Source organism: Indicator indicator, chromosome 22, assembly GCF_027791375.1.
Source record: "Indicator indicator isolate 239-I01 chromosome 22, UM_Iind_1.1, whole genome shotgun sequence".
Taxonomy (NCBI): Eukaryota; Metazoa; Chordata; class Aves; order Piciformes; family Indicatoridae; genus Indicator; species Indicator indicator.
Window position 1 is genome coordinate 5,866,698 of NC_072031.1, and position 208,817 is coordinate 6,075,514.

A 208,817-nucleotide genomic window follows, 5' to 3' on the forward strand; every position below is an offset into this window, starting at 1 on the left:
AGAGTCCCTTCCAACCCAAAGCTCTATCCATCCATCCATCCATCCATCCATCCATCCATCCATCCATCCATCCATCCACCCATCCTTCTGCCCATCATCCCTTCATCCATCCCTCCATCCATCCCTCCATAATGGAGTGAGAGCCCTGCACCAAGCACTGTACTGGAGTGCCAGTGTTTGGGTGACTCCTCAGCATCCTACATCATCACATTTGCATTGCTCTATTGATGTATGGCTTCTGGGGTGGCACTCAGTGGGCACAGGTGCCCAAGTAAGGGCTGATCTATTATTTAAATGCTGACACATATCCTGGATGTCTGTGAGGAACTGTTCTGCAGTTTGCATAGCAACAGGGAGGAGAAATCATTAACAGGTGGAGGGGAAGGACCTGGAGATCACAGAATGGTAGAGGTTGGGAGGGACCTCTGGAGATCATGCAGTCCAATGCTCCTGACAAAGTAGGATCACCTAGAGAAAGTCACACAGGAGCATATCCAGGCAGGTTTGGAATCTCTCCAGAGATGGAGACTCCACAACCTCTCTAGGCAGCCTGCTGCAGGGCTCCAGCACCCTTAAATTACAGAAGTTCCTCCTCATGCTTAGCTGGAACTTCTCCTGTTCAAGTTTGTGTCCGTCACCCTTTGTCCTGCCACTGGGCACCACCAAAAGATCCTAAGACACCGAGTAGCAGTTTGGTTTCACAGGGTGCCTTTGGTCATTTTACACCACTTGTAATTCCTGAGATTAATGAGGGATTTAATCCTGCCCATGGATCTGGGACTGCTCTCACAGGTCACCAGAACTGCTCAGATGTTTCAGGATCACTTGTCCCTACAGCTCCTTTGCAGTGCAGCACAGGAACAATAACGCAGTGCCCCTGCTAAAGCTGGGCAGCCCAGGCAGTGAGGAAGCAAATCCTGTGTGGATTTTGTCCTGTCACTGCACAGGGCAGGAGCTGGATGGGAGCAGACACTCATTCCAGCCCAGCAATGCCTGCTCGGGCTCCCATGTCCCTGCTCCATGCCCCAGTGCCACAGAAACCTGCTCTCTGCTGCATGAATACCACCAGAAAGCATCCTGATGGCTCAGGCCTCTTCCTGACCAACCTGTTGCATGTTTGTGCTTTTCATCTGTAAATTTCTTCCCAAATGTTAATTAAGCCTCAAAGTGCAGTAGAGAACTGCAGAGAAGCATGGGTGTAAGATGGCAGTGCCAGGCACATTCAGAAGCTTCCCAGGCTTCCTCAGCCTGTAAACTGGAGCTCCAAATCCCTTGCCACCTTGTGTGGCACCAGTACTTTATATCTGTGCCGAACAGCCCCTGTGTGCAGAGAAAGGAGCACCTTTCATTCCTCATAGATCCTGCTTGGCTTCCCCAGGAGACACCTCTGCAGCCTCTCTCTCCCCAGCCCTGGCTCTTCTCACCAGCAGAAGTGAAACCCCTGGGGTTTGTCCTCCTCAGCTGGAGTGTTCAGTGAACCAGTGGCCTGGTCTCCATGCCCTGCCAGCCAGGATGGGCTAGCCATTGTCACAAAATGAACCAGAAGATAAAGAGCAGGACAAACAACTCCTTCCGATGTGAACAGTCCTGGGGTCAAAGTAACTTTTGCTGTGATAACCACGGTTAAATTAATCCAAGGAGTCATAAAAGCCACATAAAGAACTTCATTAGCACCTTTAGCATGTTGTTCAGAGAGGTGGGACATGTCCCATTTCTGGAACCATTCCAGGGCAGGTTGTTTGGGGCTTTGAGCAACCTGCTCTAGTTGCAGATATCCCTGCTGAGTGCAGGGGATTGGACTGGATGACCTTTAAAGGTCCCTTCCACCCAAACCAATCTCGGATTCTGTGGTAAGTTTCCCTTAAAGGAAACTGCATTTGGACCACTGCAATACTTAGTCCCTGCTCCACACACCCCACCACAGAACCTGTCCTCCTGAGGATGGAGCTCTCTCTGGGCCATGGTTCCAACTTCAAGCAAGATCTCCTCTGCAGAGGGTTTTCCTTTGATCCTGTCTCAGAATGATGCCAGGAGATGAGCTCATCTCTGAGTCTGGTATTGCAGCACAGACCTCTGTGACCCAACAGACAAGCAGCAGAGCAGAGGACTCGTCTGAGAGCAAGCCCACCAGCATTTCTTCTGAGGACAGCAGAGTCAAGCCCTCCCACCAGCCCTTAGTGGCCAGAATGACAGACACAGGGAGCGGTCATGCTGCTGGTGAGGACATCTCCCCTTCCTCTGGGAAGCCCACTGCCTCCTGGCAGATGCCAGCTCCTTATCTCGCCATCACCGACGCTGCTTGGCACCGCCTCAGTTTGTGCCCATTGCCCCTTGTCCTGTCGCTGAGCACCACGGAAAAGAGTTTGGCCGCAAATTCTCCTCAACAAAGCCACCACCAGCCAGCCCCACCACTGAGAGAGCCATCAGCAGCATCCGGAATCCCCATGGCACCGGCGCAAGCCAAGAGGAGCCGGAGCCGGGGTCTCTGTGGGCTGAGCAGGGGCAGTTTCAGCCGCAGCAGAGCGGGGGTGTGTGTTGGGGGGGTCCCACTTGGCTTCTCGTGTTCATGTTTTAGGAGAAAACGAACCTTCCCCGCCCCGGCCTCAGCCTGTCCCGCTCCGGGGCCGCCCGGTCCCCGCCTGCCACTAGAGGTCATTTTAGCACTGGGAGAGCAACCGGCGGCGGCAGACCCGGAGTCTCGGACCCCACCACCGGGACTCAGGAGTGCAGGGGCTCAGGGGTGCAGGAGTTTGAGAACTCAGGGGTTCAGAGATTCAAGGGTGTTGGGATTTGGGGGTACAGGGGCTCGAGGACTCATGGGGCTGGGGATTGAGAGATTCAGGACAGCAGAATCTCAGGGGTTCAGAAGTTTGGAGGTTCAGGGGTACAAGGACTCAGAGGTTCGGAGACTGGGGCGGAGGGTACTGGGGTCTGGGAGTTCAGTGGTACAGAGGGTCAGAGACGCAGGATTTCAGGTATTGAGAAATTTGGGAGTGCAGGAGCTCAGAGGCTCACCTTTTTCCAGCTGCAGACACAGAATCTCAGACTCCCAGCATGGTGGGGTTGGAAGGGACCTCTGGAGGGGGCACACACAGCAGCTTGCCCAGGATCACAATGTCTGGGTGGGGCTGGAAGCTCTTCAGAGAAGGAGATTCCACAGCCTCTCTGGGCAGCCTCTCTGGGCAGCCTCTTCACACACAGGCTCCAGGAGCAGGTTTTCTTCTTGGGTGACCTTTCTGTTGGCTGGTGACCCATGTCCTTCAGCAAATACCTGTGATGGCACCAAGGGCAGTGGGTCTGCAGCTACCAGTGGTACCTTACCTGCAAGCTGCCACCCTGGCAATCGGTGCTGAGACAAGTGCTGGTGCGTGGTGGGGGTGATTGTATTTGTTAGGAAGGGCAGAAACACCCCCTTGGTAGCACACAAAGTGGCATCTGGCAGCAAATTCAGAGGGTTTCTGCACACTACAGCTCGTGGCCTTTCCCAGTGCCCTCCCAGGAGTGAGCACAGAGACCATCAGAGTCCAACAGCATGGAGCAGCCAAGGCTCTGCTGCAGCAGCTGAACCCTCTGCACAGGGAGCAAACACTGCTGGACCATAACCAACTGCTTCTGCACCATCCCAAGTGCTCCTCCTGGGCTCTCCAGTAAGAACACTGTTGGGTCTGTCCCCAGCAGTACTAATCAGCCTCTTCTGCTCCCAGGTCCTTGCCTCAGCCCCTTCCCATTTCTAATCTCTGCCCTCTGTGCAGCATCTTGGCCACATCCACCCATGCACATCAAAGCAACCTCAGCTCTCCTGCTTCCCAGCTTCATGAAATGTTTCACACCAGAGTTAATTAGAGGAATCAAAGGGCCCTTCTCTGTCCTCTGGAGCATCCTTCAGCCCTGGCCAAGCCTGGCTGGCTGTGCAGGCAGCTATTAGAAGGTGCAGATGCCAGCTTCCAGGAGCTGGAGAGTCGAGTTGGAGCATTTCTGCCCTGCAAACCCCCATTGTGTGGCTGCACTAATCAGGAGACGGTGCTGAGTTTGTGGAACTGGCTGCTGATGGGACTGTGGTGGTTGGCTTTATCCTCAGGATGCTGCTTTGAGTCATCTCAGTTCTGAGTCACCAGCAGCCGTTAATCCCTTGGAGACAAGGGCCTGATCCAGCTCTTTCTGCTGGTACTTTTCCCTCTGCACTTGCACTTCAAGAAGGGGAATAAGTACAGGAGAGGTAGGGTGCTGGTGGGATCGCACCAGGACATGCCATGGGGTCACTCCCTCACACCAGCACTCATGTCACCTTGAGGAGCCAGCACTGCCAGAACCAGGGCTCTCAGCCACTGCTGCTCACTGGTCTGGGGGGCTCCTGTCGCCCCTGGAATCCCTGCTTGTGTGAGATGACCCTGCTGGAGTCCCTCCCTCTCCCTGCTCCCTGTCCCAGCATGGTGCAGCCCCACCAGAGGATATGTTCCCCCAGGAAGGACAAGCTGGAATCCAGCATTGTTTGTAGCCTTCATTTTAACACCTTCTGCATGCCCCTCCTTAAAATGGTCCCAGATTTATGTCACCTGTAGCTAAAATGTGTGTTTGTTTTATCTCCAGCTGAAACCTGTCTGGGTTAAATGCCCCTTTGTGCCACCCACTACCCAAACCTTCCACACACCTGCACACCACAACCATCATCTTCAGACCCTCTCTAACAAGACATAGAAGCTCACCTCTTTAATCTTCACCCAGGGGCAGATTTTTCAGCCCTCCAGCAGCTCTTGCAGTTCTTGCCAGGACTCTGTAGTTTCTTAACACTTCGCTGGGAGGACACCAGCCCTGGCCACAGGACGTTACTGGTCACACTGGTGCTGTACAGAGAGAACATTCTCCCTGCTGCTACCCAGGAATCACATTAGTTGCAGCATCATGCTAGGACTGCATCCAGCTGGTGCCTGCCCTGTGTCCTGAAGCCTTCTGCAGAGCCACCCCATCCCGGGACATGCTCCTCCTTAGCCAGCCCCTCGCTGCTGGTCACACCCCCTCACCTCCCCACTGCCCCAACAGCCTGGGGGCACTGACCCCTGGAAAACACTCCTGAGGTTCCTCTTTTGGGTTGCTCTTTGGTGCCTTCAGCTAAGCACAAAGCATCTGCTGTTTCCTGGAGAAACATCTCTCTTCCCAACCTCACCCAAGACCAAGGAGAAAAGGCTGCATCCTCTGGTTCAACGAGACCCATCTGAGCTGGACATGTCCCTGCTCACTGCAGGGAGGGTGGACAAGATGACCTTTGAGGGTTCCTTCCAAGCTGATACATTCTGTGATTCTGTGACCAGTGTTGCCTGATCAACCCCAGCCCATCTGTGCTCCTCTCAGCACCCCAGTGAAGGTGCTCTGCTGGTCTCCAGCCTTTCCCATCAGCCTGGAGGGCAGGAGATCCTTCCTTACTGGTGCTGCCCTGCAACACCTCCCTGGAGCTCAGCTGGGCTGTGTTGGCCTCACCCATCTCTCAGGGCTGACTTTCTCCTCCTGGGCCATTCTCTGTGCTCCAGGGAGAGGCAGCCACATTTGCATGCACTTTAAGAGCTGCTGGGCAATTAAATTGAATTCTAACGATTGTCTATCACACATTAGCAATTTCCAGCGTGCTAATATTAATTGCTAACAAGATGATAAGAGCATCAGGCAGGCAGCATGGAGCAGGCCTGTGCTTGCTTGGTAGGAAAGTGTGAAAGCAGAGTGAGATACCCCTGCAGACATGGAGATCTGACAGCCAGAAGCTGTTGCCTGGCCTGGGAGCACTGGGTTTGGCACCTTCAGCCTGCCCAGGGCTGGAGCTCAAAGCAGGCTGACATGCCCAGTTCTCGAGCTTGGCTTCCTCACAGAACAGGAACCTTTGCAAGGTCACACTGTGTGCAGCTGGGGCTCAGTTCTGCTGAAGATGTGCATGGGCTCCCCTCTCCATCTCAGGGAGTTGAGTGTGTCTTGTATTTATGGGAAATTCAACCAAAGAAGCCAGTGACTGCTTGGTTCTCAAGATGCAACTCCCTAATCCCTGTCCAGAGCTACACCCCTACAGATGGTCCTCCAGGGAGAAGGAGATGGAAGGATGGGAATGGGGCAGGAGACCAAGTCTCTTTGTTCCAGTGCCATCACGCCTGTCACTTCTGAGGCAGTCACTGCAGTGACCTTCCCCTCTTCCAGGCTGATATCATGATTAAAATGCCCCTGATAGCTGTGTGGATGGACATGCTGGTGGTTATGGGAATGGACATGGGTGTCTGTGAGGATGGAGGTGGTTGGGCTGCTGTTTTGGTTTAGCAGGACCTGCTCTGAGCTCGCCAGCAATGCTCTGGCAGGCTCTGAGCTGCCAGGAAGTCTTTGCCCTGTCACAGCCAATGTGTTAAACAGCCTCACATCACAGAGGGAAAGTGAGGAAATTAAAGCTGAGGCAGCTGGAACAGCCTGTGTGGATGAGCACATCCCTTTGGAGAGCTACTCAAGGGCAGGAGGAGACCCAGCAGCTGTGAAGTGAACCCAAACATAAGGCTGTGGAAGCTGCTGGCTTGCAGGGAAACCCTTCCCAGGGAGATGTCTGGGCTTGGCTGCTGGGCTTGTGAGGGCTTCAGGGGAGGAAGCTGGCCAGCTGGGAGCACAGGGGTGTCCCCATGGCCAGGATGGCAGCTGACATGGAATCCTCAGCATGTTTCTGTGCCAGGAGGCAGAAGGAGAGGGTTCTGGTGCAGGGGTGGCTGCCAGCACATATGTGGAGCTGGTATGAAGCTCAGCAGGCAGGAGAATCAGAGTGGTAGGGGTTGGAAGGGACCTCTGGAGATTCACCCTCCCCTGCCAAAGCAAGGTCATTTAGAGAAGGTGCACACCCAGGTGGGTGCCCTTCTGTGCCTCAGAAGAGCACAGGCTCCTCTGAGCATTCCCTTCATCCTCCTCATCTCCACATCACCCAGCCTGGACCTATCTCTGGCTGCAAGCAGCTGCCTGGAGCAGGCTCAGTTCACCTGGAACAATAAAGATCTCATAGCAGGGTCCTTCCAATGAGGCAATTTTGTCCCAAGGGTTATTTATCTACTAAAAAAAAAAAAAACAAAACCCAACCCAAAGGCCAGCCCAGTGTGAGTGAGATCGTCTGCAGCACACACCCGTGGTAAATCACATTTGGACAGATGCTGAGTGACGGTGCCCAGGAAACGTATGCAGACTCCTCCTGTAATCCTTCTCCTCCAGCAGAAGCAGCAATTCCTGCCTCATGCAAACGCTCCACCAGAGCCTCGCCACATCAAACGGGGATGAGCCGCTGACGATCCCTCACGATCGTCTTCATTGTGCTCATGAATAGTCATCTCCCCCAGAGGAGGGCTCGGTGGTGCCTCAGAAGTGCTGCTGCCGGAGCCTCCTTCCAGGTGCAGCCGTTTTGGCTGCCCAGGTCCATCAGCTCTCACCAACCTTGCAATCAGGTTTCATGCTCCTTTCCCTTCTTCTCTTCATGCATCCCTTGGCTGGCTTAAGGTTTAAAAGGTCTCTGCTAATGAGCCCGGAGAGGGAGCAGAGCAGCGCAGCAGAGTCCTGGTCACACCAGGTCCTGCACCAACCTCTTCACCTCCCCATCTGCACTGTGGCTGCAGCCCCTGCTCCCAAACCTTCCCTTGCAAACCCAGGCCAGCTTGCAAGGCTCTGGGACAGCTCTGTCGTGGGATGACAAAGGAATTAAGGGTGGGAAGGTCCAACACCCAGTTCAGACCATAACCACATGCACATCCATGTGCTTGGCCAGAACTTTGGACTTGTTTTCTGAAGATCCTGCAGAACCAGGGCAGCAGCAGCTCCTCCAGCTCCAGTTGTGTACTCATTTATGTGGTACGTGGGAGGCTCCTGCTCTCTGGTCCCATCTTGGAGCTGCTGTTCTGGAGAAAACAAGCAGGTAGAAAGGTCATGGATAGCTGGGCTCTTGGAGATTCAAAGAAAAGGATAAGATGTGGATCTGTAATTCTGGTGGTGGAAGGAGCCAGGACTCTCATGGTTCTTCAGCCTTTGCCTTGTTTCTCTGAGGAACTGGTCTGTGGGGGAGCTGCCCATGGATTAATGTGTGGCATTTCACATGCCACCACTTGTAGGTCAGGGCTCAGCAGAACAAGGCTCATCCTGCCAGATCTGGGCCTTAATCCTGGTGCCTGGCAGCCACCAGATTAGCAGAGGAGCTGCTGCAGCAGTGATGGGGCTGTGCTGGTTCAGGGGGGGTCAGGTAGGGGCTGTCACATGCTGGGTGTCAGCTTTAAGTGCTAAACCTCACAGGACTGAGCAGCCTGAACAGGAGAGGTGCTCCTGGCATGGGCAGAGTGCTGCTCTCCACCTGTGCCAGCACCAGTGCCATGGTGTCTGTTCCCATCCCATCCTGTCCTCTCCTGGTCAGCACCGTGGCTGTTCACCTCCCCACACCCCAAATGGCTCCAGCCATGCCCCCACCCACATCCCACTGCTCTCCAGCTCCTCCATCTCCAAACTCCAGATGCCTCAAGGATGGGGGTTGGTGGTGTCTGCAAATGTGTGGGGTTAATCCCAGGCTGCCCAGAGAGGCTGTGAAGTCTTCTTTTGGACATTGCAACCCTGGGCAAGCCGCTGTGGCTGCCCCTGCTTTAGCAGGGGGTTGGACTGGGGGATCTCCAGAGGTCCCTTCCAACCCAACCATGCTGGGATTCAGGGATTTCCTGGAGACTCCCTGGCCAAAGCTGGCAGCTGGGCAGAGCTCAGGGTGTGCATCTGCAAGGGACCACATCAGCACTGACATGGGGGAGCACAGGGTGACTCCCCTTTTGCTAGCCCTTCCACCCCACCTACGAGGTGATGCTCTGGTACATGCAGCCAGCTCCTGCTGCAGCCAGTCCTATGATCTGGGCATCATCCACAGTGCCCAAGCATGTGCTGTACCATCCCTAGCCACAGCCCCAGCCCCTTAATGCAGCTGCCAGGGAGGTCTCATGCTGCTCAGGCCCCTGACAGCACACGGGTCACAGCTCTGCCCATCAAAGTGAGGTCTAAGTCTGGCACAGTGTGTCCATGGCCAGTGCCACCTCACTCAGCTCCTTCACTGGCTTGTTCTGCTCTGAGCCCAACCTGCAGAGCCCCATGGGCACCAAGATCTGGGGTAGGAAACCAACTGCTGTGCTCAAAGGCAGTCCCTGCTTGCTGCCTTTTTTTCCTCTTTGCTTTCTTTCTTTCCTTCCCCCCCCCCCCCCCCCCCCCCCCCCCATTTTCTTTTCTTTTTGCTCTTCAAATCTTCCTTTGAAACCAAAACTTCCTGTAGTTTGAAATGGACAATCAGGGCCACTCTGGCAGCTGCAAGCTCTTGGCAGGAGGATCAGAAGCACAAAACTCTTTCTTTGAGGCAGATGATGCATTCATCTCGCTCATTTGAAACAAAATATGATTTGCAATTTAACTTTCCCTAATGAGCTCCCGCTATTATCCCCTTTCCATAATGGCTGGTGGCACTGGAACAGATTGTTGGTGCACATGGTTTACAAAACATTTTCAATGCAAGCCCCCAGTTTTTTTTTTTCTTATTTTAAAGAGCAGCAGCTGCTAAGCACGATAATTATTGGATTTCATCAAAATAAACTCACCGAGCTGCGGCTCGCCGCCGCTCCGCTCCCTGCCGCCGCTCCGCTCCCTGCCGCCGCTCCGCTCCCTGCCGCCGCTCGCCGACGGACCTGAGGGGTTTCCTAAAGGTGCTGAAGCTCTGTTTCTCCAAGGAGAGAGCAGCACCACAGACATCAGCCTGGCACCTGAAGGGTCAGGATGGGCAGGAGGCAAATCCTCACCCCGGGAATCATAGAAGTGCGGAGGCTGGAATGAGAGGGGCTTCACTGCGCTGTCCCCAGCGTGTCTCTGGTGGCCCTAGGCCAGCCCAGCCCGGGGCAGTATCACCTGCAGGCTCCAAACAAAAGCTCTGCCACCCTCACCAGGGTTTTGTAGCACCACTGACATTCCCACTGTCCCCCTGGCCAGGTGCTTGCCTTGGCACTGCTCCCCAGCCCATCCCTGAACTCTTGTGTCTGATGAATTCCCACTGAGCAGTGGCCACTGCCACCTTCCCCTGTAGCCACCTTGTCACCCCCTGCTGCAGTCATGGCCACAGCTTCTCACCCCCTTGACTCCAAATTGCTTGCCCCCATCCCTCCAGACCCGCTGAAGCTGCTGAGCACCACATCCATTACCACTCAGCTGGGCACCTGCAAGGGCACCTGGGGTTCATCCTGCCCATGCTGCTCTCATCTCACCCATGTGCCTGTTCCTAGGGCTGCCAAGGGCTCCCATGGTTGCTTCCCTTTCTCCTCCACTTCTAAGCAGCTTCTCAGCTCCCAGGAGCACTGCAAAGCCTCTCCCCAGCTGGCCAGCACAGGCAGACATCCAGAAACCCATCACTTAGCTCCTGCCTGTACAGCACAGGGGTGTTGTGGAAGTGCTGTAGGGATGGTGCTGGAAGCTGCTGGCACTGGAGGGGCCCACACCCCCAGGGGCAGCCTCCAGCCCTGCCCACCCTCCAAGACCTGCTTTGCTGGAGGAATCCACAGAAACCAGCAGCAATATTTGCCATGCACTGGGACCAGGTGTTTCCTTGAGCAGAAAAAGCCTGGACAGAGTCAAGTGTCCATGTCCCAGCCACCACTGAGTCCTGCTGAAGGCACAGCCTCCACTGGGCATCTCCAGCCACCACTGCTACTCTCATGGTGGAGAGAAACCCACACCCATGGAGGCAGAAAGGGTGCAAAGCAGTTTCTGGTGCCATGCTCCTGGAAACATCAGTGGCAGACTAGGTGGAAACCCTCCAAGTCCCCAGTCTCCTTCTGCACCCCCTGGGAATCTTTGTGTCAAGGCAGACAAGGACATGCTCGCCAGCCCCTTGGCCAGAGGGTCTCCAGGTGAGGGGACAGATGGGGCTGGTCATGGCTGTCCCTGCAGGGTCTGGCTCCCCTCTCATGTTGGCTGGCACTGCCTGTCTCTGATGGTGCAGGAGACAGCCAACGCTGTGACAGTGGTGTGAATGCTAATGAGGCTGGAAGGAATGAGAGTAACTAAGGAAACCAGAGAGGGTGGAAAGAAAGTTGCTTAACAAGAGCTCAAACCCACTGCACGTGGATGGAAAGAGAGCAGAAAGGTGAAGCCTCTTGGCCTTAGGGAGGGGGTTGATGTGAGGGAGGACATGGAGCTTCAGTGAGGGGGGAATTTGGTCCTCTGTTCATTGAGACCCAAACTTTGCAGATCTGTACCACACAGAATGGAAACAGAACACAAAGAGAACACAAACTCCTGCCCTTCCCAGGACCTGCAGCTCAGCCCATGCTTACTTCAGGCCAACACTCCTGGACACTTCTTAGCCTGCTGCCAAGAGGCTGCTGGACCAACAGAGACCCTCTGAGAACTGTGATGACAAACCCTGGGAGATGGAAGGGGAGGATGGTTTGTGCCACTCCAGCACTACCTGTAGATGGAAGGGGAGGATGGTTTGTGCAGCTCCAGCACTACCTGTGCTCTGCTGGGCAGGGTGAGAGCAGCCTGGAATGATGGACATCTTGGCAAGCTCCTTTTGACCAGAAACAGAAACCAGCTCATGGGGGAGAAGGGAAGACTCCGACTTAAAAATATCTCAGTGGCATCTGTGCAGAGTGGCACCTCTCAGACATGGCACACACACTCTTGTCAGTCTGCTCCCTCTAGGTGCTGTTTGGGGACCTGTCACCAGAGACACCAGCACCAGTAGCTCCCATGTGTTGTCCCAGCAATGCCTGCCCTGGGCTCCTGGAAGGGTGGGACTGGGATGTCCTCACACCGCAGGGGTTTCCCCAGCAGAGCTGGTGCCCACAGGCTGCCCAGCAGTGTGCAATAACCTCAGGAGCTGGTGCTTTATTGGAGGCTGTCTCCTGAGAGATTTCATTACCTGGAAGCACCAAGCCCACGAACAACCTGCATAAAAGCTGTAGCACATGACAAGACTCAGGTCCCATTTTAGGTTCTGCCAGAGCTGAGGACTCCCAGGTCTCCAGCTATCCTCACCAAGCACTGGGATCTGCTCACCCAACAAGAACCAGCAGTAATTCAGCTGCTTCTCAGCAGCCCTGTTCTCCAGACCCTTCACCAGCTTTGTTGCCCATCTCTGGACCTGCTCCAGTCCTTCAATGTCCTTCTTGGAGCAAGGAGCCCAAAGCTGAACCCAGGATTCAACATGCAGCCTCACCATGCCCAGTACAGGGGGGACAATCCCTGCCCTGGTCCTGTTAACCACTTCCCTTGTCCTGAGCAGTGTGATGATAAGTGGTCCCCTCCTACATGGAACCACAGCTCTCTATAGCTCCTGAGCCAGAGTGCTGCAGGAATCCTGAGCAAGGGATTAATTCTGGATCTTTGTGAGGGACAGCAGAGGTCTGGGGTCCATTAGTAACTTACCAGAGCAAACCTGTTGAAGCCCCCAGTGAAAGGCTGCAGGATGGACCTGTTGAAGCCCCCAGTGAAAGGCTGCAGGATGGAGCTGCCCCACAGCTCCAGGTAAGTGAAGGTGCAGCTCATCCCATGCCTCATGCTGCCAGTCCCTCCACTACTTTGTTTTTAAGTATTTCCCCAAAATCCCAGTGCTGTGCTCCTGGGCTGCTTCTAACACAAGCAATCAGCAAGTGCACCAATTAAGAAGCCTATTTAGCACCTGAGTCACTCTTCTCCACAAGCCCTCTTCACAGGACTAGCAAGTAAATGGTGATGGTGATGAAAGGCCTGCAGCTCCATGCAGCCAGGACCTGCTGAAGGCAGATGGTCCTTGTTGGGAGTGTCTGAGGGATCCAGGAGGGATTTGCTCCAGCACAGCTCCCATGCTGGCCTTCCCACTGTGACCTGCCCATTACCATAGAGTGGTTTGGGTTGGAAGGGACCTTAAAGATCATCCAGTTCCAACCACCTGTCATGGGCAGGGACACCTCCCAGTAGCCCAGATTGCTCAAGGCCTCATCCACCCTGGCCTTGAACACTTCCAGGGAAGGAGCATCCACAACCTCCCTGAGCAACCTGTTCCAGTGTCTCACCACCCTCACTGTCAACAATTTCTTCCTAATCTCCAGTCTCAATCTTCCCTCTTCCAGCTCAAAGCCATTGCCTCTCAGCTTGTCACTACAAGCCCTTGTCAAAAGCCTCTCCCCAGCTCTCCTGTAGCCCCTTCAGGTACTGGAAGGCTGCTCTAAGGTCTCCCTGGAGCCTTTTCTGGAGCACTCATGACATGCTCACTACCAGACACACTCCATCTTTGGGCAGGAGACCCAGAACAAGGCTGCTCCAAGAAGTTCATCCCAGGCACTGAAGTTTCTCCCTGCAGAGAGCAGCAGCAGACAAGCTCCACTGGCCCCAGATGATGTAGCTGCTAAGGAGCCCCCCAGCCCCTGTAGAGCTCATGGCTTCTGGTGGGAGGTTAAACAAGACTCCAGTTCAGTGACGCATCATACCCAGATCAGCTGCTTCCTCATGGTCTCCCTTCAGAGCTCTGGCAAGAGCTCAGTGTTGAAAGTCACCTCTCCAGCTGCTCACAGACACCTTGGCATGTCCAGGCTGATTCCTTCCCTGCCAGCCTTTGCCATCCCAGCCATGGCACCATACAGATAGCTGGCATGGCCCTACCAGGCAGCTCAGAGGGGGTGGGCACTCACACGCAGAACAACTCCAAAAGGTGCTTCACAAAATCACAGAACTGGGCGGGGGTGGGGTGGGGAAAGAGGGTTGGAAGGGAGCTCTGAAGATCATCCAAGGCAGCATCACCTAGAGAAGGTCACACAGGAACACAGGTGGGTTTTGAATGTCTCCAGAGATGGGGATGCCACAACCTCTCCGGGCATGAGAGGTGCTTCCCAAGAAGGTCTTGCAGCTGGCTCCAAACTTGGCATTTTCCGGGGACAGCTGTCTTGCTGTGACTATCCTGGGATGCCCATCTGCCCCTAGGGAGGGGACATCAGCCCATCCTGGCACCTTTTGGGGTAAATGGCTTTTCTGAGCCACTTTTTCTTGTGGTGCTCACCGTGTTGGTGCCCAGGCTCAGGGGGCTGCACAGGCACACATGCTTCACTCTCCCCTGCAGTGCCCCTGCACCCCACACACCTCATGTGCCACCAGCTGCTCTGCAACACAAACCATCTCCAATGGGCTGGAGATCAGGATGAGGACTCCTCCAAACCCTTGGGGAGCTGGGAAGCCCCAACCCCAAGTACCCCACACAGCCACGGGAGAGGTGCAACACCCATGGGACAGTTTTGCAGCTGCCCACAGCAGGCTCAAGGTGACCTACTCAGCCAAGTGATGACCTTTTTTTTTTTTTTTTCTTGCCAACTGGGCAGTTTTTATTGTTGTTTTCCCACTGCTCTCCCAGCCATCACCCAACACCCAGACACCAGGGGCATGCAGCCCATGGCCCAGCCACACCCAGCCCAGCCCAGCTCCTCCACAATGCGTTGCCTCCTTGGGTGTGCTCAGGCAGCAGCTTGTGCCTGTGGCTGTGTTCACTGCAACACCAGAGTAAAACGCTGGCTGGCTGCTACCAGTCACTGGAGGAATTCTGCTCCTGAGTCCATTTCATGGCCTGAATGCACCAAAAGGAAGGAGAAAGGAAGGAAAGGAGGAAAGAAAGAAGCCCTTTCAAGACCACAGAAAATTAGAAAAGGATGATTTCTTCCAACCCAACATGACAAAAGTTGAGTTCCAAGCTATTTAATGCATGCACGAAACGCCAAAGAGCAAGCCGGCCCCAGCCCCTGCAGCCACGCCCCCGGGGAAGGGGCTGGTGCCACAAGGGCTCCAAGCTCCCCATTTCCAGGCGGTTTCATCCAAATGTGCCTCCCGGGGATGGGGGTTCTCAGGGCCAGGGCCACGGCCAGCGATTCCATGGACACACAGCTAAGGGAACACCGCGGATATGAGCAACACGAAGGATGGAGACCTCGGGGAGCCACTCTCCCGGGTGGTGTTGGAAGCCCTGCTCAGTCCGTAGGGCACCACAGCCAGGGTCACAGCGCAGCCCCTGGCACGGGGTTGGGGGTCCCAGTCCCAACGTGGGCGCGACAGCCTGGCCCGGCCGGTGGCATTTTTGGGAGTGAAAAAAACCCAGCCCCACAGGTAGGGGCAGAGGGAGGCAGTTGGGTTTGTCCTTAAAAACAGGGTTGCAGGGGTCACAGCGTCAGCAGGGCGGCGCCACGCGGCATGCCAGCCCAGCCGTGCTCGCTCAGACCGGCGTGGTTCGTCTGTTGGCCGGGTTGTTGTGCAAAGCCTCCTTGAACTCTTTGGGGATGGAGTTGTGGACCTGTAAAAACCCGTGGTCCCGCTCCGAGTTGAGCAGCGTCCCCATGGTGACCTTGGAGGGATCCCTGGAGAGGGTGAACATGGAGATGTCGGTGGAGGGGATGGTGCCGAAGCCTTTGCTGATGGGCGACAAATCTCGGGAGCGGGGCTCGGTGGAGCGGGAGCTGGAGCGCCGGCGGAAGCGGTAGCGGTAGGGCGGCAGGCGGGTGAAAGCCGTCCTCTTGAGCAGCTCCGAGTGCGACCTGGCACGGATCTGGCGGTGCTTCTCGATGTACATGTGCACGGCCACCACCCCCACCACCTCGGCGATGATGAAGGACAGCGCCCCGAAGTAGAAGGACCAGCCGTAGGAGTAGCTCTTCTTGGAGTCGCTCTGCCCCGGGTCCCCCGCGTTGGCCGAGATGTAGACTATGATCCCAATGATGTTACTGAGACCTTCGGGAGAGGAGGAGAGGGAGAGGAACTCGCTGGAGGGATTGTGCACTTGCAGACCAGAAAGCCAATCATGTCCTGGGTTACATCAAGAGAAGTGTGGCCAGCAGGTCAAGGGAGGTGATTCTCCCCCTCTACTCAGCTCTGCTGAGACTCCACCTGGAGTACTGCGTCCAGTTCTGGAGCCACTATTACAGGCAGGATCTGGACATGCTGGAACATGTCCAGAGAAGGGCCACCAGGATGAGCAGAGGGCTGGAGCTCCTCTCCTATGAGGACAGACTGAAAGAGTTGGGGCTGTCTAGTCTGGAGAAGAGAAGGCTCCGAGGTGACCTTCTTGTGGCCTTCCAGTATCTGAAGGGGGCTACAAGAAAGCTGGGGAGGGACTTTTCAGGGTGTTAAGGAATGATAGGACTGAGGGGAATGGGGGAAAAAATAGAAATGGGTAGATTGGATGATAAGAAGAAATTCTTCACCATGAGGGTGGTGAGACACTGGAACAGGTTGCCCAGGGAGGTGGTGGAAGCCTCATCCCTGGAGGTGTTTAAGGCCAGGCTGGATGTGGCTCTGAGCAACCTGATCTAGTGTGAGGTGTCCCTGCCCATGGCAGGGGGGGTTGGAACTGGATAATCCTTGAGGTCCCTTCCAACCCTAACAATTCTATGATTCTATGACTCTATGACAGCAGTGAAAGTGCACAGAGTGGAAGAATCCATCCCTTCTCCTGCCAGCCACAATCCAGAGGGTGTCCAGGAGGGTGCCAGGGGCCACGGCCCCCATCCCCAGCTCCCATGGGGAACCAACTCTTGTGTCAACACACTGGGACCAAACCCCATCCTAGGGCTCTGCTGCTGTCCCCACTCCTCATCCCTCTTCATGTGCATCCTGTGTGGGTGTGTGCTCAGGTTCCCTGAAGGGGCAGGAGGCACACCACCATTTTCTTTAGAAAAGGAACTTTTCAGGAGCTGCTTCTGCTCTGCAGAGCTGCTCACTGAGCAATGGACCACAGGAACCTGTGGAGGGAGAGGACAGGCTCTGCTCAGTTTCACCCTGTGATAGGGCAAGGGGCAATGGATATAAACTACAGCACAGGAGGTTCCACCTCAACATGAGGAGGAACTTTTTCACTGTGAGGGTCACAGAGCACTGGAACAGGCTGCCCAGAGGGGTTGTGGAGTCTCCTTCTCTGGAGACTTTCAAGACCTATCTGGATGTGTTCCTGTGTGACCTGTGCTAAATTTATGATCCTGCTGTAGCAGGGGGGTTGGACTTGATGACCTTCAGAGGTCCCTTCCAGCCCCTAATACCCTGTGAGCCTATGATCCTGTGAACCTGGCTAGTGCTGGGCACTGGGGCTGTGGCTGCAGAACAACCAACCAGTGAGGCATATTGATGATCCCTCTGGCACAAACCCTGGCTCTGTGCAGCCCTGGGAGCACAGGGAAGGGGGAATGGCTCCATCTCCTGCCATTCCTGGTGGGACCTGAGGTTTACTGGGCCAGTGGGCAGGTTTTGGCTGCCAGCAGTGCTGTGGGGCTGTGCTGTGGGGCTGGAAGCAGCTGGAGTGCTCCTGGAGTTCCTTAATGAACCCATGATGCATTTTCCTGCTATTGTTTGCTCATCTGCACCAGCAGCTCCCGCAGCCAAGGAGGAAGAGCAATTTGTGTCTTTGTGGGGAGAAGAAAAACCACCAAGCAGAGCAGTTCCTCCAGACAAAGCCCTTGTCACGGGATAATCAGCAGGACACAGAGAAATGACTAATCCAGAAGGCAGGACCTCCAGAGAGTCGTTTTCCTTGCAGGACTGTGAGAGCCTCTCTGCCTGGTCCTGGTTGCACCAGTGCCCAGCCCCACGACCTGCTGCTTGGTGGTGACGGAGGGTAGAGCCCCCCCAAACCTGCTCCAGGCTCAGACTGCTCAGGAGGAGCAGGTTGATGCTGCCCAGCACCATGACCACTCAGCAGAAGCCTCTGCTGGTTTTTCCCCTGCCATGAGGACTTTTCTACCAGGATAGGACAGCTCATGAACCTCAGAACCTGACAGCCCAGGAGGACCCACAACCCATCTCTAGCTCCCCTGTGTCCTCCCACGCTCCTGCCCCAGGAAGTCCACCCTCTGCAGAGCCTGGCAGGCAGCTCCTACCTGCAGAGACAAAGAAGATGCCTGCGCTGAGGATGACGTTGTGTTTGCTCTTGTAGAACTCGCTGGCCGCCACGCACAGGCCCCCAAAGAAGAGCAGACCCACGCTGAGGATGGGGAAGATGCTGGATGCTCTCACTGCACCTGTGGGACAGGGAATGGGGCAGGGTGGGCCCCTGACTGGGGAATTCCCAGCACCTGCCAGCCAAAGCCAGCACCCAGATGGCATTGTTGCAATTCCACTTGTGGTCTCTCCCTACAAGGGTGGAGGATACCCAGCACCAGTCCCTCCAGGCATCCTCTGCTTGTCCCTGAGCTTGTTCTGCAGCCCAGCAAACCCCTGGGTTCAGGCTTCCCCTTGCAGAAGCAGCTCAGGCCCTGCATTTCTTGTGATTTTTTTTTCCCCTTCCCAGACTATTTCAAGGAATTTTCCCTTCCAGTCTTGTCACACGCTCCGCATCAGCAACTTCCCTCCACATCACCCAACGCACCACCCACAGGTCTGGGCTATGGACGTGACTCTGGAGCCTAGGACTGAAGAACTCCCCCTCTGCAGATCTCACCAGGCTGGCAAGGAACAGCACTGCCAACTGTGGGGGTCAGGGACCTGTCACTCAGGTCCCCAGAGCATCAGAGCTGCTCCCAAAGTTAAGAACTGACAATCATACACCTCAGGTTTGAGCAAGCTGGTCTGGTAGAAGGTCCCTGCCAATGGGAAGGGGTTGGACCTAGATGACCTTTAAGGTCTCTTCCAACCCAAACCAGTCTGTGATTCCAGGAATTCAACAAAAGGCCATTTTCTGACACAGAGGAGGAACATTGCCAAAGTGAACCAGGAGCCCAAGACCCTGAGCCCACCAGATGTGATGCCACAACCCCATGCTGGGCTCCATTCCCAACGGGATTCATCTCTGTATGCTCAGGAGTCCCTGATGGAACTCTGCACAAAGAAGGGGCTTTTCTCCATGGCCTAGTCAGAGTTCATCTTCCAAAATGACAGCCAAGAGGAATTAATCCAGCAAATCACTGCCTGCTGCCCCCAAAATACCCTGTGCCTCCTTAGGGCTCTCAGCCCTCCCTCCAGCAGGGCCTCGATTCCCAGCACAGAGCAGGGAGCAGCCCCCATTAAAATGCCATTCTGGGGGCTCTAAAATAGACTTTGTGTGTTAAATGTGGGAGGGGGTGGGAGAAGAACTTCAACACTCATCTCCTGAAACTGCAAACCCACTCCAGTACAGACGTTCCCCTCTCACCCCAGCACAGCAGCTGCTGGCATGAGCCATGGGGACAGCGAGTGCCACACAAACGTGCCACTGACACCATTAGGGCAGCAGGATGTGACCGCACTCAGTAACCCAGAGGGAGCTTGGGGAGCCGCGCCCCCAGTCCGGTGCTGGAGGACAGGGTGGGGGTGGCAGGGCAGGGCAGGGGTCCCTGGGGGGCAGGCAGCTGTGCCGTGCTGCAGGCAGGCAGACTCACGGAGGAGGTACTCAGCTGTGTCCTGCTCGTAGTCAGCATCCTCGGGGAAGTGGTCGATTTTCTTGCACACTCCTCGGAAGGTTCCTGGGGAGACACAAAGCAGGAAACTTTAGAACCACAGGATTGTTTGGCTTGGAAAAGCCCTCTGACATCATCCAGTCCAAACACCAACCCAACACCACCATGGCCGCTAAACCTTATCCCAAAGTGCAATGGCCACAGGTTTCTGGAACCCCTCCAGGGATGGGGACTCCACCACCTGCCTGGGCAGCCTGTTCCAGCCACTGACCACCTTCAGATCCCCCTGTGCTGGCAAAAGCTGGCACAGCATCTTCCAAGATGGGATTTTTTTTGGTGGTGCAGATGAGCTCACTACAAAGGCTGAGTGCCTGCCAAAAGTTTCTGACCCTCTTACCCTTTCCTGCCACTCCTGAACCTGGTGTCATGCCTGGGCTACAAGCAGAGACCAAAGGAGGTAGAAGTCCCCCAGAAGATCTGTCCCTGCACCGTGCCCAGCATCCTCACAGCACACTCATCAATGGGCACGGATGAGCACCCAGTGCCACGGGTGGGCAAGACAGCTGAGCTTGGCCACCTGCCCCATGGCATGGTCCCACCAGGAGCTCCCAGCCCTCTGCATGTGCCTCCTTTTGCTGCCTGCTGGTGGGCCCCCCCAGCACGACTCGGGAGCGGGGGCGAGAGCAGCCCTGCCGCAGTGGGCACCGACAGCACTGCCTGGGAGGCCTGCAGAAAAAGGCAGATGCTCTGGCATCTGCTGGCCTCCCACTTAGCATTTTTGGGGGAAAAAGGCTTTTTCTGTGAGGTTTCTTTTCCGTTCCTCCTGCCTCTGAAGCAAAACAAATGCATTTCACTGTTAAACGCCAGCCTCTTTGCTTTGGCTTCTCCTTGCTGTGCTTGGCTCAGCTCCTCTGCCAAAGTCCTGCAACGGTGCCACGAGAGGAACAAGCCAAGGGCCAGCACAGGTTATGTCCTGGGGACTCAGTTACGTGCTGCAAGATGTGGACACAAGGTGGGAATGGGCCAGAGGAGCCATGTCCACGGCAGGGGAGAGCCACATAGCTCAGACATGTCCATGGACCAGCCTGGGTGAGGAGCTGGCTGTGAACAGGCTCTGGCCTCCTCTGATCCTCCAGCCACCAGCCTCGTCCCTGTGCTGCTGACAGGAGAAATTAAAGGCAGGAAAAACCAGTATCAAAATCTTGGCCATGCCCATTGCACTGAGAGAACCACAGGATTGTTGGGGTTGGAAAACCCTCCAAGATCATCGAGTGCAGCCTTCAACCCAACACCACCACAGCCACTAAACCATGTCCCCACACCTTTCTTGAACACCTTCAGAGATGGGGACTCCACCACCTCCCTGAGCAGCTTGTTCCAGTGCCTGACCACTCTTGCAGCAAAGAAATTTTTCCTCATCTCCAACCTAATCCTCCCCTGGCACAATTTCAGGCCATTTCCATTCTTTCTATCACCTGATACCAGGGAGAAGAGACCTAACCCCAACCCATCACCTCCCTGGGCAGCCTGTTCCAATCCCTAACTACTCCTGCAGCAAAGAAATTTCTCCTAATCTCCTGTCATGGATTTGTTGTGAGAAATGCAGGCCACCAGCTCCTGTGGGCACTGTGAGCTGCTCCTGACAGCAGCATGCCAGGACACCCAGCACCATGCTCCACACCTGCTGGGGGCAGCTCAGAGCTCAGCTGGTGCTGTGGGGCTGGATAGGAACACAGCTCCTCGGGGCAGTGTTTCTGCCTGCAGCATTCACAGGGAGGCCTTCTTCAATGCAAGCAGCAAATGCCAGTGCAGGAGCAGGAACAGGGCCTCCTTGGTGGTGCCAACCAACCCTTGATGTTATCATGGGGAAACTGAGGCACAGAGCAGGACTGCTCCAGAATGGGAAGCAGAGGTGGGAACAATTCTTGCAGCACATCCCTGTAGGACATGACACCAGTGCTGGAGAACGTGGTCAGGTCATGCTGGCTCTCCTGTGGGATCAAAAGGGATGTGCCATCTGGGGACAAGGCTCCAGGCAAGAGAAACCAACATGCCTGGTGTCCCACTGCCAGCCTATGCTCTGGCTTTGGGCCTGGGGGAGCTGAGCATCATGACAGGCATCAATTAAAGCCTGGAGATGGAGCTCTGGAGGTGGGAAGCTGTCATCCGAGCAGGAGACACCGCCCCGAGGGAGAACCTCCTGCTGCCTGTGCCTTGGGGGCTGCGGGCAAACGGGAGGCTGAAACAGGCACCACGAACAGGGCTGGGGAGGCACTGGGCACCTGAGGATGGCAGGAGCACAGTAGCTGCATGGCACAGTCCCCATTCTCCTCCTCCTCCTCTCAGCCTTTGGATTTCCACCTCCCTTCTCCAACCTTCTGCTTGTCCCTGCCAACAGGGCTCTGCCCCTGCCCCCCAGATCTGCCCCCTTCCCCCATTCATCCCTTTGCTCTCCAGCCATCAGGCAGTGGAGCCATGACAACCTGCAGCACCCCAAAGCTACCCCCTGATGGACCCAGAAGGTTGTACAGAGCCAGCATGTGCCTGGATGCACCTAGTCCTCCTGGAAACAGCTCCAGTGTCACCCCAAGTGGGGGTGGGACAGCACTGAGGGTTCCATCTCCAGCTGGTCCCTCATTATCTTGGCCCCATCACAGCCCGAGCCTGCTCTGGTGGGACAGATCTTCCCTCTTCTGCTGTTAACAGCTGCAAAGCCAGAGTCCCCCATGCAGGACTCACAGGAGCTTCTCCAGCAGCACCATGGCAGCACAGGAACATCTTCCCTTGCAGCAGCCTCCCTGCTAAGGTTGTGGGGTCAGTGTTCATCATCTGATCAGTGAGAGGAAACTTTCCCTTGATGCCACGTGGGAGCAGAGCCTGGAGCCTGAGGCAGCCCTTCAGTACAGCCTGCATGTGAGGATGCTAATTTCCTTGGGTCTGATCTCACTGAAGTTCTCAGAGGCTCCTTATGTTGCTGAGCCTCCACCAAAACCCAGGGCCAGCACCTTCTGCAGCTGAACAGCACAGAACCCCCAGGGGCCTCATTTCTAGCATACAATGTCTAAGGTAAATCTGCGACCATGGAGGGCAAAGACAAGCCTTGGAACAGGAGGCACCTGCAAGCACAGGGGGTGCTCTGTTCAGATGCAGACACTCCATGCCCATGCAGGGCTGGGGTGCAGAGCTCACCTGGGCTGTGATGATCATCCTTTCATCCTTCCATCCATCCATCCGGATCTCATACAGCCATGTTGCACCTACTCTGCCCCACCAGTATCCATAATTCCTCTCCTTCCCCCAGCCTTGCTTTTCCCACCCAAATGCCTCCATTGCAACAGAAATGGGACAAAACCAGACAATAAACTAATAAAAGGAAAATAAAAATTGAAAAATTGAGTGATTCTCCTTGGGCAGGACAGGGCCTTTGCTCAGAGTTGCTGTTGGAACACCAACTCCCTCCCTACTGCCCATGGCAGCCCAGTAGGCAGGGCCAAGCCAGGAGCAGGAGAGGATCCTGGCATCACCAACACCTGCAGGTTACAAAGGGCATCGGGTCCCTGCGGGCAGAAGAGCTCCAGCTGCTTGGTGCCAGGGGATGTGGACAGCAGAGCTGGGTTCCTGCCATGCTCCTTGCTCTCCAGCCCTTTGCCTGGCACCGTGCAGGGGCTTTAACCAAGGGAGCCCCATCCGGAGCCGGGACAGGCAGGGCAGCAGCAGCTCTGCCACACCCATTCCAGGCTCTGACATTTCTGTTGGCTCCTTCCCTCCCTCTGTTCATTAACTGATGCTCGCTGCCATGGCAACCGCGGAGTCACCTGACACCCAAACTTCCCAGCCTCCAAACAAAGGCCACAACAAGGCTGGAATCACCAAAAGCCCTGCCTGATCCCCCAAAACTGCTCCCTGAGCCCTGCCCTGGGCAAGGAAAGGCTCTGGGGAAGGCTGAGGTGGCTGCTCCTGGCCCTGTCCCCCTCTGAGCAGCCAGGGTGCACAGCCTCACACCCCACACATCCCCTGGCACCTCCTGAGACACCAGTTCCTGTCCCCCCTGTGACAGCAGATGCCACTTTGGGCTTTGCTCTCCTGGTGTTACAGCCCAGCCTGGGAAATGCAGCACCACACAGAATCGTGGCAAGGTTTGGGTTGGAAGAGACTTTAAAAATCATCTAGTTCCAAGCCCCTGCCATGGGCATCATCAGCATGGGCAGGAGGGAAGCAGGTTTTGTCTGAGCCCTCAAACCCTGCAGCCTCCCCCTACCTTTCCTTAGCAAGGCTGATGCCACATCACCTGCTCCAGGCTGCTCTGACCCCTGCCTGCACTGAGGCCACTGCTGTGAGCTGGGGCTCAAGACGCCCCTGGTGCCCACAGCTCCAGCTGGCTGCATGCAGGAACCAGCTGGGGAGGACTGGGCAGGAGGGGACTCACTGGGATGCTTTCCTGCCTTGCAAGCTCAGCTGCTTGCTCCTGGCACCCACTGCCCCAGCTCCTGCTCATACCTTGTCTGGGTGGCACTGTGCCCCTCGCCAGAGTCCTGCTGTGAGCCTTGCTGGGCACAGCACCTCGTGCTGGATGGGTTGGGGTGGGCAGGGGCTGCTGCTGGTGCTCCAGCTCCTCTCCTTTGGCAGGAGGAAGGGCAAGAGCTCCCAGCAGCTAGGAGCTTCTGCTTCCAGCACATCCCAGCCTGCTCAGGGTAACTCCCCAGCTGATGACTCCTGAGCATGACTCACTGCACCTTGGCTTAATTCATCTGCTCAGCCTGGGACTGCTCCAGAGAGCAGCTCCTGCTGCTGCCATTCCCATCCCTGCTCAGCCTGGGACTGCTCCAGAGAGCAGCTCCTGCTGCTGCCATTCCCATCCCTGCTCAGCCTGGGACTGCTCCAGAGAGCAGCTCCTGCTGCTGCCATTCCCATCGCTGCTCAGCATCTCTGTGCTGGAGCTGGGGATTTTCTCTTCTCAGCAACCAACCTCTTGCTGCCCTTCCCTGCTCACAGCCCAACTGGCAGCTCATACAGCCCCTCTCTGGAACATTCCAGGTCCCTGGCATGGGACAGCTTCACCCTTCTCCTTGTTCTGTACCGGGGAGCCAGACCTGATTGAGGAAGAGAGGAGCAGCCCCTAGGGATCAACACTTGGGAGCCAAATAAATCATCCAACATCAAATGATACAAGTGCCTGGGTAAGACACCCCAAACCAGTTGGAAACAGGAGCACTGGCAACCAGCCATGTCCTCCCCACAGTGATGCCCACAGCAGCACAGGGCCATCTGAAGTCCTTCAAACACTTACTGTGCAGCGTGGCACCATGCTCCCAGTCCAGGCTGTATTTAAACCTCTGCCATGCAGCTGAGCACTTGAGCAGCTCCTGATCCTGTGGATGCAGCCCCAGCACCTTCCACACCGATCACTGAGCTGCTCCCATGCCAAGGAGCAGCTGGAAGAACCCAGCCAGGAGCTCAGCAACCCTGCAGGAAGCCTGTTCCTGCCTCTCCTGCCCTGGAGGGGGTGCTGGGGGTACTCTGTGTGGCAGGGTCAGTGTGAGCAACCACAGCTCTGCCAGCAGTTAGAGGTCACCTCCCTCCTCTTCCTTCACAACAGCCACAAACTCCTGGCCAGCAGCAGCTTCGCAGGATCACAGAAATGACTTTATTGGAAGAGACATTTTAAGACCCTGGAACTGAACCCTCAGCCCAGCACTGCCAGGTCACCACCAAGCCATGGCCCTCAGCACCACATCTCCATGGCTTTGAAACCCCTCCAGGGAAGAGGACTCCACCACTGCCCTGGGAAGCCTGGACCAGACCTTGGCAACTTTTTCAGCAAAGACATTTTTCCTTATGTCCAGCCTAAACCTCCCCTGGGGCAACCCGAGGCCATTTCCTCTTGTCCTGTTGCCTGTTCCTTGGGAGAAGAGACCAAACTCCACCTGGCTCCAGCCTCCTTTCAGGGAGTTGTAGAGAGCAATGAGGTCTCCCTTCAGCCTCCTCTTCTCCAGGCTGCACAGCCCCAGCTCCCTCAGCTTCTCCTCACCAGCCCTGTTCTCCAGACCCTTCACCAGCTTCATTGCCCTTCTCTGGAGGGCAATGCTCCTCAATGTCCTTCTTGGAGCAAGGGGCCCAAAACTGAACCCAGTATTCAAGGTCCATGCTCTGTAGCAGTCTCAGTGAGCTTCAGCTCAAGCTCTTGATTTAATGTTCCCACTTTAATGTAGGGGCACCCCAAGTGTCCCCAGGCACTATGGGGAAGCCCTCTGCAGCTGCTAAATGCTCCAGGACATTTTCCATGTGTCCATGGCAGTGCCAGTGCTGCCTGTGCAGTGCCTGCAGGATTCTCCCTGCCCAGTGGCTGCAGGCTCCCTGCAGCTGGCACAGCTAAAAGGCTTTACTCAGAGCTTTACTCAGAAGCCATGAGCCCACAGAGCACATTCTGCTCTCCCTGGTTTTCTGGACACATCTTTGGGAATGATGCCCAACCTGGGGACAAGATCCAGCCTGCAATATCCCATTCCTGACACATCTTCCCTTAAGGAGAAACTTTTCTGCTGTGAGGGTGCTGGAGCCCTGGAGCAGGCTGCCCAGAGAGGTTGTGGAGTCTCCTTCTCTGGAGAGCTTCCAACCCCACCTGGCCACTGTGATCCTGGGCAAGCTGCTGTGGGTGCCCCTGCTGGAGCAGGGGGGTGGGAGTGGATGGTCACCAGAGGACCCTTCCAAGCCACCATTCCGTGATCCCTTCCCTCCTGTGGTGCTGGTCTCCATCCCACACTCCATGCTCCAAGCTTCCACCTTTCTCATCTCTGTGGAATCTGAGCATGCAGAAGCCACAGGGTACATGATAGGAGCAGGGCTGTGAGTGGCCCTTCCCCTGCCCAGGGAAGGACACATCTGCTGCCAGCAGGGTTTGCTGGCTGCTGCTGTGCTTTGTTCCTGTTCTCATGCCTGTGCTCTGAGCTGCACTCACTGCAGAATGCAAAGGCAATTAATTGATCCAAGCTGGGGCTTCCTCCTCCCAAAGGCCTTTCCCCAGGGAGGGGGTGAGGGAAGCAGGACTCTGGTGATGAGGGAAGCAGGGCTGGGAACATTGATCCCAACCCGGAGAGCCAAGGACTAAAGATGGGTTTAACATCTCATTACTTCCCTTCCAGTGGAACAGTTTTCCAGGGGCTGCTCTGGCTGCTGCTGCTCACTCTGCACACTGAGGCACTTAAATGAGACCAAATTCCTTCCTCTCCTCGCTGTGGTTGGCTCAGCCAGGAGAATCCCAGGACAAGGGCACATTTCAGCCCTCTGCGCTCTGCAGCTGCCAGTAAACTCAAGTGAGTTATCTCCTAAGTTGGGCTTCCTAGAGAGGTCTCATCACACCCAATCCCTCTGCAGAAGTTGTGGGGTCATTATGGGTCAAGCTCCCTCAAAAGGAGAGCCACAGGTCCAGGCTCAGCTGGCAGAAGCTGGGGCAGGAGCTGGGGCTGGGGCAGGAGCTGGGGCAGGAGCCTGCAGCACATCCCCAGGGCTGCTCACTGCCTTGAGTAACAAGAGCAGGATACCTAAATATCTCCAAGGAATTAAAACTTCAGGGCTCATCTTTTTTTACCTCCCACCCACCTCCCAGATGCTTGGAGAGATGGAAAAGAAAAATTCATCTTTACTCCTTCCCCAGCTCCAGGCTCTGCAAGGGATCCTGAGGCTCTTTGCACAAGGTCCCTGTGGTGACTGCAAAGGTCCAGGGTGTCAGGTCCATGTCAGACCTAGCTGTCACCCACTGAGCCATGGCCACCATGCAGGCTCTGCTCAGCTGCCACTGAGCAGCAGCTCTGTCCCATGTCCCCAGGAAGGGCTGCTGGGGCCCTGGCCACCCTCCAGCATCTTATTCACCTCCCACATCACAAAGTCTTCGACACAGCCAAGTTCCAAACACCACAAACAGCTTAGAACAGCAACAGGGAAAGTTGGTGGGATGGATATGGACACCTCAGACTCACAGACACCCCAGATCCACCACTCAGAGCACCCCAGCTGCTCAAGCCAAGGATGCTGCCCAACACAGCTGCCAGCCCAAAAAGCCAGGAAACCCTGAGGCAAGAGATGAGTCCAACTCATCCAACTCACATCCAACTGCCTTGTGACCCTCCAGCCACAGCCTGTCACCACTCCACAAGCATCTCTCTGCTGAAGCTCCACTGGAGAGCAGCTCAATGAAGGCAAAGCTTTGTGTGTTGGTGTAACAAATCCCTGCTCCATGTCACTCCCACAGCAGATGGGTGCTGGGCTCTCCACCACCAGCCAGCAGGACCAATCCTCCTCCCCAGGACTGAGTCCTCCTCCTCCTCCCAGCACATCCCCATCACCCAGCAGCCCCACACCAGCTGCCCAGCGTGGTGCTGGTGGAATCTGGCTCCATCTCCACTTCACACTCTCTCCCCCTCTCTGCGGTGGCGGTTGGTGGCAGAGCAGAGTCACCTACACAGACTTGCCTTTGCTGGAGGATTTTCTTCCTGTGGTTAAAAAAAAAAAATAAACCCAACAAAACAAACCCAAACCCAAACCCCAACCAACCAGAAAAACCCCACAAAACCCAAACAGTGGGGAAAAAAAAAAACCACCTAACCAACAATTCAAATTAAATGAGTGCAGGGGGAGGAGGAGGTGGCAGAGGTGGGCTCTGTGGTGCTGGCTGGACACAGAGGCCACACAAATTCATGGTGGAACACACACAGCAGTGCAAGAACCCAGCCCCCTGAGCACCCCCAGCAGCTCTGCAGGCTTTGCAGAGCAGCACCCAGCTGCCCGTGATGGGTGTCCTCACAGGGAACCTTGTGACAGGACAAGGGGCAATGGATATAAACTCCAGCACAGGAGGTTCCACCTCAACATGAGGAGGAACTTCTTCACCATGAGGGTCTCAGAGCACTGGAACAGGCTGCCCAGAGAGGTTGTGGAGTCTCCTTCTCTGGAGACTTTCCAGACCCATCAGGATGTGTTCCTGTGTGACCTGTGCTAGATTCCATGGTCCTGCTCTGGTGGGGGATTGGACTTGATGATCTTTGGAGGTCCCTTCCAACCCCTAACGTCCTGTGAGCCTGTGATCCTATGATGAGGGTGGTCATGGGCATAGCCCAGGCATAAAGGGAAGGGAAGGGAAGGGAAGGGAAGGGAAGGGAAGGGAAGGGAAGGGAAGGGAAGGGAAGGGAAGGGAAGGGAAGGGAAGGGAAGGGAAGGGAAGGGAAGGGAAGGGAAGGGAAGGGAAGGGAAGGGAAGGGAAGGGAAGGGAAGGGAAGGGAAGAGAAGGGAAGGGAAGGGAAGGGAAGGGAAGGGAAGAAAGAAAGGAAAGAAAAGAAAGGAAAGAAAAGAAAGGAAAGAAAGGAAAGAAAGAGGAAGAAAGGAAGGAAGGAAGGAAGGAAGGAAGGAAGGAAGGAAGGAAGGAAGGAAGGAAGGAAGGAAGGAAGGAAGGAAGGAAGAAAGGAAGAAAGAAAGGAAGGAAAGAAAGAAAGGAAGAAAGAAAGAAAGGAAGGAAGAAAGAAAGGAAGGAAGAAAGGAAAGGAAGGAAGAGAAGGAAAGGAAGGAAGAAAGGAAGGAAGGAAGAAGGAAGGAAGGAAGAAGGAAGGAAGGAAGAAAGGAAGGAAGGAAGGAGAAGGAAGGAAGGAAGGAAAGGAAGGAAGAAGAGAAGAAAGGAAAGAGAAGGAAAGAAGAGAAGAAGAAAGGAAGGAAGAAAGAAGAAGAAAGGAAAGAAAGGAAAGAAAGAAGAAGAAAGGAAAGAAAGAAGAAAGGAAGAAAGGAAGAAAGAAAGAAAGAAAGAAAGAAAGAAAGAAAGGAAAGAAAGAAAGAAAGAAAGAAAGAAAGAAGAAAGAAAGAAAGAAAGAAAGAAAGAAAGAAAGAAAGAAAGAAAGAAAGAAAGAAAGAAAGAAAGAAAGAAAGAAAGAAAGAAAGAAAGAAAGAAAGAAAGAAAGAAAGAAAGAAAGAAAGAAAGAAAGAAAGAAAGAAAGAAAGAAAGAAAGAAAGAAAGAAAGAAAGACCCCAACAACCAACTAATAAAAAAGTAAAAACCTGGATTTTTGACAGTGACTCATCATCTCCCATTCTGGAATCTGTGGGGTTGGTGCAACCTACACAAGGCAGTTCAGAAAGGCAAAACAATTCTGAATAATAGGGGAGGGGGGGTGAAAATTGAAGTTTGATGATGAGAGGTAATTTCCAGCACTTGGCTTCAAGGGCTCAGCTTTGTTTTTCTCTTTATTAAAGCAATCAGGGAAGGCGCTGGAGCTGCCTTCCAGGGGCTCCCCCCACCCCTCCTCCCAGCCTTCCTTCCCTCCCTCCCTCCCTCCTTCCTCATCGATGGAGCTCTCATAGCAAGGGAACACCCAACTGCAATCCCAGCTCCTGGGAAAATGCCAGGTTCTTCCAGCTGGCCAGGATGGGATGGGAAGGAGCAGGGAGGGGGGGTGGTCCCTTCCTAGCAGGGAAGCCAAACTGCTGCTGTCCCCTCCATGGCATGGTGACAGTGATGGGCAGTGCCATCCCAGCTCTGGGATGAGGCTGGGAGCCCCAGGATGGGGTTGGGAAGACTTGCACCTCCTTGTGTCTGAGGCAACTGCTCCATGTTTTATCTTTTAAGGGTGGATAAAGATTGATTCTTATTTCCAGAGGTAATTGGCATTCCCCTGCCAGCAAGAGGAAGGCTGCAGCAGCCCCAGCTCAGCCTCAGTAAACCATGTGCTAGAAATTAATGAGCTTCACTGCCTGAGTTTATCTATTCAAATTAATACAATTCTGCTGATTAAAACAAATAAATAACTAACAAGACAGCCTGCTCCTTGTTTGACTGCTTGTGGGCATCAATGCCAAGAGAAAGAGCCCTGCCTGAGCATCCCCATACCCAGGGCTGGGACCTCCCCTGCACAGACATAGCCAGGCCAGAATCCTGCTCATTAAAAGATCTCTCCTTTAACAAACATTTTGGATTCACTTAGAATTATAGGTTTATTCTGGTTGGAAAAGCCCTCCAAGATCACAGAGTCCAACCATTAACCTAAGACCACCGTGGCCATTAAACCATGTCCCAAAGTGCCATGGCCACCTGGGTTGACAGGAGCTCCTGGGAAGGATTTTTTCCACCCTGCCTCCCCTCCAGCTCTCCGTAAGAGGGACAGCCAGCTCAGCTCCAGGAGATTCCAGGGTCACAAAGCCTTTTACTAGCAGGACATGGCAAAGTGGCCCTGTCCCCTTCCTGCCCCCACAGCCCTGAGCAGCTGGAGATAGATTTGAGAGTAAAGATTTTATTATTGCTTTTTATGCCCTCAGCAAGTTGTCCTCTGGGAGCATTTCTGCCTGCCCTGCAATGGCTCCACTTTAAACATGTTGAAATCCCTGCCCTTTGCTGCTTCTCTTGTTTGGACACAACTTCATCAGCAACACAGCAAAACTGGTGTCTTGCTCTTCCCTTTGCTCTTTCATTAGATCATTTTGAGGTCTTCTTCACTGCTGGTGCATCTCTACTGTGTCTGCAGCACTCCAGCAGCCTTCTCTGGTCACTGAACAACCTCCCAGACCAGACCTGGGACACAGGACTAAAACCAGGACTTGTGTCCCTTGTCTGGCTTCTGATTAGCTCCTCCAAAAAGCAACAGAGCATCTACAGACTCCATTTCTGTGCCATTTCTGTTCTCCAAGGACAGAGCTCACTTCTCACACAGTGGTGGTCTCCCAAGCACTGGTGGAGCAACTTGGAGATATTAAACTGGCAGAAAAAAGAAGAGGGAGAAACCAGGAACCAACCAAGTCCTCTTTCAGCACAACAAGACAAGAAGACTCCCAGAGAAAGCAAAAAAGCAGCAGCTGAGATGCCTGTGGATTCCAGCACAAGTTAGGATAAGGAACAGAAGGGTCCAGAAGGATCTACTTGGAGTGAGTTTAATCCACAGATTTCTACAGGCAGCATGTTGAAAATTTATGATAAAACTTGTCCAGAAGGGACCAGGTGGGAACAGCAAAGGGTCAGGATGTTAGGAAATAGGAATTGTGGTCAGGCATTGGAACAGGCTGCCTGGGGAGGTGGTGGAGTCACCGTCCCTGGAGGTGTTCAAGAAATGTGTGGCCATGGCACTTGGGGACATGGCTTACTGGCCATGGTAGGGTTGGGTTGATGGTTGGACTCACTCTTGGAGGGGTTTTCCAACCCAAACCATTCTATGATTCTAAGAGTGTAAGAACCTGGGATCTCCCAGAATCACAGAATCGTCAGGGTTGGAAGGCACCTCCAGGATCATCCAGTTCCAAGCCCCCATGCCATGGGCAGGGACACCTTCCACTAGATCAGGTTGCCCAGAGCCACATCCAGCCTGGCCTTAAAAACTTCCAGGGATGGAGCTTCCATCATCTCTTTGGGTGACCTGTTCCTGTGTCTCACCACCCTCATGGTGAAGAACTTCTTCCTGACATCTAATCTAAATCTCCCCTCCTCTATCTTGGATCCATCCCCCCTCATCCTATCACTACCCAACACCCTAGCTGAACAAGTCACCAGAAACTCACACAAAGACAATCTGTGGGTACAGGCAGCTCTGGTGTCCCCTCCAAACCCCAAGCTGTGGCCAGGGGCTGCCCAAGCACTTGGCCATGCTGAGGAGGAGCGAAAGCTCTGTTCTGAGTGGAGGTTTCACTTCACACCAGTATTAAAAAGGCCTCTGAATTTCTAAAAACCTATAAATGCCAATTTCCCAGCTCTGAAGCGTGGCTCCCAGCGCAGGGAGAGCTATTTTAGACTCTGTGTTGACAGCTGAAGGGGAATGGATCACAGCATTAAGAACTAGTTGCTGCTCAAGCCCGAGCCATCACGACTCGCTTACGCTTCTCATGGGCAAACAGAGGCGAGCCCACGGCACCTCTGCTTCCAAAGGTTAATTCACAGAGCAGGAAACAATGATGAGCCAAATCAGTTAGGAGAAGGGATTTAAGCAGCAAAAGCATGACTGAATAGAAGAATGATTCGAGTGCTTTTTATCCCCAATCTCATCCCTGCACTGGGGAGCTTGCAGCAGTTTGAAACCCACCTGGTTAATATGTAAACAGTGATAAAAATAAACCCCAGCCCAGCCAGAAGAAGAAAGGAGATTTCGTAACTCAGAAGAGAAATCAGCTACCAGAAACCCTAAGCACTGAGAAAGGACACAAACAAGCAGCAGAAAAGCCATCAGGCCCAGCTTGCCCTGCTGCAGCTGGATGAATGGCAGCAGCAGGAGGGAGCTCACCTGCCACCAAACGCAGGGCAGAAGTGCTGGGCACAGGCTGCAGAAAGGTTAAAGAGCTGCTGAGAGAGCCCAGACCTCTCACACTCAGCGTGGCCACATCCCAGAGCTCAGGGAGCTGCTGGACACTGGACATTAGGAACAATTTCTTTGCTGCAAGAGTGGTCAGGTATTGGAACAGGCTGCCCAGGGAGGTGGTGGAGTCCCCACCCCTGGAGGTGTTCAAGAAATGTGTGGCCATGGCACTTGGGGAAGTGGTTTAATGACTGTGGTGGATTATGGTTGGACTCCATGATCTTGGAGGGCTTTTCTAGCCCAGACAGTTCTATGATTCTATGGAGGAGCCAACCAAGCAGTAACAGCGATGTTTGATGCCTTGGGAAGGTCTGGAGAAGGTTGAGGATGGAGACACCCCATGGTGGGGCTGCTGAGGGCTGCCATCCTCCCTGAGCTCCAGCATGCCCCAACCTGGTGAAGGACCATGCTGCTGCATCCCTTCCCTCACCCCAGCCTGCCTTCCCTCACCCCAGCCTGCCTTCCCCCTGGCTCCAGCCTCCCTTCCCTCACTCCATGGCACCTGATGGCACAAATGGGGACTTGGTACAAGGGAACAGACCATGGACTCTCCTTCTCACTGCAGGGGGAGTTGGACAAGGTGACCTTCAAAGGTCCCTTCCAACCCAATGCAATCTGAATCTGTGACACAGAGAACAAGGTTGCTGGGCACCAAATTTGCTTTGGTGCAGCCAATGCCAGGCTGCAGGAGCGCTGGTGACTGGGGGCTTGGTACCAGCACGGGGGGCTTGGTGCCAGCAAGCACAGGTGATGATGAGTGTGATAGCCAGAAGAGCTGACCCAGCTCTTTGCTGCCCAGCAACCTGCACTAACAGCTTCAAAGCTCAAGGTGAAGGAGTTGCTCAGAGCTGTGACTAATACCAGGGTCCATTTTCCAAGCAGGATGTTAATGGGAGCAGGGAGGGCTCAGAGCAGCAGGAGCTGGGAAGCTGGGCTGTGAGGAGCAAAGCCCCTGTGCCCCCTGGCCAGCCAGAGCTCAGCCCTGTGCCACAGATGCCAAACTGCACCCAGGACTCTGCCAAGCAAACCCCCCTCCAGAGGAGCCCTGCCAAGCCCAATGGCAAGGCTGAAAATCTGCAAATGGCTGTGGAAAGCCCTATCAGAGCCTCAGCAAGGCTCCTGAGGTGCCAAGAGGCGATTCCACCTTCCTGAGCTGGCTGTGCAAGGCTCGGGAAAGGTCATTCCCGAAATCAGGATCTTTACAAATAAACATTTGCTGAGGAGGGGTGAGTCACAGCACAGCCTTTCCAGCCTACTGCCTCTGCCAGCCCATGAGCAGGGCCAGCTTCTCAGCTCTGCAGCTCCTCAGCAATTGCTCCAGCCACACACTGAAGCCTCAAAACAGGCTCAGCCCTCTGGGAGGAGGCTCAGGGGGCTGTTTGCCTTGCAAAAGGTCTATTAAATTCCTTTCTTTCTTTCCTTTCTGAAGGTAAGCACTGAACTTCAGCTCTGTGGCTGCCACTCAAGGACCTGCCTTTTGTAGAGGGAGATATAATCCCCCTAAACAGATTTATTAGAACCTTAGAATCATTAGAATTAGAGAATTAATCATTAGAATTATGGAAGTGTTGGCTGGAAGAGCCCTCTAAGAACATTGAGTCCAACCACCAGCCTAAGAGCACCCTGACCATTAAACCATGACCTGAATCAGAATGGGTTTGGTTGGAAAAGATAAGATCAAGACCAGCCATCAACCCAACACCACCATGGTCACTAAACTATGTCCCCAAGTGCCATGGCCACAGGTTTCTTGAGCCCCTCCAGGGATAGTGACTCCACCACCTCCCTGGGCAGCCTGTTCCAGTGCCTGACCACTCTTGCAGCAAAGAAATTCTTCCTCATCTCCAACCTAAACCTCCCCTGGCAAAATTCCAGGCCATTTCCTCTCCTTCTGTCATCTGCTAGCAGGGAGAAGAGACCAACCCCCACCTCACTGCAACCTGGAGTTCTCAGCTGATGCACCAAAAGGGACTTGATCCATCAAAGCCCATTAATGCCAGGGAACCCATTGGGTACTGTGCAGCATTTGCTGCTAGGGGTTGGAAGGGAAGGGGGGGGAGTGTGCTACCAACCATGGGGTTCCCACTTTCCCCCACCCAGCCTGTCTTAGCCTTGCCCCATGGTGCAGCCTCCGGGGTTGGGGTCCAGCTCAGCCCTGCAGGTCCCGGCGCAGCTCCGAGCCCACCGGATTTAGCTGGCTGCCTCCGGAGGCTCAGCCACCTCCTCACCATCTGCAGGAGGGGATGACAGCCCCGTGGAGCAGCTCCAGCCCCCAGATGGGGGAAGTGGTGCTCAGGAGTAGCACTGTAGTGTCACTCTGGGCTTCCTTGGGGAGAATGAGAAGGGATTGTCCTCCAGACTTAGGAGAGGACTTTGCTGGTGGGCAAGTGAATGATGCCAAGCTTGCCTTGCCCTCCAGCAAATGAAAGTGCCCACCCATGCCCTGCAAGCTTGCCAGAAACTTGGAGCCACTTCCATCAGCCAGCTCTGTCCCACTGCCTTGGCCAGGGGTTTGTGCTTGGAAACTCCTCACCAGAGGCAGTGGTGAGGATGGGTACAAGAGGATGGTGCATCCCATCCATCAGCCACCACTTTGGGATTCTGCAGCACCAAGACCCCCCAGCACATTGCAACCAGCATCCCCAGACCCTCCAAACATTCTCCTGCCCACAGGCAGCATGTGGGACCCCTCCATCCAAGGCTCCCCTTCTCCTGCCCACACTGCAGCGCTGGCACTGCCAGAAGGAGTCAATTCCCCTCCCTGGGCTCTCAGCTCCAGCAGCACAGGAGCCTTTCAGAGGCTCCTCCAGCTCCTGCACTGAGCTGGTTGTATTATCCCAACGTACAGATGGGGAGAAGAGGGCTGGAGAGATGCAGCTCCCAAGCTCTTGCTGCTTTTGGGTGCTCAGCTGGAGCTGGGGGTTTCACAGCCCTCAGCACAGCCCTGGAAATAGGCTGTGTGTGGGCAGTGCCAGCACTGCCACCCAGCTGGCTGCCAGAGCCCATCGTGCCATGATGATGGGACCTGGACCATGAGGAACAAAGCTGCTGGGTTCCAAGGGGATGTTCTGCCTCTGCTGTTTTCTGGAAGGCTTTTCCTCATCCTTGGGAGGGGGCATTGCTGTCCAGACCGACTCTGCAAATCATTCCTGAGTGAGATGAGCTCCAGGGTCCCTTCCAACCCAACCCATTCCATGAGTGGCTGAACTTGGGTGGCCTGAAAAGCCCTTGGGTAGGACACAGGCTGCCTGGGAGACTTGCTGGGGAGCAGCACAGACACAGCACTGCAAACTGGAACCCAGGAGGGTCCACCTGAACAGGAGGAGAAATTCATTTGGTGTGAGGGTGCTGGAGGCCTGGAGCAGGCTGTCCAGGGAATTGTGGAATCTCCTTCCCTGGAGAGCTTCCAAACCCATTGTGATCCAGGGCAAGCTGCTGTGGGTGCCCTGCAGGGGAGCTGCACTGGATGATCTCCAGAGGTCCCTTCCAACGCCACCATGCTGGGATTCTGGGATAACCAACCTATGAACTATGGACTATGGACTGAGCTGCTGCAGTGTGGCATCCACTGACCAGAGGTGATGGAGAGCAGCTCACAGCCCCCAGACCCCGGTGACAGAGCTGGCAGACAGGGAGCTGCTGCTGCTGCATGGTCCCTCAGCCCAGCTCAGCACCACACCACACAGCCCAGCACCACACCACACAGCCCAGCACCACACCACACAGCCCAGCACCACACCATACAGCCCAGTACCACACAGCCCAGCACCACACAGCCCAGCACCACACCACACAGCCCAGCACCACACAGCCCAGCACCACACCACACAGCCCAGCACCACACAGCCCAGCACCACACCACACAGCCCAGCACCACACAGCCCAGCACCACACCACACAGCCCCAGCACCCACACACACCAGCACCACACCACCCAGCACCCCACACCACACAGCCCCAGCACCCCACACCACACACACAGCCCAGCACCACCCACACACCACAGCCCCAGCACCCCCACACCACACAGCCCAGCACCCACCACACACACAGCCCAGCACCCACCACACAGCCCAGCACCACACCACACAGCCCAGCACCACACACACAGCCCCAGCACCCACACACACACAGCCCCAGCACCCACACACACACAGCCCCAGCACCCACACACACACCAGCACCACACAGCCCAGCACCACACCACACAGCCCAGCACCACACCACACAGCCCAGCACCACACCACACAGCCCAGCACACACAGCCCAGCACCACACCACACAGCCCAGCACCACACTGCCCAGCACCACACCACACAGCCCAGCACCCACACAGCCCAGCACCACACCACACAGCCCCAGCACCCACACAGCCCAGCACCCACACCACACACACAGCCCCACAGCCCCACCACACCACACAGCCCAGCACCACACAGCCCAGCACCACACACACAGCCCCAGCACCCCCACACACACAGCCCCAGCACCCCCACACACACAGCCCCAGCACCCCCCACACACACAGCCCCAGCACCACACCACACAGCCCAGCACCCCACAGCAAGTCCAGACCACACCACACACCCAGCACCACACAGCCCAGCACCACACCACACAGCCCAGCACCACACAGCCCAGCACCACACCACACAGCTCAGCACCACACCACACAGCCCAGCACCACACCACACAGCCCAGCAACACACAGCCCAGCACCACACCACACAACCCAGCACCACACAGCCCAGCACCACACCACAAATCCCAGTACACCCAGCCCAGTACATCCAGCCCAGTACACCCAGCCCAGTACACCCAGTCCAGTACCACACCATATGGCACCACTTGCTCCCTGGAGCCAAGCACTTGCTGTGCTGTGGGACGTGGCTGCAGGGTGAGAGCTCTGACACCTCCGTCTCTCACTTCAGGGAGCTGGGACAAACAGGGAAGCTACACAGCACATGTCCATAGGATGCACAGAAGCTCAGCCTGGGGATGCCTGCCTCGAGGAATGAGCTGGTGGCTGCTCTTCTGCTGCTGCTGGCACCATACATCTGAGGGTTTTGTGCTGGCCTGGGTCTACCACCCTCAGCATAAAACGTTCCTTCCTTCTCTCTAGTCTGAATCTCCCTCTTTAAGTTTAACCATTCCTCTCAAAGGGATTCCTGATTTTAACTTCTGAAAGGGTAGCTGCTTGTTGGTAGCCTCTCCCCTCCCCTTGTGATTCCAGGCAGGCACTGGGAATAAAGGTGTAATTAGGGGACAATCACTAAGTGAAATTGGAAATGTGAGGCTTTGAGAGGCACAAACACAAATGTCACCCTTAAATGCCACCTTTTGTCACTGATTTCCTCTGCCCAAGTCCCAGGGAGTCTATTGCCAACACCATCACCCCCACAGGCTGCTGGAAAGGCTGAGAGGTCACACAACCTTCCCCCTCCCTCTGCTCCCCACCTTCCACCTCCCTGTGCCCACTCTGGGGGCTCCTGTCCCAGCCCAGTTCTCCTTCAGTACAAAAAGCCAAGGCAGAAGCCCCCTGGTGAGGGTGGTGGGCTGGCAGCCAGGTGCTGCTCCTGCTCCCACACCTGCCCTCCCCTCCCCAGCCTTGGCATGCCCTTAGCACTCTGTCTGTCCAATGGAGCCACCCTGCTCCTCATGACCTGGTGTGGAAGGGCTGAGCCATCCTCTGCAGCTCCACAGGCCAGGTCTGGCTGGAGACTGTGATGCCAGGAGATCAGAAAGGGGCAGTAGCACAGAACATCACCATGCAATGGCCCCCACCCAGCAGCCACAGCCACTCCTCCTGCCTCTCCCCACCAGGACGTGAAAACCTTTCAGGCACCTTCCAGCCTGTCAAAGGCACTCACCCAGTGCACAAAGGGTTTCTGCAAGGGTGAAGGAGACCAGCACAGCCCAGCTGTCCCCACCCCACGCTGCAAAAAGCACCAAAATCCCATTGTGTGGAGAAAATTTCCACCCCTGCTCCTCTGGGCAGGTGAGCATTGGGGCTGGGAGGGCAGCAGAAAAACACAACCCAAATTTCTGGCTGTTTTAAATAGGGAGGAGTGATGCAAGAGCATCCAGGCCTTCAGACTGGGATCACCAGCCTGAACCAAAGAGCACCAAGTGGTCCAGGCTGTGCCATGGGACAGGGAAGGGTCTGGATGCTGGAGAGCAGTGACACCAGTGGTGAGCAGTGACACCAGTGGTGAGCAGCGGCCGTGTAAGAGACGAGCACTGATGAATCTCACCCAGCCTCACCGTTACAACAGGCAAGACTCCTGCAGAGGGAAGGGCAGGGATTTACAAAAGCCCACCTAACTCTCAGCAGCAGAGCCAACCATCTCCGCAGACATCATCTCCTGGCACCTCCTGGCCAGCCAGAGCCAGCTCCCCTCCTCCCTGGGGACTGGGAGAGCAGGGTCCAGCATCACTCCGTGAGCCATCCTCCCCCAAACCCCAGCCACACTCCCAGCTTGCTGCCTTCATTAGCCATCCCTAATTATTTACAGTCCTAATGGAGATGGTGACCTTGCATGGAAAAAAAAAAAAACAAACCACTGGAGCCTCATTCTCATTCAGACTTCCACCTCCATCAGAGAGCAAGGGCTCTGGAGATGCCAGGCTCTGCACCACGCCTCTGCAGCACTGAAATGCCTCTTTCTGAGCTGCTCACAGCAGCTCCTCACGTGCTGCTCGCTGGCAACGTGGGAACCAGCTCCCTACACCACCCCAAAATGGGGACTTTTATCCAGATAAACACAGCAGCTTCCCAGGGGGGTGAATTGTGCAGCATCCCAGGGGGGTGAATTCTGCAGCATCCCCAGAGGGTGAATTCTGCAGCATCTCAGGGGGGAAATTCTGCAGCATCCCAGGGGGGTGAATTCTGCAGCATCTCAGGGGGTAAATTCTGCAGCATCCCCAGAGGGTGAATTGTGCAGCATCCCCAGAGGGTGAATTGTGCAGCATCCCCAGAGGGTGAATTCTGCAACATCCCCAGAGGGTAAATTCTGCAGCATCCCCAGAGGGTAAATTCTGCAGCATCTCAGGGGGTAAATTCTGCAGCATCCCCAGAGAGTGAATTCTGCAGCATCCTAGGGGGGTGAATTCTGCAGCATCCCCAGAGGGTGAATTCTGCAGCATCTCAGGGAGTAAATTCTGCAGAATCCCAGGGGGTGATTCTGCACCCCCTGCTACCAGAGGCAGTTTCTCAGGACAGAGCTGACACGTGGCTCCTCTCTGGACACCTTCCCAACAGCAGTGAGGTCCAGAGACAGGGCTGCCTGGAAGCACAGGGCCTCTCTTTGTGCAAAAGGAATTTTATGGCTCTTGCCATTTGGCCACATGCCTCAAGAAGATGGGTCTGGGGCAGCCTGAGGGTCCAGCTAGCCTGATTTCCACCTCTGTCAGAGGACAACAATTAATGCTTCATCAATATATCCTCCCCCAAGATGAGCTTCAGAGGCTTCTTAAGCCAGAGGCTATGTCTGGGGCATCATAGGTGGCACCTGGAAGAGCTCCACGGTCAAAGTGTTTGTTCAGTCCTGTTCTGACCCTGGTGACAGAAGTGACCCCAGTGCTGGGCTTGAGGCTTGGCTTCCTCCAGTGCTGACCTGCTGGAAAGGCTGGCTGGGGGTGGAGGGGAAGGGCTGTTACACCTGCAGCATGGGGATTTCATCCAATGGGGAACTGGTCCCTCTTCACCTTCACCCACCACTGGCACCTTGGATGCCTCCATCATCTACTTCCCATCACACACTGTAAGGTGCCCAGCTCTCACCTAATGAAGAATTTGAAGCTTGGACTTGGTGATCTTGGAGGTCTCTTCCAACCCTAACAATGCTATGATTCGAAGAGCAAACAGCTCCTCCCCCCTCACCTGCCCAAAGCTCCCTCACTGCTGTCCTGTCACCCTCTCCATCACCTCCAGCCCAGGATGTTACAGACCTGTCCTGTCACCCTCTCCATCACCTCCAGCCCAGGATGTTACAGACCTGTCCTGTCACCCTCTCCATCACCTCCAGCCCAGGATGTTACAGACCTGTCCTGTCACCCTCTCCATCACCTCCAGCCCAAGATGTTACAGACCTGTCCTGTCACCCTCTCCATCACCTCCAGCCCAAGATGTTACAGACCTGTCCTGTCACCCTCTCCATCACCTCCAGCCCAGGATGTTACAGACCTGTCCTGTCACCCTCTCCATCACCTTCAGCCCAGGTAGTTGCAGACCTGTCCTGTCTCACATCACCTCCAGCCCATACTGATGCTCCCCCCATCCACATGGGCATCATCCCAGGGCTCTGCTCAGTGCTGGAGCTGGTGGGCATCCCTGGGCCAGAGCCTTGTGAGGTGGCATTGGCACAGGGAGCCATGCCAAAGCTGCCGGGTTGGTGGGCTGGAGCAGCTGCCTGCAGGGGGTCAGGGTGGCCATGTACAGAGAGCTTGGCAGCCATGGCAGAGACACCATCACTGACCTGGCAGCACTGCCAGGCTGGACCAAGAGCAGCATGGAGAAGAGTTCAATTACAAGTGAGGTTGTTGATGAGAATCTACTGCAGACACCAAGCAGGCAGAGGAACAGGACAAGCAGCTCCTTACACAGCCCCTGCACTGAGCAGGGAGGAGGAGTGCTCCATCATGGGTGATTGCAATCTCAGGGACGTTTGCTTGGTGCTTTTAAAAATTAAAGATATTAACTTTCTAACAGAGACAATATTGCTGTCACCTTGGGGAAATTCTCTTGCTTGGCCTCACTCAGGAGAGCCTGAGAGGAGCTGAAGGCGGGGGAGGAGCTGGTGCCTGTCCAGGGGCAGCTGCTTGCAGCCCAGTCGAACGCCTTCGGTGAGAACCAGCTCAGCTCAGCTCAGCAGAGCCAAAAACAGCCATGGGCAAAACCAGCTGGGTGGGAAAATGTAGATGCAGAAGCACAATTAAATATCACAGAATCAGACAATCACAGAATTGTTCTGCTTGGAAGAGACCTTGAAGATCATGGAGTCCAACCATCAACCCAACACCACCATGGCCATTGAACCATGTCCCAGGATGCCATGCACTACATGGACATTGCTACTGGGGAGCAAGGGCAGAACCTTTCCCTGCACCCCATGTTTTCTGCTGAGAGGAGAAATGAAAATTACCACAATGAAACGAAAACTCAGGGGTTTGAGATGGGAAGTGGCAGTGAAGAGGAGGAGGTGGCTGATGAAAGAAGCTAAAGGGATTCTTCCAAATAAATCAGCAACCAAAAGGTTTAAGCAAAACAAGGAGGAATTCTTTAGTCTTGAGGCAGAAGAAAGGAGCTTCACCACTGGTGTAAATCACTTCCAGCTGATGGAATGATAGAATCTATTCTATTCTATTCTATTCTATTCTATTCTATTCTATTCTATTCTATTCTATTCTATTCTATTCTATTCTATTCTATTCTATTCTATTCTAATCACAGAGTGGCAGGCGTTGGAAGGGACCTCCAGAGATCATCGATTTCAACCTCCCTGCCAGAGCAGGATCACCCAGGGCAGGTCACACAGAAATGCATCCAGAGGGGTCTTGAAAGTCTCCAGAGAAGGAGGCTTCATGATGATGCAACTGTCAGTCATGAAGCAGAAGGGACACACAATTATTTATTCATCAGCTGCTTCTGTTCTCTACCTGCAGACAAGTAGGCTCCTGCATTCTGCCAGGAGTGGGGGAGGATGCCAAACAGCCACCATTGAGTGTAAACATGAATCTGGTCAGACTAGAGAACTTCTCCCAGGAGAGTTCAGAGCAAAGGCTGAGGGCTTTTCTGAAGATCTAAAGTGGATTTTAATAAACCTTGGCATTCTTTGAATTCCTAGAAGGCAGGAGAAGCTGGGTTAGCACCATGAGTGATGCTGATGTCTGACAAGGGCTGACTTTTGACAAGGGCTTGCAGTGACAGGATGAGAGGCAATGGCTTTGAGCTGGAAGAGGGCAGATTGAGATTGGAGATTAGGAAGAAATTGTTGACAGTGAGGGTGGTGAGACACTGGAACAGGTTGCTCAGGGAGGTTGTGGATGTCCCCTCCCTGGAGGTGTTCAAGGGTAGGTTGGATGAGACCTTGAGCAGCCTGGGCTGGTGGGAGGTGTTCCTGCCCATGGCAGAGGGGGTTGGAGCTGGATGATCTTTAAGGTCCCTTCCAGCCCAAACCATTCTAGGATTCTATGACCCCAAACATGACCTCTTGGTCAGCTGAGGTAGACAGTGGTCAGAGGGGATCCAAGGGACAGAATAAATGTCAAACAGCCTCATGGAAAATAGATTTACCCAACCTAACCTCATGAATTTTTCTTGGTATGGTTACAAATTGAGTTGATAAAGGAAATCAGTAAGATAATAGATGGAGACTTCCAGTGGGTATTTGATTTTGCTCTCCTGAAGAAGCTAAAGACCAGATTATGCAGAGCCTACAGGGCTCTATTAGCAGGACTGGGAGGGAGAGCAGAGGCTGAACATGGCCATCCAATAGGATATTCCTGCACGGGATCATCTGTTCCTGGAACAGCATTGAGCTACAACAAGTCTTCATGGAGAGTGTTAAAGAAAAGATGAAATAATTGTGGGCAGAAAAGGCAAGCAGCTGAGACCAGACTGGAGTGATGGAGATGGGGCAGGGGCTTTTGGGCAGCTTGGACTCTTCAGTGATGACCATTTTTACACATCCAAGTCCAAGCTGGTACAGCTAGGAGCCAGGAAAGCAACTCACAGTTTGGGTGTGGGAGGTGATACCCTGATGCTCAGCAGCACAGAAGGAGGTCTCCATGAGGGGCTGTAGCTGAGAGGGCTGAAGTGACCCATGGGTGTCAACAGACTGACAAGAGGCAGGCATCAAGACAGCAGCTGGGGTGGCTATGGGAGGCTGCAGCACCAGAAATCATCTCTTCTGTTCAAGGGAAGTTTGAGGGGTTCATTCCTTTTCCCAGTGCCAAAACAGGCCTAGGGACATGACCCTCAGCTGAAGTCCCCAGGACTGGCCATTTATGTAAGACACACCAGGAGCCAAGCAGGAGTTGTGGATCAGGTGTGGGAACAGCTCAGCAGGATCCTGTGGGCTGTAGCACTCAGCTGATGATACCCACAATATTATGGTTGAACCCAGACAGGATTCTCCCCCAAAAGATCAACCCCCAAGCAAAGTTCTCCAGGTTTGGCAGGGAGGAGCTACTGGCTTGGTGAAGGCTGAAATGCAGCTGCTGTGGGGGACAGTGGAGTGGGAGCACTAGGACAGGTCTATGCAGGACAACTCAGCTGAGGAATAGCTTGGGGTCCTCAGGTCCCCTACAAACCACTCCATGTCCTACCTCAGTTGAGGATTGCCCCAAGGGATGGCAGGACAGCAGGACACTGCATCCTCTGGGAGGGAGGCAGGCAGAGCAGCAATCCTGGTCCTCCAGAAATGATGGAGGACTTTATTCTGCTGAGGGAAATGAAGGAGGAAAGGAAAAATACCACAACATCTTAAAATATGGTATTCTGAGCAGCTTTGGCCAGATCCTCCTGTTCCTTCTGCCTGTTTCAGCTCCACATGATGCCATGGAGCTAGTCCCAATCTATACCACACAGCAGGGAGGACAAGGAAGCTCCCTGCTCTTAATGATGCTGAATTTAATTAAGTTTGATGAAAACCAAAGTTCTTCCACTTTCCTAAAACAACACAAGCCTGAGCAGCTATTGCTCAGCTGCAGCTCTCTCCCTGAAGGGCTGTGCCTGAAGACACAGAGGAAAAACCCTAATGAGAAACAGCCATGAGGGACACAAGGTGACAACTGCTGGTCACGGAATCACACAGAAGCACGGAGTGCCAGGTTGGAAAGGACCCCAAGGGTCACCTGGTCCAACCTTTCTAGGTGATGGTGGAGCTGAAATGAGCTGGCCCAGCACCCTGTCAAGCTGAGTCTTCAATCTGTCCATTGCAGGGTACACTGCTGCTTCCCTCAGGAGATGATTCCAATGCCTGACTGTTCTCATGGGGAAACACTTTCCCCTGTAGTCCAACAGGAATCTCCCCAGCAGTAACTTGTCCCCACCGCCCCTTGTCTTTCCCATGGGACTCCTTGTAAAAAGGGAGTGTCCATTGTCCTGGTAACCACCCTTTATGTACTAGTGGATGGCAATAAGTTCTTCCCCAAGCCTTTTCTTCTCAAGACTTTGTTTGAGCTGGGAGGACAAGGAGACACCTACTTGATACACACATGCTGCAAAAGGTGATAAACAGGATTCAAATGCTGCAATTGAAAAGAGAGGCTACCCCAGCACAGCAGCCTGGGGATACCTGCCTGGGCTCCAGGTACTGAGTCAAGCCCTGAGTTGTGCTTTGCACGGTGGGTGTCTCCACACAGGTCTGCAGCAGCTTCATTCAAGATTTATCCACTCTCTCCTGTGGGCTTCGCAGGCTCACGTGGTGCCGGCGGCTCCCACGCAGGCGCCAGGGACTGACACAGAGTGAAAGCATCTGTGATGGAGCATGCCCCATTGGTCACCCCAGCCACTTGCCCCCAGAGCTCAGCACTTCACCCCTCTGTCCTCAAACTCTCAGTTGTCCTCAAACCCTCACAACACACCTCAAACCCCCATTAGTAGCAGAAAGGTCACGGTTGAGGAGCTTCCTGATGGGCAGAGAACACTGCCTGGTGCTGAAAGCATCTCCTGCACCACAGGAGCTAAAAGCATCTTCTCCACCATCAGTGCACCACCTGCACTGACCAAGAACACCTCTAGCACAGGTCATAAAGTGCAAGCCTTGCCCATTTGTCAAGCCAGGTACAGAAATCAGGGGCTCAGCGAAACCAGTGGGACTCAAACAGGACCTGCTGCTGGGTGCAGGGGCTCGGTGTGAGCAGCCACAGATCCTCAGCTTGGGGCTCCTCAGCCCTGTTGCAGCATGGTCCTTCCTCCACCCAGCCCCTGTGTGAGCGTGGCACAGCTCAGTCTTGGGGGCTATCCCTCCCTAGCATCACATCAGTCACCAGCCTGTGAGACACCAGCTCCTTCCTCCAGCAAAATCCAGGAGGGTGGTGAGCAGCTCCACCACGTCTGCCTCAGCAGCTTCATCTTGCTCACCCTGAGAGCCTCACCCAGCTTCCAACTCAGTGCCATCTGCCCCCTCACAGCACCCATTGCCCACCACATTCTCATCTACAAGGGATGATGGAGCTGTGCTCAGCATGAGGCCTCGATTGTGCCATGGTCACAAACAGCAATGGCACAGCAGGACAATGTTCTGTGACCAGGGACTGGGGATCACAGGCGTGAGCTCCATGGTGAATATGTGCCCCACAGCCCCCAGTCCCATGCCCAGGCAAAGAGTGGTGGGCTGTAATTCAGCTCCCAGCTCTGCCATGGCACCGTTAGACCCTTTCCTGAGCTTGCCACAACCCAGAGAGCAGGGCCCTGCCAGCTCCTTCCAAAGACATGATTTATGGTGCTGAGGGAAACATAAAACACCCTCTGAAAACCCACCCCCAGCACTGCCATTCCTCACAGCCCTGGCTTCTGCCTCCTTGGCTCCCCTCAGCCCAAGAGGAGAGACAGATTATCTCCAATTATTTATTAGGGAATTAGAACATGATCCAAACCCTCCTTGAATCAATAAGAAAGCTCTGACTGACTTCACCCAGTGTAGGAACCGAGCACCAGGCACAGGGAGGGTATTTCTGCATCCCTGGCCATGACTCACCCAGAACTTTCCAACGTGGAGGGCGCAGCTTGGCCACTGCGCATCACTTGTCCCCACCGTTGCAGGCATCAATCGTGGGCTGGGGGAGCCTGGCACCCCCAGAGCCCCAAGGACAGTGGGACAGGACCCACCACAAGCACATAGGACACCAGCTGCTGATGCCAATCTTAAAAAGTTCTGGTCCAGTGTGGTTCCACCAGGCATTTCCTGCTGCGCAGGTGCCAGCACCTGGCTCTGTTCACGCTCGTGTTTGAGCACAGCCTGTTGGTGCTGGTATCAGCCTCAACCAGGAGCTCTGGGTCACAAATTGTCTCCAAAGTATGGCCTGTGCTGCAGGAGAGCAGCAGCTGCCATGGCCTCTCCAGCCAAGCACTGCTGCTGAAGTGAGGCAATGGGGTGAAGCAGTGAGCAGGAGCTGGACTGTGGGCAGCTGTGATGGGGCAGAGGGGCTGTAGGGCACCCACGCAGGGGCAGCTCAGCCGCAGAGCAGCTATGGAGGACCAAACCCAGCCGTGACAGGTAGTGGGGCACAGTCCCTGAGGATGGGACCCAGGATGTGGTGGGCAGCAGCAGCAGTAGACCCTGCACTAGAAAGGGAACGTGGGTGGCACGGGGTTGCTGTGACAGGGACACGGTGCCCGTAGAGCCCCGGGGAGGAGCAGGAGCTGGGGGGCAGCTGAAAGCACTTAGCCAGCGCCCGGGGCCGGGAGAGGGACCTGTAGCCTCTCTGCCCGCCGCTCCCGTCTGCCTGGTGCTGCCGCGGTAGGGGGAATGCCCAGCGCGGCCGCTGCCCGGGCATGGGGGAGGGTACCCAGCACCCCGGGCCCTGCCCCACCCACACCCGAGTCCTGCATGTCGGAGCCACCCGTGGGAGTCCCCCCGCAGCAAATAGCTGTGTCCATGCCCGGGGTGAGTGTGTGGGGCGGAGGGGGATGGAGAAGGATGCTCCGCGGGGCCGGGGTCTCGGCTGCGGGGTGTGGGGGGGTCCAGGATGGCTCTGCCCTCCCCCGAACTTTTAAGCTGGGGGTCCGGGGAGGGGGTGGTTCGGTACCTTCCAGGCAGCACGTCCTCCAGAGTCCCGAGTGGGTCATCACCTCCTCGTTCTTGCGGCTCGTGTCGTTGTCGCTCAGGGACTTAGTCCTGCACACGCCGCGCGAGTAGAGCCAGTAGTCGGTGCCCACGGCGATGGTCATCAGGCTGAAGGCTGCGAAGGCTCCCACCGTGGTGATGAGCATCTGGACGCCTCTGTCACACATCCTCATGCTGCTTCATCCTACGGACGGCGGCTCGCAGGGGAAGGGCCCGGCGCCGCCGCCCGCCGCCGCCTTCCGCGCTCGGCTCCTCATGCCCCTGCGGCCCGCGGACAGCCCGGTCCCCGCGGCGGCCGAGCTCGGGGCCGCCGAGCCCCCCGGTGCCCGCCCGGCATGGCCCAACCGGCGGCAGCGGGAGCGCGGAGCGGCTCCGCCGTGTGCCCGCAGCGGGAGCGCGGAGCCTCTCCCGGCGCCTCCCCCGCGCCGCCCGGCCAAAGCAGCGGCAGGGGGCGGCGGGGGCGGGGGGCAGCGGAGGGCGGGGAGCCTCCGGTTTCGGGAGGCTGCAGCAATGGGAAACCGCCCCCCGCCCGGAGAGTGGTGGGGAAACGCCCGGGGGTGGGCACCGGGATGGGACTGGGGAGGGGGGGATGCTGGGGGAGAGGAGGCGTGGGGTGCACACGGGGACCGGGATGGGGAGGGGGGACAGAAGGGACTAGGATGGGGAGGGGGAAACACGAGGACTAGGACAGGTAGGGGATTGTCCCGATGCAAGCCCAACCTAGTTGTGCCAGGACCGGTCAGAGACCGGGACCGGTCGGGAACGGGGATCGGGTCTGCCCCGAGGAACGGGGATCACTCGAGGAACCCTAACCCGGGGTGCCGGAACCCGGCGGAGACTGCTCCGAGGCGAGGACCGGGACCAAGGAATGAGACCAGAACTGCCCCGGGGGATCGGGACCGGGCGGGAGCCCCCACTCCCAGGTGCTGGGACCGAGACAAGGACCTCTACGGGAGATCCCTCCCCGGAGTGCGGGGCAGACATTCACCGCCAGCACTGCCCTGCACGATCCGCTCCAGTCCGGGGCTCCCGGTGATGGGGAGGGGGCACAGCTCTGCCTGCCCCGTTTTCATTCCCTGTCCCAGTGCGGTCACAGCCCAGCAAAGAGCCGCCGAGCCTCGGGCTGGTCTCGCATCACCCTCCTCTCTGTCTGCCCCCAGTTAAACCAGTTCAGCCCCTCACACTCTGCTCTCTCGAACGTTTCCGCAGCCGCTCGTTTGAGCTTCTGACTCATGCGACCTTTCCGTCAAACCCCATCACATACCCACCTCTGCAATTAACGGCGTTCGAAGGGCCACGGCGCCGAGCCTGGGCTGTGGGAGCTTCCACACGGACACACGCTGCATCCTGAGCTGCAAACAGGGAATTCTGAGGGACACCCAAACCTCAGGTGCTGAGACACTGAGTGTGAAAATCCATCAGCCTCCTCACCCTGAAACCATCCCCTTGGAGCACACTCGTTAGGCAGGGCACACTGATTGCAACACCACGATTATTGATGGCTTTGGAATCCTTTCCCCAGTCCCCTAGCACACAAGAGCCCCCCCCCCCCCCCCCCCCACACACACTGGGGGTACCGTTGTGATCACCCCACTTTGTTCTCCATCTGCATTATGAGCCCTTTCCCTGTTCCAAGCCCAGGTTGGAGCAGAGGGAACTCTGCCCAGGCTCTCCGGGGTGAACAGGACCAGTTCCTGCTATTCCAGAGTTCCCACCTGGAGAGCTGTGGTGCTCAGGGAATGGTGACCAACAGCACCCTATGATGCTGAGGGGCTGGAGCATCTCTGTGAGGAGGAAAGGCTGAGAGTCCTGGGGCTGTGTAGCCTGGAGAAGAGCAGCCTGGAAGGGAATCTTCCCAACGCTCAGCAAGAGCTGAAGGTCTGGTCCCATCCTCTTGATCCCTGACTCCTTTTAGTCATGTCCAGTGACAGGACAAGGGGCAACAGGCATAAACTGGAACCCAGGAGGTTCCATCTGAACAGGAGGAGAAAATTCTTTGGTGTGAGGGTGCTGGAGCCCTGGAGCAGGCTGCCCAGAGAGGTTGTGGAGTCTCCTTGTCTAGAGAGATTCCAAAACCCAGCTGGCCACTGTGATCCTGGGCAAGCTGCTGTGGGTGCCCTTGCTTGAGCAGGGAAGTTTGAACCAGATGATCTCCAGAGGCCCCTACCATGCTGGGATTTGGGGATTCTGAGGGGGAGGATGGAGACTCAGGGATTGCACTCAGAACCATCCACCCAGGCTGAATCACAGGGCTTGTTCTTGTGGTTTCATTTTGAGGAGAGGTTCTGGTTGCCCGTTTTCTGTGACTGGCTTTGGCAACAGCACACAGTGGACACAGGTCACACCTTGGTGTCCCCGGCTGGACACCAAGACAAGCTCCACACTGGGAGGCTCTTCCTGAGCACACCGGTAGGCACCATGAGGGTCTCTCTGCCTCAGCCCTGGCATTTCCCTCCCTTGCCCTGCCACCCCCACCCTGCCCACCGCCTGTCACCCAGCTCCTGCAGCGCGTGGGGCAGAGCCTGACGCCAGCACCCTGCCCGGCCCCCACCCTGCGCAGAGGCAGCAAAGATATCTCACACCCACAGCCCAGGGGCTGCAAATTGCATCCCGAGTGGGGGATGCTGCAGCCTCCATTGTGTTATTTTAACTCGGCGTGTGTAGGTGTGTGCAGAGAGCACATGTTCCGTTTCCTAGGCTCTGCACAAAGCAGGCTCCAGCAGAAGCAGAAGTCCACTTTGGATCCTGTTGGCCCTTGCCAGGGTGGGTGGCAAGGACACCCCTCAGCAAGCCCTGTGCTCCTCTCACCATTCATTGCATGGACAAATCAGTCCCAGGACTGAGCCTGCAGCTCTGCCTAAAGCAGCCTCCCCAGAGGACACAGAAGAGGGTCACTAAGACTAGTGGCCAACAAGAATTTGGGGGCCTTGCCATCCTGCTTTGCAGCTCAGCATGCTCTGGCCACCACAGCCTGGCACTTTACCCTGTGCAGCCTGCGCCCCTCTAGTTCAATTATCTCTTGCTGTTCACTGCCTTCTCCATTGTCATCTACCTGGACCTGGACCCTTCTGAGCTCTGCAAAGTGGAAACAAACAAAAGAAATCAGCTCAGGCTGCAGAGATTGTACAACTTGTGCAAAAAAAAAAAATCCCCCCGTCCTTGGAGGCAAAAATGTCCTAAACCAAGATCTGTTAGGCTTTGTCCTTCCAAATCCGGTGAGGAAAGCTTTGCTGCATTTAAATTGGCAAAGTGACAGAAAGTAAGCAGTCAGAAATAATCCCTAGCTGGATTAGGTTTTTCCTTGAAGGAAGAGAGGCTCTGAAACACGGCGAGGGGAGGTCATTAGCAAAGCAGCGAGATGCTGAGCTCCAGCCTTGCCTGGTCTTCATTTCCCTGCTCCTGGGGGCTGCCAGGGGATCAGCACTTGGGAGCCCTTGGCACCTGTGTTCATCCCTCCCTGCTCCTGCTGGGGATTATTTATATCTGCACATGCTTTGGTTGCAATCTGCTGGCTCTGATAGGACTCCAGTGGCTGTGGCCTTCTGTGAGGTGGTGAAGAGTCCAGGGAGGTCCCCCAGGATGTGACAGGGGTGAGCAAAGCCTTGCCTGCCCCCAGCCCCAGCGTGTGAGACACGAGCAGGCTCCCTTGGAGTGCGCTGCTGTGGCTGCCTCCCAGCTCCGCAGCTCCCAGCTGGACTTTGACAGTTTAGTAGCAACGAAAATAGCAGGAGATAGAAACAGAAATCCAGCCTGGCTGAGCCTCTTTACTGGGGGAAGATGCAGAGAGAGTGCAGGGCTGGTCGTGCAGGGGTGGCCATGCAGGGACTGGTGAGCAGCACGCACTCCATGGAGCCCTGGGTGAAGACACAGCAGCCACATTGACTCAGAATGGTTTGGGTTGGAAGGGACCTTAAAGATCATCCAGTTCCAACCCCCCTGCCATGGCCAGGGACACCTTCCACTAGACCAGGTTGCTCAAGGCCCCATCCAAGCTGGCTTTGAACACATCCAGGCTTGGGACCTCCATAGCTTCTCTGGGCAACTTGTTCCAGTGCCTCACCACCCTCTCTGTAAAGAGTTTATTCCTTATATCCTCAAGTCCACCTTGCTTTGCCCAGAGTTCTTCTTCCACATACCCCAGTTGTACACCCTTGGCATGGCCACCATTACATCTGCTTTATCCCCTCTCTTCCAATACCCTGAGCAGACAAAACGAGGAGAGAGGTGGGGCTGATGGGGACAGCAGAGATCACACCAGTGGTGCAAGGTTCCTCCAGCTGCTCTGAGGATGCTCTGTGTGGTTCAGCAGCTCCTCATCCCAACAGCCCTGATGAAAACATCCCAATCCCAATCCCGAGCTGAAAGAGGGAAACCAAGGGAATCTCTTCCCCAAGGTCATACCAGACCCTGCATGGAGCATGTCTGGCTAGGGTGGGTGGGGAAGGAGAAGATTCTCAAAGGGGTTCTGCCAGGCAGCAGTGCTACAGAGGTAATAAAAGATCAAACAGCAGGAGATTAGAAGGAATTCTGTAGCCCGGGTCCAGCTGGACCCTGCTGAGCCACCACAAAAGGTTTGCTGCTGCTCCCACCCACTGCAATTTAATTGATTTGATTTCAGCTCTTAGAAGGAGAGGTGGATAAGGAATAATGAGGCAAACAGGATTGTAATGCAAATGAAAGAGATGAAAGATGGCTTCAGGGAGACAGCTCTTGAAGGTCAGAGCCCAAAGCAGAGCTGCTGCTGGTCACTTACTCCAACATTAATGAGGCTCTGTTCCTGCTGATGCCTTTGATGGATGGGGGGATGGCTCGGGAGGCAAACGCTGGCCTTTCTTCTCCGCACTCCACGTGGATCATCCCCCCCCTGCTGGGAAGGGTTTCACCTGGGCTGGCGGAGGGAGCTGGGTCCTGCCGCCCATGTCACACAGCCGGGCTCGTCACCAGGTTTTCCCGGCCACTCTAGCCTCAGAATTAATTAACTTCACTATCAAAAGCTGAGTCATTTGTCACAATGGGTTTGTCATTAAGCTCCCGTAATTAAGGGAAGTGTCACAAACCCAAACGTTTCACTTACAGAAGCCAGGACACAGCTGGGAAGCAGTTCCCAGGCACTGGAAACCAGCAGGGCAGGGAAGCTGGGGAGGGGCTCGGCCAGCACACCCCCCCTCCCCCCCAAACCCTGCACTAGGACAATGGAGACCTTCCTGGCATGGTCCTGCTGACCATCCACCCTGCATCTCCCTGCTCCAGGGTCACTGAAGGCCTTCCTGGCACAGCCCTGCTGACCATCCACTCTGCATCTCACCCTGCTCACTGCCCAGGAGCTACGAGGGTGACAGAAGGGACACAGCAGGGCTGTCCAGCCTGGAGAGATGCTGGGGGGGGATGAGCAGTGTTCAGCCCTGTGGTTTTCCCACTCCTACATGAGTCAGGGTAGTCCCTGGTGACCACCACCAGGTGGGAGAAATAAATACCTAAAGCGTGGAAGTCATGAGGATAGGACTGGACTCTTCTCAGGGATGCCCAGTGACAGGACAAGGGGCAACAGGCACAAGCTGAAGCCCAGAAGATTCCATCTGAACAGGAGGGGAAACTTTGGTGTGAGGGTGCTGAAGCCCTGGAGCAGGCTGCCCAGAGAGGTTGTGGAGTCTCCTTGTCTGGAGAGCTTCCAACCCCTCCTGGCCATTGTGATCCTGGGCAGGCTGCTGTGGGTGCCCTGCAGGGGAGCTGCACTGGATGATCTTCAGAGGTCCTTTCCAACCCCATTGTCCTATGATCCTGTAAGATGAGGACATGTTGCTGAAGGCTCAGCTGAAGCCCCCAAAGGGTGCAGGCCAAGCCCATCCTACTAGACTCAGCAGCCTCACATGGACACTGCATGGCCAAGCTGATCTCCTCAGTGCAGCCTTTCCTGTGAGCACCAGCAGGTCTCCTCACAGTGTGCTTGGCCAGGAGACCCTCTCCAGCCCCCTCAGGATCACAGGCAGATTCTGGGGGAGCTGCAGACACCCAACCTCTCCCCCAGCCCTCACTGCTGGGCAAAGCACCCACAGAGGTTCTGCCCAGCACCCAAGCCCTCTGCAGCAGCCTCCCCCTCTTTGAGCCACTGGGAGCCAGTGTTCATGAGGTGGTGGGGAAAACACCTGCAACAGTGTTAATTAACTCATCTTAATTAACAATGAAGAAGACCCACACAGCCCACATCTTCCCTTCCCCTTCTATGGCCTCTACCTACCTTCAAGCCCAGGCACAGCTCCATTTCCCAATGCTCTCCAGCTGCACAGAAATTCACTTTTTTAACAGAAGATCTCCAACATCTCAGCCTTTGCTGCTGTGACCAGAGCTTGGCAGGTCCTCTTTGGGTGGCCAAGAGCCAGAGCCAGCAGCTGATTGTCCAGTGGCATTCCCAGCCCACCATGGGTGAAGGAAGAGAAGCTCTCAGGATTTCTTTAAAATTATAGATTTTATTTTAATTTTTTTTCTTTTCACACATGCAGCAAATAGAATCCAGAGTATATGCCCAGCTAAAAGGAGGTCTGGATGAGACTCTTTTGACAACACACAGCAGGGAGTCTAGGATGTAGAAAAGTCATCAAGATACTTGCAGGTGAAATCAAAGTCACAAACACAACCCCAGCAACAAACATCATCTGGTTTGTTTCCTTGCTTTAACTGCCACTGTGAAGGTGATCAGAAAGAAACAGCTTGGATGACACTTCCATGCATGGAGCAAGATGCTTGTTGGTTGTTTCTTCTGCTGTTGCAGGCTTGGTGCTCCTGCAAAAGCAGAGGAGCTGCAGCACTTTTCCTGTGAGCTCCTTCCACCCTCCTGATGTAAGCCAGAAGAGCTGGAGCCTGGCTCTCTGTGCTGGAATCCCCCCCGGTTCTTCACTTGTTTTGGAGCTCACAACCCCCAGGGCCTACCTGCTGCCCAGGGCACTCATCTCCCCATCTCTGAGACCACCCACCTGGGTTGGCTACTGAGCAGCCCTGCATTTATTACTGATGAGTTGGTTGGATCACCAACCAACTCCTTTGGTGAGGGCTCTCTTATCAAGAGAGGGCTGCTCAGACGTTCAGCCAGAGGAGACAGGGGCAGTAGCAGCAGGTTCCCTGTGCCATGTACAAATGGCATTGCACTGGGGCCATCCCCTGCACCCACTGGCTGGAGGACTACAGCAGTGCTGAGAGCCCTGGCACGGACTGGCCCTGAGCTGCTGGGTCAGGACCAGCTCTGCCCCAAGCAGCAGCTGCAGGGAGCAGAGCTGACGTGGGATCAAGGGTTGGATCAGGGTTTCTGACCACCCCTCACCCATCCATGGCCCCACAGCCCTCCACAGAGCCTGCACATCACCAGGACTGGGCAAGTCCTCAGGCTGAGCCCAAACAGCCAGCCCTGGCTCTGCCCCTGGCTGCAGGCAGGACCCTACTCAGGTTCTCCATTCCCTTCACTGTTCCACCACTCCTATGTGCCATGCAAGCTCTCCAGCAGCCTCCCCTCTCAAGCTGGGCTGCAGTTTAGATGAAGAACACAAACAGCCACAGTCCTCTTTCCCTTTCTTTGGCAAAAGTCCAAGTGACAGACTCCAGCACGGCCAGGGAGTGTTTGCAGCCCTGACATCTCCTGAGAGGAATGAGATCTGCTCCTGCACCACGGAATCCTGGCGTGTTCCCAAGCACCAGCACTGGGATAGAAATCCTCAGCCAGGGGGTAAGTGCAAGAGGTTATTTCTCCACCTCCAGGAGCCTCAGCCCTGCCCTGTGTCTTCACACAGCCTGTGGTCAGCTTTGCAGAGCCTGTACTGGGGCTGGGTCAGGTTCTGCTGCCCACTGCAGCCACCAAGCAGCAGTGAACACAGCCCCGGGGTGGGGGACACTGTCTAACCCATCCTGACCCACAGGGAACCACCTGAGGGGCCTGAACCTCACTTACCTGCAGCATTCAGAGCCAGGACTGGGGTGACTGCATGTCCTGCCTCTTTGGTCCCTGCTTTGCCCTCATCTTGGGGGGTGCAGGGCTGTGGGTCCCCTCTGCCACCACTGGGCCCCACTGCTCAGTGTGGGACACCAGACGTGCAGCCAGAGCCCACTCCAGTGTGCAGCAAGCAGTCAGAGTGCACCCAACAAACCTCCCCTGTCCCCAGCAGCCTCCTCCTCCTGCCCCACTGCTGCTGGGTCACCCTGTCCCCTTGTCCCTGCAGCGCTGGCTCAGGTACCAGCGTCTGGGGTCCAGCAGAGCACCTGGGGACTGATCAACAGAGCTCTCCTGGAGCCTGCCAGCTCTGAGCAGCTTCCTGAAGAGCTGCTTTCCTCACCCCAGAGTGAAGATTAAATCATCAAATTACAGCAAACATGAGTCAGCCTCTGCTGCTCAGCCCTTCCCTGGAGCTGGAGCAATCCCAGCGCCTGGCAGGGCAGCCACATCCCCTTCCCTGCTCCTCCACAAGGAACAGGGCACCTGGAAAGGAGCCCTCAAAGAGGGGTTTGGCAAGAGTGGAGCAGGATAAAGAACATCAAATGTGGTCAGCGTGTGTGCTGCAAACAGGACCTGGCCTTTGCTAGGAGCTGGATCTTGCCCTGGAGCATGGATCCCAACCCTGCAGAGCTGGATCTTGCTCTGGAGCATGGATCCTCACCCTGCAGAGCTGGATCTTGCCCTGGAGCATGGATCTCAACCCTGCAGAGCTGGAGTTCCCAAGGATGCCATGGAGACTGCTCAGGTGGCACAGCTGAGCTTGGCCATGTGCCAGCCTGGCTTCTCCATGGTCCCACCCAAGGTGTCCCAGCTCACAGGGCCATGCAGCATCTCCTCTCCATGCAGAGGTGTCATCAGCCCAACACACACACACACACACACATCCCAGACAGAAAAGACAGAACTCCCTCCCCTGCCCCCCCAGCAGCCCCTCCATGTCACCACAGCCCTGGGGGGCAGGTGGAGGGGGTGTTGGCACCAGAGACCTGACAGCATCCTCCTGGACAGACCCTGGGAGCAGCTTCAGAGCTTCAGGAGCCACAGAAATGAGGAACATTCAGCACTGAGGGGATGCTAATTGTGCAGCAGCAGGGGTGGAGGTCACAGTAGGGTACATGCTCTGAACAGCAGCTGTGGTCTGCAGAGGATGGTGAAGATGTCTCCTGAAACCTCTGCTGGCCTTATGAGAGCCCTCCCCAGAACCCAGCCCTCCAGGGAGGCTCCCCTGGGCTTTGTCTGGGGCAGAGCCTCTCATAACCCCCCCCTCACCAATCTGGCACAATTTGCAGTTTTTCTGGGTTTGGTTTTGTTTCCCCCAGACCAGGTCAGTACCCGAGGCCATGGACTCTCAGTTCCCACCCCCAGCATGCCTGGGGCACTGCCCACCTCCCATTTAACAACTAGGAGAGGATGCCCAGTCAGCTGCTCCCCACCAAGTGGGACAGCAGCTTCTAGCAGCCTTTTTTTTTTTTTTATTAATCTTCTCAATGCATCAGTGAGAGAAGAAAACAATTTCCTAAGGTAGAGTTTGATGTTTAGAAAAGGAAAGGTCCAGAAACCAGCATTGCCCCCCTAGGATTCCTCCTGACTCACAACATTCCACCCCCGTGCCCCCCATTCCATGGAGTCAAATCTATTAACAGGGGAACTGCTGGGGGCCAGGACACCCCCTGGGGGTTATCTGCAAGCCCACCACACCTGTGTATGAGAGAGGGGCAACGGCCCTGGTAACCCAGAGATGCCCACTTGAGGCTCACCCTGCTCTGAACTCAGCCTAGGTGCTGACAGACGGCTCCTGCCTGCTCCTGCCTTCCTCTGCCATCTCCTTGCCCACTGCTGCCTGCTCTTGCCTGCTCCTGCCCAACTCTGCCCACCCCTGCCAGCTCCTGCCTACCTCTGTCAGCTCCTGCTTGTCCTTGCCCATCCCATCTGCTCCTGCCAGACCCTGCCTGCTCCTGTCCTCCTTTGCCTGCCCCTGACTGTTCCTTCCATGTGGCTCACTCCTGCCTGCTCATGTCAGGTAGTGCCTGACCCTGCCCACCTCTGCCTGCTTCTGCCAGCCCCTGCCTCCCACTCTCTCTCCCACTTCTGCCAGCTCCTCTCTATCCCTGCCTACCCTCACCTACTTCTGATCCTGCTTCACCCTACCCATCTTTGCCAGCTCCTGCCTGCTCCTGCCAGCTTCTACCTGCTCCTCTCCATCCCTGCCTACCCTCACCTGCTTCTGTCTGATCCTGCTTCACCTTACCCATCTTTGCCAGCTCCTGCCTGCTTCTGTCCATCTCTGCCTGCTCCTGCTAGCTTCTGCATGACCTTTACCCATCCCTGCCTACTTCTGTCAGCTCCTTCTATCTCTCTCCCACTCCTGCCTGCTCCTGCCAGCCCCAGCCCTCCCGCAGGGCACCGCTATGGCACAGCACAGCATGGCACAGCACAGCTGCCTTACAACCAGCTGCTGGAATTGTCTCTTGAATTTGGTAGGTGATGTGGTAGGTCCTGGAATCCCTGATTAAAAGCCCCAGGACTTCTGGCTGCAGCCAGGTAAATCGAGATGCCCATGAAACCGATGGGTGCGGAGGCTTTGAGAGAAGAGCAGAGGGTGGGAAGTAGAAAAGTTGCTTTTACAAATAGCCCTCAGTGCAGCCCCAGTGCAGCAGGGCTGTGTCCCCAGGTGGTGAATTGTAAAACCCCAGCCCACAAAGGTGGCTTTGTTTTGGTAGAAGGTTCAGATCCCTCCCAGAGCTGCTTGCTTCCACCAGCGAAGAGGCAGGAGGAAGGTCGATGAGGGTGCTGACAGAGTGTATCAAAACTGCAAACTGTTCCAGATGTTAAAAAAGCCCCCAACCCCCCACCCCCCACCTCTCACTTAGAAAAAAAAGGGGGTGCTCCCATTTACAAGAAGTGACGTGGAACTGGTCTGGAGTGGGGATGAGGGTGGGAGGAGGGGGATGGCTGAGTGTAGGAAGGGCTAACGGTGAGGGGTTGGGCGTGCAGGGGTGGGTGAAGGAGCCAGGTGGATCCTATATACAATGCATTGAAAAATAGATGTCTATAAGCAGACTTTTCCACACTGACCAAAGGTATCCATGTCTGGAACAAAAGGCTCCTCTAAGACAAGCTCACAGTCATTGCAAGCTTCGGCACAAGGCTTTAAGATATCAACCATGCTTAGCATTCCACAGACACGACTGGGGGCGGGGGGAGGGTCACAGGGATCTCAGCATCCCAGCTCCCAGAGTCCCAAGGACTGCAGCAATTTGGGATGGTTTCTGTTTCAAAGAACCCCTGCTGGTCACAGAGTCACAGATTGCATCGGGTTGGAAGGGACCCTTCAACGGTCACCCTGTCCAACCTCCCTGCAGTCAGCAGGGACACTTCCAACTAGATCAGGCTGCCCAGGGCCACATCAAGTCTGATCTTAAATCACAGAATGGTAGGGGTTGGAAGGGACCTCTGGTGATCATCCAGTCCAACCCCCCCTGCCAAAGCAGGGTCACCTAGGGCAGGTCACACAGGAACACATCCCGATGGGTCTTGAAAGTCTCCAGAGAAGGAGACTCCACAACCTCTCTGGGCAGCCTGCTCCAGGGCTCTGCACCCTCACAGCAAAGAAGTTTCTCCTCATGTTGAGGTGGAACCTCCTGTGTTCCAGTTTGTACCCATTGCTCCTTGTCCTATCACTGGGCACCACTGCAAGGAGCCTGGCACCTTCCCCCTGACACCCACCCCTCAGATATTTACAGACATCGATCAGATCCCCTCTCAGCCTTCTCTTCTCCAGACTAAACAGCCTCGGTCTCCAGGGCCAGGGCCTCAACCACATCCCTGGGCAGCCTGTTCCAGTCACCACCAAACCCGATTCCCTAGAAGCACAACCGCCTCCTGACCCAGACCCCCTCCAGCCACACCTCCAGCGAGGGAAACCAAGCTAGCGAGTGACACAGACACGGGCAGGCTCCTACAGAAGCAGTGGGGGACGTGTGTCTGCTCTGCTAACCCCGGAAGACTACTGTTGGTATGTACAAGGAGATGTGGAGCTGGGGATGGCGAGGAGAGGGCGGGCGGCGGCGGGGCGGCGGCGGGGCGGCGCCGCTCTACACGTTAATGACGAACTCGGGGTTAGTGTAGGAGAAGCCTGCAAACTCGTTCTGGTCCAAGTTCATGATGAAGAGTTTGTCCGTGGGGGTCAGCTCCACCGGCTGCCGGGTGAACTCCTTGTCGAAGTTGGAGGTGTCTCGTTTGTCCTTCTGTTGGGAGGGAGAGCAGAGAGTTAGAAAGAGGCTGGCGGCGCGGCTGAGCCGGAGAACCGGCAAGGGAGCGGCGCCAGCGCCCACCGGGGCACGGCCCGGAGAGCTCTGATGTCTCCAGGGAAGCTGCTCTCTTGATCACAGGATCACAGCATGCTAGGGGTTGGAAGGGACCTCCAAGGATCGGAGTCCAATCCCCCCCCCGCCAGAGCAGGACCATGGAATCTAGCACAGGTCACACAGGAACACATCCAGGTGGGTCTGGAAAGTCTCCAGAGAAGGAGACTCCACAACCTCTCTGGGCAGCCTGTTCCAGTGCTCTGGGACCCTCATGGTGAAGAAGTTCCTCCTCATGTTGAGGTGGAACCTCCTGTGCTGTAGTTTATATCCATTGCCCCTTGCCCTATCACAGGGTGCAACTGAGCAGAGCCTGTCCCCTCTCTCTTGACATCCAGTCCTCAAGGGGCTCTGCCAACCCCAGGGTAGCTCTCTTGCCCCCCAAGCATCATGCCCAGCACTGAAGATCTCCATCCTGATTTCTACAGCTGCTGCAGATGAGGAGCACCCCCCCAGGCAAGAACAGCAACACAAAGGACCCTACCACCTCAGGCAACAACACAGCACCAGTTTGACACCTTCAAGCACACAACCAGAGAGGAAGGGGACAGGATGAGAGCAGAGTATCAGGAAGGGCTGTGGTGGTCCCAGGCTGAGCATCCTTCCTGTCCTGGGAGCTGCAAGAGAGACCAAGAGAGCAGCTGCCCAGCATATAACCCCCCTCACTGCAAAGAGAGGCTGTCAGCACAGGGAAGCAGGGGGCCTGGGGGAAGCCTCAGAATGGAAGCAGGTTTGCAGAAAGCCACCAGCTGTAGGAGCTCCTCTGGCTTTAAGCTTCAGAGCTTTGAGAGACTGGAGGGTAGTGCTGCTGCTCCAGGGTTGTCTGCTGTCTCCACACAGCAGTGGAGAACCTGAGGACAAAAATTCCACATCTGCAACCTCTGATCATTTTCATTTCCTCAGAACAACTTGGCAGCTGCAAGCCAGAATAAAAGGAGGAAAGAAAAGGCAGTTAGTGTCTGGATCACCAAGGCTAACCTGCTTGTGGGAGGGCAGAGCCCTTCCACCAGGGGACATTTTATAGATGGCCCAGACATGGCCCAGGTTAGGTGTGTTCTGGCTGGGGAGGGCTATGGTGCCTCAGCTCAGAGGGGAACCAGAGCACTGAAGATACAACAGAAGCACCCAGGAGCCTCCATCAGCACAGAACACCCAGCAGGTGCTCTGCTGGGGCAGAGCCATCAGCACCTTCACACCTTAAGCAGGGCCATGGACAGAATATGGCCAAGAGCCAGGTCCTCCCTGCCCTCCTCCTGCCAGTCCAGTTGCATCACATCACATCTGTAACTGGATTGAGACTCTGGAGATGAGCCCCAACACCAGCAGTGGACCAGGACCTCCATGGCTGCTTGGAGACTATTTGCTGCAAGAGGGATCCATTGGGATGGCTTCAGCCTTGGGGGAAACACCAGAGAGCCAAGGGTGGCCGAGAGGAGATGAGGTGAGAATACAAACGGGGCTGGAGCTCAAGGACCAACGAGAAGGAAGCCAGGAGAAGAGTCAGGATGTGGCATCAAGCTAGTGAGGCTTTGTGCAGCAGTGGTGCTCAGCACACAGGTGTCCCAGCCTGTCCCCAAGCAGGAGCTGGGTCTCTGCCTTCACTCTTGGGCCAGTGACACATGAAGCTGGCACAGTCCCACAGAGAAGGAAGAAGAGGTAGATCTGGGGACAGGAGTGAGGAAGGACAGAGAGGGTGAAGGAGCCAACTTCAGGTGCAGAGTTCTGCCAGGCAAAGGGTGAAGTGGTTGAAATAGAAGCGTGAGCCCACCTCGATGGATGGCAGAGTCCTTCTGGGATGAGAGGAGCTGGTGTGGAGCAGAGGCACAGCCCTTTGCTGGGGAGGACCTTCTGAAGTGGTTCCACAGGTCTTGCAGCCCCAACACATGCAGAAAGCAGCTGATGGTGGCACCAGGCTCCTGCCCCAATCTCAGAGGGATCCTGAGCTGACCAAAAGGTTTCTGAAGTCCACATCCATCCAGACCAATGTGCTCCAAGTCAACACCATCCCACCAAGCCAGGAGCTCCTGAGCTGGAGTGCTGTGGGATGCTGCAAAGGGGAATGAACATCTACATCTGCTATGGTGCCTCTGTGCTGCCCAGCCCTTTGAGTGGCCTCTGGTGATGGGACAAGAGAGGGAGGCTGCTCAGCCTGGGCCCCCCAGGTGAACCAAATCTCCTGCTGCTTTTCTGGAAGCAGCAAGCTCTGGCCCAGGCTGGGATGTGCCTGGGGGAGGGCTGGGGGTGCCCAGCAGCACCAGGAGAGCCCAGCTGCCAGTGCAGCAGGGTGGGGTTTGCTGGGTTCTTACCTTGAGTTTGGCCTGAAATTGGTGGCAGTTTGGCCTCTGCCAAGGATGATGACGAGTCTGGGAGAGGGTAGGGGACAGCTACATGAATCTGGTGAGCAGGGAGAGGGGAAGGCAGGGAAAGTCAAGGCTGAAAGTGCCTCCACCAAAGGGGCATGCCAAGGAGCATGAGAGGGACTGTGGGCTCCTGCATGCTCAGGGCAGTTTGGACATGTCTGGTCCAGAACAGTTTGTGCCTGGACCACAGGGCTGGGAATCCTCCTTGGGCACCACTGAGCCCCTTCTTGGATGCAGAGCTCTTGGGGGGGGATCCTGGGGAGCATCTCCAGCTGATGCCATCGGTGCCACTGTTTGGTGCCTTCCAGAGCAATCCTGCAGCCCAGAGGGTGTCCATGGGAGAAGGGAAACTCTGGACATGCTTGGGAGGGAGGTTCAGAGGGACCTGGGATCCCTCTTGAGGAGCAGCTCCCGATGGCTCCTCGGAGAGCCCAGAGCAGCCCTGAGTCCCCAGCACCTGTGGCATTCCTGCTGCAGCCTCCTGGCATCCAGAGCATGCGCCGCAGCTGTCTCCAACCATCCAAGGCTTCTGGAAGTCCCCAAGCACAGAGCTCTGCTGGCCTCCTGGGAGGGTGTCCTGATGCCCCAGAGCATCCATGCTCTGAGGGACAGCAGAGAGAAGCTCCTTGCCCTGGCCACGCTGGAGGGAGCAGGTGGCTGGCTGTGAGGCAGGAGGTGGCACAGGAGCCATGGGTTGATGGTTGCACCAGGCTTGGGAGATGCCTTCAGTCCCACCTTGGGGCTTGGGCCATGACTCCAGTGGTGGTGCAGGAGGCTGTGCTGGGATGTAGGATGCTGCCTGCACTCCTGCCTGTGCTGCTGTCTGTGCCTCTGCTTGTGCTGCTGCTGCGGTGTTGCCTGCACTGCTGCCAGCACCCCTGCCCATTCAAGTGCTGTGCTGCTGCCTGCATGCCTGCTTGCATTGCTGCTTGCACTCCTGCCTGCACTGCTACCTGCACCACACCCTCAGGCAGCAGCTCCCAGCCCTGGGCACACTGCAGGCCTGACTCCCAGTGCTCACCTCTGAGTGCAGCCTGGTCACTGCCACACAGGTGCAGGTTCCTTTGGTGTCATTTCTCACTTTTTATTTTATAATCAGTATTGAGGAAAAACTAAAAATCCAAACTAAAATCACCCCAGCAATGGCACAGTACAGAGCAGATCCACACCCAACAGCCCATGGCCACCTGCAGGGCAGCACAGAAGGAAGCTGCAGGACTCAGAATGTCCCAGGAGAAATTCATCCCTCCTGGAACCTTCTTTTCTTTGATGCCAGCAACCAAACTTGGGCCCAGTTAAACATCCAGTGGCAGAAAGTGGGACTAGAAGTGGAAAGAAGTTTCTTTACAAGCTTCAAGACCAGAACCCACAACACTGTTCAAGGTTCAATAGTATCCTGAGGGTGTTCAGCCCATTTTTGACACATTTAGAGCACAGGCAACAAACTCAACACATTCCTTTGGCATTTGAAAAGAAGAAAGTTTTGCTCTGGAGACTGAGAGGATGTGCTCAGTATTAGAGTGACCATGGACTTGGAAGGATCTGCAGCATCTCCATCAAACTTCCCAGCTGGATATGGTTTCCTTTTAAAAACATCTGACTTGAAAACTGCACCCTCAGGAGAAATCTTTGCAAACAGACAATAATTTATCCCTGAGGATTCCTCACTGCTGCTGAAGGCCCAGTGAACTGCCCCTGCCCAAAGCTGCTCAAGGATGAGGCCATGAAGGTGAAGGCTGCTGTGGTGTGCTTCCAAAACCCACAGAGAGCAGAAGGGGCCAGAAGTGGCTTTTCAGCTCTGTGGGGTCACTGCTCAGCTCTGGGGCGAGCTGAGAGGCTGAGCCAGCAGGGAGAAGCTTTGGTAAAAACTCTTCCTTGTCACTGAGGCTAACCATTAACTGTTCATTATTACTAAAAAGACCTGAATATGGAATATTCTTATTCTAATAGACTAAGACTATTGCATCAAAGGACTAGAACAGGAAGAGCAGGAAGCAAATCCCACGCTGCAGAGGTTCCTCCTCAGCGTCACAGCTCACCCCTCTCCGCTTCACCTCTGTTTGCACAACAAACTCTGCTCCTTCTCTGTGAGATGCCAGGGAAGCACATTTTCAGTGCCTCCAGCACATCACCCACCCTTCAGGCACACCCCACATTCCTCTGAAGACACCTCTGGCTCTGGAATATGGTCACTCTAGTCGCAGTACTAAAGAAAACAAAACCCAACCCCGAACGCAAGTTTTGCACTGGACAATGTCACCACGACAGCAGCTGGGACTGCAGGGGGGAGAGGTGCAGGGGTGAGGTCTACTCAAGCAACTTTAGCTCTTGGCTTCAGCTTTAAAAAAATCAGAGTTAACAAAGGTAAATCCTTCGAATTCTGACTGGTCAATGTTGCTGATGACTTCCTGGTCAGGAGGTGTGAGCACGGGTGGATGGCGAGTGAAAAACCGGTCGAAGTTCTCAGCATTGCGGCCACACTAGGAGAGGGGAAGAGAAGAACCATGGTGGGTGGAGAGAGCAGCCTGGGGAGGGGGCTGCAGCCACCCACCCAGCCTCAACACAAGGGCAGAACAGCTGGCAGCTTGCTTAGGTTGAGGTGATGGCATCTCGTGGCACGGCTGGAGACCAGCAGAGCCCTCCAGGCCTTGCAGGAGAGGGATGGGATGGGATGGGATGGGGATGGGATGGGGATGGGATGGGGATGGGATGGGGAGGGGAAGGGAAGGGGATGGGATGGGATGGGATGGGATGGGATGGGATGGGATGGGATGGGATGGGATGGGATGGGATGGGATGGGAGCAGTCCCCTGCTGTGGTTCCCTGCCTGCACACAGCATTGTTCCATAGAATCGTAGAATCAATTGTTTCAGTTGGAAATTACCTCTAGGGTTGAGTCCAACCATCAACCCACCACCACCACAGTCACTAAACCATGGCCCCAAGTGCCATGGCCACACATTTCTTGAACCCCTCCAGGGATGGGGCCTCCACCACCTCCCTGGGCAGCCTGTTCCAATTCCTGACCACTCTTGCAGCAAAGAAATCTTTCCTCATGTCCAACCTAAACCTGCCCTGGCACAATTTCAGGCCATTTCCTCTCCTTCTATCACCTCAAACTGGGGAGAAGAGACCAACTCCCATCTGGCTCCTTTCAGGGAGCTGTAGAGAGCAATGAGGTCTCCTTTCAGCCTCTTCTTCTCCAGGCTGAACCACCCCAGTCCCCTCAGCTGCTCCTCACCAGCCCTGTTCTCCTGACCCTTCACCAACTTCACTTCTCTGGACCTGTTCCAGCCCCTCAATGTCCTTCTTGGAGGAAGGGGCCCAAAACTGAGCACAGTACTCAAGGGCTTTCTCTCTGCCTATACCACACACAGAGCAGCTTCTTCTGAATGACCCCTGGGCTTTCACCCCCCCACTCACCCAGACCTCCAAACCAAACAAGGTGAACACAGTGCAGACCAGGTCACCAGGAGGGTACCCAAAATGAGCCTTGAGCTGGGAGGCTTTTCCTGCTGTAGGACCATAGCTTTCATCTCTCTCCTATGACCAAAGCCACCTTGCTGCCCAACATACTGAAAATATCAGCTGAATAATCAGAGGAGACTCTCAGAGCAAGGCTTCACAGGAACCTGAGGCTGCCAGAGCAACTCCTGACTCCACTATGAGAGGAGATCATAGAATCCTGGAATGGTTTGGATTGGAAAGGCCTTTGGAGACCATCTACTCCAACCTCCCTGCCATGGGCAGGGACAGCTTCCACTAGACCAGGATGCTCAAGTCCTCATCCATCCTGGCCTTGAACACCACAGGGGTGTTCCACAACCCCCCTGGCCAACCTATTCCAGAGTCCCACCGCCCTCACACTGAAGAACTTCTCCCTAAGATCCAGTCTAAATCTGCTCTCCTTCAGCTTCAAACCATTCCCATGTTTGATCTTGACACATCCATCACCTATCCCCCAGCATGCTCCTGCCCACTGGTGGTCTCCTCAATCCTTAAACCTCATTTCATTTGGGAATTTCCTCTGCAAACATCTGAGCTCACCTCCTAAAGGCTGCAACCAAGGCTAGAGCACAGCCCATGCAGGAGCAGTGGAGTTCTGGCACCCCCAGCTCGAGGAATGGCACCTCAATATTAATTAATTCAATGCAGTTAAGGGGAAAATTAATTTATGCAATTAACAATTATTAGATTAAAAGCAGCTCCTACAAGCAGTGTCCTGTTGTGAGCAATCCCATGCTCTGCTCTGTGATTTCAATGCCTTCCAAACGAGGAGACTTTGCAAATCACCAGGCTGCATGGAAAGTAAAGGAGTAATTAGAAAGCCAAAACAGCAATTATCTCCGTGTGAGCAGAGAAAGCAGGCACTGGAACTCCACTTCCCCAGCTAGATGCAGCCCCACCAAAGGATTGTTCTGCAGCAGCCAAATCAGGGAGCAGCCAAGCACAGCCCTGTGTCAGAGCTGCTGAGGTTCTGCAGAGCCCAAGACAACCCAGCCCCTGCTCTGTCTCGTTAGCACCTCTGTGATAAAGGTTAATCAAGCACAGGGCAGGAGGCAAGACAGGAGCTCCCAGGGCTGTCATGCAGCTCTGGGGACGTGAACGCCCCAGCAGGCTGAGGAACCATTCTGCTGCTGGTGGAAAATGGTGCAGGGTGCTGGGTTGCTGCCCCTTCCCTATTCCTGGCTGGGGAGGTACAGAGAGCCCCTCACTATCTGCAGAGATGTCACAGAATCATGGAATTGTGGTGGTTGGGAGAGACCTTTCAGGTCATGGAGTCCAACCCTTACCCCAGCACTGCCAGGGCACCACTAAGCCATGGCCCTCAGCACTACATCTCCACAGCTTTGAAATCCCTCCAGGGATGGGAACTCCACCACTGCCCTGGGCAGATTGGGCCAGGCCTTGACAACCCTTTTGGGGAAGAAATTGCTCCTCATGGCCAACCTAAACCCACCCCAGGGCAGCCTGAGGTCATTTCTTCTTATCCATTCTATAGAAACGTGGCCAAAAAACCTGTGGGTGCTCGAGAAGAGATGACTGACAAAGATGCTTCTGTGGAGAGTGGGTGCTGGTGGGGACCACCCTCTGGGGAGAGGTGTGGAGAGCTGCCCACCTACCTGCTCTCCAACAGGACCTTCCCAGTGCCTCCACAGCACTCCCTGCACCCATCCAGCCACAGCATGGGAGGATTCGTGCCACTTGAGCAACGAGAAATGAGGAGGAGTGACTCCTCCTGAGCAGCAGAATTTGTGGACACGAGGCTGAGGACATCTGGGACCTGGCTCTGCTCATCTCAACTTGTGCTGGGGACTGAAGTGCTCTGTTGAGCCCACCATTCCATATTTTGGAATAACTCATTTATTATTCCATGGTTGGAGACTCTGGCATGCAATCACTGCAACCTTATCTTCAGAGAGGCCAATTGAAAAGAGAAAAGGGCAGGGAGGGGGGAGGAAGGGGAGGGGGAGAAAGAAGATTTCAGGCAAGGTAAAGAGCCAGGCTGGCACAAACACTATCTCCAGGAGCACTCCAGCCTTCTGTGCCCAGCTGAAGGTCAGCATCAGTAAGCAGCATCTCTCCTCCTGACCCACCCAAGCACATCATGAAGGTTCCCAAGCCTGCATTTCCAGCCCTGTGCTGCCCTGAGCTGTGCTCCCAGCTGGCACCCGAGCAGCTGAAGCACTGCTGCCGAAATATCAGCTATCAGCAGGTACCTGAGTTGTCTTAATCCTACCTAAATCCTCAGTCTACTGCTCCTACCTTCTGCTAATCTCCCTCTGCTATCAAACAACTTGTCCCCAGCAGCAGCCGCCGGGTGACACGCGACAGACGGCAGCTCCCCATCCCTCTCCAAGGGCTGGCATCAAAGGGATGTTTCAGGAAATCAGACATTGAAAGCAGGACAGAATTTGCACATTTTTAAAACATCAAGCCAGGAGGAAAGCACTTCTGACAGAACTGAGTCGTTGTTTGACTGGGAAACACCAGACACCAACACGAAGGCACAGCCCAGGGCGGGCAGCAGCCCCGGGGCCCTGCCCAGGGAGAGAGGACAAACATGGAGCAGGGACACAGCCACAGCTTCATTGGCAGACAAACACAGAGGGGAAAGGGCTGGAGTCTGGGATTCCAGGAGAAATGGTTCCTGCAGGGCAAGCCCCTCAAAGCCCTAGCTCAGCCCTCCCAAGGAGGTGCAGCTGTGCAGCAGCAGCCCCCAGCACTGGAGCCCACAGCCCTCGTGTCTCAGTGTCCTTTGCACAAACACCAGAGCCACTCTGAGCCAACAGGCCCTGCACCACCAGCCCCAGATACTTCTGCACTGCTGCACCTCCACAGCCCTCTGAAACAATTCCTGCATGGTCTGGTGGAGACCCCATTCCTGCCAAGGGGAAGGACAGCAGGAGCCAGCTGGACCTCTCTGCCAACACACCACAGAACCTAAGAATTGTTTCAGTTGGAGGAGACCTCTGAGACCATTGACTTCAACCATCAACCCAACACCACCAGGGCCATTAAGCCATGTCCTGAAGTGCCATGTCCATGCATGTCTTGAACACCTCCAGGGATAGTGACCCCACCATGAACAAGCCTGAAGGACCTGGCCCACTGTGGAGGAAACCAGACACAGCTGTGACCCTGCCAGTCCCAACACTGACAAACAGAAATAAAATCCCAAACTGGCTTGAGTGGGAAGCGACCTTCAAAGGTCACCTAAACCAATCCCCCTGCAGTCAGCAGGGACATCTGCAACTAAAGCAGGTTGCTCAGAGCCTCAACCAACCTCGTCTGCAATCGTTCCAGGGACAGGGCTTCTCCCACCTCTCTGGGCAGTATAGAATTCCAGGGGGATAACCCTGTCCTTGAGTCAACATAGTGACTGCTGCCTGTGAGTCCTCAGGTCACTGACCTGGAGCACCCCAACATGCTCAGGGTCATACCAAGAAGCCCAAGCACCACAGCCTCCAGGCTTCAGCATGAAGCTCTGTGGCTTCATGTGGCTCTGTCTTGGTCCACCACTGCCACAAGCAGTGCATGGGCAGATGTCACTGCAAAGATGCTGGACCAAGTCAAGTCAAGTCAAGTCCTCCTCCTTTATGACAAAGACCTCTGAGATGAGTGCTGCCTCCAGGCCATGCTGCTGCTGGCAGCTCAGCTCGCCCTGCTCCCAGCTCACACAGCATCTCCCTGCCTAGCAGAGCCTGTCTCAAAGCAAGGCAGCCAGCCAGGTTCTCCTTGCTGTGGAGCTCCTCTCTGCCCACATGTGAGCCAGGCTCCAGCCTTCCACCACCTCACCTTGGAGAGAAGCTGTTGGGTGAGACACTGCCAGCTTGGGCAGACCAAAATAAAGCCTGGATGAAACAAATGAGAGAGACCTGTTCAGCTTGAGAAGAAAGGGGGAACAGAGAGAACGGAATCCAGGAGCTAAACTCGTGGAGCTTCTACCCCTGCAAGTCAGAGCCAGCCGAGGCACCCGAGGGCTCTCCTTCCAGCGCAGCAGCCTGGTGCTGCCTGGGCAGAGAGCGATGAGAAGCAGCCCCTGGGTGCTGCACCTCCCCCCGGAGCAGGGGCAGGGCTGTGCAGGAGAGAGCAGGGTGGGGAGCAGAGGCACACTTACAGCCTTGGGCTTGAAGGGGGGCTGGATCTCCTTGCGCTCCAGCTTGTCCCAGTCGATGTAGCGGAAGAAGGCGTGCTCCTTGATGTCGCGCTCCCCCTCGGGGCCGCAGCCCAGCCGCTTCGCAGGGTGCTTGGTCATCAGCTGCGGAGGAACAGGCAGGGAGTCACAGCAGCCTCCTGCTTGGCACACGCCAAACACAGCTCTAGGATCAGCCAGCCCCACCCTCACCCCAGGTCACCACCAAGCCATGGCCCCCAGCACTACATCTCCACGGCTTCGGAACCCCTCCAGGGATGGGGACTCCAGCACTGCCCTGGGCAGCCTGGGCCAGGCCTTGGCAACTCTTTCAGTGAAGAAATTGTTCCTCATGGCCAACCTAAACCTCCTCTCGGGCAACTTGAGGCCGTTTCCTCTTGTCCTATCACTTGTTCCTTGGGAGAAGAGCCCCTCCATCCCTCTACTCTACACTGCCCCAATGAGGACACATCTGGAGTCCTGGGTCCAGTCCTGGGCTCCCCAGTCCAAGAGAGACAGGGAACTACTGCAAAGATCCAGCAGAGGGGCCTGGAGCATCTCTGTGAGGAGGAAAGGCTGAGAGCCCTGGGGCTGCTGAGGCTGGAGAAGAGCAGCCCCAGAGGGGATCTGATCAATGCTCAGCAAGAGATAAAGAGTGGGGGGCAAGAGAGGCTGGGCCCAGACTCTTGCCAGTGGTACCCACAGACAGGACAAGGGGCAGAGGGCACAAACCGGAACCCAAAAGGGCTCCATCTGAAGACAAGGGGAAACTTGTTTGGTATGAGGGTGCTGGAGGCCTGGAGCAGGCTGCCCAGAGAGGTTGTGGAGTCTCCTTGTCTGGAGAACTTCCAGCCCCACCTGGCCACTGTGATCCTGGGCAAGCTGCTGTGGGTGCCCCTGTTTTTGGAGGGGGTCTGGACTGGATGATCTCCAGAAGTCCCTTCCAGCCCCACCATGTTTGGCTTCTGTGAGGAGAGGCAAGGAGAACCTTGGACCCCCCTCACACTGTGCCCAGCAGTTTCACTTCTCCCCCCTTCCCAAACCCCCAGGCCAGCCCTTACCCCTTTGCAGATTGCCACTGCCTCCTTGGACATGGACTTGGGGTAGGCTACGTTGTGCTCCATGATAGACTGGAAGAGCTCATCTTCATCTTCTCCCTCAAAGGGAGCCTACAGCAAAGCAGACAGAGGGTCAGAGGCATGTCTTGGTCTTTGAGCTCCTGCTTGCTCCTGTGATCCTCAGCCACTGGATCAGCCTCAGCCAGGCCATGACTTGTGCCTCAGCATCTCCATCCCCAGGGCTGCATCCACAGCTTCACCTCCAGCCCTCAGGAGATGAAGCCCCACAGTGTGGCAGCAGCAGAGCAAATCACAGGGCAGCAGGTGCTCACAGTGGAATTTCACACAGTCCCAGAGGAATCAATTAAAACTCAATTACCTGGCCAGCCAACATCTCATAGAGCAGGACTCCAAATGCCCACCAGTCCACAGACTTCCCATAGGGCTGATAAGCAATGATCTGGAAACAAGACAAGCAGCAGCATTACACTCCCCATGGCACAATGCAAGCTCATTTCAGGCTGCAATCCAGGTCAAAAAGGACCAGGTTACTGCGAGATTTGCAGTCATGAAGAGAACACTCCACAGGCAACAGCTTCAGCAATGGCCAAGAACCACCAGCCCTCAGATGTGCATTAAACATGAGGAAAAACTAGAGGATTTGCTGTGATTTGGCTCAGATTCAGCCTGATGCAGACAAAACTTCAGCATGCTGGTTGTGCTCTCCCAGACTGGTCACAGCCCAGCAGGCTGGAGCAGCAGCAGGAGCTGCTCTTTTTCACCCTGATGGACTCTAGGGTTTTTTTTACCCTATTTACTGTAGTTTGAAGTAAGAGTCTGACCCTCCATGGATGGTGCCTGGCCCCTAAAAACAGACTCACAGCACATGGATGGTCAAACCCCTCCACATACCAACCTGCCTCTGCCTCCTGCTACTGACCTGGCCAGGCTGCATAGCTGGGCAGAGGAACCTCATGAGGTTCAACATGGACAAGTGTAGAGTACTGCAACCCTGCCTCCACAGAGCAACTGACCTCAGCTGGGTGTGTGGGTTGGGGTACCTACAGCTGAACCCCACTAGCAAGACCTCATGTACAAGACCAAGACCTGATGGAGAAACATTTCCAGCCCTGGAAGGGTCCCACAACACTTCCCATGGCCTCTCTGCTGCTTGGATCTCTGTGTCCTTTGGCTCAGGGCTGCAGTGGGATGCTAGGTCTGCACTCTTGGCCTGGGGCTGCTGCCTAAAGGCAGCCCCCTCCATTCCTGCTCTTCATGCCAGGGGTCCCTCAACCCTGCATCCCACCCAGGTTGTGACAGGAAGTTGCAGGGTCTGAAGGGGAGCAGAGACAGCTCCAACTCAGGGACCACAGGAGGAGCCAGGCTCCCACAGGCACCTTTCTGCTTTGAAGGGTCCTTCCAGGTCTAGTTTCTTCACTGGGTTGCTGCTGATGGGCCTCACTTCAGCATTTGGGGTTTGACAGCCTTGGGCTTTGCCATTTGCTACGTGATGCAAAGCAACAACAACGTGATTTATTCATCCTGGTGACAGTCCTGTGCTGCAGAGCCTGGCCTTGTGCTGCAGAGTCCAGGCCTGAGCTGCAGAGCCCAGCCTTCTGCTGCAGAGTCCAGGCCTGAGCTGCAGAGTCCACATCTGTGCTTCAGAACCTGTGTCTGTGCTGCAGAGTGAGGTCCTGCACTGCAGAGTCCAGGCCTGTGCTGTAGTCAGGTCTTGTGCTGCAGAGTCAGGTCCTGTGCTGCAGAGTCAGGTCCTGTGCTGCAGTCAGGTCTTGTGCTGCAGAGTCAGGTCCTGTGCTGCAGAGTCAGGTCCTGTGCTGCAGTCAGGTCCTGCACTGCAGTCAGGTCCTGCACTGCAGAGTCCAGGCCTGTGCTGCAGTCCTGCTTTCCAGCACAAATGCAAATCCTGTGCTGCTGGCAGAACACCTTCAGCAGCCCAGCCCAGAGGTCTGCTCCTGCCTTCCTGCCCCTGCTCCTGTCAAGGCTCCAGTTCTACAGCTCCCACCAATGCCTGTGACCTCCAGAGTCCTTGTGTTCAGCCAAAGGACCTCCAGTGGACACTGGACCTGCACAGTGTCCAGCAGAATGCAGCCATGAGGTACATCAAGATGTAGCTCAGGTGCCTCCATCCCACCTGAGAAGAGATGAGCTCCATGATTACAGAACAAGACCAATGTCTATCTCCTCTTCTGCCCTGGTCCTGGTCCAGCCACACATCCAAACCAAGTGACACAACACTGACAGTGTCCTACAACCAGACCTGACCCTTCCCAGCTTTCAGCTCTGAAATTCCTCAACTGAGTGCCCTTGAGGTTCCTCCTCCTTGTTGTGCAGCTGATTCCTGAGTGCCCTGGGAGGTGTAGCTGTGAACTGTCCACACACAGAGGCCTTGGAAGAAAGCAGTGCTTGAAGGAGATGCTCACAGAGGAGCAGTCCCTGCAAAGTGAAGTTGCTGACTGCCCCTTGGGGAAGGTCAAAGCCCAGCAGCTGAGGAACATGTTGTGTTCAGAGGCAGTCACACGTGCAGGGTCAGAACCTGTCACCTTGGCACACAGAGCTGTGCCTCAGACTAGAAAAAGCCCTTAAAGTGGGTCAGGCAGACCACAGGACATCCTTACCCTGAAGACATGTTGGCTTGAGAACATTGCAGCTTCCTAACAGCAGGCAGCAGGGGCCAGCAGAAGGGCCCTGGAGCAGAGCCACATGCAGAGACCTTGGCTCTGCCATGGCTTGGCCACCCTGCAAGAGACCATGCCAGGATCACATCCCCCTTGTGCTGTTTACAACACAGGGGATGTGCCCATTGACTCCTGGAGGGCTTTGATAACTGTCATGATCTGCATCCTAATTTCCCATTTTCTGTTATTTTGGGGAAAAAAAACCCCAAACAAACATTCAGAGCAAGGAGAAGAAAATAAGAGCTGGAGTGACACTGCTGAGGCAAACACAGAGAGAAGTGGTCACTTGTCCTGCTTTGGAAGAGGATTAATCACACTCAGCACTGAGCCATGCACCAAGAGAAGCCTAATATCCATCTTGGTGGGACCAGGATCTCCAGCACACATTTAAATGAGTCATTAAAGACCTCCCTGGCTGCAGCCAAACACAAGCTGGTTCGTGTGCAGGCACATCCATGTCCTAGCAGAGAATCTCTCTCTCTCTCTCTCAAGGATTTAAATGAATAAATATGAACCTCATCACTCCAAATTCAGCAGAGAAGGTTCCAGAAGGATATTTTTATGTTGAAGGAGTAGAGGATTTAGGAACAGTTTCCTACCTGGGTGTCATCAGCCTGCCATTAAACTGCACCCAAGGAGCACCTCATGTAGGGTCACATCACAGAAACAATACCCAGATCCAAAGTGACCCAAAGCTGTGGGTGGGGAGGCTGTCCCCAACAGACACAAGGCCCTGTGCTGGATGTAGCAAGCTGGAGAGACCTCCACTTCCCATGGGAATATTATCCACTCCTAATCCCATTTCTCCCACTGCTCATGTTGTGCTGGAAGCAGCTGTCACACATGGTGATGGCAAAGCTGAGCTCCTGGGCTCATCTTTTCCAGGAGCAGGGAAGCATGTGAGGAGCAGCCCTGGGTGGGTTTGAACTTGCCAAGGATGGACAGGCACGGTGACAGCAGTGTCACAGGCACGGATAAATCACCCAGAGAGGGAACAGACTGCAGGGAGAGCAGCAGGGAGGACGGGAGTGCAACCAGAGGAGCAGCTCCAGCACTGCTGCTCCTTTCATGATAGCCCTTGGGGGGACAAGGGATGGACAGAGCTGAGGGGATGAAGCTTCCATGTTGCTGGTGAACTCACTCCTGTCCCTGGTCCTCTCAGGAAGATGCACAAAGCAAGGTCACCCCATGGAAAAGAGCATCAGCCAGGCTGCCTGATGCCTGTGCAGCACCTGCTGCCTCTCCACATGCCCTACCTCGGGTGCAATGTAGTCTGGGGTGCCACAGAAGGTCTTGGTGGTCACCCCGTCCCAGATGTTCTCCTTGCACATGCCAAAGTCAGCAATCTTGATGTGCCCCTCACTATCCAGCATCACATTGTCCAGCTTCAGGTCTCTGCAAGGAGGAGGTAAAACCCAATGAGACAAAGACCACCTGGGAAGCCACCAGCCAAAGACACCAGTTGCCCAGCTCCAGGTGCTCTCCTGGGAGTGAGCTCTGTCTTTGGCTCACACCCAGACTCTTTGTAGGACAACTTCTGGGGGGAATGAGTGAGACTAAGTCAGGGACCCATCAGGATGAAGAGGGACCCATCAGGATGAAGAGGGACCCATCAGGATGAAGGGTTTGTGCTTCTTTTAATCCACAGGAGCACCATGCTGTGCAGGTCACTTTGTGTGCCAGTGGCACCCTGGGGTACCTGAAGAAGAGTGTGGGCAGCAGGTTGAGAGAGGTTCTCCTTCCCCTCTACTCTGCCCTGGTGAGACCACATCTGGAGTACTGGGTGCAGTTCTGGGCTCTCCAGTTCAAAAAGGACAGGGACTTGCTGGAGAGGGTACAGGAAAGGTGTTTAAAAGCCCCCTGGGTGTGGTGCTGAAGGACATGGTGGGACTGTGAGCTCTAGCTGAGGATCTCAAAGGTCTCTCCCAGCCTCAACAGTGACACTAGGAGGCTCCCAGCTCTGTTCTGACTGTGTGGACCCAACAGGGACCTGCCAGACCCCATCTGTGGGCCCTCCAGAGAGGTGAGCCCCATGTCACTGGGCTGGGGGAGACCTGGCTGTGGCTGGAGGTCTTGGGGAGGAGAGGCAGGAGAACCTGCTCACCTACCGATAAATGATGCCTTTGCTCTGCAGGAAGAAGAGGCCAATGGCAATTTCTGCTGCATAGAATCTGAAATGAGAGGAGGGAAAGGCAGAGGGCAATGAAAGGAGATGAATCAAAATGGAACCTCCTCAGCCCCATCACACTGAAGGGAACATGCTGGCCACACATGACCAGAGGGTCAAGACAGCCACAATGTGAGACCACCAGGTGAGTACCAGGCAATGACACAACTCCCTCTGCAAGCATCAGGCAGGGATGTGACCTTCCTGCTGGGGGTTAGCAGAGGACTGCCACTCCTTCTGACACAAACTCTCATGAAGGAGAGCTGGGATCTGGGGTACTGAGTGCTGGTAACGTGGCTGGAGAAGTCACTTGTCATCTCAGGGAGGCTGAGGAGGTAACAGTCACTGCCTCTGCTTTCTCCAGAGAACACTCTGGGTCTTGGAGGAATCTGCCTGGGTCACAGAATCATAGAAGGCACTGGGTTGGAAGGGACCTTCAAAGGTCATCCAGTCCTGCAGGCAGCAGGGACATCTGCAACTAGAGCATATTGCTCAGAGTCCCATCAAGCCTGACCTTGAAGGTCCAAAACACCTCATCAAAGCCACCCAGGGGTTCAAATCCTCCCAAACTCTGCTCATTGGGGTTTTTAATTAAGCATCTGAAAGCTCTGCAAACACCTCCTGCTCTGCCCATAATACCAAAGCAGGAGCCAAGCCCCAGCAGTTAATACTCAGCTTGGGAACCCCAGCAGAGGAGGCAAAGACTCAACATTCCTCTCACACCCTGGGAAGGACACAAGGCAGGACAGAGGTGTGCTGGCAGCAGAGCAGCTGGGAGCTTGCTGGGCTCTGCTGGTCCCTTTCAGGAAGCCTCCAAACCTCCCTGCCTGGTGCTTCTATGAGGATCAATGACCTTAGCTACCAACGAGTGCAACGTACCCCGATGCTGAGCTGGGGGCACCAGCACCCTTGGGCATCAGGCAAAGAACCACCCTGCACCTTCAGGTTCCTTCTGCCCTCCCTTTGGGCACCACAAAAGCCTGTGGCTTGAGCTACATGACAAAGGGACACCAAATACCAAGCCTGAAGGTGCCAGAGCAGGGCTGCTGCACTTACACAGCGTGGGGCTCCTTGAACCTGCCGACCTGCTGGATCTGGTACATCAGGTCCCCACCATTGACGTATTCCATCACGAAGTACAGGCGGTCCTGCAGGAGAAACAGCCCACACAGTCAGCAGGGAGGCTGCAGGGGGGCAGCACTGGGGACCAAGGCACCTGGCAGGCCTCTCTTCTTCATGGCAAACGTCCCAGGAAGCCAAAGCGTCCCAGGAAGCCAAAGGCATCCCTGGGCTCGCCCGAGCCCTGGACCATAGAAGGAAAGATACAAAAGCTGGAGCCCTGCCAGAGCTTCAGCTCTGCAGTGTTCTAGAATAATCCACAACATTGCCTCTCACTTCCTCCTTAAGTCAATCACAGAGTCGTTTCAGTTGGAAAAGATCCAAGATCATGAAGTCCAACCTTCAACCCAACCCCACCATGGCCATCAAACCATGTCCCCAAGTGCCATGGCCACAGGGTTCTTGAACAGCTCCAGGGATGGGGACTCCACCACCTCCCTGGGCAGCCTGTACCCATCCCTGACCACTCTTGCAGGAGAACTTTTTCCTAATCTCCAACCTAAACCTGCCCTGGAGGTTTCATTAAACTTCCCCTGCTTTCAAGACACCAAAGGCAAGGAGCCCAGAAGATGTGCAGTTGTGCTACCATAACAAGGGCTGGAGGTCCTGGGGTCATCAGCTCCTCCAGCCCAGGAGCAGCACAGCCTGGCCATGCACAGGTCACCCTGGCAGCAGAGTGACCTCAGGAGAATCAAACATGGCACTGAGGAGGCAACCAGGCCATGTGCAACATGTGGGATGGAGAACTTGGAGATTTTTGGCTTCTCAGATGATTGGGAATTTCAGAGCAAACCCCTCTGTGACTGCCTCTGCCAAGGCACCAGTCCAGCTCAGCAGGAGGCATGGGGCCAGCAAAGTCACCTTCAGCAGTCACCACCACCCCAGTCACCCTGTGACAGCCACTGGGGAGCCAAGCAGCTCTCTGCAGCTGCTGCCTAAATATATCCCTCGGCTGCAGGGAGGAAGAAGGTTGAGGAGATGGTCTCTCAAAGCAGCCAGCTGAGCTCCAAAAGCAGGATCTGAGCTTTCCTCATTTGGGTGGAGAAGAGAATGCTTGGGAGGGGGAAAAAATGTGATGAATAAAGCAGGCAGATGGCTGGGCAGGCTGTGAGACAGGGATGGGCATGGAGAGCTTTCCTGGCTCTGGGCTGCAGCAGGAGAGGATGGGGTCTGCCCGAGAACAGAGCATCACTGAGCATGGAAATGTCCTCTGCAGAGCCTTGCATGGAGCTGGTACCACATCCCTCTCCCTGGGCAGCCAAGGCACAGCTCCTGGGGCCCACTCCAACACCCTCCTCCTGTTACAGAACCACAGACAGGATCAAATTGGAAGGAACCCTCAAAGGTCATCCTGTCTGACCCCCCTGCACTCAGCAGGGACACCTCCAACTGGATCAGGCTGCCCAGGGCCACATTGAGTCTGATCTTGAATATCTTCAGGGCTGGGGAGTCAACCACAGCCCTGGGCAGCCTGTTCCAGTGTCTCACCACCCTCACTGTACAGAACTTCCTCCTGATGTCCAACCTAAACCCTGCTCCCTGAGGCTCCCTCACAGCCCAATGCAATTTGTGAAGCTGTGGAGAAGCTAAAATGTGTGACCAGAGCAGAAGTTGCTACAGCTCCATGCACAGAGCTCCTGGGCCACCCTGCAGCCACCCCAAGAGACACTGGTCCTGCCATAACTGATGCCACTGGTTCCCTAGAAGAGGAAAGGTCACCACTGAAGCCAAGTGACTAAGATCCATTTTGCAGCATCTCCTTGCTCAACATTCAGGCCCCACCCAGCAGGTCCCCTTTGCCCAGGGTCAGGTGTGGCACCAGCACTCACCATGGTCTGAAAGCAGGAGTGGAGCTGGGTCAGGAAGGGAGGCTTCCCAGAGAGAGCCAGGACACGTTTCTCCACCATGGTGCACTCCACATCATCATCCTGGATGACAACATCCTTCTTCAGGATCTTCACAGCATACAGCTCATCTGTGCCCTTCCTCTCAGCCAGCATCACCTGCAGGAGGAGAGCACAGGGATCTGCATTGCTCCATGGCCAGCAGATCAAAGTCACAGCTTGCTCATCATCCCATGGCTCCCAGCAGAACCCTGAAGAGACATTCTGGAGCAGAAAGCTACCAGTGGTATTCCCAGAGCATGGAGGAGCCTCGAGTCTAACAAGTGACACAGCTCCTTCCTGGCCACCACCTCACCTGGAGGAACCCAGCCCAAGGATCTCTGAGCCACAGACCACCTGACCTCAGGGTCAGTCCTTGCTTTGGCACCTTCAGGGTGCAAACAGCATTGGAGGGAAGCATCAAGAGCTTGAACACAGAGCCCATCAAATGATGAAGTGGCAGAGAGCCAGTAGCTAGGCACTGGCATGCAAACAGCAGCCAGATTTTCCCTGCCTCACACCCACAACACACACTGATCAAAACCCAGCTCCCCCCCAAAGCTGCTCTCAGCCAGGGGAATCCATCTAACCCCCCATTTCAAACCAGCTTCACCCATCTGCAGCCTGCTTTATGACAACACCTGGGGTGTGCTGCTTCTGCTGGTGCAAACTTCCCTTGTTAATCCCCTCAGCCCCAGGGAGGATCCCCAGCCCCACCACCATGCTCCAGCACCAGGAGCTGCCCCTCAAGGAGCTGCCCCTCAGGCTGCTGGCAAAAGAAATGGACTCTGACAGCATCTTTGCTTCCCACTTCCCCTCCTCACCCCCCTTTGCCACGTTAGATTTGAGAGCTCACTGGAAATTAATTCCTGTTTATCTGAAAGAGGCTGCAGAAATCCTCCAGCCATGGCAGGAGCAGGAGCTGGGGTGGTTGGAAAACAAATTACAAGGAGGCAACATCAGCAGGGTGGAACTGAGAAGCATTTCAGAGCGTGGCAGCCTGGCAGAGGAGACACCAGTGGGTCTCACAGAGGACTTCTGAGACAGGCTTTGTGTGGAGCCTGCAGCTCTGCCCTCCCTGATGACTCTGAGGCATTTCAGGTCATTGCCCCCATTTCTCCTCACTGCTGTTACAGGAGCTGAGAGCTACAGAGTCACCAAGCAGAGGTGCTAAGAAATGAGGCTGACTGGGAAGTGCTAAAAGCAGAGAGGCTTTGGCCACTGGAAGGTGGTGAAGAAAGAGACCCCTGGGGCAGCTGAGCCTGGAGAAGAGCAGCCCCAGAGGGGATCTGAGCAATGCTCAGCAAGAGCTAAAGGCTGGGGGCAAGAGGCTGGGGCCAGGCTCTTGTCAGTGGTGCCCAGGGACAGGACAAGGGGCAACAGGCACAGACTGGAACCCAGGAGGTTCTACCTGAAGACAAGGAGAAACTTGTTTGGTGTGAGGGTGCTGGAGCCCTGGGACAGGCTACCCAGAGAGGTTGTGGAGTCTCCTTGTCTGGAGAGCTTCCAACCCCCCCTGGCCATTGTGATCCTGGGCAAGCTGCTGTGGGTGTCCTGCTTTAGGAGGGGGCTGGACTGAGTGATCTCCAGAGGTCCCTTCCAACCCCACCATGCTGGGATTCTGAGTTGTGCTCTGGCCCCTGGGCACATGGATTCTGTGGCTTTTCCAAGCTGAACAAGCTCTGGGTCCCTCAGCTTCTCTTCTTAAGAGAGGAGAGTCAACAGACCAAGTCCCTGCCCATGTGTGCCAGCTGCCAGCCCTTCTGCCACACTGCCTACCCAGAGAGGGGAGGGAAGTGTTCCACAGCTTGAAGATCATCATCACAGGGCATGAGAATTGTCTCCCATTGCTCTGCAATCCAGAGTTGCAGAGGCAAGAGAATCAGCCCCACAAACTCCTCCAAGGCTGACAGCTGACAGCCAGGTCTGCTGTGGAGGTCTGAGCAGACCACACTACTGCACCTCCTCTCTTTCTGTTACAGCAGAGCCAGCCCAGGGTGGGCTGTGCCAACTGCTGCCTTCTTCAGGCAAGAACATCTCCCTCCCCATGCCAGCCCAATGGGGAACTGCCACCAGTCACAGCTCCTGGGGGCTCTGATGGGACACTCAGGACCTTCAAGGAGCCCTGAGGGCCTCCCTGTGTGTCCTGTCCTTGGGCTGAAGATGTTGAGGCAGAACCATGCAAAGCTGCAGCTTCTGAGCTGCTTTCCAAATCAGAGAACTTCTCCACCCCCTAAACCTTGCTGCCTGGCTCCATGGGACTCCATCTGCCAGCTGGCTCTCTGGAAAGCAGACTGCATTCCTCTTTTCATGGTTTGGTGCAGAAAAGGCTGATATTTAACTGGATTTATTCCTGTAATCCAGAATATTTCTTTGGGAATGCTCCAGCAGAGAGCTGGGAGATATTTTGATGGTGAGTGTAGAGAAAGTGAGTTTATCACACCCCATGAGGCCATCACCAAGCTGCTCCTGGCCCTGGATAGCCACAGAATCCCCAAATCCCAGCATGGTGGGGTCGGGAAGGACCCCTAGAAATCATCCAGTCCAACCTCCCTGCTCAAGCAGGGGCACCCACAGCAGCTTGCCCAGGATCACAATGGCCAGGTGGGGTTGGAAGCTCTCCAGAGAAGGAAACTCCACAACCTCTCTGGGCAGCCTGCCCCAGGGCTCCAGCACCCTCATGGACAGGCAGAGGGATGCCAGGGATGCAGGAGGGAGCTGTCACTGTGCCACCCTGGTGTCCCCACATCAAGGGACAGGCAGCAGGGTGCCAGGGATGCAGGAGGGAGCTGTCACTGTGCCACCCTGGTGTCCCCACAGACAGGGGACAGGCAGCAGGGTGCCAGGGATGCAGGAGGGAGCTGGGGAACACTGCCAGGCGCAGGCACACGTGAGGGTGAGGCTGCATCTAGCCAGAGCAGCCAATGTGCTGCTTTAATCAGCACTAATTAGCATATTTATAACATTCTGTTCCAGGGACAGTTTCTGTCACACATCCCTTACATAAGCCACCAGCCCCACTGAAGACTTTGCTAATGTTGCTCAAATTAAAAGAGAAAAGAGGTGGGGGGAGACCACAACCAACAGCACTGCCAGCTGCCAGGCACAGACCTGGAAAGGGATGAGGAGGGAGAGGAGAGGAGGGAAAACCACATGGTAGCAGGGATGTGTGGATGTGATTGAGTGACAGCAGCATGGGCACAGGGCAATCCTGCTGCCCCAGGCTGCCAAGCCACAGCAAAGAGGCAAAGCACAGAGGAACCTCAGCCTCCCCCTACCCATGGCAGCACCACTGGCACAGGAAACACAATAGGCTGATGCTCCTGGCATCCTCCTCCTGGCACAGATGTTTCGGCAGATCTCCAAGCTCTTCACTTTCAGAGAGGGAGCAAACACCCATCTGGAGAGGCAGGGAACCCCCAGGCTCAAACACTAGCAGCAGCAGCTGGGTTCAGCCCTTGTGCTCACCAGCTGATAGGTGAGCATCACTCCCTGGAATGTCACCAAGTGATGGGGGAGCATGGGTGAGAAATTCTTTCCATTGAGGCTGGGGAGACACTGGGACAGGGTGCCAGGGAGGTCACAGATGCCCCTCTCTGAGGGTGTTCAGGGCCAGGTTGGATGAGGCCTTGAGCAACCTGGGCTAGTAGAAGGTGTCCCTGCCCATGGCAGGGGGTTGGAACTGGATCACCTTTAAGATCCCTTCCAACCCAAACCAATCTATGAACCACTCTCTGGCATCCCCTCCTTACCTCTGCCACCCTCCCAGAAGCTGGGCCTGAAGGCAGAGCAATATTCCCTGCAATTCCCTACTCAGGGCAGTGTGGGACCAGCCAGCCCATCAGCAGGCACCAAGGGGGGCATACCTCCCTGCTGCCCTGGAATGTCTAAAGGAAATCCTGACCAAGTTGGCAAGCCCCCAGGAGAAAATGAAGGCTCCAAGGCACATCATTGGTAGAAGGATGAAATTCTGTTACCACTCAGAGCTGGTCTGGGAAGTTCATTAAACTGCTCATTTATATTGGTAATTAGCACAGGGAAAAATGGACACCCCACCCCCTCCAAAAAAAAAAAAAAGAGCTTTAAAGACACAGAACCCATCCTGCTTGCCAAGAGAGACCATCTGATGGTGGTGATGGTCTGACCAGACACCTCAGGTCTTCAGCTGTGCCACAGCCCAGAAAGGAGCCACCCTGGGCTCCCACTACCATGACACCAGAGCTGCCAGCCAGAGGACAGCCCACACTGCCCACAGCTCAGAGGTGCTGCAGAGGGGCTGGAGGCAGAGAGGACAAAGGCTGTAGAAGAAGGTTGTACTGCACCTTCCCAAAGCTGCCTTTGCCCAGCACCATCAGGAAGTTGAAATCCGAAAGCTTCATCCGATCTCTGCTGCCGTTGTTGTCAAACTTGGAGATGGCATTTGTGGTCTTCTCATCTGCAGCCTTGGACCCTGCTCCAATCTTGGCCCTCTGCAAGGATGTGGATGGGACAGGGACAAAAGAGAAGCAATTACTGAGAACAGTGTAGAGAAAGGTGATGAAACCAGCGAGTGGTGCTCCCCAGACCCCAGCTCCACCAGCTCAAACCTACCCTGAGCTACAGGCAAATTGTCAACCCCAACACCTTGCACTGCTCAGCTGCTTCCCAGTTAATCTCTGTGAGAGCAGAATTCCAGACTCCCAGCATGGCAGGCCTTGGAAGGGACCTCTGGAGCTCACCCAGTCCAACCTCCTGCTCAAGCAGGGCACCCACAGCAGCTTGCCTGGGGTTGCAGTGGCCAGGTGGGGCTGGAATCTCTCCAGGCAAGGAGACTCCACAACTTCTCTGGGCAGCCTGCTGCAGGGCTGCAGCACCCTCACACCAAGGAAGTTTCTCCTCCTGTTCAGATGGAACCTCCTGGGTTCTAGTAACTGGGAACCACAACTCCATTACCCCTCTCCCTGCAGCCAGCAGGACATGGCACTGTGATGCCCAGGGAGCTGCCCCATAACATGCTCTGCATCATCCCAATGACACAACAGAGCCTTAAATAAGCTGGGGAACAGAACAGGGCTAGCTGGAAGAGACAGAGATGTGGTGCTGAGGGTTCAGCACCAGACTTGGCAGCGTTAGACGATGGTCAGGTTTGAGGATCTTAAAAGGTCTTTTCCAACCCAAACGATTCTGTGGTTCCATAAACACCAGCTTATGGAGGCAGAACACAGGGCTGCTCACCCAGCCCCACCTCCACTGCTGGCTGACACTGAAGGGAGTTACCCTCCCGTGCCAGTTCAGGCTGAAGGGTGGAAGCCACAAACCCTCTGAATCACAGAACTGTCAGGGTTGGAAGGGACCTCAAGGATCATCCAGTTCCAACCCCCCTGCCATGGGCAGGGACACCTCACACTAGATCAGGCTGGCCAGAGCCTCATGCAGCCTGGCCTTAAAAACCTCCAGGGATGGGACCTCAACCACCTCCCTGGGCAACCTGTGCCAGTGTCTCACCACCCTCATGGTGAAGAACTTCTTCCTAACATCCAATCTGATGTTCCATTTTTATTCCATTCCCCCCAGTCCTATCACTCCCTGACACCCTAAGAAGTCCCTCCCCAGCTTTCTTGTAGGCCCCCTTCAGATACTGGAAAGCCACAATAAGGTCTCCTCAGAGCCTTCTCTTCTCCAGACTGAACTCTCTCAGTGTGTCCTCATAGGAGAGGAGCTCCAGCCCTCTGCTCATCCTCGTGGCCCTCTGAAGAACTCAGCCTGGTCAGCAGCTCTCCTCCTGCACCTCCCAGCAGCCTCAACCCCAATTAGCCTATTACAGAGCCTCACAACCCACCCCCCCCCCCCAATGTTTTAAACTCAACCCCTCCTGGCTGGCTGGCCCCCTCCTCCTGGGGCCAGGGGCTGTGTCCTTTGCTGGAGCAGGTGCTGCAGAAGCCATCTCCGGATGCTTTCTGCCTTGCCTGGGAGAGCTCTGCGGCAGCGCGGGGCTGGCGCTGGGCTCAGTCTAGCATGAAATTCCATTAACCCGCTTCCAGCAGCTCAATTTGGCTGCTGATGGCAGCTCCTCCAGATAGCAGCCTCACAAGTCAGCTCCAAGCCTTTGCTGCTGCTAATTGGTTCTGGCGAGGTTCTCCACGCTGTCAAAATCCCCCATTCAAGGTCACCTGCGGCACCCACAAGCGCCTGAAGGAGTCCTGGGCTGCGGACGGGAGGGATGGGATGAGGCTCTGCAGGCTTTGCAAACATCTGCCCCAAGGAAATTGTCCAGCAACCACCACTGCCTGCTCCTGCCATCAGCAGAGCCACAGCAGCACAGAATCACAGAATGGTTTGGAGTGGAAGGGACCTTAAAGATCATCTGACTCCAACCCCCCCTGCCATGGAGTCACCCAAAGATGTGGTTGAGGTCCCATCCCTGGAGACATTCGAGGTCGAACTTGATGGAGCCTTGAGCAACCTGATCTAGCTGGAGGTGGCCCTGCTCACTGCATGGGGGTTGGACAAGATGATCATCAAGGGTCCCTTCCAACCCTATGCATCCTGTGATTCTGTCACTAGACCAGGGTTGCTCAACCTGGCTTTGAATGTCCCCAGGGACAGAGCATCCACACCTTCCCTGGACAACCTGTTTCAGTGTTTGCTTTCCAGTGTCCTGAAGCTGGTGTTTGAAGAGGAGCTGCTTCCATCACACTGACCCCTGCACTTGACCTGAATTTGCAGCATCAGGAGGAGTTCAGAGGAGACAAGATGAGGATGAAAAGAGGAGTGATAGAACAGGCTCAGCATGGAGCTTGGCTGGAAGGGGAAAGGTCTTTGCAAAAGAGAGCCTACACCGAGCGTCAGAGAGATGTGAATCACAGAATCACAGAACCACCCAGGCTGGAAAAGACCTCAGAGATCATCCAAGTCCAACCTATTACCTAATACCTAACACCACCTGACAACTAAACCATGGCTCCAAGTGCCACCTCCAAGCTTTTTTTGAACACCTCCAGGGATGGTGCCTCCACCACCTCCCTGGGCAGCACATTCCATGGCCAATTACTCTTTCTGGAAAGAACTTTCTGCTCACCTTGAGCCTAAACTTCCCCTGGCCCAGCTTGAGACTGTGTCCTCTTGTTCTGATGCTGGTTGCCTGAGAAGAGACCAACCCCCACCTGGCTACAACCTCCCTTCAGGTAGTTGTAGACAGCAATGAGGTCTCCCCTGAGCCTTCTCTTCAGTCTAAACAACCCCAGCTCCCTCAGCCTCTCCTCACAGGGCTGTGCTCCAGACCCCTCACCAGCCTTGTTGCCCTTCTCTGGACCTGTTCAAGTATCTCAAAATTGAGGAGCCCAGAACTGGACACAGTACTCAAGGTGTGGTCTAACCAGTGCTGAGTACAGGGCAGAATGACTTCCCTGCTCCTGCTGGCCACACTATTCCAGATCATAGAATCAGTCAGGGTTGGAAGGGACCACAAGGCTCATCCAGTTCCAACCCCCCTGCCATGGGCAGGGACACCTCACACTACAGCAGGCTGGCCAGAGCCTCATCCAGCCTGGCCTTAAACACCTCCAGGGATGGGGCCTCAACCACCTCCCTGGACAACCCATTCCAGGCTCTCACCACTCTCATGGGGGAGAACTTCTTCCTTACATCCAGCCTGAATCTCCCCACTTCCAGCTCTGTTCCATTCCCCCCAGTCCTGTCACTACCTGATAGCCTAAAAAGTCCCTCCCCAGCTTTCTTGTAGCCCCCTTCAGATACTGGAAGGCCACAAGAAGGTCACCTCAGAGCCTTCTCTTCTCCAGACTGAACAGCCCCAACTCTCTCAGTGTGTCCTCACAGGAGAGGTGCTCCAGCCCTCTGATCATCCTCATGGCCAGGATGCCATTGATTATCATCACCCAGGTGGAGCCTCCTGCTTTTCCTGGAGGGTGTCCCTAGAGTCTCCCTCAGTGAGCACTGAACCCCTCTGACCTGCCTGGAATGCCCTCCTGATGCTCACACCATCCCAGCACCTCCTTGAGGTCTGCAGCTGGAGCATGCCAAGCACTGCTCACCACATTTGTCACAGAAAGCTCTTGACCTTCCCCATCCAGCTCCATTTGTCAGCCTTAATTGACTCCATCTGAATCCCTGCAGCAGCAGCTGACAGTCACATCCATCAAGCTGCCCAAGGAAGCAGCTGATAAAGACCCAGCAGAGCTGGCAGGGGATGCAGCACAGGGCTTCACACTCTGCTTTTGTCTCAGGATGGTTTCCTGCCAAGCCTGGGATGTGCCCACTGCAGCAGCAGGACCTCAGCCAAGAACAGCACCCTCAGAAGGGGCATTGCTCTGCCTGGCAGCTCCATGAGCATCCACACACCTTCTGTGTCATCCAAGCTGACCCCTCAGTCCCTTCTGCTGGGTGCCTTTGAGGTGTGAAGTCACACAACCAGAGAATTGTTGGGGTTGGAAAAGTCCTCTGAGATCCTCCAGTCCAACCATCAACCCAACACCACCACAGCCACTAAACCATGGCCCCAGGTTTCTTGAACACCTCCAGGGATGGGGACTCCACCACCTCCCTGGGCAGCCTGTCCCAGTCCCTGACCACTCTTGCAGCAAAGAAATTCTTCCTCATCTCCAACCCTCCCCTGGCACAATTTCAGGCCTTTTTCTCTCCAAACAGTTGAACCCTGCACTTCCAGCTCCTGGTGCATCCAAACCCTTCTGCCTCAGCTTGCTCTTCTGCAAACCCCAATCAAATGCTGCCCTTTGGCTCAGCCATCCCAGCTCCCTATCATGCTTGGGCTGCTCTTGCTCCTGGCTCTCCAGGTGTCTTGTGCTGGAGGAACTGTGCAGCTGAAATGGTCCAAGGAGTGAGCAGGTCCCTGCTGGAAGCCCCAGCCTGGCACAGTGCCATGACCCAACCTCTTGTAGATCCATCACAAACTTCTCCTTCCCACCTGGTCCTTGTTAATTATTGAATGCAGCCAAAGCATTGCTGGAAAGCTTCAAACCTTCAGAGGGACTTCTGGCTGCTAAATGTAACAGAACAACTCCCTTCCTGGGAACACTGCTCAGAGCTCCTGTCCCACAGAGCCTCAGGGAGGCCCAGCCAAGGACACAGGTCCCCAGGAGAGGGTGCAAAGTGGCAAGAGGGAGGAGAGAGGCTGTACCCTGTTCTGTGCTCCCTGAGCTGCTGGAGGAAGAGCTGTCAGGGAAAAGCTGAGGCCAGGGCCTCCTGAGTCCCCAGGAAACATCAACTCACCTCAAATTTCTGCCTCAGCTCCTCATTTCCTTCTTCTCCCTCAGGAGGCACTGGGACATTGAAATACTCCCCCTCCTCCTGGCTCAGCAGCTTAAACCTGGAGGGACACAGAGAATGCTGGGTCAGGAAGGAGGACCAAGGCAGGACCACGGGCAGGCTGGATCTCATCTCACACTCTGAGCACAGCTCTGCCTCTGCTCTGCCACCATCCAGGTGACCCTTCCCCAAGGTTAGAAGACCCTCACAAAACCTCACTCCTCCTCTTCTCCAGGCCTCTCAGCTGCTCCTCACCAGCCCTGTTCTCCAGACCCTTCCCCAGCTTTGTTGCCCTTCTCTGGACCTGCTCCAGCCCCTCAATGTCCTTCTTGGGGTGAGGGGCCCAAAAGTGACCCCAGTACTGAAGGCATGGCCTCACCAGTGCCCAGGACTGGGAGCTGATCCCTGTCCTGGTCCTGCTGGCCACACTGTCAGTGCCACAAGCCACTGGTAGCACAGCCAGACTCTACCTGCAGCCCCAGCATGGGTGGTTTTCCCTGTAGGGATGCAGACACCAGGCACAATGAGTTGGATGTTGACATGAGCACCCTCAGCCTGCCCTCTGAGTGCCAGGGCAGGTGCTGGGTGCCCTGTGTGGTGCCAGGTGCTGTGTGGGCAGGATAGTCACAGAATCCTAGAATGGTTTGGGTTGGAAGGAGACCTTAAACACCAGTTAGTTCCAAACCCCTGCCATGGTTGGGTTCCAAACCCACTAGCTCAGGTTGCTCAAGGCCTCATCCAGCCTGGCCCTGAACACCTCCAGGGAGGGGCATCCACAACCTCCCTGGGCAACCTGTTCCAGTGTCTCCCCACCCTCACTGGAGAGAATTTCTTCCTACTGTCTCATCTGAATTCAGGTAGCCCAGCTGCTAATTTCTCCTCCTCCTCCTCCTCCTCCTCTTCCTCCTGCTCCTTCTCCTTCTCTGCTCTCAGTGAGCCATGAAGAGCTTCCCTGGGGGGGACAGCCAGAGCCTGGGCTGTTTGCTCAGCTCTTGCAATGCAGATCAGTGCTGTGCAGGGTTTGGGTTCACACAGGAGCTGTGTTCTCACAAACCACCACTCAAAGCATGTCCCCAGCCCTTTTCCTGCTCCCAGCCCTGCTCTCCTGCACACCTGATGGAGCCACATTGGGAATTCAACCAGAAAAGGCTGGGAAACACCTGGAAGATGATGCCCACCTTTTCCTGAAGCCTACATAGCATCCCTGTGGCTGTGCCTGCCAGGGAAAAGCCCCCTGAGCTCCCAGCACTGCAGGAGGGTGCAGAGGAGGTGACACAACCCAGCCCACACTGAGCACTCAGGTGCTGTGCTGGCACCATGGGACATCCCAGAGCCAACCACAGCAACAGCCATGGTCACCAGCCTGAGAAGTGGACCTGGGCACCTTGCACCTTGGACAGCATGCTGGCAAAGGATGATGGGCTGCCACATCTTCTGGTCCTGAGGGCCACAGGTCAGCACCTGACTTGGAAGAGTTAGAGAATGGTTGATGGTCTTAAAGGTCTCTTCCAACCAAGATGATTCTGTCTTCCATCAGGGTTGCCACAACTTATAGCAGCTTCCATCAGGGCTCCAATAGCTTCCACCAGGGCTCCAACAGCTTCCACCAGGGCTCCAGCATCTTCCATCAGGGCTCAAACAGCTTCCACCAGGGCTCCAGCATCTTCATCAGGGCTCCAGCATCTTCATCAGGGCTCCAACAACTTCCACCATGGCTCCAGCAACTTCCACCAGAGCTCCAGCATCTTCCACCAGGGCTCCAACAAATTCCATCAGGGTTCCAGTGTCTCCCATCAGAGCTCCAATATCTCCCACCAGAGCTCCAACATCTCCCACCACACACAAAAGGATCCAGACTGTACAAAAAGATCCCCACTGCCCACAGCACTCTTACAACACTTCCAGCTCTTACCATCCATCAACTCCTGACTTCTGCAGCTCAGAGATGCCAAAGGACAAGGAGCCCATGAAATCATTCCTGCTGGTCAGATCCCAGTCCCAGATCTCCACAGACAACCTCCTGTCTTTGTCTGCCTCTTTCAGTTGGCTGGAAAGGAGAAAGGATAGAGGGGAGGCTTTATTCTGGAAGCCCTTGCTCCAGCCCCCTGCCCCTCCACGCTCCCTCCACTTGGATGCCAAGTGAAGGGTTGGACTTCAACAACCACTGAGGGCTTTAAATTTCCCAACCACATCCATTTCAAAGGCAGAAGGCAAAGTTCCTGCCCTCAAGCAGCTTTAGCCAGGGCTCAGGGGCAGAGCTTTGAGTCTTTCTGAGTCACCACTCAGTGTGATTCTGGAGTTCTGCCAGCTCAGTGTCTCTGACCGACTCAACTCAGAGCAAACACAGCTCCTAGGGAGGAGGAAAAAGCAGTTCACAGGTGCCAAGGTTTGGGGTATGGTTGCACTCACAATTTAAAGGTCTCATTCCACTCAGGATTCAGGGAGCACTTGATGGTCTTGGTCTTCTGTTTGCTTTCATTCTTGGGGTCAGGGATGAGCTTGAGCTTCACGTAGGGGTCTGACAAGCCGTTGGGATCCATAGGGACAAGGTTTTTAGCATCCCTCACTAGGGAGGAGGAAAAGGATTAAATTCAGCATTCAAGCTGTAAAAATAGCCAACAACTGACAACCTCCCTGTGAGCCAGGAGGGTGAAAATAGTGATGTAGGGGAGAATGGAAATGGAATCTGAGCAGACACCGACGCTGCAGGAGAAACAAACCTACAGCCACCAAGGCAAAGCAGATCCAAGCCCTAATGGGCAAGGGAGGCTCAAAGATCAGTTCCAGAGACTGTTCCACTCTCTGCTGGGACCACCTGGTGCCTGCTTTGGGTTTTAAATGGCTCAGAGCTCTTTGTTTGCTCTTAGAATCCTAGAATGAGTTGGGTTGGAAGGGACCTCAAAGACCTTCCAGTTCCAACCCCCTGCCTCCCACCAGCCCAGGCTGCTCAGGGCCTCATCCAGCCTGGCCTTGAACACCTCCAGGGAGGGAGCATCCACAGCCTCCCTGGACAACCTGTTCCAGTGTCTCAACACCCTCACTGTCAAGAATTTCTTCCTGACCTCCAGTGCAAATCTCCCTTTCCCATCTCAAAGCCATTGTCCCTTGTCCTGCCACTACAGGTCCTTGTCAAAAGTCCCCTGTAGCCCCTTTCAGGTACTGGAAGTCTACTCTAAGGTCTTCCTGGAGCCTTTTCTCCAGGCTGAACAACCCCTGCTCCCTCAGCCTGTCCCCATAGGGAAGGTGCTCCAGCCTCTGATCATCTTTGTGCCCTCTTCTGGACCCACTCCAGCAGCTCCATGTACTGGGGGCTCCAGAACTGCACCCAGTGCTCCAAGTGGGGTCTCACCAGAGCAGACTGGATGGGGAGGATCACCTCACCCATCCTGCTGGTCACTCTGCTTAGCAGGTGCCTTGGTCTTACACCTTGGTAAGCAGGTTCCACCGAGCTGCACCTTCCTTTTGGGCAAAATGGGATCATGGGGATGGAGATTCCCACAGAGAGTGGAAAGAGCAACCAAGCAGTAACAGCTAGGGGCCACCAGAACCAGCAAGCACCAGCAGAGGAACTGGACCCAGCCCCAGGCTCTCCTTTCAGGTCCCTTCAGGCTCAGCTGCTGTGTCCCCAAGGGACCAAGCCAGGGGATGCCCATGGGGAGAGGGGCAGCAGCATCCTGGGTCCAGGAGCTGCTCCTCAGGGAGCAGAAGAAGGAGCAGAAGAGGGAAGAGCAGCCCTGGGGTGAGCTCAGCTGCTGGTAATTGGATTGTGCTTGACAAGCTGAATCCAATCAGGCTGAGCTAAAGTCTCCTTCTCTAGATTAAGTCAAAGAGGAGTTATCTTCTGGGACAAAGGTCTGATCTTCCCTCTGGCTGCAACAAAGATCTCAGAGATGGAAGCTCTGATGAGAAATGAGGGAGCAGAGCAACAACCAGAGAAAAGCTGCTTCTGAGAAAGCCCAGAGCAGAAACTGCTGCCCTCAGGAGGCAGCAGACACATCTCCCATGGGTGCTTCCACACCTTCTCCTGCTCAAACTGACAGGCCTGAGTAGACAGCACTGCCTGAGCAGGGCTGGGGGCTTCCCTCCTGCCCCTCCCTGGCACAGCATGGTGCCCACCACCACCTCTCCAGGCCCAGTGCTCTGGGGTCAGGCATGGAGGGTTGTGTGCTGTCAGGAGCAGGGAACTCAGCACTGCCTGAAATGCCACCAGATCCCACCAGCAGCTCTGCTGTGAGGTCCTCTGGGGGTACAGCTTCCCTCAGACATCCTAACCCCAAGGAGCAGAGGACTCCAGCTGCTGTGAGGTGCTGCAGGACATTAAAACCCCCAAATGCCAGCATGGTGAGGTAGGAAGGGACCTCTGAAGCTCACCCAGTCCAATCCCCCTGCTCAAGCAGGGCACACACAGCAGCTTGCCCAGGATCACAATGGCCAGGTGGGGTTGGAAGCTCTCCAGAGCAGGAGACTCCACAACCTCTCTGGGCAGCCTGCTAAAGATAGAGAGTCAGCAGGACCCAAAACAATCCCTCAGCTCCCAGACCACTACTGAGGCATTTCTCAGGCAAGGCTGGGAGCCAGCTGGTTCTGAAAAAGCACATTAAAGCTCCCAAATCTGCAGTCTGCTGCTGTCCTCCTGAAGCATCACCCAGTTCCCAGCTCCACAGAATAAAACCTGCACCCAAATCCAAGTCTGCATTTGCAAACCAGCTCATGAATCAAAGCTGGCAGCCCTGCCAGCAGCTTGGGAGGCAGAGCTGCTGGGAACCATCTCCTGCCCGTGCCAGGTGCTGGGGTGATTCCAGCTTCAGATACTCTTCAGACTCCTGAGCTGAGGCAGCCACAGGAGCCAGAGCCACCTCCTGCCCCTCTGGCAGAAAGGGAAGGAATGACCTCATTGGTGACAGCCCCAGAAGCAGCACCACATGGTGACCTTGCTGTGGATGCCATCATGCCCAGGACACGTTGAATCTCCTGGCTATAAAATGATGCTGAGGACATCTTTTCAATGACCTGGGGGAAGAGCTCCTCTCCACCACTGTCACTTGCTTGAAGGGGTATGATGGTCCTGGGCACTGCATTTGGGGCAGGCATGGGCCATGCTGGTGCCCATCACTCTCCATCTGATTGGAGTCAGTGGATCCCCAGGGACTCCTAACCTCCCCCAGGGCTCCTCATTGCCTGAAGCCAGACAGCAAGAGCCACTGTGTGAGCAGCAGAGCCACAACCAAGCCAAGAGCTGAAAGAAGCTGCTCACTCTCCTGACTCCAACTGGCCAGAGTGCCCTGCCAGAGAGGAGATGCAAAATGAGGACAGATTGAAAGAGTTGGGGTTGTTCAGTCTGGAGAAGAGAAGGCTCCCAGGAGACCTTCTGGTAGCCTTCCAGTACCTGAAGGGGGCTACAAGAAAGCTGGGGAGGGACTTTTTAGGTTGTCAGGGAGTGATAGGACTGGGGGAAATGGAACAAAACTAGAAATGGGGAGATTCAGATTGGATGTTAGGAAGAAATTCAACACCATGAGAGTGGTGAGGGAAGTTGCCCAGGGAGGTGGTGGAAGCCTCATCCTTGGAAGATTTTGCAGCCAGGCTGGATGTGGCTCTGAGCAACCTGCTCTAGTGTGTGGTGTCTCTGCCATGGCAGGGAGGTTGGAACTGGATGATCCTTGAGGTCCCTTCCAACTCTGACAATTCTGTGATTCTATGACATCACAGGGAAGCAAAGCTCTGACTTTGCTTCATCTTCCAGCATCCAGAGGGCCAGAGCAGCATCCTCTGGAGATGAATCAGCCTCTGTCATTTCTCAGGCCATTGTTACACTTCTTTAAGGAATAGGAAAAAGCAATTCCTGACCCTGGCACTCAATCAGTTTATGCCCTGAAGCATGAGATTTGATTACCTCACTTCATTATCTCAGCGTGCAGCCCCCAAAATTTCATTAATAGGAAGAATTTTTATCTCTTCATTTGAAAAAGAAAAGGAAAAAAAAAAAAAAGAAGAAGAAAAGAAAAACCCAACAAAATCCAACCCCAAATGCTTCTGCTTGACCTTAAGTAACTCCCTGACTTTTCAAGCAGAAACCAACAATGAGGTGAAAGAAAAAGAAATCCCCCCCAGGAAGTGCAGTGCTGAGACCTCGTGTGGAGGGGAAGCTGCTCCTCTCCACCAGCTTCTGGCACGTCTCTGACAGCTACATTTGATGGAAGAGAGTTTTAGATCTGTCTTCTCCTGACAGTTCTGTGCATCATTAAGTAGTAACACCACTATTAATAGTGATGAGGGAGAAAATTACAACCCCATTGAAAGCAGCTGCTCTTAAATCACTGCAGGTTCCAAGCCCAGCTGTGGCTGAGGAGAAGCTGCCCTGGCTTCAGTTTCACAGAATCATGATGAGGGTTGGAAGGGGCCCTCTGGAGATCACCCAGTCCAACCCCCCTGCTCAAGGAGGGGCACCCACAGCAGCCTGCCCAGCATCACAATATCCAGGTGGGGCTGGAAGCTCTCCAGAGCAGGAGACTCCACAACCTCTCTGGGCAGCCTGCTCCAGGGCTCCAGCTCCCTCACACCAAAGAAGTTTCTCTTTCTGTTCAGGTAGAACCTCCTGGGGTCCAGTTTGTGCCCATTGCCCCTTGTCCAGACACTGGACCTGACTAAAAAGAGGTGGGGGTCATGAGGACCTTCATCTCTTGCTGAGCATTGAGCAGATCCCCTCTGGGGCTGCTCTTCTCCAGGCTCAACAGCCTCAGGGGTCTCAGCCTCTCCTCCTCACAGAGATGCTCCAGGACCTCAGCATCTCCACTGATGTCTTAGTACAGGGATCTTGGCCTTCACTGGCTCTGGGAGGTCTTTGGATGGGGGGCAGTGCTGGCAGTGCCCACATCCCCTCCACACACCATGGGTACCTGCACACACTCCCAGGGCACAGGTGGATGTAACACAAGCATGCCAGGGCTTGGCACAGGCTCTGTCACTTCCACTGCCATGAGGAAGGAGTTGTCACCTGCTCCACTGTGCAGGGCCAGAGCTGCTGCATGGCATTGGAATCATTTATTTTGCAAAATCACAGGATGGGTTGGGTTGGAAGGGACCTTAAAGATCATCCAGTTCCACCCCACCTGCCATGGGCAGGGACACCTCCCATGAGAGCAGCTTGCTCAAGGCCTCACCCAACCTGGCCCTGAACACCTCCAGGGAGGGAGCATCCACAACCTCCCTGGGCAGCCTGTTCCAGTGTCTCACATAAATGATTCAGGCAATGGTTTTTAATTGCCCAGCCAGCCCTAGCTGCAGGACAGGCTTGGGAGGAGACACTTGTCCCAGACACCCACATCTCCAGTGGAGAACATGGGGAGAGAGAGAGACAATGCCCAAAGCAGGGGACACACAAAGCCTTCTCAGGCACCTCCTTCTGGCCATGGAGGTCATGGCCACAAGCTCCCAGCAGCTGCAAGAGCAGGACAAGGTCCTTTTTCCATTTCCAATGAGAGCTGCACCCTGGAGGAGTGGCTCAGAAAGATCCAGGAGGCTCAGGGAGGGATGCAGCACTCAGGTGTCAATCATGTCCCTCCCCCAGTGATGGGGAGGGCTTTTACAGGTCTCCACCAGGAAAACCACCCTGAAGACCACTTCACTGCAAGTCCTACCACCATGAGGCATGATCTCTGTTGCCAGCCAAGGTGGTGGCAAGCAGGACAGGATGCACACAGCAAGCAAATGGGGCTGGTGCCCCACCAGCAGCTCCCTGTGGAAGGAGCAGCCCACAGCCCACCTGCAAGGTGGCTCCAAAGGGACTCTGCTCCCCTGCTCTCCAGAGCAGCACCCCCTGACCCAAAGACTTCTCCTGGGCATGGGAGAAGCTGCCCAACCCTACATCTGCCTGGGGTCTGGGTCTGCTGATGGCTGGTAGCTGGGTTCCATGGGAAGGGAAGATTCATGTGCTGGCTAAATAAAGCCCAGAAAGTTCTCTGCTAAATCTGCAGTGCCAGCTGGGGGCTCACTTCTATGTTAAGAAAGGAAAAGCCTACAAGAAAACCCACTCCCAGCCTGCTCCTAGAGACAGCCTGAGCTGGCTGCCAAAGCCTTCACCTCCATCCCTGAGCAAGCAGGGCTGGCACCACAGCCCCACTGCAGAACATTCTGCTCCCACTGCCCACCCCAGCAAAAGAAACCTCATGGAGTCCCCTGCCCTGGAGGGGTTTCAAAACCATACAGATGTGGTGCTGAAGGACATGGTTGAGTGGTGACCTGGCAGTACTGGGGCAAGGGTTGGACTCCATGACCTTAAAGGGCTTTTCCAGTCTCAGTGATTGTCTGTATTCAGTTTGGAGAAGAGGAGGCTGAGGGGAGACCTCATTGCTCTCTACAACTCCCTGAAAGGAGGATGGAGCCAGGTGGGGGTTGATCTCTTCTCCCTAGTCTCAGTGACAGGAGATGAAATCACCTGAAATTGTGCCAGGGAAAGCTTAGGTTGGAGATGAGGAAAAATTTCCTTGCTGCAAGAGTGGTCAGGGACTGCAACAGGCTGCCCAGGGAGGTGGTGGAGTCCCCATGCCTGGAGGGGTTCAAGAAGTGCCATGGCACCTGGGGACATGGTTTAACGGCCGTGGCAGTGCTGGGTTGATGGCTGGACACAATGATCTTAGAGAGCTCTTCCCAACTGATTCTAAGTCAGTGCCAGTTCCCAGGCCACCAGCTAACCAACCAAGTCAGTCCAAGTCACACCACACCCTCTGTTAAACACAAAGGCTCTGCTCTGCCTTGGGGTGAGCTTGGCAGGGAGAAGAAAATGTAAAAAACCGAGAGAGAGAAAAAAACCTCCAAGCAAGCCCCCAACCCACCCTCCTGCACAAAGCTGACGGCGGAGTGCTGCCAGATGCGCCCCGACGCGAGCAAAAGCCTCAGGCTGCGGCGTCCCCTTGGCCTCTGCTGCCACCTGCCGGCACCTGCCCGCACCTGCCCTGCCCAGCCCAACCCTGCACAGCACCTGGGCACCGGCACCTGCCCCTGCCCAGCCCAACCCTGCACAGCACCTGGGCACCGGGACCTGCCCCTGCCCAGCCCAACCCAACCCTGCACAGCACCTGGGCACCGGGACCTGCCCCTGCCCAGCCCAGCCCTGCCGAGCACCTGGGCACCGGCACCTGCCCCTGCCCTGCCCAGCCCAACCCTGCCCAGCACCTGGGCACTGGCACCTGCTCCTGCCCAGCCCGACCCTGCCGAGCACCTGGGCACTGGCACCTGCCCAGCCCAACCCTGCCCAGCACCTGGGCACCGGCACCTGCCCCTGCCCTGCCCAGCCCAACCCTGCCCAGCACCTGGGCACCGGCACCTGCCCCTGCCCTACCCAGCCCAACCCTGCCCAGCACCTGGGCACCGGCACCGGCACCTGCCCCTGCCCAGCCCAACCCTGCCCAGCACCTGGGCACCGGCACCTGCCCCTGCCCTGCCCAGCCCAACCCTGCCAAGCACCTGGGCACTGGCACCTGCCCCTGCCCAGCCCAACCCTGCCCAGCACCTGGGCACCGCCGCCGTGCACAGCGCAGCTCCTCTCTGCCGTGGGAGAGCTGCCCCCATTTCTGGGCAGAGAAGCCCTGGTCCCTATGCCAGGCCTGTGTCTCGCCATAGGAACTCGCTGCGGGCTGTGCAGGCTGCTGTGGGTGCCCTGCTTCAGCAGGGGTTGGACTGGGTGAGCTCCAGAGGTCCCTCCCAACCACCCCCCCTGCTCCATGCTGTGACCATGGTGCCTGTGCACCACAGAAAGCTTCTCCAAAGCAGGCCCTGTCCTCCCCCACCCCAGCAGCTCCAGCCTCACCCCCATTCAGCTGAACCTAGCAGGGAGGTGTCCTCGGGAGAAGCAGAGATGCCAGCCTGGACACCCCACTGTCTGGTGGCTGCACCCCACCTGCCATGACAGTGATGCCTGCTGGTGCTTGGCTGCATCACTGACCCTCTGCCTGCTCCATGCCAGGATGGGCACAGCACAGCTGGGCCACAGAACTCCACACGAGCTGGACATGATCCACCTTTCAGTTGGTTTCTGATCCTGCTGCTCCAAAGTGATCTCCTTGCTTTGGAGAAACCTCTTCCCCCCCCCCCCTCCCCCTCTGCTCTCTGTGCTCATTTGTGATCCAACAAGTGGCCACCACAGGTTTTCTCCACCCCAAACAGCCCTCAGCCACCTGCTGGAAGGGCATGTGGGTGGGTGAGCAGCCAGGCTTCCCCTTCCAACCCCCCATCCCAATTCCCCTCGAGGTGGGGCTATCTCCCAACCCCCCCTGCCAGGCTGGGGGGTGCTGTGCCACCCACCCCTCACCACGCTGCCATCCCATCCCTGACAGAAATCCACCCCCTGCCCACCCCACACTGAGATTCCTGCAGAAAACATCTAAAGGGCATTTTCCACCAGAAATCTGTTCCAGCAGAAGCCTTCCTTCTAGCTCAGCCTGCTGCCTCCCTCTGCCAGGCTATGCCACTCTCCAACCATGCCACCCCACAGGGGCACAGAAGAAGGTATGGGTAGCTTTGCTGGCACATGCAGCACCAGACCCCTCCAAGCAGCCTAACATCCTGGTTGTGGCCACGTCTGAAGTGCCAGGATGTGGCTCTTCCAGCTCATCCCGTGCCACCCTGCACACCAAGTCCCCAGCTGCTCAAACCCAGCCACCCCTCAGCCACCTCTGAATCCTGGAATCATTGAATTGTTTTGGTTGGAGAAGACCTTGAAGACCATCGAGTCCAACCATCTCTAACTCTGCTAAGGCTAACCCACAGCTCTCAGCACACATCTCTACCTCTGTGAAACACCTCCAGGGATGGGGATTCAACCACCTCCCTGAGCAGCCTGTTCCAGTCTTTGAGAACCCTCTCAGCCAGGCAGTTTCTCCTAATGTCCAACCTAAACCTCCCTTGGTGCAACCTGAGGCCATCCCATAGAACCACAGAATTGTTTTGGTTGGAAGAGACCTTGCAGATGGAGTCCAACCTTCCATTTCCTCTCATCTTGAAACCAGATAGGTTTGCTTTGGGTCCAAGCCCTTTCCACCTCTCCTGCAAGCTCTGCAGTGAAGATCCTGAGCCCCTCAGCAGCCTGAGGGGCAGGAGGGCTGGCAGAGCCCCCCCAGCCCAGCAGAGCCTCTGCTCTCCCAAGGAGCTCCCACTCCATCGTGAGCTATGCGGCAGAGCTGCAGAGCACAGAACATTTCCCTGCCTTTCTGGAGGAGCCAGCAGATGATTTGTTTGCACCCACACCTCCAGAAAGGGCCAGAAATAAACCAGGCTTTCAAAGCCAGCTGAAGAAAAGAGAATCCAGCTGCACAGAAAGGGGCTGGGGGAGTTTCTCCTTCGGAGCTGTGGGAACACAGCTGCGGTGCCAGGCAGCCCTCGGTGCCAGCAGGAGGGGACCTCTGTGCCCCATCAGCCCCTGATGGGAGGCTGGGTACCAGTCCCACCTCGTCCCCTGCAAGGAAAGTACCTCAGAAGCAGGGCTTTTGTGAAATAGCTTTAAACTAAAAGAGGAAGATTTAGATTAGACAGAAAGAAGAAATGTTTGACGCTGAGGGTGGTGAGAGCCTGGCCCAGGGTGCCCAGAGAGGTGGGAGGTGCCCATCCCTGGAACCAGTGCAGGTCAGGTTGGTTGGGGATCTGAGCAACCTGCTGTAGTTGGGGATGTCCCTGCTGGCTGCAGGGGGGTTGGATGAGGTGACCTTGACAGGTTCCCTCCCACGCAAAGCAGCCTGGGCTGGAAAGCTCTGTGTGGCTCACTGCAGCATTTCCTTCAGGACAAATCAAGAGGAAGCAGAATTTAACCCCCAGCTTTGGCACGTTGGCACTTTTCCATTGCTATTTTCAGTAATTTGCTGTTTTTCTTGAAAGCATTCCTGACAGCTCTCCAGGCCAGGAAGGACCCTGCCTCCCAGATCACATCTCAGTGTTTCCTTCAGTCACCCCCTGCCCACCCTCAGGCACCTCCACGAGGCATGGGAGCTGCTGTGCCCAGCATGGAGCAACCCTCCTCTTGGTCTCCCACCAACCTGTAGGGGCTGACTGGGAAGAGGAGAAGGGGCAGATGGGGCTGGTTTGGGAGGGCTGGTGCTGGGGTCACACAGGGTGTAGCTGTCTCTGGCTGTGCTCTGCCCTCCTGAGTGAGGAGCAGTCAACCCAGAGCAGTGAGACCTCCACAGCCCCACTCTCTTTCTGGGGGATGAAGCACCCCCAGGAGCAGTGCTGGGCACAGCAGGAGGTCTCAGAGCTGATCCCATCCCACTGCAGCAGACCCTGGGGATGTGACAGCATCTCCTGCTGCCAGCCCAGCAGGATGCTGGAGACCAGACTTCTCCAGGAGCCTGCCAAGGCTGCCGAAGAACCTGGTCCTTGTTGGTGCCACCAGACTGGTACCCCCTGGGGCTCCCTGGCCTCTGCAGCATGGGCAGTCAGGTGGCATTTCACACCTCACCCTGTGAACAAGCATGAACAGCTTGGTCCCCTGCAGCAACCATCACCACCAGGAGCTGCCTGGGTACCCAGTGTGGGCAGAAACCTCCTTCCCCAGAGTTGCTCTGGGCTCAGCTTCCCAAGACAAGCCCCAGCTCTCCAAGCCCCAGCTCTCCCCCAACCTGCTGCCACACCTGGGGAGAGCTCACCCTGCCTCCTACCCCCAGGAGATGCCAGTCACTGGCACCTGATGGAGAGAGTCACATCTTCAGTCTGACCTGTCCATGTGGGGACAAGGGGCTTTACAGGAGCACAGCTGATGTTTCATGAGATGCTTACAGGTCACAGGGGAAGCAAAATCTTCTAGGAGCTCAAAATCTGGGTGCCAAAGCCTTCAGAGGTGAGACAATCCTGCTTCCTGCCACAACCTGAGAACACAGCTCCAGGATGGAGGAAACTAGGATGGGTGACAGGAGGTCTCTCTATGGGTGGCCATCGGGACCCTGGGACACTCAGGGCAGGAGCCTCTGCTGAGCCTGGCACTGCCCAGCTGCCTGCAGCCTCCTCCAGCCCCATCTCCCACCAGCTGGCATGTCCCTGAAGGTGGGTGCCACGAGATGGCACTGCCACCTTGCACCTCTGCTGCAGATGTGGTCATGACAGATGGCACCTGCCTGCCACACATCACTGGGGTGGTTGGATCCTCACAGCCCATCCTGGATCCTCACAGCCCATGGATCCCATCAGCCTTCCCTGATCCACACCAAGCCCCCAGACAGGTGAAGCAGCCTGTCCTGGGAGCTCTACCCCATGCTCCAGCTCTCCCACATTTCTCAGCTCCTGTTCTCCAGATCCTTCCCCAGCTTTGTTGTCCTTCTTTGGACCTGCTCCAGACCCTCAATTTCCTTTTTGGAGTGAGGGGCTCAAAACTGACCCCAGAATTCAAAGTATGGCCTCAGCAGTGCACCCTGAGTACAGGGAGTTGACCCTGCCCTGGTCCTGCTGGCCACACCATTGCTGACACAGGAGGCCATGGAGTAGTCTCTAAATCATTGGAAGAATGCTGCAAAGCTCTAATCAGATAAAAGGACCATCCAAGATTGCCACCAGACCTGTAAGTGCCCAGGTACCACTAGGGGCACAGAGAGAACAGCAGGAATGGATGTTCATCAAAGGGACACCCCCCACCACACCTCCACAGAGGACACAGTGACATGAAGGACATTTCTGCTACCCTTTCCCAGGATGCTGAAACCTTCCAGGATCCAAAGAGCAGATGGAAAAGTCAGTGACTGCAAAAGCTCCTCAATGCAGCCAGCCCTGGAGCTCCAGCCCACGCTTGGCAGAGGGCAGGAGCATGCCTGGAGAAGGCTCAGTGCCTTGTCCTCCTTGCCTGACCTTCTCCTGCCCAGCCAGACCCAGAGCCTTGTCCTCCTTGCCTGACCTTCTGCTGACCACTCAGACCCAGAGCCCTGCCCTCCTTGCCTGACCTTCTCCTGCCCAGCCAGACCCAGAGCCTTGCCCTTTTTGCCTGACCTTCTGCTGACCACTCAGACCCAGAGCCTTGTCCTCCTTGCCTGACCTTCTCCTGCCCACTCAGACCCAGAGCCTTGCCCTCCTTGCCTGACCTTCTCCTGCCCACTCAGACCCAGAGCCCTGCCCTCCTTGCCTGACCTTCTCCTGCCCACTCAGACCCAGAGCCTTGCCCTCCTTGCCTGACCTTCTCCTGCCCACTCAGACCCAGAGCCTTGCCCTCCTTGCCTGACCTTCTCCTGCCCAGTCAGACCCTCCATGGACACACTGTGAGTGTCAGCACTGGTGTCACTCAGGTAATAGAAGGAGAGGAAATGTCCTCAAATTGTACCAGGGGAGGGTCAGGCTGCAGCTGAGGAAAGATTTCTCTGCAGCAAGAGCGGTCAGGGACCGGAGCAGGCTGCCCAGGGGGGCGGTGGAGTCCCCACCGCTGGAGGCGTGGCCATGGCACTTGCGGCCGTGGTGGTCAGGCTGCAGGCTGGACTGTGCCAGTCAGAGCCTCCGTGGAGGCAGCGTGAGCGTCAGCGCGGGTGGCAGAGGGCACACAGCAGCAGGGGGCAGCCCCCCAGGGCCGCGGTGTGAGGGGTGTGCAGCTGCGGCAGCCCTACCCACGACGGTCAGGACGTCCTTCTCGATGTCAGCGCGGATGTAGATGCGGCCCCGGCGCTCCGTGTGGTCCGTCCCGCACAGGCTGGGCACGTTCATCACGCAGCGCTTGTGCACGTTCATCATGCAGGCTGGGGAGAGACAAAGGGACACTGCTGCCACCTCACACACACACAGGGCAGGGAGGAGCAGAACCTGTCTCTGGGGGAGGCCTCGAGCGACCTGGGGCGGTGGGAAGGGTCCCTGCGGATGCCACGCGGTTCGGAACTGGATGATCCTTAAGGTTCCTCTCCCAAGCCAAACCTGTCTGGGAGTCTATGGAAACGGGGATGTCTGGGAGGGGTTCTGGGGTAAATCTGCAGCAGTGGACTCTGCCAGGACACAGGGACCTGCCACCAGTTCTGGAGCCTTTCAGCTCTGCTCATAGAATCCCAGACTGGTTTGGGTGGGAAGCTCATCCAGTCCAACCCCAAGCTCATCCAGTCCAACCCCACTGCAGTCAGCAGGGACATCCCCAGCTAGAGCAGGTTGCTCAGAGCCCCAGACACCCTGACCTGCAATGGTTCCAGGGATGGGGCACCTCCCACCTCTCTGGCCAACCTGGACCAGGCTCTCACCACCCTCAGTATCAAAATTCTCTTCCTTCTCTCCAGTCTGAATCTGCCTCTCTGAGTACAAACCTGTGGAAGCAGCCACTGCATGGCCCAGTCCCTTAAAGAGGGACCTAGGAGATCAACTTGCAAAACAACTGATGTCCCTCTTCATCCTCCTCCTCTTCCTTCATCCCCTCTCTCTACACTCGTTCTCCAGGTACTTCTGCCGTGCCAAGTGCTCTGGAGAGGTTGTGGCACCAGCACGGCCACAGGGTGTCAGCAGCAGCCAGCGCTGCAGCAGCACAGGGATGGAGGGAGATGGTGCGGGGGGAGGATGAGGAGAGGGATGATGCTGGGGAGGGGATGAGGAAGGTGATGCTGTTGGGGGGAGGGGGCATGATGAAGGTGATGCTGAAGGCAAAGCTGTTGGGAGGGTGGGATGATGAAGATAATGCTGCTGGTGGGGGGAAAAGAGGAGGATGATGAAGGTGATGCTGTTGGGGGGATGATGAAGGTGATGCTGTTGGGGGGGATGATGAAGGTGATGCTGTTGGAAGGGGATGATGAAGGTGATGCTGTTGGGAAGGGATGATGAAGGTGATGCTGTTGGAAAGGGATGATGAAGGTGATGCTGTTGGGAGGGGATGATGAAGGTGATGCTGTTGGAAAGGGATGATGAAGGTGATGCTGTTGGAAAGGGATGATGAAGGTGATGCTGTTGGAAAGGGATGATGAAGGTGATGCTGTTGGGAAGGGATGATGAAGGTGATGCTGTTGGAAAGGGATGATGAAGGTGATGCTGTTGGGAGGGGATGATGAAGGTGATGCTGTTGGGAGGGGATGATGAAGGTGATGCTGTTGGGGGGAATGATGAAGGTGATGCTGTTGGGAGGGGATGATGAAGGTGATGCTGTTGGGAGGGGATGATGAAGGTGATGCTGTTAGGAAGGATGATGAAGGTGATGCTGTTGGAAGGGGATGATGAAGGTGATGCTGTTGGGAGGGGATGATGAAGGTGATGCTGTTGGGAGGGGATGATGAAGGTGATGCTGTTGGGAGGGGATGATGAAGGTGATGCTGTTGGGAGGGGATGATGAAGGTGATGCTGTTGGGAGGGGATGATGAAGGTGATGCTGTTGGGAGGGGATGATGAAGGTGATGCTGTTAGGAAGGATGATGAAGGTGATGCTGTTGGGAGGGGATGATGAAGGTGATGCTGTTAGGAAGGATGATGAAGGTGATGCTGTTGGGAGGGGATGATGAAGGTGATGCTGTTGGGAGGGGATGATGAAGGTGATGCTGTTGGAAGGGGATGATGAAGGTGATGCTGTTGGGGGGAATGATGAAGGTGATGCTGTTAGGAAGGATGATGAAGGTGATGCTGTTGGAAAGAGGATGATGAAGGCGATGCTGTTGGAAAGAGGATGATGAAGGCAATAGAATCACAGAATCCTTTGGGTTAGAAGAGACCATTGAGCCCAACTATTAGCCCAGCACTCCAAAATGGGAAGTTGCCCTAACCAGTTCAGTTCCCCAGCAGTCTGAGCTGTTCTCCTCCTTTAGCACTTGCCAAGGTCCTAAAGCAGCCCTGGAAAGGCTTTTTGGGGTTGTTTGTTTCAAGATTAGGATTCTAAAGCATGCACAGAAAAGGCCCATTAAAAATCTTTCCTTGGAAATGGACTTGGCTGGGAAACAATGGAAGGAAAACTGATGGCCTCTGTCATTTTTCTAACAGCTCCAGTCCCCTCTCATGAAATCTATCAGGGAGGGTGGGAAAAAAAAAGAGGAAAGAAAGGGTCAGAAACAAGCAGGGAACAAACAGTGCACAGAGTCAGGGTTTAGAGCTGCTGTGCTGTCAGGGCTGCACTGGGGGAAGCACTCCCAGCAGATAAAGCCAAGTGGCAGCTGGTTATGTAAGGGACAAGAGCCAGAGCTGCCTGGGGATGCTGCAGGGGGGACACGACATGAGGGGATGCTGGAGATGGGGGAGGGAGGGTGTGAGAAGGATGCTGGAGAGGGAAGGATATGTGAGGGGATGCTGGAAAGGGAAGGATATGTGAGGGGATGCTGTAGATGGGAAGGATGTGAGGGATGCTGGAGATGGGAAGGGAAGGAGAGGGATGCTGGAGATGGGAAGGGAAGGAGAGGGATGCTGGAGGTGGGGAGGAGGAAGGAGATGCTGTAGATGTTGCAGGGAGAACGTGTGGAATGCTGCAGGGGGGCTGCAGGCAGAATCCCCCCAGCCAGACAGCTGTCCCTCCTCTTCCCTGCAGGAACACCAGAGGTGAGAAGGTGCACACAGGTGCCCAGCCCCCTAGATACCAGCACCATGTTCCACACTGATGGCAGAGAGGACAGGAGCCTGACCACAGCTCAGGAAGGACTGGGAAGCTCTGCCCAGGACCTCAGGGTGCCTCTCCCCCCCTGCTCCACACAGAGCCCAGGGTGCCATCACTTACTGTCACATTTCATGCCCTGGTGAATGAGGCCATAGAGCAAGGAGCCGCAGTGGTCACAGAAGGTGGGGCTGGAGTAGGTGTGGATTTTAAATTTGTGTTTGCTCCGGGGATCCTGGGAGGGAAACAAAGGAGAAGAGATTAGAAACTTGCATCAAACCTTGGCAAGGCACCACAGCTCTCCATGCTCCACATGCCAGCTGGCTTTGGAGGTGCTGTTAATGGACTTCAGTCAACTGCCACCGACTGATGTGGACCTTTTCCAGCCGTCTCCAGCATCCAGCATTACTCCTTTTTTTATCCTGTTGTTGCCATAACAATGAAAAAGCAAGGCAGGGGCTGCTCTGGCATTGATTGTTTTGAAAGAACTTGGGTTTAGCATAGAAGCCACCAGGTAAGATTGGTAGGGAAAGAACCTGCACAGGGAGCTGGACACTGCTCAACTTCCACATCAGCCCAGAGGGGTAAAGCACAGAAAGCCTCCTGCATGGTGCCCAGCTGTACTGAGACTGCCCACTGAACCCTTGGTGTTCTGCTGCCACCCCCTGCCCACTGAACCCTTGGTGTTCTGCTGCCAATCCCTGCCCAGTGAACCCTTGGTGCTCTGCTGCCAATCCCTGCCCACTGAACCCTTGGTGCTCTGCTGCCACCCCCTGCACACTGAACCCTTGGTGTTCTGCTGCCACCCCCTGCCCACTGAACCCTTGGTGTTCTGCTGCCAATCCCTGCCCAGTGAACCCTTGGTGCTCTGCTGCCAATCCCTGCCCACTGAACCCTTGGTGCTCTGCTGCCACCCCCTGCACACTGAACCCTTGGTGCTCTGCTGCCACCCCCTGCCCAGTGAACCCTTGGTGCTCTGCTGCCACCCCCTGCCCACTGAACCCTTGGTGTTCTGCTGCCAATCCCTGCCCAGTGAACCCTTGGTGCTCTGCTGCCACCCCCTGCCCACTGAACCCTTGGTGCTCTGCTGCCACCCCCTGCACACTGAACCCTTGGTGCTCTGCTGCCAATCCCTGCCCACTGAACCCTTGGTGTTCTGCTGCCACCCCCTGCCCACTGAACCCTTGGTGCTCTGCTGCCACCCCCTGCCCACTGAACCCTTGGTGTTCTGCTGCCACCCCCTGCCCAGTGGACCCCTTGGTGCTCTGCTGCCACCCCCTGCCCAGCTAACCCTTGGTGTTCTGCTGCCACCCCCTGCCCAGTGGACCCCTTGGTGCTCTGCTGCCACCCCCTGCCCAGCTAACCCTTGGTGCTCTGCTGCCACTCCCTGCCCAGCTAACCCTTGGTGCTCTGCTGCCATCACACCCCCTGCCCAGCACACTCCCAGGGCACCCAGCTGCCCAGGGGCCACTGTGGGGTGTTGAGCTTTCTGCAGTCCAGCAGCAGATCTTCCTGCAGCAGCAGAGTGGCCAAAAGCAGCAGAGCCCAGTTTAACCCAGACACTGGTGGCAGGCTTGCAAACAGGGCTCCTGGGCTCCAGCAGTCATGGAACCCCAGACTGGTTTGGCTGGGAAGGGACCTTCCAAGCTCATCCAATCTGCAGTCAGCAGGGCCAGCTGCAACTCAGAGTCCCAGGACCTGGAATGGTTTCAGGGATGGGGCATCTCCCACCTTTCTGGGGAACCTGGGCTAGGGTCTCACAACCCTCACAATAAAAAAATCCTTGTATCTAGACTAAATCTCCCTCTTTTAGCTCAAAGCATCATCCCCTGTCCTGTCACAACAGGCCCTGCTAAAATGTCTGTCCTCAGCTTTCTTTTAAATGGTGGAAGGCCTCAATCAGGTCTTTCTAGAACCTTCTCTTCTCCAGGCTGAGCAACTCCAACTCTCCCACCCTGGCCTCACAGCAGAGGCTTCCAGAGGAGAACCAGCTTCTCAGCAGGGAGACAGATCAACCACTGGAGCAAATAACTGATCAAGCCAAGGATTTGATGCTTCTTGGTATCTTCCATGCAAGACAAGACCATTCTGGAAGCCAAGATCCCAAACTCAGTTACTCAGCCCCACACAGAGCACCTTTTAAAACAACAGAGAAGTTACACAGGAGAGAGGAGTGAGCAGCACAATGCCTCACCGTGGCCCCACAGTGGCACAGACAGCACTGCTTTACCTTGCTGTGGCTCCTGGAGAAGCTGGGAGAGCAAACAGAGCCCCAGCTGCTCACTGCCCTGTCCTGGGGGGCTGGAGAAATCCCCATGGAGAGGCAGGGATAGCACTGGTGGGACAATGTGGGACCACAGTCACAGAACCAAGGTTGATGCCAAGAGTGAGCAGCACTGTTCCTGCACAGAGAGCCCAGGGTGCTGGGCAGAGTGCTGGGCAGTAGCAGGCACACAGGCAAAGGAGAAGCCTGTGGCAAGCAGCACCTGGCTTCATTTCATCTCAGGTTAATTGCTGGGGGGTTAGGGCTGAGGCACAGCTCCCAGCTGGGTCATTTGAGCTGAGTGGCTTTTTAATGGCCTGGAAAGGTGCCCAGCCATTAGGAAAGCCACCTTCTGAGGGCACTGTGAGCTGAGTGAATAAAGAAAGAGTGGAGTCAGAACCCAGCTGCCAAACCATCACCTCCCCCTGAAAGGCAGCTGCCCACCCCACCTGCACTGCAGCTTCCACAGAACCACAGGATGGGGAGGCTGGAAGGGACCTCTGGGGATCACCCAGCCCAACCCCCCTGCCAAGGCAGGGTCAGCCAGGGCAGGGCACACAGGAACACGTCCAGGTGGGTTTGGAATGTCTCCAGAGATGGAGACTGGAGTCTGGCCAGGCTGCTCCAGCACCCCTGAATTACAGAAGTTCCTCCTGATCTTTAGATGGCACTTCTGATCTTCCAGCTCCTGCCTCTTTGTGTCTCCCTGCAGATGAAGCACCCAAGGAAATGCAAAGCTTTCCTCTGCCATCAGTCCAGGTGAAAGGAGGAATCTGGCTGGCCAGCTGGACACTGAACCACATGTCCTGCAGACCCACCCTGGGCAAGATGCCCACAGCAGGCTGCAGGGGAGGGCAACCCCAGGATGCTTGGGCAGCCTCAGGGCAACAAAGCTGCTGAAGGGTCTGGAGAACAGGGCTGGTGAGGAGCAGCTGAGGGACCTGGGGTGTCAAGTCTGGAGAAGAGGAGGCTGAGAGGAGACCTTATTGCTCTCTACAACCCCTTGAAAGGAGCCCAGAGCCAGGTGGGGGCTGGTCTTTTCTCCCTAGCATCAGGAGATAGGAGGAGAGGAAATGGCCTGAAATTGTGCCAGGGGAGGGTTAGGTTGCAGATGAGGGAAAATTTCTTTGTTCCAAGAGTGGCCAGGGTTTGGAACAGGCTGCCCAGGGAGGTGGTGGAGTCCCCACCCCTGGAGCTGCTCAGGTAATGTGTGGCCATGGCATCTTGGGACATGGTTTAGTGGCCAGGGTGGTTAGGTTGAAGGTTGGAGTGGGTGATCTTGAAGGTCTCTTCCAACCCAAACAATTCTATGACGTTGACCCTCACTGGCAGCAGGATAAGGATAGTGGTGGCAGGGCACAGGGACAGCTCCAGCAGATGGCAGGTGCCAGTCAAAGCCCAGTGTGTGCCACAGGGAGGGTTTGCCCCCCGAGTGCTCCAGTTTCTGTGCTCTCCTCTAGAAGCAGCTCCTGCAGTCCAGGCACAGCAGAGCTTCTGTCATTCATAAAACAGCAGCTCCCTGCAGAACCAGACCATGCCCACTGGGTGTGAGGGATGCTCAATTCCCACTGGAGCTGGGAGCTAAAAAAGCTGGAAAAGCAGAGCCAGCAGTGCAGGAGTGAGCTGTCATAGGAAGGGCCATGGCTTTCCAAACCTTTCCTTCAGCAGCCCAGCCCTGGGGGGGCAGCTGGAACCCTCCTGGGGGCATCTCAGGCTTCACCTTCTGCTCCCAGAGGGGCTGCTCTGGGGAGAGCCAGCAGCCAGAAAGCAGAGCCCAGAGGGGGTGAGGGTGGTGGGACAGCACGGTGTGGGGAGGTGGAACAGCTTCTCCAGCTGCCAGGGTTGGTGGGGACTAGTTTCACCTTGACCAGTGCTTTAGAAAGTGCCAGAAGGTGAAGGTGTGGGCCCCACTGTGGAAGGAGGCTGAAGCTGCTGCACAAAGAGGCTATTTCTGTAGCAGGGACAGGGCTGATGAGCTCACTGAGCTTGCAGATGCTGAGAGATTTCAACCCAGAATGGTTCCAAAGAAGTTTGCCAAGGAAAGAGAAGGCTCCTCCTGCAGCCCAGCAGTGCAGAGCCAGCCCCAGCAGCAGGGCAGAGAAAGCTGCTGGGGAGCAGAGCTGAGAGATGCCTTCAGGGGGCTCCTGCTGCACCAGAGGCTCTGACTTGCCTCAGCAGGGCTGACACAGATCTGTCACCCCCTGAGGGCTCAGTGTGGCCTCAGGCTCCCCCCCAAGGCCACCACGGGAGTCAGGCAAGGAGAGCAGCAGCTGCTGGCTCTGACCTGCTACCCAGCAAGCACTGATCCAGCAGATGCAGCCAGCTGCTGCTTCTCCACTGGGCAGCAGGCTCCTGGTCTGACTGAGCCAAGCCAGTGCAAGGTGGAGTCCCTGACACTGCTCCTCTGTCACTGCATCCCTGGCTGCAAATCACAGAGTGACAGAATGGTCTGGGTGGGAAGGGACCTTCCAAGCTCATCCAGGCTGACCCCACTGCAGCCAGCAGGGACACCCCCAACTACAGCAGGGTGCTGAGAGCCCCAGACCACCTGACCTGCAATGGTTCCAGGGATGGGGTCAGAGTGGCTGGAGAGCAGCCAGGTGGAAGGGGACCTGGGGGTACTGGTTGACAGCAGCTGAACATGAGCCAGCAGTGTGCCCAGGTGGCCAAGAAGGCCAATGGCATCCTGGCCTGCATCAGGCATAGTGTGGCCAGCAGGAGCAGGGAGGTCATTGTACCCCTGTACACAGCACTGGTTAGGCCACACCTTGAGTACTGTGTCCAGTTCTGGGCCCCTCAGTTTAGGAAAGATGTTGTATTGCTGGAGCATGTCCAGAGAAGGGCAACGAGGCTGGGGAGAGGCCTTGAGCACAAGCCCTATGAGGAGAGGCTGAGGGAGCTGGGACTGTTTAGCCTGGAGAAGAGGAGGCTCAGGGGAGACCTCATTGCTGTCTACAACTACCTGAAGGGAGGCTGTAGCCAGGAGGGGTTTGGTCTCTTCTCCCAGGCAACCAGCACCAGAACAAGAGGACACAGTCTCAAGCTGAGCCAGGGGAGGTTTAGGCTGGAGGTGAGGAGAAAGTTCTTCACAGAGAGAGTGGTTGGCCATTGGAATGGGCTGCCCAGGGAGGTGGTGGAGTCACCATCCCTGGAGGTGTTCAAGAGGGGATTGGACGTGGCACTTGGTGCCATGGTTTAGATAGTCATGAGGTGTAGGGTGACAGGTTGGACTCGATGATCCTTGAGGTCTCTTCCAGCCTTCTTGATTCTATGGGGCATCTCCCACCTCTCTGGCCAACCTGGGACAGGCTCTCACCACCCTCAGTGCCAAACATTTCTCCCTTCTCTCCACTCTGAATCTCCCTCTTTTAGTTTCAAGCCATCACTCCTCCTCCTTTCACAGCAGGTCCTGCTCAGAATTCTGTCCCCAGCTTTCTTTTTGGTCCCTTTAAGCACCAAAAGGCCACCAGAAGGTCTCCTGGAGCCTTCTCTTCTCCAAGCTCAACTCTCCCAGCCTGTCCTCACAGCAGAGGGGTCTCCCATTACTGGTTTGGGCTCTCTTCTCTCTCACTATGATGAAAGCCTGCTTCAGCACACCACATGTTCCCACAATCCCAGGTTGAAGGGACCTCAAGGATCATCTGGCCCAATCCTTTTTGGCCAAAGCCTGATCTAGACCAGATGGCTCAGCCCCTCTACAGCCAAATGTCAAAGTTTTACAGATGAAGGATCCTGCAGCACCACTAAGTGACACCAAAATTATTGTTCCATCATTTAAAGCATTCCAGCCTCAGAAAAACCTCACACAGGACAGAAACTGAGGGCCCAGCAGTGCAGTCATGGCACTTTGGGACATGGTGTAGTGGGCACAGTGATGCTGGGCTGATGGTGGGACTCTGTGATTTTAGAGAGCTTAGGGATCCCAGGCAAGCAGCTCCTCTGCTCAGACCTTGGCCATGGGAGGACAATAGGGGCCCTGAGCACAGTCAGACCTTGGCCATGGAAGCACAGGAGGTCCCTGAGCATGGTCAGACCTTGGCCATGGGAGCACAGGAGGTCCCTGAGCATGGTCAGACCTTGGCCATGGGAGCACAGGAGGTCCCTGAGCACGGTCAGACCTTGGCCATGGGAGCACAGGAGGTCCCTGAGCACGGTCAGACCTTGGCCATGGGAGCACAGGAGGTCCCTGAGCACAGTCAGACCTTGGCCATGGAAGCACAGGAGGTCCCTGAGCACAGTCAGACCTTGGCCATGGGAGCACAGGAGGTCCCTGAGCACGGTCAGACCTTGGCCATGGGAGCACAGGAGGTCCCTGAGCACAGTCAGACCTTGGCCATGGAAGCACAGGAGGGCCCTCATCATGGTCAGACCTTGGCCATGGGAGCACAGGAGGTCTCTGAGCATGGTCAGACCTTGGCCATGGGAGCACAGGAGGTCCCTGAGCATGGTCAGACCTTGGCCATGGAAGCACAGGAGGTCCCTGAGCATGGTCAGACCTTGGCCATGGGAGCACAGGAGGTCCCTGAGCATGGTCAGACCTTGGCCATGGAAGCACAGGAGGTCCCTGAGCATGGTCAGACCTTGGCCATGGAAGCACAGGAGGTCCCTGAGCATGGTCAGACCTTGGCCATGGGAGCACAGGAGGTCCCTGAGCATGGTCAGACCTTGGCCATGGAAGCACAGGAGGTCCCTGAGCATGGTCAGACCTTGGCCATGGGAGCACAGGAGGTCCCTGAGCATGGTCAGACCTTGGCCATGGGAGCACAAGAGGGCCCTGAGCATGGTCAGACCTTGGCCATGGGAGCACAGGAGGTCCCTGAGCATGGTCAGACCTTGGCCATGGAAGCACAGGAGGTCCCTGAGCATGGTCAGACCTTGGCCATGGAAGCACAGGAGGGCCCTGAGCATGGTCAGACCTTGGCCATGGGAGCACAGGAGGGCCCTGAGCATGGTCAGACCTTGGCCATGGGAGCACAGGAGGTCCCTGAGCATGGTCAGACCTTGGCCATGGAAGCACAGGAGGGCCCTGAGCATGGTCAGACCTTGGCCATGGGAGCACAGGAGGGCCCTGAGCATGGTCAGACCTTGGCCATGGGAGCACAAGAGGGCCCTGAGCATGGTCAGACCTTGGCCATGGGAGCACAGGAGGTCCCTGAGCATGGTCAGACCTTGGCCATGGGAGCACAGGAGGTCCCTGAGCATGGTCAGACCTTGGCCATGGGAGCACAGGAGGTCCCTGAGCATGGTCAGACCTTGGCCATGGAAGCACAGGAGGTCCCTGAGCATGGTCAGACCTTGGCCATGGGAGCACAGGAGGTCCCTGAGCATGGTCAGACCTTGGCCATGGGAGCACAGGAGGTCCCTGAGCATGGTCAGACCTTGGCCATGGAAGCACAGGAGGTCCTTGAGCATGCTCAGCCACACAGCAGCAGCTAACGTGTCTGTGGGCACGAGCATCACAGCTCCCCTGTCAAGCATGGCTGCAGATAAAACCTGCCCTTGACAGCTTTCCTGACAGCTTCCAGCAAGTCCCTACGTGGTTATTGACAGGAGATCTCATCTGCTAGGCAGGCAGCTGCAGAGGGATGGGATGACAGCTCCTCTGCTGCTGCTGCCAGTGCCCAGTGAAAGGCACCCTCCTCGTGAGCAGCAAATCCTCCAGGCTCAGCTTTTCTCCCTGAGCATCTCACAGAATCCTAGAGTGGTTTGGGTTGGAAGAGACCTCAAAGCTCATCCAGTTCCAACCCCTTGCCATGGACAGGTTCACCTCCCACCAGCCCAGGTTGCTGAGGGCCTCATCCAGCCTGGCCTTGAACACCTCCAGGGAGGGGGCAGCCACAGCCTCCCTGGGCAACCTGTTCCAGTGTCTCCCCATCCTCACTGTCAACAATTTCTTTTCAATCTCCAGCCTCAATCTCCCCTCTTCCAGCTCAAACCCATTGCCTCTCATCCTATCACTGCAAACCCTTGTCAAAAGTCCTTCCCCAGCTCTCCTGCAGCCCCTTCAGGTACTGGAAGGCTGCTCTAAGGTCTTCCTAGAGCCTTCTCTTCTCTGGGCTGAGCAGCCCCAACTCCCTCAGCCTGTCCACACAGGGGAGGTTCTCCAGCCTCTGATCATCTTTGTGGCCTCCTCTGGATCTGCTCCAGCAGTTCCATGTTCTTCGCCATCTGGAAACGTTTGTGAGCTCCCATGTGCCTCAAGCCCTGAGTGATTCCAGTGTAAGGTCTCCATGAGAGCAGGGCTCTCACCAGGCTGCCCTGCAGCCTCCAGGTTGCCTGAAAGAATACCAAGACCCTGAGACCCCCCCCTGCCTGCAGGACACACATGACTGATCCTCCCACTAGTGCCACCCAGGGAGGCACAGGCTGCACCACTCATGTCACTGCTCTGCCCTGCACAAACCCAGCTCAGATCCAGCCACCAGGCCTGCAGAGGCACCAGCAGGACATGGACCAAACTGTCCTCTCCAGCCCAATCCTCTCAGGAGAGGTTTCCATCACAGGTGTGCTGAGGACCATGGTCTGGCAGTGACCTGGCAGTGCTGGGTCAACAGCTGGACTTGATGATCTTCAAGGTCTGTGCCAACCAAACCAACTCTGTGATCCTGTGATCCTACCACATCCTAAGCAAGCAAGAGCAGAGCTTTTCAGCTGCAGGGCTGAGGACATGTGCAGGCTGGCAGAAGGGAGGGCTGGGCTCCAGAAGAGCCAGGGAAGCAGCAGAAGGTGCTGGGATGGAGCGAGGCAGATACATCTTCATCCCACAGGAACTGGCACCGGATGGCAGCGCCAGCAGGAGCAGGGAGCATGTGCCCTGGCACTAGGGGCAGATGGCTCACCACAAGAGCTGGAGAAGTTAATTAGCAAGCCAAAAGGAAGCAGCAAGCTGCAGCAAGGCTGAGAAGATCTGAGCATGCACCAGAGCCAGGGCATCCCAAAGGGGTGGGAGATGTGAAGAGGGATTGGAGTCCTGCTCTCCAAGGCAGGACCTGGGCAAGAGGGTGTTGGCATCTTCAGGAAGGTTCTGGCTCAGAGGACACATCTGGAGGAAGGGAAGGCAGCTGCTCATCCCACCCCAACCTGGGCAGGCAGGGCTTGGTGATATCCCATGCAAAGGGACTGCCCAGCAGCAGGAATCTCATCCCAGTACAGATAGTCCCACAGAGAAGAAACTTGAAGGGGCTGAGGATTTTCAGGTGGTACAAACAGCATCTTCACTCCTGCTGCTGCTGCCAGCTCCTTGCTGCCAGCCCACACTTGCCCAAAGCTCGCTCCAGAGAAGATCCCAGACTTGGGGAAGTGGAGCAACCCTCTCTTCACCCTGCTCCAAGGGTCAGCTTGAGGACTAGAGACCATTTCAAGAGGAAATGACCTGAAATTGTGCCTGGGGAGGCTTAGGTTGGAGATGAGGAACAACTTCTTTGCTGCAAGAGTGGTCAAGGATTGGAACAGGCTGCCCAGGGAGGTGGTGGAGTCCCCATCCCTGGAGGGGTTCAAGAAACCTGTGGCCATGGCAGCTGGGGACATGGACTGCTGGCCATGGTGGGGTTGGGTTGATGGTTGGACTGGATGACCTTGGAGGGCTTTCCCAACCCAAACAATGATTCTCACATCCTGACTCTCCCACCACCTGGATGGCCACACCCTGGGCAGTGTCCCTCTTGCTCTAGGGGGCAGTGATACTTGCTCAGGACAAAGACATAGATCTCCAGCTTTCCAGGCAAGGAAGAGCCCAAGACAAAGATGAAATGATTCTGCCTCCAGCAAACAGAGCATGGAAGAAGCTCAGGCATGGTGAGAGCAGGACAGAAAGCCTCTGCTAGAGCTGCAAAGGGTAGAGGAATGAAATGCAAACCTCAAAGCAAGCTGCCTTGGCCTCTTCCCTTGCTAGAGCACCTCTGATATTTATTAATGGATCCTGATTAGATGACCTTTAGCAAGAGAATGTGAAGAAGGTCATTTTAATGATGATTTTGTCTACAATTTAAATAATTCTGCACGCTGCTAATAGCTCTGACTATAATTAGGTTTGGCATTACCTAAACCTGAGCTCAGCTCCTGAAGACCTTGCTGTATTTCAGAGAGCTTCTGCTGGCTCTGCCCTGCTGCTGAGCAGGAGAGCATGGAGTGGCAGAGCTTGGCATGACCAGGAGCAGAGTTTAACACTGCCACTGGTGGGGTTGGGCTGCTCCCCCTCTCCAGTTTTCACTGGAAGCTGGGGACAATCTTTTTAGCAGGACCTTCAGTTTGAAGTTCTGCTCTGCTGAGACTCCATCTGCAGTGCTGGGGCCAGCTCTGGAGTCCTCAGCACAGCAGAGACAGGGATCTGCCAGAGCAGGGCCAGGAGAGGTCACAGCAATGATGCAAGGGGGAGGCCCTCTGCTGTGAGGCCAGGCTGAGAGAGTTGGGGGTGCTCAGCCTGGAGAAGAGAAGGCTCCAGGAGACCTTGTTGACACCTTTCAGTGCTTAGAAGAAAGCTGAGGACAGAATTCTGAGCAGGGCCTGTTGTGACAGGACAGGTGGTGGTCTGAACTGAAAGAGGGAGATTCAGACTGGAGAGAAAGAAAAAATGTTGTACCCTGAGGGTGGTGAGACCCTGGCCCAGGCTGCCCATCCCTGGAACCATTCCAGGACAGGTTGTCTGGGGCTCTGAGCAACCTGCTCCAGCTGCAGACGTCCCTGCTGACTGCAGGATGAACTTTAAAGGTCCCTTCCCACCCAAACCACTCTGGGGTCCCATCATACTGACAGCACACAAGGTGAAAGCTCTGATGAAGCTCAGAGCTCCTGGAGGAACACAGCATGGGAGCCAGCCCAGCATGTGGTGCTGGCCAAGCAAGCAGCTCATCACCAACGCTTCTGAGCTCAGCACATGCTCAGAGCTCAGCACCACACACATCCAGACCAGGTCAGAGGAGCAAAAGGTAAAAACATCACTGCCCTCATCTCAGCAGCCCTGTGTGACAGCCACAATGTCCTCAGCAATGCCACAGCTCCAAACACAGCCCCACCAGGGGATCTTCAGCCAGCAAAAGAAATCAGAATTCATCCTGCCATGGCTTCAGAGCAATCCAGCACAAGAGCAGCCCCAGTGTCTTCAGCACTGCACAGCTTCATCCTCAATTAATTTTTCTGCCTGAGAGACCCTATCATGGCTGAGTAATTAGTGCTCCTCTCCTGGATGGAAGATTGCTCCTCAGAAGACTTTGCAAGGTTAAACACACAGAGACACTCTCCTCCTCCTCAAGGAGGTTTCAAACACAGCCAGGTCAAACAGAAAACAGCTCCAGAGCAGCAATGGTCAATGCTCACAGGGATGGACTTTGGCGTTTCACTGCTCTCCAGTTCTTCTGCTGTGGGAAATGTCCTCCCCCACCAGGGTTATCTGCACAAGAAACCAACCCCAGAGCACTTCAAACAGACTTAACTTCATGGAGTGAATCCCAGACTGGGTCAAATCATGGAGTTACAGGAGGTCTGGGTGGGAAGGGACCTTTCAAGCACTCAGCAGGGCCATCCCCAACCAGAGCAGGTTGCTCAGATCCCCAAACACCCTGACCTGCAGTAGTTCCAGGGATGGGGCATCTCCCACCTCTCTGGCCATCCTGGGCCAGGCTCTCACCACCCTCAATGTCACAAATGTCTTCCTCCTCTCTAGTCTGAGTCTCCCTCTTTCAGTTCAAACCATCCCCCCTTGTCCTGTCACAACAGGCAGAAGTTTGTCCCCAGCTTTCTTCTACGCAACTGAGGGTCTCAGGAAGGTCTCCCTGGAGCCTTCTTTTCTCCAGGCTGAACCAGTGCAACTCTCTCAGCCTGCCCTCACAGCAGAGCTTCAGCCCTCCCAGCACTGCTGTGGCCTCCTCTGCTGTGCTGAGGAGTCCAGAGCTGGCCCCAGCACTGCAGGAGGAGTCTCAGCAGAGCAGAGCTTCAGACTGAAGAGTTGAATAACTGGCACTGCTCAGGTGTTTGAAATGAAGCATCCATGGACACCACAAGCCCCTCACAGTTACAAAATGTTTTTCTCCCTGATTTTCAAGTAACTCTGAAGCCCTCCAAGACCCTGAGATCAAGGAGCAAAGTGAGAGCAGTTTTTCCTTTCAATGTATTTTTCTCCCTGGGCTCCCCAAGCAGCAGAGCAGAATAGAACAGCTCTGGGGATGAAACCAGCAGCCAGCTGGCATGAAAAGCTCCAGCTCAGGCTGGGATCTGGCTGGAACTGCAGCATCTCCCCTTTGCAGCCCCAGCTAGAGCCTCCCCAGCAGCTCTGCACTGCCCCTGCAGATGCCATCTCCTCTTCCCTCTCCAGCTCTGCACAGTCCATGCAAGGTTTAAACACCACCAATCGATCCAGCTCCTCTCTCCCTGCAGGATTTCACTGGCTGTTCATATTTGGGAAAGGAAAAGGCAGCTCCCAGAGTGCTGCACCAACTGAAAGATGCCCAGCAACAGCTGGCACAACCTTCATGTGACCAGCACTAGGCACAGCCTCAGCTGGCTCTGGGCTCACACCATGGGCAGCACCAGGCACAGAGCAGAGGAGCTCTCCAGCTTTGCATCAGCCCAAAGTGAAGCCTCAGTCCTCATCTCATCCCTGGCTGCTGAAGGAGTTTGCTGTCTCCTGATCCCAAGCTCCTGAAGGTTTATCCTGCTGTAAGAAGCTTGAGTGCCAGTGCAGAAGGACCAAAGCCTGTCCCAGTCCCACCAGTGCACCCCCCAGTCACAGCCCAGCTGATGGCTTTGCAGGGGCACAAACCAGGGGCTGCTAGAGAGAGCCAAGAAAATACCAGCTCCAGAAGGGCCTTTTTTCACTCCCTGCTTGAAGCCCTCAGCATCTGCATCCCTCTCTTCATTTGGAGAACTAATGTATTCAAAATTAATTAGCACCAACTGGGCAGCTTCACCCATCTGTTGCTGAGCCCCAGCAGGGACCTCATCCAGCAGGGACACCAGCAACAGAGGATCCCACCCAGGGCTCCTCACATGCCCTGGTGTCAAGTGGTGCCTCTTAAAATGCAACAGCTGAGGTGGAATTCAGACCTTTCCCTGCTCAGGGGCTGTTCACAGTAACCTGCAGCCCAGAGGAGGCACATGGGTGAGACCTGCTGGTGAGGGACCAAGGGGCTGCACTCAGGGAGCAGGATCAGGCTGTCCAAGGGCTTCTTGCTGCTCCATGCCCACCCCAGCTTGGACAGGGCTGGTGAGGAGACAAAGGAAAGCATCACATGCACCTTCAGCCAAAACCCTGCAGAAACAAGCAAAGCAGCTCCTGGTACCTGCTGCCTCTCCTGCCAGCTGCTACCCAGATGATGAGCAAGCATGAGAAAGTGGTGACTGGATGGGCAGGATGCCCAGTGCCCAAGCAAAGCTCTGGAGGTGGCATCTGGATCGTGGCCATCTCTGCTCTCCTGCTGCCAAACCTCATTTTCCTTCAGCAAGGTTAAGTGGTTTCAGTGTTTCTATCTCCCTCTGCCCTGGAGAAGAGAAGGCTCCAGGAGACCCTTCTGGTGGCCTTTCAGCACTTAAAGGGGCTGAGCAGAAAGCTGGGCACAGACTTTTGAGCAGGGCCTGGAGTGACAGGACAAGGGGGGATGGCTTGAACTAAAAGAGAGAGATTCAGACTGGAGGGAACAAAGAAATGTTTGACATTGAGGGTGGTGAGAGCCTGACCCAGGATGCCCAGAGAAGTGGTAGATGCCCCATCCCTGGAACCACTGCAGGTCAGGTTGCAGAGCTGGGGGCTCTGAGCAACCTGCTCTAGTTGGGGATGTCCCTGCTAAGTGCAGGGGGGTTGGACTGGATGAGCTTGAAAGGTCCCTTCCCACCCAAACCAGTCTAGGACTCTGTGATGAGGAAACAAATATTGCTGTCCCAAAGTGCAAAATCTTCTCAGCAGCTGGGGAGGTACCACAGGCCCTGCTTTGCTTGCTTTCACCTCCTCTTCAGAGTCAGGTTTGCAAAACCCAGGCAGATTTCTCAGCTCCAAACCAGGAATGCTCCAAACCCAGCACGCTCCTGGAGGAGGAAGAGAAAGCAGAGCAAAGGGACAGGCAGAGAGATGAGCTCTGGGTGAGAGAGGTTGGAGTGAGGTGCAGGTTGGTCTCTCTCTCTCCCTAGTCTCAGGTGATAGAGGGAGAGGAAATGGCCTGAAATTGTGCCAGAGGAGGGTTAGGTTGGAGATGGGGAAAAATTTCTTTGCTGCAGGAGTGGTCAGGGATTGGAACAGGCTGCCCAGGGAGGTAGTGGAGTCCCCATCCCTGGAGGTGTGTGAAAATGTGTGGCTATGGCACCTGTGGCCATGGTTGAGTGGCCATGGAGGTGCTGATGGCTGGACTGGATGATCTTGGAAGGCTTTTCCAACCCAGAGAACTCTGTGATTCTGTGAGCCCAGATGACCACAACCCACACTTAGCCCTTACCCCCCGCAGCCTCCCCCAGTCTCTCCTCCCAAGGGGCACAGGCAGCCCCTACCCAACACTGCAGACAGAAGGTGCTGACCCTGCTGTGAGCCTGCCCCTGCTCCAGAAGCTCCCATTCCACCCCAGCACAGCCCAGTTCTGGGCAGGGTGGCTGACAGCGTGTGTTCATCATCCACCTTCAGCTTCTGCCTGCTCCCACCACTTCTATTTTTAAGGTGAGAGTTGTGGTGCTCTGCTGTTCCCCCAATTCCATCCTTTCTCTCCTGGCAGCTCCCCAGAGTAACCAGTTTCCATGGGAAAACACAAAACCTGCCAGACAGACCTGGAAGGAGCTGGCAGAGCCATGCTGAGGAGCCTGAGCCAGCTCCACTGCTCCAGCTCCCCCCCTCCACCCCCAGAGCTCAGGATCTGCTGGGAAATCCAGTCCAGGGACTGACTTAGAGGGCACTGGAGTGGCTTTCTGGTTTTTAAAGAGGGGCCAAAGGTCACACCTCATCTGGTATCCCCCAGGAACTTTGTTGTCACAGAATCCCAGCATGGTGGGGGTTGGAAGGGAGCTGTGGCCATCATCCAGTCCAAGCCCTCTGCTCAAGCAGGGCACCCACAGCCTGCCCAGGATCACAATGACCAGGTGGGGTTGGAAGCTCTCCAGGCAAGGAGACTCCACAACCTCTCTGGGCAGCCTGCTCCAGGGCTCCAGCACCCTCACACCAAAGTTTCTCTTCCTGCTCAGATGAAACCTCCTGGGTTCCAGTTTGGGCATCTCTTGTCCTGTCACTGGGCACCACTGACATGAGCCTGGTGCCATCCTCCTGACACCCACCCTTTGAGTACTGATCAGCACTGTAGAGAAGGCACTCAGCCTTCTCTTCTCCAGGCTAAAAAAGCCCCAAGTCCCTCAGCCTTTCTTCACAAGAGAGGTGTTCCAGTCCCCTCACAGCATCTTGGTAGCTCTCTGCCCATCTCCAGGCTGCTGTGGAGCACGGTGATGCAGATAATGTTTCCCTCAGGCAGGGGGAGCAGGTACTTACATCAGAGGCAGGACCTTTATCAGCACCAGGGCAGGAGAAGGTAACGAACTCATGGCACCTCTTGTGCACCACGAAGCAGCAAACTGCAGAGAGAAGACAGAGAGGGTGTCAGGGGCAGGGGAAGGGACTGGCACCAGCTCAGCCCAGGGCTTGGAAAAATGAGCAGCTAAGATCTGCCTGGTTTCTGAGGGGAGGCACCAGGACTCCAGAGGGCTTGAGTGAACCTGGGGCAGATTTTATACCTTGTAGAACATAGAATCAATTAAGGTCAGAAAAGCCTTCAAAGACCATCGAGTCCAATCATCAACCCAACACCACCATGGTCACTAAACCATGGCCCCAATGGCCACATGTCTCTTGAACACCTCCAGGGATGGGGACTCCACCACCATCCTCCCTGGGCAGCCTGTTCCAATGATGACCAACCAGAGCAGGCACTGCAGTAAAACTAAGGAGGAGAAAAACGTTGAGGGAACATCAAAGGAAGGCTGGGAACCCTCCTGCTCAGTCTGAGCTCCCTGTCACTCCCAGCACCTCACACTGTGAGGTCACCACCATGTATGAAAGGAGTCAGAATCTGGCATCAGTGGTATCTGAGCTGAGAAGTGCATGTGGCCAAAAACAGAAGATAGGAACAGGTGGGCAACGTTCCTCCCACACCTCTGCTTCCCTTCAGCAGCTCCACAGCCTCCACTTGCCAGGCCAGAAGACAGGCATGCCTTCTCCTCATGCAGGCATGGTGATGACAAAGACATCCTTCTGGGAATGCTGCAGGAAAACTGATCCCAACATGGCACTGCCCAGAATTTCCAGCATGAGCCTCCAGAGCTAACTCCACATCTCTTCACCCAGCAGACCTAGCATGTGCTGACCTGAAGCCACCAGCAGCAGCTTTGCAGGCTGTGCAGTCAAAGGCTATGCTTCCCCCCAGATACCAAAGCAGCACAGAACCACAGAATCAACCAGGTTGGAAGAGACCTCCAGGATCATCAAGTCCAACTGATCACCCAACCTCAACTAATCAAGAACCTTACTTTCAGTGGCAGACCTTAAGAAGGCCACTTAGGGCTGCAGATAACTTCAACTGATGGCCCAGGTCCTTCTCTGAGGGTCTCAGCCCACTTCATCTTGCAGCTAGAGGTGGCACTGCTGTGGGGGTATATCACAGGCTCACAGTATAGCAGAGGTTGGAAGGGACCTCAAGAGATCATCAGGTCCAACCCCCCTGCCAGAGCAGGATCACTCAGGGTAGTCTGCACAGGAATGCATCCAGGTGGGTTTGGAAAGTCTCCAGAAAAGGAGACTCCACAACCCCCCTGGGCAGCCTGCTCCAGGGCTCTGTCACCCTCACTGTACAGAAGTTTCTCCTCTTGCTGAGGTGAAATCTTCTATGTTCTAGTTTGAACCCATTGTTCCTTGTCTTATCACTGTGAGCCACCCAAAAGAGCCTGGCCCCTTCCACTTGACACCCACCCCTCAGGTATTGATAGGCATTGATCAGATCCCCTCTCAGTCTTCTCTGCTCAAGACTAAACAGCCCCAGGGCTCTCAGTCTCTCTTCAAGACTCTGTGCCTCAAGTCTGGGGAACAGAGGCACCACCTTGCACCCCTGAATGCCAGCCCCTCCAGGTCCAACCATTCTCATCCCTTACATCCACATCATGCCCACCCCAAGGGACAGCATCTCGACTCCAAGGCAACACCACACATGAAAGGGGTCAGAGAATCACAGACTGGGTTGGGGTGGAAGGGACCTCAAAGATCATCCAGTTCCAACCCCCTGCCACGGGCAGAGACACCTCCCACTCAACCAGCTTGCTCAAGGCCTCATTCAGCTTGACAGCTTGAACACCTCTGGGTGGGGTATCCTCAACCTCACTGGGCAAGCTGTCCACATGGGAGGGGAGTGAAGCCCCCAAGTGCTGGTTCTGAGACCCAGCCAAGCTGGGCAATGGCTGCGCTTCACCTGCCCCAACCCTGGGCACCAAACTCAGCTGCTCTCAGGGGTCTCTTACTTGCCACATCCCTTTCCCAAGAGCTGCAGGGACACTACATAGAAGCACCTGGAAGATGAAGCCACTCAGTCTGCTGGGGGGTCAGAAAACCCAAGAACAGCAAATGAACCAAGCAGTGCAAGAATCATAGAGTCACAGAGTGGTTTGGGTTGGAAGGGACCTTAAAGATCATCAAGTTCCAACCCCTGCCTTGGGCAGGGACACCTCCCACAGCCCAGGTTGCTCAGGGCCTCATCCAGCCTAGCCTTGAGCACCTCCAGGGAAGGAGTATCCACAACCCCCCTGGGCAACCTGTTCCAGTGTCTCCCCACTCTCACTGTCAAGAATTTCTTCCTCATCTCCAGTCTCAATCTTTCTGGTATCTAGGCTAAAAACGCAGCAGGTTTCAGTGCATCACTGCCAGACCTTTCCTAAGGAGCAAGGAAAAACCAAGTGACATTTGCCATCAAATCCCTGAGCCCCTCACTGTGCCCTGCTGCAGCCAGCTTGAAATTTGATTTCTTTTCCACATTTGTCATCATGAAAAACACCAAACCCCGAAGGTCTACAAGGCACAACGCTGCCAAGATCTCTCTCCTCACAAACCTCTTTTCTGAGCCTAACAAACAAACATTTTTTTTTTTTTTGGTTCATTGTTTCTGTCATTTGTCTACAGAGACAGAAGCATCTGGGGAGCAGGAAGGAAGAAATTAGAACTCTATTAGCAAAGATTTGTCCTGAAGTGTGTGCAGGAACTCAGGGAGGCTCAGTGAGACGCTGGGGCGCAGGCTCTGGGGAAGGTTTCAGGCTGCTGGCAGCATCTGGGCTGTGGGGAGAGGTTCCCAGAGGAGCCAGAACGATTGTGGTCTGACAGGAGGAACAAGACTGCTGCCAGGCTGAGCTTCCTCAGGCCATTCCTCCATGTCACATAGGAAAAGGCTGCTGGATGCAAAGGTAAGAGAAGGAAAAGCAGCTCCTCTGGTGCCTCCCCAGCTGCTCCCGAGAAGCTTTTGCACTTTGGGGACAGCGATGGTTGTTCCCATGACCATTAAACCATGTCCTGAAGTGATGGTGAAGTGTAACCCTTCTCCAAGCACCCAAAGCAAATGAGAGGCTCTCTGATTGCTGCAGTGTGGGCTTTGCACCCACTTCAAAGGAAGCCCTGCAAGGTCCCTTTGAGCATTTCATGCATGCTCAGGTGAAGGCTGAATCCATACAAAGACAGAGCCAACAGAATGAATCAGGAGCAGGAGCTCACAGAACTAATCCTGCATTAACTCCTGGTCCTGCTTCCTCCCCAGGAGATGTGAGATCTGACAGACCTAACTCCTGGCTGTGCTTCCTGCCCAGGTGATGAGAGATCCAACACCCTCAGCTCCTGACCATGCACCCTACCCAAGGGATGTGAGAAGATCCAACAGACTTAACTCCTGGCTGTGCTTCCTACCAAAGAGATGGGAGAAGATTCACAGATGATTGCATTGGGTTGGAAGGGACCCTCAGAGGGCAATTTGTCCAACCCCCCTGCAGGCAGCAGGGGCACCCCAATAGATCAGGCTGCCCAGGGACACATCAAGTCTGATCTTGAATGTCTCCAGGATGGGGCCTCAACCACAGCCCTCACAGCCTGTTCCAGGGTCTCACCACCCTCATGGGGCAGAGCTTCCTCCTGATGTCCAACCTAAATCTGCCCTGCTCCAGTTTCAAACCACTGCCCCTCATCCTATCACCACAGACCCTCTGAACAGTCCCCCCCCAGCCTTCCTGTAGGTCCCCTTCAGATATTGAAATGCAGCTCTAAGATCTCCCTGGAGCCTTCTCTTCCCCAGGCTGAACAACCCCAACTTTCTCAGCCTGCCCCCACAGGGGATGTGCTCCAGCCTCTGATCATCTTGGTGATCTTCCTCTGGAGCTGATTGACTCCACTCCTGGCCACACATTCTACCCAAGTGATGCAAGGAGATTCATCAGATCTTTCCTCCTAACCATTCACCTCCCCATGAGGTGCAAGAGGATCTGACAGATCTCTCCTCCCATGACTAATCCAGTGTGCTGTCCTGGGAAGAGATTGTTGGTTTCCACCATGCCAAGCAGGAGCCAGGTGCTGGATCTCCAGGAGCACAGCAGCAGGACAGGGATCAGGTCTGCTGGCACTTCAGCATTTCCAGCCTGTGTCTTTGCCAGTTTAGAAACTGCAGCACAAGCAGCAGCTTCCCCAGGTCACTAATTAGTTAATTTGTCAATCTGATTACATGGGCAATAAAGTGAATCAAATCCTGCTGCTGAGCTGCAAACGTCCTGAGTCATTTCTCCACCACAAACCCCACACATTAACCTTTACCACTCATCACTGCACAATGTCTGAACAGCTGCTGGCCCTGAACTCTTCTTCAGAGCCACCTCCACTGTCTGGGGAGACTTCTCTGCTTTGGGGCAAGAGAAGGACACAAAACCTATGAAGGACAAGAGGCAGAGCCCTGGAGGTCATTGGCTCTCCATGGGCTGAGGGGACTTGCTGGAAGACAGCTCTTCAACAGCAGCCCCAGCAGAGCTTCTCAGATCTGGGAAGATTTGCCCCAAACCATCAGAGCAAGGTCATACACCTCCAGTCTTTGTTGTCTTGATGTCCTTGTGGCAAGAAAGGTTGGGGTTTAGAGCTCCTGGAGCTCTGAAAGGTTGGATTTCAGAGCTAGGAAACCAAATTAGCAGCCCAGCATCAGGGTAATTTCAGAGCCCAGGAACTGGCCTTGTTCTGAAGGATGAAAAGATAGAAATGCTGATGGTGCTGCTTAAATCTACACATGGATAGGCTCCTTGGGCTCAACCTCCACTCAAAAAATCCTCAAGGAAATCCATCAAGCAGCTCCCCAAAGAGCTCACAGAACCTGCCAACCACAAAAACCTCATCAGAACACCTTCCAAGGATGCAAACATCACAGAGCACACATCCAGCTGCACCTCCAGCACAGGCAGGGACCTCCCAGGGCCACAAGGGCTGCTGGAGCAGCTCAGCAGCAGGCAGAGCATCCATCAGCTGCAGGCTGCTGACAGCCAGCCAAGGCAGGCTGCTGAAGGCAGGGAAATGGGCCAGCAAAGCAGAGCTTTACCCAACAGCAGTTGTATCTTCCCATGTTTTGGAACACCACCACAAATGACTGCAGCAGACAGAAGCCCTGGGTGAGCCCTCAGCGATGGCAGGAAGGACAAATCCAGCACCTGACTGGAAATCCTGCTGCAGGAAGCTGGGGGGAAGTTCCCTGATTCATTCCTGCTTCTGAATGCACAAGAGGGCCTCCAGAGATCTCTTCCAACCCACACCATGCTGGGATTTGGGACTGCTGAGGACTTTTGTCACTGAATGTTGATCTTGGAGACGAATCCTCTCCAGCCCTGCCTGCCTCACGTTGCTGTGTGTGTCCTGCTCCTGGGCAAGGTCTCACCACAACACCTGGGCACCAGCAGCTGTCCTGGGAGGTCAACAGGACACAACAGATAACAAAATCCTCAGCAAAAGTACAAAGTAAGAGAGGACAGAGCCCAACACTGACCACTGGAGGAGAGCAGGTGGCTCCAGGACAGTGAAGCAACTCTGGGAGCAGCCAGGCAGGTTCTAAGGGGGAGAGCTGATGGGAACAGCCATCAGCTGGAATACTGAGTCCAGCTCTGGAGTCCTCAACACAGGACCTCTTGGAGTGGGGCCAGAGGAGACCATGACAATGCTGGGAGGGCTGGAAGCCCTCTGCTGTGAGGCCAGGCTAAGAGAGTTGGGGTTGTTCAGCCTGGAGAAAGCTTCAGGGAGACCTCCTGGTGGCCTTTCAGTGCTTAAAGGGCCCTGAGCAGAAAGCTGGGGACAGACTTTTGAGCAGGAGAAGATGGCATGGTTTGAAACTGAAAGAGGGAGATTCAGACTGGAGAGAAGGAACATTTTGCACTGAGGGTGGTGAGACACTGGCACAGGTTGCTCAGAGAGATGGGAGGTGCCCCATCCCTGGAACCATTGCAAGTCAGGTTGTTTGGGGATCTGAGCACAGTTCCCCCATTCCTGCACACCCCACGCCCCAGCCTGGTTGGGTGCTGAAGTCCAACCATAGGAAGGGGTCTTGTGGCTGATGGCCCAGAGCTCTCCCACACAGCAGCCCAGGGAGGAGAAACAGGAGCAGCCCCAGTGGTGAGCCATGCAGGAATCACTGCCTCTGTCTCACCAGGCTGGCTCACAGCCTGGTTGCTGTATGTCACCTGCACCTTGTTTCTCCTTCCAAGCATTGGCTTTTTCTTCTCATTAGAGCTGCATTTCAATATCTGAAGGGGTCTACAGGAAGGCTGGGGAGGGGCTGTTCAGAAGGGTCTGTGGTGACAGGATGAGGGGCAGTGGTTTGAAACTGGAGCAGGGCAGATTTAGGTTGGACATCAGGAGGAAGTTCTGCACTATGGGGGTGGTGAGACCCTGGAACAGACTGCCCAGGGCTGTGGTTGAGGTCCCATGCCTGGAGACATGCAAGGTCAGGCATGACAAGGCTCTGAGCAACCTGCTGTAGCTGGAGGTGTCCCTGCTGAGCACAGGGGGGTTGGACAAGATGACCTTGGAGGGTCCCTTCCAGCCCAGTGCAGTCTGTGACTCTGTGGCTGCAGACTGGAAGCCCTGCAGAGGAGCTTCCCCAGCAGCAGGGCTCACCTCGCCTGCTCCCACTCCATCCAGAGCCTTCCCAGCAGCAGACAGCTGGGCAGGCTGCCCAAACACAACAATGCTGCAGGATTTGCTCTCAGAATGCAAAATCCTCCCCAGCCCAGTGCCTTCTGCCCAGGAAAAGCCCTTCAGCAAAGCTCTAAGCTCCTTGGAGTGGCATCATGCTGCCCAGGGAGCCAGCCCAACGGCACCTCCAGGAACGTGGAAGCCCTGAAGAGGCTCAGGGTTGGTGTTTGGCTTGCAAACTGCAAATGTTTGAGGCTGCGGAGCCCATCCTGGACAACACCACCCAGCAGCAGACCCAAGTGCTGGAGCTGCATCTCTGCCTGTGCTGGTACCACCAGGACACCCTCTGTCTGACACAGTGGCCAGTCCTGCTCAGGCTGGGACACCTGGGGGTCTTTTGGAGCCCCATTTCTCCAGCATACTTTGACCTTGCTCTGGATGAGATTTTTGGGATGCTAGAAGCACATTTAAGAAAGAAAAGTGCCTTGTCACAGAACCACAGAATGGTTTGGGTTGGAAGGAACCTCAGAGATCATCCAGTTCCAACCCCCTGCCTTGGGCAGGGAGACCTCCCACCAGCCCAGGTTGCTCAAGGCCTCATCCAGCCTGGCCTGGAACACCCTCAGGGAGTGGGCATCTATGACCTCCCTGGCACCCTGTCCCAGTGTCTTCCCACCCTCACTTGAAAGAATTTCTCACCCTTGAACACCTCCAGGGAGGGGGCATCCACAACCTCCCTGGGCAACCTCTTCCAGTGCCTCAGCACCTTCACTGTCAAGAATTTCTTCTTAACATTGCCTTGTCCCATACTCTAGCCACAGATCCACCTTGTGCAAAGAGCTGGATGACTGCAAAGGGTCACAGATGCTGGAGGGAGAGCAGTGGCCCAAAGATGAGAGGGGATGGATTGAAGCTTGAGGAGGGCAAATTTAGGCTGGAGATAAAGAAGAAATTCTTTCCAGTGAGGGGGGAGAGACACTGGAACAGGTTGCCCAGGGAGGTTGTGGATGCCCCCTCCCTGGAGGTGTTCAAGGCCAGGCTGGATGTGGCCTTGAGCAAGCTGGGCTGGTGGGAGGTGTCCCTGCCCATGGCAGGGGGGTTGGAACTGGCTGAGCTTTGAGGTGCCTTCCAAGCCAGCACATTCTCTCAGCCCATGAAAGCAGCACATCTCCACATGGCCCACCAAAGCCAGCTGAGCCCCAAAGCTGCCTCCAAGCCACACAAGCTCTGTGCCACCTACACGTGGCCCTGGCACCATCCTAGAGCTAAGGGCTTAGAAATGCCAGGAGAGCACAACCCTGCATGGCCTGGGCAAGCCAAGCCCAGCTGGCTGGAGGTGCTCCATCCCTTCCTGCCCCCTGCACACCATGGGCTGGGGGCTCCCCACACGAGTTCTGATTAACCTCAGCTCCCACACAGAACACCTGAGCTGGCAGGAAGATGCCAGGCCCCCCCCAAACCCAGGCTCTGTGACAAATGGCTTCCTGCAGGACTGAACCCTGCCTAGCAACCCCCTGCTGCAGAACATGCTGCTCCCTTCCAGTTGATCTCCATTTGTGGCTCTAATTTCATTGCCTGAACTCCTTGTCCTGATGTTCTGAAGAAGGGGCTCATCAATTTTGCCTGAGTCCTTCATGAAATGAATAATTCAAGGAAGTCATCTCTAATGCCTCCCCCTGAGTACATCCACAGCTTCACAGACTGCATTGGATTGGAAGGAACCCTCAAAGGTCATCTTGCCCAACCCCCCTGCACTCAGCAGGGACACCTCCAGCTACAGCAGGCTGCCCAGGGACACATCAAGTCTGATCTTGAATGTCTCCAGGATGGGGCCTCAACCACAGCCCTGGGCAGCCTGTTCCAGTGTCTCACCACCCTCATAGTGCAGAACTTCCTCCTGATGTCCAACCTAAATCTGCCCTGCTCCAGTTTCAAACCACTGCCCCTCATCCTATCACCACAGACCCTCTGAACAGTCCCTCCCCAGCCTTCCTGTAGGTCCTCTTCAAATATTGGAATGTAGTTATAAGGTCTCCCTGGAGTTTTCTCAGCCTGTCCCCAGAGGGGAGGTGCTCCAGCCCTCTGATCATCTTGGTGGCCCAGAACACATGTTCCCACTGCATGGAAGCCCTTAGTCCACCTCCACCAAGCAAGGTCTGGAGGCACCAAGAACAGTCTGAGATACGGTACATGAAAGAAGGCAGACAGATGGAGAGTTAAGAGACAGAAGGAGGTTCAAAGAAGGTTCCTCTCAAAAAAAAAAAAAAAAAAAAATTCAAACCTCAGGAGGAGTTAAAGCCTCCCCAGAGAGCTGACAGAGCCATGCTTTAGCAGATGGCTCCAAGATCATGGAGCTCCAAGATTATTTGGAGCACATCTCAGTGTGGAGCTGTTCCCTCACAACCTGTAGAAATTCTCCTTTGGATACCACTTCTTGAAGAACAAAAGAAGCAGGAAACAGCTTGGAATTTGGATTATCAAACCCAGAATAACCCCCCCAAAAAAGGGAATTTCTTTTTCTTTTCTTTTTCTTTCTTTTTAATAAAGGAGCTTTGTGCTGCTCCACCTTCGCTGGACAAACCCCATGGGCTGGGATGCATTGCCCAGGCTTTGTCCCAGCCAACAGCTGCCCACAAGTTTCCAGCCCCAAGTTAAAAAATGTTTTGTTTTTACACCAAACAAAGGCAATGAAGCACAAGAATCAGAAAATAAGAGGGGGAAAAAAAATGGTTCCAGGAGGGGAGGTCCTGAATTTCTGACAGCTCTTTACGGCTTTTAATAGCTTGCAGCACAGAGAGAGAAGCTGAGCTGAAATTTGGACTCTTAGGATTTAATCCCCAGCTTTGCTTAAGAGCTTGCTGGAGTTCTTGGAGCACAACAAACAACTTCATCTCCTCAGCAGACTCCAGAGGTTTTCCTCTTGGCAGCTCCAGAGAGATGCAGCAAAGCCAAGCCTGCTGAGGGATGTTTGGGTTGTCCTCTGCAGAAAGCCCCTGGGGAGCAGGCCAGGCTGATGCACTGGTCCTGAGTCTGAGTTTGCTCTGAGGGTAAAAGCCAGAGACACAAACCCCTGCCCTCACCCACACAGGATCAGGCCCTGCCATGGGCTCCACATTCCCAGCCAAGCAGCCCCTTGGCTGATGCCACTTCCCCAGGGAGAGGAGGATGGTCCTGCTCCCCCTGGTCCCCAGCACCATGGGAAGGATGGAGCCTTCCAGGCAAGGAGCAAAGGCCCAGGGATGAGGTGTCTGAAGGGCAGGAATCCTCTCCTCTGTGCAGCTCCCTGCTGGGGAAGGGGCAAACTGAAACATCCTCATTTATTTGGGCTCCTCACCTGCCCATCCAACTGGCACCAGCTGCAGGCTTTTTAGCTCACATCTCCCAGTTCTCCAAGCAAACCAAGCCCTTGCTGTCCTGCTTGCGTGCTCTTTGGGAGGCGAAGAGGAACAGCCTGTGCCTGAAGAGATCCAGGATCCCTCAGGGAAGATCTAGGATCCATCTCCCAAAGCCCTCAATGATGCCAACCGTCTGGCAGCACCCACTGCCCTGCACACCCACAGCAGGGCTGCTGGCTATTTTCAGAGACACCAAGACATGAATTTTACATCAGCTGAGCCTCAGCCCAGACCTTAAATACTTCATCAGCAGCTCTTGGCCGAGCTGGGACAGAGATTCACTTTCAGACTGAATAATTTAGCCCCCTGCATGCTCCTGGCTGGTGCCACACACGAAGTGGCAGCTGTGGCTCTGCCAGCTGTGCCAGCAGGAACCAGCAGTGCCAGCAGCATCTCGGTGAACCCCACTAAACCCCTCAGCCCCAACTGCACAGCCAGAGAGACAAAGGTGGCTCAGGTTAGAGACACTTCTCAGCAGCACTGGGCAGCAGAGCCCAGCTGGCAGCAGGCTCTGGCACAGGCAGGACTTGCCACAACCTCCAGAGGTTGTGCAGAAGTCCTGGCTGTGCTTTACCCCATCCCTGCTCCCTTCAGGAATCACAAGTCTGAGGACCCCTCAGGAACGTTGCTATGCCCCTGATGCCCCAGGATGGGAAGGAAAATGCCTTCAGTTGCTAAGCACAGGAGCCGAGCTGCTCCTCACGCTTGGGTGTCTTGGAAGGCTCCTGTAGATTCCATCATCATCTCCTCCCCTCCCCTCTCTCCTCCTGCACTTCATGGATGACTGAGCCTTTCAGCTCCTGCTGTCTGCACGCTCTGGTGCCCATCCATGTTCCCACAGCATCTCCCAGACGCGGCTCAGCGTGGCGGCACCTGCCTGATTTCCAAGACAAGGCTGGCTCAGATGCAGCCACCCAGCCCCTGCCCCCCTCCAGGCAGAGATGATTCTCATGGCCACCCTGCATGGCCCTCAAAGTTCTCATGCTCGAGGGCCAGATGAACTCAGAACATCCTAACAAAGGTTTTGCCCCAACCCTTGATCCTCAGGAGGGTGAGGGTATGGTGGATAAAGCAAGAGTTCAAACACCACTCAGCTGTCCAGGGTCCCCATGCTGCTGCTCTGGCCTGCAGCAAGGTCCCTGGGTGTCACACCCATTGCTCTGATGGCAGCAAAGTCCCTAGATGGTGGCAGCAGGACCCAGCACTCCCCCATGGCACTGCATCTGTGCCCCTGCAGCAACTGACCTTTCCACATACTCCACTTCCACCTCCTGAAAGGTGCTTGAGGTTCAGATCCCTCCAACACAGCAGAAAATCAGAACAGTTTCACTCCAGTAATAGAAACAGCAAAATGTTTGGGTTGGAAGAGACCTTTAAGGCTCATAGATAGCAACCCTTACCCCAGCACTGCCAGGTCACCACTACACCATGGCTCTCAGCACCACATCTCTGTGACTTTGAAACCCCTCCAGGGATGGGGACTCCAACACTGCCCTGGGCAGCCTGGGACAGGCTTTGACAACCCTTAAGGGGAAGAAATTTTCCCTCGTGCCCAACATAAACCTGCCCTGGGGCAGCTTGAGGTCATTTCCTCTTGTCCTGTCACTTGTTCCCTGGGAGAAGAGCCCAGCCCCCTCCTGGCTCCAGCCTCCTTTCAGGCAGTTGTAGGGAGCAATGAGGTCTCCCTTCAGCCTCATTTTCTCCAGACTGAACACCCTCAACTCCCTCAGCTGCTCCACACCAGCCCTGTTCTCCAGACCCCTCCCCAGCTTTGTTGTCCCTCTCTGGACCTGCTTCAGTCCCTCAATGTTTTTTGTTTGTTTGTTTTTTGAGTGAAGGGCCAGAAACTGCACCCAGTGCAGGGCCCAAGCCCTTCCACACTAAGTACAAATCCCCTAAGTGCAAAAGCAGGAGGAAAACACAGCCTCACTGCCCCCTTGGCAGCTGCAGGGCAGAGAGACCATAGAGGAGATGTTGGGTCAGATGCAGCAGAGCAGTTCCCTCCTCCCAGGGCTGCTGGATTGCCTGGATCCCAGCCCAGCAACTCGGGAACATCACCATCCACAGCCAAGCCTCATCAGCAGAGCTCTGGTGCTAGAGCCTGGGGGCACAGCTGGCATTTATGACTCCTCAAGGTGTGACCCTGTCAGCAGCGACCAAACAAACCCAGTGCTGCAGTGTCCACCAGCCAGGAGCAGCCCTCAGCACCTGGGATGAAGAGCAAGGAGAGGAAAGCTCCTCTGCTGCTCACTTCTGACAGAACATCTTTAAGGTTCCTTCCCCCTTGCTTTGAAAGGGGTTAAACATCTGAGCCCAACCCTGCACACTGAGGAGGATCCCAGTACAACCCACCAAAACATCCCAAACCCCCCAAAGAAGGCTGCAGCTTTTACACCAAACAGCAGAAAGGATCTGAGAACATCCCCTGCAAGGCAATGAGCCTTTGGATGCCAGGGGGGTGAGGAACATCCATCATCCACCACAGAACAGGTGTGGGAGGGGAAGGGACAATGACAGCCTCAGAGCTGGGGTGGGGAAGGATCTTCATTCTGCCACCACATGTGCCTGAGGAACACCCTGAGCTGCAGCCAGGCTGCCAGGCATGGGGGGGCTCCAAGGGTCTGGGGGTGTTCCAGGGAGCAGGAGGTGGGCAGGGCTGCAAGGGACTGGGGGTGTTCCAGGGAGCAGGAGGTGGGCAGGGCTGCAAGGGGCTGGGGGTGTTCCAGGGAGCAGGAGGTGGGCAGGGCTGCAAGGGGCTGGGGGTGTTCCAGGGAGCAGGAGGTGGGCAGGACTACAAGGGATGGGGGAGCTGCAAAAAGCATCAGGGGTGCCACAGCTTATCCAGCTCTTGCAGGCACAGGTTTCTCTGGACATGGCAGAGGGTGGCTCCCTCCACCCAGGACATGGCCAAAGTCCATCTCCAAACTGCTTGGGCCAAAAAAGCTGCTTTGGAGCAGCGAGCAGAGCACAGCAGCACCTCTGCTCCCAGCATCCAAAGACATCCCATAGGAATCGCTCCGTCCTCCCCCCACCCCGTGCAGGCAGGGATGGTCACACGGGTACACAGCCAAGTCCCAGCACGAAGCTATTAGGAGGCCCAAGCCAAGGCCCTGGCAGAGCAGCCCTGCTGCAGGACTCTCCCGAGAGGCTGCTGGCAGCCAGCAGAGCTGCACGCCCCAGCTCTGGCCAAGCAGAGTGCAGGCGCCAGCTGAAACACCCACCCGCTGCCAGCCCCTCCTGGGGCACGGCTCAGCCCCTCAAAGGCAGGAGAAGGAAGCCATCAATGCCCTTCCCTGCAGGAAGCAGGCAGGAGCTGCAGCCACCTTTCTTCTGGGCCCCTTCCCCCTGTGCCAGGTGCCTCAGCTGAGACCCACGCACGGGGAAGGGCTCCAGCCGCGACGCTGCCCACGCAGCTGTGCTGTTCCCTCACCTTTCATTGGCAGCCAGGTGACAACCCCAGCTGCTCATTTCTCGAGCAGGAATTTGTTCCTTGCCCCCTTAACATCTCCTCCAAGCTGGTTTTTGAAAGCTCCAATTATGAGCCTCACGATGTCGCCTGGAGAGAAGTTCCCAACGGAGGACGGCACCGTGCTGGAGCAGGATGCTCCCAGCTCCTGGTCCCAGCTGCAGGGCTATGGAGGCATCTTGAGATGCTTGAGGCAAGCAGGGACAGTGACACTTCAGCAGCTCTCCTGGGGATTGGTGTGGACAATCTTTGGAGCAGGGCTTGTTGTGATAGGACAAAGGGTGATGGCCTGAACCAAAAGAGGGAGATTCAGAGTGGAGAGAAGGCAGAAATCCTTCACACTGAGGGTGATGAGCCCCTGGCCCAGGATGCCCAGAAAGGTGGGAGATGTCCCACCCCTGGAACCATTCCAGGTGAGGCTGTCTGTGGCTCTGAGTAACCTGCTCTAGTTGGGGATGTCCCTGCTGGCTGCAGGGGGTCGGACTGGATGAGCTTTAAAGTCCCTGGATGACCTTTAAAGGTCCCTTGCCACCCAGGCCTGTCTGTGAGTCTATGGCTGCAGGCAATGGAGGAAGAGCAGCCAGGTGCTGGCCAAGGCTGAGCAGACAAGCATAGACAGGCAGCATCGAGGAAACCACTGCAGTCCTCTGAGCCTTTGTGTGGGGGACAGAGCCTGGGTCCCTGGGGACAGCGCTAGGGGCAGCCCGGAGCCTGCAGCCAGCTCTGCTCCACACACCCCCACAACAGCTTCAAGATCTGTCCCAGCCCCCCAACACCACCTTCAGCATCTCCACCAGCGTGAGAGGAAGAACGAGCTCTGTGTGATTAATCAAGGCCCCGAGGGAGCAGATTAAACCATCCTGGCAATTAGTTCTGGATTCCTCTGAAGATGGTGGCAAGCTGCAGCAGAAGCAGGGGGGTGGGGTGAACACTGAATCCTCCCCCAGACCGTGGGCTGGCTCCACAACCCCACTGCCCTCTCCTCCACCTCACCACACTGATGTGGTCACTTACAGGTGGGCTCCACTAAAAGTGAAAGGGAAGGAAAGGAGGCTGGGAAAGATGCAAACCCCCTCCCCACCCCCCCCACCCCCGCAAGCCTGCACATGGCCAGAGAAGATCATTAGAGCCCTGGCAGCCTCCTCTAGCACTGCTGACCTGGTAACTTAATATTGTAATTGAAACGCCTGGGCAGGGCTCTGGAGAGCAGCTGCCCTGCCACAGACCCAGCAAGCACCAGGGAGATCACCCACCACCAGCAGCCCACTCTTAGAGCCCCAGGAGATGGCTGCTGGCTGGCTTTGAAGACATTCCTTGTGTAACTGCATTAATCCCACCCAAGGAAGATAAGAACCCAGGCTCCAAAGCCATCATCATACAACCTGGTTAAAGCTGGATTTTGTCACTTATCTCTGAGACAAAAAGGGGAACTTTGCTCCCATTCTCCTCCTTGCATCCCTCCTCCTTAGATTTGTAACACTCTGAACATTGTCCTACTTCCAAAAGCAGGGACTGGAATGAGGATTAAGCAGTGATGTCCAGATATTGCCATCTTCACCTCCACACAACCCAGGAGGCTTCAGGCACATCAGGCTGGGAAAGGACCCTGCAGTTCATGGTGCACACATCATCTCCTGCTGTACCACTGCCCTGTGTCCACATCCCACCACCTCCCAGCTTCTTCCACCATGCCCTGATTCCAGCATTGCCTGAAGCCTGGTGCTGCCCAGTGGACACCAGCCCCCTGGCACTGCTCCCTCTGCCCATGGTAAGGCCATGACAACCTCTGCAGCAACAAGTGAAAAGCCACCCCCAACCTCTGTAACCACTGCCCTCCATTTCCAGCACCAGGCCTGTCCAGCCCAGCTCCATGGGGTGGTTATTTTGAGATCCCTGCACTTGACCACGATGTTGTCTCTGCCCCCCACCAGCACTTCAAGCTGCTCCCCCCCTGCAGCAGCTTGTCTGACAGCCAGGGTAAGCTCCAGGGATGCTTTCCCAGATGGGATTTAAGATCAATGACAGCTCCTCAACAGAAGATGTCTTTCAAACACCACAGAGCCAGGATTAGCCTGTTGGGAGTAACAGGGTGTCAGACTGTGCAGAGGATCAGAGGCTCCCACAGCTGATGGAGGACACGTGGGCAGGTTCCTGCAAGTTCCCTTCATCAACCTCAGCAGGGTCTGCAGGGGCAGCTCCTGCTCAAGTCATGAGAGGGAACAGGATCTGCAGAGATTCTTTTCAGCAATGCTGTGTTCCACCAGCCATGGGTGAGCAGCTACACAGGAGGCTCCAGCCTGGGAACAGGGACATCTTGCTAAGGCAGGTCCACAAACACTACACCATCACAAAGACATCAGGATAGTGGCTTTGGAGCCAGCCCCATGCCTACAATGAGGTCTCAGCAGCTGACCTCTCCTCTCTCCCTGGTGTCCTCACATCAACTGCCCTAAAGTGTCTGGGGTGCAGGTGTCCCCCAAACAGACCATGTCTTCCTCCTGGACCTGCAGCACACTGAAACCTGCAGATGAAAGTCAAGGCAGGGCAAGACTTTCACTCTGTTCATGAGCCTCCGGCCAAGGGGCTTCATAATTCTGACAGCAACATTAATTTTCCATGGCTGTGGAGATGCAGGGGCTGAGCGGCTTCATGTGCCTGGAGACTGCAGCAAGAGGAACTCATGCTGAGCACAGGCTGCAAGATAAAGCCCTCATTTCCTTTAGGCAGTCTATTTAGAGCACAGACCTGAGCCCATACATGGGTGAGAAGTTTCTCAAGCACCCTTGGCCAGAAGTGGCATCTCCTCTTTCCCAATCACCCTCCAGGAGCACCTTGTGAGCACTTGTGCTACCTCCAGGATCTTCTAACCAGGTGGATCAAGGGCTGGAGTTCATCACTGGCCCTACAAACATGAAGGATTTCATGTCTTTGACCAAGACAACACCAAGAGCAGACCATGAACACAGAGCTACCACATGTCAAAGTATGGGAGATGTTCTCCACACCCAGCTCCAAGGACAGCAGGGTGACCTCCCAACCCTCTGCCCCATGCTGCTCAAACCCAGGCTTTAAATACAGTAGAAGAATCCCAATACAGGGGGATCTGTCAGGTACAGCCCTCCAGAACAACACAAGGGTGCAGGTGGCTACCCCTGAGCTCACAAGAGCTGCTGGAGCTTCTGCTTGGGCCCTTCACTTTTTGGCAAGGGCAGAGAGCAGGGGGAAATAAAATCCCAGCTAGCAGAGACATGGGGGCTTGGCCAATACGAAGAGAGATGCCTTCCCTGCTGCTGATTCTGAGCAGGCTGCATCCCAGGAGGTTGTGTTCTCTGCACACAAAGCGAGGGTTTGTTCCACACCCAGAAACGGTGACAGAGCAGCTGAAGTACAAGAGAAGGCAGCAGTTGGCCAAGGTCCTCCTAAGGTGAAGCTTCCCACACAGGATTTAGGAAATGCCACAATCGTGCCACAGTTGTGCCACAGCCTGGGGGTTCCTCCAGCAGAGTGGTGACAGTTTCTCTGCTCCCTCACCACCAGCCAAGTGCTTCCTCAAGCCACCAAGTGCTCCCCACCACCAGCCTGCGGGGAGGGCATGAATCTGCCCCAACAGGCACAAACAGTTCCTGACATCAACCTACCTCCCACACATGGGGTTGGAGCTAGATGGTCGTTAGGGTCTCTTCTAGGAGACCACTCTAGGATTCTGTCACTCTGTCAAAACCATTCAAGACCATTTCAAGAGTCTTTTCACTCATCCATGGCCTTCCTCTACTGTCCCAGCTGTGCAAATCACCAACATGCTGGTGGGCACCAACCTGCAGCCAAAGGGTCAGACCACAGCACAGTGTGTCCTTCAGCACTTCCACCTAACCCATGTTCAAGTCTCCCCACCAATCCACCCAGGTGAACGTTAGCCAGCAGGCTTTTGAGCTTGCAAGCTACAGCAGACAGCTACAGGACCTGCCAGACAGCAGGAAATCATAGAATGGGTTTGGTTGGAAGAGACCTTTAAGATGAAATCCAACCCTTATCCCATCCCTGCCACTAAACCATGGCCCTCAGCAGCACATCTCCACAGCTTTGATATCCCTCCAGGCATGGGGACTCCACCACTGCCCTGGGTAGGCTGGGCCAGGCCTTGACAACCCTTCTGGGGAAGAAATTATTCCTCGTGTCCAACCTAAACCTTCCCTGGGGCAACTTGAAATGAAGCTCCATCCCTTCTCCTGTGTGGTGGGAAGCCAGAAACCACCTCTCTGAGTCTGGTCTCCTCCCAGAGCATGGCCAGGCAGGGTCCTGGAGTCCCCAGGGGATGTGGGATCCTGCTGCTCCCCACACCCCAGCCAGAGGAGAGCAGCTGACTGGACTTTATCTTGTTATTTCAACCACTTCCTCCTGCAACAGCCCAGCAGCAAGCAGGCTCCTCTCACACAGCTCTGAAGCAGAGCAGGAGTTTCCTTCAGGGTTTGATCTCCCAGGCTATCCCCATAAGACATCTCCCAAACCTGTATAGCAAAGAGGGGGTTCAGAGGAAAGACCCTGGGGTGGCTGGAGTCCAAGTGCCTTTGCACCACAGTCTCCTGCTGTGTTCTGCAGGCAGCAGCTCCATCTGCATGGGCAGCTGCTGACTCACATTTCCCCACGCTCCACCTCAACCCCCCACACTCTGCACCTCCTCACACCCCACCAAAGCATCAGCAGCCAACCAGGAAGGAAGGTCTGAGCAGCACTTGGCAGCTAGCAGCCACCCTCCACGAGCAACAGACACCTCAAGAAGTTGTGTTGCATTCATTGAGTCTCATCTGAAATAGGGAAGACAGCAAAATTCAAGCCTCCCTTGGCCTTCACTGCCTCTGCTTTAGAAAGAGCACAGGCAGGAGCATCGAAAGTGCCAGGATGCTGCAAGCAGAGCATCCTGTGACTCCAGGGATGCTCCCCACCAGCAGCTTCCACTGAAGGACCTCCCTAAATAGTCACAAGCAGCTGCTCCCCCCACTGCAGCATCTTCAAACAGGCTAAAAGATCCCAGAGTGCCAGACTGCTTTGGGTGGGAAGGGACCTTCCAAGGTCACCTAATCCAACTCCTCTGCAGTCAGCAAGGGCATCCCCAACTAGAGCAGGGTGCTGAGAGCCCCAGACACCCTGACCTGCAATGGTTCCAGGGATGGGGCATTTCCCACCTCTCTGGCCAACCTGGGACAGGCTCTCACCACCCTCAGTGTCAAACATTTCTCCCTTTTCTCCAGTCTGAATCTCCCTCTTTTAGTTCAACCTATCACCCCTTGACCTGTCACAATAGGCCCTGCTCAAAAGTCTGTCCCCAGCTTTCTGACTGGCTCCTTTAAGTCCTGAAAGGCCACCAGAAGGTCTCCCTGGAGCCCTCTCATCTCCACACTGAACAACCAAACCAATGCCCACCCATCAAGCACAAGCAGCTCCAGATGTTTGGTCACCAAGACGAGGTGGGGAGGAACAGGGGCAGCCCCAGGCACCAGCAGGCAGCTGCCCTGCTCAGGAGGGGACCCTGTGGTGACACACAGGGGTTGTCCCCACTGAGACAGCTCTCTGCAGGTGCACCAGACTGAGGCAAGGTCACAGATTGCCAAGCCTAACCTGGAGGACACCATCATGCCTCTGCCATAGCCAGCAGCCAGGATTTGGGCTGGCAAAGGGGAGAGCTGCGGAGTGCTGTGCAGAGAGTCATGAAGGTTGGAAGAGTCTTCTAGGACCATCAAGTCACTACCAACCCACCACCACCACAGCCATTAAACCATGTCCTCAGCACCACATCTTTACTCCAAGAAAGACATTGAGGGGCTGGAGCAGGTCCAGAGAAGGACAACAAAGCTGGGGAGGGGTCTGGAGAACAGGACTGGTGTGGAGCAGCTGAGGGAGCTGAGGGTGTTCAGTCTGGAGAAAATGAGGCTGAAGGGAGACCTCATTGCTCTCTACAACTGCCTGAAAGGAGGCTGGAGCCAGGAGGGGGCTGGGCTCTTCTCCCAGGGAACAAGTGACAGGACAAGAGGAAATGACCTCAAGCTGCCCCAGGGCAGGTTTAGGTTGGACATGAGGAAAAATTTCTTCTCCAAAAGGATTGTTAAAGCCTGTCCCAGGTTGCCCAGGGCAGTGTTGGAGTCCCCATCCCTGGGGGGGTTTCAAAGTCACAGAGATGTGGTGCTGAGAGCCATGGTGTAGTGGTGACCTGGCAGTGCTGGGGTAAGGGCTGGACTCCACGATCTCAAAGGTCTCTTCCAACCCAAACCATCCTGACTCTGAGGAGAGGCTCACAAACAGCAGCCCCTCAGCGCTGGCCATCCCCCCCAGCTCCCCTGCAGCAGCAGGGTGCAGCTGACAGCAGGCTCAGTGGTTTTCCTCCCTGCAAACAGCCCATTATCTGCTGACAGTTTGGAGCAGGCAGTGTTATTACACAGCAATCTTTCCTGCCTTGAAGTCATCCACGGGGCTGCAGCTGGCAGCTCTCTGCTGTACTTGGCACTCCTTGGGTGCTCCACGGGCGAGACACTAACCCAAGCCCGGCGGTGCGGAGACTCACGGCGGCTGCTCGCGCCTCGCCCTCCAGCCACAGCCACTCACAGCAAGGCTCTGTGGATGCTGCCAGACAGGCTCTGCACACAGCAGCACCACTCCCACACACACAGTCACCTTGCTCCAGGAGGCAGCCAGGGCAGCTCTGGCCCTGGCATCCAAGTTTTCCCAAGGGAGGCTCCAGAATTCACTCAGAAACCTTTCCTGAAGGGGGTTACAGGAGAGCTGGGGAGGGATTTTTGGCAAGGGCTTGCAGTGACAGGACAAAGGGCAATGGCTTTGAGCTGGAAGAGGGGAGATTGAGACTGCAGATGAGGAAGAACTTCTTGACAATGAGGCTGGGGAGACATTGGAACAGGTTGCCCAGGAGGACTGTGGATGTCCCCTTCCCTGGAGGTGTTCAAGGCCAGGCTGGATGAGGCCCTGAGCACCCTGGGCTGGGGGGAGGTGAACCTGGATCTGTGAGGTCCCTTCCAACCCAAACCACTCTGTGACTCTATGATTCTTGCACTGCTTGGTTCATTTGCTGTTCTTGGGTTTTCTGACCCCGCAGCAGACTGACTAGTTTCATCTCCCCAGCCTCCTGGCTCCAGCCTCCTTTCAGGCAGTTGTAGGGAACAATGAGGTCTCCCTGAGCACCCTGGGCTGGTGGGAGGTGGCCCTGTCCATGGCAGGGGGGTTGGAACTGGATGATCTTTAAGGTGCCTTCCAATCCAAACCATTCTAAGAATCTATGCACCAGTTTGAGGTGAATGCCGGGGAGCTGGTGGCATTGAGGAGCTCCAGGTCTCAAGCAAGGTCAGCTGAGAAAGCAGGAATCAGACACTCCCTGCAGTATCATATTAAGGGAAGTGTTTCAACACACATTGAAAGGGGGGGGGAGGAAGAATCAGACCTGCTCAGGCTTTCACCTTTGTTAAGGCAATTACTGAGTGGGTGAATTTTGCTCAGGCTCCAAGTGGCCTCTACACCTGGCTTCTGCTCCACCAGCACCACTTCACCAAGCCATGGATTAAATTTGCTCTCCTTGGACAACAGTCCTGCACGACTCCATGCCCCTGTGTTCAATTAAAACATGACCCAGGCTGTCAGCTTGCAGAGGGGGAGAAGAGAATAGTCCTTCTATTCACAGGGAGCTCTGCAAAGAGCCTTCTTGGCTCCCCTCCCACAGCTAGGTCCCTGCTGGCCAGCAGGACTTTATTCATGTTTGTACTGTGTCCTACTTCTCTGTCCCACTGGAAGAACCCATTTGCATTTTTAATGACATCTGGAGAAGCAATTGAAGCCTTTCCCCCAGAACAGCAACCTCCACAACCCTCACACACACAGCCTGGGCACTGCCAACCCCTCCATTGCTGCTGGGCTGCTCTGTGTTCTGCAATCCAGATGTTCTACAGAGCGAGCCCTTGGCTGTGGGCATCGCTTCATAGAAGGTTTGTGCTGCTGCAGCTGGCACAGCATCCCCCCCACCCTCAGCCTGATGAACATGAGCCATCAGCAGCTCGCCCAAAGGCAGCTCCTCAGCCTGTTTGATGCAGCAATAAAGGAACAAAGCCATCCATAAGATGCTAAATGGAAGGAGACAAATCTGGAAGCTCGCCTGAAATCTCTCCCAGCTGCTCTGCAGCACTTCAGAGACATGAAGTAGGACAAATCTCACAGATACTGGGCTGAGTTGTGCAGTCCCAGCAAGTCCCTCCAATTCAAACTGGTCTCTCCTCCTGTTTTCCTCCCTGCTGAGCCATAAGAAGTTCTCTGTGGAGCTGGGGGTGGGGGGAGAAAGAACAGAAGCTGCCAGCAGATCACTGAAAGGTGCAGGACCAACTCGCAGCCCACAGCAGCCCTGAGCTCCTGCCTGCCCTCACCAGCCTGACAAACCAGCAGCTTCTCCACCATGTTCCACCAGCATGTGGCTGATTCTTGGAGGAAACACCCAATCTTCAGCAGGAGAGGTGCTCACCCTTTACCTGTGACATGCCTTAGAGGACCAAGTCATCTCTACCAGGGCAGGCAAAGCAGCTGCAGCAGCTGGATCAAAAATCGCCCCCACCTCCAGGTGATCTCCCTTGAGTCATCTGAACTTTCCCCTTCTCCTTACAGAACTTCATGGTGCAGCACCATAACCCCCAACAAGCCATCTCTGACCCTGCAACACCTCCCAGCACCCGCAGAGCCCTGCACAGACAGTCTGCAGAGACAGTCACAGAAATGTCCCCAGAACTGCTTTGCACAGCAGCCTCCTGCATACACTGCAGGAAGAGTGATGGTCCTGGGAGCTTGAGGCCACCCAGAGCTGCACAAGGCTCCATCCAACCTGGCTTTGAACACTTCCAGGCTTGGAGCCTTCACAGCTTCTCCATGCAACCTGTTCCAGTGCCTCACCACTCATGGGAAAAAATTTCTTCATAGTATCTCCCATTATCTCTCCCCACCTCCCTTTGCCATAAGACAGGAGCCCTCATCAGGCTCATCTCCCCCTTCTTGCTGCATCTCCTGCCTGTTCCCATCTCCACTGGGCAGCCTGTCAAATTTGCCAGAGACCCCCCTCTCAGGGCTCCTCAAGCCCTCTACAAGGCACCTCAACAGGCTGTTTCTCCTGGGATTGATGGAGATGGGAGCTGCAAAGCAGGTTCAGCCTAGGACAGCAAACTCCTTTGCCAGCCACCCCCAGGGAAGCTCATGTGCCCTTCAGACTCCAGGAACAGCAAACACTCCCACAAAAAGGTGCTTCCCCCCAAAAACACCTGCTATGCACTCTGCCAGGATTTTGATTTGCTGCAAACATGGATCTCAGAGCAAATTTAGGTGGCTGCATCTCTTCCTAGACTGCAGGTTTGCTGCCTTACATCTCTCTCCTCCTCCTCCCCCAGCAGCTCTCCACCATCTCCCTCCTCCCTCTACCCCAGCAGCTCTCCACAATCGTCCTCCTCCTCCTCCCTCAGCACCTCTTCACTATCTCCCTCCTCCCCCAGCAGCTCTCCACCATCCTTGTCCATCACCCCCACTGCTCAGCCATGACCCAGGAGGACCCTGCCTGCGTCAGCCCAGCTCCCACTGGGGTGCCATTATCACCAATTACTTTTAATTCTATTCCTTCCTAACCTTATTTTGGATGGCAAAGGCTGAGCCCAGCATCTTTACATCCTAATGGAATTACCTCTCCTTCTGCAGCCCCAGGAGCCCAGGAAGCAGGCAAAAAGCGAGCAGGAGCCATGTGCTCCTCTCCTGCAACAGGTCTTGGCTGCTTGACCTGCTGCATCTCAGAGATTCATAGAATGGGTTGGGTTGGAAGGGACCTTAAAGATCATCTAGTTGCAACCTCCCTGCCATGGGCAGGGACACTCCACTAGACCAGGTTGCTCAAGGCCTTATCCAGCCTGGCCTTGAACACCTCAGTGAGAGTCAACAAGCTCCAGAGCTTTGTCTCTTCTCAAAGAGTCATTCCCACCTGTGCTGGCTTGCTCCAAGATCCTCACTTCAACCTGCAGTTGGGGCAGATGATCCCTGGGGGCCCTTCCAGCCTGGCACTCTGTGATTCTGTGAGATTAGGATGGGTGCTCTTGTGCCATGACCCTACAGACCTGTTACATGGGCAAGCTCACAGCAGCACACCTGTGAGGTACCTACCACATACTTCACCACCCACCCACTCTCCAGTAGCCAGGCTACAGCCTGACCACCCAAAAGTGAAAAGAGTCCACCAAAGCAAGGCTGGGATGCTGCTCAAGCCTTTTTTGCTCTCCAAGGGTGGTGTTTACACACCCACAGCCCCATTCCCCACCAGATTTCCTGGCTGCTCTCTTGCTGCTGTCCCAAACTGCATCTCAGGACTTAATGCAAGAAGAACCTCAGCGTGCAGGGACTCTCAATTCAGAGAAGCTCTTTGCTATAAACTCCACAAAAATGCTTTTTGCTGCTGCTCTTTTCAGTGCTGCAAGGTCCCAAAGCAGACAGAGCAAGTGGCCAAGCCCTGTGTTCTTCCTCAGGAGGGCTGGCCAGGGCAGTGGTAGAGCTTCTATTCCTGGAGAGCTCTCACAGCCATGGAGCTGTGGTGCTGAGGGATGTGGTTGAGTGGTGAGCTGGCAGTGCTGGGTTAATGGTTGGGCTTGAGGATCTTGAGGGTCTTTCCAACCTTCATGATTCTGTGATTAAGTGAGCAGGACCCTGGGCATGCTCTGGAGCTATGGTCCCAACACAAATGTGTGGTTTTTATCACCACTTAAACAAGCCACCAGCACTAACAGGGGGTTCAGAAAGCAGCAGAGAGTGAGCAAGCTCCCAGGAGCAGAGCAAAACGACTTTTGTGAGGGTTCACCACTCCCCTCAGAGCATTGCCCCCCCAGAGCTGTGGTGCCCATTCCTGTGTGCCAGGTTCAGGACGGCACAGGTTTTTGTTCAGCTGGGCTGCTGTACCTCAGGAATAATGGCACTGGCTCCTTTGTAAGGCAAGGATCTGCCCTACATACAGACCCATCACACCTCCAGCAGGCTGCTGAAAGCCTAAGAAAGGAACATTCTGGACAATATTTGTTCCAAACCCCATACTCAAGATCCTGGATCATCACCTCCATCCCACAAATTACCAGGCTTGCTGCAGCCCTCCCCTTCTGCACCTGCCACCGGTGCCCCTGACAAAGACAGGGCCCAGCCCTTGCCATTTCACAGCAACCCCCCCCCAAATGTCAATTGATGCAACAGTGGAAGCCAAAAATACTCTCTATGGCAACCTGAAAGGTCTCCATTAACCATGCAGGTGGCACAGCGAGCAGCCCTGGGCACGCGGGGCTGGGGAATTGCTTTGGAGAGCAAAAACCTCAACCCCTCCAACCCCTCCTTCATCAGCCAGAGACGTTCCTGAGCTCCTCACACAACCTGGAAGACCATTTATTAGATCTGCAACTCAAAATCCCTCTGAATGCCTTGACTAGCAGGGAGTGGGGAGGAGGAGAAGGAGCTGAAGCAGGTTTGCAGCCCAAGCAGCAGCCCTGTTCCCCTGGCAACGGCTGGCGCTGAGCACGGGCAGGGGGCTCGGTGCACGCAGAGTTCTGCTAACCACCAGCACCCACAGGGCCAGGAAACCTCCCAGGCCCCACCACCCCTGAGGTGGCACCCTGAGGCTCTGGGGTGTTAGCAGAAGACTCCAAGAAAAAGCAGAGCCTGACCTTGCAGGAACCCAAGTGCACAAATCAGAAGCAGTTGGGTTGGGAAAGCCCTCTGAGGTCCTCCAGTCCAACCTTCAACCCAGCACCACCATGGCCACTAAACCATGGCCCCAGGTACCATGGCCACACCTTTCTTGAACACCTCCAGGGATGGGGACTCCACCACCTCCCTGGGCAGTCTGTTCCAGTCCCTGACCACTCTTGCAGTGAAGAAAATTTTCCTCATCTCCAACCAAATCCTCCCCTGGCACAATTTCAGGCCATGTCCTCTCCTACCACCTGAGACTAGGGAGAAGAGACCAACCCCCACCTCACTGCAGCCTCCTTTCAGGGAGTTGTAGAGAGCAATGAGGTCTCCCCTCAGCCTCCTCTTCTCCAGACTAACCAACCCCAGGTCCCTCAGCTGCTCCTCACCAGCCTGTTCTCCAGACCCTTCCCCAGCTTTGTTGCCCTTCTCTGGACCAGCTCCAGCCTCTCAATGTCCTTCTTGGAGTGAGGGGCCCAAAACTGAACCCAGTACTCAAGGTGTGGCCTCGCCAGTGCCCAGTACAGGAGGACAATCCCTGCCCTGCTCCTGCTGGCCACACTATTGCTGGTCCAGGCCAGGATGCTGGTGGCCTTCTTGGCCACCCTGGCCACACCCTGGCTCATCTTCAGCTGCTCTCAACAGGCACCCCCAGACCCTTTTCCACTGGGCAGTTTCCAGCCACTCTGCCCCAAGCCCGGAGCACTGGTGGGGTGGTTGTGACCCAAACACGGGACCCAGCACTTGGCTTTGTTAAACCTCATACAAGTGACCTCAGCCCATGGATCCAGCCTGGCCAGATCCCTCTGCACCACCCAATTCGGTGCCATCTGCATGATGAGTGATCAAAGATGGGCTCTGATGGCTCAGCACAAAGAGGGGCTGGTGGCATCTGCAGGGAGGAGAATGTGTTTAACCACCACTGATTGTCCCCAGGGAAAAAGCAGCCAGGGCAACAAGAATCAGGAGTCACCAGCAGATGAACTTTTCCTCTGGGGAGTTATCAGCTCTCCAGTGAATTCCTGACCAGCTGGTGAGACAGCACTTAGGTAGTGATTCTTCTCCAGACACAGACCAGAAATGTCTATCTTCAGTAGGACCAGCCTGGAGTCAGCTTGCAGGTGAAATTTTCTAGGTGCCTCTGGAGCAGAAAAAGCTCCTTTTTAACCCAAAAGTGGCCAGAAGAATGAAATGCAACTCTTCAGCTTCACCACTCCACCTACATTCTCATCTTCATTCTTCAACCAGCTCAGCACCAGGAGTGACCCAACATCATCTCACAGCAGTACTGAGGAAAAAAAACCCCACCATGGTCCCACCACACTCAATAGCACAAAGCCTGATGCCACCATGGTCCCACCACACTCAATAGCACAAAGCCTGATGCCACCATGGTCCCACCACACTCAATAGCACAAAGCCTGATGCCACCATGGTCCCACCACACTCAATAGCACAAAGCCTGATGCCACCATGGTCCCACCACACTCAATAGCACAAAGCCTGATGCCACCATGGTCCCACCACACTCAATAGCACAAAGCCTGATGCCACCATGGTCCCACCACACTCAATAGCACAAAGCCTGATGCCACCATGGTCCTACCACACTCAATAGCACAAAGCCTGATGCCACCATGGTCCTACCACACTCAATAGCACAAAGCCTGATGCCACCATGGTCCTACCACACTCAATAGCACAAAGTCTGATGCCACCATGGTCCTACCACACTCAGTAGTGCAAAGCCTGGTGCCTAGATGAGTGATTCTGGCTCATTTGTCACATGGAGCAGATCTGATAAAACCCCTAAAAAGCTTCTAACGGAGCTGGGAACGAAGAGCTTGGTTGTCCCCACACCAGGGCTGAGAGCTCTAAGGGCTGGCAGCAGCACCCAGCTGGCACAGGGAGCGATGCACTTCAGAAGAAGAGCTGCTGGGGCAAGAGCTTGCCACCACTTCAGCACGAGCTTGTAAACGTGGTGAGGGGAGTTCCACCTCCACGTGGCTGCACAGCAAGAGCACTTCTAGCCCTGCTCAGGAGCTTTCACTCCAGCCCTTGGAAACTCCACCACGTCAGAAGGCAGATGGATGGCTCTCATGTCAAAGGGGACGGGAACTAGCTGATCTTTAAGGTCCCTTTTGAGCCAAGTCATTCCATGAAAACACAGGAGGGTGCCTCTTCAGGAGACCAACTGCTGCTGGGGATCACAGAACCCAGCAGAGTCCCCAGGGAGCTCCTCACTCGAGTACAGAAGTGGGAGAGCAATTAGGAGGAACAGCAGTGCGCTTCTCCCCCCCCTCCAGCCTTCCCACTCCAACCCCTCCGTGGTGCTGCAGTGCTGGAGAACAGCTCCCCGCCGCAGCAGGAGCTCCCCACGCCTCCCAGCAGCACCGCCCCGACTCTCCACACCCACCCCAGCCTGGGGCAGCCTGCCCCCGTGAGCACCAAAGGGCGACAAAAGCGTCTGAACCACCAGAGAGATGAGGCAGCAGGAGAGCTGGGGATGGAGCTGCTGCCTGGGCTCCCCCACGGCCAGAGATGGGCTGCTGGAAAGCAGCACAGGGACACGACCAGCAAGGCAGCTCTCCAGCCCCGGCTGCCAGCTGGGGGTCATCAACACAACCTCTGGTGTTTCAAGTGAGCAAGCACAGAGCAAAGAGACCTCACAGCAGCGAGAGGAGATGGCAGAAGGGCACAGGACGGTGTGGAGCTTCTGCAGGCAGCTCCTGGGGTACCAACCACCACTAAAGCCCCTACAGAGATGTCCTGGCTACACATCCTGACCCAGGCTCACAGGAGGTTTTATCCCAACAGATTGAGTCTATTTTGGCCCTGATGCCACAAAAAGAGGGCAAAAGAGGTGAACCCCATAGCACTGCTGGGGAGGATCCAGGAGCTCAGTGCTCCACCATGGAAGGAAGAAGACAACTGAGAGCCAGAAACCACACAAGGCAGCAAGAGATGCTGAGCACAGCACAGAGGTCCTTTGCAAAGGGAAGGGTCCTGACCTCTTGCCAGGGGAACATCCAGGGCCTTCAAACCTCAGGCACCCAAGAGTGAGCCTTTTCAGTGCAGGATGTCCAGGAGCAGACCAGAGAGCAGGCAGGTGTCCAGGCTTCACCACGCTGCAGCCATTTGATACCTTGCCTGTGACCACCAGCACACCTCCCCTACTCCCACCTCCTTGGAGCACAGATGATCTGCATGCTGCAGAGGACACACTGTCAGACCACAGCATTACTGCTCAAGCTCACCAGATGCCAAGCAAGACAAGTTCAGGCTGGTTAGTGAGAACCTCCAGGCTCCAGAAATAGCTTTGGGGAAGCGATACTACAGACGATGCTTCAGGGCACCAGGGGACTTCTCGTGGCTCGGTGCCTGGCACTGCTCTGCTCTGCTGGCTTCCTGCTCTCCCACGGGCACCAGCAGCACTTGGTAGGCAGCTCAGCTCCCAAAGCCTTCATCAAACCACGGTGTGTGCCCCAGGGACTGGGGAAAGCCAAGGCTGAGCTGAACACCACCACCCTTCTGGACTCGATAGAGACTGGAGCTGTTTCCTCCAGCACTCTGCAAGCCCCAGGAGCAGACACCTGCTGGTGCTGGATCTCCATCACCTCCAGCCCAGCCTCACCTCTTCCCTGACCTCAGCTTCTCCATCCACATGCAGGGTCACAGCTACAGGGACAGCTCTGAAAAGCCAGGAAGAGCCACACATTGCTGCAAGCCTTGGTGAGCACCACGCAGAGGCTGGCAAAACCAGGGCTGCCTGGGCCCATAAAGTAGGAAAAAACCCATCCCAAACACGAGTGGAGAAGGCACCTTCCATCCACCCACTGACATCCACACAGCCTGCTGGGCCAGTCTGGTGCCACTTCAGGCACCAACCCCACCTGTCCTGGAGCCAAGGAGCAATGCAGAGCAGCAGCACATAGAAATAAAAAGCATTTAGTTAAAGCCCTCCCTGCCAGGCGAACATTCCCCTGGTGGAGCTGAGGGGGACTCTGAGCACAAAACCAGATTTAGGCAGGAGCAGAAGAGGGCAGCAACCTGACCACAGCCATCCCTTGCAGCCAGTTCCCACTGCAGCCTCCCCAGGATGGATGCCAGGAGCCCACCAGCACACAGGGGCATGGGGAGAACCTCAGGAGACTGAGGCCCCCCTGAAGCACTGCTCTGGCACTAGGACAGAGACAGGGAAGCTGCATCCATACAGACAACATCATCAGAGAGTCATCAAGGTTGGAAAGACCTCCAAGATCATGGAGTCCAACCCTTACCCCAGCACTGCCAGGTCACCACTAAACCATGTTCCTCAGCACCATATCTCCATGGCTCCGAAACTCCTCCAGGGATGGGGACTCCACCACTGCCCTGGGCAGCCTGGGCCAGGGCTTGACAACCCTTCTAAGGAAGAAATTGTTCCTCAGCTGCCTTCACCTCCAGCTTCTTGAAGCATTCCCACAGCTTTTGATATTTCTGCACAATCAATACCTGTCTCTGCTCCTGCTCCTGCCTTGACACATGGTGATTTTTCTTTCCATGAAGGCTTGTGAGGGATGTGACTGGAGGAAGGGGTGGATCACTTACAGACACCGCTGCAGAACAACTATTTTGAGGCAGCATTTGGAGGTTTGACTCAACTTTAGCAGCTTCTCTGCAGGGAAGGCTGAGTGGAGAGGCAGGAGTGGTGGCAGGTCAGGCAGTTCTGTTTTGAGGAGTGATCCTAGCTGGGTGCTTGGTTGTCTGCTGCCCAAGGTTGTTAGTCAGGTCTTGTTGCTTACTTGTGTTCATTAAATAATAGATCTGGTACAGGGTCTTGCAGAGAGCCAGAACAGCTCTTCCCAGCCTCCTGTTCTCCAGGAGGAGAGCTGAACAACTCCAGTTCCCTCAGCTGATCCTCAGAAGGATCCATCAATCCTTATCTCTACAATTTCCTGGAAGGAGGTTGGAGCCAGGTGGGCTGGAACAAGTGATAGGACAAGAGGAAATGGCCTCCAGCTACCCCAGGGCAGGGTTAGGTTGGACATGAGGAAAAATCTTTTCCCCTTGAGGGCTGTCGAAGCCTGGCCCCAGCTGCCCAGAGCAATGGTGGAGTCCCCACCCCTGGTAGGGTTTCAGAGCCATGGAGATGTGGTGCTGAGAGCCATGGTTTAGTGGTGACCTGGCAGTGCTGGGGTAAGGGTTGGATTCAATGACCCCTTCCAACCAAAACCATTTTGTCTTTCTATGCAGTTCATCTTCTGGTGCTTCCCATCAGCACACAAACTTGTGCCACCAGACAATATGCTTCCTGGGCTCAGGTTTTGTAATTTCTGTGCCATGTTGCTTCAGCCAGAAGGTTGCAGCCACCTCTGCTGATCTCCTGGACCAGCTTTCCTGGAAGCTGAGGTGAAGGCTGTGCCTGAGGCAGCAAGTGGGCTCCTGGGTTTGGAAAGCCCAAGAGCAGCACCACATCTACATGGTCACACTGGGACAAGTCCAGCTTGCCCTGAGCAGTTGGTGCCAGAACTCAGGGCAGGCCCTGGAAGTGAGCTAAGCTAGGCAGGAAATGTTTTCCTCTGGGTATGACAACACCAGCCAGGCTGGATGTCACCTCCCCCAGACATGCAGATAAGTTACCCCAAGCTCCAGCTGGCCACCCAGCAGGGCAGCTCCTCAGCCACTCACAGACACGCAAACAAGGCCCAAAAATGACCATTTCTCACTCATGCCACAAAGTCCTGGGATGTGTGATTTAGGTCCTAACTTAGGGCTTTGTTTTTTCTCCAAAGCCTAGAGGGTGAAGGCGGCAAAAAACCTCAGGTTCTTGATCTGGCCAGAAGGGTAACGCCGCAGGGAACAGAAACTGCATGGCCAGGCTCCAGCCACCACAGCCCAGGGGCAAGGTTCAAGAGCTCCCAGGTCACTACCACACAAGGAACATGTTGTGCATCCAAAGCTGCTCCAGAGCCCCCAGCGAGATCCAGCTGCTGTGGCTCATCCTCCCAGTGCACACCAGTATCACCAGGGCAGAGGGAGCACAGTCCCCAGCACACCCGAAAGCAGAGAGAATGCTGGTGACAAGCCAAGATTTTGATGGTGCATCTCATGGTCAAAGCTCTCCTGCCATTCTGCCACTAGCACCCCAGGACCCTGCAGAGCAATGTCACCTTTCATGGCATCAGTAGCTCCAGGGCTCTGCCCTAAGCACATGAACACCATTCAGAGGGGCCAGTACAACCCCCTGGCCAGACAAACTAGAACAGGAACATCCTGGATTTGCAGAGAGACTTTAAAGTGTCTCCTCCAAGGCTACTCCAGGACTCCTGTGCCCCAAAGCTGTCCCAGATCCTGTTCAGCAGAATCCCAGCACGCTGAGTAATGGAAGGGACCTCCCAGAATCATTCAGTCCAACCCCACTGCAGTCAGGGGGCACCCACAGCAGCTTGCCCAGGATCACAAGGGTAAGGTGGGTTTGGAGGCTCTCCAGAGGAGACTTCAAACACCTCTGGGCAGCCTGCTCCAGGGCTCCAGCACCCTCACATCAAAGACATTTTCCCTCCTGTTCAGATGGAACCTCCTGGGGTCCAGTTTGTGCCCATTGCCACACACCCCAGACATCAGCAGCCTCCATAAAAAAGAAAACTGGGGGTTTGGAGGACAAAATGCTGCTTGCCTCAGCTGTTTCAGCTCAGGTTTGTTCCAGTCTCACTGGGTACAAGCTCTGCTCCCCAGTTTGGCAGCAGCACCATTGGTGGTCCCAGCAAGCCCTCAGCAGTGCCGAGCAGCAAGCCCTGGCAATCAAGCTGCTCGTTTTGGTGCAATGGCTTTGGCAGCTCACACACAGCCAGGCACGGGCAGCAAACAAAACCTGAGCAGGACAAGACCTGAATCTGCAATAACCCCATCAAAGGGAACAGCTGTCCTGATGGGCAGCCACCTCCAGAAGGCCACTGCAGAGCAATTAGGAGCCCAAGGATCTCTGCAGCAGTGGGGAGATGAGATGTGAGGTCTTTACGAGATGATCGTCAGCCCTCGCTCGTTAGAGGCAAAGCAACATCAAACCCAGCAGCCAATAAACTGCCATTTAAATGCCAGCAGCAGGGATCCATTCCAGACACCTCTGGCACTGAAATACCAGCAATTAGACAGCAGCTGCCCCAGTGCTCCCAGCACATGCTCACCAGACTTCCACCTTTCAGGGTCATCCACCTGCCCCAGAGACAGAATGAATGAAAATGCTTAAAAGAAGATGTTTGACCCCAGCTCTCCTCAAAGCTCAGCTCTGGCCCTGGAGTTAATGGGCAGGTAATCAGAGCTCCTCCAAAAGCATGGGATACTCTAACAGAAGACAGCCTGGCAGCAGACTGTGGTCCTGAGAGCCTGAAACTACCACAGGCTATGCCTTTAAAATTTCCCACGCATCTTGACCAGAAAGCAGTAGAATGTAAATAAATCACCACTGGGTGTAAAAAGGAAAATAATGATGAGTCCTAAACAATGCCACTGGCCAGATAACAAACATAAGCTAGTAACAAAACCTCCCTCTCTCTCTCTTTTCAGCTTCCTCGCTCTGGGAGGCACTACCTTGTTTCTGCTTGGCTTTGTTGACCTTGGCTCTGTTGTTTATTTTGGCTGAGTACTGAAAAAACCCCAATCCTCTGCTCTTTCTCTTATCCCTTTGTGTCCATGGGGGGTAAGGAGAGGAGCAGGGAAGGGAAAGCTCTTATCTCCCCTAGTTTTTGGGCCAGGGGGGGCAGTTCTTGTGCTGTTTATAAGTTGTAAATCCCTGTAGATAATGTAAATAGTGTATATTTGGTACATGTTCCTTGCATTTCTTTCTCTATTGTAGTTTTCCTTGTAAATACAGCTTCCTTTGCTTCCAGCTGGGCTGGGCTGGCTGTTGGGGGTGGAATTTTCAACCCACCACAGAGTGGCCACCCCAAAGCATGTGCCCTGCAGGGCCAAGGCACACAGACCTCAGCTCTGGCTGGAGCCCACCAGCCTCCTCCTTTGCTGACATGCTCAAGCCCAAAGCTTCTGCACCCCATGCGAGTCAGCAGTGAGCTGACAGCTATTATTTTAGGAGTCTCCATATGGACCCACTGCAGCATCTTGCAGCTCTAATTTAGGGCACAGCCTGACTTGGAGGGGATGGTTGCTTCCACCCCCCAGGTCCAAAGCACAAGGGAGCAGTTCAGAACTGAAAGGGGCTGAGCAGAAAGCTGGGGACAGACTTTTGAGCAGGGCCTGGTGTGACAGGACAAAGGGGGATGGCTTGATTTAGAGTGGAGAGAGGGGAGAAATGTTTGACACTGAGGGTGGTGAGAGCCTGGCCCAGGGTGCCCAGAGAGGTGGGAGGTGCCCATCCCTGGAACCAGTGCAGGTCAGGTTGGTTGGGGATCTGAGCAACCTGCTGTAGTTGGGGATGTCCCTGCTGACTGGAGGGGGTTGGACTGGATGAGCTGGAAAGGTCCCTGGATGAGCTTTAAAGGTCCATTCCCACCCAAACCAGTCTGGGATTCTGTGATCTCCCAACTAGCTCCAGCAGCTCAATGCTGCAGAATTTCCACACCCTGCTCACCCCCATTTGTTAAACCCAAGAAGCTGCAGAAAGAAGAGATGAAAAACCACTACTCAAGATCCTACATCCCAAAAACACAATCAAGGAATGAATTTCTTTAGAGAAAGGAAGGAGGGCTGAGGGGACAATCCTGAGGACCCTGCCTTCAGCTCCCCATGGGACCATGGTGCCCTTTTGGAGGGAGAAGGTGCCTCTTGCTCCTACATGTCACAGTTTCAGGCACACACAGCACCCACCCAAAGGCAAGAGAAAAGGACAGGAAGGGACACTGTGCAGCTGAGTGTCCCCTCTCCACAGCCATGCACATGCAGAGGGACAAGCACCATGAGCAGACCCAGAGCTCTGAGGCCATCACTACCCCACAGCCCAGTGCAGAGGAGCTGCACAGCCACAGCAGCCAAGACCTTGGCTGGTGTCCCACTGTACAGGCTTGTGCCAGCCACCCTACATTGGCCAGCAAGGGACAAGCACCCCAAGCCACTTGACATTGAGAAGGGATCTTGCTCTACAGGCAGCAATAACCCAGGCAGCCAAACAGCCCTGAGGAGCTCCTGTCAGCAATGCTGTGTGTCAAACCCAGGAGACATCTGACAGCATCACTGTGCCCTGCTTCAAGCAGCCAATGATGCAAACTGCTCCCACTGCCACGCCACAGGGACCAGGTTCTGTTCCTGTTGTCACACACACCACTCAGCATGTCTCCAGGGGGTCACCAGGCTCCAGCCTCCTGCCCCACTGCTGCTTTCTGCACTGACCAACCAGCACCACCATCCAACTGGACCCAGGGCAGGGCTGAGGACAGTGGCAGAGCCTGGCAGCCCTTTGCTTCCTCCTTCAGAAGTGCCCAGATGAGCCATGTTCCTCTGAACCCTGGCTTCTGACAGCACCCTGCCCCCTCACATGATTTTCCTCTTGCTTTTTAAAGAAGTCTTCTTCTTTCGCTCTGACACGGTGGAAGAAAAACTACAGCCAAGCAGGCAGAGATAAGGGAGGAACTTGCAGCAGAGCTGCCAAGCCTGAAGCACCCACAGCCACCAAAGGCACCCGATTCAGGAGGCAGATAAACTCACTGTGCCCCACAGCTAGGAAGGGGCCCCCACTGCTGCCAGACAGCCCAGCCCGGGGGCTGCATGGGGCTGGGAGGATGTAGGGTGGGCTCTCCACCCACTTCAGGAAAGGTTTGCTGCCTTCAACCCCCCACAGAGCAGGAAAAGGTCTAGAAAAAAAATAACCACAAAGAACCACAGAATGGTGGGGTTGGAAGGGACCTCTGGAGATCATTCAGCCCAACCCCCCCTGCTCAAGCAGGGCACCCACAGCAGCTTGCCCAGGATCACAGTGGCCAGGTGGGGTTGGAATCTCTCCAGAGAGGGAGACTCCATAACCTCTCTGGGCAGCTTGCTCCAGGGCTCCAGCATCCTGCTGGACAACCTCCCTTGACCTGCTGGCTGCACTCTTCATAATGCACCCAACAAAACCTTCCTGCCCTTTTTGAAGGCCTTGACTTTCCTTCAACCCTGAGGCAGGGCAGGATGGTCAGAACGACCAAGCTGCTGATACATCATGGAACCACTGCAGTTGGAAAAGACCTTCAAGGCCATTGATATGGGGAATGATGGAGTGGGCTGCAACCCTACAACCTGGAGGTGGGACAGATGATGGAGGACACCATACAGCCTACAGAATCCTAGCTGGCATTGCAGGGGTGAGGATGGGTGGTTCTGTTTCTACCAGGACCAGAGGTAGACAAATGAAGCCAGCAGCAGCAAAGGCAGAAACAAATGAGAAAGTGGTTGTTCAGGTGGTGAGAGAGTCAAGAGCACCTTGCTTGTGCAGCTCTTGGGTGGGGTGAGCAGCAGAGTCATGGCAGGAACAGCCCCAAACCCCCCCAGCTCAAGCTGTACCACCTGAAGTTCATCTTTGGATGGTGGCTTTGGAGTGAAAGCAATCAAGAGGAGGTGGTTGCTCAGGTGGTGGGAAGGCCAAGAGCACCTCACTTGTGTCTGTCCCCCTGCAGCTCTTGGCTTGTCAGGAGAGTCAGGGCACAAGCAACACCAAGCCCCCACAGCCCAACCTCATCCAGTCCCACCAGCCTCAAGTTCATGCTGGTGGCTCTGGAGTGGAGTATCCTAGCAGCAGTTCCCCAGGAATCAAAGCCTGATGATTGCTGCAGCCCAAAGGGGAGTTTTGCTGGCAGGAGCTAAACCAGGAGGGTTTGTCACAAATGATCACCTTCCACTGCCCTCAACCTCAGCCTGAACCCAGACTTCACATGGAAAATTCCAGGAGGATGAGAAAGTGACTCAGCCTGCCCTTCCCAACAGCCCTTGGTTCTCATCCTCTCAGCCTCAGCTCAGAGGAACAGCAGAGAAACTCAGTTTCTCCCCAATGTACAAGCCCCAGAAGGAGGGAGGGTGGCTTTGGGGGGGAACTTCACCCTGCCATGGACCACCAGCACTGGGATTCACCACCAGCCAGTCAAGTGGTGCCTTGGCTTCTGTCCTCATCCATGCAAGTGTGCCAGGAGACAGGGAGAGCTTCCTGCTCCATCCACCTCCTGCAAGACCTTCTCCCACTTCATGGCAGCAGGTACAGGCAGCTCATTATGTCACAGGGCTGGCAGCCCATTTTTGCTACCCACTCAAGTGAGTGACTCTCACACCCTAGAATCACAGAATCCCAGACTGGTTTGGGTTGAAGAGACCTCTAAAGCTCATCCAGTCCAACCCCCCTGCAGTCAGCAGGGACATCTGCAGCTACAGCATGTTGCTCAGAGCCCCAGACAACCTGCCCTGGAATGGTTCCAGGGATGGGGCATCTCCCACCTCTCTGGGAAAACTCAGCCAGGGTCTCATCACCCTCAGCATAAAAACAAAAAAACAAACAAAACAAACAAAAAAACACACACCAAAAAAAACCCACAACCAAACCAACCCAACCCCACAACTCTTTCCTTTCTCTCCAAGCTGAATCTCCCTCTTTTAGCTCAAACCAGCACTGCTTGTCCTGTTGGACCACTCAGGGCAATGGCCCAAACTGACCTAAAAGACAAAGCCCTTGCCTGGCCACTTGTATTTTGGCCAGGTGAAGGCCAAAGGAACTTGGCTTCTGAAGCATGGCAACAGCTGCAGATCCCCAGCTCACATTTGGGAAAGGAACAGTGACCACTTGAATCAAAGCCTTCAACCAAAGGAAAGCCACCCTCCAGTGATGCAGGCCAGCAAGGTCCATGCAGAAAGTCTGCCCAGCAAACTGAGCACCTGCTGACGAGGAGCTCCAGCCCAGGCTCTCCACAGCCCAGCTAAGCAGTGGTTCCTGGGGACAGGCTGTGAGCCTTGTCCTGCTTCTGCTGCTCTCCATCACTGGAGAGATGGCCACTGCTGCCTGTGTAAACCCCTGGGGATGGAGCCTCAAACACCCAGCACGTGGAAGTCAGCCACTGCCCTCCTCTGTAAGGCACGGCCACGGAGTTTGGGTCTCTGTGTGCTAGCAATGCCCAACATCATCTTGTGCAAGCTGGCAGCGTGGGCAGGGACAAAAGGTTCCCAGATGTATCTCAAAGTCCCTTCTTTTCAACCTGCAGCAGAGCTGAGGTCCAGCAAACAGGGTGCAAAGCTTCCCACCCCAGCAGAAGAAACCTGTGGCCATGGCACTTGGGGACATGGTTTAAGGGCCATGGCAGAGCTGGGCTGGTGATTGGACTCAATGATCTCAGAGGGGCTTTTCAACAGGAGCAATTCTATGATTCTATGTCTCCTGAGCACTCAGGTCAGTAGAAGAGCTGCTGGTGGAGGGGAAAAGAACAGGGGAAAAAAAAAAAACTCAAATCCTTGTAGGTGTGATAAAGGGGAAGTGAGTCCTGCTCCGAGGTGGGGTGAAGCACGTCATTCCCCACGCAGTGTTTGATGCCAGCACCATCCACGTCCCAGACAAACATTCCCTTCCCTTGGCAAGAGCAAACAAAGGGATTCAGGCTCCAAGCTGCTTGGCACCAGGACAGATTCTCAGGGAAGGCAGAAATCTGAAGTTATTTCAGAAGAATCCTCCACGAGGGCTCAGCGCTCCACCAAATGCGAATCACCACCCTCAGCAAATGAGCTCTTGTCCTCTTTTCTTTCCAGTCCAGCAGCACCTTGCTCTGAAGATCTAATGGCAGCCCTACTGAGCAGCAGCTAATTAAAGCCTCTCCTCCTGCCAAAACCCCAGATTCAGAGTCTCTAAATGACCCAGCAAGTGAGACTTTTTCCACCCCAGAAGCCCTGGGAGACTCTAGGTCAGGAGCTCTGCTGTGGCTGTGCATCTGCCATGCCCTACCCACTGGTGGTGTGTAGGGCAGAGGGGACATGGGCTGCTGCCCAGCTCCTCTCCCAGCTACATGGTACACAGCAGAGGTTCAAGGACATCTCCCCAACCAGCACCCCACCTTCTGCAGCTTTTCCTACAAGCACAGTAGAGGCTGCAGACAGAATGGATACCTCACTGCATTTAGACAGGTCCAAGAGGCTGGTCTGAAGGTGGCCAGTCCCCCATATTGTCTGTGGGCCACCACTGCCTGTACCAGAGAGCCAAATCTCCAGCCCTCCTTCCCCAGATGTCCTTATGGCCACAGCTCCCAGCACCAGCCCTGCAGACACTCTCCAGACCAAGGGGCATCCTTCAGCCCACTCCATGCGTGGTGGCACAGAGCTCCAGGAAAGACCTGGAGGCTAAGGGGCAGCCTCAGCAGACTTGACAGCAAAGCAAGAGCTCTGCTGTTTCAGCACAAGTTCTCTACCAGCAGGCAATCACTGTTGGCACAAGACTCTCCCCACTCCAGCTGGGAGGAGATGTCATTAAGGAGGTGCCACAATGGTAGAACACCTCTGGGACAGACACCTCTCATCCTCCAAAGAGGTCAAGTCCATCAGGCCATGAGTGTGTAGATACAGACACCCAAGGCAAGAGAAAGCCCCAGAGGCAAACTGAAATCAGCTGAAATCTCAGCTGCCACGAAGGTCACTTTGTTGTACCCAGGAGAGTTCACTCACTGCTGTGACAGACCTACAAGCCTCATTTCCAGGGCAGTCTGGCCCTGAGGCTCCTCTCCATCAATGACAAACGAGTGAGACAAATTGGGAAGTGAATGGACTGAGCAACTGGAGATGGTCCTTAAACAATGTGCAATAGTGCAGTTCTACAGCTGTCCCCAGGGCAGAAAGCAGCAGAACCTCTCCTGCTAGGCTTGAGGCTGGACAGACAGGCAGCAGGGATGTCCTCCTGCTCAGCCCTTCTCTCCTCCTGCACAGAGGGTTGTCCCCTCTTGGCAGCTCTACCACCCTGAGAAACTCTCCACTGGCAATTACAGCTATTGCATGAGAGGACACTTTGGTCCAACAAAGCCAAGCCCTTCAGAAACCAGGAGAGCATGGAGAACCTGAGTCTCTTCTCCCTCCGAGAGCATTCTCCCAAAGCTCTTACCCTCCTCAAGACAACAAGAAATGAAGCCTGGAAACATCTCATCTCCATCACAGTGACAGAACAAAGGCTGCTCCACAGCAAAGATTGTGTCAGGCTCTGGACAGCCACAGAAACCCTGAGTCCCAGCATGGGGACGTTGGAAGGGACCTCTGGAGATCATCCAGTCCCAGGCCCCTGCTGCACAGCAGCTTGCTCAGGATCACAGTGGCCAGGTGGCTTTGGAAGCTCTCCAGAGGAGAAGACTCCACAACCTCTCTGGGCAGCCTGCTCCAGGGCTCCGAGTCTTTTAGGGAATTACTTCAGGCTGTGCATAAATCTTCCTCCATACAGGAAAGGTGACAATTGGGTTGACCTATCCCAAGTGATGGTGGCTGCTGGGGACTGAGGAGCTCCAGCATCATGACCAGGGCTGGAAGCATCAAGCATTGCAGAGACTATGCTGCTGGCAAACTCAGCAGCATGGCTTGGCTACAGCTTCATAGAATCACAGACTGGGTTGGTTTGGAAAGAACCTTGAAGATCATCCAGTCCCAAACCCCTGCCATGGGCAGGGACACCTCCCACCAGCCCAGCTTGCTCAAGGCCTCATCCAACCTGGCCTGGAACACCTCCAGGGAAGGGGCACCCACAACTTCTCTGGGCAACCTGTTCCAACCTTAATCCCACTTTGATTGGAATACAGTGCTGCAAAACATTGACTGAAGCTTGGTGGTGGAGGTGCATCTGTCTCAGAGACCCAGGGACACAGGTTGCATCATTCTGTCCCTTAGGCAACATTTCTCCTCCTGGCTGCTCAAGTTAATGTCAAGTTCTGGAGCACTGCCAGGCATCCTTTCCCTATGCCAAGCTGAAGTATTTAGTGGAGTGAATGCAAAGGGAGACAAAAAAAACAACCTGGAAACCAAATTACTCAGCCTCTTGGGGTAGGCACAACACACCAGCCATCCTGACACAACCTAGAATCACAGAGTGGCTTGGGTCAGGAGGCACCTCCACAGGTCATCCAGTCCAACCCCCTCTGCAGTCAGCAGGGGCATCCTCAACTAGATCAGGTTGCCAGAGCCTTGTCAAGCCTCACCTTGAGGATCTCTAGGGATGGGGCCTCAACTACCTCCCTGGGCAACCAGTTTGAGCGTTCCACTACCCTCATGGAAAAGAGCTTGTTCCTAACAGCACCCATCCTGCCACCACAGCACCCATCCTGCCACCACAGCACCCATCCTGCCACCACAGCAGCATCATCTTGCTCGCAGGGCAGGCTGCCAGCTTGTGCTGCTGCCTGAATCAGCCTCTCCAAGCAGGCAGTGATGACTTTGCACTGCGTCAGGAGCTCAGCCTCTCACTGATGCAAATCCAACTCGTGGGCCACTTCCCCCTCACTCCAGCTTCTCCCTGGGAGCCTAAAACAATCTGGGAGCTGACTCCTGACTCGGTAGCGATGCCAGCCGGGGAAGGCGCAGGAAGCCATTCAGGAGACGACTTCCCCTCCTCTTCACAACCTGACTTTCACATTCCTCTGCTAGGATTGGCAGTCATGAAAATGCATTTGTTCAGCTGCTCACTGTCAGCTACTCAGTGTGCTCGCTGCACAGACCAGCAGAACAAAGGGCTTCAGCTGTTCCCTCCAAAGGTGAAGCTGTTACTGTTGGCAACAGGATGGGGAGGGCTCTACCGGCACAGATCCACAGAATGTGTTGGCTTGGAAGGGACCTTCAGGATGATCTTGTTCCAATCTCCCTCAATGGGCAGGGATACCTTCCCCTTGCCCAAGGCCACATCCAGCCTGGCATTGAACACCTCCAGGGAGGGGGCAGCCACAACCTCCCTGAGCAACCTGTTCCAGTCTCTCACCACCCTCACTGCCAATTTCTTCCTAATTTCCAGTCTCAATCTCCCCTCTTCCAGCTCAGAGCCATTGCCCCTCATCCAGTCACTCTAAGCCCTTGTCAAAAGCCTCTCCCCAGCTCTCCTGTAGCCCCTTCAGGTACTGGAAGGCTGCTCTATGGTCTCCCTGGATGTTTTTCCTCCAGGCTGAACAGCCCAACTCTTGTAGCTAAAGCACCCCAGCAGGAGGAAGAAGAGTGGCTGAAGGCTGAGATTCAGGCATCAATCTTTTTTAGCTTCCCTGCTGCTGACTCAATACCAAATGTAGGAAGAGCAGCTCAGAACTGCAGGAGACTGAAGTTTTGAAACATGACACCCAACTGAGAACAGTGGCAGGGCCACCCTGAGCAGGCAGCTCTTGTCATCATCCTCCATGCTCCAGTGAAGATGGAGAACCTGAGTCTCTTCTCCCTTAAAGGAGCCCTCAAGACAAGAAATGAAGCCTGGAAACATCTCATCTCCATCACAGTGACAGAACAAAGGCTGCTCCACAGCAAAGATGGTCTCAAGCTCTGGACAGCCACAGAAACCCTGAGTCCCAGCATGGGGAGGTTGGAAGAGACCTCTGGAGATCATCCAGTCCCAGGCCCCTGCTGCACAGCAGCTTGCTCAGGATCACAATGGCCAGGTGGCTTTGGAAGCTCTCCAGAGGAGAAGACTCCACAACCTCTCTGGGCAGCCTGCTCCAGGGCTCTGAGTCCTTTAGGGAATTACTTCAGGCTGTGTATCTAAATCTTCCTCCATACAGGAAAGGTGACAATTGGGTTGACCTATCCCAAGTGATGGTGGCTGCTGGGGACTGAGGAGCTCCAGCACCCACCCTGCCCTTTGTACACAGCCCCACTGAAGCCACCTGCACCCACAACCACACATCCTGCTCAACTCCAGCTGCTCCAAAGATTTCCCTGCAAAGCCATGAATTATTCCCCCTGTTTCCCTATCCAAACCTCCAAAACCATTCACCTAAAAGACCACCATGAGAATGAGCCCTCCCACCCAAAGAGAAAAGCTCACACAGGCTGTTGCCCAAGGGATATGGTTGAAGTGCCATCCCTGGAGACATTCAAGGTCAAACTTGATGGGACCTAGGTGGAGGTGTCCCTGCTGACTGCAGGGGGCTTGGACAAGATGACCTTGGAGGATCCCTTCCAACCTGATGCATTCTGTGACTGACTCTGGAAGAACACAGACTTTGGCTGCAGAAGAGCCAATTCCAGGAGGGCTGTGCCATAACAAGTCTCATGTTCATGAGCCCAGGAACTGGCGTGCACTGGAGCCTATTAATTCTGGGTCTTTGGCAGGCTCTGCCTGTCCAGCCTGGATTAGCTGGGAGAATATTTTGCTTGTCACACTTAAACAAGATGTAGAAATCTGGCACAAAAGCAAGACCAAATATGGAAGCAAATTATTTCAACTGACATCACTGCAAGGTATTGGATCCTGAGCCACTGATGTCCTTCAGCCAGGGCAGGAGGTCTCCTGCTCCTCTGTTACTGGAGTTCAGTTCTGGAAGCAGGAGGTCACAGAATGGGTTGGAAGAGACCTTAAAGACAATCTAGTTCCATCCCCTGCCATGGCCAGGGACACCTCCCACCAGCCCAGGTTGCTCAAGGCCTCATCCAACCTGGCACTGAACACCTCCAGGGAGGGATCATCCACAGCCTCCCTGAGTGACCTGTTCCAGTGTCTCCCCATCCTCACTGTCAACAATTTCTTCCTACTTTCCAGCCTTGATCTCCCCTCTTCCAGCTCAAAGCCATTGCCCCTGTTCTGTCACTGCAAGTCCTTGTTACAAGTCCCTCCCCAGCTCTCCTGTAACCTCTTCAGGTAGTGGAAGGCTGCTCTAAGGTCTCCCACTACAAGGTCAGAGGTGTTCACCCCAGCACTTGCTGACTCAAGTGCCATGCTGAACTGGCTTTTCTTCTTCCACGTGAGGGGAAGAGCAGGACAGCTACAAGCAGCTGAGGAAGTCAGCCCAAGCCAAAACACAAACAGCTTGAGCAGAGCCACAGCTGTGCCTTGGGTCAACCATGAGCCACGGAGTTGGCCAGCACAGGGCCATCCCTGCTGCCTGCCAGCACCCCCTCAGCAGACCCTGTGCAGGCAGGAGCAGCAGCAAGGCAAACAATCACATCTTCATCTAAACAGCATTTATCAGCACCTGGCAGCAGAGCAGCCAGGGCCACAGCCCAGCTCTGCCCAGCCTTGGATGGCTTCCAGGAGCAGAGGAGCTCTGTAAACAAGAAGGTAACTGGTTTCCAGTAACCTCTTTGCAGGAAGGTAGGGAGAGTCCTATTCCAGTTTGCAGTGAGCATTGAAGTGGAGACAGCAGGGCTGCAGAGGAAGCCTCCTGAAGAGAGCTGGGGGCTGCAGAGCAGCCTGTGGCCAGCAGACAATGCCCAGCAGACGCTGGCTGAGCAGCAGCAGTGGCAGCAGCATCTGCAGCACAGTGCTGCTGGAGCAGGGCTGTCATGGCTCATGAAATCCACTTCCTTTGACAGGGAACCAGCAGCAGCTGGCAGAACCAGTGGCCAGGGCTGACCTACTGCACAAAGTCAGACCTTGTGAGGACTCATCAGGCTTCCTCCCCTGTCACTGAGCAGTTAAAGCTTAAGGAGAGCAGATTTAGGCTGGAGATTAGGAAGAAATTCTTGACAGTGAGGGTGGTGAGACACTGGAACAGGTTGCCCACTGAGATCATGGATGACCCCTCTCTGGAGGTGTTCAAGGCCAGGCTGGATGTGGCCTTGAGCAACCTGGGCTGGTGGGAGGTGTCCCTGCTCATGGCAGGGGTTTGGAACTAGATCATCTTTAAGGTCCCTTCCAATCCAAAGCAATCTGGGATTCTATGAAATATTGCTCAGCAGGGAGGGGAATAAAAAAAGCCTCTGCTTGGGAGTTCTCATGCCCCTTGCAGAGCTTGCAGGTGGCCTGCTCATAAGGAGAACATTTTAATTGCTTTGATCTTCCCACTGGAGGCTGGTCCAGGAGCAGAAGCAATAAATCACTCACAGCCTGTATCAAGGAAAGTGGAGCAGAGTGTGGTGGTACTGACACAAACACCCACAATCCATGGAGATGCCCTCTCTGAGGCACAGCCCACACCACAGAACGAGTTGAGTTGGAAGGCACCTCAAAGCTCAGCCAGTTCCAACCCCCTGCCATGGGCAGGGACACCTCCCACCAGCCCAGCTTGCTCAAGGCCTCATCCAGCCTGGCCCTGAACACCTCCAGGGAGGGGGCATCCATGATCTCAGTGGGCAACCTGTTCCAGTGTCTCATCAGCACCCCAGGGCCATGCAACCACCACCCCAGCACTGCACAGCAGCAGGCACCCTGGATTCCTGCTGCTCCCCAAGGAAGGGAAGGCTTTTGCCACTCTGCTTCAGCTCACCAGCTGCCAACAGAAGTACTTCTCATAAGGCAAGAAGGTATTTCAGGAGTCAGCTTCCAACCATCTTTCAGCACTGACTGGGCCAGGATTGAACCCAGACAAGACAAACAAGCAACCTCCAAGGAAGCTGCTTGGCCAGGGCCATCCTTGGCTGCTGCCTCAGGGAACAGCAGAGGAACAATCTGTGGGATCCACAGCATGGGTAGCTCCCCAGCAACCCCTGAAAGATGTGGCATCAGCTCACCACCAATGAAGCCATTTGCTGCCCCAGAAACCATGGATTCTTGGTATGAGACACACCAAGGGGCACAAAGCAACTCCCTCAGGAGAGGTCCAGACCTCACAGCTCCTCCTCTGTGTGGTGCCCACAGGAAACTCCATCACCTTGGGTGCTTCTGCCACTGCACAGCACCAGGTGTGGCTCCCAGCAGCAGCAGCTTGTGGCTGGGAATATTTTTATTCCCAGGAAGAGTTCCAGCCAGCATGGCTGCTTCTGGGAGTTGCTCAACACGAAGCATTTGGCTGCTGCTGAGCACCACACAACCAGAGCTTTCTTCTCCTCTCCTCCACCCCTCCTGTGGCTTTTGTGGAAAAACTGACTTCTGGGTGATGGCTGCTCCAGGCTGGCAGGACAGGCCACCCAGGGTTAAGTCCCTCTTGATGAAAATCCCTTCTCTGCTGGGGCAACAGCCCATGTGCTCAGGCAACACCCCCCAACACCAGCCCTGCTGGGCTGAGAAGCTCCTGAGATATTTCCACCTTCATCCATTGGGTCATTATCTGGAGGACCAGAGCACTGTCTGCTTCACATCTCTTCCAGTACTGTTTTGTTTTGCCTCTTGGCTCAAGAAACACCTGAGGTCACCACCACAGCCCAGCCCTGGCTGGCTGGTGGGGTTGGCTTGGAGCATGGAAGCAGCAGCTCACAGATGTCCTTCCCTGGGGAAGGTGAAACTCAAGGGACAGACTTTGCTGCCTACAGCTCCTGAGCCCTGACACCCTCCCTGTCCCCATGCCTGCTCAGGCAGAAGGTTTCACTCCAGGGAGTCCTTGCAAGAGTCCCACTCTGAGGAGCACAGCAGCTCTGGTCCCACCAAGAGCTTCTGCTAAAACTTGAGGTGTAGGACAGCATCAGCCCAGGGGATGAACAAGTCCTTTGGCCGTTCTTAGTCTCCTACAACATCCCTGAAAGGGCTGGAGGGTCTGTGCAGCACTTGGTGCTCTCCTGCCACTCCCCCTTGCCCAGCTCTCAGGGACAGCATGCACAGCATCACCTGCAGTGTTTGTGCTGGTGACACACAAGGAGGCACCAGAACACAACAGCAGCAGCCCAAGACTGTGTCCAGGATCACCACACAAGGACTCCTTCATGCCCACTTGTAGCTGCCTTTTCCAAAGGGCTGCTTCTTACCAGCCTGGCTCAAGCTGCAGCCCCCACAGGTGAGGAACACACTGCCCAAAGTTCCTGCAGTTATCCCTGTCCTGCAGGAGCTTCTTACTCACCTTCCCTACATGGCTCCAACTTAGGGACTCTGAGAACAATGACTCACAAAGCCAGGCTGGGGGAATGACTGGCACAGCACCACAAATACCCTCCATGGCTGCCCTGTGCTTGGAGCCTCACCACACACAGGGAAAGGCAATCAGCCCACTCCAGCAGCTCCAGAGCTCTGTTTGTGACCATGTGCAGCACTAATCCTCTGCACAGCTGGCTTCTGCAGGAGGAAAATCCACCCTAGCACTTCTCCTGGGCAGAATCCCATCCCACCCAGCACTGTAAGCATCCCTTTGCCTTACCACATGGGTCCTTCTCAGAAGGGAGATGACAAGAAAGCTGGAGAGGGACTTTTGACAAGGGCTTGTAGGATGAGGGGCAATGGCTTTGAGCTGGAAGAGGGGAGACTGAGACTGGAGATGAGGATGAAATTCTTGACAGTGAGGGTGGTGAGACACTAGGACAGGTTCCCCAGGGAGGTTGTGGATACCTCCCCTCCCTGGAGGTGTTCAAGGCCAGGCTGGATGAGGCCTTGAGCAGCCTAGGCTAGTGGGAAGTGTCCTTGCCCATGGCAGGGGTTTGGAACTGGATGATCTTTAAGGTCCCTTCCAACCCAAACCATTCTGTGATTCAGTTCAGACCAGAGGTCAGCATTTCAGTGCTCCCCTTCTGATCTCACACTCCAAAATGGCATGTGCCAGGCAGGTCTGCCCTCAACTGAGCTATGGGCACAGCTAGAAGTGAATTTCCCAGTCACTGGGATCCCACACTTTATTTGCTGGTAATCCCAGAAGGGGACTGGCTGGCCCTGACCAGCATCTCCAGCATTTTCCGACTTGCAGCACAGTCAGGAGGAGGAGGAGGAGCTGTGCTTGCTGTCTGGGAAGGCTTTGTGCAACTCCTCTCACTTGAGCTTCTAGATAAAAGCCCATCAGTCCACAGAATTCACACCAGCTTTGGAGAGGAGATGCAACCCCTCCTCCTGTTCTACACTTCCAACCCTCTAGGGCTCACTCTGCTTTGCAGCCCCACCACCTCCTGCTGGCGCTGAGACAGGTGAGCACCTGCCCACAGCTCAGTGCCAGCAGAAGGACACCCTGCAGACCCTGCCAGGAGCCCATGTGCTGCAGGATTAGTGGGCTGGCAGGCACGTGAGCCAGCAGAGTACAGAAATGTCTGGAGGGTTTGCTGAGAAGTCTCCTTAGAGACAGCCCAGACATTCAGTTCCCCTGGAAGGCTCAATACCTGGAGAACAACCGTGGCAGAGGTTTGTGTTCTGGGGTGGTTTAACCTCTGCACTGGAGTCACAGCTGACAGACCAGTTGGATGTGAGGCAAAGCCTCCTGCCACCCCCACAAAGCACCCAAAGTCCCTCTGGGGACACCTCTGAAATCCTCTGCCCAGCTTGCTCCTGATGACACTAGTCAGCGACAGATGTTCCAAGACGGAAATGGACCCCTTGATACCAACACCTAAGATCATTTTAGGATGACAGTTACCCCAGGAGATAAGAAAGAGAAAAAAAATAAATCTACTGCAAAGGGGGAGGGAAAAGGAAACCACTTCCACTGAGAAACTCAGATGAGCCCTCCTGAGCTGTGAGGAGGCACGACAGGGCTCAACACACCAAGTGGTCCCTGATGTACCCCAGAAGAACCTGCAAGAACCTGCAGGTCCAGAACCTGCAAGAACCTCCTGCAGGTGCAGATTTCCTCCCCAAACAAACCTGCTCTGCCAACCTGCAGGTCCCTAGCACAGGCAAGAGCAGGATTATGGAATCCAGCTCAGGCTGCAGGCATTAAAAGTCATGCTTTGAAGGAGGCTGGATGCTTTGACCAGAACATGGAGGGGAGAAGAGGAAGGTGCCCCTCCAGCTCTGCTGTCACTCACAGTTCTGCAGAAGCACAGACCATCTGGTGCAGCACTGGGACCAGACCAACTTCCCCTTTCCATTTCCACCTGCTCCCAGTGGCCAGCGAGCTTGGGCCTCCCACTGCCCAAAGCCTCCACGGCGTCCAGAACTGCATCACCACTGCAAGAAGCACTAAACCCCCCCACCTTGGGGATGCTGCTTCCCATTTCTGCTGTATTATATAATTTAGCATCGTTTGGGTTGCCAAAAAAAAAAAAAAACAAAACAAAAAAAATATAAAAAGAAAAAAAGTAGTAATTGCAGAAACCTTTTTAATTAGTTCTTATTCGCCCCACTAACGTTTTTCCAGCACACATAATATGTTGACACGAAATTACTGGGTTGGAGGCAACTCTGAATGATTGGAGTTTGTTTTGCTTTTGTTCCTCCTTTGCTTTCATCCAGTCAATAAAAAGCAGGCACTGAAGGGCTGCGCAGAGCTAATGGCGACAACCCAAAACCCGCAGCAGCAGCAGGAGCTGCAGCTCACACCAGAGCTGCTCAGGGTTTCGTTTCCGTCTGGAGGGCAACGAGGAGGTGGGGGGGGGAGGGAGGGAGGGAGGGAGGGAGGGAGGGAAGGAAGGGTGGGTTGTGAAGGCAGAGAGCAAGGGGGGGAAAAAAAAAAAAAGCTAAAAGAAAAGAAGAAAAAAAAAAAAAAAAAAAAAGACTTGCTTGAAAAAGGTAAGACCCAGCTGACATTTTCCAGCTGCTTTAGTTCTGGGTGTTGAGCGCTGAATTGTGAGAAGACAAAAGGAGAGCGCTGGGTTTGGAGGATGGGGAGAAGAAAAGCTGGCAGAAGGAATGAGAATTGGTATGAAGTTTGGGAAGAGATTCAAGCTGAGGAGTATCTGTGCTCAGCCTGAGTCATAACCAGGGATAAGAGCTAAACATCTTCCACGGAAAAGTTACTGCAGGATCAAAGCAGCCCTTCCCAAACGATGCTTTTTGTTGTTTCCCCTCTTAAGGGATCCAGATTTTTCTCTCCAAGACCTTTTCTACCCTGTACACATGAAGGCAGCAACAGATGCAGGTGATTTGCTGCTCCTAAAGGAGAATCACATTACAGGGCTCCTCACCTCTACAGAAGCACCTCTTTCCCCTGCTCTTCCCAAGTTCCTAGGGTGGAAGCCCAGCCCAGGTGGTGACTCCAAGTTATAGAATTATGGAACAGTTTGTGTTGGAGGGGACCTTTAAAGGTCATCTAGTTCAACACCCAGGTTAAAGCAACCTGGCCATGCACCTCACACCTCCAATGCAGCCACTACCCTGATCTGCAGAGGGACCAAGAGCTGCTGGGACAACAGGAAAAAGGCATCCCAAGGATGGGAACATGAACAGAGCAAACAGAAAGCTACCAGTTCTCAGAAGCAGCATGTTCTGAGAATGAGAACAAGAATTTCACCCTCAGCAGACTTCAAACCAGTTCCCTTTCCCATCCTCAAAACACTTCAGCCAGGAGAACCAAGACACCAAACCACAGGCTGTAGCTCAGCCACACAGCGCTCCTGCACCACAGAGCCTGCAGAGAACCAGCTGCTGCTCTCTCCCTCCTCATGGGCTCCCTGGTAATGGAATGGGAGAGCTGGATCTTAAAACTTGGGAAGGGAACAGCACTGACACCCTTTTCTCTCTTATTTATGAGCTCACACAGGAACTCTCACCCCTTCCAGGCACAGCAGATCACTAGAACCCATCAGAAAGCCCTGCTGATGCACTGCCAGTGCATATCCCCCTGGAAGAGCTCATCCTTTGGGCAGCTCCAGGCATCCCAGCACCTCAGGCTTCCAACACCCTCAAGATGTTGAAATTTTCTGTTGAACCTGCAAGAAGCAGCCCTGGTCTTCAGAGCTGCCCACACACAGCCCTCCTGGTGCCCAGTAGCACCAAGCTCTCTGGCTCAACGTTAGCCCGAGAAGCCTTGAGATGCACAAAAGGATAAGAGGGAGATTGTCTATGAGGATAAGAAGCAGATTAGCAAGCAATTAAGTGGCATTTGTGGCATCCATTAGTGTTTCAAGCTACAAAGAGTCAGTTTCTGCTAACTTCCTGCCAAAAGTCACAAGTAATGAGCTAATTAACAATCTAATTATTGCAAACGGCCTAGAAAGAAATCAGGGCACAGGTGAAAGCCTACTTAAAGCGAGCAGGGCAGTGGGAAACAGCTGAGAAACGAGGCAGGCAGGTGCTTCAGCTACATTTCCAGCCATCCCCATTGAAAAGCAGCATAAAAATAGCTGTGGAAGTTGTTAAAGTTGGATTAAAGCTGCACTCAATACAGGGAGAGTCAAACACCACAACCAGAGCAAGCCCTGCAGAGCTGAGGAACCCCAAACCAGCCCCAAGGGATTTTTTTCCCCCCCCCCTTCCAAGTAAATACAACTTATTTACCAAGTTCAACAGCAGCTGCAGCACAACATGAGGGGCACAATCCCCCAAAGCTCCTCACCAAGAGGAACAGGACCCAGCACCACCAAGGTGCCACCCGGGGGCAGGAGCAGCGCATGGCACCAAGCCCTGCCACGCTGAGCTCTTCCTCCCAGAGCCTCCCCAGGGTAGCTGTGATTTCCAAGCAGATGACAGGAGGTAGCAACTTCTAGCTCCTGCTGGACTTCCCAACCTGGAAGTGCTGGGCATGGAGACAGGGTGTGCCCTCCATCACAGGGCACTAAGTGCATGGTGCTGTCGTGGCAGTGAGAGTCACATCTATGGTCCTGCCTTGCCAAGTAAGGAACCTCACACAGGGGCACATGTGAGTGAAAGCCCACCAAGGCTCACTGGTTTTAGGCAGGTATCTGGGGTAAAGATTGGTCTGCTCCACATGCTGCAGTCTGCAAAATTTCCCATTGCAATGCACTCATGCAGCTTTCACGTCTGCCACACCAGAACAACCTGCAAAGTGGTTTCTTAAGGCAGAAAATGCCAGGGCAGACCAGTCACACACCTTTGGGAGACACCACTGAGCACAGGATGCTCCTGGCAGCCCCACAGGGTCCTGCTCCAAGACCCACAGGCTAGAAACTCAGGTGTTTAACATCTCCATGAGGAGGATTTGCCAATTTGGAGGCCAGCTGCTCTGTGTTAGCATATCTGAGACCACCTTCATGGGTCCCAGACACTGGCGAGGGATTGAACTTTGGTTAAAAGAATCACTTCAGGACGAAGCTTGGAGCAGAAGCACAATTACAGGTTGGACAACAGTTCCTGATCACTGGGAGAGAGCCTTGGAAAGGCTCAAATTGTCTGACACCAACAATCTCTAGCATCTCTATAGTGAGAGCTGAGCAAAGCACTAGAAATGCACAGGAGAAGCCCTGCCCTACCAGCAGAACATCCCCACCAGCCTCTTCCCAGCACACCTCATATTTGAAGGGGGTTATCTACACAAATCAAGCTGGCATGGCCCTGTCTGTGCCAGGAAAGCCTGAGAAACCTGGGAGAGCCACAGCAAGAGCCTGGAGCTTGGACAGAACTCTTCTGAGCAGCGTGACTGAGCTGCCCATGTGTGAAACCTCAGGTGCCAGGGGAAGCTGTGACCTTGAGTAACAGCACCAAGACACGACTCAGTCCCCACAGCTGCTGTCCTCTGCTAACCAACCCCAGCCCAGGCCCTTGGCTGAGAGGCAGCAGGGAGGTCTCTTTGGTATTTTAAGGTTGTACTCCTAAGGCTCAGCTAGACTTACACCACTTGTAGGAGCTTCTATGGAAATGCTCCTGAGAGCATCCAGGACAAAGCCCTCCTGCCTGCAGCCAGCCCAGGTGGCAGAGCTGCTACCCCAAGGCTTGGAACGCCGAGTTTTGGTTCTGTACCACACCACAGCCCAGCTCAGGGGGTGGAGGTCTGGTTGCTGCTTTCTGCCTCAGACTCTAAGCACAAGCAGGACACGCTGTTGCGGAGCTCTCAGAGACATGCAGCAGGTTCATTGTCATGCTAAATACCTCAACCTGGGCTTCAACCACCCACCAAAACAAAACTCTACCCCAAATATTCCTAAAGCGAAATTTCACCACCAGCAGCTGCCGGCACCAGCCTGGCTGCAAGCCCGAGCCCAGACCTTCACCTCCAGCAGATTGTGACCCCACCACGGTGGTCAGACACAGCCAGCCTGGGCAGCCTCCATGAGCACTAGGACACCAGATAACGCTCAGGGAATTCATCCTCATTTCCTGGGGGGTACACCACCACCACCACTCCCTGAGGAACACCCCCCAGAATCCCAGCGTTACCAGCATAGGGAATTCTGGCTGCAGGAACCCCCAAGCTTCTGCAAACGTTATTTTGTTATCCAGCCTTATTTTTCCCCCAGCAGCACCAGCAAAGCCATCCAAGTTCCTCCAGTATCCAGGTGCCCCCACGCCACACGCCGCCGCTTTGCCGTTACCCCCACCCCCGCCCCGGTTTGGGTTAAGCACATTAAAAACGATAAACTTCCCCCTGCCTTTTTTTTTGGGTGGTCGGGGGTTGTTTTTCTGAGGTCTCAGCCATCAGCAAAAAACCCCGAAGAGCTCTAAAAAACACCGACCGGTTGCTTACTTAATTAAAAAATTATGACTAAGCTGCTTCCCTGGCCTGGGCACGGCGGGGCCGGGGGATGCTGCTGCTCAGCCACGGTGGAGATGCTTCGGGGGCGGTTCTGGGGCTAGTTCCCGGGGTGGGGGACGGTACCTGCACCCCCCCCACCTCCACTCTGCGACACTCCCCCCGGCGCGACACTCACCTTGACACTGGAAACCCTGCTTGCCGAAGCCCCTGCGGAGAGAAGAGAGCAGTGAGACACCGGCCCCGGTACCGGCTCCACAGCGCAACGACCCTGCCCGGGATGGGCACCAGCTGGGGGCACTGGGGGGGCTCAGGGGAGCTGGCCAGGGAGGAGGTTCCCGGAGGAGGCTGACGGAATTGGGGCGGAGGGGGCCCCACTGGGTTGAGTCGGGGGTCTCGAATCTGGTTGAGGTCATAAAGCAGGCACAAGGTGGGGTCTTAAAGGAAGTCAAGGGTCCTAAAGCGGGCAAGGTGGGGATCCCGGAGAGGGTGAGGGCCCCAAAACAGGCAAGGGGGGGGGTCCTGCCGGGCAGAATCGAGGGTCCCGGAGGGAGCAAAGGGGAGTCCTGCCAGGCTGGATCGAGGGGCCCGGAGCAGGTCGGGCACCCTGGAGGGTACAAAGTGATGGGGCCTCGTCAAGCAGAGAGAGGGTCCCGGAGTGGGTCGAGGCGTCCCGGAGCAGTTGAGAGGGGGTCCCACCGGCCCAGGCCGGGTCCCCGGTGGATGCCAGGTTCCCGTGTGGGGGCTCCGCTCACCAGATGAAGTCGGTGCAATGGCTGCAGAAGGTCGGCTGCTTGAAGAACCTCGCCGTGAACTTGTGGTTCTTCACCTCGTGGACGTTCTTCTGCCGCAGGGCTCCCTTCCGAGCAAAACGCACCGGGCCCTCCTCACCCTCAGAGCCCGGTGCCGCTGCCGGCGGCTCGGCCATGCTGTACCCGGGGCTGCCGGCCGCCGGCTCCGCCCGCTTGGGTTCGGTTGGGCCCGGCTGGGCTCGGTTCGGCTCGGCCCCGTGCGCTGCAGCTGCGGCCGGGGCTCGGCGATACTCAGCACCTCTGGCTGCAGCTGGCGGGAGCCTCCAACACACACCCGGCCGCGCCCCGCCCCCTCATTTACATAACCGCGCGTCCCGCCCTCTCATCTGCATAGCGAGAAACGCCTCCTGCTCGCGCTGCTCGGGTGTGCCCCGCCCTTCTGATTTGCATGTTGATTTGCATATTGTTTTGCATACGGGGAGCGGAGGGAGCCCTCCCAATTCCCATCCGGTGGGCGCAGCGGGCGAGGCATCTCCTGGGCACAGCATAGAGCCCCTGCATCCCGCCGGGATGCTGCGGGGACCGGGCCCTGGGGACTGGCGGCCCTGGGAGCTTTGCTTGTCCCCTGCCTTGCACCGTGGTGAGACGTTGTCCTGTCCTGTCCTGCTGTGGTGGGGGACACTGTCCTGTCTAGCTGCCACTACAACGGAGGCATCATGTGATGCTGCGGTGGGGACCTCTGTCCTGTCCTGCTGCTACTGCAGTGGGGACATTGTCCTCTCCTGCTGCTGCTGTGGCCTCAGTCGGTGGGGTGGGGTTGGGGGGTGGATAAGTGGCAATAATGATGAGAATAATGGGACTAAAGAGGGCAATAATGATAATATTTAATGGTGATAATAATTACAATAATAGTGATGGTTCCAATAACAGTCAAAGTGAACCCAAGGAAATCCTCCCTTCAAGAGCCAGTCCTGGGGGGTTCCCCATGGACAATGCTCACTGCAGGACCGGCACTGGGAATGATGGATTTTTCCCAGAGTCCCTCAGGACTCTGAGGATTCCCAACATCAAGACTGGAATTATTCTGCTCTACCTCAGTTTTCTGCTTCACAAAAGTCAGGAGCAGCATCTGGGAGTTTAGAGGGATCCAAGGAGAGGCTCCATGCCTGGCTGGAAGCTGAGGTGACCATGGTTCACGTGGCCAAAATCCCAAAGACAGGGCAAGGCAAATATACAGGCACAGGGGATGGAAATCCCACCAGCTCAGAGGTCTTCCTGGAACATTTGTTTTAAGCTTACATCTCAAACAAGGACATCCCAGCTGAGTAGCTCAGAGGGGTTTCAAACCACATCTGCTGGCAGGGATCTGAAACTCAGGTCTGTCAACCTCCTCCTCCAACATCCAGGTCTCCCAGGGCCATCCTGGTGCACTGAGAGATGTCCTCAGTGAACTGGGTACAATATGGTCAATATCTGAGCTGTAAGTTTAAAACCAGCATTCCAAGAGGACCACGTAGCCATAGAATCACAGAGTGCGTTGGTTTGGAAGGGACCCTCAAAGGTCATCTTGTCTAACCCCCCAGTCAGCAGGGACATCTCCAATTAGAGCAGGTTGCTCAGAGCCCCATCAAGTTTGACCTTGAACGTCTCCAAGGACGGGGCCTCCACCACATCTCTGGGCAACCTGTTCCACTGTCTCACCACCCTCACTGTGAGGAAATTCCGCCTTCCATGCCTGGTCTGGGAGATGAGGGGATGAAAATTCCAATCAGAACAGGAGAAGGCTTTATCTGAAACACAGCCATAAGAATATTTCTGCCAACAGCAACAACAACTCCAAATTCTCATCTGTGGGATTTAATTCTGACTATGCAGCCCCCTGATCATTTTCCTTCTGTAGCCCCAGACCATCCCTACTCCACTGCCATCCAGCCCTCCATCCCACCAGTTCCTTTCCTGAGCATTGCTCCTCCAGCTCTGTGGAATTAAACACCCAGGAGACCTTCCAGAAATAGGCCTGGAGCTGTTATTAGGCAGCTCTGTGACGAGGTTCATTACAGTAATCAAGCCTGGTGACCCGTCCTGCTGCTGCCACCAGGAGCAGGCAGGCTCGGTACCAACACCCAGCACCGTGTGATTGTGATACTCTGAAGGAGAAGCAAATTGCCACATCCCTCCTTGTGACATGGGGGAATGGAAGCAACCTTCCCACACCCTGCCCGGGAAAGCGGGGGCTGCAAATGGGACTTTCCCTCCCCATCATCAAGCTGCAAGGGGTCTCCTGCCCGGGGAGGGAGCACTTTTCACTGCTGGCATGCAGATGGAAATCAGCGCTGCAGAAAGATCTCCTCCTGCTCGGGGAGGGCTGGGAGGCGTCAGGAGAAGAATAGCAGGTAATCACAACCCCATTTGGGTCCCTGCCCCCTGCCCCTCCCGTTCCCCTGAGCACAAGCTGCTCTTCACTGTAGCTAGGCTGAACTCTTCTCATTTGAACTGCAAGCCCTGGGCTTTGCCTGCTGTTTCTTCTTCCTTCTGCTGCCACTGCTGCAGGTACCCATTTTACAAAGCTGCTGCACATGGGACCCAGCAGCAGCAGGAAACACAGAGAGTGTCCTTCCTCTCCCTCTGCAAGTGCTGATAAAGCCTTTTTCCTGCAAGAGTGGTCAGGCATTGGAACAGGCTGCCCAGGGAGGTGGTGCAGTCCACTGTCCCTGGAGGTGTTCAAGAAACCTGTGGCCCTGGCACTCTGGGACATGGTTTAATGACCATGGTGGTGCTGGGTCAGTGGTTGGACTTGATTATCTTAGAGGTCTTCTCCAACCAATACAATTCTACGATTCTATGAAAACCAAGTCACCATTCATGCCCAAGATGTTATCACTCTCCTGGGCCAAGACATTCCAAACCCAGGTTCAGTTCCTGCTCTCAGGAGGTTGCTTCTTTTCTTCCCCCAGTTTCATTATTTAACACCCTCAGAGTCACATCATATTAAAGGAAGATTTTCAAGACCAGGTTAATTCTGAGGGGAGGTGGGCAACCAGAGCCCCTCAGCACTTTGAAATGTTGGGCTGAACGTCCCAGCAGCTCTTTCCTCTGAGGAAATTGTCCTGTGTGTCAATGCAAGTCAGGTCCCCACAGGTGCAAAGCTCTGGATCAGCACTCCCAGGGGAGCACAGCACGTGGAGTGAAGGGAAGCCAGCTCCATCCGTCCCTGCTGCCATCAGAGTGCAGGTTCTGGATCGTGTGTTCCCATCCCAGCTCCTGCCAGCAGAGAGAATTAGAGAGTGATGGACTTGTTTGGGTTGGAAAAAGCCTTTAAGATCATGGAGTCCAACCTTTAGCCCAGCACTGCCAGGTCACCACTAAACAATGGCCCTCAGCACCACGTCTCCATGGCTTTGGAACACCTCTAGGGATGGGGACCCCACCACTGCCCTGGGCAGCCTGAACCAGGCCTTGACAGCCCTCAAGGGGAAGAAGTTGTTCTTCATGTCCAAGCTAAACCTGCCCTGGGGCAACTTGAAGCCATTACCTTTTGTGTCCTCACTTTTTACCTGGAAGCAGATACCCACCCTCACCTATCTCCAACCTCCTTCCAGGGAGTTGTAGAGAGCCAGAAGGTCTCTCCTCAGCCTCCTCTTCTCCAAGCTAAAAAAACCCTAGTCCCTCATCTGCTCCTCACCAGCCCTCTTCTCCAGACCCTTCACCAGCCCTTCTCTGGACTTGCTCCAGCCCCTCAAAGTCCTTCTCAGAATTTGAGGTGCAGGTTAGAGGGGGGCCCCAAACCCCAACAGTGATACAATGGAGTCTCCTTCCTAACACCTCCAGTGAGCACAGTGCTGCCAAACCCTAGCTTGCTTTTCCCATGGGCTCTGCATCCTCCTTCCTCAGCTGGGGATGGGATGGAGACCTGCAGCCTCCAGAGCTGCAGAGACCTCTTGAGCAGGAGCAGGCTTCTGCAGAAACATGATTCACATCCTGAGGAAGGGCCCTCATCCTCCCAGCAGGCAACTGGTGGAGCTGCTTTGTGGAAGGGAAAGTGTCAGGAAGCATCTGAGCGGAGAGGCTGGAGCGAGGCTGCAGGGTTGGGATTGCAGGAGACAAGGAACACAAGCCCCATTCCAACAAAAAACCCCAACCACAACTAGCAACCTCCAGGGTTCAGGTCAAGAACCTGCTGCAATTGCACCACCTGATGTGCTGCACCATCAAATGGCAGAATGGATTGGAAGGGACCTCTGGAGATCACCCAGTCCAACCTCTCTGCCAAGGCAGGATCACCCAGGACAAGCCACAAGGAACACATCCAGATGGGTCTTGAAAGACTCTAGAGAAGGAGACTCCACAACCTCTCTGGGCAGTCTGCTCCAGGGCTCCAGCACCCTCACACCAAACAAGTTTCTCCTCCTGTTCAAATGGAACCTCCTGGGTTCCAGTTTGTGTGCATTGCCCCTGGCCCTATCACAGGACACCACTGAATAGAGCCTGGCCCCTTCTTGCCCCCCACCCTTCAGATAGTTGTAAGCATTTGTAAGATCCCCTCTCAGGATGCTCTTTTCCAGGCTAAACAGCCCCAGGTCTCTCAGCCTTTCCTCATCAGACAAATGTTCTAGACCCTTCATCATCCTCATAGCCTCTGTAGGACACTCTCTAATGTATTCCTGTCCCTCTTGAACTGGGGAGCCCAGAACTGAACACAGTACTCCAGATGTGGCCTCACCAGGGCAGTGAACCTCCCTTGACCTGCTGGCCATACTCTTCTTCATGAACCCCAGGAGACCATTGGCCTTCTTGGCCCTCAAAGTACATTGGATAAATTCCTGTCCAGCAGGACTCCAAGGTCCTTCTCCATGGAGCTGCTTTCCAGCAGGTCAGCCCCACCAAGACATGCTGCAGGTGAGGAGACCCAGCCCCAGAGTCCAGCCAAGGGGCAGAATCCCAAAGGAGAGGGCAATCTGTCCCCATTTCCCAAGCAGGCTCTGCTGGTGTGTGTGGGAGCTGTGCTGGAGCTGTCACCCTGGAGCAGCAGCTGGTGTGGGAGAGAGTGACAGCAGCCTCCAGCCCTGTGAGGACATGGGGATGCTGCTCCCACGGGGTCCACTCAGGCTTTCTCCAAAGGATTCAGCAAAGAGGGAGAACAGATTTAACAGATTCTTCCCTCCCCCCCCCCCCTTTTTTTTTTTCTGAGCATTTGTTTCTCAGGGCCCTAAAAACGCCACAGGAAGCAGGTGGAGGAAGAGCCAAACTCTAATTAAATCTAAAGGTGTCTCAGCAGCCACTGCCTCCCTTTGCAGATGTCAACTCACCCCCCCCACAACCTGCCAGGGGGGATGACATGGGGCCAGGGGACCCTGGAACAGGGAGGAGGGACCCCGGAGCAGGTAGAGAAGACCATGGAGATGTGATGGGAGATCTTCGAGCAGGAACAGGAGACTGGAGCAGGCACGGGGGACCATGGAGCAGGGAAGGGGAACTCTAAAGCAAGGATGGAGGATCCTGGAGCAGGGATGGAGGACTCTGGAGCAGGGATGGAGGACTCTGGAGCAGGGATGGGTGCCCCTGAAGCAGGGACCTGCCAAGTAGCAATCACTCTGTGGGCAGCAAGACTCAGCTGTGGCTCTCACACCAACATCTCCTCATCTCCTCACGCCTCCTTGCAGCTCTGCAGAGCTCCTGTGAAGCTTTCTGAGGACACCCTTGTGTGGGCTGGATGCAGGCTGGTAGAGTCCTGAGAGGGGTCTCCCTGTGCCTGGGGGAGTGAGGCACCAGCACTGTTGCTCTGGGGCTAGGAGACAGAAACAGAGTTTTAAAAGCTTTCACTCAATATGTTCATGCCAGGAAACAGCAGATATGAACCCCCACACTGATGCTCTTCTTTCTTTGGAGGAAAGCCCTGGTCCCACCAAGCTTTGAAGAAGCTTCTTGTTGCTACCAGCAGCTGGTTCTTCAGGCCCCCAGCAGATTTTGCCCGGGTGGTCCCCGAGGGCAGTGTGGCTGCAGTGATGTTGCATGGGGCAAAGGGCCCTTGGGGCAAAGTCAGAATCCATGGGCTGCTGCTGCTCTGGGCAGCACTGGCCCCGCTGCTCACCTACTGGGGAGGAGACTCTGCCCCAGTCCCCCTGGGAACACTGGGGATGAAGGGGGTGACAGGCAGTCCCCCCACAGCGAGGTGACATCAGCTGTGCTGGTTTTTCCCTCCTGCTTTGGCAGCTGTTTGCAGTTTCATGTCCTCTGTGCAGAGAGGATGGAGCCAGGGAGAGGGAAGCTGCGTTTGTGTGAGGAGAGACCCAGTTACACACCCACCATGGCAGCAGCAGCCCTCACAGCCAGCTGCTGGCTGGCAAAACACAGCCCAGAGCTCAGCTGAGCCTTACATAAACCCTCACCACTGAGCACTGGGGAGAGCCACAGCGGCACAGGCAGGCAGCAGTGCTTGGCTGGCACAGCCACTGCTCTGCCTTCAGATGCCCAAAGCAATCCTGCTCCTTCTCCTCCACCCAGCTCCTTCAGCTGCCTTCCCCTGACCTGACATCGTGGACCCTGGGATGTGTTTCAAAGCCATGGAGTAGTGGTGCTTGGGGCTATGGCTTAGTGGTGGACTTGGTGGAGCAGGGTTAATGGTTGGATGCAGGATCTTGAAGGTCTTCTCCAACCTGGATGATTCTATGATTCTGTGCTGAATGGCTCTGTGCTCTGGGGCTGCGTCCCAGAATCTGTCACTGAGAGCATCAGGACCACGTCCTGTGGTGATGAGGCTGCCAGGGAACGCTGAAGGCTCCAGCTGGCCCTGCAGAGCATCTCTGCTCACCCAGGTGGGGTTCCAAACACAAAACAAAGACATAGAATCATAGAATCATAGGATCAAAGAACAGATTGGGCTGGAAGGGAACTTAAAGATCATCAATCTTAAGATGATCTCCTACAAATCATTAATGATCTCCAGAGGTCCCTTCCAACCCCTACCATTCTGTGATTCTGTGATCTAGTTCCAACCCCCCTGCCACCTCCTACTCAACCAGCTTGCTCAAGACCCCATCCACCCTGGCTTTGAGCACTTCCAGGCTTGGAGCCTCCACAACTTCTCTGGACAACCTGTTCCAGTGTCTCACTACACAAAAGCAGACCCCAGCTCACTAAAGCAGGGCAGAAAGTGAGCCTTGGTAGGTGACAGGGCAGCCACCCACCCTTTCCAAAGAGGAAGAGGACCTGGGGGTCCTCTCAGAGGACTCAGTTTGGTTGTCACTTCATCCCTCAGGCTGGTAGGAAAGGCAACGTTCAGGCATGCTGGGCAGAGAGAAGGAGACCTGGGCAAAGCAAGCAAAGGAATCTTGTTCCTAATGGTCCCCAGAGTGCAGAGAGCTGGCATGTGCTGACCCTCCACCCAACCCCCCTGGGGTAGGAGGACATGAGTAAGTGAAGGCCCCATCCACCCCGAGTCCACCCCCCAGGGCAGAGCAGGCACCTGCCCATCTCCCGAGAGCACCACCCCCTGCAGAAGCAGAGCTTGTGTCCTGTTTCCAGCTCCCAGCTGGTCCGTGTGTCTTTGCCTAGGACTCAAGGACACCCAAGAGCAAAGACAGGGCACAAGGACAGCCTGAAGGTGCAGTGCCCAGCGAGGAGCTGCCAGGCTGCACAGAGCAGTGGGGCAGAGCCAAAACCCAGCCAGATCCTGGCTCAGGCTGGCAGCGCCTGGTGTCGAGCTTCTGTAGACTCATTGCTACCTGCCAGGCCCACCAAAGTTTCTTCCATTCCCTCCTCAAGGCAAAGCAGGTGAAGAAATGAGACGGAGAGCTCAGGTCATTCACTGCTCCGTGGTCAACCCCCCTCCAGGAGCTGCAATAGGGGGCACAGGACCGAGCCTGCCAGAAGCAGCAGCAGCTGCGTGCGGGGAAGGAGCTGCCACACGTCAGGTGGCTGCGTGGTTTGGAACATCACAAACATGGTTAGGCTGCTTAAATATTTCATATCCCTGTCTTGCTGCCTTTCAGGGAGAACAAATTAATTCTGTTTCATGTCCCCAGAAATGGCCCACATCAAACCACCCTCCTGCACCGCTGCTTAAACAAAGCTGCGGCTCAAATCTCCGGGGGTTCTGCTGCTCATTTCCAATCCCCTCTGGGATCCATGGGTGGATTTCATGCACCCTGATTGGTAGTAAAGGATCATTGCTTCCTGCTATTGATCCCAGCCAGTGGGGATTTCACAGTGCTTTCCAAGCTGGGTTAGGCCACTGGTGAATTCTGCGTGGTGGCAGGAACCACAGAGGCGTTGGCACCACAGTGCCACCTCCGTGTGTTCCACTGGTGTGCAAAGGGGAGCTCCAGGCTCAGGACAGACAGGCAGCAGCATTTCAGGTTAAGGAAAGCATCACGTTTTTCTGTTGGCTCATAAAAGTGACACTCAAACTGGACAGTAAGACTCAAACTGAGCAGTGAAACTCAGAGAGGACAATGAGAAGCCCAAGGTGCTCAGCCACTTTCCCACTAGCTGCTCTAACTCAGCCCCTGCCCCATGGGTAGGCATGTCTTGGCCAGGCAGCTCTTTACCCCTCTTCCTTTCACAGACTAACAGCATGGTGAGGGTTGGAAGGGACCTCTGGATATCATCCACTCCAACCCCCCTGCCAAGCCAGGGTCACCTAAAGAAGGTCAGGCAGGAACACATCCAGGTGGGTTCTGAGGATCAGCCTTGTACTCTGGAGGCAGATCAGAGGGAGAGTAGAAGTGCCCACACACCCACTGGCGTTGGTGTTGGTGGTGTTGAGGTCCCTGCCACCCTCCCTGCACCCCTCTCCTGTCCCTACCCAGACTGCAGCACCTCCTTCCTCTGACAGACAAAATAATTCTGTTTGTGCCATGGCAAACCCCAGCTGCCCCTCCCCCAGGAAGGGGATTTCTCCACAGTACTCCCCCTCCCAAGGGACAGCTGGTTCTCCACACATGGTCCATCACACCACCCAGAAGCATCACTGGGTCCTGAAGCTGCTCCCCAGCCCTTGGAGGAGCTCATTTAAACACCAGCAAGGTTCAGTCACACCATGACTTCTTCACTGAGCTTTGCCTGGAGAACTTCCCTCACAGCTGGGCCTTTAACCTCTTCCTTACAGGTGTTTCTGCTGCTCCACATTCAGCAGATCATTCCCTGAGCCAGCAAATCCTCAGTCCAGGAGCCCACATGGGCCCAGCTGCAGGTCAGAGATGCTCTGGGGAGGGGAGGGGAGATGCTCTGGTGCCCATTTCCTCAGGAATGCCATCACCTGGCTGCCCTAAATCCTGGGGGATGGAAATCCTCAGATGTTCCTACAATGGCTTTGGCTTTTGCCCACCCCCCCCAGCTTACCCTGGCATGGCTGCTGGCATGCTCTCAGCACCTAAATCCCCTCACACAGATGCTTCACTGCAAATCCATCTGCTCTTCCCTGCCTGCTCACTTCAAGTGCCACGGGTCTGCTTCTGCTGCTACCACCACAGCACCATGCTCATGCCCTGCTCTCCTTCCCCCAGCAGCTCCACTCCTGAGCCTCCCTCTCTCCAGCTGATCCAGTCACTTCCCAGCAAAACCCAGTCTGGGATAAAGCACAGATCTGGTAGCACAGGGTGGGGTTTGCCTTTTCTCACCGTTTTTATCTCCTCTTGTTTTTTCCACTGCAGATTATTCTAGTTTCAAGTCAGACAAAGCTGGGGAGGAAAAGCAAGAGGGGGAAAAAAATACCCTGAAAACAGAGCCCAGCCTGGTGGTGAAGTTCCAGAAATATCTGAAAATGTTTCATCAAAAAAAAGCTGAGGAAAAAAAAAAATAAAACCTCCCCCCACCCAAAAGATTTTTGCTGCTTTACTGATTTGGAAATGAAAAGGATTTTTGAATGGAGAACATTTGCATGAGACTTTCACTCCTCTCCACCTCAGTGACTCAGCCTGGGACTTGGACAGCAGTGCTTCAGCTGCTGCTGGGCTTCCTTCACCCCCAGAGCATCCCCTGAGTGGGGGGCTGGAGGGATGTGGGGGCCAGGCTGCCCCAGAGCATCCTCTGGATCCCAGGGGGCTGCCCCAGCAGCACATCCCAGCAGCCCCAATGCAGGGCTGCAAGCTCAGCCCTGGCCAAGTAGGACATTTCTGCTATAGGTTGCTTCACTCCAGAGCTGGGAGCTTCATTCCCCTCCCTCATGCCTGCTCATCCAAGCTTCTCCTCCAGCTCTCACCAGTTGCCATCTGCAGGAAGCTGTAAATTGTTTCCTGGCTTTTCCCTCCCCACCATAGCTCCTCCAGCTCCTTCCTGTCCTTCTCTGAGCCAGGAGCTCCACAGCACCTGGACAGACATTGGACATCATCAGTTCTGCAGGGCATGACCCAGCTCCAGCCCCATGGCTGCTGGAAGGGCTGTGGAGATCACAGAATCACAGAATGCATTGGGTTGAAAGGGACCCTCAAAGGTCATCTTGTCCAAGCCCCCTGCACTCAGCAGGAACACCTCCAACTAGGTCAGGGTGCTCAGGGCCCCATCAAGTTTGGTTGACCTTGAATGTCTCCAGGATGGGGCCTCAACCCTAGAGGAGCAAGTCCAAGGGGGGCATCATGGAAGCTCCTGTCTTCAGAGTGGGTTTTAATTGTTTCTATTGGTGGACACCAGGCCATAGCCAACCACCCCAGAGGTGCTGAAGTGTGCTGCAAACAGCCTTTGCCACTCGTGGTGGTCACCTTCACAGTGACACCAGAGGACACCTGAGCCACCTGCTTGCCCCAGCTCTCCTTCTGCATCTCTGTTCCCAACCCCTCCATGAAGTCCAGTTGATCTGCACCCCCCAGAGCAGTGCTGGGTCTTGAGGACAGCCCAAGAGGACAAGCTGGACTCTCCCAGGTGTTCTCTCTGCCCCAGGGCTGCAGGCTGTTGGGAGGAGTGGGAGGTGAAATCCTCGGTGCTCCCCACTCAGCCTGGACCACATCCATCCATCCATCCTGGTTGCTCCTTTGGGAATGAACACTTGGCACAGCAAGGACCATCCTGCCATTTCCTCCCCCCCAGTCCAATCCAGGTGGAATCTCCTCCCAGAAGGGACTTTCTGGGCTGTCAGCAGGATTCTGAACATAATTAAATCCTGCTGCTTTTTCAGATGTCCTTGGAAGGCACCTGCCTGACCCATTTTGGCTGCATCCCAGCAATGACAATGCTGGGGGGTGGGGGAAGGAGGGGCAGAGAGGAGTGTCCTGCCTGCCCCCCACCCCCCAAATCCCACTGCCTGCACCCTGCCTTTGCAGCATCGATGCTTGGTGGGAGGGGAGGGTTAATGAGGAAAGGGGTAAGGGTGCTGACAGGGGCTGTAATTAGTGAGGAGATGAGGAAGGGCTGTGCTAGCAGGGAGGGACACCAGCCGGGGGTGGGAGGGGATGGCCATGGTGCTCGCAGGGGGACCCCTCACCCAGGGACCCACCACCTGTGGGACCTCCAACCTGGAGACCTCCCATCCGGAAGGCTTCCACCCAGACACCTCTCACCCAGGGATCTCCAGCTTGGGGACCTCCCACTCATGGGACCCTCCCACCCAGGGACTCCTACTCCCAGGGCCCTCCCCATCCGTGGAACCGCCAGCCCGAGGACCCCCAGCCCAGGGATGCCCTCAACCGGGAACACACAACTCGGGACCCTCCCCACGGGAGTCACAGAGCCCGGGGACACCCCGCCAGGATCCCCTCCGTGTCCGACAGCCTCGGGCTGTCTCCGCCGCTCCCGCAGCACCCCCAGGGATGTCGCCGTTCCCACGGCAACGGAAGCGCTGCGGGGACAGAAAAAGGAAGAAAAGGAGAAAGAAGCTGAGGAAAGCGGATGGGGGAGGGGAGAGGAAGGGCAGAGACTGCCCCCACCCTTGGGGACAAACCCCTTTCGGGTCGAGCCGGGGGATGCTCGCGGTGGGGGGACCCCGGATCCAGGATCCTCCAGCGCAGCAGGATCACTGCAGTGGGGCTGGGGGCAGCCACCTCCCCCAGTACCACCCAGTATCAGTCACCTCCCCCAGTACCACCCAGTACAAGCCATCTCCCCCAGCAGCACCCAGTATCAGTCACCTCCCCCAGTACCACCCAGTACAAGCCACCTCCCCCAGTACCACCCAGTATCAGCCACCTCAAACGCCTGGAAACCCAAAATGGAGGGACTCAGTCCACGTTGTGCCCCACCTGCCCTCCCGGGGCTAAGGTTTTCTCCATGTCCCAGTTTGGTTCTTAAATCAAAAGTGGGTCCCAAACCACCAACGGACCCCAGGACCTGGGGAAACAGCACCAGGGAGGGGGCAGCAAAGCTTGGCTGGTGGCAACAGCAGGACAGACAGACACAGCACAGAGCCTGGTGTGGGGCAGGAACTGTCCCCCTGTCCTGGGCACTGGTGAGGCTACACCTACAGTACTGGGGTCACCCCAAGAAGGACATTGAGATACTGGACTGGGTCCAGAGAAGGACAACAAAGCTGGGAAAGGGTCAGGGGAACAGGGCTGGTGAGGGGCATCTGAGGGAACTGGGGGTGCTAAGTCTGGAGAAGAGGAGGCTGAGGGGAGACCTCATTGCTCTCCACAACTCCCTGAAAGGAGGCTGGAGCCAGGTGGGGGTTGGTCTCTTCTCTCAATAAACAACTGATAGGATAAGAGGAAAGAGACTTGAGTTACACCAGGAAAGATTTAGGTTGGACATGAGGAACAATTTCTTCCCTAAATTGTCAAGGCCTGGCACAGGCTGCCCAGGGCAGTGGTGAAGTCCCCATCCCTAGAAAGAATCTGTGGATATGTGGTGCTGAGTGCCATGGTTTAGTGGTGACCTGGCAGAGCTGGGTTAAGGGTTGGACTTGATGAGGTCTCTTCCAACCAAGACCATCCTGTGATTCCATGATTCTATGATTCTGTGATTCCAGGATTTCATTATTCCATGACTCCGAGATCCTGTGATTCCAGGATTCCATGATTCCATGGTTTTAGGATTCTGTCATTCCAGTATTTCATGATTCCATGGTTCTATGACTGTCATTCCAGGATTCCATGGTTCTAGGATTCTGTCATTCTGGGATTCCATGGTTCTATGACTCTGTCATTCCAGGGTTCCTGGACTCCAGAGTTCCATGGTTCTATGATTCTGTGATTCCAGGATTCCATGGTTCTATGACTGTGTCATTCCAGGATTCCATGTTTCTATGAATCTGTGATTCCTGGATTCCATGGTTCTAGGATTCTGTCATTCCAGTATTTCATGATTCCATGGTTCTATGACTCTGTTGTTCCAGGATTCCATGTTTCTATGAATCTGTGATTCCTGGATTCCATGGTTCTAGGATTCTGTCATTCCAGTATTTCATGATTCCATGGTTCTATGACTCTGTCATTCCAGGATTCCATGGTTCTATGATTCTGTGATTCCAGGATTCCATGATTCTAATCCTGATTCTGTCACTCCAGGATTCCAGGATTCCCTGACCAAGCCTGGGGATTCCCCGACCACGCCTGGGGATTCCCCTCTCCATCAGTCCCGCCGTGGCTGCAGGGCAGAGGAGGGAGGGAGCCTTGCCAGCACCAAGGTGCCAATTACTCCTTCATTAGCAGCCGATGGATTTCTTTTACCAGCCCCTGTGCTTCCCTGCACAATGTTGATCATTTTGATGGAGCATTTGTTTTAATTTCCCAAATGAGGAAGCAATCTTGTAAATATTGTGCGGTAATTAAAGTCGCTATTTATTGTGCAGCGTGCTGGCTGCTGCCAGCACACAACCTGATTAGCATTCCCCTTCCACCCAGCCTCTGCTCCAGCCCTTCCCAACGCTCCAACAGCTTCTTCACAGGCTCACAGACTGCACTGGGTTGGAAGGGACCCTCCAAGGTCATCTTGTCCAACCCCCCTGCACTCAGCAGGGACACCTCCAACTACAGCAGGCTGCCCATGGGGCCACACTGAGTCTGATCTTGAATGTCTCTCAGGATGGGGCCTCAAGCACAGCCCTGGGCAGCCTGTTCCAGGGTCTCACCACCCTCATAGTGCAGAACTTCCTTCTGATGTCCAACCTAAATCTGCCCTGCTCCATTTTCAAACCACTGCCCCTCATCCTATCACCACAGGCCCTTCTGAATAGTCCTTCCCCAGCATCCTGTATGTCCTCTTCAGATGTTGAAATTCAGCTATAAGGTCACCCTGGAGCCTTCTCTTCTCTAGGCTAAACATCTCAAATTCATTCAGCCTGTCCCCATAGCAGAGGTGCTCCAGGCTCTGACCATCTCCATGGTCTCCCCTGGACCCTCTCCCTCAGGTCCCTGTCCTTCTTGTATTGAAGGTCAGCACCGATGACCTCATGGCTGACCTTGGAGGAGGACAGAGATGGGGACAGGAACAGAATGCATGGTCATGTCTTTGGTTGTGCAGTTGGCTTTGCAGCCCCTGCCTGGGGTTAGGCAGCATAAAGCTGCAGCCCAGCCAGAGAAGAGGCTATGCACAGCTGGAGGATGCAGAAATTTCTTTAGGATGGTTCGAAATCCTCCTTCCAGATCTCCATGGTGACCAGGAGCTGGAGTCTTCTCCAGTGCCGGATGCAGGGTTACAGGGCAGGCAGTGGCCATGCCGCTGGGGTCTCCCAGTTGAAACCACAGAGTGATGGGGACACGTGGTGTGGTGGAGAGGGTCCCCATGGCCTGGAGAGCAGGACCACAGTCTGCTCACACACCTCCACCATTGACAATCCCACCCAAACCTGATGGGGAGTGCTCCAAGATCTGTGTCTGAACTTGGGCTTCCACTCTCACCCCATCTGCATGAAGCACAACTGAGTTTACCCAAAGCTTTGCTTTGTGTGGCTTTTGTTTATTGGTTCCTCTCCACAAACGTTCCAAGTAGCAAAAGCTGAGGGAGAAAAGAAAAAAAGCCTAAAAAAAAAAAATCCTTGGCAATAAAGATCCCAGGGAGTGCTTTCAAAGCCCTTTAAAATGGAAATCCCTCCAGCCCCAGCATTGCTTGGTGCTGGGGGAAGCGATGCTGAATGTCACCGGGTGTGCAGGAGGAGGTGCAGCCCCCGCTGCTCAGCTCCCCGCCAAGCCAGGGGGGCAAGAGGGCTCTGGGGTCCAGGCCCCCGCATCACCCTATCCCCAGGCTCTCTCCCAGGAGACCCAGCTCTGTGCTGGCTACTCTCCGGGGAGCCCGAGTGGGCTGCTGCTGCTGCCGGCGAGATGAAGAACCAATGACATGAGGAGCAAGAGTCAGAAGCAGGGGGTGGGAGCGCAGGGCTGAGCCCCTCTCTCCACATTGCCCCTCTACCAGCCTTGCTCTGCGGCTCTCTCCGGAGGGGGTCGGGGCTGAAATCCCTTGGTTGGACCCCCATACCTGAGCTGGGGACATCCTTAGCAGCCCCCCCATGAAGCATCCTCAGCTCTCTGGCGGCCATCGCTTGCAGAAGCCCCCAGCGCTCTGTGTGCGCCGCTGCCGCTCGTTAGTGCTCCTCGCTAACGAGGCTCCTCTGGTGGTTGTGCCTCGCTGTGGGCTGCGCAGGAAATAGAGAAACAGAGGCTGGCGAGGTGCTCCGGGGTGGCACGGTGGCAAGGGACATGGCATGAGGTGAGGGACACAGCATGGAAGCAAGTGATGTAGTATGGTGGCAAGGGACACAGCATGGCGGCATGGGACACGGCATGGCACTGAAGGACATGGCACAGTGGTGAGGAACATGATCACGGACAGGCATGGCAGGGAGGGAAGTGGCATGGTGACAAGGGACGTGGCACAGCAACAAGGGATGTTGCCTGGCCTCAAGACCTGTCCCCCAGCCCCACGGACACCACCCCAGCACTGGAGGACACGAGCCTGCCCCCACGCCTGTGCCACCTGGCCGGCGCTGATGCCAGGGCTGAAAAGCTTCCCTAGAACACATCGACTCCCACTCCCCATCCATCGCCTCGCTCCCTGTCTCCTACATGCAGATGCCAGCTCACACGCGGCACCGGCTCCGCACGTCATCGCCCACCTCCACTGTCCCCTGCACCCCCACCATGGCACCCACGCAGCCACCGCCACGTCCATCCCCGGGGAGCCCCCTCCCAATAGCGAGCACCCATGGGAGCTCCCCGTAGCTCTAGCACCTGTGTGGGAGCTCCCTGTGGCACCAGCGCCCATGTGGGAGTTCCCCGTGGCACCAGCGCACAGCGTGATGAGCAGGGTGCTCCAAGGGCTCGCTCAGAGACCCGGGAGGTGGGCATGGAGTAGGCTGGCAGAGATGTGCCAGCCAAATGAGGAGCTGCCTTGGAAGCCAGAACCTCCCTAGTTTGCTCCTGCAGGCAGGAGGGAGCCGAGGAGCAGGCTGGTGCTGTGGGGTTGTGTCCAACCTCAAGTGGTGGGCACTGGTGAGGAGCAGAGCATCCCACTGTGCCCAGCTGGCTGCTGCCTGCTCCTGTGGTTCCTCCCGGAGCACAAAAGGAGCTGCAGGGTAGCAGCACCTTCCCTTCTCCAGGCTGTGCTGTTTCCAGCCACAGGCAGGCGCAGGAAGCGTCTGCAGCCCAGCACAGGGAGAGCTCCCAGCTGCTCTCTTGGGGCACTCAGCCACCATGCCCCTGGCGTCCCGAGGTGTTGCCTCTGCTCAGGGGTGCTGCTGCTTCTTCCAGAGGAGGCTTTCGGGGAGCACATCACCAGCCACCCCTGACCCTTCTGAGGGGAGAACTCAGAAGGACAGTATCTGGGGTCTGCTCCTTTCCTGGATGGTGGTGGGCTCAGGTGGCAGGTGGGAACAGCCAGACATTCTGCCTGCCCATGAAAAGCCTTTGGTGAGCCTGATGTGGCACCAGGAAATGTCTCCTGGTGAGGTTCCACCACCTCAGATCCTCACCATGGGGCCAGCCATGCTTGGTGCCTCCTGAGCCCATGGCTCTGGTGATTTGTTCTTGCTGGGAGTGTTGCTCTCTGAGTGAGAATGGAGAGTTCTTGCTTCTTCAGCCCTTTTGCTCTTACCACCTGGACCATCTCACTCCTGGGGGCAAGCTCAGGGGTGCTCAGGCATTGGCACAGTGATGGAGCCAGGTCTCCTGCAGTAAGGGGCTTGGTCCTGCAGAGTCCATGTTTGGGGTTCCCAGAGCAGCTCAGGAGGGCAGAGTTCCCTCCCAGCTGGTTCATCACTCACCTGCCTCTGGGGTGCCAGCCCCTCGTGCTGCAGAAAGGAGAAGTCACCTTCAGAAGACAGCAGGACTGAACTGCCAACCCCAGCAAGGACCAGGCTGCTCTTATGGCTAAGGCCACAGAGAGGCACAGCCACAGGGCATTCCCAGGTGGGTATGAGGCTCAGGGGGACAGGGAATGCCCCCAAACTGGGCACAGCTCCATGTCATCGAGCCCAGTGCCAAGCTGTGCTGCCCAGTGCTGCATGGTTAGCAGGTGGGCAACATCCCACCAAGCACCATGCTAGGGCTGGGGGCATCTTGTGCTGCCCCTTGCTGCCACCCTGGCCTGCCCAGCACAGAATGGCAGACTGTGAGCAGCTCCCTGCTCCTGGGGGTGTTGCTGGGCAGGGCTGAGCTGGGGAAGCAGAGACTCAGCCCAATTACTTGGCTCATTAATTGGCACGTTTGCATGCCACTGAGCAGCTATTGCCAGCCTGACACTGCTGCCAGCAGCTGCATCCCCCACAGCCACCAGCCAGGGTGGGCAGAGCCACCCTCACCAGGCACTGGGGCACGGCCTCCAGGGCCAGGCATGGGGCAGGGCATGAAATACACTGAGAGCTCCTGTGCAGCTGGGGGGTTCATGCAGGCCAGGGAGGGGTCTAGCTCAAATTGGGGCCCACAAGCCAAGGTTTGGGCTCCTCCACTGCTGGCTATTGGCCATAAGCAAACAGCCTGGCACGGTGTTCACCCCCTGGCACTTGGGACTTCATCAGGAAGCCCTGGGTCCCAGCCCTGGGAAGATGCTTTTGTTCCTGCTTGCAGCACCTTGGCCCTTTCCCATTCCCACTTCCTTCCAGCCCAGTCTCCAGACTGGGCAGCACCATGCAGGGGCACAGCTCTCCCAACACAGCCCTCTCCCCAGGGGCACCTCAGAGCCCCCTTGTAAGGGCTGGGAAAGCAACAGATACTTCCCAGGATAAAAGATGCCAAAATGAGGAGTGACCCAGAGATCTTGGGACTTGGGACTTCAGCAGGAGCCTCCACCATGGACAAACTCTAGGCTGTGCCCTGCGGCAGGGCTGGCACCAGGCTGGCAGCAGTGGGGCTTTCTTCCCCTGTTTAATGTTTAACCAGAGTGTTTGTCCAGAGGGAAAGAGCTGCAGTGAGGGCAGCAGGGGCTAGGGTACGTACAGGGACAGACAAACATCCTCTGGTGCTGTTCCCAGAGCACACTTGGAGCTTTTTCCATGTGTCTCCAAAGTCCTGACACAGCCATGGCCCAGGTGAGCCTTTGGTGGCTCTTGCAGACCAAGCAGTGCCCTGGGCAATCCCCAGACCCTTCACAGAATCATGGAATCATTAAGGTTGGAAAAAAATCTCTAGGAGGTCTCATCAAGTGTAACCATGAACCCAGCACCACCACAGCCATTAAACCATGTCCCCAAGTGCCATGGCCACACATTCTTTGAACACCTCCAGAGATGGTGACTCCACTGTCCCTGGGCAGCCTGTTCCAATCCCTGACCACTCTTGCAGCAAAGAAATTTGTTCTAATCTCCAACCTAAACCTCTCCTGGTGCAGCTTGAGGCCGTTTCCTCTCATTCCTCTCACCTGATAGAAGAGAGGAGACCAATCCCCACCTCACTGTAACCTCCTTTCAGGGAGTCATCGAGGAAACCCTTGCTCCTCAGCACCACATCTCTGCCTCCCAACTCACAGAATCATACCATCCTTAAGGTTAGAAAAGGCCTTTAAGATCATCAAGTTCAGCCTTCTACCCAACACCTCCATGACCACTAAACCATGTCCCAGTCTGCCACATCTACTCATTCCTTGAACACCTAAGTGCAGGGCTGTGGGTGTTGGTGCCCTCACCAGCCCCAAGCCCTACCCCCAGCAGTTACCTTCCCTGTTTGGTACAGGTGCCCAGTGCCTGCCCCTCTGTGCAGCTCTTCTCCATCCCATCAGGAAGCTGGAAAGCATCAGGCACCATCCCAGCTCTGCAAGAGGCCATGTGCCAACAAACCCTGGTACAGACCCATGGCCAAGCCTGATGCACGTTTAATTGAATGGGAATGAGAGATATTTTATGTCCTTAAAGCACGTTGAGTGCTTGGAAGTTAATTGGTATTTAATTAGCATAAATTAAGCTCTTTAATAATACTCAGGGAAAAAACAACACAGTGCTACAGATGCTTTATTAAAAGTCACCCTGATGGATTCAGACCAAATGTGCTGAATGCAGCAGCAGCCAATCAGGCAGGCAAACGTGGCCAGGCATGGGCCAGCCCCAGCTCCTGCCACCCTCAGCTCTGCCCAGGAACCCCGAGCAGAAGTTGGGGGGCATTGGCACCCCCATGGGACTAGGGTGAAGAAGGCAAAGGGTCCCAGTGGAGCTGGGGTGCAAGATGGAGCTGGGGTGCAGGATGAAGTCCTGAAGGATGGAGCCAGGGTACAGGAGGGAGCCAGGGTGCAGGACAAAGCTGGGGTGCAGGAGGGAGCCAGGGTGCAGGATGGAGCCACGGTGCAGGACGGAGCTGGGATGCAGAAGGAAGCTGGAGAGCAGAAGGGAGCTGGGATACAGGATGGAGCCAGGGCGCAGGAAGGAGCTGGGGTGCAGAAGGCAGCCGGGGTGCAGAAGGGAGCTGGGGTGCAGGAGGAGGCCAGCCCCAGGCAGAGGCAGCTGCAGCCAGCAGCTTGTTTCCTGTGGTGCCACAGGGCCGTGGTTCCTCTCGAAAGGGGAAGGTGGGCACCCATCGTCCTCAGCACACCTCAGCTGCCTGCAGCCCCACTTCTGCAGAGCTCTGCACCCCAAGCGGGGGCTGGGGTCCCCACCATGGCTCCCCACATCCCCCCAATGTCCCGCTGAGGAGGAAGCAGCTCCCTGTTTGGTTTGGTTGGTTGGGTTTTGTTTTTTTGGTTTTTTGGTTTTTTTTTTTGGCGGTGTTGCCATGACAACCATCCCAGTGCCATCTTCAGGCTATTTGTCTCTTTCTGTGGGCTGCGGCGTTTTCCTTCCTGAATGAGCAGCTGCCTGTGCCCCAGTTCACCCAGGACCTGCTGCCCACCGTGAGTACCACGTCCCCCTGCCCTGCCCAGCCCCCGGAGCTGCCGCGGGAAGGGACGAGGCCAAACAGGCAGAACCCGAGCCAGGGATGCTTCAGTGCTGCCATTCCCTGCTTCAGCATCTCCACAGCCTTGGCCCCTTCCAAAACAGAACCCGCCTTTGTGCCTGCATCTGCCGGTCACCTCCCGGGCTGGGCAAACGAAAAGCAAGCTGAAAATAGAGAGGTGACCTTGCCCAGGGCTCTGCCAGCCCCACGGGGACAGCAGCCAGCTGGGAATGTCCTTCCTGCTCTAGCAGAGGTGGAGCAGCCTGTGGAGGGAGGGAGGAAGCAGCTGCTGGTCCCAGGGGGTTCCTGCAGACACTGGTCCCAGCCTTGGCAAGATGCTCTTGCTCCTGCTTGCAGCAGCCTGGCCCTTTCCCACTCCCATTTCCCACTTCCCTGCAGCCCAGTCTCCAGACTGGTGTGCTGGGTGCCGGACTGGGCAGCCCCACGGTGGAGGCACAGCTCTCCAGCACCTCAGAGCCTACTCGCAGGGGCTGGGAAAGCAACAGACACTTCCCAGGATAGAAGATGGCAAAATGAGGAGTGACCAAACCCAGGGAAGCTGAGGGGCTGATGCTGGCGCTGGGAGCACTGTCAATGACCCTCCCGCGCTGGTTTAGCACCCAACAAGCTCTCTGAAGGGTGGGGATGGGCTCCCTATGACGCCCCCCGCCCCCCGCCAAGGGCAGCCCGCAGGATGAGTCAGGGCAGAGCTGCCGTGGGGACGGACGCTCAGCTGACGTAAAGCTGCTGCTCTCCCCCTGCCCACGCAGCTCCATCGCTCTCCTCCTGCCAGCTCCTCCTGTTTCTGGCACCAGCTCCTCTGGTAAGGGAGCCCCCCAGCCCCCTCCCCTCGCCCCTCACCCCCAGCATTCACCCTCTGTGCAGGGATAAATCCACCCTGAGCTCTGGAGCGTGTCACCCCCTGCCCCTGCTGATGCTGAGAGGGGCTAGAAATGAGACTGCCACCAAACCTCCCTTCTTCTGCCACCCTCCCATTCGGTAGACCATGGGCATGAGCTGCTGGCATCATGCTGGAGCTGCAGGAGGGGCAGGAGCTGACCTATGGCACAATCTGGGTAGGGGACTGCCGTGTGGAGCATAGGCTCTGGGGGGGCTGGACGAGGAGGAGGGAGCTGGTGGAGAGAGAGGAGAGGTGCTCAGAGAGGAGACAAAGGCAGAAGCTGGTGTGGGACAGGGCAGGAAGCCTGGCAGTACCCACCAACACCTCCTGGGGCTGAGGAGTTCCCATCAGCATGTGCCAGGGCAGAGGCAGCTCACTGCTTGGGTGTCAGAGTTAATATTGTCACGAGAAGTCAGGAAGGATTGATGTGATTGGTGTCAGTGCTGGTGAGCAATGCCACCTGGTCCCCGGGCACAGCTGCTTCCCTCTGCTTCATGCCACCTCAGAAGGGTTCCAGCAGCCTCCTCACAGGGTTTGGGGAGCCAGCAGCTCTCAGAGACTTCCCCAGGGAGCTGGAGATGCTCCTGGAGAGCCAGCCACAGCCACACACCTCAGACCTTCTGCACACAGGTGATGCCCACTGCAGAAGATACCAGGTTCCCTGGCACTGCAAACACCCAGGTACAGCCCTGGTGGGATGAAGGACACCATGCTGACTGGTACTGGGGAAGACTGGCATGTTGTGGGCACTGATGAGGGTCAGAGGCTGTTCCTGGTGAGTTGGTCCTTGCAGCTGTGCCAGGGGCTGGCAGAGCCCTGGGGACCAGGGTTGGGGTGATGCTGCCTGGTCCAGCTTGGCTGCTTTCCATCATCTCTGGAGCATCAGACAAACCATCTCCTGAGTGTGGGTTGCCTGGGAGGTGCAGAGGGGAGGTGGAATGGAGAGGAGCAGGAGCTTCATGCTGACTGTGCTGAGCCACACTGGCCACCCATGGCACACAAGCACTGGCAGCACACACGGGGCTGCACCAGCATCACTTCAGGATCAGGCGGGTGCTCTGGTCACCCAGCAGCAGCCTTGGGAGAGGGCAAAGAGAGAGAAACTTGGGATCAGGAACCCAGTGCCAGCTGCAGCCCAGTGCCACCCTGAGTCTGGATTGGCCCCACACGGAGATATGGATGAACCAAAGACATGGGATTGGACACAGGCAGCCTGGGGGGATTCTCCTTCTCTACTCTGCCAGTCAGGTCACATCTGGAGTCCTAGATCCAGTCCCGGGCTCCCCAGTCCAAGAGAGACAGGGAACTACTGGAGAGATCCAGCAGAGGATACAAAGATGCTGAGGGGTCTGAAGCAGCTCTGTGAGGAGGAAAGGCTGAGAGCCCTGGGGATGTTGAGCCTGGAGAAGAGCAGCCCCAGAGGGGATCTGATCAATGCTCAGCAAGAGCTAAAGGCTGGGGTCAAGAGGCTGGGGCCAGACTCTTGTCAGTGGTGCCCAGGGACAGGACAAGGGGCAATGGGCACAGACTGGAACTCAGGAGGTTCCATCTCAACAGAAGGGGAAACTTGTTTGGTGTGAGGGTGCTGGAGCCCTGGAGCAGGCTGCCCACAGAGGTTGTGAAGTCTCCTTGTCTGAAGAGATTCCAAGCCCACCTGGCCACTGTGATCCTGGGCAAGCTGCTGTGGGTGCCCCTGCTTGAGCAGGAAGAGCTGGACTGGGTGATTTCTAGAGGTCTCTTCCAACCCCACCATGCTGGGATGCTGGGGATCAGCCAGCACAGCTGTGCTGTGGTGCCCCACACTTACCTCACTGTCACACTGACCAGGAGGGCAGCCACAGTGGGCCCTACCCAGTACACCCAGTGGTAGTCCCAGCAGCCTGCCAGCAGCGCGGGCCCAAAGGCTCTGGCGGGGTTCATGCAGGCTCCGGACACACTGCCTCTGAAAGAAGGATGGAATGGGACATGGCTCCAGCTCCTGCCCTCTCCCTGCTGGGACAAGGAGGCAGCAGCAACGGTGTGACCCTTCTGGGGCTCCTTGTTAGGATCTGAACCTGCTCTGGGTGGGCTCAGGCTGGGACCACCCCGGTCCACACCCAGACACAGCTGCTGGGTGCCTGGGGACTATTTGCTTCTGCAGCATAAGGATCACAGGTTGTGTTGGAAGGGACCTTAAGGAACATCCAGTTCCAACCTCCTGCCATGGGCAGAGACACCTCCTGGATCAGGTTGCTCAAAGCCTCATCCAGCCTAGCCTTGAACACCTCCAGGCAGGGGGCAAGGATGCCCAGCCCCAAGCAGCTGCTCACCAGCAGGCACCTGCAGGCACAAATAAACAAAAAAAGAAACCCAACAGGGCAGGAGGCTAAATTCTGAGACCCAAAGTAAAAGTGAGACTTGGTGGTTCTCAGAGTGATCCTGGGCTGTCAGGGGAAGGGTGGTCAGAGATGGGTTCTCTCCTTGGCTTGTGTTTCCCTGGTTCTCGTCTCCAAGCTGTCAAGGAAACCCCACCATGTGGGGTGGCAAGAGGAAGGCTGAGTCTCTCTTGGGGCTCACCAGGAGCTGGGCTTTTACCCAGGGAAAGTTCAGTGCCAGGTGGAGGTGAGGCAGGAGAGATGAAGGTGTCTGCAGATGGAAGAAACCCTCAGCAGATAAATATTTGCCCAGGAGGTTTGAACAGGAGCTGGCATCCCACTAGAGGGGGCAGTGCCCATTAGCATCCGTCGCTGTGCCTGCTCCTTAGCTGCGTGTGCCACCTGTGCCACCTGAGCCAGAGTCCTGCCTGCCCTTCCAGCAGTCAGGAGGAGATGTGGTGAGGAAAGGCTGCAGATGGACCCTCTGCTGTTTGCTCAGGGCTACCTACAGCAAGCACCACCTGTGTGGCCCCTGAGCTTTACCAGCCCAAGGTTGGTACTGGGGAAGGCTGCTGGGGATCAGAGCACACATGGGGCATGAGCCAACAGCTTCTGCACCCAGCAGCTCTGCCCAGAGATGGTAGGAGTCTGGTGGGGTCCTCTGCCAGCCTCTGCAGTGTGCTCAGCTATTCTAGGTGGCACTGGCCAGCAGGTTCTCTGATGTGCTGTGAGGAGGTACATCCCATCTCATCCCATCCCATCCCATCCCATCCCATCCCATCCCATCCCATCCCATCCCATCCCATCCCATCCCATCCCATCCCCTCTCCAGGCACTCTCTCCTCCCTGGTGCAGGAGGCAGCATCCTCAGTGCTGGCCAGGGAGAGAACAGTGCAGCCCTGATGCTGGGTGCTAAGAGCTGCCCCTGGGCTCTGCTCAGCCAGCTCCACAGGAAGCTCTGAGCACCAGCTCCATCCCCACATCCTGTGGTCCCCTCCTGCCCCCCTGCTTGAGGACCTTGCTGGGCAGATGGCCCTGGCTGGCTGGTGGGAGGAGGGCTGAGGAGCTCACCCTGCCAGCACGGTGGCCGTGACGGTGCAGCTGATGTAGACTGGAGCCAGTGGGGACTTGGTCTTCCCATTGATGGCTCCCATGCAGACCACGAGGAGCAGGAAGGAGGTCATGATGATCTCGTTCACGAGGGCAGGGGGGACCTGCTCATCACTTGTGATGATGCTGAAGGCTCCTCCCGTGGAATTCCTGTAGGACTCCTCCTCCACCACAGCCTGCAGGGGGAAGCCCAGGCTGTGCTGTGCAGGCTCCATATTGTGACCTTGCCCAGGCATATGTCCTCGCTGTGAGGCCAGCGTGGGCGATGCGGCAGGTTAAACGCAGCTAAGCTCTTCACTTTCCTCCTGAAAGCCAGCCCTATGCTCCTGGCAGACACCAACTCAGCAGCCAAGGCTCTTCAGCACCTCCTGAGGCAAGGAGCCAGCCAGCAGGAGCCTCACCCAGCCCCCAAGGGGTTCGTGGTGGCCAAACCGCCCTGTGCCACCGAGAACCCCATGGCTGGATGCTGGCAATGGGCAGCACTGAGCAGCAATGGAGCACAGCTGAAGAGCACCAAGGCAGCAGCAGGCACCATGTGTGAGCATGGAGCTGCAGAGGTGCCCTGCCTCACTCTGTGCCTGGCTGGCTGCCAGAGCAAACCTCCGGAGAAGAAGCTGCCATCAAGAATTCATTAGCCAGGCCCCAGAGTGTGATGCAGACCTGAGCCTGGGGTGAGGAAAGAAGTGTCCAAGTCCTGCCTTCAGAGCATGAAAGGTCTGGGGGGTGGGATGAGGTACCCTGGCCCTGAGCAGCAGACAAACCCTGCACCCACACAGCAAACCCCTGAGCTGTGTCACCTGGTGAGAAACCACCACTCTTGATCACAGATTCCTAGAATCAGGAAGGTTGCAAAAGGCTCCTAGGATCACCAAGTCCAACCTTCTACCCAACACCTCCGTGCCCACCAAACCATATCCCAAAGTGCCATGGCCATAGGATTCTTGAACACCTCCAGGGATGGGGACTCCACCACCTCCCTGGGCAGCCTGTTCCAGTTCCTGACCACTTACACCAAGTCCATCTCACCCTTCCCATCACACACTGCTGCTGGAGCCCGCAGGGCTGGGTGGCAGGCTGGGGCTGGCAAGCAAAGTCAGTTAAAGTCCCTCAGCCCTGTGTTACCTCTGGTTAAAGAGACCCCCCCAGGTGTCCATACCTTTGCCAGGCCAGCTCCTATCACCCCTCCACAGAGCTGGGAGAGCCAGTAAGGGACAAGCATCGTGATGTTCAGCCCTCCAACCAGCCACACAGCCAGGGACACTGCAGGGTTGAGGTGGCCTCCACTGCATGGGAGAGAGGAGCATCAGCAAGGGGTTCACTCCACAGGCTGGAGCCACAAATACTCTTTCAGCACTTGGCCATGAGAAGGTGCTGCAGAAGAGCAGAATCTGGCAGTATCTCTGCAGGTACTGCTTTGAACCTGCAGCATCTCCATGCTGAACACCAACTCCTCCTGTGTGCTGCAGGAGGGGCAGGAGCTGCCCTGGGGTGGGCTGAGGGACAGGTTTGGGGGGGCTATGTCTCCAGTGCCCTGCAGGTGCTTCCAGGAGCTCCCACAGTGCTACCAGGAGATGTTCATGGAGAAGAGATCTTCCTTGGCACTGTGGGGAGCTGCAGGACATGGAGTGCACCCGAGGCCCTGATACAGGGGGGGTTACACCACTGGCCCCCTTCCCAGCATGAGCTGTGCCTGTGGCAGCACCACACCTGCCCACCAGCACTGTCTGGAGCAGCTCCTGCAGGAGGAAAGTCACTCCCTGGTAGACTCTTGTGGCAGCAAACCCTGCCTGGGACAAGGAGAAGAGGCAGGGAGTCCAACCATCAACCCAATACCACCATGGCCATCAAACCATGTCCCCAAGTGCCATGGCCACAGATCTCCTGAACACCTCCAGCAATGCTGACTCTACCACCTCCCTGGGCAGCCTGTTCCAATCCCTGACCACTCTTGCAGCAAAGACATTTTTCCTCATCTGCAACCTAACCCTCTCCTGGCACAATTTCAGGCCATTTCTTCTGTCACCTGAGATTAGGGAGAGGAGACCAACCCCCACCTCACTGCAGCCTCCTTTCAGGGAGTTGTAGAGAGCAATGAGGTCTCCCCTCAGCCTGCTCTTCTCCAGACTTACCAACCACAGATTCCTCAGCTGCTCCTCACCAGCCCTGATCTCCAGACCCTTCAGCAGCTTCATTGCCCTCCTCTGGACCTGCTCCAGCCCCTCAGTGTCCTTTTTGGAGTGAGGAGCCCAAAACTGACCCCAGTATTCAAGGTATGGCCTCACCACTGCTGAGCCCAGGTGGACAATCACTTCCCTGCTCCTCTTGGCCACACCATTGCTCATCCAGGCCAGGACACATATTCCCAGGGAGGCAGGGAAGAAGACAAATCACTCTTGGACAGAGCTGAGGCCACCTCCCAGCCACACCAGCACCACTGTTAAAAAATGGGATTTGAGGCTTTGTCTGCCTCTGCTCCACAGAGATGTGAAGGCATCAGGGTCTCCTTGCACCCTTGCCCAGCTCTGGGAAGGGCTGGCAGGAGCTGCTGCTCACCTAAATCCTTCAGCATGAGGCTGCCAGGCAAGAGGAGCTCAGATAGCTGCTAATTGGAAGAGATTAGCAAGGGACACAGAGTGATGAAGAAGTTTCATAACCACTGAGCCTGGGCAGGATTGCTGGGGCAGGCGATGAGTCAGGTGCCTGGCAGCTGTAATTACCTCTGCTCCAGCTGCAGTTAAAGACCCAGCACAGCAGCACCACACCAAGGAGCTGCCTGCTGAGGCTCACGGGACAGGGCTCTGCCTGCAGATACATCCAGGATGGGTGGGAGCCCAGGAACTCAAGAAGGATCTGTCTGCAAATAAATCCCACCTGGAGCACCTAGCCAGCGACCTCCCACCCAGAGCTGGGCCCTCTCTGAACACAGCTTCACAGACTGCACTGGGTTGGAAGGGACTCTCAGAGGTCATCTTGTCCAGCCCCCCTGCACTCAGCAGGGACACCTCCAACTACAGCAGGCTGCCCAGGGACACATCAAGTCTGATCTTGAATGTCTCCAGGCATGGGGCCTCAACCACAGCCCTGGGCAGCCTGTTCCAGGGTCTCACCACCCTCATAGTGCAGAACTTCCTTCTGATGTCCAACCTAAATCTGCCCTGCTCCAGTTTCAAACCACTGCCCCTCATCCTATCATTAGAAATCCCTAAACCCTCACTTCAGGCTAAATACTCAGACACAGCTCCTCCTGGCTTCAGAGCTAATGGGGGACCCACAGGACACCTCTGCACCCCCTCATCATGAAGCCCTCCCCATTCTGCTTCCTCTTTCCATGGCTTCCCTGCACTGTGGGCTTTGGGGTGCAGTGGGCATCCAGCATGGTTCTTCTGGCACATGCACCCCACAAACCTCTCCCCAGGGCTTCTCCCTCCTAATGGGCACTGCTAAATCAACAATTTGCTCTGACTCTGAGCCCCCCTCCCTGGCTGAGGGAGGTTTGTGTCCCAGTCCAGAGCCACTCCATCCCTGAGGGCTGAGTGGGTCCCACCAGAGAGAAGGCAACAAAACCCCACAGGGACTGTTGCAACTCCTGCCTTCAGGATAAATCCCTGTAGCAAACATCAACTTTTGTATGGAGCAGGTTTGTCTAAAGGTTGCTTTTGAGGAATTGAAGCTATTTCTAAAAGGAATTCACAGTCTTCAGCTGCAAACACCCAGGGGAGCAGCATCATTGGGGCAGCTTGTTCCCTTCTGACATCCTTTAAATGCCAACATCTCAGCCTTCCACAGCCAGGAGCCTGCCTCAGCTGTGACCAATTTTATTACCAGGGGTTAAAAATAAAACACTGCTCTCAAAAGCCAAGCAAACTCCTCCCCAAACCAACTTGCTCTGGGTGATCACCACCACCTGTGCAGCCATCCTGCTAACCAAGAGGCTGGATGGCAGCACAGCGTGGCTGTGGCAGGACACATCCCAAAGGCAGTGTGAGGGGAGCCATGAGCATCAATCCCAGAGCGCCAGGTTGGAAGGGACCCCAAGGATCACCTGGTCCAATCCTTCTAGGTGATGGTGGAGCTGAAATGAGCTGGCCCAGCACCCTGCCAAGCTGAGCCTGCAAACTGTCCAATGCAAGGGACTCTGCTGCTTTCCTTGGGAGATGATTCCAATGCCTGACTGTTCTCATGGGGAAACACTGCCTTCTGGCTTCTCCCCAGAAGGAACTTGTCCCCCTCACCCCTTGCCTTCTCCATGGGACTCCTCATAAAAAGGGAGTCTCCATCGTCCTGGTTCCTGCTCAGCACAGAAACCAGGTGGGTGCTGCAGCATGGACCACGCCACCCCGGTGAGGGGGCCAGGGGAGGTGCCAACCCCTCCTTACCTGATGCCTCCCAGGATGGTGATGATGGGTCCCAATGCCAGCCCGTGGACTAGGGCAGGCTGCAGCAGCTCTGTGCCCTTGGAGTCCTCGAGCACGGAGAGGCAGCCGACGAAGACGAAGAGCGCAGTGCCCAGCAGCTCGGCCACACAGGGCTGCAGGTACAGCTCGTACCAGTGAGGCCCTGAGGGCCTGGTCTGCATGTCCATCACCATCATCTCCTTCACCACGGGGTGACCACGCTCACCAGTGCCCATGAATGGGGATGGAAGGAAGCAGGAAGAGTCCTGGTGGCAGCTGGTCCCACAGTCACCACTGCGGAGAAGCTGGAGGTGGAGGCTCAGGTCTTGGAGGGGTCCCAGTGGAGGGACAAGACCCCTTGAGGAGCACCCTGCTTGTGCTGCTGAAAGGCTGCCAGGCTCCTCTTGACCTGTATGAGGGGGCAGTGGATGGGAGGTTCCACAAATGGATTGGGAGAAAAAAACAAGAAGGGGCAATAAAAGCTGATGGGCCAGCCCCAGGAATATCAAAGCTCTTTATCTCCACCACTCCTTCCTTCAAGGCTTTGGGGTTTGCTTTTTTCCCTTGTGATTTTGTTGTTGTGGTGGTGGTGGTTGTTTTGGGGTTTTGTGCCAAGATTTGGGATGTGATTCCTGTCCTGGAGGTCCCTGCAGAGCCAGCACCTGTGCCAAGCCCAGCTTGCTTACTCTGATGGGCAGCTTTTACCTGGCAGATGCCAGCATCGTGGGCATGGGGTATGCACAGAGCCAGCAGTGCCCTGGGAAATGGCTTACAGAGCTTTGGGAAGGGAAAATCACTCCTTGGGAAAAAGCAGCCCTGGGCAAAGCACAGCTCTCTGCAGTGAGGTCCAAGCCCAAGGGGTAACAGAAAGCATAGCCCTTCACACAGGGTGTCACTGAAAGCCCTGAAGAGGGTGCAGGAGGAGGATGGGTGAAGGCTGCACCCCAGGAAAGGGTGTCCAGGGGCACCATGCTGACACAGCAGGAGGCAAAATGAAGCCTTTGGAGCCAGCCTAGGACTTAGGATCATAGAATCATTAAGGTTGATAAAGATATCTAAGATCATCCAGTCCAACCATCAACCCAGCACCACCATGGCCACTAAACCATGTCCCCAAGTGCCATGGCCATGCATTTCTTGAACACCTCCAGGGATGGGGACTCCACTACCTGCCTGGAAAGCCTGTTCCAATTTTAGGGCATGGCAAATACTTGGGGTTTCATTTGTGTTATACCAGATCCAAGAGAGCTGCAAAAGTGATAGATTTGCCTCAAGTTACTGGAGGAGCCTGCTTGAACCACAGCCAGAGCCAGTTCCTCTAAACCTCAGCCCAAGTTCTGCCCAGAGCTCCTGAAGTGAGGGGCCCATATCCTCCTTTCAGTGCTCTCAGTGCTGATCAATAGCTGAAGAGAAGGGGCAGAAGGGATGGACAAGAGGCTGGGGCCAGACTCTTCTCAGTAGTGCCCAGGGACAGGACAAGGGGCAACAGGGACAAACTGGAACCCAGGAGGTTTTATCTCAACAGGAGGAGAAACTTGTTTGGTGTGAGGGTGCTGGAGCCCTGGAGCAGGCTGCCCAGAGAGGTTGTGGAGTCTCCTTGTCTGGAGAGATTCCAACCCCACCTGGCCATTGTGATCCTGGGCAGGCTGCTGTGGGTGCTCCTGCTGGAGCAGAGGAGTTGGACTGGATGATCTCCAGAGGTCCCTTCCAACCCCACCATGCTGGGATTGCTGTGAGGGTGCCAAGGGACCCACCAAGCACTGTGAAAGTTGTCATTGATCAAACACTTAAAACCTCCCCAGCCCCCCACCCCCACCCCAGAGGGGATGACCACATTCAAGCCATGGAGCTGCAGTCACCAAGGAAGGTGGGGGGGACAGCCAGAAAGCTGCAGCCTGGCAGGGGATGGTGGGCACCACCACATAGCCATGGGCACAGCAGAAACAGCCCTGGTGAAGCAAATGTGGGCTCTGCTCAGTGCAGGCTCCAAGAGCAGCTCTGCTGAGCACCCCTCAGGAGGTGAGCTTGGTGGCATTTCACCTCCTTGAGCAATCTCCTGCAGCCTCTCATGTTTGTGGTGGCTGATTAAGGATTGGGGCTCCCAGATTATTTCTCTCTTTTACCTTTCCTAAGCAAGGCTGAAGATGTTTTATGATGTTTTCACAAGGCACTGGGGATGGGAAGGAAATTTCCACTTGCCTGTCCCAGGGAAGGCTGTTGCTGGCCACATGGCAGACAAGGGTCAGGCTACAAGGGAATTCCACAGCAGGAACTTCTAAGTGAGCCTCTACCAACTCTGTTTCCAGCCTGAGAGGTTGTTTCCTGCACACACAGGGTCTTGACATCAGGTGATAGAAATCACTGGAATGTGGAGTGTGAGTGGTTGGGGCTGGCTGGTCTTTGGGGCTCCTCTTTGAATCCCCTCATGGACCTGTGGAAAAGACCTGATTCAATCTTGTCATCTGCCCAAGCACAGTCACCTGGAGCCAGTTTCCAAGAGGGAGATCAAACCCATCCATCCCCACCTCCCAGCACAACCAGAGGAGGGTCTCACTGGCAGGGATTTTAACTGGGGCAAAAGCACCTCAGGTTTCAGGACCTTTATGATGAGAGATTCAGGTGAGATGCTCAGGTTCCACCTGGTGCCTCTTTCCAGCAGCTCCCAACTGGTATGGCAGCAGTGCACCAGGAGATGGCTGAGCTGCCCCAAAACACCAGCAGCATGAACCAGCCCCAGGAGCCAGCCCAGGGCTCTGCTGCTCCTCAGCCAGGGCAGAGGCAGCAAAATGACTCCTTCCAGACACTGCTGCCCTGTGCTTGGGGCAAGGACACTACTGAGGGACCTGGGGCTGTTCAGTCTGGAGAAGAGCAGACTGAGGGGAGACCTCATTCTCTCTACAGCTGCCTGAAAGGAGGTTGGAGGGAGGTGGAGGTTGGTCTTTTCTTCCTAGCCTCAGGTGATAGAATGAGAAGAAATGGCCTGAAATTATGCCAGGGGAAGTTTAGGCTGGAAATGAGGAAAAATGTCTTTCCTGCAAGAGTGGTCAGGGATTGGAACAGGCTGCCCAGGGAGGTGGTGGAGTCCCCAACCCTGGAAGTGTTCAAGAAACCTGTGGCCATGGCACCTGGGGACATGGTTTGATGGCCATGGTGGGGTTGGGTTGAAGGTTGGACTGGAGGATCTTAGAAGCCTTCTCCAATCCAAACAATTCTGTGATTCTATGATGGTGATGCCACCATGCCACAGGCTGCTGCACATGTCACCCAGTGGAGCAATGGCTTCAGAGTGCTGGAAGGTCAGAGCCCAGAACTGAAGATTAACTCTGTGTCCTTGGCTTGTAAACATTTACCATGGCTGCTGAGGAGCAGCAGTGTTTGCCTGAGCCTTCCAGGGGAAGTGCTCCATGCTCAGGCAACAAAGAATTCATTATTGCAGAGCACAGAGCTGAAACAACACAACCCAAGGGAGATCTTGAGGCATATTGCCAGACATTGGAACAGGCTGCCCAGGGAGGTGGTGGAGTCCCCATCCCTGGAGGGGTTAGAGAAATGTGTGGCCATGACACTTGGGAACATGGTTGAATGGCTGTGGTGGGGTTGGGTGGACTCAGTGGTCTCAGAGGTCTCTTCCAGTTCAAACAACTCCATGATTCCATGAGCTGCTGCTCCCACAGGGTAGGAGCTCCAGCCAAGAGGCTCTGAACCAAGTGGCAGGCAGCACTGCTTGGGCATCCCATGTCTGCCACCTGGGACTGACGGGAAAACATCTGAAAGAAAGCAGTTGGGAGATGTCAGCCCTGGGAAACCACTGCTCTGGTTTGGAGCACCAGGGAAGAGGAAATGTTGGAGTTTGGGGGTTTTTGCATTGCCACATTGAAGTGCCACTGTCAAAGAGCTCAGCTGGCAGTTTCTTGCCTTTGCCCCTGGATTCCAGGGAATGCTGCAGTTCTCCAAGCACTGCCTTGGTGTGAGGATGGCTACAAGGGCAAACACCACCCTCCTGGAGGTGATTTGAGCTGACCTCAGAACCAGGGACAAATCCAAGCAACAAAACAATGACACTTCCAGCAGCCACCCTTTGTGGCTCCTAAAGTGCTCTCCTAAGTCCTACTGGAATCTCCTGATGGACAAAATGAGGCCAAGGCATGGCTTGGCTCACCACCAAACCCTCCCAGCCAAGGGGCAGAGCAGGCCCTGGCTGAGTGGGAGGGCAGGTGGGCAAAACACAAAGTGCCCATCAAGGAATTCTCTCCACTTTTCAGCTGTGCTGTGCTGAGAAGTGCCAGAAGAGCATCAAGACATTGGACACAGGGTTGTCTGACGTGGCCAGAAGTCACACTGCAGCAAGATGAGCATGGGCAAGGCAAGGAGCTGCAGGCTGAGGGCTCCACCAATGCCTGAAGGGAACAGCAGCATCTCAGCACGCTTGTGGCTGCCTGGAGTCTGCCATGCAGTCATGGAGTGGTTGGGGTTGGATGGGGCCTTAAAGATCATTTAGTTCCAACCCCTCTGCCACAGGGCAGTGGACATCTTCCACTAGACCAGGAGGCTCCAAGCCCCACCTGAGCTGGCCTTGGAAGGTTTACAGCAGCAATAGACATGATCTATATTTATCCTCATGAAGTGGCAGAGGTGGGGCTGGATTTCACCTCTGTTTGCCCTGAACTGTGGCTTCCCTGCACTCACAACTCCTGAGCAGAACACAGTCTTCTAACACCTCCTAAGTGACTGCTGCAGACCCAGTTCCAGCTTCACCTCACAGGTTCATAGAATGGGCTGGGCTGGCAGGGACCTTGAAGATCACCTACTTCCAACCTCCTCACATGGGCAGCAACACCTCCACCAGCCCAGGGTGCTCAAAGCCTCATCCAACCTGGCCTTCAACACCTCCAGGGAGAAGGCTTCTACAACCCCCCTGGGCAACCTGTTCCAGTTTCTCACCACCTTCAATGTCAAGGATTTCTTCCTAATCTCCACTCTCAATCTGCCTTCCCTGAGCTTCAATCCATTCAATCCAACATTCCTCTGGGAAGAGTCTTCTCCAGCCCCTGCCTTTTCTTCTGGCACCACTGTGAGGTGAAGAAACCACCCTGCTCTCAGCACCCTTGGCCCCTCAGGGATGAGATGAAATTCTTGACACCAAGCTCTGCCCAACAAGCTTGAGGAAAACTCTGCTGGTGGGGAAAGGTGTGGGGATGGGGACAGAGAAATCTGTTCCTATTAGCAGCCACTTATTTTTGTCCCTGTTTGTGCTTGCACCTGTTTTACAAGTGACAACAGCAACTGTGTCAACTAGAACAGGAAATGGTGGCACAAAGCAAGCAGCAGCTTCCAAAGATCCCTTTTAGGAACCACAGAGAACATTTCCCATCTCCATG

The 208,817-nt window shown here is 55.4% G+C and overlaps 3 protein-coding genes across 4 annotated transcripts; all 3 read right to left on the minus strand.

Annotated features, from left to right (window-relative positions):
* Window positions 1-15,229: 15,229 nt before the first annotated feature.
* On the minus strand, window positions 15,230-47,645 carry CACNG3 (calcium voltage-gated channel auxiliary subunit gamma 3). The gene is made up of 4 exons (XM_054391145.1): window positions 47,435-47,645; window positions 19,356-19,439; window positions 17,880-18,020; window positions 15,230-15,741 (listed from the first exon to the last, which is right to left on the minus strand). Exons 1-4 carry the CDS (start codon window positions 47,643-47,645, stop codon window positions 15,230-15,232), a joined length of 948 nt encoding a protein of 315 aa, XP_054247120.1.
* Window positions 47,646-59,541: 11,896 nt separating this feature from the next.
* PRKCB (protein kinase C beta) lies at window positions 59,542-174,643 on the minus strand. 2 transcript variants are annotated; one of them, XM_054391334.1, is made up of 17 exons: window positions 174,471-174,643; window positions 173,894-173,925; window positions 121,193-121,275; window positions 105,606-105,717; window positions 102,556-102,684; window positions 90,401-90,557; window positions 89,904-90,038; window positions 87,956-88,052; window positions 83,053-83,199; window positions 78,677-78,850; window positions 76,785-76,876; window positions 75,670-75,732; window positions 74,818-74,956; window positions 71,245-71,325; window positions 70,869-70,976; window positions 69,793-69,933; window positions 59,542-59,694 (listed from the first exon to the last, which is right to left on the minus strand). In XM_054391334.1, exons 1-17 carry the CDS (start codon window positions 174,641-174,643, stop codon window positions 59,542-59,544), a joined length of 2,016 nt encoding a protein of 671 aa, XP_054247309.1. The 2 variants fall into 2 exon arrangements, with proteins under 2 accessions (XP_054247309.1, XP_054247308.1); XM_054391333.1 differs by lacking the exon at window positions 59,542-59,694 and adding an exon at window positions 64,493-64,651.
* Window positions 174,644-196,615: 21,972 nt separating this feature from the next.
* Window positions 196,616-203,636, minus strand: AQP8 (aquaporin 8). The gene is made up of 5 exons (XM_054391204.1): window positions 203,422-203,636; window positions 200,202-200,328; window positions 199,007-199,221; window positions 197,389-197,523; window positions 196,616-196,658 (listed from the first exon to the last, which is right to left on the minus strand). The coding sequence occupies exons 1-5, from the start codon at window positions 203,634-203,636 to the stop codon at window positions 196,616-196,618; spliced, it is 735 nt and encodes a 244-aa protein (XP_054247179.1).
* Between the last annotated feature and the right edge of the window lie 5,181 nt (window positions 203,637-208,817).

Excerpts from the sequence above, each read along its gene's own strand:
- CACNG3 (XM_054391145.1), bottom strand. The coding sequence starts at position 47,645 with ATGAGGATGTGTGACAGAGGCGTCCAGATGCTCATCACCACGGTGGGA. Across the intron at positions 18,021-19,355 it reads CACAGCTGAGTACCTCCTCC|GTGCAGTGAGAGCATCCAGC; the intron begins GTGAGTCTGCCT and ends CCTGTCCCACAG. Across the intron at positions 15,742-17,879 it reads CATCTTCTTTGTCTCTGCAG|GTCTCAGTAACATCATTGGG; the intron begins GTAGGAGCTGCC and ends CCTCTCCCGAAG.
- PRKCB (XM_054391333.1), bottom strand. The coding sequence starts at position 174,643 with ATGGCCGAGCCGCCGGCAGCGGCACCGGGCTCTGAGGGTGAGGAGGGC. Across the intron at positions 90,039-90,400 it reads TGGAATGAGACCTTTAAATT|CCAACTGAAAGAGGCAGACA; the intron begins GTGAGTGCAACC and ends TCTCCTTTCCAG. Across the intron at positions 83,200-87,955 it reads AGCTGAGGCAGAAATTTGAG|AGGGCCAAGATTGGAGCAGG; the intron begins GTGAGTTGATGT and ends ACATCCTTGCAG.
- AQP8 (XM_054391204.1), bottom strand. The coding sequence starts at position 203,636 with ATGATGGTGATGGACATGCAGACCAGGCCCTCAGGGCCTCACTGGTAC. Across the intron at positions 200,329-203,421 it reads ACCATCCTGGGAGGCATCAG|TGGAGGCCACCTCAACCCTG; the intron begins GTAAGGAGGGGT and ends TCTCCCATGCAG. Across the intron at positions 197,524-199,006 it reads ACGGCCACCGTGCTGGCAGG|AGGCAGTGTGTCCGGAGCCT; the intron begins GTGAGCTCCTCA and ends TCCTTCTTTCAG.